This window comes from Dama dama, unplaced genomic scaffold (genome assembly GCF_033118175.1).
Source record: "Dama dama isolate Ldn47 unplaced genomic scaffold, ASM3311817v1 ptg000080l, whole genome shotgun sequence".
Lineage (NCBI taxonomy): Eukaryota > Metazoa > Chordata > Mammalia > Artiodactyla > Cervidae > Dama > Dama dama.
In genome coordinates, this window is record NW_026870899.1 from 2,241,216 (window position 1) to 2,529,573 (window position 288,358).

Sequence of the window (288,358 nt, forward strand, 5' to 3'; positions counted from 1 at the left end):
CATGAACCGGTGTTGAAAAACATGAAGAGCCTGAAAAGGTGTGAAAAATATGAAGAGGTTTAAAAGGTGTCAAAAATATGAGGAGCATGAAACTTTCTGAAAAATAGGAGGATCATGAAACCGTGTTCAAAAACATGAAGAGCCTGAAAAGGTGTGAAAAATATGAAGAGCCTTAAAAAATGTCAAAAATATGAGGAGTATGAAATGGTCTGTAAAATAGCAGGAGCATGAAGCGGTGTTGAAAAACATGAAGAGCCTGAAAAGGTGTGAAAAATATGAAGAGCTTCAAAAGGTGTGAAAAATATGAAGAGCTTCAAAAGGTGTCAAAAATATGAGGAGAATGAAACGGTCTGAAAAATAGGCGGAGCATGAAACGGTGTTCAAACACATGAAGAGCCTGAAAAGGTGTGAAAAATATGAAGAGCTTCAAAACGTGTCAAATTATGAGGCGCATGAAACGGTCTGAAAAATAGGAGGATCAAGAAGCGGTGTTGAAAAACATGAAGAGCCTGAAAATGTGTGAAAAATATGAAGAGCTTCAAAAGGTGTGAAAAATATGAAGAGCTTCAAAAGCTGTCAAATTAGATGAGCATGAAACGGTCTGAAAAATAGCAGGAGCATGAAGCGGTGTTCAAAAACATGAAGAGCCTGAAAAGGGGTGAAAAATGTGAAGAGCTTAAAAAGGTGTCAAAATTATGAGGAGCATTAAACGGTCTGAAAAATAGGAGCATGAAGCTGTGTTCAACAACAGGAAGAGACTGAAAAGGTGCGAAAAATATGAAGAGCCTGAAAAGGTGTGAAAATTATGAAGAGCTTCAAAAGGTGTCAAAAATGAGATGAGCATGAAACGGTCTGAAATATAGGAGGAGCATTAAGCGGTGTTGAAAATCATGAAGAGCCTGAAAAGGTATGAAAAATATGAAGAGCTTCAAAAATGTGAAAAATATGAAGAGCTTCAAAAGGTCTCAAAAATTAGATGAGCATGAAACGGTCTGAAAAATAGGAGGAGCATTAAACGGTGTGGAAAAACATGAAGAGCCTGAAAAGGAGTGGAAAAATAGGAAGAGCTTCAAAATGTGTCAAATATATGAGGAGAAGGAAACGGTCTGAAAAATATGAGGAGCATGAAACGGTCTGAAAAATAGGAAGAGCATGAAACGGACTGAAAAAATAGGAGGATCATGAAGCAGTGTTGAAAATCGTGAAGAGCCTGAAATGGTGTGAAAAATGTGAAGAGCTTCAACAGGTGTCAAAAACTTGAGGAGAATGAAACGGTCTGAAAAATAGGAGGAGCATGAAGCTGTGTTGAAAAACATGAAGAGCCAGACAAGGTGTGAAAAATATGAAGAGCTTCAAAAAGTGTCAAAAATATGAGGAGCAAGAAACGGTCTGAAAAATAGGAGTAGCATGAAACGATCTGAAAAATAGGAGGGCATGAAGCTGTGTTGAAAAACATGAAGAGCCTGAAAAGGTGTGAAAAATATGAAGAGCTTCAAAAGGTGTAAAACATGAGAGCAGCATGAAACGGTCTGAAAAATAGGAGGAGCATGAAGTGGAGCTGAAAAACATGAAGTGCCTGAAAAGGTGTGCAAAATATGAAGAGCTTCAAAAGGTGTAAAAAATGAGATGAGCATGAAACGGTCTGAAAAATAGGAGGAGCATGAACTGGTGCTGAAAAACATGAAGAGCCTGAAAAGGTGAGAAAAATATGAAGAGCTTTAAAAGGTGTGAAAAATATGACGAGCATGAAACGGTCTGAAAATTTGGAGGAGCATGAAGCTGTGTTCAAAAACATGAAGAGCCAGAAAAGGTGTGAAAAATATGAAGAGCTTCAAAAAGTGTCAAAAATATGAGGAGCAAGAAACGGTCGGAAAATAGGAGGAGCATGAAACGATCTGAAAAATAGGAGGAGCATGAAGCTGTGTTCAAAAACATGAAGAGCCTGAAAAGGTGTGAAAAATATGAAGAGCTTGAAAAGGTGTAGAAAATTTGAGCAGCATGAAACTGTCTAAAAAATGGGAGGAGCATGAAGTGGAGCTGAAAAACCTGAAGAGCCTGAAAAGGTGTGAAAAATATGAAGAGCTTCAAAAGGTGTGAAAAATATGAGGAGCATGAAACGGTCTGAAAAATTGGAGGAGCATGAAGCGTTGTTGAAAATCTTGAAGAGCTTGAAAAGGTGTGAAAAATATGAAAAGCTTCAAAAGGTTTCAAAAATATGAGGATCATGAAACGGTCTGAAAAATAGGAGCAACATGAAACGGTCTGAAAAATAAGAGGAGCATGAAATGGTGTTGAAAAACAGGAAGAGGCTGAAAATGTAAGAAAAATATGAAGAGCTTCAAAAGGTTTCAAAAATATGAGGAGCATGAAACTTTCTGAAAAAGAGGAGGATCATGAAACAGTGTTCAAAAACATGAAGAGCCTGAAAAGGTGTGAAAAATATGAAGAGCTTCAAAAGGTGTAAAAAATGAGAGCAGCATGAAACGGTCTAAAAATAGCAGGAGCATAAAGTGGAGCTGAAAAACATGAAGTGCCTGAAAAGGTGTGCAAAATATGAAGAGCTTCAAAAGGTGTAAAAAATGAGATGAACATGAAACGGTCTGAAAAATATGAGGAGCATGAACTGGTGCTGAAAAACATGAAGAGCCTGAAAATGTGTGAAAAATATGAAGAGCTTTAAAAGGTGTGAAAAATATAACGAGCATGAAACGGTCTGAAAAATAGGAGGAGCATGAAGCTGTGTTCAAAAACATGAAGAGCCAGAAAAGGTGTGAAAAATATGAAGAGCTTCAAAAAGTGTCAAAAATATGAGGAGCAAGAAACGGTCGGAAAATAGGAGGAGCATGAAACGATCTGAAAAATAGGAGGAGCATGAAGCTGTGTTCAAAAACATGAAGAGCCTGAAAAGGTGTGAAAAATATGAAGAGCTTCAAAAGGTGTGAAAAATATGAGGAGCATGAAACGGTCTGAAAAATAGGAGGAGCATGGATCGGTGTTCAAAAACATGAAGAGCCTGAAAAGGTGTGAAAAATATGAAGAGCTTCAAAAAGTGTCAAATATATGAGGAGAAAGAAACGGTCTGAAAAAAAGGAGGAGAATGAAGCGGTGTTCAAAAACATGAAGAGCCTGAAAAGGTGTGAAAAATATGAAGAGCTTCAAAAGCTGTCAAAAATGAGATGAGCATGAAACGGTCTGAAAAAAAGGAGGAGCACGAAGCGTTGTTGAAAATCTTGAAGAGCTTGAAAAGGTGTGAAAAATATGAAGAGGTTTAAAAGGTGTCAAAAATATGAGGAGCATGAAACTTTCTGAAAAATAGGAGGATCATGAAACCGTGTTCAAAAACATGAAGAGACTGAAAAGGTGTGAAAAATATGAAGAGCCTTAAAAAATGTCAAAATTATGAGGAGTATGAAACGGTCTGAAAAATAGAAGGAGCATGAAGCGGTGTTGAAAAACATGAAGAGCCTGAAAATGTGTGAAAAATATGAAGAGCTTCAAAAGGTGTCAAAAATATGAGGAGAATGAAATGGTCTGAAAAATAGGCGGAGCATGAAACGGTGTTCAAAAACATGAAGAGCCTGAAAAGGTGTGAAAAATTTGAAGAGCTTCAAAACGTGTCAAAATATGAGGAGCATGAAACGGTCTGAAAAATAGGAGGAGCAAGAAGCGGTGTTGAAAAACATGAAGAGTCTGAAAATGTGTGAAAAATATGAAGAGCTTCAAAAGATGTGAAAAATATGAAGAGCTTCAAAAGCTGTCAAATGAGATGAGCATGAAACGGTCTGAAAAATAGCAGGAGCATGAAGAGGTGTTCAAAAACATGAAGATCCTGAAAAGGGGTGAAAAATATGAAGAGCTTCAAAAGGTGTCAAAATTATGAGGAGCATTAAAAGGTCTGAAAAATGGGAGGAGCATGAAGCTGTGTTCAACAACATGAAGAGCCTGAAAAGGTGCGAAAAATATGAAGAGCCTGAAAAGGTATGAAAAATATGAAGAGCTTCAAAAGGTGTCAAAAATGAAATGAGCATGAAACGGTCTGAAAAATAGGAGGAGCATTAAGCGGTGTTGAAAATCATGAAGAGCCTGAAAAGTTGTGGAAAAATAGGAAGAGCTTTAAAATGTGTCAAATATATGAGGAGAATGAAACTGTCTGAAAAATAGGAGGAGCATTAAACGGTGTGGAAAAACATTAAGAGCCCGAAAATGTGTGGAAAAATAGGAAGAGCTTCAAAATGTGTCAAATATATGAGGAGAATGAAACGGTCTGAAAAATAGGAGGAGCAAGAAATGGTCTGAAAAATAGGAAGAGCATGAAACGGTCTGAAAAATAGGAGGATCATGAAGCGGTGTTGAAAATCGTGAAGAGCCTGAAAAGGTGTGAAAAATGTGAAGAGCTTCAACAGGTGTCAAAAACTTGAAGAGAATGAAACGGTCTGAAAAATAGGAGGAGCATGAAACTGTGTTGAAAAACATGAAGAGCCTGAAAAGGTGTGAAAAATATGAAGAGCTTCAAAAGCTGTCAAATATACGAGGAGCACGAAACGGTCTGAAAAAAAGGAGGAGCATGAAGCGTTGTTGAAAATCTTGAAGAGCTTGAAAAGGTGTGAAAAATATGAAGAGCTTCAAAAGGTTTCAAAAATATGAGGATCATGAAACGGTCTGAAAAATAGGAGCAGCATGAAACGGTCTGAAAAATAAGAGGAGCCTGAAATGGTGTTGAAAAACAGGAAGAGCCTGAAAAGGTGTGAAAAATATGAAGAGTTTTAAAAGGTGTCAAAATTATGAGGAGCATGAAACTTTCTGAAAAATAGGAGGATCATGAAACCGTGTTCAAAAACATGAAGAGCTTGAAAAGGTGTGAAAAATATGAAGAGCCTTAAAAAATGTCAAAAATATGAGGAGTATGAAACGGTCTGAAAAATAGCAGGAGCATGAAGCGGTGTTGAAAAACATGAACAGCCTGAAAATGTGTGAACAATATGAAGAGCTTCAAAAGGTGTGAAAAATATGAAGAGCTTCAAAAGGTGTCAAAAATATGAGGAGAATGAAACGGTCTGAAAAATAGGCGGAGCATGAAATGGTGTTCAAAAACATGAAGAGCCTGAAAAGGTGTGAAAAATATGAAGAGCTTCAAAACGTGTCAAAAACATCAGGAGCATGAAACGGTCTGAAAAATAGGAGGAGCAAGAAGCGGTGTTGAAAAACATGAAGAGCCTGAAAATGTGTGAAAAATATGAAGAGCTTCAAAAGGTGTCAAAAATGAGATGAGCATGAAACGGTCTGAAAAATAGGAGTAGCAAGAAGTAGTGTCGAAAAAAATGAAGAGCCTGAAAAGGTGTGAAAAATATGAAAAGCTTCAAAAGGTGTCAAAAATATGAGGAGCAAGAAACGATCTGAAAAAAAGGAGAGCATGAAGCGGTGTTGAAAAACCTGAAGAGCCTGAAAAGGTGTGAAAAATATGAAGAGCTTCAAAAGGTGTCAAAAATATGAGGAGCATGAAACGGTCTGAAAAATAGGAGGAGCATGAAGCGGTGTTCAAAAATATGAAGAGCCTTAAAAGGTGTGAAAAATATGAAGAGCTTCAAAAAGTGTCAAAAAATAGAGGTGCATGAAACGGTCTGAAAAAGAGGAGGAGCATGAAGTGGTGTTCAAAAACATGAAGAGCTTTAAAAGGTGTGAAAAATATGAAGAGCTTCAAAAGGTGTCAAAAATATGAGAAGCATGAAACGGTCTGAAAAATAGGAGGAGCATGAAGCGGTGTTGAAAAACATGAGGAGCCTGAGAACTTGTGAAAAATATGAAGAGCTTCAAAAGGTGTCAAAAATGAGATGAGCATGAAACGGTCTGAAAAATAGGAGGAGCATGAAGTGGTGTTGAAGTACATGAAGAGCCTGAAAAGGTGTGAAATATATGAAGAGCTTCAAAAGATGTCAAATATATGAGGAGAATGAAACGGTCTGAAAAATAGGAGGATCATGAAGCGGTGTTGAAAAACATGAAGAGTCTGAAAAGGTGTGAAAGATATGAAGAGTTTCTAAAGATGTCAAAAATATGAGGAGCATGAAATGGTCTGAAAAATAGGAGGAGCATGAAGTGGTTTTGAAAAACATGAAGGGCCTGAAAGGGTGTGAAAATTATTAAGATCTTCAAAAGGTGTCAAAAATATGAGGAGCATGAAACGGTCTGAAAAATAGGAGGAGCATGAAGTGGTTTTGAAAAACATGAAGAGCCTGAAAGGGTGTGAAAATTATTAAGATCTTCAAAAGGTGTCAAAAATATGAGGAGCATGAAACGGTCTGAAAAATAGGAGGAGCAAGAAACGGTGATCAAAAACCTGAAGAGCCTGAAAAGGTGTGAAAAATATGACGAGCTTCAAAACGTGTGAAAAACATGAGGAGCATGAAACGGGCTGAAAAATAGGAGAAGCATGAAGTGGTGTTGAAAAACATGAAGAACCTGAAAAAGTGTGAAAAATATGAAGAGCTTCAGAAGGTGTGAAAAATATGAAGAGCTTCAACAGGTGTCAAAAATAAGATGAGCATGAAACGGTCTGAATAATTGGAGGAGCAAGAAGTAGTGTTGAAAAAAATGAAGAGCCTGAAAAGGTGTGAAAAATATGAAAAGCTTCAAAAGGTGTCAAAAATATGAGGAGCATGAAACGGTCTGAAAAATAGGTGGAGCATGAAGCGGTGTTGAAAAATATGAAGAGCCTGGAATGGTGTGCAAAATATGAAGAGCTTCAAAAGGTGTGAAATATATGAAGAGCTTCAAAAAGTGTCAAAAATGAGATGAGCATGAAACGGTCTGAAAAATAGGAGGAGCATGAAACGGCGATCAAAAACATGAAGAGCTTGAAAAGGTGTGAAAAATATAAAGAGCTTCAAAAGGTGTGAAATACATGAGGAGCATGAAACGTGCTGAAAAATAGGAGAGGCATGAAGGGGTGTTGAAAAACATGAAGAGCCTGAAAAGGTTTGAAAAATATGAAGAGCTTCAAAAGGTGTGAAATACATGAGGAGCATGAAACACTCTTAAAAATAGAAATAGCATGAAGCGGTGTTGAAAAACATGAAGAGCCTGAAAACGTGTGAAAATATGAAGAGCTTCAAAAATATGAAAAATATGAAGAGCTTCAAAAGGTGTGAAAAATTTGAAGAGCTTCAAAAGGTGTCAAAATGAGATGAGCATGAAACGGTCTGAAAAATAGGAGGAGCATGAAGTGGTGTTGAAAAAAATGAAGAGCCTGAAAAGGTGTGAAATATATGAAGAGCTTCAAAAGGTGTCAAAAATATGAGGAGCATGAAACGGTCTGAAAAATAGGAGGAGCATGAAGCGGTGTTGAAAAACTTGAAGAGCCTGAAAACGTGTGAAAAATTTGAAGAGCATCAAAAGGTGTGAAAAATATGAACAGCTTCAAAAGGTGTAAAAAATGAGATGAGCATGAAACGGTCTGAAAAATAGGAGGAGCATGAAGTGGTGTTGAAAAAAATGAAGAGCCTGAAAATGTGTGAAACATATGAAGAGCTTCAAAAGGTATCAAAAATATGAAGAGCATGAAATGGTCTGAAAAATAGGAGGGTCATGAAGCGGTGTTCAAAACGTGAAGAGCCTGAAAAGGTATGAAAAATATGAAGAGCTTCAAAAGGTGTGAAAAATATGAGGAGCATGAAACGGTCTGAAAAATAGAAGCGGCATGAAATGGTGTTCAAAAACATGAAGAGCCTGAAAAGGTGTGAAAATTATGAAGAGCTTCCAAAGATGTGAAATACATGAGGAGCATGAAACGGTCTGAAAAATAGGAGAAGCATGAAGTGGTGTTGAAAAACATGAAGAGCCTGAAAAGGAGTGAAAAATATGAAGAGCTTCAAAAGGTGTCAAACCTATGAAGAACATGAAACAGTCTGAAAAATAGGAGGATCATGAAGCAGTGTTCAAAAACATGAAGAGCCTGAAAATGTGTGAAAAATATTCAGAGCTTCAAAATGTGTCAAATATATGAGGAGCATGAAACGGTCTGAAAAATAGGAGGAGCATGAAATGGTGATTAAAAACATGAAGAGCCTGAAAAGGTGTGAAAAATATGAAGAGATTCAAAAGGTGTGAAATACATGAGGAGCATGAAACAGGCCGAAAATAGGAGAAGCATGAAGTGGTGTGGAAAAACAGGAAGAGCCTAAAAAGTTGTGAGAAATATGAAGAGCTTCAAAAGATGTGAAATACATGAGGAGCATGAAACTCTCTGAAAAATAAGAGGAGCATGAAGCAGTGTCAAAAACATGAAGAGCCTAAAAAGTTGTGAGAAATATGAAGAGCTTTAAAAGGTGTCAAAAATGAGATGTGCATGAAACGGTCTGAAAAACAGGAGGAACATGAAGCGGTGTTGAGAAACATGAAGAGCCTAAAAAGTTGTGAGAAATATGAAGAGATTCACAAGGGGTCAAAAATGAGATGAGCATGAAACGGTCTGAAAAATAGGAGCATGAAACAGTGATAAAAAACATGAAGAGCCTGAAAAAGTGTGAAAAATATGAAGAGCTTCAAAAGGTGTGAAATTCATGAGGAGCATGAAATGGTCTGAAAAATAGGACAAGAATGAAGTGGTGTGGAAAAACATGACGAGCCTGAAAAGGTGTGAAAAATATGAAGAGCTTCAAGAGGTGTCAAAAATATGAAGAGCATGAAACGGTCTGAAAAATAGGAGGATCATGAAGCGGTGATCAAAAACATGAGGAGCGTGAAAAGGTGTGAAAAATATGAAGAGCTTCAAAAGGTGTGAAATTCATGAGGATCATGAAACGGTCTGAAAAATAGGAGAAGCATGAAGTGGTGCGAAAAAACATGAAGAGCCTGTAAACGTGTGAAAAATATGAAGAGCTTCAAAAGGTGTCAAAAATATGAGGAGCATGAAACGGTCCGAAAAATAGGAAGAGCATGAAGCAGTGTTCAAAAACATGAAGAGCCTGAAAATGTGTGAAACATATGAAGAGCTTCAAAAGGTGTCAAAATTATGAGGAGCATGAAACGGCCTGAAAAATTGGAGGAGCATGAAGCGGTGTTCAAAAATATGAAGAGCCTGAAAAGGTGTGAAAAATATGAAGAGCTTCAAAACGTGTCAAAAATATGAGTAGCATGAAACGGTCTGAAAAATAGGAGGAGCATGAAATGGTGTTCAAAAACATGAAGAGCCTGAAAAGGTGTGAAAAACATGAAGAGCCGGAAAAGGTGTGAAAAATATGAAGAGCTTCAAAAGATGTGAAATACATGAGGAGTTTGAAAAGGGCAGAAAAATAGGAGAAGCATGAAGTGGTGTGGAAAAATATGAAGAGCCTGAAAAGGTGTGGAAAATATGAAGAGCTTCAAAAGGTGTGAAATACATGAGGAGCATGAAACTCTCTGAAAAAAAGAAGGAGCATGAAGCGGTGTTCAAAACCATGAAGAGCCTGAAAAGGTGTGAAAAATATGAAGAGCTTCAAACGGTGTCAAAAATATGAGGAGCATGAAACAGCCTGAAAAATAGGAGGAGCATGAAGCGGTGTTGAAAAACATGACGAAAGAGAAAAGGTGTTAAAAATATGAAGTGCTTCAAAACGTGTGCAAAATATGAAGAGATTCAAAGGGGTCCAAAATATGAGGAGCATGAAACGGTCTGAAAAATAGGAGGAGCATGAAACGATGTTCAAAAACATGAAGAGCATGAAAAGGTGTGAAAAATATGAAGAGCTCAAAAGGTGTGAAAAATATGTGGAGCATGAAACGGTCTGAAGAATAGGAGGAGGATTGTAGCGTTGTTCAAAAACATGAAGAGCATGAAAAGGTGTGAATAATATGAAGAGCTTCAAAAGGTGTCAAAAATATGAGGAGCATGAAACGGTCTGAAAAATATGAGGAGCATGAAGTAGTGTTGAAAAAAATGAAGAGCCTGAAAAGGTGTGAAAAATATGAAAAGCTTCAAAAGGTGTCAAAAATATGAGGAGCATGAAACGGTCTGAAAAATAGGTGGAGCATGAAGCGGTGTTGAAAAATATGAAGAGCCTGGAATGGTGTGCAAAATATGAAGAGCTTCAAAAGGGGTGAAATATATGAAGAGCTTCAAAATGTGTCAAAAATGAGATGAGCATGAAACGGTCTGAAAAAAAGCAGGAGCATGAAGCGTTGTTGAAAATCTGGAAGAGCTTGAAAAGTTATTAAAAATATGAAGAGCTTCAAAAGGTTTCAAAAATATGAGGATCATGAAACGGTCTGAAAAATAGGAGCAACATGAAATGGTCTTAAAAATAAGAGGAGCATGAAATGGTTTTGAAAAACATGAAGAGCCTGAAAAGGTGTGAAAAATATGAAGACGTTTAAAAGGTGTCAAAAATATGAGGAGCATGAAACTTTCTGAAAAATAGGAGGATCATGAAGCGGTGTAGAAAAACATGAAGAGCCTGAAAAGGTGTGAAAAATATGAAGAGCTTCAAAAGTTGTGAAATATATTAGGAGCATGAAACGATTTGAAAAATAGGACGAGCATGAAACGGTGTTCAAAAACATGAAGAGCCTGAAAATGTGAGAAAAATATGAACAGCTTCAAAAGGTTTCAAAAATATGAGGAGCAAGAAACGGTCTGAAAAATAGGAGCAACATGAAATGGTCTGTAAAATAGCAGGAGCATGAAGCGGTGTTGAAAAACATGAAGAGCCTGAAAAGGTGTGAAAAATATGAAGAGCTTCAAAAGGTGTGAAAAATATGAAGAGCTTCAAAAGGTGTCAAAAATGAGATGAGCATGAAACGGTCTGAAAAATAGGAGGAGCATTAAGCGGTGTTGAAAATCATGAAGAGCCTGAAAAGGTGTGAAAAATATGAAGAGCTTTAAAAATGTGAAAAATATGAAGAGCTTCAAAATGTGTCAAATATATGAGGAGAATGAAACGGTCTGAAAAATAGGAGGAGCATGAAACGGTCTGAAAAATAGGAAGAGCATGAAACGGTCTGAAAAATAGGAGGATCATGAAGCGGTGTTGAAAATCGTGAAGAGCCTGAAATGGTGTGAAAAATGTGAAGAGCTTCAACAGGTGTCAAAAACTTGAGGAGAATGAAACGGTCTGAAAAATAGGAGGAGCATGAAGCTGTGTTCAAAAACATGATGAGCCAGACAAAGTGTGAAAAATATGAAGAGCTTCAAAAAGTGTCAAAAATATGAGGAGAAAGAAACGGTCTGAAAAATAGGAGTAGCATGAAACGATCTGAAAAATAGGAGGAGCATGAAGCTGTGTTGAAAAACATGAAGAGCCTGAAAAGGTGTGAAAAATATGAAGAGCTTCAAAAGGTGTAAAAAATGAGAGCAGCATGAAACGGTCTGAAAAATAGGAGGAGCATGAAGTGGAGCTGAAAAACATGAAGTGCCTGAAAATGTGTGCAAAATATGAAGAGCTTCAAAAAGTGTAAAAAATGAGATGAACATAAAACGGTCTGAAAAATAGGAGGAGCATGAACTTGTGCTGAACAACATGAAGAGCCTGAAAAGGTGTGAAAAATATGAAGAGATTTAAAAGGTGTGAAAAATATGACGAGCATGAAACGTTCTGAAAAATTGGAGGAGCATGAAGCTGTGTTCAAAAACATGAAGAGCCAGAAAAGGTGTGAAAAATATGAAGAGCTTCAAAAAGTGTCAAAAATATGAGGAGCAAGAAACGGTCGGAAAATAGGAGGAGCATGAAACGATCTGAAAAATAGGAGGAGCATGAAGCTGTTTTCCAAAACATGAAGAGCCTGAAAAGGTGTGAAAAATATGAAGAGCTTCAAAATTTGTAAAAAATTTGAGCAGCATGAAACGGTCTGAAAAATAGGAGGAGCATGAAGTGGAGCTGAAAAACCTGAAGAGCCTGAAAAGGTGTGAAAAATATGAAGAGCTTCAAAAGGTGTGAAAAATATGAGGAGCATGAAACGGTCTGAAAAATAGGAGCAACATGAAACGGTCTGAAAAATAAGAGGAGCATGAAATGGTGTTGAAAAACAGGAAGAGGCTGAAAATGTGAGAAATATATGAAGAGCTTCAAAAGGTTTCAAAAATATGAGGAGCATGAAACTTTCTGAAAAAGAGGAGGAGCATGAACCGGTGTTGAAAAACATGAAGAGCCTGAAAAGGTGTGAAAAATATGAAGAGGTTTAAAAGGTGTCAAAAATATGAGGAGCATGAAACTTTCTGAAAAATAGGAGGATCATGAAACCGTGTTCAAAAACATGAAGAGCCTGAAAAGGTGTGAAAAATATGAAGAGCCTTAAAAAATGTCAAAAATATGAGGAATATGAAATGGTCTGAAAAATAGCAGGAGCATGAAGCGGTGTTGAAAAACATGAAGAGCCTGAAAAGGTGTGAAAAATATGAAGAGCTTCAAAAGGTGTGAAAAATATGAAGAGCTTCAAAAGGTGTCAAAAATATGAGGAGAATGAAACGGTCTGAAAAATAGGCAGAGCATGAAACGGTGTTCAAAAACATGAAGAGCCTGAAAAGGTGTGAAAAATATGAAGAGCTTCAAAAGGGGTAAAAAATGAGAGCAGCATGAAACGGTCTGAAAAATAGGAGGAGCATGAAGTGGAGCTGAGAAACATGAAGTGCCTGAAAAGGTGTGCAAAATATGAAGAGCTTCAAAAGGTGTAAAAAATGAGATGAGCATGAAACGGTCTGAAAAATAGGAGGAGCATGAACTGGTGCTGAAAAACATGAAGAGCCTGAAAAGGTGTGAAAAATATGAAGAGCTTTAAAAGGTGTGAAAAATATGACGAACATGAAACGGTCTGAAAAATAGGAGGAGCATGAAGCTGTGTTCAAAAACATGAAGAGCCAGAAAAGGTGTGAAAAATATGAAGACCTTCAAAAAGTGTCAAAAATATGAGGAGCAAGAAACGGTCAGAAAATAGGAGGAGCATGAAACGATCTGAAAAATAGGAGGAGCATGAAGCTGTGTTCAAAAACATGAAGAGCCTGAAAAGGTGTGAAAAATATGAAGAGCTTCAAAATTTGTAAAAAATTTGAGCAGCATGAAACGGTCTGAAAAATAGGAGGAGCATGAAGTGGAGCTGAAAAACCTGAAGAGCCTGAAAAGGTGTGAAAAATATGAAGAGCTTCAAAAGGTGTGAAAAATATGAGGAGCATGAAACGGTCTGAAAAATAGTAGGAGCATGGATCGGTGTTCAAAAACATGAAGAGCCTGAAAAGGTGTGAAAAATATGAAGAGCTTCAAAAAGTGTCAAATACATGAGGAGAAAGAAACGGTCTGAAAAAAAGGAGGAGAATGAAGCGGTGTTCAAAAACATGAAGAGCCTGAAAAGGTGTGAAAAATATGAAGAGCTTCAAAAGCTGTCAAAAATGAGATGAGCTGAAACGGTCTGAAAAAAAGGAGGAGCATGAAGCGTAGTTGAAAATCTTGAAGAGCTTAAAAAGGTGTGAAAAATATGAAGAGGTTTAAAAGGTGTCAAAAATATGAGGAGCATGAAACTTTCTGAAAAATAGGAGGATCATGAAACCGTGTTCAAAAACATGAAGAGCCTGAAAAGGTGTGAAAAATATGAAGAGCTTCAAAAGGTGTGAAAAATATGAAGAGCTCAAAAGCTGTCAAATGAGATGAGCATGAAACGGGCTGAAAAATAGCAGGAGTATGAAGCGGTGTTCAAAAACATGAAGAGCCTGAAAAGGGGTGAAAAATATGAAGAGCTTAAAAAGGTGTCAAAATTATGAGGAGCATTAAACGGTCTGAAAAATAGGAGGAGCATGAAGCTGTGTTCAACAACATGAAGAGCCTGAAAAGGTGCGAAAAATATGAAGAGCCTGAAAAGGTGTGAAAATTATGAAGAGCTTCAAAAGGTGTAAAAAATGAGATGAGCATGAAACGGTCTGAAAAATAGGAGGAGCATTAAGCGGTGTTGAAAATCATGAAGAGGCTGAAAAGGTGTGAAAAATATGAAGAGCTTAAAAAATGTGAAAAATATGAAGAGCTTCAAAAGGTCTCAAAAATTAGATGAGCATGAAACGGTGAAAAATAGGAGGAGGATTAAACGGTGTGGAAAAACATGAAGAGCCTGAAAAGGTGTGGAAAAATAGGAAGAGCTTCAAAATGTGTCAAATATATGAGGAGAAGGAAACGGTCTGAAAAATATGAGGAGCATGAAACGGTCTGAAAAATAGGAAGAGCATGAAACAGACTGAAAAAATAGGAGGATCATGAAGCGGTGTTGAAAATCGTGAAGAGCCTGAAATGGTGTGAAAAATGTGAAGAGCTTCAACAGGTGTCAAAAACTTGAGGAGAATGAAACGGTCTGAAAAATAGGAGGAGCATGAAGCTGTGTTGAAAAACATGAAGAGCCAGACAAGGTGTGAAAAATATGAAGAGCTTCAAAAAGTGTCAAAAATATGAGGAGCAAGAAACGGTCTGAAAAATAGGAGTAGTATGAAACGATCTGAAAAAAAGGAGGAGCATGAAGCTGTGTTGAAAAACATGAAGAGCCTGAAAAGGTGTGAAAAATATGAAGAGCTTCAAAAGGTGTAAAAAATGAGAGCAGCATGAAACGGTCTGAAAAATAGGAGGAGCATGAAGTGGAGCTGAAAAACATGAAGTGCCTGAAAAGGTGTGCAAAATATGAAGAGCTTCAAAAGGTGTAAAAAATGAGATGAGCATGAAACGGTCTGAAAAATAGGAGGAGCATGAACTGGTGCTGAAAAACATGAAGAGCATGAAAAGGTGAGAAAAATATGAAGAGTTTTAAAAGGGGTGAAAAATATGACGAGCATGAAACGGTCTGAAAAATTGGAGGAGCATGAAGCTGTGTTCAAAAACATGAAGAGCCAGAAAAGGTGTGAAAAATATGAAGACCTTCAAAAAGTGTCAAAAGTATGAGGAGCAAGAAACGGTCGGAAAATAGGAGGAGCATGAAACGATCTGAAAAATAGGAGGAGCTTGAAGCTGTGTTCAAAAACATGAAGAGCCTGAAAAGGTGTGAAAAATATGAAGAGCTTGAAAAGGTGTAGAAAATTTGAGCAGCATGAAACGGTCTGAAATATAGGAGGAGCATGAAGTGGAGCTGAAAAACCTGAAGAGCCTGAAAAGGTGTGAAAAATATGAAGAGCTTCAAAAGGTGTGAAAAATATGAGGAGCATGAAACGGTCTGAAAAATAGGAGGAGCATGGATCGGTGTTGAAAAACATGAAGAGCCTGAAAAGGTGTGAAAAATATGAAGAGCTTCAAAAAGTGTCAAATATAAGAGGAGAAAGATACGGTCTGAAAAAAAGGAGGAGCATGAAGCGGTGTTCAAAAACATGAAGAGCCTGAAAAGGTGTGAAAAATATGAAGAGCTTCAAAAGCTGTCAAAAATATGAGGAGCATGAAAAGGTCTGAAAAATAGGAGGAGCATGAAGGGGTGTTGAAAAACATGAAGAGCCTGAAAAGTGTGAAAAATATGAAGAGCTTCCAAAGGTGTCAAAAATATGAGGAGCATGAAACGGTCTGAAAAATAGGAGAAGCATGAAGTGGTGTGGGAAAAGATGAAGAGCCTGAAAAAGTGTGAAAAATATGAAGAGCTTCAAAAGGTGTGAAATACATGAGGAGCATGAAACTCTCTGAAAAATAGGAGGAGCATGAATTGGTGTTCAAAAACATGAAGAGCCTGATAATTTGTGAAAAATATCAAGAGATTCAAAAGGTGTGAGAAATATGAGGAGGATGAAACGGTCTGAACAATAGGAGGAGTATGAAGCGGTGTTCAGAAACATGAAGTGCCTGAAAAGTTGTGAAAAATATGAAAAGCTTCAAAAGGTGTCAAAAATATGAGGAGCATGAAACGGTCCGAAAAATAGGAGGAGCATGAAATGGTGTTGAAAAACATGAAGAGCCTGAAAAGGTGTGAGAAATATGAAGAGTTTCAAAAGGTGTGAAAAATATGAAGAGCTTCAAAATGTGTCAAAAAGTAGATGAGCATGAAACGGTCTGAAAAATAGGAGGAGCATGAAGTGGTTTTGAAAAACATGAAGAGCCTGAAAAGGTGTGAAATATATGAAGAGCTTCAAAAGGTGTCAAAAATATGAGGAGCATGAAACGGTCTGAAAAATAGGAGGAGCATGAAGCAGTGTTGCAATACATGAAAGGCCTGAAAAGATGTGAAAAATATGAAGAGCTTCAAAAGGTGTCAAAAATATGAGGAGCATGAAACGGTCTGAAATATAAAGGAGCATGAAACGCTGATCAAATACATGAAGAGTCTGAAAAGGTGTGAAATATATGAAGAGCTTCAAAATGTGTCAGAAATGAGAGAAGCATGAAACGGTCTGAAAAATAGGATGAGCAAGAAGGGGTGTTGAAAAACATGAAGAGCCTGAAAACGTTTGAGAAATATGAAGAGCTTCAAAAGGTGTGAAAAATATGAAGAGCTTCAAAAGTTGTTAAAAATGAGATGAGCATGACACAGTTTGAAAAATAGGAGGAGCATGAAACCGTGTTCAAAAACATGAAGAGCCTAAAAAGGTTGAAAAATATGAAGAGCTTCAAAAGGTGTGAAAAATACGAGGAGCATGAAACGGTCTGAAAAATAGGAGAAGCATGAAGTGGTGTTGAAAAACATGAAAAGGTGTGAAAAATATGAAGAGCTTCAACAGGTGTCAAAAATATGAGGAGCATGAATCGGTGTTGAAAAACATGAAGAGCCTGAAAATGTGTGAAAAATATGAAGAGCTTCAAAAGGTGCAAAAATATGAGGAGCATGAAACGGTCTGAAAAATAGGAGAAGCATGAAGCGGTGTTGAAAAACATGAAAAACATGAAAAGGTGTGAAAAATATGAAGAGCTTCAAAAGGTGTCAAAAATATGAGGAGCATGAACCGGTCTGAAAAATAGGAGGAGCATGAAGCGGTATTCAAAAACATGAAGAGCATGAAAATGTGTGAAAAATATGAAGAGCTTCAAAAGGTGTCAAAAATAAGAGGAGCATGAAACGGTCTGAAAAATAGGAAGAGCATGAAGCGGTGTTGAAAAACATGAAGAGCCTGAAAAGGTGTGAAAAATATGAAGAGCTTCAAAAGGTGTCAAAAATATGAGGAGCATGAAACGGTCTGAAAAATGGGAGGAGCATGAAGCGGTGTTGAAAAACATGAAGAACCTGAAAATGTGTGAAATATATGAAGAGCTTCAAAAGTTGTCAGAAATGAGATGAGCATGAAACATTCCGAAAAATAGGAGGAGCCTGAAATCGTGTTCAAAAACATGAAGAGCCTAAAAAGGTGTGAAAAATATAAAGAGCTACAAAAGGTGTGAAATACAGGAGGAGCATGAAACGGTCTGAAAAATAGGAGAAGCATGCAGTGGTGTTCAAAAACATGAAGAGCCTGAAAATGTGTGAAATATATGAAGAGCTTCAAAAGGTGTCAGAAATGAGAGGAGCATGAAACGGTCTGAAAAATAGGAGAAGCATGAAGTGGCTTTGAAAAACATGAAGAGCCTGAAAAGGTGTGAAAAATATGAAGAGCTTCTATAGGTGTCAAAAATATGAGGAGCATGAAACGGTCTGAAAAATAGGAGGAGCATGAAACGGTGTTGAAAAACGTGAAGAGCCTGAAAACGTGTGAAAAATATTAAGAGCTTCAAAACGTGTGAAAAATATGAAGAGCTTCAAAGTGTCAAAAATCGATGAGCAGGAAATGGTCTAAAAAATAGGAGAGCATGAAGTCGTGTTAAAAACATGAAGAGCCTGAAAAGGTGTGAAATATATGAAGAGCTTCAAAAGGTATCAAAAATATGAGGAGAATGAAACGGTCTGAAAAATAGGAGGGGCATGAAGCAGTGTTCAAAAACATGAAGAGCCTGAAAATGTGTGAAATATATGAAGAGCTTCAAAAGGTGTGGAAAATATGAAGAGCTTCAAAATGTGTCAAAAGTGAGATGAGCATGAAACGGTCTGAAAAATAGGAGGAGCAAGAAGAGGTGTTGAAAAAAATGAAGAGCCTGAAAACGTTTGAAAAATATGAAGAGCTTCAAAAGGTGTGGAAAATATGAAGAGCTTCAAAATGTGTCAAAAGTGAGATGAGCATGAAACGGTCTGAAAAATAGGAGGAGCATGAAGTGGTGTTGAAAAATATGAAGAGCCTGAAAATGTGTGAAATATATGAAGAGCTTCAAAAGTTGTCAGAAATGATAGAAACATGAAACGGTCTGAAAAATAGGATGAGCAAGAAGGGGTGTTGAAAAACATGAAGAGTGTGAAAACGTTTGAGAAATATGAAGAGATTCAAAAGGTGTGAAAATTATGAAGTGCTTCAAAAGGTGTCAAAAATGAGACGAGCATGAAACATTCCGAAAAATAGGAGGAGCCTGAAATCGTGTTCAAACACATGAAGAGCCTGAAAAGGTGTGAAAAATATGAAGAGCTTCAAATGGTGTCAAAAATATGAGAAGCATGAAACGGTCTGAAAGATAGGAGAAGCATGAAACGGTGATCAGAAACATGAAGAGCCTGAAAAGTTGTGAAAAATATGAATAGCTTCAAAAGGTGTGAAATTCATGAGGAGCATGAAACCTTTCTGAAAAATAGGAGAAGCAAGAAGTGGTGTGGAAAAACATGAAGAGCCTGAAAAGGTGTGAAAAATATGAAGAGCTTCAAAAGGTGTGAAATACATGAGGACTATGGAACGGGCTGAAAAATAGAAGCATGAAGTGGTGTGGAAAAACATGAAGAGCCTGAAAAGGTGTGAAAAATATGAAGAGCTTCAAAAGGAGTGAAATATATTAGGAACATGAAACTCTCTGAAAAATAGGAGGACCATGAAGCGGTGTTCAAAAACATGAAGAGCCTAAAAAGTTGTGAAAAATTTGAAAAGCTTCAAAAGGTGTCAAAAATGAGATGAGCATGAAACGGTCTGAAAAATAGGAGGATCATGAAACGGTGTTGAAAAACATGAAGAGCCTGAAAAGGTGTGAAAAATATGAAGAGTTTCAAAAGGTGTCAAAAATATGAGGAGCATGAAACGGTCTGAAAAATAGGAGGAGCATGAAGCTGTGTTCAAAAATATGAAGAGCCTGAAAAGGTGTGAAAAATATGAAGAGCTTCAAAAGGTGTGAAAAATATGAGGAGCATGAAACGGTCTGAAAAATAGAAGCAGCATGAAACGGTGTTGAAAAACACGAAGAGCCTGAAAAGGTGTGAAAAATATGAAGAGCTTCAAAAGGTGTCAAAAACATGAGGAGCATGAAACGGCCTGAAAAATAGAAGCAGCATGAAACGGTGTTGAAAAATATGAAGAGCCTGAAAAGGTGTGAAAAATATGAAGAGCTTCAAAAGGGGTCAAAAATATAAAGAGCATGAAACGGTCTGTAAAATAGGAGGTTCATGAAGCTGTGTTCAAAATCATGAAGAGCCTGAAAACGTGTGAAAAATATGAAGAGCTTCAAAAGGTGTCAAAAATATGAGGAGCATGAAACGTTCTGAGAAATAGGAGGAGCATGAAACGTTGATCAAAAACATGAGGAGCCTGAAAAGGTGTGAGAAATATGAAGAACTTCAAAAGGTGTGAAATTCATGAGGAGCATGAAACGTTCTGAAAAATATGAGAAGCATGAAGTGGTGTGGAAAAACATGAAGAGCCTGAAAAGGTGTGAAAAATATGAAGAGCTTCAAAAGGTGTCAAAAATATTAAGAGCATGAAACGATCTGAAATTTTGGAGGATCATGATCGGTGTCCAAAACATGAAGAGCCTGAAAAGGTGTGAAAAATATGAAGAGCTTCAAATGGTGTCAAAAATATGAGAAGCATGAAACGGTGTGAAAGTTAGGAATAGCATGAAACGGTGATCAGAAACATGAAGAGCCTGAAACGTTGTGAAAAATATGAAGAGCTTCAAAAGGTGTGAAATTCATGAGAAGCATGAAAAGGTTTGAAAAATACGAGAAGCATGAAGTGGTGTGGAAAAACATGAAGAACCTGAAAAGGTGTGAAAAATATGAAGAGCTTCAAAAGGGGTCAAAAATATAAAGAGCATGAAACGGTCTGTAAAATAGGAGGTTCATGAAGCGGTGTTCAAAATCATGAATAGCCTGAAAACGTGTGAAAAATATGAAGAGCTTCAAAAGGTGTCAAATATATGAGGAGCATGAAACGTTCTGAAAAATAGGAGGAGCATGAAGCGGTGTTCAAAAACATGAAGAGCCTGAAAAGGTGTGAAAAATATGAAGAGCTTCAAATGGTGTCAAAAATATGAGGAGCCTGAAACGGTCTGAAAAATAGGAGGAGCATGAAGCGGTGTTCAAAAACATGAAGAGCCTGAAAAGGTGTGAAAAATATGAACAGCTTCAAAATGTGTGAAAAATATGAGGAGCATGAAACGGTGAAAAATAGGAGGAGCATGAAGCGGTGTTGAAAAACATGAACAGTCTGAAAAGGTGTGGAAAATATGTATAGGTTCAAAAGGTGTTAAATACATGAGGAGCATGAAACGGTCTGAAAAATAAGAGGAGCATGAAGCGGTGTTCAAAAACATGAAGAGCCTGAAAAGGTGTGAAAAATATGAAGAGCTTCAAAAGGTGTAAAAAATATGAGGAGCATGATATGGTTTGAAAAATAGGAGTAGCATGAAGCGGTGTTCAAAACATGAAGAGCCTGAAAAGTTGTGAAAAATATGAAAAGCTTCAAAAGGTGTCAAAAATGAGATGAGCATGAAACGTTCTGAAAAATAGGAGGTGCATGAAGCGGTGTTGAAAAACATGAAGACCCTGAAAAGGTGTGAAAAATATGAAGAGCTTCAAAAGGTGTCAAAAATATGAGAAGCATGAAATGGTCTGAAAGATAGGAGGAGCATGAAACGCTGATCAGAAACATGAAGAGCCTGAAAAGTTGTGAAAAATATGAAGAGCTTCAAAAGGTGTGAAATTCATGAGGAGCATGAAACGATTTGAAAAATAGGATGATCATGAATTGGTGTTGAAAAAAATGAAGAGCCTGAAAAGGTGTGAAATATCTGAAGAGCTTCAAAAGGTGTCAAAGATGTGAGGAGAATGAAACGGTCTGAAAAATAGGCGGAGCATGAAGCGGTGATCAAAAACATGAAGAGCCTGAAAAGGTGTGAATAATATGAAGAGCTTCTAAAGGTGTCAAAAATATGAGGAGCATGAAACGGCCTGAAAAATAGGCGGAGCATGAAGTGGTGTTGAAAAACATCAAGAGCCTGAAAAGTGTGAAATATATGAAGAGCTTCAAATGGTGTGAAAAATATGAGGAGCATGAAAAGGTCTGAAAAATAGGAGGAGCATGAAGCGGTGTTGAAAATCATGAAGAGCCTGAAAAGGTGTGAAAAATATGAAGAGCTTCAAAAGGTGTGAAATACATGAGGAGCATGAAATGGTCTGAAAAATAGGAGGAGCATGAAGTGGTTTTGAAAAACATGAAGAGCCTGAAAAGGTGTGAAAATTATGAAGAGCTTCAAAAGATGTCAAAAATATGAGGAGCATGAAACGGTCTTAAAAATAGGAGGAGGATGAAGCGGTGTTCAAAAACTTGAAGAGGATGAAATGGTGTGAAAAATATGAAGAGCTTCTAAAGGTGTCAAAAATATGAAGAGCATGAAACGGTCTTAAAAATAGGAGGAGGATGAAGCGGTGTTGAAAAACTTGAAGAAGATGAAAAGGTGTGAAAAATATGAAGAGCTTTAAAAGGTGTGAAAAATATGAGGAGCATGAAACGGTCTGAAAAATAGGAGGAGCATGAAGCGGTGTTCAAAAACATGAAGAGCCTGAAAAGGTGTGAGAAATATGAAGAGCTTCAAAAGGTGTGAAAATTATGAGGAGCCTGAAACGGTCTGAGAAATAGGAGGAGCATGAAGCGTTGTTAAAAAACATGAAGAGCATGAAAAACTGTGAAAAATATGCAAAGCTTCAAAAGGTGTCAAACCTGAGATGATCATGAAACGGTCTGAAAAATAGGAGGAGCATGAAGCGGTGTTCAAAAACATGAAGAGCCTGAAAAGGTGTGAGAAATATGAAGAGCTTCAAAAGGTGTTAAAATTATGAGGAGCCTGAAACGGTCTGAAAAATAGGAGGAGCATGAAGCGGTGTTCAAAAACATGAAGAGCCTGAAAAGGTGTGAAAAATATGAAGAGTCTCAAAACGTGTCAAAAATATGAGGAGCATGAAACGGTATGATAAATAGCCGGAGCATGAACCGGTGTTGAAAAACATGAAGAGTCTGAAATCGTGTGAAAAATATGAAGAGCTTCAAAAATGTGAAAAATATGAAAAGCTTCAAAAGATGTGAATAATATGCAAAGCTTCAAAAGATGTCAAAAATGAGATGAACATGAAACGGTCTGAAAAATAAGAGGGGCATGAAGTCGTGTTCAAAACTATGAAGAGCCTGAAAAGGTGTGAAAAATATGAAGTGCTTCAAAAGGTGTGAAAAATATGAGGAGCATGATACGGTCTGAAAAATAGGAGGAGCATGAAGCGGTGTTCAAAAACATGAAGAGTCTGAAAAGGTGTGAGAAATATGAAGAGCTTCAAAAGGTGTGAAAATTATGAGGAGCCTGAAACGGTCTGAAAAATAGGAGGAGCATGAAGCGGTGTTCAAAAACATGAAGAGCCTGAAAAGGTGTGAAAAATATGAAGAGCTTCAAAAGGTGTCAAGAATATGAGGAGCATGAAACGGTCTGAAAAATAGGAGGAACATGAAACTGTGTTCAAAAACATGAAAAGCCTGAAAAGGTGTGAAAAATATGAAGAGCTTCAAAAGGTGTCAAAAATATGAGGAGCATGAAACGTTCTGAAAAATAGGAGGAGGATGAAGCGGTGTTGAAAAATATGAAGAGGCTGAAAAGGTGTGAAAATATGAAGACCTTCAAAAATAGAAAAATATGAAGAGCTTCAAAAGGGGTGAAAAACTTGAAGAGCTTCAAAAGGTGTCAAAAATGAGATGAGAATGAAACGGTCTGAAAAATAGGAGGAGCATGAAACGGTGTTCAAAAACATGAATAGCCTGAAAAGTGTAACAAATATGAAGAGCTTCAAAAGGTGTGAAATACATGAGGAGGATTAAACGGTCTGAAAAATAGGAGGAGCATGAAGCATTGTTGAAAAACATGAACAGCCTGAAAAGGTGTGAAAAATATGGAGAGCTTCTAAAGGTTTCAGAAATATGAGGAGCAAGAAACAGTCTTAAAAATATGAGGAACATGAAGTGGTGTTGAAAAACATGAAGAGCCTGAAAAGGTGTGAAATATATGAAGAGCTTCAAAAGGTGTCAAATATATGAGGAGCATGAAACGGTCTGAAAAGTAGGAGGATCATGAAATGGTGTTGAAAAACATGAAGAGCCTGAAAAGGTGTGAAAAATATGAAGAGCCTCAAAACGTGTCAAAAATATGAGGAGCATGAAACGGTATGATAAATAACAGGAGCATGAACCTGTGTTGAAAAACATGAAGAGTCTGAAATCGTGTGAAAAATATGAAGAGCTTAAAAATGTGAAAAATATGAAGAGCTTCAAAAGATGTGACAAATATGCAAAGCTTCAAATGGTGTCAAAAATGAGACGAGCATGAAACGGTCTGAAAAATAAGAGGAGCATGAAGTCGTGTTCAAAAATATGAAGAGCCTGAAAAGGTGTGAAAAATATGAAGAGATTCAAAAGGTGTGAAAAATATGAAGACCTTGAAAAGTTGTGAAAAAAGAAATGAGCATGAAAAGGTCTGAAAAATAGGAGGAGCATGAAGCGGTGTTGAAAATCATGAAGAGCCTGAAAAGGTGTGAAAAATATGAAGAGCTTCAAAAGATGTGAAAAATATGAAGAGCTTCAAAAGGTGTGAAAAATATGAAGAGCTTGAAAAGGTGTCAAAATGAGATGAGCATGAAACGGTCTAAAAAATAGGAGGAGCATGAAATGGTGTTCAAAAACATGAAGAGCCTGAAAAGGTGTGAAAAATATGAAGAGCTTCAAAAATATGAAAAATATGAAGAGGTTCAAAAGGTGTGACAAATATGAAGAGCTTCAAAAGGTATCAAAAATGAGATGAGCATGAAACGGTCTGAAAAATAGGAGGAGCATGAAGCGGTGTTGAAAATCATGAAGAGCCTGAAAAGGTGTGAAAAATATGAAGAGCTTCAAAAGGTCTGAAAAATATGAAGAGCTTCAAAAGGTGTGAAAAATATGAAGACCATGAAAAGTGTCAAAATGAGATGAGCATGAAACGGTCTGAAAAACAGGAGGAGAATAAAGCGGTGTTGAAAATCATCAAGAGCCTGAAAAGGTGTGAAAAATATGAAGAGCTTCAAAATGTGTCTAAAATATGAGGAGCATGAAACATTCTGAAAAATAGGAGGAGCATGATGCGGTGTTCAAAAATATGAAGAGCTTGAAAAGGTGTGAAATAGATGAAGAGCTTCAAAAGGTGTCAAATATATGAGGAGCATGAAACGGTCTGAAAAAGAGGAGGAGAATGAAGCGGTGTTGAAAAACATCAAGAGCCTGAAAAGGTGTGAAAAATACGAAGAGCTTCAAAAGGTGTGAAATAGATGAGGAGCATTAAATGGTCTAAAAAATAGGAGGAGTATGAAGCGGTGTTCAAAAATATGAAGAGCCTGAAAAGGTGTGAAATATATGAAGAGCTTCAAAAGGTGTCAAAAATATGAGGAGCATGAAACGGTCTGAAAAATAGGAGGATCATGAAACGGTGATCAAAAACATGAAGAGCCTGAAAAGGTGTGAAAAACATGAAGAGATTCAAAAGCTGTGAAATACATGAGGAGCATGAAACGGGCTGAAAAATAGGAGGATCATGAAACGGTGATCAAAAACATGAAGAGCCTGAAAAGGTGTGAAAAACATGAAGAGATTCAAAAGCTGTGAAATACATGAGGAGCATGAAACGGGCTGAAAAATAGGAGGATCATGAAACGATGATCAAAAACATGAAGAGCCTGAAAAGGTGTGAAAAACATGAAGAGATTCAAAAGCTGTGAAATACATGAGGAGCATGAAACGGTCTGAAAAATAGGAGGATCATGAAACGGTGATCAAAAACATGAAGAGCCTGAAAAGGTGTGAAAAACATGAAGAGATTCAAAAGCTGTGAAATACATGAGGAGCATGAAACGGGCTGAAAAATAGGAGAAGCATGAAGTGGTGTGGAAAAACATGAAGAGCCTGAAAAGGTGTGAAAAATATGAAGACCTTCAAAAGGTGTCAAAAATATGAGGAGCATGAAACGGTCTGAAAAACAGGAGGAGCATGAAGCGGTGTTTAAAAACATGAAGAGCCTGAAAAGCTGTGAGAAATATGAAGAGTTTCAAAAGGTGTCAAAAATATGAGGAGCATGAAACGGTCTGAAAAATAGGAGGAGAATGAAGCGGTGTTGAAAATCATCAAGAGCCTGAAAAGGTGTGAAAAATATGAAGAGCTTCAAAATGTGTCTAAAATATGAGGAGCATGAAACAATCTGAAAAATAGGAGGAGCATGATGCGGTGTTCAAAAATATGAAGAGCTTGAAAAGGTGTGAAAAATATGAAGACCTTCAAAAAGTGTGAAAAATATGAAGAGTTTCAAAAGGTGTGAAAAAAGAGATGAGCATGAAAAGTTCTGAAAAATAGGAGCAGCATGAAGCGGTGTTGAAAATCATGAACAGCCTGAAAAGGTGTGAAAAATATGAAGAGCTTCAAAAGGTGTCAAAATGAGATGAGCATGAAACGGTCTGAAAAACAGGAGGAGAATGAAGCGGTGTTGAAAATCATCAAGAGCATGAAAAGGTGTGAAAAATATGAAGAGCTTCAAAAGGTGTCAAAAAGGGATGAGCATGAAAAGGTCTGAAAAATAGGAGGAGCAAGAAGTGGTGTTGAAAAAAATGAGAAGCCTGAAAAGGTGTGAAATATATGAAGAGCTTCAAAAGGTGTGAAATACATGAGGAGCATGAAACTCTCTGAAAAATAGAAGGAGCATGAAGTGTTGTTGTAAAACATGAAGAGCCTGAAAAGGTGTGAAAAATATGAAGAGCTTCAAAAGGTGTCCAAAATATGAGGAGCATGAAACGGTCTGAAAAATAGGAGGAGCATGAAGCGGTGTTGAAAAACATGAAGAGCCTGAAAAGGTGTGAAAAATATGAAGACCTTCAAAAGGTGTCCAAAATATGAGGAGCATGAAACGGTCTGAAAAAGAGGAGGAGCATGAAGCGGTGTTTAAAAACATGAAGAGCCTGAAAAGCTGTGAGAAATATGAAGAGCTTCAAAAGGTGTCAAAAATATGAGGAGCATGAAACGGTCTGAAAAATAGGAGGAGAATGAAGCGGTGTTGAAAAACATCAAGAGCCTGAAAAGGTGTGAAAAATATGAAGAGCTTCAAAAGGTGTGAAATAGATGAGGAGCATTAAATGGTCTAAAAAATAGGAGGAGTATGAAGCGGTGTTCAAAAATATGAAGAGCCTGAAAAGGTGTGAAATATATGAAGAGCTTCAAAAGGTGTCAAAAATATGAGGAGCATGAAACGGTCTGAAAAATAGGACGATCATGAAACGGTGATCAAAAACATGAAGAGCCTGAAAAGCTGTGAAAAACATGAAGAGATTCAAAAGCTGTGAAATACATGAGGAGCATGAAACGGGCTGAAAAATAGGAGAAGCATGAAGTGGTGTGGAAAAACATGAAGAGCCTAAAAAGTTGTGAAAAATTTGAAGAGCTTCAAAAGGTGTGAAAAATATGAGGAGCAAGAAATGGTCTGAAAAATAGGAGGATTATGAAACGGTGTTCAAAAACAAGAAGAGCTTGAAAAGGTGTGAAAAATAGTAAAAGCCTCAAAAAGTGTCAAAAATATGAGGAGCATGAAACGGTCTGAAAAATTGCAGGAGCATGAAGTGGTGTTGAAAAACATGAAGAGTCTGAAAACGTGTGAAAATAAGAAGAGCTTCAAAAATATGAGAAATATGAAGAGCTTCAAAAGGTATCAAAATGAGATGAGCATGAACCGGTCTGAAAAATAGGAGGAGCATGAAGTGGGGTTGAAAAAATGAAAAGCCTGAAAAGGTGTGAAATATATGAAGTGCTTGAAAGGTGTCAAAAATATGAGGAGAATGAAACGGTCTGAAAAATAGGAGGAGCATGAAGTGGTGTTGAAATACATGAAGAGCCTGAAAACGTGTGAAAAATATGAAGACCTTCAAAAAGTGTGAAAAATATGAAGAGTTTCAAAAGGTGTGAAAAAAGAGATGAGCATGAAAAGTTCTGAAAAATAGGAGGAGCATGAAGCGGTGTTGAAAATCATGAACAGCCTGAAAAGGTGTGAAAAATATGAAGAGCTTCAAAAGGTGTCAAAATGAGATGAGCATGAAACGGTCTGAAAAACAGGAGGAGAATGAAGCGGTGTTGAAAATCATCAAGAGCATGAAAAGGTGTGAAAAATATGAAGAGCTTCAAAAGGTGTCAAAAAGGGATAAGCATGAAAAGTTCTGAAAAATAGGAGGAGCAAGAAGTGGTGTTGAAAAAAATGAGAAGCCTGAAAAAGTGTGGAAAATATGAAGACCTTCAAAAGGTGTCCAAAATATGAGGAGCATGAAACGGTCTGAAAAACAGGAGGAGCATGAAGCGGTGTTTAAAAACATGAAGAGCCTGAAAAGCTGTGAGAAATATGAAGAGCTTCAAAAGGTGTCAAAAATATGAGGAGCATGAAACGGTCTGAAAAATAGGAGGATCATGAAACGGTGATCAAAAACATGAAGAGCCTGAAAAGGTGTGAAAAACATGAAGAGCTTCAAAAGCTGTGAAATACATGAGGAGCATGAAACGGGTTGAAAAATAGGAGAAGCATGAAGTGGTGTGGAAAAACATGAAAAGCCTAAAAAGTTGTGAAAAATATGAAGAGCTTCAAAAGGTGTGAAAAATATGAGGAGCAAGAAATGGTCTGAAAAATAGGAGGATTATGAAACGGTGTTCAAAAACAAGAAGAGCCTGAAAAGGTGTGAAAAATAGTAAAAGCCTCAAAAAGTGTCAAAAATATGAGGAGCATGAAACGGTCTGAAAAATTGCAGGAGCATGAAGTGGTGTTGAAAAACATGAAGAGTCTGAAAACGTGTGAAAATAAGAAGAGCTTCAAAAATATGAGAAATATGAAGAGCTTCAAAAGGTATCAAAATGAGATGAGCATGAACCGGTCTGAAAAATAGGAGGAGCATGAAGTGGGGTTGAAAAAATGAAAAGCCTGAAAAGGTGTGAAATATATGAAGTGCTTCAAAGGTGTCAAAAATATGAGGAGAATGAAACGGTCTGAAAAATAGGAGGAGCATGAAGTGGTGTTGAAAAACATGAAGAGCCTGAAAACGTGTGAAAAATATGAAGACCTTCAAAAAGTGTGAAAAATATGAAGAGTTTCAAAAGGTGTGAAAAAAGAGATGAGCATGAAAAGTTCTGAAAAATAGGAGGAGCATGAAGCGGTGTTGAAAATCATGAACAGCCTGAAAAGGTGTGAAAAATATGAAGAGCTTCAAAAGGTGTCAAAATGAGATGAGCATGAAACGGTCTGAAAAACAGGAGGAGAATGAAGCGGTGTTGAAAATCATCAAGAGCATGAAAAGGTGTGAAAAATATGAAGAGCTTCAAAAGGTGTCAAAAAGGGATGAGCATGAAAAGGTCTGAAAAATAGGAGGAGCAAGAAGTGGTGTTGAAAAAAATGAGAAGCCTGAAAAGGTGTGAAATATATGAAGAGCTTCAAAAGGTGTGAAATACATGAGGAGCATGAAACTCTCTGAAAAATAGAAGGAGCATGAAGTGTTGTTGTAAAACATGAAGAGCCTGAAAAGGTGTGAAAAATATGAAGAGCTTCAAAAGGTGTCCAAAATATGAGGAGCATGAAACGGTCTGAAAAATAGGAGGAGCATGAAGCGGTGTTGAAAAACATGAAGAGCCTGAAAAGGTGTGAAAAATATGAAGACCTTCAAAAGGTGTCCAAAATATGAGGAGCATGAAACGGTCTGAAAAACAGGAGGAGCATGAAGCAGTGTTTAAAAACATGAAGAGCCTGAAAAGCTGTGAGAAATATGAAGAGCTTCAAAAGGTGTGAAATACATGAGGAGCATGAAACTCTCTGAAAAATAGAAGGAGCATGAAGTGTTGTTGTAAAACATGAAGAGCCTGAAAAGGTGTGAAAAATATGAAGAGCTTCAAAAGGTGTCCAAAATATGAGGAGCAGGAAACGGTCTGAAAAATAGGAGGAGCATGAAGCGGTGTTGAAAAACATGAAGAGCCTGAAAAGGTGTGAAAAATATGAAGAGCTTCAAAAGGTGTCCAAAATATGAGGAGCATGAAACGGTCTGAAAAACAGGAGGAGCATGAAGCGGTGTTGAAAACATGAAGAGCCTGAAAAGGTGTGAAAAATAAGAAGAGCTTCTAAAGGTGTCAAAAATATGAGGATCATGATACGGTCTGAAAAATAGGAGCAGCATGAGGCTGTGTTGAAAACCATGAAGAGCCTGAAAACGTGTGAAAACTATGAGGAGCTTCAAAAGGCGTCAAATACATGAGGAGCATGTAACGGGCTGAAAAATAGGAGAACCATGAAGTGGTGTGCAAAAACATGAAGAGCCTGAAAAGGTGTGAAAAATATAAAGAGCTTCAAAAGGCGTGAAATACATGAGGAGCATGTAACGGGCTGAAAAATAGGAGAACCATGAAGTGGTGTGCAAAAACGTGAAGAGCCTGAAAAGGTGTGAAAAATATGAAGAGCCTCAAAAGGTGTCAAAATTATGAGGAGCTTGAAACGGTCTCAAATATAGGAGGAGAATCAAACGGTGTTGAAAAATATGTAGATCCTGAAAAGGTGTGAAAAATTTGTACAGCCTCAAAAGGAGTGAAAAATATGAGGAGCATGAAATGGTCTGAAAAATAGGAGGACCATGAAACGGTGTTCAAAACCATGAAGAGACTGAAAAGGTGTGAAATATATGAAGACTTCAAAAGGTGTCAAAAATATGAGGAGCATGAAACGTTCTGAAATATAGGAGGAGCATGAAGCGGTGTTCAAAAACTTGAAGAGCCTGAAAATCTGTGAAAAATATGAAGAGCTTAAAAGGTGTCAAAAATATGAAGAGCATGAAATGGTCTGAAAAATAGGAGGAGCATGAAATTGTGTTCAAAAACATGAAGAGCCTGAAAGGTGTGAAAAACATGAAAGGCTTCAAAACGTGTCAAAATTATGAGGAGAATGAAACAGTCTGAAAAATAGGAGGAACATGAAGCGGTTTTTAAAAACATGAAGAGCCTGAAAAGGGTTGAAAAATATGAAGAGCTTCAAAAGGTGTCAAAAATATGAGGAGCATGAAACGGTCTGAAATATAGGAGGAGAATGAAGCGGTGTTGAAAAACATGAAGAGCCTGAAAAGGTGTGATAAATATGAAGAGCTTCAAAAGGTGTCAAAAATACGAGGACCATGAAACGGTCTGAAAAATAGGAGGAGCATGAAACTGTGTTGAAAAACATCAAGAGCATGAAACGGTTTGAAAAATATGAAGAGATTCAAAACGTGTGAAAAATAGCAGAAGCATGAAACGGTGTTCAAAAACTTGAAGATCCTGAAAAGGTGTGAAAAATATGAAGAGATTAAAAGCTGTCAAAATTATGAGAAGCATGAAACGGTCTGAAAAATAGGAGGAGCATGAAGCGGTGTTGAAAAACATGAAGAGCCTGAAAACGTTTGAAAAATATGAAGAGCTTCAAAAGGTGTGAAAAATAGGAACAGCTTCAAAAGGTGTCAAAAATATGAGGAGCATGAAAGAATTTGAAAAATATGAGGAACATGAAGCTGCGTTCAAAAACAAGAAGAGCCTGAAAAGGTTTGAAATATATGAAGAGCTTCAAAAGGTGTCAAAAATATGAAGAGCTTCAAAAGGTGTCAAAAATATGAGGAGCATGAAACGGTCTGAAATTTAGGAGGAGGAAGAAACGGTGTTCAAAAACATGATGAGCATGAAAACTTGTGAAAAATAGGAACAGCTTCAAAAGGTGTCAAAAAAATGAGGAGCATGAAAGAATTTGAAAAATATGAGGAACATGAAGCTGCGTTCAAAAACAAGAGGAGCCTGAAAAGGTTTGAAATATATGAAGAGCTTCAAAAGGTGTCAAAAATATGAGGAGCAGGAAACGGTCTGAAAAATAGGAGCAGCATGAAGCGGTGTTGAAAAACAAGAAGAGCCTTAAAAGGCGTTAAAAATATGAAGAGCTTCAAAAGGTGTCAAAAATATGAGGAGCATGAAACAGTCTGAAAAATAGGAGGAGCATGAGGAGGTGTTGAAAAACATGAAGAGCATGAAACGGTTTGAAAAACATGAAGAGCTTCAAAACGTATCAAAAACAGGAGTAGCATGAAACGTTCTGAAAAATAAGAGGAGCATGAAACGCTGTTCAAAATCATGAAGAGCCTGAAAAGGTGTGAAAAATATGAAGAGCTTAAAAGGTGTCTGCAATATGAGAAGCATGAAATGGTCTGAAAAATATGAGGGGCATGAAGTCGTGTTTAGAAACATGAAGAGCCTGAAAAGGTGTGAAAAATATGAAGAGCTTCAAAAGGTGTGAAATATATGAGGAGCATGAATCGGTCTGAAAAATAGGAGGAGCATGAGGCGGTTTTGAAAAACATGAAGAGCCTGAAATTGTGTGAAAAATATGAAGAGCTTCAAAAGGTGTGAAAAATATGAAGAGCTTCAAAAGGTGTCAAAAATATGAGGAGCATGAAACAGTCTGAAAAATCGGAAGAGCATGAAACAGTGTTGAAAAACATGAAGAGCATGAAATGTTTGAAAAATATGAAGAGCTTCAAAAGGTTTGAAAAATATGAGGAGCATGAATCGGTCTGAAAAATAGGAGGAGCATGAAGAGGTGTTGAAAAACATGAAGAGCCTGAAAACGTGTGAAAAATATGAAGAGCTTCAAAAGGTATGAAAATATGAAGAGCTTCAAAAGGTTTCAAAAATATGAGGAGCATGAATCGTTCTGAAAAATAGAAGGAGCATGAAGCGGTGTTCAAAAATATTTAGAGCCTGAAAAGGTATGAAAAATATGAAGAGCTTCAAAGAGTGTGAAATATATGAGGAGCAAGAAACGGTCTGAAAAATAGGAGGAGCATGAGCGGTGTTCAAAAACATGAAGAGCCTGAAAAGGTGTGAAAAATATGAAGAGCTTCAAAAGGTGTCAAAAATATGAGGAGCATGAAAGGGTCTGAAAAATAGGAGGAGCATGATGTGGTGTTGAAAAATATGAAGAGCCTGAAAAGGTGTGAAATATATGAAGAGCTTCAAAAGGTGTCAAAAATATGAGGAGCATGAAAAGTTCTGAAAAATAGGAGTAGAATGAAGCGGTGTTCAAAAACATGAAGAGCTTGAAAAGGTGTGAAATATATGAAGAGCTTCAAAAGATGTGATAAATAGGAGAAGCATGAAGCGGTGTTCAAACACATGAAGAGCTTGAAAAAGTGTGAAATATATGAATAGCTTCAATAGGTGTGAAAAATAGGAGTAGCATGAAGCGGTGTTCAAAAACTTGAAGAGCCTGAAAATGTGTTAAACATATGAAGAGCTTAAAAGGTTTCAAAAATATGAGGAACATGAAATGGTCTGAAAAATAGGTTGAGCATGGAAGGGTGTTCAAAAACATGAAGAGGCTGAAAGGTGTGAATAATATGAAGCCTTCAAAACGTAGCAAAAATATGAGGAGCTTGAAACGGTCTGAAAAATAGGAGGAGCATGAAGCGCTGTTCAAAATCATGAAGAGCCTGAAAACGGGTGAAATATATGAAGAGCTTCAAAAGATGTCAAAAATATGAGGAGCATGAAGCGGTCTGAAAAATAGGAGGAGCATGAAGTGGTGTTCAAAACATGAAGAGCCTGAAAAGGTGTGAAAAATATGAAGAGCTTCAAAAGGTGTCAAAAATAAGAGGAGCATGAAATGGTGTTGAAAAACAGGAAGAGCCAGAAAATGTGAGAAAAATATGAACAGCGTCAAAAGGTTTCAAAAATATGAGGAGCATGAAACTTTCTGAAAAAGAGGAGGAGCATGAACCGGTGTTGAAAAACATGAAGAGCCTGAAAAGGTGTGAAAAATATGAAGAGGTTTAAAAGGTGTCAAAAATATGAGGAGCATGAAACTTTCTGAAAAATAGGAGGATCATGAAACCGTGTTCAAAATCATGAAGAGCCTGAAAAGGTGTGAAAAATATGAAGAGCCTTAAAAAATGTCAAAAATATGAGGAGTATGAAACGGTCTGAAAAATAGGAGGAGCATGAAGCGGTGTTCAAAAACATGAAGAGCCTGAAAAGTGTGAAAAATATGAAGAGCTTCAAAAGGTGTGAAAAATATGAAGAGCTTCAAAATGTGTCAAAAATCGATGAGCAGGAAATGGTCTGAAAAATAGGAGAGCATGAAGTGGTTTTAAAAACATGAAGAGCCTGAAAAGGTGTGAAATATATGAAGAGCTTCAAAAGGAATCAAAAATATGAGGAGAATGAAACGGTCTGAAAAATGGGAGGGGCATGAAGCGATGTTGAAAACCATGAAGAGTCTGAAAATATGTGAAAAATATGAAGATCTTCTAAAGGTGTCAAATATATGAGGAAATGAAACGACGTGTAAAATTGGAAGAGCATGAAGTGGTGTTGAAAAACATGAAGAGCCTGAAAAGTGTGAAAAACATGAAGAGCTTCAAAAGGTGTGAAAACTATGAAGAGCTTCAAAATGTGTCAAAAATCGATGAGCAGGAAATGGTCTGAAAAATAGGAGAGCATGAAGTGGTTTTAAAAACATGAAGATCCTGAAATGGTGTGAAATACATGAAGAGCTTCAAAATGTGTGAAACATATGAGGAGCTTCAAAAAGTGTCAAAAATATGAGGAGCATGAAACGGTCTGAAAAATAGGAGGAGGATAAAGCGGTGTTCAGAAACATGAAGAGCCTGAAAAGGTGTGAAAAATATGAAGAGCTTCAAAATGTGTCAAAAATATGAGGAGCATGAAACGGTCTGAAAAATAGGAGAAGCATGAAGTGGTGTTGAAAAACATGAAGAGCCTGAAAAGTGTGAAAAATATGAAGAGCTTCAAAAGGTGTCAAAAATATGAGGAGCATGAAACCGTCTGAAAAATAGGAGAAGCATGAAGTGGTGTTGAAAAACATGAAGAGCCTGAAAAGTGTGAAAAATATGAAGAGCTTCTAAAGGTATCAAAAATATGAGGAGCATGAAAAGGTCTGAAAAATAGGAGGAGCATGAAGGCGTGTTGAAAAACATGAAGAGCCTGAAAAGTGTGAAAAATATGAAGAGCTTCAAAAGGTGTCAAAAATATGAGGAGCATGAAACGGTCTGAAAAATAGGAGAAGCATGAAGTGGTGTGGGAAAAGATGAAGAGCCTGAAAAAGTGTGAAAAATATGAAGAGCTTCAAAAGGTGTGAAATACATGAGGAGCATGAAACTCTCTGAAAAATAGGAGGAGCATGAATTGGTGTTCAAAAACATGAAGAGCCTGATAATTTGTGAAAAATATCAAGAGATTCAAAAGGTGTGAGAAATATGAGGAGGATGAAACGGTCTGAACAATAGGAGGAGTATGAAGCGGTGTTCAGAAACATGAAGTGCCTGAAAAGTTGTGAAAAATATGAAAAGCTTCAAAAGGTGTCAAAAATATGAGGAGCATGAAACGGTCCGAAAAATAGGAGGAGCATGAAATGGTGTTGAAAAACATGAAGAGCCTGAAAAGGTGTGAGAAATATGAAGAGTTTCAAAAGGTGTGAAAAATATGAAGAGCTTCAAAATGTGTCAAAAAGTAGATGAGCATGAAACGGTCTGAAAAATAGGAGGAGCATGAAGTGGTTTTGAAAAACATGAAGAGCCTGAAAAGGTGTGAAATATATGAAGAGCTTCAAAAGGTGTCAAAAATATGAGGAGCATGAAACGGTCTGAAAAATAGGAGGAGCATGAAGCAGTGTTGCAATACATGAAAGGCCTGAAAAGATGTGAAAAATATGAAGAGCTTCAAAAGGTGTCAAAAATATGAGGAGCATGAAACGGTCTGAAATATAAAGGAGCATGAAACGCTGATCAAATACATGAAGAGTCTGAAAAGGTGTGAAAAATATAAAGAGCTTCAAAAGCTGTCAAGTATATGAGTAGCATGAAACGGTCTTAAAAATAGGAGGAGCAGGAAGTGGTGTTGAAAAACATGAAGAGCCTGAAAAGGTGTGAAATATATGAAGAGCTTCAAATCGTGTCAAAAATATGAGGAGCATGAAACGGTCTGAAAATAGGAGGAGCATGAAGCAGTGTTGAAAAACATGAAGACCCTGAAAAGGTGTGAAAAATATGAAGAGCTTCAAATCGTGTCAAAAATATGAGGAGCATGAAACGGTCTGAAAATTGGAGGAGCATGAAGCGGTGTTGAAAAACATGAAGAGCCTGAAAAGGTGTGAAAAATATGAAGAGCTTCAAAAGGTGTCAAAAATATGAGGAGCATGAAACGGTCTTAAAAATAGGAGGAGAATGAAACGGTGTTCAAAAACATGAAGAGCCTGAAAAGGTGTGAAAAATATGAAGAGCTTCAAAAGGTGTCAAAAATATGAGGAGCATGAAACGGTCTGAAAAATAGGAGCAGCATGAAGCGGTGTAAAAAACATGAAGAGCCTGAAAACGTGTGAAAGATATGAAGACCTTCAAAAGGTGTCAAAAATATGAGGAGCATGAAACGGTCTGAAAAATAGGAGCAGCATGAAGTGGTGTAATAAACATGAAGAGCCTGAAAACTTGTGAAAAATATGAAGAGCTTCAAAAGGTGTGAAAAAAATGAAGAGCTTCAAAACGTGTCAAAAATATGAGGAGCATGAAACGGTCTGATAAATAGGAGGAGACAGAAGCGGTGTTGAAAAACATTAAGAGCCTGAAAACGTTTGAAAAATATGAAGAGCTTCAAAAGGTGTGAAAAATATGAAGAGCTTCAAAATGTGTCAAAAGCGAGATGAGTATGAAACGGTCTGAAAAATAGGAGGAGCATGAAATGGTGTTGAAAAACATGAAGAGCCTGAAAATGTGTGAAATATATGAAGAGCTTCAAAATGTGTCAGAAATGAGAGAAGCATGAAACGGTCTGAAAAATAGGATGAGCAAGAAGGGGTGTTGAAAAACATGAAGAGCCTGAAAACGTTTGAGAAATATGAAGAGCTTCAAAAGGTGTGAAAAATATGAAGAGCTTCAAAAGTTGTTAAAAATGAGATGAGCATGACACAGTTTGAAAAATAGGAGGAGCATGAAACCGTGTTCAAAAACATGAAGAGCCTAAAAAGGTTGAAAAATATGAAGAGCTTCAAAAGGTGTGAAAAATACGAGGAGCATGAAACGGTCTGAAAAATAGGAGAAGCATGAAGTGGTGTTGAAAAACATGAAAAGGTGTGAAAAATATGAAGAGCTTCAACAGGTGTCAAAAATATGAGGAGCATGAATCGGTGTTGAAAAACATGAAGAGCCTGAAAATGTGTGAAAAATATGAAGAGCTTCAAAAGGTGCAAAAATATGAGGAGCATGAAACGGTCTGAAAAATAGGAGAAGCATGAAGCGGTGTTGAAAAACATGAAAAACATGAAAAGGTGTGAAAAATATGAAGAGCTTCAAAAGGTGTCAAAAATATGAGGAGCATGAACCGGTCTGAAAAATAGGAGGAGCATGAAGCGGTATTCAAAAACATGAAGAGCATGAAAATGTGTGAAAAATATGAAGAGCTTCAAAAGGTGTCAAAAATAAGAGGAGCATGAAACGGTCTGAAAAATAGGAAGAGCATGAAGCGGTGTTGAAAAACATGAAGAGCCTGAAAAGGTGTGAAAAATATGAAGAGCTTCAAAAGGTGTCAAAAATATGAGGAGCATGAAACGGTCTGAAAAATGGGAGGAGCATGAAGCGGTGTTGAAAAACATGAAGAACCTGAAAATGTGTGAAATATATGAAGTGCTTCAAAAGTTGTCAGAAATGAGATGAGCATGAAACATTCCGAAAAATAGGAGGAGCCTGAAATCGTGTTCAAAAACATGAAGAGCCTAAAAAGGTGTGAAAAATATAAAGAGCTACAAAAGGTGTGAAATACAGGAGGAGCATGAAACGGTCTGAAAAATAGGAGAAGCATGCAGTGGTGTTCAAAAACATGAAGAGCCTGAAAATGTGTGAAATATATGAAGAGCTTCAAAAGGTGTCAGAAATGAGAGGAGCATGAAACGGTCTGAAAAATAGGAGAAGCATGAAGTGGCTTTGAAAAACATGAAGAGCCTGAAAAGGTGTGAAAAATATGAAGAGCTTCTATAGGTGTCAAAAATATGAGGAGCATGAAACGGTCTGAAAAATAGGAGGAGCATGAAACGGTGTTGAAAAACGTGAAGAGCCTGAAAACGTGTGAAAAATATTAAGAGCTTCAAAACGTGTGAAAAATATGAAGAGCTTCAAAGTGTCAAAAATCGATGAGCAGGAAATGGTCTAAAAAATAGGAGAGCATGAAGTCGTGTTAAAAACATGAAGAGCCTGAAAAGGTGTGAAATATATGAAGAGCTTCAAAAGGTATCAAAAATATGAGGAGAATGAAACGGTCTGAAAAATAGGAGGGGCATGAAGCAGTGTTCAAAAACATGAAGAGCCTGAAAATGTGTGAAATATATGAAGAGCTTCAAAAGGTGTGGAAAATATGAAGAGCTTCAAAATGTGTCAAAAGTGAGATGAGCATGAAACGGTCTGAAAAATAGGAGGAGCAAGAAGAGGTGTTGAAAAAAATGAAGAGCCTGAAAACGTTTGAAAAATATGAAGAGCTTCAAAAGGTGTGGAAAATATGAAGAGCTTCAAAATGTGTCAAAAGTGAGATGAGCATGAAACGGTCTGAAAAATAGGAGGAGCATGAAGTGGTGTTGAAAAATATGAAGAGCCTGAAAATGTGTGAAATATATGAAGAGCTTCAAAAGTTGTCAGAAATGATAGAAACATGAAACGGTCTGAAAAATAGGATGAGCAAGAAGGGGTGTTGAAAAACATGAAGAGTGTGAAAACGTTTGAGAAATATGAAGAGATTCAAAAGGTGTGAAAATTATGAAGTGCTTCAAAAGGTGTCAAAAATGAGACGAGCATGAAACATTCCGAAAAATAGGAGGAGCCTGAAATCGTGTTCAAAAACATGAAGAGCCTGAAAAGGTGTGAAAAATATGAAGAGCTTCAAATGGTGTCAAAAATATGAGAAGCATGAAACGGTCTGAAAGATAGGAGAAGCATGAAACGGTGATCAGAAACATGAAGAGCCTGAAAAGTTGTGAAAAATATGAATAGCTTCAAAAGGTGTGAAATTCATGAGGAGCATGAAACCTTTCTGAAAAATAGGAGAAGCAAGAAGTGGTGTGGAAAAACATGAAGAGCCTGAAAAGGTGTGAAAAATATGAAGAGCTTCAAAAGGTGTGAAATACATGAGGACCATGGAACGGGCTGAAAAATAGAAGCATGAAGTGGTGTGGAAAAACATGAAGAGCCTGAAAAGGTGTGAAAAATATGAAGAGCTTCAAAAGGAGTGAAATATATTAGGAACATGAAACTCTCTGAAAAATAGGAGGACCATGAAGCGGTGTTCAAAAACATGAAGAGCCTAAAAAGTTGTGAAAAATTTGAAAAGCTTCAAAAGGTGTCAAAAATGAGATGAGCATGAAACGGTCTGAAAAATAGGAGGATCATGAAACGGTGTTGAAAAACATGAAGAGCCTGAAAAGGTGTGAAAAATATGAAGAGTTTCAAAAGGTGTCAAAAATATGAGGAGCATGAAACGGTCTGAAAAATAGGAGGAGCATGAAGCTGTGTTCAAAAATATGAAGAGCCTGAAAAGGTGTGAAAAATATGAAGAGCTTCAAAAGGTGTGAAAAATATGAGGAGCATGAAACGGTCTGAAAAATAGAAGCAGCATGAAACGGTGTTGAAAAACACGAAGAGCCTGAAAAGGTGTGAAAAATATGAAGAGCTTCAAAAGGTGTCAAAAACATGAGGAGCATGAAACGGCCTGAAAAATAGAAGCAGCATGAAACGGTGTTGAAAAATATGAAGAGCCTGAAAAGGTGTGAAAAATATGAAGAGCTTCAAAAGGGGTCAAAAATATAAAGAGCATGAAACGGTCTGTAAAATAGGAGGTTCATGAAGCTGTGTTCAAAATCATGAAGAGCCTGAAAACGTGTGAAAAATATGAAGAGCTTCAAAAGGTGTCAAAAATATGAGGAGCATGAAACGTTCTGAGAAATAGGAGGAGCATGAAACGTTGATCAAAAACATGAGGAGCCTGAAAAGGTGTGAGAAATATGAAGAACTTCAAAAGGTGTGAAATTCATGAGGAGCATGAAACGTTCTGAAAAATATGAGAAGCATGAAGTGGTGTGGAAAAACATGAAGAGCCTGAAAAGGTGTGAAAAATATGAAGAGCTTCAAAGGTGTCAAAAATATTAAGAGCATGAAACGATCTGAAATTTTGGAGGATCATGATCGGTGTCCAAAACATGAAGAGCCTGAAAAGGTGTGAAAAATATGAAGAGCTTCAAATGGTGTCAAAAATATGAGAAGCATGAAACGGTGTGAAAGTTAGGAATAGCATGAAACGGTGATCAGAAACATGAAGAGCCTGAAACGTTGTGAAAAATATGAAGAGCTTCAAAAGGTGTGAAATTCATGAGAAGCATGAAAAGGTTTGAAAAATACGAGAAGCATGAAGTGGTGTGGAAAAACATGAAGAACCTGAAAAGGTGTGAAAAATATGAAGAGCTTCAAAAGGGGTCAAAAATATAAAGAGCATGAAACGGTCTGTAAAATAGGAGGTTCATGAAGCGGTGTTCAAAATCATGAATAGCCTGAAAACGTGTGAAAAATATGAAGAGCTTCAAAAGGTGTCAAATATATGAGGAGCATGAAACGTTCTGAAAAATAGGAGGAGCATGAAGCGGTGTTCAAAAACATGAAGAGCCTGAAAAGGTGTGAAAAATATGAAGAGCTTCAAATGGTGTCAAAAATATGAGGAGCCTGAAACGGTCTGAAAAATAGGAGGAGCATGAAGCGGTGTTCAAAAACATGAAGAGCCTGAAAAGGTGTGAAAAATATGAACAGCTTCAAAATGTGTGAAAAATATGAGGAGCATGAAACGGTGAAAAATAGGAGGAGCATGAAGCGGTGTTGAAAAACATGAACAGTCTGAAAAGGTGTGGAAAATATGTATAGGTTCAAAAGGTGTTAAATACATGAGGAGCATGAAACGGTCTGAAAAATAAGAGGAGCATGAAGCGGTGTTCAAAAACATGAAGAGCCTGAAAAGGTGTGAAAAATATGAAGAGCTTCAAAAGGTGTAAAAAATATGAGGAGCATGATATGGTTTGAAAAATAGGAGTAGCATGAAGCGGTGTTCAAAACATGAAGAGCCTGAAAAGTTGTGAAAAATATGAAAAGCTTCAAAAGGTGTCAAAAATGAGATGAGCATGAAACGTTCTGAAAATTAGGAGGTGCATGAAGCGGTGTTGAAAAACATGAAGACCCTGAAAAGGTGTGAAAAATATGAAGAGCTTCAAAAGGTGTCAAAAATATGAGAAGCATGAAATGGTCTGAAAGATAGGAGGAGCATGAAACGCTGATCAGAAACATGAAGAGCCTGAAAAGTTGTGAAAAATATGAAGAGCTTCAAAAGGTGTGAAATTCATGAGGAGCATGAAACGATTTGAAAAATAGGATGATCATGAATTGGTGTTGAAAAAAATGAAGAGCCTGAAAAGGTGTGAAATATCTGAAGAGCTTCAAAAGGTGTCAAAGATGTGAGGAGAATGAAACGGTCTGAAAAATAGGTGGAGCATGAAGCGGTGATCAAAAACATGAAGAGCCTGAAAAGGTGTGAATAATATGAAGAGCTTCTAAAGGTGTCAAAAATATGAGGAGCATGAAACGGCCTGAAAAATAGGCGGAGCATGAAGTGGTGTTGAAAAACATCAAGAGCCTGAAAAGTGTGAAATATATGAAGAGCTTCAAATGGTGTGAAAAATATGAGGAGCATGAAAAGGTCTGAAAAATAGGAGGAGCATGAAGCGGTGTTGAAAATCATGAAGAGCCTGAAAAGGTGTGAAAAATATGAAGAGCTTCAAAAGGTGTGAAATACATGAGGAGCATGAAATGGTCTGAAAAATAGGAGGAGCATGAAGTGGTTTTGAAAAACATGAAGAGCCTGAAAAGGTGTGAAAATTATGAAGAGCTTCAAAAGGTGTCAAAAATATGAGGAGCATGAAACGGTCTTAAAAATAGGAGGAGGATGAAGCGGTGTTCAAAAACTTGAAGAGGATGAAATGGTGTGAAAAATATGAAGAGCTTCTAAAGGTGTCAAAAATATGAAGAGCATGAAACGGTCTTAAAAATAGGAGGAGGATGAAGCGGTGTTGAAAAACTTGAAGAAGATGAAAAGGTGTGAAAAATATGAAGAGCTTTAAAAGGTGTGAAAAATATGAGGAGCATGAAACGGTCTGAAAAATAGGAGGAGCATGAAGCGGTGTTCAAAAACATGAAGAGCCTGAAAAGGTGTGAGAAATATGAAGAGCTTCAAAAGGTGTGAAAATTATGAGGAGCCTGAAACGGTCTGAGAAATAGGAGGAGCATGAAGCGTTGTTAAAAAACATGAAGAGCCTGAAAAACTGTGAAAAATATGCAAAGCTTCAAAAGGTGTCAAACCTGAGATGATCATGAAACGGTCTGAAAAATAGGAGGAGCATGAAGCGGTGTTCAAAAACATGAAGAGCCTGAAAAGGTGTGAGAAATATGAAGAGCTTCAAAAGGTGTTAAAATTATGAGGAGCCTGAAACGGTCTGAAAAATAGGAGGAGCATGAAGCGGTGTTCAAAAACATGAAGAGCCTGAAAAGGTGTGGAAAATATGAAGAGTCTCAAAACGTGTCAAAAATATGAGGAGCATGAAACGGTATGATAAATAGCCGGAGCATGAACCGGTGTTGAAAAACATGAAGAGTCTGAAATCGTGTGAAAAATATGAAGAGCTTCAAAAATGTGAAAAATATGAAAAGCTTCAAAAGATGTGAATAATATGCAAAGCTTCAAAAGATGTCAAAAATGAGATGAACATGAAACGGTCTGAAAAATAAGAGGGGCATGAAGTCGTGTTCAAAACTATGAAGAGCCTGAAAAGGTGTGAAAAATATGAAGTGCTTCAAAAGGTGTGAAAAATATGAGGAGCATGATACGGTCTGAAAAATAGGAGGAGCATGAAGCGGTGTTCAAAAACATGAAGAGTCTGAAAAGGTGTGAGAAATATGAAGAGCTTCAAAAGGTGTGAAAATTATGAGGAGCCTGAAACGGTCTGAAAAATAGGAGGAGCATGAAGCGGTGTTCAAAAACATGAAGAGCCTGAAAAGGTGTGAAAAATATGAAGAGCTTCAAAAGGTGTCAAGAATATGAGGAGCATGAAACGGTCTGAAAAATAGGAGGAACATGAAACTGTGTTCAAAAACATGAAAAGCCTGAAAAGGTGTGAAAAATATGAAGAGCTTCAAAAGGTGTCAAAAATATGAGGAGCATGAAACGTTCTGAAAAATAGGAGGAGGATGAAGCGGTGTTGAAAAATATGAAGAGGCTGAAAAGGTGTGAAAATATGAAGACCTTCAAAAATAGAAAAATATGAAGAGCTTCAAAAGGGGTGAAAAACTTGAAGAGCTTCAAAAGGTGTCAAAAATGAGATGAGAATGAAACGGTCTGAAAAATAGGAGGAGCATGAAACGGTGTTCAAAAACATGAATAGCCTGAAAAGGTGTAACAAATATGAAGAGCTTCAAAAGGTGTGAAATACATGAGGAGGATTAAACGGTCTGAAAAATAGGAGGAGCATGAAGCATTGTTGAAAAACATGAACAGCCTGAAAAGGTGTGAAAAATATGAAGAGCTTCTAAAGGTTTCAGAAATATGAGGAGCAAGAAACAGTCTTAAAAATATGAGGAACATGAAGTGGTGTTGAAAAACATGAAGAGCCTGAAAAGGTGTGAAATATATGAAGAGCTTCAAAAGGTGTCAAATATATGAGGAGCATGAAACGGTCTGAAAAGTAGGAGGATCATGAAATGGTGTTGAAAAACATGAAGAGCCTGAAAAGGTGTGAAAAATATGAAGAGCCTCAAAACGTGTCAAAAATATGAGGAGCATGAAACGGTATGATAAATAACAGGAGCATGAACCTGTGTTGAAAAACATGAAGAGTCTGAAATCGTGTGAAAAATATGAAGAGCTTAAAAATGTGAAAAATATGAAGAGCTTCAAAAGATGTGACAAATATGCAAAGCTTCAAATGGTGTCAAAAATGAGACGAGCATGAAACGGTCTGAAAAATAAGAGGAGCATGAAGTCGTGTTCAAAAATATGAAGAGCCTGAAAAGGTGTGAAAAATATGAAGAGATTCAAAAGGTGTGAAAAATATGAAGACCTTGAAAAGTTGTGAAAAAAGAAATGAGCATGAAAAGGTCTGAAAAATAGGAGGAGCATGAAGCGGTGTTGAAAATCATGAAGAGCCTGAAAAGGTGTGAAAAATATGAAGAGCTTCAAAAGGTTTCAAAAATATGAGGAGCATGAATCGTTCTGAAAAATAGAAGGAGCATGAAGCGGTGTTCAAAAATATTTAGAGCCTGAAAAGGTATGAAAAATATGAAGAGCTTCAAAGAGTGTGAAATATATGAGGAGCAAGAAACGGTCTGAAAAATAGGAGGAGCATGAGCGGTGTTCAAAAACATGAAGAGCCTGAAAAGGTGTGAAAAATATGAAGAGCTTCAAAAGGTGTCAAAAATATGAGGAGCATGAAAGGGTCTGAAAAATAGGAGGAGCATGATGTGGTGTTGAAAAATATGAAGAGCCTGAAAAGGTGTGAAATATATGAAGAGCTTCAAAAGGTGTCAAAAATATGAGGAGCATGAAAAGTTCTGAAAAATAGGAGTAGAATGAAGCGGTGTTCAAAAACATGAAGAGCTTGAAAAGGTGTGAAATATATGAAGAGCTTCAAAAGATGTGATAAATAAGAGAAGCATGAAGCGGTGTTCAAACACATGAAGAGCTTGAAAAAGTGTGAAATATATGAATAGCTTCAATAGGTGTGAAAAATAGGAGTAGCATGAAGCGGTGTTCAAAAACTTGAAGAGCCTGAAAATGTGTTAAACATATGAAGAGCTTAAAAGGTTTCAAAAATATGAGGAACATGAAATGGTCTGAAAAATAGGTTGAGCATGGAAGGGTGTTCAAAAACATGAAGAGGCTGAAAGGTGTGAATAATATGAAGCCTTCAAAACGTAGCAAAAATATGAGGAGCTTGAAACGGTCTGAAAAATAGGAGGAGCATGAAGCGCTGTTCAAAATCATGAAGAGCCTGAAAACGGGTGAAATATATGAAGAGCTTCAAAAGATGTCAAAAATATGAGGAGCATGAAGCGGTCTGAAAAATAGGAGGAGCATGAAGTGGTGTTCAAAACATGAAGAGCCTGAAAAGGTGTGAAAAATATGAAGAGCTTCAAAAGGTGTCAAAAATAAGAGGAGCATGAAATGGTGTTGAAAAACAGGAAGAGCCAGAAAATGTGAGAAAAATATGAACAGCGTCAAAAGGTTTCAAAAATATGAGGAGCATGAAACTTTCTGAAAAAGAGGAGGAGCATGAACCGGTGTTGAAAAACATGAAGAGCCTGAAAAGGTGTGAAAAATATGAAGAGGTTTAAAAGGTGTCAAAAATATGAGGAGCATGAAACTTTCTGAAAAATAGGAGGATCATGAAACCGTGTTCAAAATCATGAAGAGCCTGAAAAGGTGTGAAAAATATGAAGAGCCTTAAAAAATGTCAAAAATATGAGGAGTATGAAACGGTCTGAAAAATAGGAGGAGCATGAAGCGGTGTTCAAAAACATGAAGAGCCTGAAAAGTGTGAAAAATATGAAGAGCTTCAAAAGGTGTGAAAAATATGAAGAGCTTCAAAATGTGTCAAAAATCGATGAGCAGGAAATGGTCTGAAAAATAGGAGAGCATGAAGTGGTTTTAAAAACATGAAGAGCCTGAAAAGGTGTGAAATATATGAAGAGCTTCAAAAGGAATCAAAAATATGAGGAGAATGAAACGGTCTGAAAAATGGGAGGGGCATGAAGCGATGTTGAAAACCATGAAGAGTCTGAAAATATGTGAAAAATATGAAGATCTTCTAAAGGTGTCAAATATATGAGGAAATGAAACGACGTGTAAAATTGGAAGAGCATGAAGTGGTGTTGAAAAACATGAAGAGCCTGAAAAGTGTGAAAAACATGAAGAGCTTCAAAAGGTGTGAAAACTATGAAGAGCTTCAAAATGTGTCAAAAATCGATGAGCAGGAAATGGTCTGAAAAATAGGAGAGCATGAAGTGGTTTTAAAAACATGAAGATCCTGAAATGGTGTGAAATACATGAAGAGCTTCAAAATGTGTGAAACATATGAGGAGCTTCAAAAAGTGTCAAAAATATGAGGAGCATGAAACGGTCTGAAAAATAGGAGGAGGATAAAGCGGTGTTCAGAAACATGAAGAGCCTGAAAAGGTGTGAAAAATATGAAGAGCTTCAAAATGTGTCAAAAATATGAGGAGCATGAAACGGTCTGAAAAATAGGAGAAGCATGAAGTGGTGTTGAAAAACATGAAGAGCCTGAAAAGTGTGAAAAATATGAAGAGCTTCTAAAGGTGTCAAAAATATGAGGAGCATGAAACCGTCTGAAAAATAGGAGAAGCATGAAGTGGTGTTGAAAAACATGAAGAGCCTGAAAAGTGTGAAAAATATGAAGAGCTTCTAAAGGTATCAAAAATATGAGGAGCATGAAAAGGTCTGAAAAATAGGAGGAGCATGAAGGGGTGTTGAAAAACATGAAGAGCCTGAAAAGTGTGAAAAATATGAAGAGCTTCAAAAGGTGTCAAAAATATGAGGAGCATGAAACTCTCTGAAAAATAGGAGGAGCATCAATTGGTGTTCAAAAACATGAAGAGCCTGATAATTTGTGAAAAATATCAAGAGATTCAAAAGGTGTGAGAAATATGAGGAGGATGAAACGGTCTGAACAATAGGAGGAGTATGAAGCGGTGTTCAGAAACATGAAGTGCCTGAAAAGTTGTGAAAAATATGAAAAGCTTCAAAAGGTGTCAAAAATATGAGGAGCATGAAACGGTCCGAAAAATAGGAGGAGCATGAAATGGTGTTGAAAAACATGAAGAGCCTGAAAAGGTGTGAGAAATATGAAGAGTTTCAAAAGGTGTGAAAAATATGAAGAGCTTCAAAATGTGTCAAAAAGTAGATGAGCATGAAACGGTCTGAAAAATAGGAGGAGCATGAAGTGGTTTTGAAAAACATGAAGAGCCTGAAAAGGTGTGAAATATATGAAGAGCTTCAAAAGGTGTCAAAAATATGAGGAGCATGAAACGGTCTGAAAAATAGGAGGAGCATGAAGCAGTGTTGCAATACATGAAAGGCCTGAAAAGATGTGAAAAATATGAAGAGCTTCAAAAGGTGTCAAAAATATGAGGAGCATGAAACGGTCTGAAATATAAAGGAGCATGAAACGCTGATCAAATACATGAAGAGTCTGAAAAGGTGTGAAAAATATAAAGAGCTTCAAAAGCTGTCAAGTATATGAGTAGCATGAAACGGTCTTAAAAATAGGAGGAGCAGGAAGTGGTGTTGAAAAACATGAAGAGCCTGAAAAGGTGTGAAATATATGAAGAGCTTCAAATCGTGTCAAAAATATGAGGAGCATGAAACGGTCTGAAAATAGGAGGAGCATGAAGCAGTGTTGAAAAACATGAAGACCCTGAAAAGGTGTGAAAAATATGAAGAGCTTCAAATCGTGTCAAAAATATGAGGAGCATGAAACGGTCTGAAAATTGGAGGAGCATGAAGCGGTGTTGAAAAACATGAAGAGCCTGAAAAGGTGTGAAAAATATGAAGAGCTTCAAAAGGTGTCAAAAATATGAGGAGCATGAAACGGTCTTAAAAATAGGAGGAGAATGAAACGGTGTTCAAAAACATGAAGAGCCTGAAAAGGTGTGAAAAATATGAAGAGCTTCAAAAGGTGTCAAAAATATGAGGAGCATGAAACGGTCTGAAAAATAGGAGCAGCATGAAGCGGTGTAAAAAACATGAAGAGCCTGAAAACGTGTGAAAGATATGAAGACCTTCAAAAGGTGTCAAAAATATGAGGAGCATGAAACGGTCTGAAAAATAGGAGCAGCATGAAGTGGTGTAATAAACATGAAGAGCCTGAAAACTTGTGAAAAATATGAAGAGCTTCAAAAGGTGTGAAAAAAATGAAGAGCTTCAAAACGTGTCAAAAATATGAGGAGCATGAAACGGTCTGATAAATAGGAGGAGACAGAAGCGGTGTTGAAAAACATTAAGAGCCTGAAAACGTTTGAAAAATATGAAGAGCTTCAAAAGGTGTGAAAAATATGAAGAGCTTCAAAATGTGTCAAAAGCGAGATGAGTATGAAACGGTCTGAAAAATAGGAGGAGCATGAAATGGTGTTGAAAAACATGAAGAGCCTGAAAATGTGTGAAATATATGAAGAGCTTCAAAATGTGTCAGAAATGAGAGAAGCATGAAACGGTCTGAAAAATAGGATGAGCAAGAAGGGGTGTTGAAAAACATGAAGAGCCTGAAAACGTTTGAGAAATATGAAGAGCTTCAAAAGGTGTGAAAAATATGAAGAGCTTCAAAAGTTGTTAAAAATGAGATGAGCATGACACAGTTTGAAAAATAGGAGGAGCATGAAACCGTGTTCAAAAACATGAAGAGCCTAAAAAGGTTGAAAAATATGAAGAGCTTCAAAAGGTGTGAAAAATACGAGGAGCATGAAACGGTCTGAAAAATAGGAGAAGCATGAAGTGGTGTTGAAAAACATGAAAAGGTGTGAAAAATATGAAGAGCTTCAACAGGTGTCAAAAATATGAGGAGCATGAATCGGTGTTGAAAAACATGAAGAGCCTGAAAATGTGTGAAAAATATGAAGAGCTTCAAAAGGTGCAAAAATATGAGGAGCATGAAACGGTCTGAAAAATAGGAGAAGCATGAAGCGGTGTTGAAAAACATGAAAAACATGAAAAGGTGTGAAAAATATGAAGAGCTTCAAAAGGTGTCAAAAATATGAGGAGCATGAACCGGTCTGAAAAATAGGAGGAGCATGAAGCGGTATTCAAAAACATGAAGAGCATGAAAATGTGTGAAAAATATGAAGAGCTTCAAAAGGTGTCAAAAATAAGAGGAGCATGAAACGGTCTGAAAAATAGGAAGAGCATGAAGCGGTGTTGAAAAACATGAAGAGCCTGAAAAGGTGTGAAAAATATGAAGAGCTTCAAAAGGTGTCAAAAATATGAGGAGCATGAAACGGTCTGAAAAATGGGAGGAGCATGAAGCGGTGTTGAAAAACATGAAGAACCTGAAAATGTGTGAAATATATGAAGAGCTTCAAAAGTTGTCAGAAATGAGATGAGCATGAAACATTCCGAAAAATAGGAGGAGCCTGAAATCGTGTTCAAAAACATGAAGAGCCTAAAAAGGTGTGAAAAATATAAAGAGCTACAAAAGGTGTGAAATACAGGAGGAGCATGAAACGGTCTGAAAAATAGGAGAAGCATGCAGTGGTGTTCAAAAACATGAAGAGCCTGAAAATGTGTGAAATATATGAAGAGCTTCAAAAGGTGTCAGAAATGAGAGGAGCATGAAACGGTCTGAAAAATAGGAGAAGCATGAAGTGGCTTTGAAAAACATGAAGAGCCTGAAAAGGTGTGAAAAATATGAAGAGCTTCTATAGGTGTCAAAAATATGAGGAGCATGAAACGGTCTGAAAAATAGGAGGAGCATGAAACGGTGTTGAAAAACGTGAAGAGCCTGAAAACGTGTGAAAAATATTAAGAGCTTCAAAACGTGTGAAAAATATGAAGAGCTTCAAAGTGTCAAAAATCGATGAGCAGGAAATGGTCTAAAAAATAGGAGAGCATGAAGTCGTGTTAAAAACATGAAGAGCCTGAAAAGGTGTGAAATATATGAAGAGCTTCAAAAGGTATCAAAAATATGAGGAGAATGAAACGGTCTGAAAAATAGGAGGGGCATGAAGCAGTGTTCAAAAACATGAAGAGCCTGAAAATGTGTGAAATATATGAAGAGCTTCAAAAGGTGTGGAAAATATGAAGAGCTTCAAAATGTGTCAAAAGTGAGATGAGCATGAAACGGTCTGAAAAATAGGAGGAGCAAGAAGAGGTGTTGAAAAAAATGAAGAGCCTGAAAACGTTTGAAAAATATGAAGAGCTTCAAAAGGTGTGGAAAATATGAAGAGCTTCAAAATGTGTCAAAAGTGAGATGAGCATGAAACGGTCTGAAAAATAGGAGGAGCATGAAGTGGTGTTGAAAAATATGAAGAGCCTGAAAATGTGTGAAATATATGAAGAGCTTCAAAAGTTGTCAGAAATGATAGAAACATGAAACGGTCTGAAAAATAGGATGAGCAAGAAGGGGTGTTGAAAAACATGAAGAGTGTGAAAACGTTTGAGAAATATGAAGAGATTCAAAAGGTGTGAAAATTATGAAGTGCTTCAAAAGGTGTCAAAAATGAGACGAGCATGAAACATTCCGAAAAATAGGAGGAGCCTGAAATCGTGTTCAAAAACATGAAGAGCCTGAAAAGGTGTGAAAAATATGAAGAGCTTCAAATGGTGTCAAAAATATGAGAAGCATGAAACGGTCTGAAAGATAGGAGAAGCATGAAACGGTGATCAGAAACATGAAGAGCCTGAAAAGTTGTGAAAAATATGAATAGCTTCAAAAGGTGTGAAATTCATGAGGAGCATGAAACCTTTCTGAAAAATAGGAGAAGCAAGAAGTGGTGTGGAAAAACATGAAGAGCCTGAAAAGGTGTGAAAAATATGAAGAGCTTCAAAAGGTGTGAAATACATGAGGACCATGGAACGGGCTGAAAAATAGAAGCATGAAGTGGTGTGGAAAAACATGAAGAGCCTGAAAAGGTGTGAAAAATATGAAGAGCTTCAAAAGGAGTGAAATATATTAGGAACATGAAACTCTCTGAAAAATAGGAGGACCATGAAGCGGTGTTCAAAAACATGAAGAGCCTAAAAAGTTGTGAAAAATTTGAAAAGCTTCAAAAGGTGTCAAAAATGAGATGAGCATGAAACGGTCTGAAAAATAGGAGGATCATGAAACGGTGTTGAAAAACATGAAGAGCCTGAAAAGGTGTGAAAAATATGAAGAGTTTCAAAAGGTGTCAAAAATATGAGGAGCATGAAACGGTCTGAAAAATAGGAGGAGCATGAAGCTGTGTTCAAAAATATGAAGAGCCTGAAAAGGTGTGAAAAATATGAAGAGCTTCAAAAGGTGTGAAAAATATGAGGAGCATGAAACGGTCTGAAAAATAGAAGCAGCATGAAACGGTGTTGAAAAACACGAAGAGCCTGAAAAGGTGTGAAAAATATGAAGAGCTTCAAAAGGTGTCAAAAACATGAGGAGCATGAAACGGCCTGAAAAATAGAAGCAGCATGAAACGGTGTTGAAAAATATGAAGAGCCTGAAAAGGTGTGAAAAATATGAAGAGCTTCAAAAGGGGTCAAAAATATAAAGAGCATGAAACGGTCTGTAAAATAGGAGGTTCATGAAGCTGTGTTCAAAATCATGAAGAGCCTGAAAACGTGTGAAAAATATGAAGAGCTTCAAAAGGTGTCAAAAATATGAGGAGCATGAAACGTTCTGAGAAATAGGAGGAGCATGAAACGTTGATCAAAAACATGAGGAGCCTGAAAAGGTGTGAGAAATATGAAGAACTTCAAAAGGTGTGAAATTCATGAGGAGCATGAAACGTTCTGAAAAATATGAGAAGCATGAAGTGGTGTGGAAAAACATGAAGAGCCTGAAAAGGTGTGAAAAATATGAAGAGCTTCAAAAGGTGTCAAAAATATTAAGAGCATGAAACGATCTGAAATTTTGGAGGATCATGATCGGTGTCCAAAACATGAAGAGCCTGAAAAGGTGTGAAAAATATGAAGAGCTTCAAATGGTGTCAAAAATATGAGAAGCATGAAACGGTGTGAAAGTTAGGAATAGCATGAAACGGTGATCAGAAACATGAAGAGCCTGAAACGTTGTGAAAAATATGAAGAGCTTCAAAAGGTGTGAAATTCATGAGAAGCATGAAAAGGTTTGAAAAATACGAGAAGCATGAAGTGGTGTGGAAAAACATGAAGAACCTGAAAAGGTGTGAAAAATATGAAGAGCTTCAAAAGGGGTCAAAAATATAAAGAGCATGAAACGGTCTGTAAAATAGGAGGTTCATGAAGCGGTGTTCAAAATCATGAATAGCCTGAAAACGTGTGAAAAATATGAAGAGCTTCAAAAGGTGTCAAATATATGAGGAGCATGAAACGTTCTGAAAAATAGGAGGAGCATGAAGCGGTGTTCAAAAACATGAAGAGCCTGAAAAGGTGTGAAAAATATGAAGAGCTTCAAATGGTGTCAAAAATATGAGGAGCCTGAAACGGTCTGAAAAATAGGAGGAGCATGAAGCGGTGTTCAAAAACATGAAGAGCCTGAAAAGGTGTGAAAAATATGAACAGCTTCAAAATGTGTGAAAAATATGAGGAGCATGAAACGGTGAAAAATAGGAGGAGCATGAAGCGGTGTTGAAAAACATGAACAGTCTGAAAAGGTGTGGAAAATATGTATAGGTTCAAAAGGTGTTAAATACATGAGGAGCATGAAACGGTCTGAAAAATAAGAGGAGCATGAAGCGGTGTTCAAAAACATGAAGAGCCTGAAAAGGTGTGAAAAATATGAAGAGCTTCAAAAGGTGTAAAAAATATGAGGAGCATGATATGGTTTGAAAAATAGGAGTAGCATGAAGCGGTGTTCAAAACATGAAGAGCCTGAAAAGTTGTGAAAAATATGAAAAGCTTCAAAAGGTGTCAAAAATGAGATGAGCATGAAACGTTCTGAAAATTAGGAGGTGCATGAAGCGGTGTTGAAAAACATGAAGACCCTGAAAAGGTGTGAAAAATATGAAGAGCTTCAAAAGGTGTCAAAAATATGAGAAGCATGAAATGGTCTGAAAGATAGGAGGAGCATGAAACGCTGATCAGAAACATGAAGAGCCTGAAAAGTTGTGAAAAATATGAAGAGCTTCAAAAGGTGTGAAATTCATGAGGAGCATGAAACGATTTGAAAAATAGGATGATCATGAATTGGTGTTGAAAAAAATGAAGAGCCTGAAAAGGTGTGAAATATCTGAAGAGCTTCAAAAGGTGTCAAAGATGTGAGGAGAATGAAACGGTCTGAAAAATAGGCGGAGCATGAAGCGGTGATCAAAAACATGAAGAGCCTGAAAAGGTGTGAATAATATGAAGAGCTTCTAAAGGTGTCAAAAATATGAGGAGCATGAAACGGCCTGAAAAATAGGCGGAGCATGAAGTGGTGTTGAAAAACATCAAGAGCCTGAAAAGTGTGAAATATATGAAGAGCTTCAAATGGTGTGAAAAATATGAGGAGCATGAAAAGGTCTGAAAAATAGGAGGAGCATGAAGCGGTGTTGAAAATCATGAAGAGCCTGAAAAGGTGTGAAAAATATGAAGAGCTTCAAAAGGTGTGAAATACATGAGGAGCATGAAATGGTCTGAAAAATAGGAGGAGCATGAAGTGGTTTTGAAAAACATGAAGAGCCTGAAAAGGTGTGAAAATTATGAAGAGCTTCAAAAGGTGTCAAAAATATGAGGAGCATGAAACGGTCTTAAAAATAGGAGGAGGATGAAGCGGTGTTCAAAAACTTGAAGAGGATGAAATGGTGTGAAAAATATGAAGAGCTTCTAAAGGTGTCAAAAATATGAAGAGCATGAAACGGTCTTAAAAATAGGAGGAGGATGAAGCGGTGTTGAAAAACTTGAAGAAGATGAAAAGGTGTGAAAAATATGAAGAGCTTTAAAAGGTGTGAAAAATATGAGGAGCATGAAACGGTCTGAAAAATAGGAGGAGCATGAAGCGGTGTTCAAAAACATGAAGAGCCTGAAAAGGTGTGAGAAATATGAAGAGCTTCAAAAGGTGTGAAAATTATGAGGAGCCTGAAACGGTCTGAGAAATAGGAGGAGCATGAAGCGTTGTTAAAAAACATGAAGAGCCTGAAAAACTGTGAAAAATATGCAAAGCTTCAAAAGGTGTCAAACCTGAGATGATCATGAAACGGTCTGAAAAATAGGAGGAGCATGAAGCGGTGTTCAAAAACATGAAGAGCCTGAAAAGGTGTGAGAAATATGAAGAGCTTCAAAAGGTGTTAAAATTATGAGGAGCCTGAAACGGTCTGAAAAATAGGAGGAGCATGAAGCGGTGTTCAAAAACATGAAGAGCCTGAAAAGGTGTGGAAAATATGAAGAGTCTCAAAACGTGTCAAAAATATGAGGAGCATGAAACGGTATGATAAATAGCCGGAGCATGAACCGGTGTTGAAAAACATGAAGAGTCTGAAATCGTGTGAAAAATATGAAGAGCTTCAAAAATGTGAAAAATATGAAAAGCTTCAAAAGATGTGAATAATATGCAAAGCTTCAAAAGATGTCAAAAATGAGATGAACATGAAACGGTCTGAAAAATAAGAGGGGCATGAAGTCGTGTTCAAAACTATGAAGAGCCTGAAAAGGTGTGAAAAATATGAAGTGCTTCAAAAGGTGTGAAAAATATGAGGAGCATGATACGGTCTGAAAAATAGGAGGAGCATGAAGCGGTGTTCAAAAACATGAAGAGCCTGAAAAGGTGTGAAAAATATGAAGAGCTTCAAAAGGTGTCAAGAATATGAGGAGCATGAAACGGTCTGAAAAATAGGAGGAACATGAAACTGTGTTCAAAAACATGAAAAGCCTGAAAAGGTGTGAAAAATATGAAGAGCTTCAAAAGGTGTCAAAAATATGAGGAGCATGAAACGTTCTGAAAAATAGGAGGAGGATGAAGCGGTGTTGAAAAATATGAAGAGGCTGAAAAGGTGTGAAAATATGAAGACCTTCAAAAATAGAAAAATATGAAGAGCTTCAAAAGGGGTGAAAAACTTGAAGAGCTTCAAAAGGTGTCAAAAATGAGATGAGAATGAAACGGTCTGAAAAATAGGAGGAGCATGAAACGGTGTTCAAAAACATGAATAGCCTGAAAAGGTGTAACAAATATGAAGAGCTTCAAAAGGTGTGAAATACATGAGGAGGATTAAACGGTCTGAAAAATAGGAGGAGCATGAAGCATTGTTGAAAAACATGAACAGCCTGAAAAGGTGTGAAAAATATGAAGAGCTTCTAAAGGTTTCAGAAATATGAGGAGCAAGAAACAGTCTTAAAAATATGAGGAACATGAAGTGGTGTTGAAAAACATGAAGAGCCTGAAAAGGTGTGAAATATATGAAGAGCTTCAAAAGGTGTCAAATATATGAGGAGCATGAAACGGTCTGAAAAGTAGGAGGATCATGAAATGGTGTTGAAAAACATGAAGAGCCTGAAAAGGTGTGAAAAATATGAAGAGCCTCAAAACGTGTCAAAAATATGAGGAGCATGAAACGGTATGATAAATAACAGGAGCATGAACCTGTGTTGAAAAACATGAAGAGTCTGAAATCGTGTGAAAAATATGAAGAGCTTAAAAATGTGAAAAATATGAAGAGCTTCAAAAGATGTGACAAATATGCAAAGCTGCAAATGGTGTCAAAAATGAGACGAGCATGAAACGGTCTGAAAAATAAGAGGAGCATGAAGTCGTGTTCAAAAATATGAAGAGCCTGAAAAGGTGTGAAAAATATGAAGAGATTCAAAAGGTGTGAAAAATATGAAGACCTTGAAAAGTTGTGAAAAAAGAAATGAGCATGAAAAGGTCTGAAAAATAGGAGGAGCATGAAGCGGTGTTGAAAATCATGAAGAGCCTGAAAAGGTGTGAAAAATATGAAGAGCTTCAAAAGATGTGAAAAATATGAAGAGCTTCAAAAGGTGTGAAAAATATGAAGAGCTTGAAAAGGTGTCAAAATGAGATGAGCATGAAACGGTCTAAAAAATAGGAGGAGCATGAAATGGTGTTCAAAAACATGAAGAGCCTGAAAAGGTGTGAAAAATATGAAGAGCTTCAAAAATATGAAAAATATGAAGAGGTTCAAAAGGTGTGACAAATATGAAGAGCTTCAAAAGGTATCAAAAATGAGATGAGCATGAAACGGTCTGAAAAATAGGAGGAGCATGAAGCGGTGTTGAAAATCATGAAGAGCCTGAAAAGGTGTGAAAAATATGAAGAGCTTCAAAAGGTCTGAAAAATATGAAGAGCTTCAAAAGGTGTGAAAAATATGAAGACCATGAAAAGTGTCAAAATGAGATGAGCATGAAACGGTCTGAAAAACAGGAGGAGAATAAAGCGGTGTTGAAAATCATCAAGAGCCTGAAAAGGTGTGAAAAATATGAAGAGCTTCAAAATGTGTCTAAAATATGAGGAGCATGAAACATTCTGAAAAATAGGAGGAGCATGATGCGGTGTTCAAAAATATGAAGAGCTTGAAAAGGTGTGAAATATATGAAGAGCTTCAAAAGGTGTCAAATATATGAGGAGCATGAAACGGTCTGAAAAAGAGGAGGAGAATGAAGCGGTGTTGAAAAACATCAAGAGCCTGAAAAGGTGTGAAAAATATGAAGAGCTTCAAAAGGTGTGAAATAGATGAGGAGCATTAAATGGTCTAAAAAATAGGAGGAGTATGAAGCGGTGTTCAAAAATATGAAGAGCCTGAAAAGGTGTGAAATATATGAAGAGCTTCAAAAGGTGTCAAAAATATGAGGAGCATGAAACGGTCTGAAAAATAGGAGGATCATGAAACGGTGATCAAAAACATGAAGAGCCTGAAAAGGTGTGAAAAACATGAAGAGATTCAAAAGCTGTGAAATACATGAGGAGCATGAAACGGGCTGAAAAATAGGAGGATCATGAAACGGTGATCAAAAACATGAAGAGCCTGAAAAGGTGTGAAAAACATGAAGAGATTCAAAAGCTGTGAAATACATGAGGAGCATGAAACGGGCTGAAAAATAGGAGGATCATGAAACGATGATCAAAAACATGAAGAGCCTGAAAAGGTGTGAAAAACATGAAGAGATTCAAAAGCTGTGAAATACATGAGGAGCATGAAACGGTCTGAAAAATAGGAGGATCATGAAACGGTGATCAAAATCATGAAGAGCCTGAAAAGGTGTGAAAAACATGAAGAGATTCAAAAGCTGTGAAATACATGAGGAGCATGAAACGGGCTGAAAAATAGGAGAAGCATGAAGTGGTGTGGAAAAACATGAAGAGCCTGAAAAGGTGTGAAAAATATGAAGACCTTCAAAAGGTGTCAAAAATATGAGGAGCATGAAACGGTCTGAAAAACAGGAGGAGCATGAAGCGGTGTTTAAAAACATGAAGAGCCTGAAAAGCTGTGAGAAATATGAAGAGTTTCAAAAGGTGTCAAAAATATGAGGAGCATGAAACGGTCTGAAAAATAGGAGGAGAATGAAGCGGTGTTGAAAATCATCAAGAGCCTGAAAAGGTGTGAAAAATATGAAGAGCTTCAAAATGTGTCTAAAATATGAGGAGCATGAAACAATCTGAAAAATAGGAGGAGCATGATGCGGTGTTCAAAAATATGAAGAGCTTGAAAAGGTGTGAAAAATATGAAGACCTTCAAAAAGTGTGAAAAATATGAAGAGTTTCAAAAGGTGTGAAAAAAGAGATGAGCATGAAAAGTTCTGAAAAATAGGAGCAGCATGAAGCGGTGTTGAAAATCATGAACAGCCTGAAAAGGTGTGAAAAATATGAAGAGCTTCAAAAGGTGTCAAAATGAGATGAGCATGAAACGGTCTGAAAAACAGGAGGAGAATGAAGCGGTGTTGAAAATCATCAAGAGCATGAAAAGGTGTGAAAAATATGAAGAGCTTCAAAAGGTGTCAAAAAGGGATGAGCATGAAAAGGTCTGAAAAATAGGAGGAGCAAGAAGTGGTGTTGAAAAAAATGAGAAGCCTGAAAAGGTGTGAAATATATGAAGAGCTTCAAAAGGTGTGAAATACATGAGGAGCATGAAACTCTCTGAAAAATAGAAGGAGCATGAAGTGTTGTTGTAAAACATGAAGAGCCTGAAAAGGTGTGAAAAATATGAAGAGCTTCAAAAGGTGTCCAAAATATGAGGAGCATGAAACGGTCTGAAAAATAGGAGGAGCATGAAGCGGTGTTGAAAAACATGAAGAGCCTGAAAAGGTGTGAAAAATATGAAGACCTTCAAAAGGTGTCCAAAATATGAGGAGCATGAAACGGTCTGAAAAAGAGGAGGAGCATGAAGCGGTGTTTAAAAACATGAAGAGCCTGAAAAGCTGTGAGAAATATGAAGAGCTTCAAAAGGTGTCAAAAATATGAGGAGCATGAAACGGTCTGAAAAATAGGAGGAGAATGAAGCGGTGTTGAAAAACATCAAGAGCCTGAAAAGGTGTGAAAAATATGAAGAGCTTCAAAAAGTGTGAAATAGATGAGGAGCATTAAATGGTCTAAAAAATAGGAGGAGTATGAAGCGGTGTTCAAAAATATGAAGAGCCTGAAAAGGTGTGAAATATATGAAGAGCTTCAAAAGGTGTCAAAAATATGAGGAGCATGAAACGGTCTGAAAAATAGGACGATCATGAAACGGTGATCAAAAACATGAAGAGCCTGAAAAGCTGTGAAAAACATGAAGAGATTCAAAAGCTGTGAAATACATGAGGAGCATGAAACGGGCTGAAAAATAGGAGAAGCATGAAGTGGTGTGGAAAAACATGAAGAGCCTAAAAAGTTGTGAAAAATTTGAAGAGCTTCAAAAGGTGTGAAAAATATGAGGAGCAAGAAATGGTCTGAAAAATAGGAGGATTATGAAACGGTGTTCAAAAACAAGAAGAGCTTGAAAAGGTGTGAAAAATAGTAAAAGCCTCAAAAAGTGTCAAAAATATGAGGAGCATGAAACGGTCTGAAAAATTGCAGGAGCATGAAGTGGTGTTGAAAAACATGAAGAGTCTGAAAACGTGTGAAAATAAGAAGAGCTTCAAAAATATGAGAAATATGAAGAGCTTCAAAAGGTATCAAAATGAGATGAGCATGAACCGGTCTGAAAAATAGGAGGAGCATGAAGTGGGGTTGAAAAAATGAAAAGCCTGAAAAGGTGTGAAATATATGAAGTGCTTGAAAGGTGTCAAAATATGAGGAGAATGAAACGGTCTGAAAAATAGGAGGAGCATGAAGTGGTGTTGAAATACATGAAGAGCCTGAAAACGTGTGAAAAATATGAAGACCTTCAAAAAGTGTGAAAAATATGAAGAGTTTCAAAAGATGTGAAAAAAGAGATGAGCATGAAAAGTTCTGAAAAATAGGAGGAGCATGAAGCGGTGTTGAAAATCATGAACAGCCTGAAAAGGTGTGAAAAATATGAAGAGCTTCAAAAGGTGTCAAAATGAGATGAGCATGAAACGGTCTGAAAAACAGGAGGAGAATGAAGCGGTGTTGAAAATCATCAAGAGCATGAAAAGGTGTGAAAAATATGAAGAGCTTCAAAAGGTGTCAAAAAGGGATAAGCATGAAAAGTTCTGAAAAATAGGAGGAGCAAGAAGTGGTGTTGAAAAAAATGAGAAGCCTGAAAAAGTGTGGAAAATATGAAGACCTTCAAAAGGTGTCCAAAATATGAGGAGCATGAAACGGTCTGAAAAACAGGAGGAGCATGAAGCGGTGTTTAAAAACATGAAGAGCCTGAAAAGCTGTGAGAAATATGAAGAGCTTCAAAAGGTGTCAAAAATATGAGGAGCATGAAACGGTCTGAAAAATAGGAGGATCATGAAACGGTGATCAAAAACATGAAGAGCCTGAAAAGGTGTGAAAAACATGAAGAGATTCAAAAGCTGTGAAATACATGAGGAGCATGAAACGGGCTGAAAAATAGGAGAAGCATGAAGTGGTGTGGAAAAACATGAAAAGCCTAAAAAGTTGTGAAAAATATGAAGAGCTTCAAAAGGTGTGAAAAATATGAGGAGCAAGAAATGGTCTGAAAAATAGGAGGATTATGAAACGGTGTTCAAAAACAAGAAGAGCCTGAAAAGGTGTGAAAAATAGTAAAAGCCTCAAAAAGTGTCAAAAATATGAGGAGCATGAAACGGTCTGAAAAATTGCAGGAGCATGAAGTGGTGTTGAAAAACATGAAGAGTCTGAAAACGTGTGAAAATAAGAAGAGCTTCAAAAATATGAGAAATATGAAGAGCTTCAAAAGGTATCAAAATGAGATGAGCATGAACCGGTCTGAAAAATAGGAGGAGCATGAAGTGGGGTTGAAAAAATGAAAAGCCTGAAAAGGTGTGAAATATATGAAGTGCTTCAAAGGTGTCAAAAATATGAGGAGAATGAAACGGTCTGAAAAATAGGAGGAGCATGAAGTGGTGTTGAAAAACATGAAGAGCCTGAAAACGTGTGAAAAATATGAAGACCTTCAAAAAGTGTGAAAAATATGAAGAGTTTCAAAAGGTGTGAAAAAAGAGATGAGCATGAAAAGTTCTGAAAAATAGGAGGAGCATGAAGCGGTGTTGAAAATCATGAACAGCCTGAAAAGGTGTGAAAAATATGAAGAGCTTCAAAAGGTGTCAAAATGAGATGAGCATGAAACGGTCTGAAAAACAGGAGGAGAATGAAGCGGTGTTGAAAATCATCAAGAGCATGAAAAGGTGTGAAAAATATGAAGAGCTTCAAAAGGTGTCAAAAAGGGATGAGCATGAAAAGGTCTGAAAAATAGGAGGAGCAAGAAGTGGTGTTGAAAAAAATGAGAAGCCTGAAAAGGTGTGAAATATATGAAGAGCTTCAAAAGGTGTGAAATACATGAGGAGCATGAAACTCTCTGAAAAATAGAAGGAGCATGAAGTGTTGTTGTAAAACATGAAGAGCCTGAAAAGGTGTGAAAAATATGAAGAGCTTCAAAAGGTGTCCAAAATATGAGGAGCATGAAACGGTCTGAAAAATAGGAGGAGCATGAAGCGGTGTTGAAAAACATGAAGAGCCTGAAAAGGTGTGAAAAATATGAAGACCTTCAAAAGGTGTCCAAAATATGAGGAGCATGAAACGGTCTGAAAAACAGGAGGAGCATGAAGCAGTGTTTAAAAACATGAAGAGCCTGAAAAGCTGTGAGAAATATGAAGAGCTTCAAAAGGTGTCAAAAATATGAGGAGCATGAAACGGTCTGAAAAATAGGAGGAGAATGAAGCGGTGTTGAAAATCATCAAGAGCCTGAAAAGGTGTGAAAAATATGAAGAGCTTCAAAATGTGTCTAAAATATGAGGAGCATGAAACAATCTGAAAAATAGGAGGAGCATGATGCGGTGTTCAAAAATATGAAGAGCTTGAAAAGGTGTGAAATATATGAAGAGCTTCAAAATGTGTCAAAAATATGAGGAGCATGAAACGGTCTGAAAAAGAGGAGGAGAATGAAGCGGTGTTGAAAAACATCAAGAGCCTGAAAAGGTGTGAAAAATATGAAGAGCTTCAAAAGGTGTGAAATAGATGAGGAGCATTAAATGGTCTAAAAAATAGGAGGAGTATGAAGCGGTGTTCAAAAATATGAAGAGCCTGAAAAGGTGTGAAATATATGAAGAGCTTCAAAAGGTGTCAAAAATATGAGGAGCATGAAACGGTCTGAAAAATAGGAGGATCATGAAACGGTGATCAAAAACATGAAGAGCCTGAAAAGGTGTGAAAAACATGAAGAGATTCAAAAGCTGTGAAATACATGAGGAGCATGAAATGGGCTGAAAATTAGGAGAAGCATGAAGTGGTGTGGAAAAACATGAAGAGCCTAAAAAGTTGTGAAAAATATGAAGAGCTTCAAAAGGTGTGAAAAATATGAGGAGCAAGAAATGGTCTGAAAAATAGGAGGATTATGAAACGGTGTTCAAAAACAAGAAGAGCCTGAAAAGGTGTGAAAAATAGTAAAAGCCTCAAAAAGTGTCAAAAATATGAGGAGCATGAAACGGTCTGAAAAATTGCAGGAGCATGAAGTGGTGTTGAAAAACATGAAGAGTCTGAAAACGTGTGAAAATAAGAAGAGCTTCAAAAATATGAGAAATATGAAGAGCTTCAAAAGGTATCAAAATGAGATGAGCATGAACCGGTCTGAAAAATAGGAGGAGCATGAAGTGGGGTTGAAAAAATGAAAAGCCTGAAAAGGTGTGAAATATATGAAGTGCTTCAAAGGTGTCAAAAATATGAGGAGAATGAAATGGTCTGAAAAATAGGAGGAGCATGAAGTGGTGTTGAAAAACATGAAGAGCCTGAAAACGTGTGAAAAATATGAAGACCTTCAAAAAGTGTGAAAAATATGAAGAGTTTCAAAAGGTGTGAAAAAAGAGATGAGCATGAAAAGTTCTGAAAAATAGGAGGAGCATGAAGCGGTGTTGAAAATCATGAACAGCCTGAAAAGGTGTGAAAAATATGAAGAGCTTCAAAAGGTGTCAAAATGAGATGAGCATGAAACGGTCTGAAAAACAGGAGGAGAATGAAGCGGTGTTGAAAATCATCAAGAGCATGAAAAGGTGTGAAAAATATGAAGAGCTTCAAAAGGTGTCAAAAAGGGATGAGCATGAAAGGTCTGAAAAATAGGAGGAGCAAGAAGTGGTGTTGAAAAAAATGAGAAGCCTAAAAAGGTGTGAAATATATGAAGAGCTTCAAAAGGTGTGAAATACATGAGGAGCATGAAACTCTCTGAAAAATAGAAGGAGCATGAAGTGTTGTTGTAAAACATGAAGAGCCTGAAAAGGTGTGAAAAATATGAAGAGCTTCAAAAGGTGTCCAAAATATGAGGAGCAGGAAACGGTCTGAAAAATAGGAGGAGCATGAAGCGGTGTTGAAAAACATGAAGAGCCTGAAAAGGTGTGAAAAATATGAAGAGCTTCAAAAGGTGTCCAAAATATGAGGAGCATGAAACGGTCTGAAAAACAGGAGGAGCATGAAGCGGTGTTGAAAACATGAAGAGCCTGAAAAGGTGTGAAAAATAAGAAGAGCTTCTAAAGGTGTCAAAAATATGAGGATCATGATACGGTCTGAAAAATAGGAGCAGCATGAGGCTGTGTTGAAAACCATGAAGAGCCTGAAAACGTGTGAAAACTATGAGGAGCTTCAAAAGGCGTCAAATACATGAGGAGCTTGTAACGGGCTGAAAAATAGGAGAACCATGAAGTGGTGTGCAAAAACATGAAGAGCCTGAAAAGGTGTGAAAAATATAAAGAGCTTCAAAAGGCGTGAAATACATGAGGAGCATGTAAAGGGCTGAAAAATAGGAGAACCATGAAGTGGTGTGCAAAAACGTGAAGAGCCTGAAAAGGTGTGAAAAATATGAAGAGCCTCAAAAGGTGTCAAAATTATGAGGAGCTTGAAACGGTCTCAAATATAGGAGGAGAATCAAACGGTGTTGAAAAATATGTAGATCCTGAAAAGGTGTGAAAAATTTGTACAGCCTCAAAAGGAGTGAAAAATATGAGGAGCATGAAATGGTCTGAAAAATAGGAGGACCATGAAACGGTGTTCAAAACCATGAAGAGACTGAAAAGGTGTGAAATATATGAAGACTTCAAAAGGTGTCAAAAATATGAGGAGCATGAAACGTTCTGAAATATAGGAGGAGCATGAAGCGGTGTTCAAAAACTTGAAGAGCCTGAAAATCTGTGAAAAATATGAAGAGCTTAAAAGGTGTCAAAAATATGAAGAGCATGAAATGGTCTGAAAAATAGGAGGAGCATGAAATTGTGTTCAAAAACATGAAGAGCCTGAAAGGTGTGAAAAACATGAAAGGCTTCAAAACGTGTCAAAATTATGAGGAGAATGAAACAGTCTGAAAAATAGGAGGAACATGAAGCGGTTTTTAAAAACATGAAGAGCCTGAAAAGGGTTGAAAAATATGAAGAGCTTCAAAAGGTGTCAAAAATATGAGGAGCATGAAACGGTCTGAAATATAGGAGGAGAATGAAGCGGTGTTGAAAAACATGAAGAGCCTGAAAAGGTGTGATAAATATGAAGAGCTTCAAAAGGTGTCAAAAATACGAGGACCATGAAACGGTCTGAAAAATAGGAGGAGCATGAAACTGTGTTGAAAAACATCAAGAGCATGAAACGGTTTGAAAAATATGAAGAGATTCAAAACGTGTGAAAAATAGCAGAAGCATGAAACGGTGTTCAAAAACTTGAAGATCCTGAAAAGGTGTGAAAAATATGAAGAGATTAAAAGCTGTCAAAATTATGAGAAGCATGAAACGGTCTGAAAAATAGGAGGAGCATGAAGCGGTGTTGAAAAACATGAAGAGCCTGAAAACGTTTGAAAAATATGAAGAGCTTCAAAAGGTGTGAAAAATAGGAACAGCTTCAAAAGGTGTCAAAAATATGAGGAGCATGAAAGAATTTGAAAAATATGAGGAACATGAAGCTGCGTTCAAAAACAAGAAGAGCCTGAAAAGGTTTGAAATATATGAAGAGCTTCAAAAGGTGTCAAAAATATGAAGAGCTTCAAAAGGTGTCAAAAATATGAGGAGCATGAAACGGTCTGAAATTTAGGAGGAGGAAGAAACGGTGTTCAAAAACATGATGAGCATGAAAACTTGTGAAAAATAGGAACAGCTTCAAAAGGTGTCAAAAAAATGAGGAGCATGAAAGAATTTGAAAAATATGAGGAACATGAAGCTGCGTTCAAAAACAAGAGGAGCCTGAAAAGGTTTGAAATATATGAAGAGCTTCAAAAGGTGTCAAAAATATGAGGAGCAGGAAACGGTCTGAAAAATAGGAGCAGCATGAAGCGGTGTTGAAAAACAAGAAGAGCCTTAAAAGGCGTTAAAAATATGAAGAGCTTCAAAAGGTGTCAAAAATATGAGGAGCATGAAACAGTCTGAAAAATAGGAGGAGCATGAGGAGGTGTTGAAAAACATGAAGAGCATGAAACGGTTTGAAAAACATGAAGAGCTTCAAAACGTATCAAAAACAGGAGTAGCATGAAACGTTCTGAAAAATAAGAGGAGCATGAAACGCTGTTCAAAATCATGAAGAGCCTGAAAAGGTGTGAAAAATATGAAGAGCTTAAAAGGTGTCTGCAATATGAGAAGCATGAAATGGTCTGAAAAATATGAGGGGCATGAAGTCGTGTTTAGAAACATGAAGAGCCTGAAAAGGTGTGAAAAATATGAAGAGCTTCAAAAGGTGTGAAATATATGAGGAGCATGAATCGGTCTGAAAAATAGGAGGAGCATGAGGCGGTTTTGAAAAACATGAAGAGCCTGAAATTGTGTGAAAAATATGAAGAGCTTCAAAAGGTGTGAAAAATATGAAGAGCTTCAAAAGGTGTCAAAAATATGAGGAGCATGAAACAGTCTGAAAAATCGGAAGAGCATGAAACAGTGTTGAAAAACATGAAGAGCATGAAATGTTTGAAAAATATGAAGAGCTTCAAAAGGTTTGAAAAATATGAGGAGCATGAATCGGTCTGAAAAATAGGAGGAGCATGAAGAGGTGTTGAAAAACATGAAGAGCCTGAAAACGTGTGAAAAATATGAAGAGCTTCAAAAGGTATGAAAATATGAAGAGCTTCAAAAGGTTTCAAAAATATGAGGAGCATGAATCGTTCTGAAAAATAGAAGGAGCATGAAGCGGTGTTCAAAAATATTTAGAGCCTGAAAAGGTATGAAAAATATGAAGAGCTTCAAAGAGTGTGAAATATATGAGGAGCAAGAAACGGTCTGAAAAATAGGAGGAGCATGAGCGGTGTTCAAAAACATGAAGAGCCTGAAAAGGTGTGAAAAATATGAAGAGCTTCAAAAGGTGTCAAAAATATGAGGAGCATGAAAGGGTCTGAAAAATAGGAGGAGCATGATGTGGTGTTGAAAAATATGAAGAGCCTGAAAAGGTGTGAAATATATGAAGAGCTTCAAAAGGTGTCAAAAATATGAGGAGCATGAAAAGTTCTGAAAAATAGGAGTAGAATGAAGCGGTGTTCAAAAACATGAAGAGCTTGAAAAGGTGTGAAATATATGAAGAGCTTCAAAAGATGTGATAAATAGGAGAAGCATGAAGCGGTGTTCAAACACATGAAGAGCTTGAAAAAGTGTGAAATATATGAATAGCTTCAATAGGTGTGAAAAATAGGAGTAGCATGAAGCGGTGTTCAAAAACTTGAAGAGCCTGAAAATGTGTTAAACATATGAAGAGCTTAAAAGGTTTCAAAAATATGAGGAACATGAAATGGTCTGAAAAATAGGTTGAGCATGGAAGGGTGTTCAAAAACATGAAGAGGCTGAAAGGTGTGAATAATATGAAGCCTTCAAAACGTAGCAAAAATATGAGGAGCTTGAAACGGTCTGAAAAATAGGAGGAGCATGAAGCGCTGTTCAAAATCATGAAGAGCCTGAAAACGGGTGAAATATATGAAGAGCTTCAAAAGATGTCAAAAATATGAGGAGCATGAAGCGGTCTGAAAAATAGGAGGAGCATGAAGTGGTGTTCAAAACATGAAGAGCCTGAAAAGGTGTGAAAAATATGAAGAGCTTCAAAAGGTGTCAAAAATATGAGGAGCATGAAACGATCTGAAAAATAGGAGGAGCATCAAGCGGTGTTCAAAAACATGAAGAGCCTGCAAAGGTGTGAAAAACATGAAGAGCTTCAAAAGGTTTTAAAAATATGAGGAGCATGAAACGGTCTGAAAAATGGGACGAGCATGAATCGATGTTGAAAACCATGAAGAGCCTGAAAAGGTGTGAAAAATATGAACAGCTTCAAATGGTGTCTAAAATAGGAGTAGCATGATGCGGTGTTCAAAATCTTGAAGAGCCTGAAACTGTGTTAAAAATAAGAAGAGCTTAAAAGGTGTCAAAATTATGAGGAGCATGAAATGGTCTGAAAAATAGGAGGAGCATGAAACGGTGTTCAAAAACATGAAGAGTCTGAATGGTGTGAAAAATATGAAGGGCTTCAAAACGTGTCAAAATTATGACGAGCATGAAATGGTCTGAAAAATACGAGTAGCATGAAGCAGTGTTGAAAAACATGAAGAGCCTGAAAATGTGTTAAAAATATGAAGAGCTTAAAAGGTGTCAAAAATATGAGGAACATGAAATGGTCTGAAAATTAGGAGGAGAATGAAGCGGTGTTCAAAAACATGAAGACCCTGAAAAGGTGTGAAAAATATGAAGAGCTTCAAATGGTGTCAAAAATATGAGGAGGCTATAACGGTCTGAAAAATAGGAGTAGCATGAAGCGGTGTTCAAAAACTTGAAGAGCCTGAAAATGTGTTAAAAATATGAAAGCTTAAAAGGTTTCAAAAATATGAGGAGCATGAAATGGTGTGAAAAATAGGAGGAGCATGAAGCGGTGTTGAAAAACATGAAGAGCCTGAAAACGTGTGAAAACATGAAGAGCTTCAAAAGGTGTGAAACATATGAAGAGTTTCAATAGGTGTAAAAAATATGAGGAGAATGAAACGGTCTAAAAAATAGGAGGAGCATGAAAGGTGTTGAAAAACATGAAGAGCCTGAAAAGGTTTGAAATATATGAAGAGCTTCAAAAGGTGTCAAAAATATGAGGAGCATGAAAAGGTCTGAAGAATAGGAGGAGTAAGAAGCGGTGTTGAAAAACATGAAGAGCCTGAAAAGGTGTGAAATATATCAAGAGCTTCAAAATTGTCAAAAATATGAGGAGCATGAAACGGTCTGAAAAATAGGAGGAGCATGAAGCGGTGTTGCAAAACATGAAGAGCCTGAAAAGGTGTGAAAAACATGAAGAGCCTGAAAATGTGTGAAATATATGAAGAGCTTCAAATGGTGTCAAAAATATGAGGATCATGAAACAGTCTGAAAAATATGAGGAGCATGAAACGGCATTCAAAAACATGAAGAACCTGAAATGGTGTGAAAAATATGAAGAACTTAAAAACGTGTCAAAAATAGGAGGAGTTTCAAACGGTCCGAAAAATAGGAAGAGCATGAAGGGGTGTTGCAAAACATGAAGAGCCTGAAAAGGTGTGAAAAACATGAAGAGCCTGAAAAGGTGTAAAAAATATGAAGAGCTTCAAAAAGTGTCAAAAATATGAGGAGCATGAAACGATCTGAAACATAGTAGGAGCATGAAGCGTTGTTCAAAAACATGAAGATCCTGAAAAGGTGTGAAATATATGAAGAGCTTCAAAAGGTGTCAAAAATATGAGAAGCATGACATGGTCTGAAAAATAGGAGGAGCATGAAGCGGTGTTGAAAAACATGAAGAGCCTGAAAAGGTGTGAAATATATGAAGAGCTTCAAAAGGTGTCAAAAATATAAGAAGCATGAAACGGTCTTAAAAATAGGAGGAGCATGAAACGGTGTTCAAAAACATGAAGAGCCTGAAAAGGAGTGCAAAATTTGAAGAGCTTCAACACGTGTGAAAATATGAGGTTCATGAAACGGTCTGAAAAATAGGAGGAGCATGAAACGGTCTTGAAAAACATGAAGAGCATGAAACGGTCTGAAAAATAGGAGGAGCATGAAATGGTGTTCAAAACATGAAGATCCTGAAAACATGTGAAAAATATGAAGCGCTTCAAAAGGTGTCAAAAATATGAGGAGCATGAAACGGTCTGAAAAATAGGAGGAAAATGAAACGGTGTTCAAAATCATTAAGAGGCTGAAAAGGTGTGAAAAATATGAGGAGCATGAAACGGTCTGAAAAAAAGGCGAGAATGAAGTCGTGTTCAAAGACATGAAGAGCCCGAAAAGGTGTGTAAAATATGAAGAGCTTCAAAAGGTGTCAAAAATATGAGGAGCATGAAACGGTCTGAAAAATAGGAGGAGCATAAAGTGGTGTTGAAAAACATGAAGAGCCTGAAAATGTGTGAAAAATATGAAGAGCTTCAGAAGGTGTGAATAATATGAGAAACATGAAGCGCCGTTCAAAAACTTGAAGATACTGAAAAGGTGTGAAAAATATGAAGAGCTTCAAAAGGTGTCAAAAATATGAGGAGCATGAAACGGTCTGAAAAATATTAGGAGCATGAAACGGTGTTGAAAACCTGAGCGCCTGAAAAGGTGTGAAAAATATGAAGAGTTTCAAAACATGTAAAAATATGAGGAGCATGAAACGGTGTTCAGAAACATGAAGAGCCTGAAATGGTGTGAAAAATATGAAGAGCTTCAAATGGTGTCTAAAATAGGAGTAGCATGAAGCGGTGTTCCAAACCTTGAAGAGCCTGAAAATGTGTTAAAAATATGAAGAGCTTAAAAGGTGTCAAAATTATGAGGAGCATGAAATGGTCTGAAATATAGGAGGAGCATGAAACGGTGTTCAAAAACATGAAGAGTCTGAAAGGTGTGAAAAATATGAAGGGCTTCAAAACGTGTCAAAATTATGACGAGCATGAAACGGTCTGAAAAATACCAGTAGCATGAAGCGGTGTTGAAAAACATGAAGAGCCTGAAAATGTGTGACAAATATGAAGAGCTTAAAAGGTGTCAAAAATATGAGGAACATGAAATGGTGTGAAAATTAGGAGGAGCATGAAGCGGTGTTCAAAAACATGAAGACCCTGAAAAGGTGTGAAAAATATGAAGAGCTTCAAATGGTGTCAAAAATATGAGGAGGCTATAACGGTCCGAAAAATAGGAGTAGCATGAAGCGGTGTTCAAAAACTTGAAGAGCCTGAAAATCTGTGAAAAATATGAAGAGCTTAAAAGGTGTCAAAAACATGAGGAGCATGAAATGGTCTGAAAAATAGGAGGAGCATGAAACGGTGTTCTAAAACATGAAGAGCCTGAAAGGTGTGAAAAATATGAAGAGCTTCAAAAGGTGTCAAAAATATGAAGAGCATGAAACGGGCTGAAAAATAGGAGGAGCATGAAGCGGTGTTGAAAAACATGAAGAGCCTGAAAAGGTGTGAAAAAATATGAAGACCTTCAAAAGGTGTCAAAATATGAGGATCATGAAATGATCTTAAAAATAGGAGGAGCATGAAGCGGTGTTGAAAAACATGAAGAGCCTGAAAACGTGTGAAAAATATCAAGAGCTTCAAAAATGTGTCAAAAATAGGAGGAGCATGAAACAGTCTGAAAAATAGGAGGAGCATGAAACGGTGTTGAAAAACATGAAGAGCCTGAAAATGTGTGAAAAATATCAAGAGCTTCAAAAGGTCTCAAAAATATGAGGATCAAGAACCGGGCTGAAAAATAGGAGGAGCATGAAACGGTGTTGAAAAACATGAAGAGCATGAAAAGGATTGAAAAATATGAAGAGCTTCAAAAGGTGTGAAAAATAGGAGTAGCATGAAGCGGTGTTGAAAAACATGAAGAGCCTGGAAAGGTGTGAAATATATGAAGAGATTCAAAAGTGTCACAAATAGGAGGAACATGAAACGGTCTGAAAAATAGGAGGAGCATGAAGTGAAGTTGAAAAAAATGAATAGCCTGAAAAGGTGTGAAAAATATTAGGAGCATGAAACAGTCTGAAAATAGGAGGAGCATCAAATGGTGCTGAAAATCATGGAGAGCCTGAAAAGGTTTGAAAAATATGAAGAGCTTCAAAAGGTGTCAAAAATATGAGGAGCATGAAATGGTCTGAAAAATAGGAGGAGCATGTAATGGTGTTGAAAACCACGAAGAGCCTGAAGAGGAGTGAAATACATGAAGAGATTCAAAAGGTGTCATAAATATGAGAAGCATGAAGCGGTGTTGAAAAACATGAAGAGCCTGAAAAGGTGTGAAAAAATATGAAGACCTTCAAAAGGTGTCAAAATATGAGGATCATGAAACGATCTTAAACATAGGAGGAGCATGAAGCGGTGTTCAAAAACATGAAGAGCCTGAAAAGGTGTGAAATATATGAAGAGCTTCAAAAGGTGTGAAATATATGAGGAGCATGAAACGGTGTGTAAAATAGGAGGAGCATGAAATGGTGTTCAGAAACATGAAGAGCCTGAAAAGGTGTGAAAAATATGAAGAGCTTCACAAGGTGTGAAAAATATGAGGAGCATGAAACGGTCTGAAAAATAGGAGGAGCATGAAACGGTGTTGAAAACATGAAGAACATGAAAAGGTGTGAAAAATATGAAGAGCTTCAAAAGGTGTCAAAAATATGAGGAGCATGAAACGATCTGAAATATAGGAGTAGCATGAAGTGGTGTTGAAAACCATGAAGAGACTGAAAAGGTTTGAAAAATATGAAGAGCTTCAAAAGGTGTGAAAAATATGAAGAGCTTCAAAAGGTGTCAAAAATATGAGGAGCATGAAGCATTCTGAAAAATAGGAGGAGCATGAAACCGTGTTGAATAAGACGAAGAGCCTAAAAAGGAGTGAAAAATATGAAGAGCTTCAAATGGTGTCAAATATATAAGGAGCATGAAGCGTTCTGAAAAATAGGAGCAGCCTGAAACGGTGTGGAAAAACATAAAGAGACTGAAAATGTGTGAAAAATATGAAGAGCTTCATAAGGTTTCAAAATTATGATGCGCATGAAACTGTCTTAAAAATAGGAAGAGCATGAAGCGGTGTTGAAAAACATGAAGAGCCTGAAAAGGTGTGAAATATATGAAGAGCTACAAAATGTGTCAAAAATATGAGGAGCATGAAGCGTTCTGAAAAATAGGAGGAGCATGAAACGGTGTTGAAAAACACGAAGAGCCTAAAAAGGAGTGAAATAGATGAAGAGCTTCAAAAGAAGTCAAAAATATAAGGAGCATGAAACGGTCTGAAAAATAGGAGGAGCATGAAGCGGTGTTGAAAAACATGAAGAGCCTGAAAAGGTGTGAAATATATGAAGACGTTCAAAAGGTGTCAAAAATATGAGGACCATGAAACAGTTTGAAAAATAGGAGGAGCATGACATGGTGTTGAAAAACTTGAAGAGCATGAAGAGGTGTGAAAAATATGAAGAGCTTCAAAAGGTGTCAAAAATATGAGGAGCATGAAACGGTCTGAAAAATAGGAGGAGCATGAAGCGGTGTTGAAAAACATGAAGAGCCTGAAAATGTGTGAAATATATGAAGACCTTCAAAAGGTGTCAAAAATATGAGGAGCATGAAACGGTGTTAAAATCATGAAAAGCCTGAAAAGTTGCGATAAATGTATAGAGCTTCAAAAGGTGTGAAAAATATGAGGAGCAATAAACGGTCTGAAAAATAGGAGGAGAATGACGTGGTGTTGAAAAACATGAAGAGCCTGAAATGGTGTGAAAAATATGAAGAGCTTCAAAAGGTGTCAAAAATATGAGCAGCATGAAACGGTCTGAAAAATAGGAGGAGCATGAAACAGTGTTTAAAAACATGAAGAGTACGAAAAGGTGTGAAAAATACGAAAAGCAACAAAAGGTGTCAAAAATATTAGGAGCATGAAACGGTCTGAAAAATAGGAGGAGCATGAAGCGTTGTTGAAAAACATGAACAGCCTGAAAAGGTGTGAAATATATGAAGAGCTTCAAAAGGTGTAAAAAATATGAAGAGCATAAAACAGTGTTCAAAAACATGAAAAGCCTGAAAAACTGTGAAGAATTTAAAGAGCTTCAAAAGGTGTGAAACAGATGAGGAGCATGAAATGGTCGGAAATATAGGAGGAGCATGAAGCGGTGTTCAAAAACATGAAGAGCCTGAAAAGGTGTGATATATAAGAACCGCTTCAAAAGGTGTGAAAAAAATTAGTCGCCTGAACGGTCTGAAAAATAGGAGGAGCATGAAATGGTGTTGAAAAACATGAAGAGCCAGAAAAGGTGTGAAACATATGAAGAGCTTCAAAAGGTGTCAAAAATGAGAGGAGAAAGAAACGGTCAGAAAAATAGGAGGAGTATGAAGTGGTGTTGAAAAACATGAAGAGCCAGAAAAGGTGTGAAACATATGAAGAGCTTCAAAAGGTGTGAAAAACATGAAGAGCTTCAAAAGGTGTGAAATATATGAGGAGCTTCAAAAGGTGTGAAAAACATGAGGAACATGGAACGGTCTGAAAAATTGGAGGAGCATGAAGCGGTGTTGAAAAACATGAAGAGCCTGAAAAGTTGTGAATAACATGAAGAGCTTCAAAAGGTGTCAAAAATGTGAGGAGCATGAAACGGTCTGAAAAATAGGAGGAGCATGAAGCGGTGTTGAAAAACATGAAGAGCCTGAAAAGGTGTGAAATATATGAAGACCTTCAAAAGGTGTCAAAAATATGAGGAGCATGAAACGGTGTTAAAATCATGAAAAGCCTGAAAAGTTGTGATAAATGTATAGAGCTTCAAAAGGTGTGAAAAATATGAGGAGCAATAAACGGTCTGGAAAATAGGAGGAGAATGAAGTGGTGTTGAAAAACATGAAGAGCCTGAAATGGTGTGAAAAATATGAAGAGCTTCAAAAGGTGTCAAAAATATGAGCAGCATGAAACTGTATGTAAATTAGAAGGAGCTGGAAGTGGTGTTGAAATACATGAAGAGCCTGAAAAGGTGTGAAATACATGAAGAGCTTCAAAAGGTGTCAAAAATATGAGGAGCATGAAACAGTGTTCAAAAAGGTGAAAAGCCTGAAAAACTGTGAAGAATATAAAGAGCTTCAAAAGGTGTGAAACAGATGAGGAGCATGAAATGGTCTGAAAAATAGGAGGAGCACGAAGCGGGGTTGAAAAACATGAACAGCCTGAAAAGGTGTGAAATATATGAAGGGCTTCAAACGGCGTCAAAAATATGAGGAGCATAAAACAGTGTTCAAAAACATGAAAAGCCTGAAAAACTGTGAAGAATATAAAGAGCTTCAAAAGGTATGAAACAGATGAGGAGCATGAAACGGTGATGAAAAACATGAAGAGCATGAAAAGGTGTGAATATAGGAAGAGATTCAAAAGGTGTCAAAAATATGAGGAGCACGACACTGTCCGAAAAATTGTAGGAGAATGAAACGGTCTGAAAAATAGGAGGAGCATGAAATGGTGTTCAAAAACATGAAGAGCCTGAAAAGGTGTGAAATATATGAAGAACTTCAAAAGGTGTCAAAAATATGAGGAGCATGAAACAGTCAAAAAATAGTAGGAGCATGAGACGGTGTTGAAAAAATGAAGACCATAAAGAGGTGTGAAAAATATGAAGAGCTTCAAAAGGTGTCAAAATTATGAGGAGCAAGAAACGGTATGAAAAATAGGAGGAGCATGAAACGTTGTTGAAAAACATGAAGAGCATGAAAATTGTGAATAACATAAAGAGTTTCAAAAGGTGTCAAAAAAATGAGGAACATGAAACGGTCTGAAAAATAGGACGAGCATGAAACGGTGTTGAAAAACTTGAACAGCATTAAAAGTGTGAAAAATAAAAAGAGCTTCAAAAGCTGTCCAAAATATGAAGAGCAAGAAACGGTATTAAAAATATGAGGAGCATGAAACGGTCTGAAAAATAAGAGGAGCATGAAGCAGTGTTCAAAAACATGAAGAGCTTGAAAAGGTTTGAAAAATATGAAGAGATTCAAAAGGTGTCAAAATTATGAGGAGCATGAAACGGTCTGAAAAATAGGAGGAGCATGAAACGGTCTGAAAAATAGGAGGAGCATGAAGTGGTGTTGAAAAACATGAAGAGCCTGAAAAGGTGTGAAAAATATGAAGAGCTTCACAGGTGTCAAAAATATGAGGAGCATGAAACGGTCTGAAAAATAGGGGGATCATGAAACGGTGTTGAAATACATGAAGAGCATGAAAAGGTGTGAAATATATGAAGAGCTACCAAAGGTGTCAAAAATATGAGACGCATGAAACGGTCTGAAATATATGAGGACCATGAAACGGTCTGAAAAATAGGAGGAGCAAGAAACGATGTTGAAAAACATGAAGAGCTTCAAAAGGTGTCAAAAATATGACGACCTTAAAACGGTCTGAAAAATAGGAGGAGCATGAAATGGTGTTGAAAAACATGAAGAGCATCAAAAGGTGTGAAAAATATGAAGAGCTTCAAAAGCTGTGAAAAATATGAGGAGCATGAAACGGTCTGAAAAGTAGGAGGAGCATGAAGCGGTATTTACAAACATGAAGAGCCTGAAAAGCTGTGAAATACATGAAGAGCTTCAAAAGGTGTCAAAAATATGAGGAGCATGAAACGGTCTGAAAAACAGGAGAAGCATGAAGTGGTGTTGAAAAACATGAAGAGCCTAAAAAGGTGTGAAAAATATGAAGAGCTTCAAATGTGAGAAAAATATGAGGAGAATGAAACGGTCTGAAATTTAGGAGGAGCATGAAGCGGTGTTGAAAAACATGAAAAGCCTGAAAACGTGTGAAAAATATGAAGAGGTTCAAAAGGTGTGAAAAATATGAAGAGCTTCCAAAGGTGTCGAAAATAAGATGAGATGAAACGGTCTGAAAAATAGGAGGAGCATGAGGTGGTGTTGAAAAACTTGAAGTGTTTGAAAAGGTGTGAAATATATGAACAGCTTCAAAAGGTGTGAAAAATATGAGCAGCTTTGAAGGTGTCAATAATATGAGGAGATTGAAACGGTCTGAAAAACAGGAGGAGCATGAAAGAATGTTGAAAAACATGAAGAGCCTTAAAAGGTGTGAAAAATATGAAGAGCTTCAAATGGTGTGAAATACATGAGGAGGATGAAACGGTCTGAAAAATATGAGGAGCATGAAGTGATGTTCAAAAACATGAAGAGCCTGAAAAGATGTGAAAAACATGAAGAGCTTCAAAAGGTGTCAAAAATATGATGAGCATGAAATGGTATGAAAAATAGGAGGAGCATGAAGCGGTGTTCAAAACATGAAGAGCCTGAAAAGGTGTGAAAAATATGAAGAGCTTCAAAAGGTGTCAAAAATATGAGGAGCATGAAACGTTCCGAAAAATATGATGAGCATGAAAAGGTTTTGCAAATCATGAAGAGCCTGAAAAAGTGTGAAAAATATGAAGAGCTTCAAAAGGTGTGAAAAATATGAAGAGCTTCAAAAGGTGTCATAAATGAGATGAGCATGAAACGGTCTAAAAAATAGGAGGAGCATGAAGCGGTGTTCAAAAACATGAAGAGCCTGAAAAGGTGTGAAATATATGAAGAGCTTCAAAAGGTGTCAAAAAAATGAGGAGCATGAAATGGTCTGCTAAATAGGAGGAGCATGAAGCGGTGTGGAAAAACATGAAGAGCCTGAAAATATGTGAAAAATATGAAAAGCCTCAAAAGGTGTCAAAAATATGAGGAACATGAAACGGTCTGAAAAATAGGAGGAGCATGAAACGGTATTCAAAAACATGAAGAGTCTGAAAATTTGTGAAAAATATGAAAAGCCTCAAAACGTGTCAAAAATATGAGGAGCATTAAACGGTCTGAAAAATAGGAGAAGCATGAAGTGTTCTTCAAAACCATGAAGAGCCAGAAAAGGTGTGAAAATTATGAAGAGCTTCAAAAGGTGTCAAATATATGAGGAGCATGAAACGGTCTGAAAAATAGAAGGAGCATGAAGCGGTGTTCAAAATCATGAAGAGCCTGAAAAGGTGTAAGAAATATGAAGAGCTTCAAAAGGTGTGAAAAATATGAGGAGTATGAAATGGTATGAAAAATAGGTGCAGCATGAAACGGTGTTCAAAAACATGAAGAGCCTGAAAAGGTGTGAAAAATATGAAGAGCTTCAAATGCTGTCAAAAATATGAGGAGGTTGAAACGGTCCGAAAAATAGGAGGAGCATAAAGAGGTGTTGAAAAATATAAAGAGCCTGTAAAGGTGTGAAAAATATGAAGAGCTTCAAAAGGTGTCAAAAATATGAGGAGCATGAAACGGTCTGAAAAACAGGAGGAGCATGAAGTGGTGTTGAAAAACATGAAGAGCCTAAAAAGGTGTGAAAAATATGAAGAGCTTCAAATGTGAGAAAAATATGAGGAGAATGAAACGGTCTGAAATTTAGGAGGAGCATGAAGCGATGTTGAAAAACATGAAGAGCCTGACAACGTGTGAAAAATATGAAGAGCTTCAAAAGGTGTGAAATATATGAAGAGCTTCCAAAGGTGTCGAAAATAAGATGAGATGAAACGGTGTGAAAAATAGGAGGAGCATGAGGTGGTGTTGGAAAACATGAAGTGTTTGAAAAGTTGTGAAATATATGAACAGCTTCAAAAGGTGTGAAAAATATGAGCAGCTTCAAAAAGTGTCAATAATATGAGGAGATTGAAACGGTCTGAAAAACATGAGGAGCATGAAACAATGTTGAAAAACATGAAGAGCCTTAAAAGGTGTGGAAAATATGAAGAGCTTCAAATGCTGTCAAAAATATGAGGAGGTTGAAACGGTCTGAAAAACAGGAGGAGCATGAAGTGGTGTTGAAAAACATGAAGAGCCTGAAAAGGTGTGAAAAATATGAAGAGCTTCAAAAGGTGTCAAAAATATGAGGAGCATGAAACGGTCTGAAAAACAGGAGGAGCATGAAGTGTTGTTGAAAAACATGAAGAGCCTAAAAAGGTGTGAAAAATATGAAGAGCTTCAAAAGGTGTGAAATACACGAGGAGCATGAAACGGTCTGAAAATAGTAGGAGCATGAAGTGGTGTTCAAAAACATGAAGAGCCTGAAAAGTTGTGAAAAATATGAAGAGCTTCAAAAGGTGTGAAATACATGAGGAGCATGAAACGGTCTGAAAAATACGAGGAGCATGAAGCGGTGTGCAAAAACATGAAGAGCCTGAAAAGGTGTGAATAATAAGAAGATCTTCAAAAGGTGTCAAAAATATGAGGAGCATAAAACGGTCTGAAAAATAGGAGGAGCATGAAGCGGTGTGCAAAAACATGAAGAGCCTGAAAAGATGTGAAAAGTATGAAGAGCTTCAAATGGTGTGAAATACATGAGGAGGATGAAACGGTCTGAAAAATACGAGGAGCATGAAGCGATGTTCAAAAACATGAAGAGCCTGAAAAGATGTGAAAAACATGAAGAGCTTCAAAAGGTGTCAAAAATATGAGGAGCATGAAATGGTATGAAAAATAGGAGGAGCATGAAGCGGTGTTCAAAACATGAAGAGCCTGAAAAGGTGTGAAAAATATGAAGAGCTTCAAAAGGTGTCAAAAATATGAGGAGCATGAAACGGTCTGAAAAATAGGAGGAGCATGAAAAGGTTTTGCAAATCATGAAGAGCCTGAAAAAGTGTGAAAAATATGAAGAGCTTCAAAAGGTGTGAAAAATATGAAGAGCTTCAAAAGGTGTCATAAATGAGATGAGCATGAAACGGTCTGAAAAATAGGAGGAGCATGAAGCGGTGTTCAAAAACATGAAGAGCCTGAAAAGGTGTGAAATATATGAAGAGCTTCAAAAGGTGTCAAAAAAATGAGGAGCATGAAATGGTCTGCTAAATAGGAGGAGCATGAAGCGGTGTGCAAAAACATGAAGAGACTGAAAATTTGTGAAAAATATGAAAAGCCTCAAAAGGTGTCAAAAATATGAGGAGCATGAAACGGTCTGAAAAATAGGAGGAGCATGAAGTGGTGTTCAAACATGAAGAGCCTGAAAAGGTGTGAAAAATATGAAGAGCTTCAAAAGGTGTCAAAAATATGAGGAGCATGAAACGTTCTGAAAAATATGATGAGCATGAAAAGGTTTTGCAAATCATGAAGAGCCTGAAAAAGTGTGAAAAATATGAAGAGCTTCAAAAGGTGTGAAAAATATGAAGAGCTTCAAAAGGTGTCAAAAATATGAGGAGCATTAAACAGTCCGAAAAATACGATGAGAATGAATCGGTTTTGAAAACGATGAAGAGCATGAAAAGGTGTGAAAAATATGAAGAGCTTCAAAAGGTGTCAAAAATATGAAGAGCTTCAAAAGGAGTCAAAAATATGAGAAGCATGAAACGACAGAAAAATAGGAGGAGCTTGAAGTGGTGTTGAAAAACATGAAGAGCATGGAAAGGTGTGAAATATATGAAGAGCTTCAAAAGTTGTCAAAAATATGAGGAGCAAGAAACGGACTGAAAAATAGGAGGAGCATGAAGCAGTCGTCAAAAACATGAAGATCATGAAAAGATGTGAAAAATATGAACAGCTTCAAAAGGTCTCAAGGATATGAGGAGCATGAAACAGTCTGAAAAATAGGAGGAGCATGAAGCGGTGTTTAAAAACATGAAGAGCATGAAAAGGTGTGAAAAATATGAAGAATTTCAAAGGGTGTCAAAAATATGAGAAGCATGAAACGGTCTCAAAAATAGGAGGAGCATGAACCGGTTTTTAAAAACATGAAGAGCCTGAAAAAGTGTGAAATAAATGAAGAGCTTCAAAAGATGTCAAAAATATGAGGAGCATGAATGGTCTGAAAAATAGTAGGAGCATGAAGCGGTGTTAAAAAACATGAAGAGCCTGAAAAGGTGTGAAAAATATGAAAAGCTTCTAAAGATCTCAAAAATATGTGGAGCATGAAACGGTCTGAAAAATAGGAGGAGCACGAAGCGGTGGTCAAAAACATCAAGAGCCTGAAAAGGTGTGAAAAACCTGAAGAGCTTCTAAAGGTGTTAAAAATATGAGAAGCATGAAACGACTGAAAAATAGGAGAAGCATGAAGCGGTGTTGAAAAACATGCAGAGCATGAAAAGGGGTGAAAAATATGAAGAGCTTCAAAAGGTGTCAAAAATATGAGGAGCATGAAACAGCCTGAAAAATAGGATGACCATGCAACGATTTTGAAAAAAATGAAAAGCAGGAAAATGTGTGAAAAATATGAAGAGCTTCAAAAGGTGTCAAAAATATGAGGAGCGGAAACGGTCTGAAAAATAGGAGAAGCATGAAGCGGTGGTCAAAAAAATGAAGAGCCTGAAAAGGTGTGAAAAATATGAGGAGCTTCAAAAGGTGTCAAAAATATGAGGAGTATGAAACAGGCTGAAACAGAGGAGGAGCATGAAGCTGTGTTGAAAAACATGAAGAGCATGAAAAGTTTTGAAATATATGAAGAGCTTCAAACGTGTCAAAAATATGAGGAACATGAAACGGTCTGAAAAATAGGAGGAGCATGAAGCGGTTCTCAAAGACATGAAGAGCCTGAAAAGGTGTGAAAAATATGAAGAGCTTCAAAATGTGTCAAAAATATGAGGAGCATGAAACGGTCTGAAAAAAACGAGGAGCATGAAGCGGTGCTTAAAAACATGAAGAGAATGAAAAGGGGTGAAAAACATGAAGAGCTTCTAAATGAGTTAAAAATATGAGAAGCATGAAACGACTGAAAAATAGGAGGAGCATGAAGCGGTGTTGAAAAACATGAAGAGCCTGAAAGGTTTGAAATATATGAAGAGCTTCAAAGGTGTCAAAACTAGGAGGAGCATGAAACAGTCTGAAAAATAGGAGAAGCATGAAGCGGTGTTGAAAAACATGAATAGCCTAAAAAGAAGTGAAAAATATGAAGAGCTTCAAAAGGTGTCAAAAATATGAGAAGCATGAAACGAATGAAAAATAGGAGGAGCATGAAACGGTGTTCAAAACCCTGAAGAGCCTGAAAAGGTGTGAAAAATATGAAGAGCTTCAAAAGGTGTCAAAAATATGAGAAGCATGAAACGAATGAAAAATAGGAGGAGCATGAAGAGTTGCTGAAAAACATTAAGAGCCTGAAAAGGTGTGAAATATATGAAGAGTTTCAAAAGGTGTCATAAATATCAGGAGCATGAAACGGTCTGAAAAATAGGAGGAGCAGGAAGCGGTGTTAAAAACATGAAGTGCCTGAAAAGGTGTGAAAAATATGAAGAGCTTCAAAAGATCTCAAATATATGAGGAGCATGAAACGGTTAGAAAAATAGGAGGAGAATGAAGCGGTCCTCAAAAACATGAAGAGCCTGAAAAGTTGTGAAAAATATGAAGAGCTTAAAAAGGTGTCAAAAATATGAGGAGCATGAAACAGCCTGAAAAATAGGAGGAGCATGAAGCGGTGTTGAAAAACTTGAAGAGCCTGAAAAGGTTTGAAATATGTGAAGAGCTTCTAGATTTTTTAAATATATGAGAAGCATGAAACGACTGAAAAATAGGAGGAGCATGAAGTGGTGATGAAAAACTTGAAGAGCCTGAAAAGGTTTGAAATATATGAAGAGCTTAAAAAGGTGTCAAAAATATGAGGAGCATGAAACAGCCTGAAAAACAGGATGAGCATGAAACGGTTTTTAAAAAGATGAAGAGGATGAAAATGTGTGAAAAATATGAAGAGCTTCAAAACGTGTCAAAATTATGAGGAGCATGGAACAGTCTGAAAAATAGGAGGAGCATGAAGCGGTTTTCAAAAACACGAAGAGCCTGAAAAGGTGTGAAAAATATGAAGAGCTTCAAAAGGTGTCAAAAATATGAGGAGCAGGAAACGGTCTGAAAAATAGGAGGAGCATGAAGTGGTGTTCAAAAACATCAAGAGCCTGAAAAGGTGTGAAAAATATGCAGAATTTCAAAATGTGTGAAATATATAAGGAGCATGAAACGCTTTGAAAAATAGGAGGAGCATGAAGCGGTGTTGAAAAACATGAAGAGCCTGAAAAGGTGTCAAATATATGAAGAGCTTCCAAAGGTGTCAAAAATCTGAGGAGCATGAAACGGTCTGAAAAATAGGAAGAGCATGAAGCGGTGTTCAAAAATATGAAGAGCCTGAAAAGGTGAGAAATATATGAAGAGCATCAAACGGTGTCAAAAATATGAGGAGCATGAAACGGTCTGGAAAATAGTAGGGGCATAAAATTGTGTTGAAAAACATAAAGAGCCTGAAAAGGTGTGAAAAATATGAAGAGCTTCAAAAGGTGTCAAAAATCTGAGGAGCATGAAACGGTCTGAAAAATAGGAGGAGCATGAAGCGGTGTTGAAAAACATGAAAAGCCTGAAAACTTGTGAAAAATATGAAGAGCTTCAAAAGGTGTGAAAAATATGAAGACCTTCAAAACGTGTCAAAAATGAGAGGAGCATGAAACGGTCTGAAAAATAGGAGGAGCATGAAGTGGTGTTGAAAAACATGAAGATCCTGAAATGGTGTGAAATATATGAAGAACTTCAAAAGGAGTCAAAAATATGAGGAGCATGAAACGGTATGTAAAATAGGAGGAGAATGAAGCGGTGTTGAAAAACATCAAGAGCCTCAAAAGGTGTGAAAAATATGAAGAGCTTCAAAAGGTGTTAAAAATATGAGGAGCATGAAACGGGCTGAAAAATAGGAGGAGCATGAAGTAGTGTTGAAAAACATGAAGAGCCTGAAAAGGTGGGAAAAATATGAAGAGCTTCAAAAGGTTTTCAAAAATATGAGGAGCGTGAAACCGTCTGGAAAATAGGAGGAGCATGAAACGCTGTTGAAAAACATGAAGAGCCTGAAAAGGTGTGAAAAATATGAATAGCTTCAAAACTAGTAAAAAAACATGAGGAGCATGAAACTCTCTGCAAAATAGGAGGAGGATGAAGTGGTGTTTAAAAACATGAAGAGCTTGAAAAGGTGTAAAAAATATGAAGAGCTTAAAATGTGTGAAAAATATGAGGAGCATGAAACTGTCTGAAAAATAGGAGGAGCATGAAGCGGTGTTCAAAAAAATGAACCTGACAAGATGTGAAAAATATGAAGAGCTTCAAAAGGTGTCAAAAATATGAGGAGCATTAAACCTTCTGAAAAATAGGAGGAGCATGAACGGTGTTCAAAAACATGAAGAGCATGAAAAGGTTTGAAAAATATGAAAAGCTACAAAGCGTGTCAAAAAAATTAGGAGGATGAAACGGTGTGATAAATTGGAGGTGCATGAAGCGGTGTTGAAAAACATGAAGAGCCTGAAAAGGTGTGAAAAATATGAATAGCTTCAAAACGAGTAAAAAAATTAGGAGCATGAAACAGTCTGAAAAATAGGAGGAGCATGAAGCGGTATTGAAAAACATGAAGAGCCTGAAAAGGTGTAAAAAATATGAAGAGCTTAAAAAGGTGTGAAAAATATGAGGAGCATGAAACTGTCTGAAAAATAGGAGGAGCATGAAGCGGTGTTCAAAAACATGAAGAGCCTGAAAAGGTGTAAAAATATGAAGAGCTTAAAAAGGTGTAAAAATTATGAGGAGCTTAAAAAGGTGTGAAAAATATGAGGAGCATGAAACGGTCTGAAAAATAGGAGGAGCATGAAAAGGTGTTGAGAACATAAAGAGCCTGAAAAGGTGTGAATAATATGAAGAGCTTCAAAAGGTGTCAAAAATATGAGGAGGATGAAACGGTTTTAAATATAGGAGGAGCATGAAATGGTCTGAAAAATAGGAGGAGCATGAAACAGTCTGAAAAATAGGAGGAGCATGAAATTGTGTTGAAAAACATGAAGGGCCTAAGAGGTGTGTAAAATATGAAGAGCTTCAAAAGGTTTCAATTATACGAGGAGCATGAAACGGTCTGAAAAATATGAGGAGCACGAAACTGTCTGAAAAATAGGAGGAGCATGAAACGGTCTGAAAAATAGGAGGAGCATGAAACAGTGGAGAAATATATGAAGAGCTTCAAAAGGTGTCAAAAATATGTGGAGCATGAAACGGTCTGAAAAATCGGAGGAGCATGAAACTATGTTGAAAAACATGAAGAGACTGAAAAGCTGTGAAAAATATGAAGAGCTTCAAAAAGTGTCCAAAATATGAGGTGCATGAAACTGTCTGATAATAGGAGGAGCATGAAACGGTCTGGTAAATAGGCGGAGCATTAAACGGTTTTGAAAAACATGAAGAGCTTCAAAAGGTGTCAAAAATTTGAGGAGGATGAAACGGTCTGAAAAATATGAGGAGCTTGAAACAGTCTGCAAAATATTAGTAGCATGAAACGGTGTTCAAAAACATGAAGAGTTTCAAAAGTTGTCAAAAATATGAGGAGCATGAAACGGTCTGTAAAATAGGAGGAGCATGAAACGGTGTTGAAAAACCTGAAGAGCATGATAAGGTGTGAAAAATATGAATAGCTTCAAAAGGTGTCAAAAATATGAGGAGCATGAAACTGTCTGAAAAATATCATGAGCATGAAACGGTGTTGAAAAACTTGAAGAGCATGAAAAGGTGTGACAAATATGAAGAGCTTCAAAAGGTGTTAAGAACATGAGGACAACGATACGATCTGAAAAATATGAGGAGCATGAAAGGGTGTTGAAAAACATGAAGAGCATGAAAAGGTGTGAAAAATATGAAGAGCTTCAAAGAATGTCAAAAATGAGGAACATGAAACGGTCTGATAAATAGAGGAGCATGAAATGGTCTGAAAAATAGGAGGAGCATGAAACACTCTGAAAAATAGGAGGAGCATGAAACACTCTGAAAAATAGGAGGAGCATGAAACACTCTGAAAAATAGGAGGAGCATGAAACGGTGTTGAAAAACGTGAAGAGCTTCAAAAGGTTTCAAAAATATGAGGAGCATGAAACGGTCTGAAAAATATGAGGAGAATGAAACAGTCTGCAAAATAGGAGGAGCATGAAATGGTGTTGAAAAATATGAAGAGCTTCAAAAGGTGACAAAAAATGAGAAGCATGAAACGGTCTGAAAAATAAGAGGAGCATAAAAAGATGTTGAAAAACATTAAGAGCTTCAAAAGGTGTCAAAAATATGAGGAGCATGAAACGGTCTGAAAAATAGGAGGAGCATGAAACGGTCTGCAAAATAGGAGTAGCATGAAAAGGTGTGAAAAATATGAAGAGCTTCAAAAGGTGTCAAAAATATGAGGAGCATGAAAAGGTTTGAAAAATGGGAGGAGCAGGAAACGGTGTTGAAAAACATGAAGAGCCTGAAAATGTGTAAAAAAAATGAAGAGCTTCAAAAGGTGTAAAGAATATGAGGAGCATGAAACGGTCTGAAATATAGAGGAGCATGAAACGGTGTGGAAAAACATTAAGAGCATGAAAAGGTGTGAAAAATACGAGGAGCATGAAAAGGTGTGAAAAATAAGAGGAGCATGAAAAGTTGTGAAAAAAACGAGGAGCATGAATAGGTGTGAAAAACATGAAAAGCATGAAACAGTGTGAAAAATACAGGAGCATGAAAAGGTACGAAAAATACGAGGAGCATGGAAAGGTGTGAAAAATTTGAGGAGCATGAAACGGTCTGAAAAATATGAAGAGCATGAAATGGTGTGAAAAACACGAGCAGCATGAAAAGTTGTGGAAAACACGAAGTGCATGTAAATGTGTGAAAAATTCGAAGAGCATGAAAAGGTTTGCAAAATACGAAGAGCATGTAAAGGTGTGAAATATACGAGGAGCATTAAAGGTGTGAAAATTACGAGGAGCATGAAAAGGTGTGAAAAATAGTAGGAGCATGAAAAGGTCTGAAAAATACGAGGACCATGAAAAGTTGTGAAAAATACGTAGAGCATTAAAAGGTGTGAGAAAAACAAGGAGCATGAAAAGCTCTGTAAAATACGAGGAGCATATAAAGGTCTAAAAATATGAGGAGCGTGAAACGGTCTAAAAAATGTGAGGAGCATGAAACTGCGTGAAAATAGAAAGAGCATGAAACGGTGTGAAAAACATGAAGACCTTTAAAACGTGTCAGAAATATGAGGACCATGAAAAGATGTGAAAACTATGAGGAGCATGAAATGGTATGAAAAATAGGAGGAGCATGAAAATGTGTCAAAAATATGAAGAGCATGAAAAGTTGTGAAATATATGAGGAGCATGAAAAGGTGTGAAAAATACGAGGAGCACAAAAAGGTCTGAAAGTACGAGGACCATGAAAAGGTCTGAAAAATATGAGGATCATGTAAAGGTCAGAAAAATACGAGGAGCATGAAAAGGTGTGAAAAATATGAGGAGCATGAAAAGGTGTGAAATATATGAGGAGCATGAAAAATTGTAAAAAACACGAAGAGCATGAAAATGTGTGAAAAACACGAAGAGCATGAAAATGTATAAAAATTCGAAGAGCATGAAAAGGTTTGAAAAACACGAAGAGCATGAAAAGGTGGGAACAATACAAGGAGCATGAAAAGGTTTGTAAAATACGAGGAGCATGAAAAGATGTGAAAAATCCGAGGAGCACGAAAAGGTCTGAAATATACGAGGACCATGAAAAGTTCTAAAAAATACGACTGGCATGACAAGGTGGGAAAAATATGAAGAGCATGAAAAGGTGTGAAAAATATGAGGAGCATGAAAAGGTGTGAAAAATACAAGGAGCATGAAAAGGTGTGAACAATAGTAGGAGCATGAAAAGGTCTGAAAAATACAAGGAGCATGAAAAGGTGTGAAAAAAACAGGAGCATGAAAAGGTCTAAAAAATTTGAGGAGGATGAAATGGTGTGAAAATATGAAGATCATGAAACAGTGTGAAAAATATGAAGACCTTTTAAACGTGTCAAATATATGAGGAGCATGAAAAGATGTGAAAAATATGAGGAGCATTAAAATATGTCAATTATATGAAGAGCATGAAAAGTTGTGAAATATATGAGGAGCATGAAAAGGTGTGAAAAACACGAGGAGTACGAAAAGGTCTGCAAATAAGAGGAGTACGAAAAGGTCTGAAAAATATGAGGAGCATGAAAAGGTGTGAAAAATGCAATGAGAAAGAAAATGTGCTAAAAATACGAGGAGCATGAAAAGGTGGGAAAAATAGTAGGAGCATGAAAAGGTCTGAAAAATATGAGGAACATGAAAAGGTGTGAAAACTACAAGGAGCATGAAAAGGTGTGAAAAATTCGAAGAGCAGGAAAAGGTTTGAAAAATACGAAGAGCATGTAAAGGTTTGAAAAATACGAAGAGCATGTAAAGGTGTGAAAAATACGGAGAATTAAAGGTGTGAAAAATACGAGGAGCATGAAAAGGTGTGAAAAATGCAATGAGAAAGAAAATGTGCTAAAAATACGAGGAGCATGAAAAGGTGGGAAAAATAGTAGGAGCATGAAAAGGTGTGAAAAATATGAGGAACATGAAAAGGTGTGAAAACTACAAAGAGCATGAAAAGGTGTGAAAAATACGAGGTGCATGAAAACGTGTGAAAAATACTAGGAGCATGAAAATGTCTGAAAAATACGAGAAGCATGAAAAGATCTGAAAAATATGAGAAGCATGAAAAGGTGTGAAAAATATGAGGAGCATGAAACGGTGTGAAATTATGAAGAGCATGAAACGGTGTTAAAAATATGAAGAGCATGAAACGGTGTGAAAAACACGAGCAGCAAGAAAAAATGTGGAAAACACGAAGTGCATGATAATGTGTGAAAAATTCGAAGAGCATGAAAAGGTTTGAAAAATACGAAGAGCAGGTAAGGGTGTGAAAAATACGGAGAATTAAAGGTGTGAAAAATACGAGGAGCATGAAAAGGTGTGAAAAATACGATGAGAAAGAAAATGTGCTAAAAATACGAGGAGCATGAAAAGGTGGGAAAAATAGTAGGAGCATGAAAAAGTCTGAAAAATACGAGGAACATGAAACTGTGTGAAAATATAAAGAGCATGAAACGGTGTGAAAAATATGAAGACCTTTAAAAGGTGTCAAAAATATGAGGAGTATGAAAAGATGTGAAAAACATGAGGATCATGAAATGGTATGAAAAATATGAGAAGCAAGAAATATGTAAAAAATATGAAGAGCATGAAAAGTTGTGAAAAATATGAAGAGCATGAAATGGTTTGAAAAGTATAAAGAGCATGAAAAGTTGTGCAAAATACAAAGAGCATGAGTGGTGTGAAATATACGAAGACAATGAAAAGATGTGAAAAATTATGAAAAGCATGAAAGGTTGTGAAAAATACAAAGAGCATGAAAAGGTTTGAAAAATACAAAGTGCATGAAAAGGTGTGAAAAATACGAGGAGCATGAAACGGTGTGAAAAATACGAGGAGCATGAAAAGTTCTTAAAAACACGAGGAGCATGAAAAGGTCTGAAAAATACGAGGAGCATGAAAAGTTCTGAAAAACACGAGGAGCATGAAATGGTCTGAAAAATACGAGGAGCATGAAAAGTTCTGAAAAACACGAGGAGCATGAAAAGGTCTGAAAAGTACGTGGAGCATGAAAAGGTGTGAACAATATGAAGAGCATGAAACGATGTTAAAAATATGAAGAGCATGAAACGGTGTGAAAAACATGAGCAGCATGAAACAATGTGGAAAACACGAAGTGCATGCAAATGTGTGAAAAATTCGAAGAGCATTAAAAGGTTTGAAAAACACGAAGAGCATGTAAAGGTGTGAAAAATACGAGGAGCATTAAAGGTGTGAAAAATACGAGTAGCATGAAAAGGTGTGAAAAATACGATGAGAAAGAAAATGTGCTAAAAATACAAGGAGCATGAAAAGGTGGGAAAAATAGTAGGAGCATTTAAAGGTGTGAAAAATACGAGGAAAATGAAACGGTGTGAAAATATAAAGAGCATGAAACGGTGTGAAAAATATGAAGACCTTTAAAAGGTGTCAAAAATATGAGGAGCATGAAAAGATGTGAAAAATATGAGGAGCATGAAATGGTATGAAAAATATGAGGAGCATGAAATATGTAAAAAATATGAAGAGCATGAAAATTTGTGAAAAATATGAAGAGGATGAAAAGATGTTAAAAATATGAAGAGCATGAAATGGTTTGAAAAGTATGAAAAGCTTGAAAAGGTGTGAAAAATACAAAGAGCATGATGGGTGTGAAATATACGAAGACAATGAAAAGGTGTGAAAAATTATGAAAAGCATGAAAAGTTGTGAAAAATACAAAGAGCATGAAAAGGTTTGAAAAATACAAAGTGCATGAAAAGGTGTGAAAAATACGAGGAGCATGAAACGGTGTGAAAAATGCGAAAACATGAAATGCTGTGAAAAATACGAGGAGCAGGAAAAGGTCTGAAAAATACGAGGAGCATGAAAAGGTGTGAAAAATACGAGGAGCATGAAAAGGTGTGAAAGATACGAGGAGCATGAAAAGGTGTGAACAATACTAGGAGCATGAAAATGTCTGAAAAATACGATGAGCATGAAAAGGTGTGAAAAATATGCGGAGTATGAAACGGTGTGATAAATATGAGGAGCATGAAACGGTTTCAAAAATATGAGGAACATGAAAAGGTGTGAAAAATACGAAGAGCATGAAAAGGTGTGAAATATACGAAGAGCATAAAAAGGTGTGAAAAATTACCAAGAGAATGAAAATGTCTGAAAAATACAAAGAGCTTGAAAATGTGTGAAAAATACGAAGAGCATGAAACGGTGTGAAAAATATGAGGAGCATGAAACGGTGTAAAAATGAAGCCCATGAAACGGTGTGAAAAATATGGAGCACATGAAGAGATGTGAAAAATATTTAGAGCATGAAAAGGTGTGAAAAATATGAAGAGGTTCAAAAGGTGTAAAAAATATGAGGAGCATGAAACGTTCTGAAAAATATGAGAAGCATGAAACGGTGTTGAAAAACATGAAGAGCTTCAAAAGGTGTCAAAAATATGAGGAGCAAGAAACGGTCTGAAAGATAGGAGGAGCATGAAACGGTGTTGAAAAACATGAAGAGCATGAAAAGGTGTGAAATATGTGTAGAGCTTCAAAAGATGTCAAAAATATGAGAAGCATGAAACGGTCTGAAATATAGGAGTAGCATGAAATGGTGATGAAAAACATGAAGAGCCTGAAAAGGTGTGAAAAATATCAAGAGCTTCAAAAGGTGTCAAAAATATAAGGGGCATGAAACGGTCTGAAAAATAGGAGGAGCATGAAACCGTCTGTAAAATAGGAGGAGCATGAAACTGTGTTGAAAAACATTTAGAGCTTCAAAATGTGTCAAAAATATGAGGAGCATGTAACGGTCTGAAAAATATGAGGAGCATGAAACGGTCTGAAAAATAAGAGGAGCATGAAACGATGTTGAGAACATGAAGAGCCTGAAAAGGTGTGAATAATATGAAAAGCTTCAAAAGTTGTCAAAAATATGAGGAGCATGAAACGGTCTCAAAAAAAAGAGGAGCATGAAATGGTCTGAAAATATAAGGAGCATGAAATTGTGTTGAAAAACATGCAGGGCCTAAAAGGTGTGAAAAATATGAAGAGCTCCAAACCTGTGAAATATATGAGGAGCATGAAACGGTCTGAAAAATAGGAGGAGCATGAAGTGGTGTTTAAAAACATGAAGAGCCTGAAAAGGTGTGAAATACATGAAGAGCTTCAAAAGCTGTCAAAAATAGGAGGAGCATGAAACGGTCTGAAAAATATGAAGGAGCATGTAACGGTGTTGAAAAACATGAAGAGCTTCAAAAGGTGTCAAAAAATGAGAAGCATGAAACGGTCTGAAAAATAGGAGGAGCATGAAACGATGTTGAAAAACATTAAGAGCTTCAAAAGGTGTCAAAAATATGAGGAGCATGAAAAGGTCTGAAAAATAGGAGGAGCATGAAACGGTCTGCAAAATAGGAGGAATATGAAAAGGTGTGAAAAATATGAAGAGCTTCAAAAGGTATCAAAAATATGAGGAGCATGAAACGGTCTGAAAAATAGGAGGAGCAGGAAACGGTGTGGAAAAACATAAAGTGCATGAAAAGGTGTGAAAAATACGAGGAGCATGAAAAGGTGTGAAAAATATAAGGAGCATGAAAAGGTGTGAAAAATACGAGGAGCATGAAAATATGTGAAAAATAAAAGGAGCATGAAAAGCTGTGAAAAACACGAGGAGCATGAATAGGTGTGAAAAACATGAAAAGCATGAAACAGTGTGAAAAATACAGGAGCATGAAAAGGTACGAAAAATACGAGGAGCATGAAACGGTGTGAAAAACATGAGCAGCATGAAACAATGTGGAAAACACGAAGTGCATGTAAATGTGTGAAAAATTCGAAGAGCATGAAAAGGTTTGCAAAATACGAAGAGCATGTAAAGGTGTGAAATATACGAGGAGCATTAAAGGTGTGAAAAATACGAGGAGCATGAAAAGGTGTGAAAAATAGTAGGAGCATGAAAAGGTCTGAAAAATATGAGGACCATGAAAAGTTGTGAAAAATACGTAGAGCATTAAAAGGTGTGAGAAAAACAAGGAGCATGAAAAGCTCTGTAAAATACGAGGAGCATGAAAAGGTGTGAAAAATACGAGGAGCATATAAAGGTCTGAAAAATATGAGGAGCATGAAACGGTCTAAAAAATGTGAGGAGCGTGAAACGGTGTGAAAATATAAAGAGCATGAAACGGTGTGAAAAACATGAAGACCTTAAAAACGTGTCAGAAATATGAGGACCATGAAAAGATGTGAAAAATATAAGGAGCATGAAACGGTATGAAAAATAGGAGGAGCATGAAAAGGTGTGAAAAATACGAGGAGCATGAAAAGGTGTGAAATATATGAGGAGCATGAAAAATTGTAAAAAACACGAAGAGCATGAAAATGTGTGAAAAACACGAAGAGCATGAAAATGTATAAAAATTCGAAGAGCATGAAAAGGTTTGAAAAACACGAAGAGCATGAAAAGGTGGGAACAATACAAGGAGCATGAAAAGGTCTGTAAAATACGAGGAGCATGAAAAGATGTGAAAAATCCGAGGAGCATGTAAAGGTCTGAAATATACGAGGACCATGAAAAGTTCTAAAAAATACGACTGGCATGACAAGGTGGGAAAAATACGAAGAGCATGAAAAGGTGTGAAAAGTACGAAGAGCATGAAAAGGTGTGAAAAATACAAGGAGCATGAAAAGGTGTGAAAAATACGATGAGAAAGAAAATGTGCGAAAAATACGAGGAGCATGAAAAGGTGTGAAAAATGCGAGGAGCATGAAAAGGTGTGAAAAAAACAGGAGCATGAAAAGGTCTAAAAAATTTGAAGAGCATGAAACGGTGTGAAAATATGAAGATCATGAAACAGTGTGAAAAATATGAAGACCTTTTAAACGTGTCAAAAATATGAGGAGCATGAAAAGATGGGAAAAATATGAGGAGCATTAAAATATGTCAATAATATGAAGAGCATGAAAAGTTGTGAAATATATGAGGAGCATGAAATGGTGTGAAAAACACGAGGAGTACGAAAATGTCTGCAAATATGAGGAGTATGAAAAGGTCTGAAAATATGAGGAGAATGAAAAGGTGTGAAAACAACGAAGTGAATGAAAATGTGTGAAAAATATGAAGAGCATGAAAAGGTTTGAAAAATACGAAGAGCATTTAAAGGTGTGAAAAATACGAGGAGAATTAAAGGTGTGAAAAATACGAGGAGCATGAAAATGTGTGAAAAATACGATGAGAAAGAAAATGTGCTAAAAATACGAGGCGCATGAAAAGGTGGGAAAAATAGTAGGAGCATGAAAAGGTCTGAAAAATACGAGGAACCTGAAACGGTGTGAAAAATATGAAGACCTTTAAAAGGTGTCAAAAATATGAGGAGCATGAAAAGATGTGAAAAATATGAGGAGCATGAAATGGTATGAAAAATATGAGAAGCATGAAATATGTAAAAAATATGAAGAGCATGAAAAGTTGTGAAAAATATGAAGAGCATGAAACGGTGTGTAAAATATGAAGAGCATGAAAAGATGTGAAAATATGAAGAGCATTAAATGGTTTGAAAAGTATGAAGAGCGTGAAAAGTTGTGAAAAATACAAAGAGCATGAAAAGGTTGGAAAAATACAAAGTGCATGAAAAGGTGTGAAAAATACGAGGAGCATGAAACGGTGTGAAAAATACGAAGAGCATGAAAAGTTCTGAAAAACACGAGGAGCATGAAAAGGTCTAAAAAATACGAGGAGCATGAAAAGGTCTGAAAAATATGAGGAACATGAAAAGTTCTGAAAAACACGAGGAGCATGAAAGGTCTGAAAAATATGTGGAGCATGAAAAGGTGTGAGCAATATGAAGAGCATGAAACGGTGTTAAAAATATGAAGAGCATGAAACGTTGTGAAAAACACGAGCAGCATGAAAAAATGTGGAAAACACGAATTGCATGAAAATGTGTGAAAAATTCGAAGAGCATGAAAAGGTTTGAAAAATACGAAGAGCATGTAAAGGTGTGAAAAATACGAGGAGCATTAAAGGTGTGAAAAATACGAGGAGCATGAAAAGGTGTGAAAAATACGATGAGAAAGAAAATCTGCTAAAAACACAAGGAGCATGAAAAGGTGGGAAAACTAGTAGGAGCATGAAAAGGTCTGAAAAATACGAGGAACATGAAACGGTGTGAAAATATAAAGAGCATGAAACGGTGTGAAAATATGAAGACCTTTAAAAGGTGTCAAAAATATGAGGAGCATGAAAAGATATGAAAAATATGAGGAGCATGAAATGGTATGAAAAATATGAGGAGCATGAAATATGTAAAAAATATGAAGAGCATGAAAAGTTGTGAAAAATATGAAGAGGATGAAAAGATGTGAAAAATATGAAGCGCATGAAGAGATGTGAAAAATATTTAGAGCATGAAAATATGTGAAAAATATGAAGAGCAAGAAACGGTTTGAAAAGTACGAAGAGCTTGAAAAGGTGTGAAAAATACGAAGAGCATGACTGGTGTGAAATCTACGAAGACCATGAAAAGGTCTGAAAAATTATGAAATGCATGAAAAGTTGTGAAAAATACAAAGAGAATGAAAAGGTTTGAAAAATACGAAGTGCATGAAAAGGTGTGAAAAATACGAGGAGCATGCAATGGTGTGAAAAATGCGAAAACATGAAATGCTGTGAAAAATACGAAGAGCATGAAAAGGTCTGAAAAACACAAGGAGCATGAAAGGGTGTGAAAAATACGAGGAGCATGAAAAGGTGTGAAAAATACGAGGAGCATGAAACGGTGTGAAAATATGAAGAGCATGAAACGGTGTTAAAAATATGAGGAGCATGAAACGGTGTGAAAAACACGAGCAGCATGAAAAAATGTGGAAAACACGAAGTGAATGAAAATGTGTGAAAAATTCGAAGAGCATTAAAAGGTTTGAAAAACACGAAGAGCATGTAAAGGTGTGAAAAATACGAGGAGCATTAAAGGTGTGAAAAATACGAGGAGCATGAAAAGGTGTGAAAAATACGATGAGAAAGGAAATGTGAGAAAAATACGAGGAGCATGAAAAGGTAGGAAAAATAGTAGGAGCATGAAAAGGTCTGAAAAATACGAGGAACATGAAACGGTGTGAAAATATAAAGAGCATGAAACGGTGTGAAAAATATGAAGACCTTTAAAAGGTGTCAAAAATATGAGGAGCATGAAAAGATGTGAAAAATATGAGTAGCATGAAATGGTATGAAAAATATGAGGAGCAAAAAAGGTCTGAAAATAGGAGGGGAATGAAAAGGTCTGAAAAATACGAGGAGCATGAAAAGGTCTGAAAAATACCAGGAGCATGAAAAGTTCTGAAAAATATGAGGAGCATGAATAGGTGACAAAAATACGAGGAGCATGAAAAGGTCTGAAAAATACGAGGAGCATGAAAAGGTCTGCAAAACACGAGAAGCATGAAAAGGTCTGAAAAATATGAGGAGCATGAAAAGGTCTGAAAAATACGAGGAGAATGAAAAGGTCTGAAAATACGAGAAGCATGAAAAGTTCTGAAAAACGCGAGGAGCATGAGAAGGTCTAAAAAATACGTGGAGCATGAAAAGGTGTGAACAATATGAAGAGCATGAAAAAGTGTGAAAAATACAAAGAGCTTGAAAAGGTGTGAAAACACGAAGAACATGAAAAGGTCTCAAAAATATGAGGAGCCTGAAAAGGTGTGAAAAATATAGGGAGCATGAAAAGGTGTTAAAAACATAAGGAGCATGAATAGGTGTGAAAAACACGAAGAGCATGAAAATGTGTGAAAAATACGAGGAGCATGAAAAGGTCTGAAAAATACGAGGAGAATGAAAAGCTGTGAAAAATACGAGGAGCATGAAAAGGTCTGAAAAATACGAGAAGCATAAAAGTTCTGTAAAACACGAGGAGCATGAAAAGGTCTAAAAAATACTTGGAGCATGAAAAGATGTGAACAATATGAAGAGCACGAAAAAGTGTGAAAAATACAAAGAGCTTGAAAAGGTGTGAAAACACGAACAGCATGAAAAGGTCTCAAAAATATGAGGAGCCTGAAAAGGTGTGAATAATCCGAGAAGAACGAAAAGGTCTGAAATATACGAGGACCATGTAAAGGTCTGAAAAATACGAGAGGCATGAAAAGATCTGAAAAAAACGAGGAGCATGAAAAGGTCTGAAACATACGAGGAGCATGAAAAGTTCTGGAAAACAGGAGGAGTATAAAAAGGTCTGAAAAATACGAAGAGCATGAAAAGTTCTCAAAAATATGAGGAGCCTGAAAAGGTGTGAAAAATACGAGGATCCTGAAAAGGTGTGAAAAATACGAGGAGTATGAAAAGGTGTGAAAAATATAAGGAGCATGAAAAGGTGTGAAAAATAGGAGGAGCATGAAAAGGTGTGAAAAATATAAGGAGCATAAAAAGGTCTGGAAAACACGAGGAGCATGAAAAGTTGTGAAAAATACAAAGAGCATGAAAAGGTTTGAAAAATACAAAGTGCATGAAAAGGTGTGAAAAATATGAGGAGCATGAAACGGTGTGAAAAATGCGAAAGCATGAAATGCTGTGAAAAATACAAAGAGCATGAAAAGGTCTGAAAAATACGAGGAGCATGAAAAGGTGTCAAAAATACGAGGAGCAGGAAAAGGTCTGAAAAATACGAGGAGCATGAAAAGGTCTGGAAAACAGGAGGAGCATAAAAAGATGTGAAAAATACGAAGAGCATGAAAAGGTCTCAAAAATATAAGGAGCCTGAAAAGGTGTGAAAAATATAAGGAGCATGAAAAGGTGTGAAAAATATAAGGAGCATGAAAAGGTGTGAAAAATACGAGGAGCATTAAAGGTGTGAAAAATACGAGGAGCATGAAAAGGTGTGAAAAATAGTAGGAGCATGAAAAGGTCTGAAAAATACGAGGACCATGAAAAGTTGTGAAAAATACGTAGAGCATTAAAAGGTGTGAGAAAAACAAGGAGCATGAAAAGCTCTGTAAAATACGAGGAGCATGAAAAGGTGTGAAAAATACGATGAGAAAGAAAATGTGCGAAAAATACGAGGAGCATGAAAAGGTTTGAAAAATAATAGGAGCATGAAAAGGTGTGAAAAACACGAGAGCATGAAAAGGTGTGAAAAATACGAGGAGCATATAAAGGTCTGAAAAATATGAGGAGCATGAAACGGTCTAAATAATGTGAGGAGCATGAAACGGTGTGAAAATATAAAGAGCATGAAATGGTGTGAAAAACATGAAGACCTTTAAAACATGTCAGAAATATGAGGACCATGAAAAGATATGAAAAATATGAGGAGCATGAAACGGTATGAAAAATAGGAGGAGCATGAAAATGTGTCAAAAATATGAAGAGCATGAAAAGTTGTGAAATATATGAGGAGCATGAAAAGGTGTGAAAAATACATGGAGCATGAAAAGGTGTGAAAAATACGAGGAGCACGAAAAGGTTTGAAAGTACGAGGACCATGAAAAGGTCTGAAAAATGCGTGGAGCATGAAAAGGTCTATAAAATATGAGGAGCATGTAAAGGTCAGAAAAATACGAGGAGCATGAAAAGGTGTGAAAAATACGAGGAGCATGAAAAGGTGTGAAATATATGAGGAGCATGAAAAAGTGTAAAAAACACGAATAGCATGAAAATGTGTGAAAAACACGAAGAGCATGAAAATGTATAAAAATTCGAAGAGCATGAAAAGGTTTGAAAAACACAAAGAGCATGAAAAGGTGGGAACAATACGAGGAGCATGAAAAGGTCTGTAAAATACGAGGAGCATGAAAAGATGTGAAAAATCCGAGGAGCACGAAAAGGTCTGAAATATACGAGGACCATGAAAAGTTCTAAAAAATACGACTGGCATGAAAAGGTGTGAAAAATACGATGAGAAAGAAAATGTGCAAAAAATACGAGGAGCACGAACAGGTGTGAACAATAGTAGGAGCATGAAAAGGTCTGAAAAATACGAGGAGCATGAAAAGATGTGAAAAATCCGAGGAGCACGAAAAGGTCTGAAATATACGAGGACCATGAAAAGTTCTAAAAAGTACGAGTAGCATGACAAGGTGTGAAAAATACGAGAAGCATGAAAACGTCGGAAAAATATGAGGAGCATGAAAAGGTGTGAAAAATACGAAGAGCATGAAGAGGTGTGAAAAATACAAGGAGCATGAAAAGGTGTGAAAAATACGATGAGAAAGAAAATGTGCGAAAAATACGAAGAGCATGAAAAGGTGGGAACAATAGTAGGAGCATGAAAAGGTCTGAAAAATACGAGGAGCATGAAAAGTTGTGAAATTACGAGGAGCATGAAAAGGTGTGAAAAAAACAGGAGCATGAAAAGGTCTGTAAAATACAACGAGCATGAAAAGGTGTGAAAAATACGATGAGAAAGAAAATGGGCGAAAAATACGAGGAGCATGAAAAGGTGTGAAAAATACGAGGAGCATATAAAGGTCTGAAAAATATAAGGAGCATGAAAAGGTCTAAAAAATTTGAGGAGCATGAAACGGTGTGAAAATATGAAGATCATGAAACGGTGTGAAAAATATGAAGACCTTTTAAACGTGTCAAAAATATGAGGAGCATGAAAAGATGTGAAAAATATGAGAATATGAAAAGGTGTGAAAAATATGAGGAGCATGAAAAGGTGTGAAAATAGGAAGAGCATGAAACGGTGTTAAAAATATGAAGAGCAAGAAACGGTGTGAAAAACACGAGCAGCATGCAAAAATGTGGAAAACATGAAGTGCATGAAAATGTGTGAAAAATTCGAAGAGCATGAAAAGGTTTGAAAAATACGAAGAGCATGTAAAGGTGTGAAAAATACGAGGAGCATTAAAGGTGTGAAAAATACGAGGAGCATGAAAAGGTGTGAAAAATACGATGAGAAAGAAAATCTGCTAAAAACACAAGGAGCATGAAAAGGTGGGAAAACTAGTAGGAGCATGAAAAGGTCTGAAAAATACGAGGAACATGAAACGGTGTGAAAATATAAAGAGCATGAAAGGGTGTGAAAAATATGAAGACCTTTAAAAGGTGTCAAAAATATGAGGAGCATGAAAAGATGTGAAAAATAAGAGGAGCATGAAATGGTATGAAAAATATGAGGAGAATGAAATATGTAAAAAATATGAAGAGCATGAAAAGTTGTGAAAAATATGAAGAGCATGAAATGGTTTTAAAAGTATGAAGAGCTTGAAAAGGTGTGAAAAATACAAAGAGCATGACTGGTGTGAAATATACGAAGACAATGAAAAGGTGTGAAAAATTATGAAAAGCATGAAAAGTTGTGAAAAATACAAAGAGCATGAAAAGGTTTGAAAAATACAAAGTGCATGAAAACATGTGAAAAATACGAGGAGCATGAAACGGTGTGAAATATGTGAAAGCATAAAATGCTGTGAAAAATACGAAGAGCATGAAAAGGTCTGAAAAATACAAGGAGCATTAATAGGTGTGAAAAATACGAGGAGCATGAAAAGGTGTGAACAATACTAGGAGCATGAAAATGTCTGAAAAAAACGAGGAGCATGAAAAGGTTTGAAAAATACGAGGAGCATGAAAAGGTGTGAAAAATATGAGGAGTATGAAATGGTGTGAAAAATACGAAGAGCATGAAAAGGTGTGAAAAATACAAGGAGCATGAAAAGGTGTGAAAAATACGATGAGAAAGAAAATGTGCGAAAAATACGAAGAGCATGAAAAGGTGTGAACAATAGTAGGGGCATGAAAAGGGCTGAAAAATACGAGGAGCATGAAAAGATATGAAAAATCCGAGAAGCACGAAAAGGTCTGAAATATACGACGACCATGAAAAGTTCTAAAAAATACGAGTAGCGTGACAAGGTGTGAAAAATACGAGAAGCATGAAAAGGTCTGAAAAATAAGAGGAGCATGAAAAGGTGTGAAAAATACGAAGAGCATGAAAAGGTGTGAAAAATACAAGGAGCATGAAAAGGTGTGAAAAATACGATGAGAAAGAAAATGTGCGAAAAATACGAAGAGAATGAAAAGGTGTGAACAATAGTAGGAGCATGAAAAGGGCTGAAAAATACGAGAAGCATGAAAAGGTGTGAAAAATACGAGGAGCATATAAAGGTCTGAAAAATATGAGGAGCATGAAAAAGTCTAAAAAATTTGAGGAGCATGAAATGGTGTGAAAATATGAAGATCATGAAACGGTGTGAAAAATATGAAGACCTTTTAAACGTGTCAAAAATATGAGGAGCATGAAAAGATGTGAAAAATATGAGGAGCATTAAAATATGTCAATAATATGAAGAGCATGAAAAGTTGTGAAATATATGATGAGCATGAAAAGGTGTGAAAAATATGAGGAGTACGAAAAGGTCTGCAAATATGAGGAGCACGAAAAGGTCTGAAAAATATGAGGAGCATGAAAAGGTGTGAAAACTACGAGGTGCATGAAAACGTGTGAAAAATACTAGGAGCATGAAAATGTCTGAAAAATACGAGAAGCATGAAAAGATCTTAAAAATATGAGAAGCATGAAAAGGTGTGAAAAATATGAGGAGCATGAAAAGGTGTGAAAAAATGAAGAGCATGAAACGGTGTTAAAAATATGAAGAGCATGAAACGGTGTGAAAAACACGAGCAGCAAGAAAATATGTGGAAAACACGAAGTGCATGAAAATGTGTGAAAAATTCGAAGAGCATGAAAAGGTTTGAAAAATACGAACAGCATGTAAAGGTGTGAAAAATACGAGGAGCATTAAAGGTGTGAAAAATACGAGGAGCATGAAAAGGTGTGAAAAATACGATGAGAAAGAAAATGTGCTAAAAATACAAGGAGCATGAACAGGTGGGAAAAATAGTAGGAGCATGAAAAGGTCTGAAAAATACGAGGAACATGAAACGGTGTGAAAATATAAAGAGCATGAAACGGTGTGAAAAATATGAAGACTTCAAAAGGTGTCAAAAATATGAGGAGCATGAAAAGATGTGAAAAATATGAGGAGCATGAAATGGTATGAAAAATATGAGAAGCATGAAATATGTAAAAAATATGAAGAGCATGAAAAGTTGTGAAAAATATGAAGAGCATGAAATGGTTTTAAAAGTATGAAGAGCTTGAAAAGGTGTGAAAAATACAAAGAGCATGACTGGTGTGAAATATACGAAGACAATGAAAAGGTGTGAAAAATTATGAAAAGCATGAAAAGTTGTGAAAAATACAAAGAGCATGAAAAGGTTTGAAAAATACAAAGTGCATGACAAGGTGTGAAAAATACGAGGAGCTTGAAACGGTGTTAAAAATGCGAAAGCATGAAATGCTGTGAAAAATATGAAGAGCATGAAAAGGTCTGAAAAATACAAGGAGCATGAATAGGTGTGAAAAATACGAGGAATATGAAAAGGTGTGAAAAAAACGAGGAGCATGAAAAGGTGTGAACAATACTAGGAGCATGAAAATGTCTGAAAAATATGAGGAGCATGAAAAGGTTTGAAAAATACGAGGAACATGAAAAGGTGTGAAAAATGTGAGGAGTATGAAACGGTGTGATAAATATGAGGAACATGAAAAGGTTTCAAAAATATGAGGAGCATGAAAAGGTGTGAAAAATACGAAGAGCATGAAAAGGTCTGAAAAATACAAGGAGCATGAATGGGTGTGAAAAATACGAGGAGCATGAAAAGGTGTGAAAAATATGAGGAGCATGAAAAGCTGTGAAAAATACGATGTGAAAGGAAATGTGAGAAAAATACGAGGAGCATGAAAAGGTAGGAAAAAGAGTAGGAGCATGAAAAGGTCTGAAAAATACAAGCAACATGAAACGGTGTGAAAATATAAAGAGCATGAAACGGTGTGAAAAATATGAAGACCTTTAAAAGGTGTCAAAAATATGAGGAGCATGAAAAGATGTGAAAAATATGAGTAGCATGAAATGGTATGAAAAATATGAGGAGCAAAAAAGGTCTGAAAATAGGAGGGGAATGAAAAGGTCTGAAAAATACGAGGAGCATGAAAAGGTCTGAAAAATACCAGGAGCATGAAAAGTTCTGAAAAATATGAGGAGCATGAATAGGTGTCAAAAATACGAGGAGCATGAAAAGGTCTGAAAAACACGAGGAGCATGAAAAGGTCTGCAAAACACGAGGAGCATGAAAAGGTCTGAAAAATATGAGGAGCATGAAAAGGTCTGAAAAATACGAGAAGCATGAAAAGTTCTGAAAAACGCAAGGAGCATGAGAAGGTCTAAAAAATACGTGGAGCATGAAAAGGTGTGAACAATATGAAGAGCACGAAAAAGTGTGAAAAATACAAAGAGCTTGAAAAGGTGTGAAAACACGAAGAACATGAAAAGGTCTCAAAAATATGAGGAGCCTGAAAAGGTGTGAAAAATATAGGGAGCATGAAAAGGTGTTAAAAACATAAGGAGCATGAATAGGTGTGAAAAACACGAAGAGCATGAAAATGTGTGAAAAATACGAGGAGCATGAAAAGGTCTGAAAAATACGAGGAGAATGAAAAGCTGTGAAAAATACGAGGAGCATGAAAAGGTCTGAAAAATACGAGAAGCATGAAAAGTTCTGAAAAACACGAGGAGCATGAAAAGGTCTAAAAAATACTTGGAGCATGAAAAGATGTGAACAATATGAAGAGCACGAAAAAGTGTGAAAAATACAAAGAGCTTGAAAAGGTGTGAAAACATGAACAGGATGAAAAGGTCTCAAAAATATGAGGAGCCTGAAAAGGTGTGAATAATCCGAGAAGAACGAAAAGGTCTGAAATATACGAGGACCATGTAAAGGTCTGAAAAATACGAGAGGCATGAAAAGATCTGAAAAATACTAGGAGTATGAAAAGGTCTGAAAAATACGAGGAGCATGACAAGGTCTGAAAAAAACGAGGAGCATGAAAAGGTCTGAAAAATACGAGGAGCATGAAAAGGTCTGGAAAACAGGAGGAGTATAAAAAGGTGTGAAAAATATGAAGAGCATGAAAAGTTCTCAAAAATATGAGGAGCCTGAAAAGGTGTGAAAAATACGAGGAGCCTGAAAAGGTGTGAAAAATATAAGAAGCATGAAAAGGTGTGAAAAATACGAGGAGTATGAAAAGGTGTGAAAAATATAAGGAGCATGAAGAGGTGTGAAAAATAGGAGGAGCATGAAAAGGTGTGAAAAATATAAGGAGCATAAAAAGGTCTGGAAAACACGAGGAGCATGAAGTTGTGAAAAATACAAAGAGCATGAAAAGGTTTGAAAAATACAAAGTGCATGAAAAGGTGTGAAAAATATGAGGAGCATGAAACGGTGTGAAAAATGCGAAAGCATGAAATGCTGTGAAAAATACAAAGAGCATGAAAAGGTCTGAAAAATACGAGGAGCATGAAAAGGTGTCAAAAATACGAGGAGCAAGAAAAGGTCTGAAAAATAGGAGGAGCATGAAAAGGTCTGGAAAACAGGAGGAGCATAAAAAGATGTGAAAAATACGAAGAGCATGAAAAGGTCTCAAAAATATAAGGAGCCTGAAAAGGTGTGAAAAATATAAGGAGCATGAAAAGGTGTGAAAAATACGAGGAGCATGAAAAGATGTGAAAAAAAAGAGGAGCATGAAAAGCTGTGAAAAACACGAGGAGCATGAATAGGTGTGAAAAACATGAAGAGCAGGAAACAGTGTGAAAAATACAGGAGCATGAAAAGTTTGAAAAATACGAGAAGCATGGAAAGGTGTGAAAAATTTGAGGAGCATGAAACGGTCTGAAAAATAAGAAGAGCATGAAATGGTGTGAAAAACACGAGCAGCATGAAAAGTTGTGGAAAACACGAAGTGCATGTAAATGTGTGAAAAATTTGAAGAGCATGAAAAGGTTTGCAAAATACGAAGAGCATGTAAAGGTGTGAAATATACGAGGAGCATTAAAGGTGTGAAAAATACGAGGAGCATGAAAAGGTGTGAAAAATAGTAGGAGCATGAAAAGGTCTGAAAAATACGAGGACCATGAAAAGTTGTGAAAAATACGTAGAGCATTAAAAGGTGTGAGAAAAACAAGGAGCATGAAAAGCTCTGTAAAATACGAGGAGCATGAAAAGGTGTGAAAAATAGTAGGAGCATGAAAAGGTCTGAAAAATACGAGGACCATGAAAAGTTGTGAAAAATACGTAGAGCATTAAAAGGTGTGAGAAAAACAAGGAGCATGAAAAGCTCTGTAAAATACGAGGAGCATGAAAAGGTGTGAAAAATACGAGGAGCATATAAATGTCTGAAAAATATGAGGAGCATGAAACGGTCTAAATAATGTGAGGAGCATGAAACGGTGTGAAAATATAAAGAGCATGAAATGGTGTGAAAAACATGAAGACCTTTAAAACATGTCAGAAATATGAGGACCATGAAAAGATGTGAAAAATATGAGGAGCATGAAAGGGTATGAAAAATAGGAGGAGCATGAAAATGTATCAAAAATATGAAGAGCATGAAAAGTTGTGAAATATATGAGGAGCATGAAACGGTGTGAAAAATACATGGAGCATGAAAAGGTGTGAAAAATACGAGGAGCACGAAAAGGTTTGAAAGTATGAGGACTATGAAAAGGTCTGAAAAATGAGTTGAGCATGAAAAGGTCTATAAAATATGAGGAGCATATAAAGGTCAGAAAAATACGAGGAGCATGAAAAGGTGTGAAATATATGAGGAGCATGAAAAAGTGTGAAAAACACGAATAGCATGAAAATGTGTGAAAAACACGAAGAGCATGAAAATGTATAAAAATTCGAAGAGCATGAAAAGGTTTGAAAAACACAAAGAGCATGAAAAGGTGGGAACAATACGAGGAGCATGAAAAGGTCTGTAAAATACGAGGAGCATGAAAAGATGTAAAAAATCCGAGGAGCACGAAAAGGTCTGAAATATACGAGGACCATGAAAAGTTCTAAAAAATACGAGTAGCATGACAAGGTGTGAAAAATATGAGAAGCATGAAAAGGTCTGAAAAATATGAGGAGCATGAAAAGGTGTGAAAAATACGAAGACCATGAAGAGGTGTGAAAAATACAAGGAGCATGGAAAGGTGTGAAAAATACGAGGAGAAAGAAAATGTGCGAAAAATACGAAGAGCATGAAAAGGTGGGAACAATAGTAGGAGCATGAAAAGGTCTGAAAAATACGAGGAGCATGAAAAGTTGTGAAAATACGAGGAGCATGAAAAGGTGTGAAAAAAACAGGAGCATGAAAAGGTCTGTAAAATACGACGAGCATGAAAAGGTGTGAAAAATACGATGAGAAAGAAAATGTGCGAAAAATATGAGGAGCATGAAAAGGTGTGAAAAATAATAGGAGCATGAAAGGTGTGAAAAACACGAGGAGCATGAAAAGGTGTGAAAAATACGAGGAGCATATAAAGGTCTGAAAAATATGAGGAGCATGAAAAGGTCTAAAAAATTTGAGGAGCATGAAAAGGTGTGAAAATATGAAGATCATGAAACGGTGTGAAAAATATGAAGACCTTTTAAACGTGTCAAAAATATGAGGAGCATGAAAAGATGTGAAAAATATGAGGAGCATTAAAATATGTCAATAATATGAAGACCATGAAAAGTTGTGAAATATATGAGGAGCATGAAAAGGTGTGAAAAATACGAGTACGAAAAGGTCTGCAAATACGAGAAGCACGAAGAGGTCTGAAAAATATGAGGAGCATGAAAAGGTGTGAAAACTACGAAGAGCATGAAAAGGTGTGAAAAATACGAGGTGCATGAAAACGTGTGAAAAATACTAGGAGCATGAAAATGTCTGAAAAATACGAGAAGCATGAAATGATCTGAAAAATATGAGAATATGAAAAGGTGTGAAAAATATGAGGAGCATGAAAAGGTGTGAAAAATACGATGAGAAAGAAAATCTGCTAAAAATACAAGGAGCATGAAAAGGTGGGAAAAATAGTAAGAGCATGAAAAGGTCTGAAAAATACGAGGAACATGAAACGGTGTGAAAATATAAAGAGCATGAAACGGTGTGAAAAATATGAAGACCTTTAAAAGGTGTCAAAAATATGAGGAGCATGAAAAGATGTGAAAAATAAGAGGAGCATGAAATGGTATGAAAAATATGAGAAGCATGAAATATGTAAAAAATATGAAGAGCATGAAAAGTTGTGAAAAATATGAAGAGCATGAAATGGTTTTAAAAGTATGAAGAGCTTGAAAAGGTGTGAAAAATACAAAGAGCATGACTGGTGTGAAATATACGAAGACAATGAAAAGGTCTGAAAAATTATGAAAAGCATGAAAAGTTGTGAAAAATACAAAGAGCATGAAAAGGTTTGAAAAATACAAAGTGCATGAAAACATGTGAAAAATACGAGGAGCATGAAACGGTGTGAAATATGTGAAAGCATGAAATGCTGTGAAAAATATGAAGAGCATGAAAAGGTCTGAAAAATACAAGGAGCATTAATAGGTGTGAAAAATATGAGGAGCATGAAAAGGTGTGAACAATACTAGGAGCATGAAAATCTCTGAAAAAAACGAGGAGCATGAAAAGGTATGAAAAATACGAGGAGCATGAAAAGGTGTGAAAAAAACAGGAGCATGAAAAGGTCTGAAAAAAATACGAGGAGCATGAAAAGGTGTGAAAAATACGATGAGAAAGAAAATGTGCGAAAAATACGAAGAGCATGAAAAGGTGTGAAAAATACGAGGAGCATGAAAATGTGTGAAAAAAACAGGAACATGAAAAGGTCTGAAAAAAATACGAGGAGCATGAAAAGGTGTGAAAAACACGAGGAGCATGAAAAGGTGTGAAAAATACGAGGAGCATATAAAGGTCTGAAAAATATGAGGAGCATGAAAAAGTCTAAAAAATTTGATGAGCATGAAATGGTGTGAAAATATGAAGATCATGAAACAGTGTGAAAAATATGAAGACCTTTTAAACGTGTCAAAAATATGAGGAGCATGAAAAGATGTGAAAAATATGAGAAGCATTAAAATATGTCAATAATATGAAGAGCATGAAAAGTTGTGAAATATATGATGAGCATGAAAAAGTGTCAAAAATATGAGGAGTACGAAAAGGTCTGCAAATATGAGGAGCACGAAAAGGTCTGAAAAATATGAGGAGCATGAAAAGGTGTGAAAACTACGAAGAGCATGAAAAGGTGTGAAAAATACGAGGTGCATGAAAACGTGTGAAAAATACGAGAAGCATGAAAAGATCTTAAAAATATGAGAAGCATGAAAAGGTGTGAAAAATATGAGGAGCATGAAATGGTGTGAAAATATGAAGAGCATGAAACGGTGTTAAAAATATGAAGAGCATGAAACGGTGTGAAAAACACGAGCAGCAAGAAAATATGTGAAAAACACGAAGTGCATGAAAATGTGTGAAAAATTCGAAGAGCATGAAAAGGTTTGAAAAATACGAACAGCATGTAAAGGTGTGAAAAATACGAGGAGCATTAAAGGTGTGAAAAATACGAGGAGCATGAAAAGGTGTGAAAAATACGATGAGAAAGAAAATGTGCTAAAAATACAAGGAGCATGAACAGGTGGGAAAAATAGTAGGAGCATGAAAAGGTCTGAAAAATACGAGGAACATGAAACGGTGTGAAAATATAAAGAGCATGAAACGGTGTGAAAAATATGAAGAGCATGAAATGGTTTTAAAAGTATGAAGAGCTTGAAAAGGTGTGAAAAATACAAAGAGCATGACTGGTGTGAAATATACGAAGACAATGAAAAGGTCTGAAAAATTATGAAAAGCATGAAAAGTTGTGAAAAATACAAAGAGCATGAAAAGGTTTGAAAAATACAAAGTGCATGAAAATATGTGAAAAATACGAGGAGCATGAAACGGTGTGAAATATGTGAAAGCATGAAATGCTGTGAAAAATATGAATAGCATGAAAAGGTCTGAAAAATACAAGGAGCATTAATAGGTGTGAAAAATATGAGGAGCATGAAAAGGTGTGAACAATACTAGGAGCATGAAAATCTCTGAAAAAAACGAGGAGCAAGAAAAGGTATGAAAAATACGAGGAGCATGAAAAGGTGTGAAAAATACGATGAGAAAGAAAATGTGCGAAAAATACGAAGAGCATGAAAAGGTGTGAAAAATACGAGGAGCATGAAAATGTGTGAAAAAAACAGGAGCATGAAAAGGTCTGGAAAAAATACGAGGAGCATGAAAAGGTGTGAAAAACACGAGGAGCATGAAAAGGTGTGAAAAATACGAGGAGCATATAAAGGTCTGAAAAATATGAGGAGCATGAAAAAGTCTAAAAAATTTGAGGAGCATGAAATGGTGTGAAAATATGAAGATCATGAAACGGTGTGAAAAATATGAAGACCTTTTAAACGTGTCAAAAATATGAGGAGCATGAAAAGATGTGAAAAATATGAGGAGCATTAAAATATGTCAATAATATGAAGAGCATGAAAAGTTGTGAAATATATGATGAGCATGAAAAGGTGTGAAAAATATGAGGAGTACGAAAAGGTCTGCAAATATGAGGAGCACGAAAAGGTCTGAAAAATATGAGGAGCATGAAAAGGTGTGAAAAATATGAGGAGCATGAAAAGGTGTGAAAAATACGAGGAGCATATAAAGGTCTGAAAAATATGAGGAGCATGAAAAGGTCTAAAAATTTTGAGGAGCATGAAACGGTGTGAAAATATGAAGATCATGAAACGGTGTGAAAAATATGAAGACCTTTTAAACGTGTCAAAAATATGAGGAGCATGAAAAGATGTGAAAAATATGAGGAGCATTAAAATATGTCAATAATATGAAGACCATGAAAAGTTGTGAAATATATGAGGAGCATGAAAAGGTGTGAAAAATACGAGTACGAAAAGGTCTGCAAATACGAGAAGCACGAAGAGGTCTGAAAAATATGAGGAGCATGAAAAGGTGTGAAAACTACGAAGAGCATGAAAAGGTGTGAAAAATACGAGGTGCATGAAAACGTGTGAAAAATACTAGGAGCATGAAAATGTCTGAAAAATACGGGAAGCATGAAATGATCTGAAAAATATGAGAATATGAAAAGGTGTGAAAAATATGAGGAGCATGAAAAGGTGTGAAAAATACAATGAGAAAGAAAATCTGCTAAAAATACAAGGAGCATGAAAAGGTGGGAAAAATAGTAAGAGCATGAAAAGGTCTGAAAAATACGAGGAACATGAAACGGTGTGAAAATATAAAGAGCATGAAAGGGTGTGAAAAATATGAAGACCTTTAAAAGGTGTCAAAAATATGAGGAGCATGAAAAGATGTGAAAAATAAGAGGAGCATGAAATGGTATGAAAAATATGAGAAGCATGAAATATGTAAAAAATATGAAGAGCATGAAAAGTTGTGAAAAATATGAAGAGCATGAAATGGTTTTAAAAGTATGAAGAGCTTGAAAAGGTGTGAAAAATACAAAGAGCATGACTGGTGTGAAATATACGAAGACAATGAAAAGGTCTGAAAAATTATGAAAAGCATGAAAAGTTGTGAAAAATACAAAGAGCATGAAAAGGTTTGAAAAATACAAAGTGCATGAAAACATGTGAAAAATACGAGGAGCATGAAACGGTGTGAAATATGTGAAAGCATGAAATGCTGTGAAAAATATGAAGAGCATGAAAAGGTCTGAAAAATACAAAGAGCATGAAAAGGTGTGAAAAATATGAGGTGCATGAAAACATGTGAAAAATACGAGGAGCATGAAAATCTCTGAAAAAAACGAGGAGCATGAAAAGGTATGAAAAATACGAGGAGCATGAAAAGGTGTGAAAAAAACAGGAGCATGAAAAGGTCTGAAAAAAATACGAGGAGCATGAAAAGGTGTGAAAAATACGATGAGAAAGAAAATGTGCGAAAAATACGAAGAGCATGAAAAGGTGTGAAAAATACGAGGAGCATGAAAATGTGTGAAAAAAACAGGAACATGAAATGGTCTGAAAAAAATACGAGGAGCATGAAAAGGTGTGAAAAACACGAGGAGCATGAAAAGGTGTGAAAAATACGAGGAGCATATAAAGGTCTGAAAAATATGAGGAGCATGAAAAAGTCTAAAAAATTTGATGAGCATGAAATGGTGTGAAAATATGAAGATCATGAAACGGTGTGAAAAATATGAAGACCTTTTAAACGTGTCAAAAATATGAGGAGCATGAAAAGATGTGAAAAATATGAGAAGCATTAAAATATGTCAATAATATGAAGAGCATGAAAAGTTGTGAAATATATGATGAGCATGAAAAAGTGTCAAAAATATGAGGAGTACGAAAAGGTCTGCAAATATGAGGAGCACGAAAAGGTCTGAAAAATATGAGGAGCATGAAAAGGTGTGAAAACTACGAAGAGCATGAAAAGGTGTGAAAAATACGAGGTGCATGAAAACGTGTGAAAAATACGAGAAGCATGAAAAGATCTTAAAAATATGAGAAGCATGAAAAGGTGTGAAAAATATGAGGAGCATGAAATGGTGTGAAAATATGAAGAGCATGAAACGGTGTTAAAAATATGAAGAGCATGAAACGGTGTGAAAAACACGAGCAGCAAGAAAATATGTGAAAAACACGAAGTGCATGAAAATGTGTGAAAAATTCGAAGAGCATGAAAAGGTTTGAAAAATACGAACAGCATGTAAAGGTGTGAAAAATACGAGGAGCATTAAAGGTGTGAAAAATACGAGGAGCATGAAAAGGTGTGAAAAATACGATGAGAAAGAAAATGTGCTAAAAATACAAGGAGCATGAACAGGTGGGAAAAATAGTAGGAGCATGAAAAGGTCTGAAAAATACGAGGAACATGAAACGGTGTGAAAATATAAAGAGCATGAAACGGTGTGAAAAATATGAAGAGCATGAAATGGTTTTAAAAGTATGAAGAGCTTGAAAAGGTGTGAAAAATACAAAGAGCATGACTGGTGTGAAATATACGAAGACAATGAAAAGGTCTGAAAAATTATGAAAAGCATGAAAAGTTGTGAAAAATACAAAGAGCATGAAAAGGTTTGAAAAATACAAAGTGCATGAAAATATGTGAAAAATACGAGGAGCATGAAACGGTGTGAAATATGTGAAAGCATGAAATGCTGTGAAAAATATGAATAGCATGAAAAGGTCTGAAAAATACAAGGAGCATTAATAGGTGTGAAAAATATGAGGAGCATGAAAAGGTGTGAACAATACTAGGAGCATGAAAATCTCTGAAAAAAACGAGGAGCAAGAAAAGGTATGAAAAATACGAGGAGCATGAAAAGGTGTGAAAAATACGATGAGAAAGAAAATGTGCGAAAAATACGAAGAGCATGAAAAGGTGTGAAAAATACGAGGAGCATGAAAATGTGTGAAAAAAACAGGAGCATGAAAAGGTCTGGAAAAAATACGAGGAGCATGAAAAGGTGTGAAAAACACGAGGAGCATGAAAAGGTGTGAAAAATACGAGGAGCATATAAAGGTCTGAAAAATATGAGGAGCATGAAAAAGTCTAAAAAATTTGAGGAGCATGAAATGGTGTGAAAATATGAAGATCATGAAACGGTGTGAAAAATATGAAGACCTTTTAAACGTGTCAAAAATATGAGGAGCATGAAAAGATGTGAAAAATATGAGGAGCATTAAAATATGTCAATAATATGAAGAGCATGAAAAGTTGTGAAATATATGATGAGCATGAAAAGGTGTGAAAAATATGAGGAGTACGAAAAGGTCTGCAAATATGAGGAGCACGAAAAGGTCTGAAAAATATGAGGAGCATGAAAAGGTGTGAAAAATATGAGGAGCATGAAAAGGTGTGAAAAATACGAGGAGCATATAAAGGTCTGAAAAATATGAGGAGCATGAAAAGGTCTAAAAATTTTGAGGAGCATGAAACGGTGTGAAAATATGAAGATCATGAAACGGTGTGAAAAATATGAAGACCTTTTAAACGTGTCAAAAATATGAGGAGCATGAAAAGATGTGAAAAATATGAGGAGCATTAAAATATGTCAATAATATGAAGACCATGAAAAGTTGTGAAATATATGAGGAGCATGAAAAGGTGTGAAAAATACGAGTACGAAAAGGTCTGCAAATACGAGAAGCACGAAGAGGTCTGAAAAATATGAGGAGCATGAAAAGGTGTGAAAACTACGAAGAGCATGAAAAGGTGTGAAAAATACGAGGTGCATGAAAACGTGTGAAAAATACTAGGAGCATGAAAATGTCTGAAAAATACGGGAAGCATGAAATGATCTGAAAAATATGAGAATATGAAAAGGTGTGAAAAATATGAGGAGCATGAAAAGGTGTGAAAAATACGATGAGAAAGAAAATCTGCTAAAAATACAAGGAGCATGAAAAGGTGGGAAAAATAGTAAGAGCATGAAAAGGTCTGAAAAATACGAGGAACATGAAACGGTGTGAAAATATAAAGAGCATGAAAGGGTGTGAAAAATATGAAGACCTTTAAAAGGTGTCAAAAATATGAGGAGCATGAAAAGATGTGAAAAATAAGAGGAGCATGAAATGGTATGAAAAATATGAGAAGCATGAAATATGTAAAAAATATGAAGAGCATGAAAAGTTGTGAAAAATATGAAGAGCATGAAATGGTTTTAAAAGTATGAAGAGCTTGAAAAGGTGTGAAAAATACAAAGAGCATGACTGGTGTGAAATATACGAAGACAATGAAAAGGTGTGAAAAATTATGAAAAGCATGAAAAGTTGTGAAAAATACAAAGAGCATGAAAAGGTTTGAAAAATACAAAGTGCATGAAAACATGTGAAAAATACGAGGAGCATGAAACGGTGTGAAATATGTGAAAGCATGAAATGCTGTGAAAAATATGAAGAGCATGAAAAGGTCTGAAAAATACAAAGAGCATGAAAAGGTGTGAAAAATATGAGGTGCATGAAAACATGTGAAAAATACGAGGAGCATGAAAATCTCTGAAAAAAACGAGGAGCATGAAAAGGTATGAAAAATACGAGGAGCATGAAAAGGTGTGAAAAAAACAGGAGCATGAAAAGGTCTGAAAAAAATACGAGGAGCATGAAAAGGTGTGAAAAATACGATGAGAAAGAAAATGTGCGAAAAATACGAAGAGCATGAAAAGGTGTGAAAAATACGAGGAGCATGAAAATGTGTGAAAAAAACAGGAACATGAAATGGTCTGAAAAAAATACGAGGAGCATGAAAAGGTGTGAAAAACACGAGGAGCATGAAAAGGTGTGAAAAATACGAGGAGCATATAAAGGTCTGAAAAATATGAGGAGCATGAAAAAGTCTAAAAAATTTGATGAGCATGAAATGGTGTGAAAATATGAAGATCATGAAACGGTGTGAAAAATATGAAGACCTTTTAAACGTGTCAAAAATATGAGGAGCATGAAAAGATGTGAAAAATATGAGAAGCATTAAAATATGTCAATAATATGAAGAGCATGAAAAGTTGTGAAATATATGATGAGCATGAAAAAGTGTCAAAAATATGAGGAGTACGAAAAGGTCTGCAAATATGAGGAGCACGAAAAGGTCTGAAAAATATGAGGAGCATGAAAAGGTGTGAAAACTACGAAGAGCATGAAAAGGTGTGAAAAATACGAGGTGCATGAAAACGTGTGAAAAATACGAGAAGCATGAAAAGATCTTAAAAATATGAGAAGCATGAAAAGGTGTGAAAAATATGAGGAGCATGAAATGGTGTGAAAATATGAAGAGCATGAAACGGTGTTAAAAATATGAAGAGCATGAAACGGTGTGAAAAACACGAGCAGCAAGAAAATATGTGGAAAACACGAAGTGCATGAAAATGTGTGAAAAATTCGAAGAGCATGAAAAGGTTTGAAAAATACGAACAGCATGTAAAGGTGTGAAAAATACGAGGAGCATTAAAGGTGTGAAAAATACGAGGAGCATGAAAAGGTGTGAAAAATACGATGAGAAAGAAAATGTGCTAAAAATACAAGGAGCATGAACAGGTTGGAAAAATAGTAGGAGCATGAAAAGGTCTGAAAAATACGAGGAACATGAAACGGTGTGAAAATATAAAGAGCATGAAACGGTGTGAAAAATATGAAGAGCATGAAATGGTTTTAAAAGTATGAAGAGCTTGAAAAGGTGTGAAAAATACAAAGAGCATGACTGGTGTGAAATATACGAAGACAATGAAAAGGTCTGAAAAATTATGAAAAGCATGAAAAGTTGTGAAAAATACAAAGAGCATGAAAAGGTTTGAAAAATACAAAGTGCATGAAAACATGTGAAAAATACGAGGAGCATGAAACGGTGTGAAATATGTGAAAGCATGAAATGCTGTGAAAAATACGAAGAGCATGAAAAGGTCTGAAAAATACAAGGAGCATTAATAGGTGTGAAAAATATGAGGAGCATGAAAAGGTGTGAACAATACTAGGAGCATGAAAATCTCTGAAAAAAACGAGGAGCATGAAAAGGTATGAAAAATACGAGGAGCATGAAAAGGTGTGAAAAATACGATGAGAAAGAAAATGTGCGAAAAATACGAAGAGCATGAAAAGGTGTGAAAAATACGAGGAGCATGAAAATGTGTGAAAAAAACAGGAGCATGAAAAGGTCTGGAAAAAATACGAGGAGCATGAAAAGGTGTGAAAAACACGAGGAGCATGAAAAGGTGTGAAAAATACGAGGAGCATATAAAGGTCTGAAAAATATGAGGAGCATGAAAAAGTCTAAAAAATTTGATGAGCATGAAATGGTGTGAAAATATGAAGATCATGAAACGGTGTGAAAAATATGAAGACCTTTTAAACGTGTCAAAAATATGAGGAGCATGAAAAGATGTGAAAAATATGAGGAGCATTAAAATATGTCAATAATATGAAGAGCATGAAAAGTTGTGAAATATATGATGAGCATGAAAAGGTGTGAAAAATATGAGGAGTAGGAAAAGGTCTGTAAATATGAGGAGCACGAAAAGGTCTGAAAAATATGAGGAGCATGAAAAGGTGTGAAAACTACGAAGAGCATGAAAAGGTGTGAAAAATACGAGGTGCATGAAAACGTGTGAAAAATACTAGGAGCATGAAAATGTCTGAAAAATACGAGAAGCATGAAAAGACCTTAAAAATATGAGAAGCATGAAAAGGTGTGAAAAATATGAGGAGCATGAAATGGTGTGAAAATATGAAGAGCATGAAACGGTGTTAAAAATATGAAGAGCATGAAACGGTGTGAAAAACACGAGCAGCAAGAAAATATGTGGAAAACACGAAGTGCATGAAAATGTGTGAAAAATTCGAAGAGCATGAAAAGGTTTGAAAAATACGAACAGCATGTAAAGGTGTGAAAAATACGAGGAGCATTAAAGGTGTGAAAAATACGAGGAGCATGAAAAGGTGTGAAAAATACGATGAGAAAGAAAATGTGCTAAAAATACAAGGAGCATGAACAGGTGGGAAAAATAGTAGGAGCATGAAAAGGTCTGAAAAATACGAGGAACATGAAACGGTGTGAAAATATAAAGAGCATGAAACGGTGTGAAAAATATGAAGACTTCAAAAGGTGTCAAAAATATGAGGAGCATGAAAAGATGTGAAAAATATGAGGAGCAAGAAATGGTATGAAAAATATGAGAAGCATGAAATATGTAAAAAATATGTAGATCATGAAAAGTTGTGAAAAATATGAAGAGCATGAAATGGTTTTAAAAGTATGAAGAGCTTGAAAAGGTGTGAAAAATACGAGGAGCATATAAAGGTCTGAAAAATATGAGGAGCATGAAAAGGTCTAAAAAATTTGAGGAGCATGAAACGGTGTGAAAATATGAAGATCATGAAACGGTGTGAAAAATATGAAGACCTTTTAAACGTGTCAAAAATATGAGGAGCATGAAAAGATGTGAAAAATATGAGGAGCATTAAAATATGTCAATAATATGAAGACCATGAAAAGTTGTGAAATATATGAGGAGCATGAAAAGGTGTGAAAAATACGAGTACGAAAAGGTCTGCAAATACGAGAAGCACGAAGAGGTCTGAAAAATATGAGGAGCATGAAAAGGTGTGAAAACTACGAAGAGCATGAAAAGGTGTGAAAAATACGAGGTGCATGAAAACGTGTGAAAAATACTAGGAGCATGAAAATGTCTGAAAAATACGAGAAGCATGAAAAGACCTTAAAAATATGAGAAGCATGAAAAGGTGTGAAAAATATGAGGAGCATGAAATGGTGTGAAAATATGAAGAGCATGAAACGGTGTTAAAAATATGAAGAGCATGAAACGGTGTGAAAAACACGAGCAGCAAGAAAATATGTGGAAAACACGAAGTGCATGAAAATGTGTGAAAAATTCGAAGAGCATGAAAAGGTTTGAAAAATACGAACAGCATGTAAAGGTGTGAAAAATACGAGGAGCATTAAAGGTGTGAAAAATACGAGGAGCATGAAAAGGTGTGAAAAATACGATGAGAAAGAAAATGTGCTAAAAATACAAGGAGCATGAACAGGTGGGAAAAATAGTAGGAGCATGAAAAGGTCTGAAAAATACGAGGAACATGAAACGGTGTGAAAATATAAAGAGCATGAAACGGTGTGAAAAATATGAAGACTTCAAAAGGTGTCAAAAATATGAGGAGCATGAAAAGATGTGAAAAATATGAGGAGCAAGAAATGGTATGAAAAATATGAGAAGCATGAAATATGTAAAAAATATGTAGAGCATGAAAAGTTGTGAAAAATATGAAGAGCATGAAATGGTTTTAAAAGTATGAAGAGCTTGAAAAGGTGTGAAAAATACGAGGAGCATATAAAGGTCTGAAAAATATGAGGAGCATGAAAAGGTCTAAAAAATTTGAGGAGCATGAAACGGTGTGAAAATATGAAGATCATGAAACGGTGTGAAAAATATGAAGACCTTTTAAACGTGTCAAAAATATGAGGAGCATGAAAAGATGTGAAAAATATGAGGAGCATTAAAATATGTCAATAATATGAAGACCATGAAAAGTTGTGAAATATATGAGGAGCATGAAAAGGTGTGAAAAATACGAGTACGAAAAGGTCTGCAAATACGAGAAGCACGAAGAGGTCTGAAAAATATGAGGAGCATGAAAAGGTGTGAAAACTACGAAGAGCATGAAAAGGTGTGAAAAATACGAGGTGCATGAAAACGTGTGAAAAATACTAGGAGCATGAAAATGTCTGAAAAATACGGGAAGCATGAAATGATCTGAAAAATATGAGAATATGAAAAGGTGTGAAAAATATGAGGAGCATGAAAAGGTGTGAAAAATACGATGAGAAAGAAAATCTGCTAAAAATACAAGGAGCATGAAAAGGTGGGAAAAATAGTAAGAGCATGAAAAGGTCTGAAAAATACGAGGAACATGAAACGGTGTGAAAATATAAAGAGCATGAAAGGGTGTGAAAAATATGAAGACCTTTAAAAGGTGTCAAAAATATGAGGAGCATGAAAAGATGTGAAAAATAAGAGGAGCATGAAATGGTATGAAAAATATGAGAAGCATGAAATATGTAAAAAATATGAAGAGCATGAAAAGTTGTGAAAAATATGAAGAGCATGAAATGGTTTTAAAAGTATGAAGAGCTTGAAAAGGTGTGAAAAATACAAAGAGCATGACTGGTGTGAAATATACGAAGACAATGAAAAGGTCTGAAAAATTATGAAAAGCATGAAAAGTTGTGAAAAATACAAAGAGCATGAAAAGGTTTGAAAAATACAAAGTGCATGAAAACATGTGAAAAATACGAGGAGCATGAAACGGTGTGAAATATGTGAAAGCATGAAATGCTGTGAAAAATATGAAGAGCATGAAAAGGTCTGAAAAATACAAGGAGCATTAATAGGTGTGAAAAATATGAGGAGCATGAAAAGGTGTGAACAATACTAGGAGCATGAAAATCTCTGAAAAAAACGAGGAGCATGAAAAGGTATGAAAAATACGAGGAGCATGAAAAGGTGTGAAAAAAACAGGAGCATGAAAAGGTCTGAAAAAAATACGAGGAGCATGAAAAGGTGTGAAAAATACGATGAGAAAGAAAATGTGCGAAAAATACGAAGAGCATGAAAAGGTGTGAAAAATACGAGGAGCATGAAAATGTGTGAAAAAAACAGGAACATGAAATGGTCTGAAAAAAATACGAGGAGCATGAAAAGGTGTGAAAAACACGAGGAGCATGAAAAGGTGTGAAAAATACGAGGAGCATATAAAGGTCTGAAAAATATGTGGAGCATGAAAAAGTCTAAAAAATTTGATGAGCATGAAATGGTGTGAAAATATGAAGATCATGAAACGGTGTGAAAAATATGAAGACCTTTTAAACGTGTCAAAAATATGAGGAGCATGAAAAGATGTGAAAAATATGAGAAGCATTAAAATATGTCAATAATATGAAGAGCATGAAAAGTTGTGAAATATATGATGAGCATGAAAAAGTGTCAAAAATATGAGGAGTACGAAAAGGTCTGCAAATATGAGGAGCACGAAAAGGTCTGAAAAATATGAGGAGCATGAAAAGGTGTGAAAACTACGAAGAGCATGAAAAGGTGTGAAAAATACGAGGTGCATGAAAACGTGTGAAAAATACGAGAAGCATGAAAAGATCTTAAAAATATGAGAAGCATGAAAAGGTGTGAAAAATATGAGGAGCATGAAATGGTGTGAAAATATGAAGAGCATGAAACGGTGTTAAAAATATGAAGAGCATGAAACGGTGTGAAAAACACGAGCAGCAAGAAAATATGTGGAAAACACGAAGTGCATGAAAATGTGTGAAAAATTCGAAGAGCATGAAAAGGTTTGAAAAATACGAACAGCATGTAAAGGTGTGAAAAATACGAGGAGCATTAAAGGTGTGAAAAATACGAGGAGCATGAAAAGGTGTGAAAAATACGATGAGAAAGAAAATGTGCTAAAAATACAAGGAGCATGAACAGGTTGGAAAAATAGTAGGAGCATGAAAAGGTCTGAAAAATACGAGGAACATGAAACGGTGTGAAAATATAAAGAGCATGAAACGGTGTGAAAAATATGAAGAGCATGAAATGGTTTTAAAAGTATGAAGAGCTTGAAAAGGTGTGAAAAATACAAAGAGCATGACTGGTGTGAAATATACGAAGACAATGAAAAGGTCTGAAAAATTATGAAAAGCATGAAAAGTTGTGAAAAATACAAAGAGCATGAAAAGGTTTGAAAAATACAAAGTGCATGAAAACATGTGAAAAATACGAGGAGCATGAAACGGTGTGAAATATGTGAAAGCATGAAATGCTGTGAAAAATACGAAGAGCATGAAAAGGTCTGAAAAATACAAGGAGCATTAATAGGTGTGAAAAATATGAGGAGCATGAAAAGGTGTGAACAATACTAGGAGCATGAAAATCTCTGAAAAAAACGAGGAGCATGAAAAGGTATGAAAAATACGAGGAGCATGAAAAGGTGTGAAAAATACGATGAGAAAGAAAATGTGCGAAAAATACGAAGAGCATGAAAAGGTGTGAAAAATACGAGGAGCATGAAAATGTGTGAAAAAAACAGGAGCATGAAAAGGTCTGGAAAAAATACGAGGAGCATGAAAAGGTGTGAAAAACACGAGGAGCATGAAAAGGTGTGAAAAATACGAGGAGCATATAAAGGTCTGAAAAATATGAGGAGCATGAAAAAGTCTAAAAAATTTGATGAGCATGAAATGGTGTGAAAATATGAAGATCATGAAACGGTGTGAAAAATATGAAGACCTTTTAAACGTGTCAAAAATATGAGGAGCATGAAAAGATGTGAAAAATATGAGGAGCATTAAAATATGTCAATAATATGAAGAGCATGAAAAGTTGTGAAATATATGATGAGCATGAAAAGGTGTGAAAAATATGAGGAGTAGGAAAAGGTCTGTAAATATGAGGAGCACGAAAAGGTCTGAAAAATATGAGGAGCATGAAAAGGTGTGAAAACTACGAAGAGCATGAAAAGGTGTGAAAAATACGAGGTGCATGAAAACGTGTGAAAAATACTAGGAGCATGAAAATGTCTGAAAAATACGAGAAGCATGAAAAGACCTTAAAAATATGAGAAGCATGAAAAGGTGTGAAAAATATGAGGAGCATGAAATGGTGTGAAAATATGAAGAGCATGAAACGGTGTTAAAAATATGAAGAGCATGAAACGGTGTGAAAAACACGAGCAGCAAGAAAATATGTGGAAAACACGAAGTGCATGAAAATGTGTGAAAAATTCGAAGAGCATGAAAAGGTTTGAAAAATACGAACAGCATGTAAAGGTGTGAAAAATACGAGGAGCATTAAAGGTGTGAAAAATACGAGGAGCATGAAAAGGTGTGAAAAATACGATGAGAAAGAAAATGTGCTAAAAATACAAGGAGCATGAACAGGTGGGAAAAATAGTAGGAGCATGAAAAGGTCTGAAAAATACGAGGAACATGAAACGGTGTGAAAATATAAAGAGCATGAAACGGTGTGAAAAATATGAAGACTTCAAAAGGTGTCAAAAATATGAGGAGCATGAAAAGATGTGAAAAATATGAGGAGCAAGAAATGGTATGAAAAATATGAGAAGCATGAAATATGTAAAAAATATGTAGATCATGAAAAGTTGTGAAAAATATGAAGAGCATGAAATGGTTTTAAAAGTATGAAGAGCTTGAAAAGGTGTGAAAAATACAAAGAGCATGACTGGTGTGAAATATACGAAGACAATGAAAAGGTGTGAAAAATTATGAAAAGCATGAAAAGTTGTGAAAAATACAAAGAGCATGAAAAGGTTTGAAAATTACAAAGTGCATGACAAGGTGTGAAAAATACGAGGAGCATGAAGCGGTGTTAAAATGCGAAAGCATGAAATGCTGTGAAAAATATGAAGAGCACGAAAAGGTCTGAAAAATACAAGGAGCATGAATAGGTGTGAAAAATACGAGGAATATGAAAAGGTGTGAAAAAAACGAGGAGCATGAAAAGGTGTGAACAATACTAGGAGCATGAAAATGTCTGAAAAATATGAGGAGCATGAAAAGGTTTGAAAAATACGAGGAACATGAAAAGGTGTGAAAAATATGAGGAGTATGAAACGGTGTGATTAATATGAGGAACATGAAAAGGTTTCAAAAATATGAGGAGCATGAAAAGGTGTGAAAAATACGAGGTGCATGAAAAGGTCTGAAAAATACAAGGATCATGAATGGGTGTGAAAAATACGAGGAGCATGAAAAGGTGTGAAAAATATGAGGAGCATGAAACGGTGTGAAAATATGAAGAGCATGAAACGGTGTTAAAAATATGAAGAGCATGAAATGGTGTGAAAAACACGAGCAGCATGAAAAAATGTGGAAAACACGAAGTGCATGAAAATGTGTGAAAAATTCGAAGAGCATGAAAAGGATTGAAAATACGAAGAGCATATAAAGGTGTGAAAAATACGAGGAGCATTAAAGGTGTCACAAATACGAGGAGCATGAAAAGGTGTGAAAAATACGATGAGAAAGAAAATGTGCGAAAAATATGAGGAGCATGAAAAGGTGGGAAAACTAGTAGGAGCATGAAAAGGTCTGAAAAATACGAGGAGCATGAAACCGTGTGAAAATATCAAGAGCATGAAACGGTAGAAAAATATGATGACCTTTAAAAGGTGTCAAAAATATGAGGAGCATGAAAAGATGTGAAAAATATGAGTAGCATGAAATGGTATGAAAAATATGAGGAGCATGAAATATGTAAAAAATATGAAGAGCATAAAAAGTTGTGAAATATATGAGGAGCATGAAAAGGTGTGAAACATACGAGGAGCATGAAAAGGCCTGAAAATAGGAGGAGCCCGAAAAGGTCTGAAAAATACAAGGAGCGTGAAAAGGTCTGAAAAATACCAGGAGCATGAAAAGTTCTGAAAAATATGAGGAGCATGAAAAGGTGTCAAAAATACGAGGAACATGAAAAGGTCTGAAAAATACGAGGAGCATGAAAAGCTCTGCAAAACACGAGGAGCATGAAAAGATGTTAAAAACACAAGGAGCATGAATAGGTGTGAAAAACACGAAGAGCATGAAAATGTGTGAAAAATACGAGGAGCATGTAAAGGTCTGAAAAATACGAGGAGCATGAAAAGGTCTGAAAAATACGAGGAGCATGAAAAGGTCTGAAAAATACGAGGAGCATGAAAAGTTCTGAAAAACACGAGGAGCATGAAAAGGTCTAAAAATTACTTGGAGCATGAAAAGGTGTGAACAATATGAAGAGCACGAAAAGGTGTGAAAAATACAAAGGGCTTGAAATGGTGTGAAAACACGAAGAACGTGAAACGGTGGGCAAAATACGAGGAGCATGAAAAGGTCTGAAAAATACGAGGAGCATGAAAAGGTCTGAAAAATACGAGGAGCATGAAAAGTTCTGAAAAACACGAGGAGCATGAAAAGGTCTAAAAATTACTTGGAGCATGAAAAGGTGTGAACAATATGAAGAGCACGAAAAGGTGTGAAAAATACAAAGGGCTTGAAATGGTGTGAAAACACGAAGAACGTGAAACGGTGGGCAAAATACGAGGAGCATGAGAAGGTCTGAAAAATATGAAGAGCATGAAAAGGTCTGAAAAATACGAGGAGCATGAAAAGGTCTGGAAAACAGGAGGAGCATTAAAAAGTGTGAAAAATACGAAGAGCATGAAAAGGTCTCAAAAATATGAGGAGCCTGAAAAGGTGTGAATAAATGAAGAGCATGAAACGGTGTGAAAATTATGAAGAGCATAGAAAGGTGTGATAAATATGAGGAGCAAGAAACGGTCTGAAAAATATGAAGAGCATGAAATGGTGTGAAAAACACTAGCAGCATGAAAAGTTGTGGATAAAACGAAGTGCATGAAAATGTGTGAAAAATTCGAAGAGGATGAAAAGGTGTGAAAAATCCGAGGAGCACGAAAAGGTCTGAAATATACGAGGACCATGAAAAGCTGTGAAAACTATGATGAGCATGAAAAGGTTTGAAAAATATGAGGACCATGAAAAAGTGTAAAAAATACGAAGAGCATGAAAATGTGTGAAAAACACGAAGACCATGAAAATGTATGAAAAATTCAAAAAGCATGAAAAGGTTTGAAAAATATGAAGAGCATGAAAAGGTGGGAAAAATATGAAGAGCATGAAAAGGTGTGAAAAATATGAAAAGCATGAAACTGTGTGAAAAATATGAAAAGCATGAAAACGTGTGAAAAATATGAAGAGCATGAAAAGGTGTGAAAAATATGAAGAGCAAGAAACGGTCTGAAAAATATGAAGAGCATGAAATGGTGTGAAAAACACTAGCAGCATGAAAAGTTGTGGATAAAACGAAGTGCATGAAAATGTGTGAAAAATTCGAAGAGGATGAAAAGGTGTGAAAAATCCGAGGAGCACGAAAAGGTCTGAAATATACGAGGACCATGAAAAGCTGTGAAAACTATGATGAGCATGAAAAGGTTTGAAAAATATGAGGACCATGAAAAAGTGTAAAAAATACGAAGAGCATGAAAATGTGTGAAAAACACGAAGACCATGAAAATGTATGAAAAATTCAAAAAGCATGAAAAGGTTTGAAAAATATGAAGAGCATGAAAAGGTGGGAAAAATACGAAGAGCATGAAAAGGTGTGAAAAATATGAAAAGCATGAAACTGTGTGAAAAATATGAAAAGCATGAAAAGGTATGAAAAATACGAGGAGCATGAAAAGGTGTGAAAAATACGATGAGAAAGAAAATGTGCGAAAAATACGAAGAGCATGAAAAGGTGTGAAAAATACGAGGAGCATGAAAATGTGTGAAAAAAACAGGAGCATGAAAAGGTCTGGAAAAAATACGAGGAGCATGAAAAGGTGTGAAAAACACGAGGAGCATGAAAAGGTGTGAAAAATACGAGGAGCATATAAAGGTCTGAAAAATATGAGGAGCATGAAAAAGTCTAAAAAATTTGATGAGCATGAAATGGTGTGAAAATATGAAGATCATGAAACGGTGTGAAAAATATGAAGACCTTTTAAACGTGTCAAAAATATGAGGAGCATGAAAAGATGTGAAAAATATGAGGAGCATTAAAATATGTCAATAATATGAAGAGCATGAAAAGTTGTGAAATATATGATGAGCATGAAAAGGTGTGAAAAATATGAGGAGTAGGAAAAGGTCTGTAAATATGAGGAGCACGAAAAGGTCTGAAAAATATGAGGAGCATGAAAAGGTGTGAAAACTACGAAGAGCATGAAAAGGTGTGAAAAATACGAGGTGCATGAAAACGTGTGAAAAATACTAGGAGCATGAAAATGTCTGAAAAATACGAGAAGCATGAAAAGATCTTAAAAATATGAGAAGCATGAAAAGGTGTGAAAAATATGAGGAGCATGAAATGGTGTGAAAATATGAAGAGCATGAAACGGTGTTAAAAATATGAAGAGCATGAAACGGTGTGAAAAACACGAGCAGCAAGAAAATATGTGGAAAACACGAAGTGCATGAAAATGTGTGAAAAATTCAAAGAGCATGAAAAGGTTTGAAAAATACGAACAGCATGTAAAGGTGTGAAAAATACGAGGAGCATTAAAGGTGTGAAAAATACGAGGAGCATGAAAAGGTGTGAAAAATACGATGAGAAAGAAAATGTGCTAAAAATACAAGGAGCATGAACAGGTGGGAAAAATAGTAGGAGCATGAAAAGGTCTGAAAAATACGAGGAACATGAAACGGTGTGAAAATATAAAGAGCATGAAACGGTGTGAAAAATATGAAGACTTCAAAAGGTGTCAAAAATATGAGGAGCATGAAAAGATGTGAAAAATATGAGGAGCAAGAAATGGTATGAAAAATATGAAAAGCATGAAATATGTAAAAAAATATGAAGAGCATGAAAAGTTGTGAAAAATATGAAGAGCATGAAATGGTTTTAAAAGTATGAAGAGCTTGAAAAGGTGTGAAAAATACAAAGAGCATGACTGGTGTGAAATATACGAAGACAATGAAAAGGTGTGAAAAATTATGAAAAGCATGAAAAGTTGTGAAAAATACAAAGAGCATGAAAAGGTTTGAAAATTACAAAGTGCATGACAAGGTGTGAAAAATACGAGGAGCATGAAGCGGTGTTAAAATGCGAAAGCATGAAATGCTGTGAAAAATATGAAGAGCACGAAAAGGTCTGAAAAATACAAGGAGCATGAATAGGTGTGAAAAATACGAGGAATATGAAAAGGTGTGAAAAAAACGAGGAGCATGAAAAGGTGTGAACAATACTAGGAGCATGAAAATGTCTGAAAAATATGAGGAGCATGAAAAGGTTTGAAAAATACGAGGAACATGAAAAGGTGTGAAAAATATGAGGAGTATGAAACGGTGTGATTAATATGAGGAACATGAAAAGGTTTCAAAAATATGAGGAGCATGAAAAGGTGTGAAAAATATGAGGAGCATGAAACGGTGTGAAAATATGAAGAGCATGAAACGGTGTTAAAAATATGAAGAGCATGAAATGGTGTGAAAAACACGAGCAGCATGAAAAAATGTGGAAAACACGAAGTGCATGAAAATGTGTGAAAAATTCGAAGAGCATGAAAAGGATTGAAAATACGAAGAGCATATAAAGGTGTGAAAAATACGAGGAGCATTAAAGGTGTCACAAATACGAGGAGCATGAAAAGGTGTGAAAAATACGATGAGAAAGAAAATGTGCGAAAAATATGAGGAGCATGAAAAGGTGGGAAAACTAGTAGGAGCATGAAAAGGTCTGAAAAATACGAGGAGCATGAAACCGTGTGAAAATATCAAGAGCATGAAACGGTAGAAAAATATGATGACCTTTAAAAGGTGTCAAAAATATGAGGAGCATGAAAAGATGTGAAAAATATGAGTAGCATGAAATGGTATGAAAAATATGAGGAGCATGAAATATGTAAAAAATATGAAGAGCATAAAAAGTTGTGAAATATATGAGGAGCATGAAAAGGTGTGAAACATACGAGGAGCATGAAAAGGCCTGAAAATAGGAGGAGCCCGAAAAGGTCTGAAAAATACAAGGAGCGTGAAAAGGTCTGAAAAATACCAGGAGCATGAAAAGTTCTGAAAAATATGAGGAGCATGAAAAGGTGTCAAAAATACGAGGAACATGAAAAGGTCTGAAAAATACGAGGAGCATGAAAAGCTCTGCAAAACACGAGGAGCATGAAAAGATGTTAAAAACACAAGGAGCATGAATAGGTGTGAAAAACACGAAGAGCATGAAAATGTGTGAAAAATACGAGGAGCATGTAAAGGTCTGAAAAATACGAGGAGCATGAAAAGGTCTGAAAAATACGAGGAGCATGAAAAGTTCTGAAAAACACGAGGAGCATGAAAAGGTCTAAAAATTACTTGGAGCATGAAAAGGTGTGAACAATATGAAGAGCACGAAAAGGTGTGAAAAATACAAAGGGCTTGAAATGGTGTGAAAACACGAAGAACGTGAAACGGTGGGCAAAATACGAGGAGCATGAAAAGGTCTGAAAAATACGAGGAGCATGAAAAGGTCTGAAAAATACGAGGAGCATGAAACCGTGTGAAAATATCAAGAGCATGAAACGGTAGAAAAATATGATGACCTTTAAAAGGTGTCAAAAATATGAGGAGCATGAAAAGATGTGAAAAATATGAGTAGCATGAAATGGTATGAAAAATATGAGGAGCATGAAATATGTAAAAAATATGAAGAGCATAAAAAGTTGTGAAATATATGAGGAGCATGAAAAGGTGTGAAACATACGAGGAGCATGAAAAGGCCTGAAAATAGGAGGAGCCCGAAAAGGTCTGAAAAATACAAGGAGCGTGAAAAGGTCTGAAAAATACCAGGAGCATGAAAAGTTCTGAAAAATATGAGGAGCATGAAAAGGTGTCAAAAATACGAGGAACATGAAAAGGTCTGAAAAATACGAGGAGCATGAAAAGCTCTGCAAAACACGAGGAGCATGAAAAGATGTTAAAAACACAAGGAGCATGAATAGGTGTGAAAAACACGAAGAGCATGAAAATGTGTGAAAAATACGAGGAGCATGTAAAGGTCTGAAAAATACGAGGAGCATGAAAAGGTCTGAAAAATACGAGGAGCATGAAAAGTTCTGAAAAACACGAGGAGCATGAAAAGGTCTAAAAATTACTTGGAGCATGAAAAGGTGTGAACAATATGAAGAGCACGAAAAGGTGTGAAAAATACAAAGGGCTTGAAATGGTGTGAAAACACGAAGAACGTGAAACGGTGGGCAAAATACGAGGAGCATGAAAAGGTCTGAAAAATACGAGGAGCATGAAAAGGTCTGAAAAATACGAGGAGCATGAAAAGTTCTGAAAAACACGAGGAGCATGAAAAGGTCTAAAAATTACTTGGAGCATGAAAAGGTGTGAACAATATGAAGAGCACGAAAAGGTGTGAAAAATACAAAGGGCTTGAAATGGTGTGAAAACACGAAGAACGTGAAACGGTGGGCAAAATACGAGGAGCATGAGAAGGTCTGAAAAATATGAAGAGCATGAAAAGGTCTGAAAAATACGAGGAGCATGAAAAGGTCTGGAAAACAGGAGGAGCATTAAAAAGTGTGAAAAATACGAAGAGCATGAAAAGGTCTCAAAAATATGAGGAGCCTGAAAAGGTGTGAATAAATGAAGAGCATGAAACGGTGTGAAAATTATGAAGAGCATAGAAAGGTGTGATAAATATGAGGAGCAAGAAACGGTCTGAAAAATATGAAGAGCATGAAATGGTGTGAAAAACACTAGCAGCATGAAAAGTTGTGGATAAAACGAAGTGCATGAAAATGTGTGAAAAATTCGAAGAGGATGAAAAGGTGTGAAAAATCCGAGGAGCACGAAAAGGTCTGAAATATACGAGGACCATGAAAAGCTGTGAAAACTATGATGAGCATGAAAAGGTTTGAAAAATATGAGGACCATGAAAAAGTGTAAAAAATACGAAGAGCATGAAAATGTGTGAAAAACACGAAGACCAGGAAAATGTATGAAAAATTCAAAAAGCATGAAAAGGTTTGAAAAATATGAAGAGCATGAAAAGGTGGGAAAAATACGAAGAGCATGAAAAGGTGTGAAAAATATGAAAAGCATGAAACTGTGTGAAAAATATGAAAAGCATGAAAACGTGTGAAAAATATGAAGAGCATGAAAAGGTGTGAAAAATATGAAGAGCAAGAAACGGTCTGAAAAATATGAAGAGCATGAAATGGTGTGAAAAACACTAGCAGCATGAAAAGTTGTGGATAAAACGAAGTGCATGAAAATGTGTGAAAAATTCGAAGAGGATGAAAAGGTGTGAAAAATCCGAGGAGCACGAAAAGGTCTGAAATATACGAGGACCATGAAAAGCTGTGAAAACTATGATGAGCATGAAAAGGTTTGAAAAATATGAGGACCATGAAAAAGTGTAAAAAATACGAAGAGCATGAAAATGTGTGAAAAACACGAAGACCATGAAAATGTATGAAAAATTCAAAAAGCATGAAAAGGTTTGAAAAATATGAAGAGCATGAAAAGGTGGGAAAAATACGAAGAGCATGAAAAGGTGTGAAAAATATGAAAAGCATGAAACTGTGTGAAAAATATGAAAAGCATGAAAAGGTATGAAAAATACGAGGAGCATGAAAAGGTGTGAAAAATACGATGAGAAAGAAAATGTGCGAAAAATACGAAGAGCATGAAAAGGTGTGAAAAATACGAGGAGCATGAAAATGTGTGAAAAAAACAGGAGCATGAAAAGGTCTGGAAAAAATACGAGGAGCATGAAAAGGTGTGAAAAACACGAGGAGCATGAAAAGGTGTGAAAAATACGAGGAGCATATAAAGGTCTGAAAAATATGAGGAGCATGAAAAAGTCTAAAAAATTTGATGAGCATGAAATGGTGTGAAAATATGAAGATCATGAAACGGTGTGAAAAATATGAAGACCTTTTAAACGTGTCAAAAATATGAGGAGCATGAAAAGATGTGAAAAATATGAGGAGCATTAAAATATGTCAATAATATGAAGAGCATGAAAAGTTGTGAAATATATGATGAGCATGAAAAGGTGTGAAAAATATGAGGAGTAGGAAAAGGTCTGTAAATATGAGGAGCACGAAAAGGTCTGAAAAATATGAGGAGCATGAAAAGGTGTGAAAACTACGAAGAGCATGAAAAGGTGTGAAAAATACGAGGTGCATGAAAACGTGTGAAAAATACTAGGAGCATGAAAATGTCTGAAAAATACGAGAAGCATGAAAAGATCTTAAAAATATGAGAAGCATGAAAAGGTGTGAAAAATATGAGGAGCATGAAATGGTGTGAAAATATGAAGAGCATGAAACGGTGTTAAAAATATGAAGAGCATGAAACGGTGTGAAAAACACGAGCAGCAAGAAAATATGTGGAAAACACGAAGTGCATGAAAATGTGTGAAAAATTCAAAGAGCATGAAAAGGTTTGAAAAATACGAACAGCATGTAAAGGTGTGAAAAATACGAGGAGCATTAAAGGTGTGAAAAATACGAGGAGCATGAAAAGGTGTGAAAAATACGATGAGAAAGAAAATGTGCTAAAAATACAAGGAGCATGAACAGGTGGGAAAAATAGTAGGAGCATGAAAAGGTCTGAAAAATACGAGGAACATGAAACGGTGTGAAAATATAAAGAGCATGAAACGGTGTGAAAAATATGAAGACTTCAAAAGGTGTCAAAAATATGAGGAGCATGAAAAGATGTGAAAAATAAGAGGAGCAAGAAATGGTATGAAAAATATGAAAAGCATGAAATATGTAAAAAAATATGAAGAGCATGAAAAGTTGTGAAAAATATGAAGAGCATGAAATGGTTTTAAAAGTATGAAGAGCTTGAAAAGGTGTGAAAAATACAAAGAGCATGACTGGTGTGAAATATACGAAGACAATGAAAAGGTGTGAAAAATTATGAAAAGCATGAAAAGTTGTGAAAAATACAAAGAGCATGAAAAGGTTTGAAAATTACAAAGTGCATGACAAGGTGTGAAAAATACGAGGAGCATGAAGCGGTGTTAAAATGCGAAAGCATGAAATGCTGTGAAAAATATGAAGAGCACGAAAAGGTCTGAAAAATACAAGGAGCATGAATAGGTGTGAAAAATACGAGGAATATGAAAAGGTGTGAACAATACTAGGAGCATGAAAATGTCTGAAAAATATGAGGAGCATGAAAAGGTTTGAAAAATACGAGGAACATGAAAAGGTGTGAAAAATATGAGGAGTATGAAACGGTGTGATTAATATGAGGAACATGAAAAGGTTTCAAAAATATGAGGAGCATGAAAAGGTGTGAAAAATATGAAGAGCATGAAAAGGTCTGAAAAATACAAGGATCATGAATGGGTGTGAAAAATACGAGGAGCATGAAAAGGTGTGAAAAATATGAGGAGCATGAAACGGTGTGAAAATATGAAGAGCATGAAACGGTGTTAAAAATATGAAGAGCATGAAATGGTGTGAAAAACACGAGCAGCATGAAAAAATGTGGAAAACACGAAGTGCATGAAAATGTGTGAAAAATTCGAAGAGCATGAAAAGGATTGAAAATACGAAGAGCATATAAAGGTGTGAAAAATACGAGGAGCATTAAAGGTGTCACAAATACGAGGAGCATGAAAAGGTGTGAAAAATACGATGAGAAAGAAAATGTGCGAAAAATATGAGGAGCATGAAAAGGTGGGAAAACTAGTAGGAGCATGAAAAGGTCTGAAAAATACGAGGAGCATGAAACCGTGTGAAAATATCAAGAGCATGAAACGGTAGAAAAATATGATGACCTTTAAAAGGTGTCAAAAATATGAGGAGCATGAAAAGATGTGAAAAATATGAGTAGCATGAAATGGTATGAAAAATATGAGGAGCATGAAATATGTAAAAAATATGAAGAGCATAAAAAGTTGTGAAATATATGAGGAGCATGAAAAGGTGTGAAACATACGAGGAGCATGAAAAGGCCTGAAAATAGGAGGAGCCCGAAAAGGTCTGAAAAATACAAGGAGCGTGAAAAGGTCTGAAAAATACCAGGAGCATGAAAAGTTCTGAAAAATATGAGGAGCATGAAAAGGTGTCAAAAATACGAGGAACATGAAAAGGTCTGAAAAATACGAGGAGCATGAAAAGCTCTGCAAAACACGAGGAGCATGAAAAGATGTTAAAAACACAAGGAGCATGAATAGGTGTGAAAAACACGAAGAGCATGAAAATGTGTGAAAAATACGAGGAGCATGTAAAGGTCTGAAAAATACGAGGAGCATGAAAAGGTCTGAAAAATACGAGGAGCATGAAAAGTTCTGAAAAACACGAGGAGCATGAAAAGGTCTAAAAATTACTTGGAGCATGAAAAGGTGTGAACAATATGAAGAGCACGAAAAGGTGTGAAAAATACAAAGGGCTTGAAATGGTGTGAAAACACGAAGAACGTGAAACGGTGGGCAAAATACGAGGAGCATGAAAAGGTCTGAAAAATACGAGGAGCATGAAAAGGTCTGAAAAATACGAGGAGCATGAAAAGTTCTGAAAAACACGAGGAGCATGAAAAGGTCTAAAAATTACTTGGAGCATGAAAAGGTGTGAACAATATGAAGAGCACGAAAAGGTGTGAAAAATACAAAGGGCTTGAAATGGTGTGAAAACACGAAGAACGTGAAACGGTGGGCAAAATACGAGGAGCATGAGAAGGTCTGAAAAATATGAAGAGCATGAAAAGGTCTGAAAAATACGAGGAGCATGAAAAGGTCTGGAAAACAGGAGGAGCATTAAAAAGTGTGAAAAATACGAAGAGCATGAAAAGGTCTCAAAAATATGAGGAGCCTGAAAAGGTGTGAATAAATGAAGAGCATGAAACGGTGTGAAAATTATGAAGAGCATAGAAAGGTGTGATAAATATGAGGAGCAAGAAACGGTCTGAAAAATATGAAGAGCATGAAATGGTGTGAAAAACACTAGCAGCATGAAAAGTTGTGGATAAAACGAAGTGCATGAAAATGTGTGAAAAATTCGAAGAGGATGAAAAGGTGTGAAAAATCCGAGGAGCACGAAAAGGTCTGAAATATACGAGGACCATGAAAAGCTGTGAAAACTATGATGAGCATGAAAAGGTTTGAAAAATATGAGGACCATGAAAAAGTGTAAAAAATACGAAGAGCATGAAAATGTGTGAAAAACACGAAGACCAGGAAAATGTATGAAAAATTCAAAAAGCATGAAAAGGTTTGAAAAATATGAAGAGCATGAAAAGGTGGGAAAAATACGAAGAGCATGAAAAGGTGTGAAAAATATGAAAAGCATGAAACTGTGTGAAAAATATGAAAAGCATGAAAACGTGTGAAAAATATGAAGAGCATGAAAAGGTGTGAAAAATATGAAGAGCAAGAAACGGTCTGAAAAATATGAAGAGCATGAAATGGTGTGAAAAACACTAGCAGCATGAAAAGTTGTGGATAAAACGAAGTGCATGAAAATGTGTGAAAAATTCGAAGAGGATGAAAAGGTGTGAAAAATCCGAGGAGCACGAAAAGGTCTGAAATATACGAGGACCATGAAAAGCTGTGAAAACTATGATGAGCATGAAAAGGTTTGAAAAATATGAGGACCATGAAAAAGTGTAAAAAATACGAAGAGCATGAAAATGTGTGAAAAACACGAAGACCATGAAAATGTATGAAAAATTCAAAAAGCATGAAAAGGTTTGAAAAATATGAAGAGCATGAAAAGGTGGGAAAAATACGAAGAGCATGAAAAGGTGTGAAAAATATGAAAAGCATGAAACTGTGTGAAAAATATGAAAAGCATGAAAAGGTATGAAAAATACGAGGAGCATGAAAAGGTGTGAAAAATACGATGAGAAAGAAAATGTGCGAAAAATACGAAGAGCATGAAAAGGTGTGAAAAATACGAGGAGCATGAAAATGTGTGAAAAAAACAGGAGCATGAAAAGGTCTGGAAAAAATACGAGGAGCATGAAAAGGTGTGAAAAACACGAGGAGCATGAAAAGGTGTGAAAAATACGAGGAGCATATAAAGGTCTGAAAAATATGAGGAGCATGAAAAAGTCTAAAAAATTTGATGAGCATGAAATGGTGTGAAAATATGAAGATCATGAAACGGTGTGAAAAATATGAAGACCTTTTAAACGTGTCAAAAATATGAGGAGCATGAAAAGATGTGAAAAATATGAGGAGCATTAAAATATGTCAATAATATGAAGAGCATGAAAAGTTGTGAAATATATGATGAGCATGAAAAGGTGTGAAAAATATGAGGAGTAGGAAAAGGTCTGTAAATATGAGGAGCACGAAAAGGTCTGAAAAATATGAGGAGCATGAAAAGGTGTGAAAACTACGAAGAGCATGAAAAGGTGTGAAAAATACGAGGTGCATGAAAACGTGTGAAAAATACTAGGAGCATGAAAATGTCTGAAAAATACGAGAAGCATGAAAAGATCTTAAAAATATGAGAAGCATGAAAAGGTGTGAAAAATATGAGGAGCATGAAATGGTGTGAAAATATGAAGAGCATGTAACGGTGTTAAAAATATGAAGAGCATGAAACGGTGTGAAAAACACGAGCAGCAAGAAAATATGTGGAAAACACGAAGTGCATGAAAATGTGTGAAAAATTCAAAGAGCATGAAAAGGTTTGAAAAATACGAACAGCATGTAAAGGTGTGAAAAATACGAGGAGCATTAAAGGTGTGAAAAATACGAGGAGCATGAAAAGGTGTGAAAAATACGATGAGAAAGAAAATGTGCTAAAAATACAAGGAGCATGAACAGGTGGGAAAAATAGTAGGAGCATGAAAAGGTCTGAAAAATACGAGGAACATGAAACGGTGTGAAAATATAAAGAGCATGAAACGGTGTGAAAAATATGAAGACTTCAAAAGGTGTCAAAAATATGAGGAGCATGAAAAGATGTGAAAAATAAGAGGAGCAAGAAATGGTATGAAAAATATGAAAAGCATGAAATATGTAAAAAAATATGAAGAGCATGAAAAGTTGTGAAAAATATGAAGAGCATGAAATGGTTTTAAAAGTATGAAGAGCTTGAAAAGGTGTGAAAAATACAAAGAGCATGACTGGTGTGAAATATACGAAGACAATGAAAAGGTGTGAAAAATTATGAAAAGCATGAAAAGTTGTGAAAAATACAAAGAGCATGAAAAGGTTTGAAAATTACAAAGTGCATGACAAGGTGTGAAAAATACGAGGAGCATGAAGCGGTGTTAAAATGCGAAAGCATGAAATGCTGTGAAAAATATGAAGAGCACGAAAAGGTCTGAAAAATACAAGGAGCATGAATAGGTGTGAAAAATACGAGGAATATGAAAAGGTGTGAACAATACTAGGAGCATGAAAATGTCTGAAAAATATGAGGAGCATGAAAAGGTTTGAAAAATACGAGGAACATGAAAAGGTGTGAAAAATATGAGGAGTATGAAACGGTGTGATTAATATGAGGAACATGAAAAGGTTTCAAAAATATGAGGAGCATGAAAAGGTGTGAAAAATATGAAGAGCATGAAAAGGTCTGAAAAATACAAGGATCATGAATGGGTGTGAAAAATACGAGGAGCATGAAAAGGTGTGAAAAATATGAGGAGCATGAAACGGTGTGAAAATATGAAGAGCATGAAACGGTGTTAAAAATATGAAGAGCATGAAATGGTGTGAAAAACACGAGCAGCATGAAAAAATGTGGAAAACACGAAGTGCATGAAAATGTGTGAAAAATTCGAAGAGCATGAAAAGGATTGAAAATACGAAGAGCATATAAAGGTGTGAAAAATACGAGGAGCATTAAAGGTGTCACAAATACGAGGAGCATGAAAAGGTGTGAAAAATACGATGAGAAAGAAAATGTGCGAAAAATATGAGGAGCATGAAAAGGTGGGAAAACTAGTAGGAGCATGAAAAGGTCTGAAAAATACGAGGAGCATGAAACCGTGTGAAAATATCAAGAGCATGAAACGGTAGAAAAATATGATGACCTTTAAAAGGTGTCAAAAATATGAGGAGCATGAAAAGATGTGAAAAATATGAGTAGCATGAAATGGTATGAAAAATATGAGGAGCATGAAATATGTAAAAAATATGAAGAGCATAAAAAGTTGTGAAATATATGAGGAGCATGAAAAGGTGTGAAACATACGAGGAGCATGAAAAGGCCTGAAAATAGGAGGAGCCCGAAAAGGTCTGAAAAATACAAGGAGCGTGAAAAGGTCTGAAAAATACCAGGAGCATGAAAAGTTCTGAAAAATATGAGGAGCATGAAAAGGTGTCAAAAATACGAGGAACATGAAAAGGTCTGAAAAATACGAGGAGCATGAAAAGCTCTGCAAAACACGAGGAGCATGAAAAGATGTTAAAAACACAAGGAGCATGAATAGGTGTGAAAAACACGAAGAGCATGAAAATGTGTGAAAAATACGAGGAGCATGTAAAGGTCTGAAAAATACGAGGAGCATGAAAAGGTCTGAAAAATACGAGGAGCATGAAAAGTTCTGAAAAACACGAGGAGCATGAAAAGGTCTAAAAATTACTTGGAGCATGAAAAGGTGTGAACAATATGAAGAGCACGAAAAGGTGTGAAAAATACAAAGGGCTTGAAATGGTGTGAAAACACGAAGAACGTGAAACGGTGGGCAAAATACGAGGAGCATGAAAAGGTCTGAAAAATACGAGGAGCATGAAAAGGTCTGAAAAATACGAGGAGCATGAAAAGTTCTGAAAAACACGAGGAGCATGAAAAGGTCTAAAAATTACTTGGAGCATGAAAAGGTGTGAACAATATGAAGAGCACGAAAAGGTGTGAAAAATACAAAGGGCTTGAAATGGTGTGAAAACACGAAGAACGTGAAACGGTGGGCAAAATACGAGGAGCATGAGAAGGTCTGAAAAATATGAAGAGCATGAAAAGGTCTGAAAAATACGAGGAGCATGAAAAGGTCTGGAAAACAGGAGGAGCATTAAAAAGTGTGAAAAATACGAAGAGCATGAAAAGGTCTCAAAAATATGAGGAGCCTGAAAAGGTGTGAATAAATGAAGAGCATGAAACGGTGTGAAAATTATGAAGAGCATAGAAAGGTGTGATAAATATGAGGAGCAAGAAACGGTCTGAAAAATATGAAGAGCATGAAATGGTGTGAAAAACACTAGCAGCATGAAAAGTTGTGGATAAAACGAAGTGCATGAAAATGTGTGAAAAATTCGAAGAGGATGAAAAGGTGTGAAAAATCCGAGGAGCACGAAAAGGTCTGAAATATACGAGGACCATGAAAAGCTGTGAAAACTATGATGAGCATGAAAAGGTTTGAAAAATATAAGGACCATGAAAAAGTGTAAAAAATACGAAGAGCATGAAAATGTGTGAAAAACACGAAGACCATGAAAATGTATGAAAAATTCAAAAAGCATGAAAAGGTTTGAAAAATATGAAGAGCATGAAAAGGTGGGAAAAATACGAAGAGCATGAAAAGGTGTGAAAAATATGAAAAGCATGAAACTGTGTGAAAAATATGAAAAGCATGAAAACGTGTGAAAAATATGAAGAGCATGAAAAGGTGTGAAAAATATGAAGAGCAAGAAACGGTCTGAAAAATATGAAGAGCATGAAATGGTGTGAAAAACACTAGCAGCATGAAAAGTTGTGGATAAAACGAAGTGCATGAAAATGTGTGAAAAATTCGAAGAGGATGAAAAGGTGTGAAAAATCCGAGGAGCACGAAAAGGTCTGAAATATACGAGGACCATGAAAAGCTGTGAAAACTATGATGAGCATGAAAAGGTTTGAAAAATATGAGGACCATGAAAAAGTGTAAAAAATACGAAGAGCATGAAAATGTGTGAAAAACACGAAGACCATGAAAATGTATGAAAAATTCAAAAAGCATGAAAAGGTTTGAAAAATATGAAGAGCATGAAAAGGTGGGAAAAATACGAAGAGCATGAAAAGGTGTGAAAAATATGAAAAGCATGAAACTGTGTGAAAAATATGAAAAGCATGAAAACGTGTGAAAAATATGAAGAGCATGAAAAGATGTGAAAAATATGAAGAGCATGAAACTGTGTGAAAAATATGAAGAGCATGAAACGGTGTGAAAAATACGAAGAGCAAGAAAAGGTGTGAAATATATGAAGAGCATGAAAAGGTGTGAAAAATTATGAAAAGCATGAAAAGGTGTGAAAAATTACCAAGAGCATGAAAATGTCTGAAAAATACAAAGAGCATGAAAATGTGTGAAAAATACAAAGAGCATGAAAAGGTGTGAAAATATGAGGAGCATGAAAAGGTCTGAAAATATGAGGAGCATAGAACGGAGTGAAAAATATGAAGAGCAAGAAAAGGTGTGAAAATTATGAAGAGCATGAAACTGTATGAAAAATATGAAAAGCATGAAAATGTGTGAAAAATACAAAGAGCATGAAAAGGTGTGAAAATATGAGGAGCATGAAAAGGTCTGAAAATATGAGGAGCATAGAACGGAGTGAAAAATATGAAGAGCAAGAAAAGGTGTGAAAATTATGAAGAGCATGAAACTGTATGAAAAATATGAAAAGCATGAAAAAGTGTGAAAAATATGAAGAGCATGAAAAGGTGTGAAAATATGAAGAGCATGAAACTGTGTGAAAAATATGAAGAACATGAAACGGTGTGAAAAAAACGAAGAGCATGAAAAGGTGTGAAATATACAAAGATCATGAAAAGGTGTGAAAAATACGAAGAGCATGAAATGGTTTGAAAAATATGAAGAGCATGAAACGGGGTGAAAATATGAGGATCATAAAATGGTCTGAAAATATGAGGAGCATAGAACAGAGTGAAAAATATGAAGAGCATGAAAAGGGGTGAAAATTATGAAGAGCATGAAACTGTGTGAAAAATATGAAAAGCATGAAACTGTGTGAAAAATATGAAAAGCATGAAAACGTGTGAAAAATATGAAGAGCATGAAAAGGTGTGAAAAATAGGAGGAGCATGAAACGGTGTAAAAATATGAAGAGCATGAAACGTGTGAAAAATATGAGGAGCATGAAATGGTGTAAAAATGAAGACCATGAAAAGGTGTGAAAATATGAAGAGCATGAAACTGTGTGAAAAATATGAAGAACATGAAACAGTGTGAAAAAAACGAAGAGCATGAAAAGGTGTGAAATATACAAAGATCATGAAAAGATGTGAAAAATACGAAGAGCATGAAATGGTTTGAAAAATATGAAGAGCATGAAACGGGGTGAAAATATGAGGATCATAAAATGGTCTGAAAATATGAGGAGCATAGAACGGAGTGAAAAATATGAAGAGCATGAAAAGGTGTGAAAATTATGAAGAGCATGAAACTGTGTGAAAAATATGAAAAGCATGAAAAAGTGTGAAAAATATGAAGAGCATGAAAAGGTGTGAATAATATGAAGAGCATGAAACTGTGTGAGAAATATGAGGAACATGAAAAGGTGTGAAATATACGAAGAGCATTTACAGGTGTGAAAAATTACGAAAAGCATGAAAAGGTGTGAAAAATTACCAAGAGCTTGAAAATGTCTGAAAAATACAAAGAACATGAAAATGTGTGAAAAATAGGAGGAGCATGAAACGGTGTAAAAATATTAAGAGCATGAAACGTGTGAAAAATATGAGGAGCATGAGACGGTGTAAAAATGAAGACCATGAAAAGGTGTGAAAAATATGAAGAGCATGAAACGGTGTGAAAAATATGAAGAGCATGAAAAGATGTGAAAAATATGAAGAGCATGAAACGGTTTGAAAAGTATGAAGAGCTTGAAAAAGTGTGAAAAATACGAAGAGCATGACTGGTGTGAAATATATGAAGACCATGAAAAGGTGTGCAAAATTATGAAAAGAATGAAAAGTTGTGAAAAATACAAAGAGCATGAAAAGGTTTGAAAAATACGAAGTGCATGAAAAGGTGTGAAAAATATGCAGAGCATGAAACGGTGTGAAAAATGCGAAAGCATGAAATGTTTTGAAAAATATGAAGAGCATGAAAAGGTCTGAAAATTACAAGGAGCATAAAAAGGTGTGAAAAATACAAGGAGCATGAAAAGGTGTGAAAAATACGAGGAGCATGAAAAGGTCTGAAAAATATGAGGAGCATGAAAAGTTCTGAAAAACACGAGGAGCATGAACAGGTGTGAATAATATGAGGAGCATGATAAGGTGTGAAACATACGAAGTGCATGAAAAGGTGTGAAATATACAAAGAGCATGAAAAGGTGTGAAAAATATGAAAAGCATGAAATGGTGTGAAAAATATGAAGACATGAAACGGTGTGAAAATATGAGGAGCATGAAACGGTGTGAAAAATATGAGGAGCATGAAAAGGTCTGAAAAATATGAAGAGCAATAAAAGATGTGAAAAATATGATGAGCATGAAAAGGTGTGAATAATATGAGAAGCATGATAAGGTGTGAAACATACGAAGTGCATGAAAAGTTGTAAAATATATAAAGAGCATGAAAAGGTGTGAAAAATACGAAGAGCATGATATGGTGTGAAAAAGATGAAGAGCATGAAACGGTGTAAAAATATGAGGAGCATGAAACGATGTGAAAATATGAGGAGCATAGAACGGAGTGAAAAATATGAAGAGCATGAAAAGGTGTGAAAAATATGAAGAGCATGAAACTGTGTGAAAAATATGAAAAGCATGAAACTGTGTGAAAAATATGAAAAGCATGAAAACGTGTGAAAAACATGAAGAGCATGAAAAGGTGTGAAAAATATGAAGAGCATGAAACGGGGTGAAAAATATGAAGAGCAGGAAAAGGTGTGAAAAATACGAAGAGCATGAAAAGGTGTGAAATATATGAAGAGCATGAAAAGGTGTGAAAAATTACCAAGAGCATGAAAATGTCTGAAAAATACAAAGAGCATGAAAATGTGTGAAAAATACGAAGAGCATGAAAATGTGTGAAAATGTGAGGAGCATGAAAAGGTGTGAAAAATAGTAGGAGCATGAAAAGGTCTGAAAAATACGAGGAGCATGAAAAGGTGTGAAAAATACGAGGAGCATGAAAAGGTCTGAAAAATACGAGGAGCATGAAAATGTCTGAAAAATACGAGGAGCATGAAAAGGTGTGAAAAATACGAGTAGCATAAAAAGGTGTGAAAAATAGTAGGAGCATGAAAAGGTCTGAAAATTTGGGGAGCATGAAAAGGTCTGAAAAATACGAGTAGCATGAAAAGGTGTGAAAAATACAAGGAGCATGAAAAGGTGTGAAAAATACAAGGATCATGAAAAGCTCTGTAAAATACTAGAAGCATGAAAAGTTGTGAAAAATACGAGGAGCATATAAAGGTCTGAAAAATATGAGGAGCATGAAAAGGTCTAAAAAACGTGAGGAGCATGAAACGGTGTGAAAATATGAAGACGTTTAAAACGTGTCAAAAACATGAGGACCATGAAAAGATGTGAAAAATATGAGGAGCATGAAATGCTATGAGAAAAATGAGGAGCATGAAATTATGTAAAAAATATGAAGAGCATGAAAAGTTGTGAAATATGAGGAGCATGAAAAGGTGTGAAAAATACGAGGAGCATGAAAAGGTGTGAAAAATACGAGGAGCATGAAAAGGTCTGAAAAATACGAGGACCATGAAAGGTATGAAAAATACGGGGAGCATGAATCGTTCTGTAAAATACGAGGACCATGAAAGGTATGAAAAATACGGGGAGCATGAAAAGGTCTGAAAAATACGAGGAGCATGAAAAGGTCTGAAAAATAAGAGGAGTATGAAACGGTATCAAAAATATGAGGGGCATGAAACGGTGTGAAAATATAAAGAGCATGAAACGGTGTGAAAAATATGAAGAGCATGAAAGGTGTGAGAAATATGAGGAGCATGAAAAGGTCTGAAAAGTACAAGGAGCATGAAAAGTTGTGAAAAGTACGAGGAGCATGAAAAGGTCTGGAAAATACGAGGAGCATGAAAATATCTGAAAAATATGAGGAGCATGAAACAGTATGGAAACATGAAGAGCATGAAACGGTGTGAAAAATATGAAGAGCATGAAAAGGTGTGAAACATATGAGGAGCATGAAACGGCCTGAAAAATATGAAGAGCATTAAAAGGTGTGAAAAATATGAGGATCATGAAAAGGTCTGAAAAATGCGAGGAGCATGAAAAGGAGTGAAAAACACAAGAGCATGAAAATGTGTGAAAAATACGAGGAGCATGAAAAGGTTTGAAAAATACGAGGAGCATGAAAAGTTGTGAAAAATACGAGGAGCATGAAAAGGTGTGAAAAATACGAGAAGCATGAAACGGTCTGAAAAAGACGAGGATCATGAAAAGGTGTCAAAAATATGAGGAGCATGAAAAGGTGTGAAATATATGAGGAACATGAAACGGTCTGAAAAATATGAGGAGCATGAAACGTTGTGAAAATATGAAGAGCATGAAATGGTATGAAAAATATGAAGAGCTTTAAATCGTATCAAATATATGACGAACATAAAAAGATGTGAAAAATATGAGGAGCATGAAACGGTATGAAAAATATGAGGAGCATGAAACGATGTGAAAAATATGAAGAGCATGAAAAGTTGTGAACAACATGAGGAGCATGAAAAGGTGTGAAAAATACGAGGTGCCTAAATGTCTGAAAAATACGAGGAGCGTGAAAAGGTGTGAAAAATAGGAGGAATATGAAAATGTGTGAAAAATACGAAGAGCATGAAAAGTTCTGAAAAACACGAGGAGCATGAAAATGTCTGAAAAATACGAGGTGCCTAAATGTCTGAAAAATACGAGGAGCGTGAAAAGGTCTGAAAAACACGAGGAGCATGAAAAGGTCTGAAAAATATGAAGACCATGAAAGGTATGAAAAATACAGGGAGCATGAAAAGGTCTGAAAAATACGAGGAGCATGAAAGGTATGAAAAATACAGGGAGCATGAAATGGTCTGAAAAATACGAGGACCATGAAAATGTCTGAAAAATATGAGGGGCCTGAATATCTGAAAAATATGAGGAGCGTGAAAAAGTCTGAAAAACACGAGGAGCATGAAAAGGTCTGAAAAATATGAGGAGCATTAAAAGGTGTCAAAAATATGACTAGCATGAAATGCTGTGAAAATATGAAGAGCATGAAATGGTGTGAAGAAATATGAGGAGCATGAAAAGGTGTGGAAAACACGAAGAGCAAGAAAAGGTGTGAAAAACACGGAGAGCATGAAAAGGTGAGAAAAATATCAAGAGCGTGAAAAGGCCTGAAAGACATGAAGAGCATTAAAAGGAGTGAAAAACACGAAGAGCATGAAAAGGTGTTAAAAAGAGGAAGAGCATGAAAAGGTGTGAATAATACGAGAAGCATGAAACGGTCTGAAAAATATGAGGACCATGAAAGGTATGAAAGATACAGGGAGCATGAAAAGGTCTGAAAAATATGAGGAGCATGAAAAGGTGTGAAAAATAAGAGGAGCATGAAAAGTTATCAAAAATATGAGGAGCATGAAACGGTGTGAAAATATCATGAGCATGAAACTGTGTGAAAAATATGAAGAGCATGAAAGGTGTGGAAAACATGAGGAGCATGAAAAGGTGTGAAAAATTCGAGGAACACGAAAAGGTCTGAAAATACGAGGAGAACGAAAAGTTCTGAAAAATACGAGGAGCATGAAAAGCTCTGTAAAATACGAGGAGCATGAAAAGGTCTGAAAAATACGAGGAGCATGAAAAGGTGTAAAAATACGAGGAGCAAAAAAAGGTCTGAAAAATACGAGGAGCATGAAAATGTCTGAAAAATACTAGGAGCATGAAAAGGTCTATATAATACGAGGAGCATGAAAAGGTCTGAAAATTACAAGGAGCATGTAAAGGTCTGAAAAATACGAGGAGCATGAAAAGGAGTGAAAAACACAAGAGCATGAAAATGTGTGAAAAATAAGAGGAGCATGAAAAGGTTTGAAAAATATGAGGAGCATGAAAAGTTGTGAAAAATACGAGGAGCATGAAAAGGTGTGAAAAATACGAGGATCATGAAAAGGTGTCAAAAATATGAGGAGCATGAAAATGTGTGAAATATATGAGGAACATGAAACGGTCTGAAAAATATGAGGAGCATGAAACGTTGTGAAAATATGAAGAGCATGAAATGGTATGAAAAATATGAAGAGCTTTAAATCGTATCAAATATATGACGAACATAAAAAGATGTGAAAAATATGACGAGCATGAAACGGTATGAAAAATATGAGGAGCATGAAACGATGTGAAAAATATGAAGAGCATGAAAAGTTGTGAACAATATGAGGAGCATGAAAAGGTGTGAAAAATACGAGGAGCATGAAAAGGTCTGAAAAATACGAGGGGCCTTAATGTCTGAAAAATACGAGGAGCGTGAAAAGGTGTGAAAAATAGGAGGAATATGAAAATGTGTGAAAAATATGAGGAGCATGAAAAGTTCTGAAAAACACGAGGAGCATGAAAATGTCTGAAAAATACGAGGGGCCTGAATGTCTGAAAAATACGAGGAGCCTGAAAAGGTCTGAAAAACCCGAGGAGCATGAAAATGTCTGAAAAATATGAGGAGCATGAAAAGGTGTCAAAAATATGACTAGCATGAAATGCTGTGAAAATATGAAGAGCATGAAATGGTGTGAAGAATATGAGGAGCAGGACAAGGTGTGGAAACACGAAGAGCAAGAAAAGGAGTGAAAAACACGAAGAGCATGAAAAGGTGTGAAAAACAGGAAGAGCATGAAAAGGTGTGAAAAATTCGAGAAGCATGAAACGGTCTGAAAAATACGAGGACCATGAAAGGTATGAAAATACAGGGAGCATGAAAAGGTCTGAAAAATACGAGGAGCATGAAAAGGTATGAAAAATATGAAAAGCATGAAAAGATGTGAAAAATATGAAGAGCATGAAAAGTTGTGAACAATATGAGGAGCATGAAAAGGTGTGAAAAATACGAGGAGCATGAAAAGGTCTGAAAAATACGAGGGGCCTTAATGTCTGAAAAATACGAGGAGCGTGAAAAGGTGTGAAAAATCGGAGGAATATGAAAATGTGTTAAAAATACGAGGAGCATGAAAAGGTCTGAAAAACACGAGGAGCATGAAAATGTCTGAAAAATATGAGCGGCCTGAATGTCTGAAAAATACGAGGAGCGTGAAAAGGTCTGAAAAATACGAGGAGCATGAAAAGGTCTGAAAAATATGAGGAGCATAAAAAGGTGTCAAAAATATGACTAGCATGAAATGCTGTGAAAATATGAAGAGCATGAAGTGCTGTGAAGAAATATCAGGAGCATGAAAAGGTGTGGAAAACACGAAGAGCAAGAAAAGGTGTGAAAAACATGGAGAGCATGAAAAGGTGTGTAAAATATCAAGAGCGTGAAAAGGCCTGAAAAATATGAAGAGCATTAAAAGGAGTGAAAAACACGAAGAGCATGAAAAGGTGTGAAAAATACGAGGAACAAGAAAAGGTGTGAAAAATATGAGAAGCATGAATCGTTCTGAAAAATACGAGGACCAAGAAAGGTATGAAAAATACGGGGAGCCTGAAAAGGTCTGAAAAATACGACTAGCATGAAAAGGTCTGAAAAATAAGAGGAGCATGAAAAGGTGTCAAAAATATGAGGAGCATGAAACAGTGTGAAAATATAAAGAGCATGAAACGGTGTGAAAAATATGAAGAACATGAAAGGTGTGAAAAATATGAGGAGCATGAAAAGGTCTGAAAACTACAAGGAGCATGAAAAGTTGTGAAAATTACGAGGAGCATGAAAAGGTCTGGAAAATACGAGGAGCTTGAAAATATCTGAAAAATATGAGGAGCATGAAACAGTGTGGAAACATGAAGAGCATGAAACGGTGTGAAAAATATGAAGAGCATGAAAAGGTGTGAAAAATATGAGGAGCATGAAACGGCCTGAAAAATATTAAGAGCATTAAAAGGTGTGAAAAATATGAGGATCATGAAAAGGTATGAAAAATACGATGAGCATGGAAAGGTCTGAAAAATACGAGGGGCCTTAATGTCTGAAAAATACGATGAGCGTGATAAGGTGTGAAAAATACGAGGAGTATGAAAATGTGTGAAAAATACAAGGAGCATGAAAAGGTCTGAAAAACACGAGGAGCATGAAAAGTTCTGAAAAATACGAGAAGCATGAAAATGTCTGTAAAACACAAGGAGCACGAAACGGTGTGATAAATATGAGGAGCATGAAACGGTTTGAAAAATATGAGGAGCATGAAACGGTCTGAAAATATGAGGAGCATGAAAAGGTCTGAAAAATACGAGGGGCCAGAATGTCTGAAAAATACGAGGAGCGTGAATACGTCTGAAAAACACGAGGAGCGTGAATACGTCTGAAAAACACGAGGAGCATTAAAAGGTCTGAAAAATATTAGGAGCATGAAAAGGTGTCCAAAATATGACTAGCATGAAACGGTGTGAAAATATGAAGAGCATGAAATGGTGTGAAAAATATGAGGAGCATGAAAACGTGTGAAAAACACGTAGAGCAAGAAAAGGTGTGAAAAACACAGAGAGCATGAAAAGGTGTGAAAAATATCAAGAGCGTGAAAAGGCCTGAAAAATATGAAGAGCATTAAAAGGAGTGAAAAACATGAGCATGAAAAGGTGTGAAAAATACGAAGAGCATGAAAAGGTGTGAAAAATATGAGGAGCATGAAAAAGTGTGAAAAATACGAAAAGCATGAAAAGGTCTGAAAAATACGAAGAGCTTGAAAACATGGGACAAATACGAAGAGCATTAAAAGATGTAAAAAATATGAAGTGCATGACAAGGTGTGAAAAATAAGTAGAGCATGAAACGGTGTGAAAAAAGAGAAGAGGATGAAAAGGTGTGAAAAATATGAAGAGCATAAAAAGGTGTGAAAATTTTCGAAGAACCTGAAAATTTGTGAAAAATACGAAGAGCATGAAAATTTGTGAAAAATACGAAGTGCATTAAAGGTGTGAAACATACGAATAGCCTGAACGGTGTGTAAAATATGAAGAGCATGAAAAGTTGTGAATAATATGAGGTTAATGAAATGGTGTGAAAAATATGAAGAGCATGAAAAGGTCTGAAAAATACGCGGAGCATGAAAAGGTTTGAAAAATACGAGGAGCATGAAGAGGAGTGAAAAATACGAAGAGCATGAAAAGGTCTGAAAAATAGGAGGAGCATGAATAGGTCTGAAAATACGAAGAGCATGAAGAGAATGAAAAGTTCTGAAAAATATGAAGAGCATGAAAAGTTGTGTAAAATATGAAGAGCAAGAAAAGGTTTAAAAAATACGAAGAGCATGAAAAGGTGTGAAAAATTGAAAAGCATGACAAGGTGTGAAAAATATGAAGATCATCTAACGGTGTGAAAAATAAGAAGAGCAAGAAAAGGTTTAAAAAATAAGAAGAGCATGAGAAGTTGTGTAAAATATGAAGAGCATGTAAACGTGTGAAAAATATGTGGAGCATGAAAAGGTCTGAAAAATACGAGGAGCATGAAGAGGAGTGAAAAATACGAAGAGCATGAAAAGGTCTGAAAAATAGGAGGAGCATGAATAGGTTTGAAAACACGAAGAGCATGAAGAGAATGAAAAGTTCTGAAAAATAAGAAGAGCATGAGAAGTTGTGTAAAATATGAAGAGCATGTAAACGTGTGAAAAATATGTGGAGCATGAAAAGGTGTGAAAAACACGAAGAGCATGAAAATGAATGAAAAATTCGAAGAGCATGAAAAGGTTTGAAAAATATGAGGAGCATGAAAAAGTGTGAAAAATACGAGGAGCATGAAAAGGTGTGGAAAATATGAAGAGCATGAAAAGTGTGAAAAATAGGAGCATGAAATGTGTGAAAAACACGAAGAGCAAGAAACGGTGTGAAAAACATGGAGAGCATGAAAAGGTGTGGAAAATATCAAGAGCATGAAAAGGCCTGAAAAATATGAAGAGCATTAAAAGGAGTGAAAAACACGAAGAGCATGAAAAGGTGTGAAAAACAGGAAGAGCATGAAAAGGTGTGAAAAATACAAAGAGCATATAAAGGTGTGAAAAATACGAGGAGAATGAAAAAGTGTGAAAAATACGAGGAGCATGAAAAGGTGTGAAAAATACGAGAAGCATGAAAAGGTCTGATAAATACGAGGAGGATGAAAAGGTCTGAAAAATACGAGGAGCATGAAAAGGTCTGAAAAACACAAGGAGCATGAAAAGGTCTGAAAAATACGGGGAGCCTGAAAAGTTGTGAACAATATGAACAGCATGAAACGGTGTGAAAAATATGAAGAGCATGAAAAGGTGTGAAATATACGAAGAGCATGAAAAAGTGTCAAAAATACGAAGAGCATGAAACAGTGTGAAAAATATGAAGAGCATGAAATGGTGTGAAAAATATGAAGAGCATGAAAAGGTGTGAAAAATATGAAGAGCATGAAACGGTGTGAAAAATATGAAGAGCATGAAAAGGTGTGAATCATACGAAGTGCATGAAAAGGTGTGAACTATACGAAGAGCATTAAAATGTGTGAAAAATACAAAGAGCATGAAAAAGTGTGAAAAGTACAAACGCATCAAACGGTGTGAAAAATATGAAGAGCATGAAACATTGTGAAAAATCACGAAAAGCATGAAAAGTTGTGAAAAATTCAGAGAGCATTAAAAGATGTGAAAAATTACCAAGAACATGAAAAAGTCTGAAAAATACAAAGAGCTTTCTGAAAAATATGAAGAGCATGAAACGTGTGAAAAATATGAGGAGCATGAAACTATCTGAAAATATGAAGAGCATGAAACGGTGTGAAAAATACGAGGAGCATGGAAAGGTCTGAAAAATACAAGGGTCGTGAAAAGGTGTGAAAAATACGAGGAGCATGGAAATGTGTGAAAAATACGAGGAGCATGAAAAGGTCTGAAAAATACGAGGAGCCTGAAAAGGTTTCAAAACTATCAAGAGCATGAAAAGGTCTGAAAAATACGAAGAGCATGCAAACGTCTGAAAAATACGAAGAGCATGAAAAGGTGTGCAAAATATGAGGAGCATGAAAAGTTCTGAAAAATATGAGGAGCATGAAAAGGTGTGAAAAATACAGGGAGCATGCAAAGGCCTGAAAAATACGAAGAGCGTGAAAAGGTGTGAAAAATATGAGGAGGATGAAAAGGTCTGGAAAATACGAGGAGCATGCCAAGGTCTGAAAATTATGAGGAGCATGAAAAGGTCTGAAAAATACGAGGACCATGAAAAGGTCTGAAAAATATGAGGAGCATGAAACAGTGTGAGAATATGAAGAGCATGAAACGGTATGAAAAATATGAAGAGCAGGAAAAGGTGTGAAAAATATGAAGAGCATGAAACGGTGTGAAAAATATGAGGAGCAAGAAAAGGTGTCAAAAATATGAGGAGCATGTAAAGGTGTGAAAAATATGAAGAGCATGAAAAGTTCTGAAAAATACAAGGAGCAAGAAATGGTGTCAAAAATATGAGGAGCATGTAAAGGTGTGAAAAATTTGAAGAGCATGAAACTATGATAAATATGAGGAGCATGTAATGGTGTGAACATATGAAGAGCATGAAACAGTGTGAAATATATGAAGAGCATGAAAAGGTGTGAAAAATTTCGAAGAACCTGAAAATTTGTGAAAAATACGAAGAGCATGAAAATTTGTGAAAAATACGAAGTGCATTAAAGGTGTGAAACATACGAATAGCCTGAACGGTGTGTAAAATATGAAGAGCATGAAAAGTTGTGAATAATATGAGGTTAATGAAATGGTGTGAAAAATATGAAGAGCATGAAAAGGTCTGAAAAATACGCGGAGCATGAAAAGGTTTGAAAAATACGAGGAGCATGAAGAGGAGTGAAAAATACGAAGAGCATGAAAAGGTCTGAAAAATAGGAGGAGCATGAATAGGTCTGAAAATACGAAGAGAATGAAGAGAATGAAAAGTTCTGAAAAATATGAAGAGCATGAAAAGTTGTGTAAAATATGAAGAGCAAGAAAAGGTTTAAAAAATACGAAGAGCATGAAAAGGTGTGAAAAATTGAAAAGCATGACAAGGTGTGAAAAATATGAAGATCATCTAACGGTGTGAAAAATAAGAAGAGCAAGAAAAGGTTTAAAAAATAAGAAGAGCATGAGAAGTTGTGTAAAATATGAAGAGCATGTAAACGTGTGAAAAATATGTGGAGCATGAAAAGGTCTGAAAAATACGAGGAGCATGAAGAGGAGTGAAAAATACGAAGAGCATGAAAAGGTCTGAAAAATAGGAGGAGCATGAATAGGTTTGAAAATACGAAGAGCATGAAGAGAATGAAAAGTTCTGAAAAATAAGAAGAGCATGAGAAGTTGTGTAAAATATGAAGAGCATGTAAACGTGTGAAAAATATGTGGAGCATGAAAAGGTGTGAAAAATACGAGGAGCATGAAAAGGTGTGGAAAATATGAAGAGCATGAAAAGTGTGAAAAATAGGAGCATGAAATGTGTGAAAAACACGAAGAGCAAGAAACGGTGTGAAAAACATGGAGAGCATGAAAAGGTGTGGAAAATATCAAGAGCATGAAAAGGCCTGAAAAATATGAAGAGCATTAAAAGGAGTGAAAAACACGAAGAGCATGAAAAGGTGTGAAAAACAGGAAGAGCATGAAAAGGTGTGAAAAATACAAAGAGCATATAAAGGTGTGAAAAATACGAGGAGAATGAAAAAGTGTGAAAAATACGAGGAGCATGAAAAGGTGTGAAAAATACGAGAAGCATGAAAAGGTCTGATAAATACGAGGAGGATGAAAAGGTCTGAAAAATACGAGGAGCATGAAAAGGTCTGAAAAACACAAGGAGCATGAAAAGGTCTGAAAAATACGGGGAGCCTGAAAAGTTGTGAACAATATGAACAGCATGAAACGGTGTGAAAAATATGAAGAGCATGAAAAGTTGTGAAATATACGAAGAGCATGAAAAAGTGTCAAAAATACGAAGAGCATGAAACAGTGTGAAAAATATGAAGAGCATGAAATGGTGTGAAAAATATGAAGAGCATGAAAAGGTGTGAAAAATATGAAGAGCATGAAACGGTGTGAAAAATATGAAGAGCATGAAAAGGTGTGAATCATACGAAGTGCATGAAAAGGTGTGAACTATACGAAGAGCATTAAAATGTGTGAAAAATACAAAGAGCATGAAAAAGTGTGAAAAGTACAAACGCATCAAACGGTGTGAAAAATATGAAGAGCATGAAACGTTGTGAAAAATCACGAAAAGCATGAAAAGTTGTGAAAAATTCAGAGAGCATTAAAAGATGTGAAAAATTACCAAGAACATGAAAAAGTCTGAAAAATACAAAGAGCTTTCTGAAAAATATGAAGAGCATGAAACGTGTGAAAAATATGAGGAGCATGAAACTATCTGAAAATATGAAGAGCATGAAACGGTGTGAAAAATACGAGGAGCATGGAAAGGTCTGAAAAATACAAGGGTCGTGAAAAGGTGTGAAAAATACGAGGAGCATGGAAATGTGTGAAAAATACGAGGAGCATGAAAAGGTCTGAAAAATACGAGGAGCCTGAAAAGGTTTCAAAACTATCAAGAGCATGAAAAGGTCTGAAAAATACGAAGAGCATGCAAACGTCTGAAAAATACGAAGAGCATGAAAAGGTGTGCAAAATATGAGGAGCATGAAAAGTTCTGAAAAATATGAGGAGCATGAAAAGGTGTGAAAAATACAGGGAGCATGCAAAGGCCTGAAAAATACGAAGAGCGTGAAAAGGTGTGAAAAATATGAGGAGGATGAAAAGGTCTGGAAAATACGAGGAGCATGCCAAGGTCTGAAAATTATGAGGAGCATGAAAAGGTCTGAAAAATACGAGGACCATGAAAAGGTCTGAAAAATATGAGGAGCATGAAACAGTGTGAGAATATGAAGAGCATGAAACGGTATGAAAAATATGAAGAGCAGGAAAAGGTGTGAAAAATATGAAGAGCATGAAACGGTGTGAAAAATATGAGGAGCAAGAAAAGGTGTCAAAAATATGAGGAGCATGTAAAGGTGTGAAAAATATGAAGAGCATGAAAAGTTCTGAAAAATACGAGGAGCAAGAAATGGTGTCAAAAATATGAGGAGCATGTAAAGGTGTGAAAAATTTGAAGAGCATGAAACTATGATAAATATGAGGAGCATGTAATGGTGTGAACATATGAAGAGCATGAAACAGTGTGAAATATATGAAGAGCATGAAAAGAAGTGAAAAATATGAAGATTATGAAACAGTGTGAAAAATATGAATAGCATGAAAAGGTGTGAAAAATATGAAGTGCATGAAACGGTGTGAAAAATGCGAAGAGCATGAAAAGTTCTGAAAAATATGGAGATCACGAAAAGTTCTGATAAATATGAAAAGCATGAAACGGTGTGAAAAATAAGAAGATCATGAAAACATCTGATAAATACGAAGAGCATGAAATGGTGTGAAAAATACAAAGAGCATGAAAAGATCTGAAAAATACGAAGAGAATGATAAAACCTGAAAAATACGAAGAGCATGAAAAGGTGTAAAAAATTTGAAAAGCATGACAAGGTGTGAAAAATATGAAGAGCATGAAACGGTGTGTAAAATATGAAGAGCAAGAAAAGGTTTAAAAAATATGAAGAGCATGAAAAGTTGTGTAAAATATGAGGAGCAAGAAAAGGTTTAAAAAATACGAAGAGCATGAAAAGGTGTGAAAAATTTGAAAAGCATGACAAGGTGTGAAAAATATGAAGAGCATGAAACGGTGTGAAAAATAAGAAGAGCAAGAAAAGGTTTAAAAAATAAGAAGAGCATGAGAAGTTGTGTAAAATATGAAGAGCATGTAAACGTGTGAAAAATATGTGGAGCATGAAAAGGTCTGAAAAATGTGAAGAGCATGAAAAGCTGTGAAAAATCTGAGGAGCATGAAACGGTGTGACAATATGAAGCTCATGAAAAGATGTGAAAAATATGAGGAGCAAGAAATGGTGTGAAAAATAAGAAGAGCATGAAAAGCTCTAAAAAATATGAAGAGCATGAAAAGGTGTGAAAAATATGAAGAGCATGAAAAGGTGTGAAAAATACAAAGAGCATGAAAAGGTGGGAAAAATACGAAGAGCATGAAAAGTTCTGAAAAATAGGAGGAGCATGAAAAGGTCTGAAAAATATCAAGAGATTGAAAAGGTCTGAAAAATATGAAAGGCATGAAAAGTTGTGAAAAATTGAAGAGCATGAAAAGGTCTGAAAAATATCAAGAACATGAAAACTTCTGAAAAATATCAAGAGCATGAAAAGGTATGAAAAATATGAAGAGCATGAAAAGTTCTGAAAATACGAAGAGCATGAAGAGCATGAAAATTTCTGAAAAATATGAAGAGCTGAAAAGGTGTGAAAAATATAATGAGCATGAAAAGTTGTGAATAATATGAGGAGTATGAAAGTTGTGAACAATATGAGGAGGATGAGAAGTTGTGAAAAATACGAGGAGCGTGAAAAGTTCAGAAAAATACGAGGAGCATGCAAAGGTCTGAAAAATACAAAGAGCATGAAACGGAAAAATGAGAAGAGGATGAAAAGGTGTGAAAAATATGAAAAGGTGTGAAAAATTTCGAAGAGCCTGAAGAGGTGTGAAAAATACGAAGAGCATGAAAAGTTGTGAAAAATACGAAGTGCTTGAAAAGGTGTGAAACATACGAAGAGCCTGAAATGGTGTGAAAAATGTGCAGAGCATGAAAGGTTGTGAAAACTATGAAGAGTTTGAAAAGGTCTGAAAAATATCAAGAGCTTGAAAAGTTCTGAAGTATATGAAGAGCATGAAAAGGTGTGAAAAATACCAGGAGCATGAAAAGCTGTGAAAAATACGAAGAGCAAGAAAAATTCTGAAAAATACGAAGAGCATGTAAAGGTCTGAAAACCATGAAGAGCATGAAAAGTTGTGAACAATATGAGGTTCATGAAATGGTGTGAAAAATATGAAGAGCATGAAACGGTGTGTAAAATATGAAGAGCATGAAAAGGTTTGAAAAATACCAGGAGCATGAAAAGCTGTGATTTACGAGGAGAATGAAAAGTTCTGAAAAATAGGAGGAGCTTGCAAAGGTCTGAAAAATACGAGTAGCATGAAAAGGTCTAAAATATACGAGGAGCATGAAAAGGTGTGAATAATACGAGGAGCATGAAAAGGTCTAAAATATACAAGGAGCATGAAAAGGTGTGAATAATACAAAAAGCACGAAAAGTTGTGAAAAATACGAAGAGCATGAAAAGGTGTGAAAAATTACGAAGTGCAAGAAAAGTTGTGAAAAATTACGAGGAACATGAAAAGATGTGAAAAATACAAAGAGCATGAAAAGGTGAAAAATACAAAGAGCATGAAAAGGTGTGATAAATATGAAGAGCATTAAACGGTGTGAAAAATACGAAGTGCATGAAACGCTGTGAAAAATAGGAAGAGCTTGAAAAGTTCTGAAAAATATGAAGAGCATGAAAAGGTGTGAAAATTCCCAGGAGCATGAAAAGCTGTGAACAATACGAAGAGCATGAAAAATTCTGAAACATACAAAGAGCATGTAAAGGTTTGAAAACTATGAAGAGCATGAAAAGTTGTGAACAATATGAGGTTCATGAAATGGTCTGAAAAATATGAAGAGCATGAAATGGTGTGTAAAATATGAAGAGCATGAAACGGTGTGAAAAATACCAGGAGCATGAAAAGCTGTGATTTACAAGGACAATGAAAAGTTCTGAAAAATAGGAGGAGCATGAAAAGGTCTGAAAAATACCAGAAGCATAAAAAGTTGTGAATAATATGAGGAGTATGAAAAGGTGTGAACAATATGAGGAGCATGAGAAGTTGTGAAAAACACGAGGAGCGTGAAAAGTTCTGAAAAATACGAGGAGCATGCAAAGGTCTGAAAAATACGAGGAGCTTGCAAACGTCTGAAAAATACGAGTAGCATGAAAAGGTCTAAAATATACGAGGAGCATGAAAAGGTGTGAATAATACGAGGAGCATGAAAAGGTCTAAAATATACAAGGAGCATGAAAAGGTGTGAAAATACGAAGAGCATGAAAAGGTGTGAAAAATTACAAAGTGCATGAAAATTTGTGAAAAATTACGAAGACCATGAACAGATGTGAAAAATAAAAAGAGCATGAAAAGGTGTGAAAAATACGAAGAGCATGAAAAGGTGTGAAAAATATGAAGAGCATTAAACGGTGTGAAAAATACGAAGTGCATGAAACGCTGTGAAAAATACGAAGCATCAGAATGTCTGAAAAATACGAAGAGCATGAAATAGTGTGAAAAATACGAAGAGCATGAAAAGTTCTGAAAAATACGAAGAACATGAAAAGATGGGACAAATACGAAGAGGATGAAAAGATGTAAAAAATATGAAGAGCACGACAGGGTGTGAAAAATACGAAGAGCATGAAAAGGGGTGAAAAATTTCGAAGAGCATGAAAAGTTCTGAAAAATACGAGGAGCATGAAAAGGTGTGAAAAATACAGGGAGCATGCAAAGGCCTGAAAAATACGAAGAGCGTGAAAAGGTGTGAAAAATATGAGGAGGATGAAAAGGTCTGGAAAATACGAGGAGCATGCCAAGGTCTGAAAATTATGAGGAGCATGAAAAGGTCTGAAAAATACGAGGACCATGAAAAGGTCTGAAAAATATGAGGAGCATGAAACAGTGTGAGAATATGAAGAGCATGAAACGGTATGAAAAATATGAAGAGCAGGAAAAGGTGTGAAAAATATGAAGAGCATGAAACGGTGTGAAAAATATGAGGAGCAAGAAAAGGTGTCAAAAATATGAGGAGCATGTAAAGGTGTGAAAAATATGAAGAGCATGAAAAGTTCTGAAAAATACGAGGAGCAAGAAATGGTGTCAAAAATATGAGGAGCATGTAAAGGTGTGAAAAATTTGAAGAGCATGAAACTATGATAAATATGAGGAGCATGTAATGGTGTGAACATATGAAGAGCATGAAACAGTGTGAAATATATGAAGAGCATGAAAAGAAGTGAAAAATATGAAGATTATGAAACAGTGTGAAAAATATGAATAGCATGAAAAGGTGTGAAAAATATGAAGTGCATGAAACGGTGTGAAAAATGCGAAGAGCATGAAAAGTTCTGAAAAATATGGAGATCACGAAAAGTTCTGATAAATACGAAAAGCATGAAATGGTGTGAAAAATAAGAAGATCATGAAAACATCTGATAAATACGAAGAGCATGAAACGGTGTGAAAAATACAAAGAGCATGAAAAGATCTGAAAAATACGAAGAGAATGATAAAACCTGAAAAATACGAAGAGCATGAAAAGGTGTAAAAAATTTGAAAAGCATGACAAGGTGTGAAAAATATGAAGAGCATGAAACGGTGTGTAAAATATGAAGAGCAAGAAAAGGTTTAAAAAATATGAAGAGCATGAAAAGTTGTGTAAAATATGAGGAGCAAGAAAAGGTTTAAAAAATACGAAGAGCATGAAAAGGTGTGAAAAATTTGAAAAGCATGACAAGGTGTGAAAAATATGAAGAGCATGAAACGGTGTGAAAAATAAGAAGAGCAAGAAAAGGTTTAAAAAATAAGAAGAGCATGAGAAGTTGTGTAAAATATGAAGAGCATGTAAACGTGTGAAAAATATGTGGAGCATGAAAAGGTCTGAAAAATGTGAAGAGCATGAAAAGCTGTGAAAAATCTGAGGAGCATGAAACGGTGTGACAATATGAAGCTCATGAAAAGATGTGAAAAATATGAGGAGCATGAAATGGTGTGAAAAATAAGAAGAGCATGAAAAGCTCTAAAAAATATGAAGAGCATGAAAAGGTGTGAAAAATACAAAGAGCATGAAAAGGTGGGAAAAATACGAAGAGCATGAAAAGTTCTGAAAAATATGAAGAGCATGAAAAGGTGTGAAAAATCCCAGGAGCATGAAAAGCTGTGAACAATACGAAGAGCATGAAAAATTCTGAAACATACGAAGAGCATGTAAAGGTTTGAAAACTATGAAGAGCATGAAAAGTTGTGAACAATATGAGGTTCATGAAATGGTGTGAAAAATATGAAGAGCATGAAACGGTGTGAAAAATATGAAGAGCATGAAAAGGTGTGAAAAATACGAAGTGCATGAAACGCTGTGAAAAATACGAAGCATCAGAATTTCTGAAAAATACGAAGAGCATGAAATAGTGTGAAAAATACGAAGAGCATGAAAAGTTCTGAAAAATACGAAGAACATGAAAAGATGGGACAAATACGAAGAGGATGAAAAGATGTAAAAAATATGAAGAGCACGACAGGGTGTGAAAAATACGAAGAGCATGAAAAGGGGTGAAAAATTTCGAAGAGCCTGAAAAGGTGTGAAAAATACGAAGAGCATGAAAATTTGTGAAAAATACGAAGTGCATGAAAAGGTGTGAAACATATGAAGAGCCTGAAACGGTGTGTAAAATATGAAGAGCATGAAAAGGTGTGAATAATATAAGGTTAATGAAACGGTGTGAAAAACATGAAGAGCATGAAACAGTGTGTAAATATGAAGAGCAAGAAAAGGTGTGAAAAATACGCAGAATATGAAAAGGTCTGAAAAATAGGAGGAGCATGAATAGGTCTGAAAATACGAAGAGCATGAAGAGAATGAAAAGTTCTGAAAAATATGAAGAGCATGAAAAGTTGTGAAAAATATGAAGAGCATGAAAATGTGTGAATATTATGACAAGCATGAAAAGGTGTGAACAATATGAGGAGCATGAGAAGTTGTGAAAAATACGAGGAGCATGAAAAGTTCTGAACAATATGAAGAGCATGAAAAGGTGTGAACTATATGAAGAGCATGAAAAGGTGTGAAAAATATGAGGAGCATGAAAAGGTCTGAAAAATAAGAGGAGGTTGAAAGGTCTGAAAAATTTGAGGAACATGAAAAGATCTGAAAAATACGAGGAGGTTGAAAAATTCTGAAAAATATGAAGAGCATGAAAAGTTCTGAAAAATACCCGGAGCATGAAAAGGTCTGAAAAATACAAAGAGCATGAAAAGGCGTGAAAATCACGAAGAGCATGCAAAGGTGTGAAAAATACGAGGAGCATGAAAATGTGTGAAAAATACGAGGAGCATGAAAAGGTCTGAAAAAAAACGAGGAACATGAAATGGTGTAAAAAATACGAGAACCATGAAAATGCGTGAAAATCACGAAGAGCATGAAAAGGTGTGAAAAATACGAGGAGCATGTAAAGGTCTGAAAAATAGAAGTAGCATAAAAAGGTCTGAAAAATACGCGGAGCATGAAAAGGTCTGAAAAATACGAGGAGCATGAAAAGGTGTGAAAAATACGAGGAGTATGAAAAGGTGTGAAAAATACGAAGAGCATGAACAGGTGTGAAATATTACAAAGAGCATGAAAAGGTGTGAAAAATATGAGGAGCATGAAATGGTCTGAAAAATATCAAGAATTTGAAAAGGTCTGAAATATACGAAGAGCATGAAAACGTGTGAACAGTATGAAGAGCATGAAGAGTTCTGAAAAATACGAGTAGCATGAAAAGGTCTAAAATATACGAGGAGCATGAAAAGGTGTGAATAATACGAGGAGCATGAAAAGGTCTAAAATATACAAGGAGCATGAAAAGGTGTGAATAATACGAAAAGCATGAAAAGGTGTGAAAAATACGAAGAGCATGAAAAGGTGTGAAAAATTACAAAGTGCATGAAAATTTGTGAAAAATTACAAAGACCATGAACAGATGTGAAAAATAAAAAGAGCATGAAAAGGTGTGAAAAATATGAAGAGCATGAAAAGGTGTGAAAAATATGAAGAGCATTAAACGGTGTGAAAAATACGAAGTGCATGAAACGCTGTGAAAAATACGAAGCATCAGAATGTCTGAAAAATACGAAGAGCATGAAATAGTGTGAAAAATACGAAGAGCATGAAAAGTTCTGAAAAATACGAAGAACATGAAAAGATGGGACAAATACGAAGAGGATGAAAAGATGTAAAAAATATGAAGAGCACGACAGGGTGTGAAAAATACGAAGAGCATGAAAAGGGGTGAAAAATTTCGAAGAGCATGAAAAGTTCTGAAAAATACGAGGAGCATGAAAAGGTGTGAAAAACACAGGGAGCATGCAAAGGCCTGAAAAATACGAAGAGCGTGAAAAGGTGTGAAAAATATGAGGAGGATGAAAAGGTCTGGAAAATACGAGGAGCATGCCAAGGTCTGAAAATTATGAGGAGCATGAAAAGGTCTGAAAAATACGAGGACCATGAAAAGGTCTGAAAAATATGAGGAGCATGAAACAGTGTGAGAATATGAAGAGCATGAAACGGTATGAAAAATATGAAGAGCAGGAAAAGGTGTGAAAAATATGAAGAGCATGAAACGGTGTGAAAAATATGAGGAGCAAGAAAAGGTGTCAAAAATATGAGGAGCATGTAAAGGTGTGAAAAATATGAAGAGCATGAAAAGTTCTGAAAAATACGAGGAGCAAGAAATGGTGTCAAAAATATGAGGAGCATGTAAAGGTGTGAAAAATTTGAAGAGCATGAAACTATGATAAATATGAGGAGCATGTAATGGTGTGAACATATGAAGAGCATGAAACAGTGTGAAATATATGAAGAGCATGAAAAGAAGTGAAAAATATGAAGATTATGAAACAGTGTGAAAAATATGAATAGCATGAAAAGGTGTGAAAAATATGAAGTGCATGAAACGGTGTGAAAAATGCGAAGAGCATGAAAAGTTCTGAAAAATATGGAGATCACGAAAAGTTCTGATAAATACAAAAAGCATGAAATGGTGTGAAAAATAAGAAGATCATGAAAACATCTGATAAATACGAAGAGCATGAAACGGTGTGAAAAATACAAAGAGCATGAAAAGATCTGAAAAATACGAAGAGAATGATAAAACCTGAAAAATACGAAGAGCATGAAAAGGTGTAAAAAATTTGAAAAGCATGACAAGGTGTGAAAAATATGAAGAGCATGAAACGGTGTGTAAAATATGAAGAGCAAGAAAAGGTTTAAAAAATATGAAGAGCATGAAAAGTTGTGTAAAATATGAGGAGCAAGTAAAGGTTTAAAAAATACGAAGAGCATGAAAAGGTGTGAAAAATTTGAAAAGCATGAAAAGGTGTGAAAAATATGAAGAGCATGAAACGGTGTGAAAAATAAGAAGAGCAAGAAAAGGTTTAAAAAATAAGAAGAGCATGAGAAGTTGTGTACAATATGAAGAGCATGTAAACGTGTGAAAAATATGTGGAGCATGAAAAGGGCTGAAAAATGTGAAGAGCATGAAAAGCTGTGAAAAATCTGAGGAGCATGAAACGGTGTGACAATATGAAGCTCAAGAAAAGATGTGAAAAATATGAGGAGCATGAAATGGTGTGAAAAATAAGAAGAGCATGAAAAGCTCTAAAAAATATGAAGAGCATGAAAAGGTGTGAAAAATACAAAGAGCATGAAAAGGTGGGAAAAATACGAAGAGCATGAAAAGTTCTGAAAAATATGAAGAGCATGAAAAGGTGTGAAAAATCCCAGGAGCATGAAAAGCTGTGAACAATACGAAGAGCATGAAAAATTCTGAAACATACGAAGAGCATGTAAAGGTTTGAAAACTATGAAGAGCATGAAAAGTTGTGAACAATATGAGGTTCATGAAATGGTGTGAAAAATATGAAGAGCATGAAACGGTGTGAAAAATATGAAGAGCATGAAAAGGTGTGAAAAATACGAAGTGCATGAAACGCTGTGAAAAATACGAAGCATCAGAATGTCTGAAAAATACGAAGAGCATGAAATAGTGTGAAAAATACGAAGAGCATGAAAAGTTCTGAAAAATACGAAGAACATGAAAAGATGGGACAAATACGAAGAGGATGAAAAGATGTAAAAAATATGAAGAGCACGACAGGGTGTGAAAAATACGAAGAGCATGAAAAGGGGTGAAAAATTTCGAAGAGCCTGAAAAGGTGTGAAAAATACGAAGAGCATGAAAATTTGTGAAAAATACGAAGTGCATGAAAAGGTGTGAAACATACGAAGAGCCTGAAACGGTGTGTAAAATATGAAGAGCATGAAAAGGTGTGAATAATATAAGGTTAATGAAACGGTGTGAAAAACATGAAGAGCATGAAACAGTGTGTAAATATGAAGAGCAAGAAAAGGTGTGAAAAATACGCAGAATATGAAAAGGTCTGAAAAATAGGAGGAGCATGAATAGGTCTGAAAATACGAAGAGCATGAAGAGAATGAAAAGTTCTGAAAAATATGAAGAGCATGAAAAGTTGTGAAAAATATGAAGAGCATGAAAATGTGTGAATATTATGACAAGCATGAAAAGGTGTGAACAATATGAGGAGCATGAGAAGTTGTGAAAAATACGAGGAGCATGAAAAGTTCTGAACAATATGAAGAGCATGAAAAGGTGTGAACTATATGAAGAGCATGAAAAGGTGTGAAAAATATGAGGAGCATGAAAAGGTCTGAAAAATAAGAGGAGGTTGAAAGGTCTGAAAAATTTGAGGAACATGAAAAGATCTGAAAAATACGAGGAGGTTGAAAAATTCTGAAAAATATGAAGAGCATGAAAAGTTCTGAAAAATACCCGGAGCATGAAAAGGTCTGAAAAATACAAAGAGCATGAAAAGGCGTGAAAATCACGAAGAGCATGCAAAGGTGTGAAAAATACGAGGAGCATGAAAATGTGTGAAAAATACGAGGAGCATGAAAAGGTCTGAAAAAAAACGAGGAACATGAAATGGTGTAAAAAATACGAGAACCATGAAAATGCGTGAAAATCACGAAGAGCATGAAAAGGTGTGAAAAATACGAGGAGCATGTAAAGGTCTGAAAAATAGAAGTAGCATAAAAAGGTCTGAAAAATACGCGGAGCATGAAAAGGTCTGAAAAATACGAGGAGCATGAAAAGGTGTGAAAAATACGAGGAGTATGAAAAGGTGTGAAAAATACGAAGAGCATGAACAGGTGTGAAATATTACAAAGAGCATGAAAAGGTGTGAAAAATATGAGGAGCATGAAATGGTCTGAAAAATATCAAGAATTTGAAAAGGTCTGAAATATACGAAGAGCATGAAAACGTGTGAACAGTATGAAGAGCATGAAGAGTTCTGAAAAATACGAGTAGCATGAAAAGGTCTAAAATATACGAGGAGCATGAAAAGGTGTGAATAATACGAGGAGCATGAAAAGGTCTAAAATATACAAGGAGCATGAAAAGGTGTGAATAATACGAAAAGCATGAAAAGGTGTGAAAAATACGAAGAGCATGAAAAGGTGTGAAAAATTACAAAGTGCATGAAAATTTGTGAAAAATTACAAAGACCATGAACAGATGTGAAAAATAAAAAGAGCATGAAAAGGTGTGAAAAATACGAAGAGCATGAAAAGGTGTGAAAAATATGAAGAGCATTAAACGGTGTGAAAAATACGAAGTGCATGAAACGCTGTGAAAAATACGAAGCATCAGAATGTCTGAAAAATACGAAGAGCATGAAATAGTGTGAAAAATACGAAGAGCATGAAAAGTTCTGAAAAATATGAAGAGCATGAAAAGGTGTGAACTATATGAAGAGCATGAAAAGGTGTGAAAAATATGAGGAGCATGAAAAGTTCTGAAAAATAAGAGGAGCTTGAAAGGTCTGAAAAATCTGAGGAGCATGAAAAGATCTGAAAAATACGAGGAGGTTGAAAAATTCTGAAAAATATGAAGAGCATGAAAAGTTCTGAAAAAAAAAAAAAGAGCATGAAAAGGCGTGAAAATCACGAAGAGCATGCAAAGGTGTGAAAAATACGAGGAGCATGAAAATGTGTGAAAAATACGAGGAGCATGAAAAGGTCTGAAAAAAAACGAGGAACATGAAATGTTGTAAAAAATACGAGAACCATGAAAATGCGTGAAAATCACGAAGAGCATGCAAAGGTGTGAAAAATACGAGGAGCTTTAAAATGTGTGAAAAATACGAGGAGCATGAAAAGGTCTGAAAAAAACGAGGAACATGAAATGTTGTAAAAAATACGAGAACCATGAAAATGCGTGAAAATCACGAAGAGCATGAAAAGGTGTGAAAAATACGAGGAGCATGTAAAGGTCTGAAAAATAGAAGTAGCATAAAAAGGTCTGAAAAATACGGGGAGCATGAAAAGGTCTGAAAAATACGAGGAGCATGAAAAGGTGTGAAAAATACGAGGAGTATGAAAAGGTGTGAAAAATACGAAGAGCATGAACAGGTGTGAAATATTACAAAGAGCATGAAAAGGTGTGAAAAATATGAGGAGCATGAAATGGTCTGAAAAATATCAAGAATTTGAAAAGGTCTGAAATATACGAAGAGCATGAAAACGTGTGAACAGTATGAAGAGCATGAAGAGTTCTGAAAAATACGAGTAGCATGAAGAGTTCTGAAAAATACGAAGAGCATGAATAGGTCTGAAAAATAAGAGGAGCATGAAGATGTCTGAAAAATAGTAAGAGCATGGAAAGGTCTATAAAATACGAGGACCAGGCAAGGTCTGAAAAATACGAGGAGCATGAAAAGGTGTGAAAAATACGAGGAGCATGAAAAGGTGTGAAAAATACGAGGAGCATGAAAAGGTGTGAAAAACACGAAGAGAATGAAAATGAATGAAAAATTCGAAGAGCATGAAAAGGTTTGAAAAATATGAGGAGCATGAAAAAGTGTGAAAAATACGAGGAGCATGAAAAGGTGTGGAAAATATGAAGAGCATGAAAAGTGTGAAAAATAGGAGCATGAAATGTGTGAAAAACACGAAGAGCAAGAAACGGTGTGAAAAACATGGAGAGCATGAAAAGGTGTGGAAAATATCAAGAGCATGAAAAGGCCTGAAAAATATGAAGAGCATTAAAAGGAGTGAAAAACACGAAGAGCATGAAAAGGTGTGAAAAACAGGAAGAGCATGAAAAGGTGTGAAAAATACAAAGAGCATATAAAGGTGTGAAAAATACGAGGAGAATGAAAAAGTGTGAAAAATACGAGGAGCATGAAAAGGTGTGAAAAATACGAGAAGCATGAAAAGGTCTGATAAATACGAGGAGGATGAAAAGGTCTGAAAAATACGAGGAGCATGAAAAGGTCTGAAAAACACAAGGAGCATGAAAAGGTCTGAAAAATATGGGGAGCCTGAAAAGTTGTGAACAATATGAACAGCATGAAACGGTGTGAAAAATATGAAGAGCATGAAAAGGTGTGAAATATACGAAGAGCATGAAAAAGTGTCAAAAATACGAAGAGCATGAAACAGTGTGAAAAATATGAAGAGCATGAAATGGTGTGAAAAATATGAAGAGCATGAAAAGGTGTGAAAAATATGAAGAGCATGAAACGGTGTGAAAAATATGAAGAGCATGAAAAGGTGTGAATCATATGAAGTGCATGAAAAGGTGTGAAATATACGAAGAGCATTAAAATGTGTGAAAAATACAAAGAGCATGAAAAAGTGTGAAAAGTACAAACGCATCAAACCGTGTGAAAAATATGAAGAGCATGAAACGTTGTGAAAAATCACGAAAAGCATGAAAAGTTGTGAAAAATTCAGAGAGCATTAAAAGATGTGAAAAATTACCAAGAACATGAAAAAGTCTGAAAAATACAAAGAGCTTTCTGAAAAATATGAAGAGCATGAAACGTGTGAAAAATATGAGGAGCATGAAACTATCTGAAAATATGAAGAGCATGAAACGGTGTGAAAAATACGAGGAGCATGGAAAGGTCTGAAAAATACAAGGGTCGTGAAAAGGTGTGAAAAATACGAGGAGCATGGAAATGTGTGAAAAATACGAGGAGCATGAAAAGGTCTGAAAAATACGAGGAGCCTGAAAAGGTTTCAAAACTATCAAGAGCATGAAAAGGTCTGAAAAATACGAAGAGCATGCAAACGTCTGAAAAATACGAAGAGCATGAAAAGGTGTGCAAAATATGAGGAGCATGAAAAGTTCTGAAAAATATGAGGAGCATGAAAAGGTGTGAAAAATACAGGGAGCATGCAAAGGCCTGAAAAATACGAAGAGCGTGAAAAGGTGTGAAAAATATGAGGAGGATGAAAAGGTCTGGAAAATACGAGGAGCATGCCAAGGTCTGAAAATTATGAGGAGCATGAAAAGGTCTGAAAAATACGAGGACCATGAAAAGGTCTGAAAAATATGAGGAGCATGAAACAGTGTGAGAATATGAAGAGCATGAAACGGTATGAAAAATATGAAGAGCAGGAAAAGGTGTGAAAAATATGAAGAGCATGAAACGGTGTGAAAAATATGAGGAGCAAGAAAAGGTGTCAAAAATATGAGGAGCATGTAAAGGTGTGAAAAATATGAAGAGCATGAAAAGTTCTGAAAAATACGAGGAGCAAGAAATGGTGTCAAAAATATGAGGAGCATGTAAAGGTGTGAAAAATTTGAAGAGCATGAAACTATGATAAATATGAGGAGCATGTAATGGTGTGAACATATGAAGAGCATGAAACAGTGTGAAATATATGAAGAGCATGAAAAGAAGTGAAAAATATGAAGATTATGAAACAGTGTGAAAAATATGAATAGCATGAAAAGGTGTGAAAAATATGAAGTGCATGAAACGGTGTGAAAAATGCGAAGAGCATGAAAAGTTCTGAAAAATATGGAGATCACGAAAAGTTCTGATAAATATGAAAAGCATGAAACGGTGTGAAAAATAAGAAGATCATGAAAACATCTGATAAATACGAAGAGCATGAAATGGTGTGAAAAATACAAAGAGCATGAAAAGATCTGAAAAATATGAAGAGAATGATAAAACCTGAAAAATACGAAGAGCATGAAAAGGTCTAAAATATACGAGGAGCATGAAAAGGTGTGAATAATACGAGGAGCATGAAAAGGTCTAAAATATACAAGGAGCATGAAAAGGTGTGAATAATACGAAAAGCATGAAAAGGTGTGAAAAATACGAAGAGCATGAAAAGGTGTGAAAAATTACAAAGTGCATGAAAATTTGTGAAAAATTACAAAGACCATGAACAGATGTGAAAAATAAAAAGAGCATGAAAAGGTGTGAAAAATACGAAGAGCATGAAAAGGTGTGAAAAATATGAAGAGCATTAAACGGTGTGAAAAATACGAAGTGCATGAAACGCTGTGAAAAATACGAAGCATCAGAATGTCTGAAAAATACGAAGAGCATGAAATAGTGTGAAAAATACGAAGAGCATGAAAAGTTCTGAAAAATATGAAGAGCATGAAAAGGTGTGAACTATATGAAGAGCATGAAAAGGTGTGAAAAATATGAGGAGCATGAAAAGGTCTGAAAAATAAGAGGAGCTTGAAAGGTCTGAAAAATCTGAGGAGCATGAAAAGATCTGAAAAATACGAGGAGGTTGAAAAATTCTGAAAAATATGAAGAGCATGAAAAGTTCTGAAAAGAAAAAAAGAGCATGAAAAGGCGTGAAAATCACGAAGAGCATGCAAAGGTGTGAAAAATACGAGGAGCATGAAAATGTGTGAAAAATACGAGGAGCATGAAAAGGTCTGAAAAAAAAACGAGGAACATGAAATGTTGTAAAAAATACGAGAACCATGAAAATGCGTGAAAATCACAAAGAGCATGCAAAGGTGTGAAAAATACGAGGAGCTTTAAAATGTGTGAAAAATACGAGGAGCATGAAAAGGTCTGAAACAAAACGAGGAACATGAAATGTTGTAAAAAATACGAGAACCATGAAAATGCGTGAAAATCACGAAGAGCATGAAAAGGTGTGAAAAATACGAGGAGCATGTAAAGGTCTGAAAAATAGAAGTAGCATAAAAAGGTCTGAAAAATACGGGGAGCATGAAAAGGTCTGAAAAATACGAGGAGCATGAAAAGGTGTGAAAAATACGAGGAGTATGAAAAGGTGTGAAAAATACGAAGAGCATGAACAGGTGTGAAATATTACAAAGAGCATGAAAAGGTGTGAAAAATATGAGGAGCATGAAATGGTCTGAAAAATATCAAGAATTTGAAAAGGTCTGAAATATACGAAGAGCATGAAAACGTGTGAACAGTATGAAGAGCATGAAGAGTTCTGAAAAATACGAGTAGCATGAAGAGTTCTGAAAAATACGAAGAGCATGAATAGGTCTGAAAAATAAGAGGAGCATGAAGATGTCTGAAAAATAGTAAGAGCATGGAAAGGTCTATAAAATACGAGGACCAGGCAAGGTCTGAAAAATACGAGGAGCATGAAAAGGTGTGAAAAATACGAGGAGCATGAAAAGGTGTGAAAAATACGAGGAGCATGAAAAGGTGTGAAAAACACGAAGAGAATGAAAATGAATGAAAAATTCGAAGAGCATGAAAAGGTTTGAAAAATATGAGGAGCATGAAAAAGTGTGAAAAATACGAGGAGCATGAAAAGGTGTGGAAAATATGAAGAGCATGAAAAGTGTGAAAAATAGGAGCATGAAATGTGTGAAAAACACGAAGAGCAAGAAACGGTGTGAAAAACATGGAGAGCATGAAAAGGTGTGGAAAATATCAAGAGCATGAAAAGGCCTGAAAAATATGAAGAGCATTAAAAGGAGTGAAAAACACGAAGAGCATGAAAAGGTGTGAAAAACAGGAAGAGCATGAAAAGGTGTGAAAAATACAAAGAGCATATAAAGGTGTGAAAAATACGAGGAGAATGAAAAAGTGTGAAAAATACGAGGAGCATGAAAAGGTGTGAAAAATACGAGAAGCATGAAAAGGTCTGATAAATACGAGGAGGATGAAAAGGTCTGAAAAATACGAGGAGCATGAAAAGGTCTGAAAAACACAAGGAGCATGAAAAGGTCTGAAAAATATGGGGAGCCTGAAAAGTTGTGAACAATATGAACAGCATGAAACGGTGTGAAAAATATGAAGAGCAAGAAAAGGTGTGAAATATACGAAGAGCATGAAAAAGTGTCAAAAATACGAAGAGCATGAAACAGTGTGAAAAATATGAAGAGCATGAAATGGTGTGAAAAATATGAAGAGCATGAAAAGGTGTGAAAAATATGAAGAGCATGAAACGGTGTGAAAAATATGAAGAGCATGAAAAGGTGTGAATCATATGAAGTGCATGAAAAGGTGTGAAATATACGAAGAGCATTAAAATGTGTGAAAAATACAAAGAGCATGAAAAAGTGTGAAAAGTACAAACGCATCAAACGGTGTGAAAAATATGAAGAGCATGAAACGTTGTGAAAAATCACGAAAAGCATGAAAAGTTGTGAAAAATTCAGAGAGCATTAAAAGATGTGAAAAATTACCAAGAACATGAAAAAGTCTGAAAAATACAAAGAGCTTTCTGAAAAATATGAAGAGCATGAAACGTGTGAAAAATATGAGGAGCATGAAACTATCTGAAAATATGAAGAGCATGAAACGGTGTGAAAAATACGAGGAGCATGGAAAGGTCTGAAAAATACAAGGGTCGTGAAAAGGTGTGAAAAATACGAGGAGCATGGAAATGTGTGAAAAATACGAGGAGCATGAAAAGGTCTGAAAAATACGAGGAGCCTGAAAAGGTTTCAAAACTATCAAGAGCATGAAAAGGTCTGAAAAATACGAAGAGCATGCAAACGTCTGAAAAATACGAAGAGCATGAAAAGGTGTGCAAAATATGAGGAGCATGAAAAGTTCTGAAAAATATGAGGAGCATGAAAAGGTGTGAAAAATACAGGGAGCATGCAAAGGCCTGAAAAATACGAAGAGCGTGAAAAGGTGTGAAAAATATGAGGAGGATGAAAAGGTCTGGAAAATACGAGGAGCATGCCAAGGTCTGAAAATTATGAGGAGCATGAAAAGGTCTGAAAAATACGAGGACCATGAAAAGGTCTGAAAAATATGAGGAGCATGAAACAGTGTGAGAATATGAAGAGCATGAAACGGTATGAAAAATATGAAGAGCAGGAAAAGGTGTGAAAAATATGAAGAGCATGAAACGGTGTGAAAAATATGAGGAGCAAGAAAAGGTGTCAAAAATATGAGGAGCATGTAAAGGTGTGAAAAATATGAAGAGCATGAAAAGTTCTGAAAAATACGAGGAGCAAGAAATGGTGTCAAAAATATGAGGAGCATGTAAAGGTGTGAAAAATTTGAAGAGCATGAAACTATGATAAATATGAGGAGCATGTAATGGTGTGAACATATGAAGAGCATGAAACAGTGTGAAATATATGAAGAGCATGAAAAGAAGTGAAAAATATGAAGATTATGAAACAGTGTGAAAAATATGAATAGCATGAAAAGGTGTGAAAAATATGAAGTGCATGAAACGGTGTGAAAAATGCGAAGAGCATGAAAAGTTCTGAAAAATATGGAGATCACGAAAAGTTCTGATAAATATGAAAAGCATGAAACGGTGTGAAAAATAAGAAGATCATGAAAACATCTGATAAATACGAAGAGCATGAAATGGTGTGAAAAATACAAAGAGCATGAAAAGATCTGAAAAATACGAAGAGAATGATAAAACCTGAAAAATACGAAGAGCATGAAAAGGTGTAAAAAATTTGAAAAGCATGACAAGGTGTGAAAAATATGAAGAGCATGAAACGGTGTGTAAAATATGAAGAGCAAGAAAAGGTTTAAAAAATATGAAGAGCATGAAAAGTTGTGTAAAATATGAGGAGCAAGAAAAGGTTTAAAAAATACGAAGAGCATGAAAAGGTGTGAAAAATTTGAAAAGCATGACAAGGTGTGAAAAATATGAAGAGCATGAAACGGTGTGAAAAATAAGAAGAGCAAGAAAAGGTTTAAAAAATAAGAAGAGCATGAGAAGTTGTGTAAAATATGAAGAGCATGTAAACGTGTGAAAAATATGTGGAGCATGAAAAGGTCTGAAAAATGTGAAGAGCATGAAAAGCTGTGAAAAATCTGAGGAGCATGAAACGGTGTGACAATATGAAGCTCATGAAAAGATGTGAAAAATATGAGGAGCAAGAAATGGTGTGAAAAATAAGAAGAGCATGAAAAGCTCTAAAAAATATGAAGAGCATGAAAAGGTGTGAAAAATATGAAGAGCATGAAAAGGTGTGAAAAATACAAAGAGCATGAAAAGGTGGGAAAAATACGAAGAGCATGAAAAGTTCTGAAAAATAGGAGGAGCATGAAAAGGTCTGAAAAATATCAAGAGATTGAAAAGGTCTGAAAAATATGAAAGGCATGAAAAGTTGTGAAAAATTGAAGAGCATGAAAAGGTCTGAAAAATATCAAGAACATGAAAACTTCTGAAAAATATCAAGAGCATGAAAAGGTATGAAAAATATGAAGAGCATGAAAAGTTCGGAAAATACGAAGAGCATGAAGAGCATGAAAATTTCTGAAAAATATGAAGAGCTGAAAAGGTGTGAAAAATATAATGAGCATGAAAAGTTGTGAATAATATGAGGAGTATGAAAGTTGTGAACAATATGAGGAGGATGAGAAGTTGTGAAAAATACGAGGAGCGTGAAAAGTTCAGAAAAATACGAGGAGCATGCAAAGGTCTGAAAAATACAAAGAGCATGAAATGGAAAAATGAGAAGAGGATGAAAAGGTGTGAAAAATATGAAAAGGTGTGAAAAATTTCGAAGAGCCTGAAGAGGTGTGAAAAATACGAAGAGCATGAAAAGTTGTGAAAAATACGAAGTGCTTGAAAAGGTGTGAAACATACGAAGAGCCTGAAATGGTGTGAAAAATGTGCAGAGCATGAAAGGTTGTGAAAACTATGAAGAGCTTGAAAAGGTCTGAAAAATATCAAGAGCTTGAAAAGTTCTGAAGTATATGAAGAGCATGAAAAGGTGTGAAAAATACCAGGAGCATGAAAAGCTGTGAAAAATACGAAGAGCAAGAAAAATTCTGAAAAATACGAAGAGCATGTAAAGGTCTGAAAACCATGAAGAGCATGAAAAGTTGTGAACAATATGAGGTTCATGAAATGGTGTGAAAAATATGAAGAGCATGAAAAGGTTTGAAAAATACCAGGAGCATGAAAAGCTGTGATTTACGAGGAGAATGAAAAGTTCTGAAAAATAGGAGGAGCATGAAAAGGTGTGAAAAATGCGAGGAGCATGAAAAGGTCTGAAAAATACCAGGAGCATAAAAAGTTGTGAATAATATGAGGAGTATGAAAAGGTGTGAACAATATGAGGAGCATGGGAAGTTGTGAAAAACACAAGGAGCGTGAAAAGGTCTGAAAAATACGAGGAGCATGCAAAGGTCTGAAAAATACGAGGAGCTTGCAAAGGTCTGAAAAATACGAGTAGCATGAAAAGGTCTAAAATATACGAGGAGCATGAAAAGGTGTGAATAATACGAGGAGCATGAAAAGGTCTAAAATATACAAGGAGCATGAAAAGGTGTGAATAATACAAAAAGCACGAAAAGTTGTGAAAAATACGAAGAGCATGAAAAGGTGTGAAAAATTACGAAGTGCAAGAAAAGTTGTGAAAAATTACGAGGAACATGAAAAGATGTGAAAAATACAAAGAGCATGAAAAGGTGAAAAATACAAAGAGCATGAAAAGGTGTGATAAATATGAAGAGCATTAAACGGTGTGAAAAATACGAAGTGCATGAAACGCTGTGAAAAATAGGAAGAGCTTGAAAAGTTCTGAAAAATATGAAGAGCATGAAAAGGTGTGAAAATTCCCAGGAGCATGAAAAGCTGTGAACAATACGAAGAGCATGAAAAATTCTGAAACATATGAAGAGCATGTAAAGGTTTGAAAACTATGAAGAGCATGAAAAGTTGTGAACAATATGAGGTTCATGAAATGGTGTGAAAAATATGAAGAGCATGAAACGGTGTGTAAAATATGAAGAGCATGAAACGGTGTGAAAAATACCAGGAGCATGAAAAGCTGTGATTTACAAGGACAATGAAAAGTTCTGAAAAATAGGAGGAGCATGAAAAGGTCTGAAAAATACCAGAAGCATAAAAAGTTGTGAATAATATGAGGAGTATGAAAAGGTGTGAACAATATGAGGAGCATGAGAAGTTGTGAAAAACATGAGGAGCGTGAAAAGTTCTGAAAAATACGAGGAGCATGCAAAGGTCTGAAAAATACGAGGAGCTTGCAAACGTCTGAAAAATACGAGTAGCATGAAAAGGTCTAAAATATACGAGGAGCATGAAAAGGTGTGAATAATACGAGGAGCATGAAAAGGTCTAAAATATACAAGGAGCATGAAAAGGTGTGAATAATACGAAAAGCATGAAAAGGTGTGAAAATACGAAGAGCATGAAAAGGTGTGAAAAATTACAAAGTGCATGAAAATTTGTGAAAAATTACGAAGACCATGAACAGATGTGAAAAATAAAAAGAGCATGAAAAGGTGTGAAAAATACGAAGAGCATGAAAAGGTGTGAAAAATATGAAGAGCATTAAACGGTGTGAAAAATACGAAGTGCATGAAACGCTGTGAAAAATACGAAGCATCAGAATGTCTGAAAAATACGAAGAGCATGAAATAGTGTGAAAAATACGAAGAGCATGAAAAGTTCTGAAAAATACGAAGAACATGAAAAGATGGGACAAATACGAAGAGGATGAAAAGATGTAAAAAATATGAAGAGCACGACAGGGTGTGAAAAATACAAAGAGCATGAAAAGGGGTGAAAAATTTCGAAGAGCATGAAAAGTTCTGAAAAATACGAGGAGCATGAAAAGGTGTGAAAAATACAGGGAGCATGCAAAGGCCTGAAAAATACGAAGAGCGTGAAAAGGTGTGAAAAATATGAGGAGGATGAAAAGGTCTGGAAAATACGAGGAGCATGCCAAGGTCTGAAAATTATGAGGAGCATGAAAAGGTCTGAAAAATACGAGGACCATGAAAAGGTCTGAAAAATATGAGGAGCATGAAACAGTGTGAGAATATGAAGAGCATGAAACGGTATGAAAAATATGAAGAGCAGGAAAAGGTGTGAAAAATATGAAGAGCATGAAACGGTGTGAAAAATATGAGGAGCAAGAAAAGGTGTCAAAAATATGAGGAGCATGTAAAGGTGTGAAAAATATGAAGAGCATGAAAAGTTCTGAAAAATACAAGGAGCAAGAAATGGTGTCAAAAATATGAGGAGCATGTAAAGGTGTGAAAAATTTGAAGAGCATGAAACTATGATAAATATGAGGAGCATGTAATGGTGTGAACATATGAAGAGCATGAAACAGTGTGAAATATATGAAGAGCATGAAAAGAAGTGAAAAATATGAAGATTATGAAACAGTGTGAAAAATATGAATAGCATGAAAAGGTGTGAAAAATATGAAGTGCATGAAACGGTGTGAAAAATGCGAAGAGCATGAAAAGTTCTGAAAAATATGGAGATCACGAAAAGTTCTGATAAATACGAAAAGCATGAAATGGTGTGAAAAATAAGAAGATCATGAAAACATCTGATAAATACGAAGAGCATGAAACGGTGTGAAAAATACAAAGAGCATGAAAAGATCTGAAAAATACGAAGAGAATGATAAAACCTGAAAAATACGAAGAGCATGAAAAGGTGTAAAAAATTTGAAAAGCATGACAAGGTGTGAAAAATATGAAGAGCATGAAACGGTGTGTAAAATATGAAGAGCAAGAAAAGGTTTAAAAAATATGAAGAGCATGAAAAGTTGTGTAAAATATGAGGAGCAAGAAAATGTTTAAAAAATACGAAGAGCATGAAAAGGTGTGAAAAATTTGAAAAGCATGACAAGGTGTGAAAAATATGAAGAGCATGAAACGGTGTGAAAAATAAGAAGAGCAAGAAAAGGTTTAAAAAATAAGAAGAGCATGAGAAGTTGTGTAAAATATGAAGAGCATGTAAACGTGTGAAAAATATGTGGAGCATGAAAAGGTCTGAAAAATGTGAAGAGCATGAAAAGCTGTGAAAAATCTGAGGAGCATGAAACGGTGTGACAATATGAAGCTCATGAAAAGATGTGAAAAATATGAGGAGCATGAAATGGTGTGAAAAATAAGAAGAGCATGAAAAGCTCTAAAAAATATGAAGAGCATGAAAAGGTGTGAAAAATACAAAGAGCATGAAAAGGTGGGAAAAATACGAAGAGCATGAAAAGTTCTGAAAAATATGAAGAGCATGAAAAGGTGTGAAAAATCCCAGGAGCATGAAAAGCTGTGAACAATACGAAGAGCATGAAAAATTCTGAAACATACGAAGAGCATGTAAAGGTTTGAAAACTATGAAGAGCATGAAAAGTTGTGAACAATATGAGGTTCATGAAATGGTGTGAAAAATATGAAGAGCATGAAACGGTGTGAAAAATATGAAGAGCATGAAAAGGTGTGAAAAATACGAAGTGCATGAAACGCTGTGAAAAATACGAAGCATCAGAATTTCTGAAAAATACGAAGAGCATGAAATAGTGTGAAAAATACGAAGAGCATGAAAAGTTCTGAAAAATACGAAGAACATGAAAAGATGGGACAAATACGAAGAGGATGAAAAGATGTAAAAAATATGAAGAGCACGACAGGGTGTGAAAAATACGAAGAGCATGAAAAGGGGTGAAAAATTTCGAAGAGCCTGAAAAGGTGTGAAAAATACGAAGAGCATGAAAATTTGTGAAAAATACGAAGTGCATGAAAAGGTGTGAAACATACGAAGAGCCTGAAACGGTGTGTAAAATATGAAGAGCATGAAAACGTGTGAAAAATACAAAGAGCATGAAAAGGTGGGAAAAATACGAAGAGCATGAAAAGTTCTGAAAAATAGGAGGAGCATGAAAAGGTCTGAAAAATATCAAGAGATTGAAAAGGTCTGAAAAATATGAAAGGCATGAAAAGTTGTGAAAAATTGAAGAGCATGAAAAGGTCTGAAAAATATCAAGAACATGAAAACTTCTGAAAAATATCAAGAGCATGAAAAGGTATGAAAAATATGAGGAGCATGAAAAGTTCTGAAAATACGAAGAGCATGAAGAGCATGAAAATTTCTGAAAAATATGAAGAGCTGAAAAGGTGTGAAAAATATAATGAGCATGAAAAGTTGTGAATAATATGAGGAGTATGAAAGTTGTGAACAATATGAGGAGGATGAGAAGTTGTGAAAAATACGAGGAGTGTGAAAAGTTCAGAAAAATACGAGGAGCATGCAAAGGTCTGAAAAATACGAGGAGCATGAAAAGGTCTGAAAAATACAAAGAGCATGAAAGGGAAAAATGAGAAGAGAATGAAAAGGTGTGAAAAATATGAAAAGGTGTGAAAAATTTCGAAGAGCCTGAAGAGGTGTGAAAAATACGAAGAGCATTAAAAGTTGTGAAAAATACGAAGTGCTTGAAAAGGTGTGAAACATACGAAGAGCCTGAAATGGTGTGAAAAATGTGCAGAGCATGAAAGGTTGTGAAAACTATGAAGAGCTTGAAAAGGTCTGAAAAATATCAAGAGCTTGAAAAGTTCTGAAGTATATGAAGAGCATGAAAAGGTGTGAAAAATACCAGGAGCATGAAAAGCTGTGAAAAATACGAAGAGCAAGAAAAATTCTGAAAAATACGAAGAGCATGTAAAGGTCTGAAAACTATGAAGAGCATGAAAAGTTGTGAACAATATGAGGTTCATGAAATGGTGTGAAAAATATGAAGAGCATGAAAAGGTTTGAAAAATACCAGGAGCATGAAAAGCTGTGATTTACGAGGAGAATGAAAAGTTCTGAAAAATAGGAGGAGCATGAAAAGGTGTGAAAAATGCGAGGAGCATGAAAAGGTCTGAAAAATACCAGGAGCATAAAAAGTTGTGAATAATATGAGGAGTATGAAAAGGTGTGAACAATATGAGGAGCATGGGAAGTTGTGAAAAACACAAGGAGCGTGAAAAGGTCTGAAAAATACGAGGAGCATGCAAAGGTCTGAAAAATACGAGGAGCTTGCAAAGGTCTGAAAAATACGAGTAGCATGAAAAGGTCTAAAATATACGAGGAGCATGAAAAGGTGTGAATAATACGAGGAGCATGAAAAGGTCTAAAATATACAAGGAGCATGAAAAGGTGTGAATAATACAAAAAGCACGAAAAGTTGTGAAAAATACGAAGAGCATGAAAAGGTGTGAAAAATTACGAAGTGCAAGAAAAGTTGTGAAAAATTACGAGGAACATGAAAAGATGTGAAAAATACAAAGAGCATGAAAAGGTGAAAAATACAAAGAGCATGAAAAGGTGTGATAAATATGAAGAGCATTAAACGGTGTGAAAAATACGAAGTGCATGAAACGCTGTGAAAAATAGGAAGAGCTTGAAAAGTTCTGAAAAATATGAAGAGCATGAAAAGGTGTGAAAATTCCCAGGAGCATGAAAAGCTGTGAACAATACGAAGAGCATGAAAAATTCTGAAACATATGAAGAGCATGTAAAGGTTTGAAAACTATGAAGAGCATGAAAAGTTGTGAACAATATGAGGTTCATGAAATGGTGTGAAAAATATGAAGAGCATGAAACGGTGTGTAAAATATGAAGAGCATGAAACGGTGTGAAAAATACCAGGAGCATGAAAAGCTGTGATTTACAAGGACAATGAAAAGTTCTGAAAAATAGGAGGAGCATGAAAAGGTCTGAAAAATACCAGAAGCATAAAAAGTTGTGAATAATATGAGGAGTATGAAAAGGTGTGAACAATATGAGGAGCATGAGAAGTTGTGAAAAACACGAGGAGCGTGAAAAGTTCTGAAAAATACGAGGAGCATGCAAAGGTCTGAAAAATACGAGGAGCTTGCAAACGTCTGAAAAATACGAGTAGCATGAAAAGGTCTAAAATATACGAGGAGCATGAAAAGGTGTGAATAATACGAGGAGCATGAAAAGGTCTAAAATATACAAGGAGCATGAAAAGGTGTGAATAATACGAAAAGCATGAAAAGGTGTGAAAATACGAAGAGCATGAAAAGGTGTGAAAAATTACAAAGTGCATGAAAATTTGTGAAAAATTACGAAGACCATGAACAGATGTGAAAAATAAAAAGAGCATGAAAAGGTGTGAAAAATACGAAGAGCATGAAAAGGTGTGAAAAATATGAAGAGCATTAAACGGTGTGAAAAATACGAAGTGCATGAAACGCTGTGAAAAATACGAAGCATCAGAATGTCTGAAAAATACGAAGAGCATGAAATAGTGTGAAAAATACGAAGAGCATGAAAAGTTCTGAAAAATACGAAGAACATGAAAAGATGGGACAAATACGAAGAGGATGAAAAGATGTAAAAAATATGAAGAGCACGACAGGGTGTGAAAAATACAAAGAGCATGAAAAGGGGTGAAAAATTTCGAAGAGCATGAAAAGTTCTGAAAAATACGAGGAGCATGAAAAGGTGTGAAAAATACAGGGAGCATGCAAAGGCCTGAAAAATACGAAGAGCGTGAAAAGGTGTGAAAAATATGAGGAGGATGAAAAGGTCTGGAAAATACGAGGAGCATGCCAAGGTCTGAAAATTATGAGGAGCATGAAAAGGTCTGAAAAATACGAGGACCATGAAAAGGTCTGAAAAATATGAGGAGCATGAAACAGTGTGAGAATATGAAGAGCATGAAACGGTATGAAAAATATGAAGAGCAGGAAAAGGTGTGAAAAATATGAAGAGCATGAAACGGTGTGAAAAATATGAGGAGCAAGAAAAGGTGTCAAAAATATGAGGAGCATGTAAAGGTGTGAAAAATATGAAGAGCATGAAAAGTTCTGAAAAATACAAGGAGCAAGAAATGGTGTCAAAAATATGAGGAGCATGTAAAGGTGTGAAAAATTTGAAGAGCATGAAACTATGATAAATATGAGGAGCATGTAATGGTGTGAACATATGAAGAGCATGAAACAGTGTGAAATATATGAAGAGCATGAAAAGAAGTGAAAAATATGAAGATTATGAAACAGTGTGAAAAATATGAATAGCATGAAAAGGTGTGAAAAATATGAAGTGCATGAAACGGTGTGAAAAATGCGAAGAGCATGAAAAGTTCTGAAAAATATGGAGATCACGAAAAGTTCTGATAAATACGAAAAGCATGAAATGGTGTGAAAAATAAGAAGATCATGAAAACATCTGATAAATACGAAGAGCATGAAACGGTGTGAAAAATACAAAGAGCATGAAAAGATCTGAAAAATACGAAGAGAATGATAAAACCTGAAAAATACGAAGAGCATGAAAAGGTGTAAAAAATTTGAAAAGCATGACAAGGTGTGAAAAATATGAAGAGCATGAAACGGTGTGTAAAATATGAAGAGCAAGAAAAGGTTTAAAAAATATGAAGAGCATGAAAAGTTGTGTAAAATATGAGGAGCAAGAAAAGGTTTAAAAAATACGAAGAGCATGAAAAGGTGTGAAAAATTTGAAAAGCATGACAAGGTGTGAAAAATATGAAGAGCATGAAACGGTGTGAAAAATAAGAAGAGCAAGAAAAGGTTTAAAAAATAAGAAGAGCATGAGAAGTTGTGTAAAATATGAAGAGCATGTAAACGTGTGAAAAATATGTGGAGCATGAAAAGGTCTGAAAAATGTGAAGAGCATGAAAAGCTGTGAAAAATCTGAGGAGCATGAAACGGTGTGACAATATGAAGCTCATGAAAAGATGTGAAAAATATGAGGAGCATGAAATGGTGTGAAAAATAAGAAGAGCATGAAAAGCTCTAAAAAATATGAAGAGCATGAAAAGGTGTGAAAAATACAAAGAGCATGAAAAGGTGGGAAAAATACGAAGAGCATGAAAAGTTCTGAAAAATATGAAGAGCATGAAAAGGTGTGAAAAATCCCAGGAGCATGAAAAGCTGTGAACAATACGAAGAGCATGAAAAATTCTGAAACATACGAAGAGCATGTAAAGGTTTGAAAACTATGAAGAGCATGAAAAGTTGTGAACAATATGAGGTTCATGAAATGGTGTGAAAAATATGAAGAGCATGAAACGGTGTGAAAAATATGAAGAGCATGAAAAGGTGTGAAAAATACGAAGTGCATGAAACGCTGTGAAAAATACGAAGCATCAGAATGTCTGAAAAATACGAAGAGCATGAAATAGTGTGAAAAATACGAAGAGCATGAAAAGTTCTGAAAAATACGAAGAACATGAAAAGATGGGACAAATACGAAGAGGATGAAAAGATGTAAAAAATATGAAGAGCACGACAGGGTGTGAAAAATACGAAGAGCATGAAAAGGGGTGAAAAATTTCGAAGAGCCTGAAAAGGTGTGAAAAATACGAAGAGCATGAAAATTTGTGAAAAATACGAAGTGCATGAAAAGGTGTGAAACATACGAAGAGCCTGAAACGGTGTGTAAAATATGAAGAGCATGAAAACGTGTGAAAAATACAAAGAGCATGAAAAGGTGGGAAAAATACGAAGAGCATGAAAAGTTCTGAAAAATAGGAGGAGCATGAAAAGGTCTGAAAAATATCAAGAGATTGAAAAGGTCTGAAAAATATGAAAGGCATGAAAAGTTGTGAAAAATTGAAGAGCATGAAAAGGTCTGAAAAATATCAAGAACATGAAAACTTCTGAAAAATATCAAGAGCATGAAAAGGTATGAAAAATATGAGGAGCATGAAAAGTTCTGAAAATACGAAGAGCATGAAGTGCATGAAAATTTCTGAAAAATATGAAGAGCTGAAAAGGTGTGAAAAATATAATGAGCATGAAAAGTTGTGAATAATATGAGGAGTATGAAAGTTGTGAACAATATGAGGAGGATGAGAAGTTGTGAAAAATACGAGGAGTGTGAAAAGTTCAGAAAAATACGAGGAGCATGCAAAGGTCTGAAAAATACGAGGAGCATGAAAAGGTCTGAAAAATACAAAGAGCATGAAAGGGAAAAATGAGAAGAGAATGAAAAGGTGTGAAAAATATGAAAAGGTGTGAAAAATTTCGAAGAGCCTGAAGAGGTGTGAAAAATACGAAGAGCATTAAAAGTTGTGAAAAATACGAAGTGCTTGAAAAGGTGTGAAACATACGAAGAGCCTGAAATGGTGTGAAAAATGTGCAGAGCATGAAAGGTTGTGAAAACTACGAAGAGCTTGAAAAGGTCTGAAAAATATCAAGAGCTTGAAAAGTTCTGAAGTATATGAAGAGCATGAAAAGGTGTGAAAAATACCAGGAGCATGAAAAGCTGTGAAAAATACGAAGAGCAAGAAAAATTCTGAAAAATACGAAGAGCATGTAAAGGTCTGAAAACTATGAAGAGCATGAAAAGTTGTGAACAATATGAGGTTCATGAAATGGTGTGAAAAATATGAAGAGCATGAAACGGTGTGTAAAATATGAAGAGCATGAAAAAGTTTGAAAAATACCAGGAGCATGAAAAGTTGTGATTTACGAGGAGAATGAAAAGTTCTGAAAAATAGGAGGAGCATGAAAAGGTCTGAAAAATGCGAGGAGCATGAAAAGGTCTGAAAAATACCAGGAGCATAAAAAGTTGTGAATAATATGAGGAGTATGAAAAGGTGTGAACAATATGAGGAGCATGGGAAGTTGTGAAAAACACAAGGAGCGTGAAAAGGTCTGAAAAATACGAGGAGCATGCAAAGGTCTGAAAAATACGAGGAGCTTGCAAAGGTCTGAAAAATACGAGTAGCATGAAAAGGTCTAAAATATACAAGGAGCATGAAAAGGTGTGAATAATACGAGGAGCATGAAAAGGTCTAAAATATACAAGGAGCATGAAAAGGTGTGAATAATACAAAAAGCACGAAAAGTTGTGAAAAATACGAAGAGCATGAAAAGGTGTGAAAAATTACGAAGTGCAAGAAAAGTTGTGAAAAATTACGAGGAACATGAAAAGATGTGAAAAATACAAAGAGCATGAAAAGGTGAAAAATACAAAGAGCATGAAAAGGTGTGATAAATATGAAGAGCATTAAACGGTGTGAAAAATACGAAGTGCATGAAACGCTGTGAAAAATAGGAAGAGCTTGAAAAGTTCTGAAAAATATGAAGAGCATGAAAAGGTGTGAAAAATCCCAGGAGCATGAAAAGCTGTGAACAATACGAAGAGCATGAAAAATTCTGAAACATACGAAGAGCATGTAAAGGTTTGAAAACTATGAAGAGCATGAAAAGTTGTGAACAATATGAGGTTCATGAAATGGTGTGAAAAATATGAAGAGCATGAAACGGTGTGTAAAATATGAAGAGCATGAAACGGTGTGAAAAATACCAGGAGCATGAAAAGCTGTGATTTACAAGGACAATGAAAAGTTCTGAAAAATAGGAGGAGCATGAAAAGGTCTGAAAAATACCAGAAGCATAAAAAGTTGTGAATAATATGAGGAGTATGAAAAGGTGTGAACAATATGAGGAGCATGAGAAGTTGTGAAAAACACGAGGAGCGTGAAAAGTTCTGAAAAATACGAGGAGCATGCAAAGGTCTGAAAAATACGAGGAGCTTGCAAACGTCTGAAAAATACGAGGAGCATGAAAAGGTCTAAAATATACGAGGAGCATGAAAAGGTGTGAATAATACGAGGAGCATGAAAAGGTCTAAAATATACAAGGAGCATGAAAAGGTGTGAATAATACAAAAAGCATGAAAAGGTGTGAAAAATACGAAGAGCATGAAAAGGTGTGAAAAATTACAAAGTGCATGAAAATTTGTGAAAAATTACGAAGACCATGAACAGATGTGAAAAATAAAAAGAGCATGAAAAGGTGTGAAAAATACGAAGAGCATGAAAAGGTGTGAAAAATATGAAGAGCATTAAACGGTGTGAAAAATACGAAGTGCATGAAACGCTGTGAAAAATACGAAGCATCAGAATGTCTGAAAAATACGAAGAGCATGAAATAGTGTGAAAAATACGAAGAGCATGAAAAGTTCTGAAAAATACGAAGAACATGAAAAGATGGGACAAATACGAAGAGGATGAAAAGATGTAAAAAATATGAAGAGCACGACAGGGTGTGAAAAATACGAAGAGCATGAAAAGATGGGACAAATACGAAAGGATGAAAAGATGTAAAAAATATGCAGAGCACGACAGGGTGTGAAAAATACGAAGAGCATGAAAAGGGGTGAAAAATTTCGAAGAGCCTGAAAAGGTGTGAAAAATACGAAGAGCATGAAAATTTGTGAAAAATACGAAGTGCATGAAAAGGTGTGAAACATACGAAGAGCCTGAAACGGTGTGTAAAATATGAAGAGCATGAAAAGGTGTGAATAATATAAGGTTAATGAAATGGTGTGAAAAATATGAAGAGCATGAAACGGTGTGTAAAATATGAAGAGCAAGAAAAGGTGTGAAAAATACGCAGAATATGAAAAGGTCTGAAAAATAGGAGGAGCATGAATAGGTCTGAAAATACGAAGAGCATGAAGAGAATGAAAAGTTCTGAAAAATATGAAGAGCATGAAAAGTTGTGAAAAATATGAAGAGCATGAAAATGTGTGAATATTATGACGAGCATGAAAAGGTGTGAACAATATGAGGAGCATGAGAAGTTGTGAAAAATACGAGGAGCATGAAAAGTTCTGAACAATATGAAGAGCATGAAAAGGTGTGAACTATATGTAGAGCATGAAAAGGTGTGAAAAATATGAGGAGCATGAAAAGGTCTGAAAAATAAGAGGAGCTTGAAAGGTCTGAAAAATCTGAGGAGCATGAAAAGATCTGAAAAATACGAGGAGGTTGAAAAATTCTGAAAAATATGAAGAGCATGCAAAGTTCTGAAAAATACCCGGAGCATGAAAAGGTCTGAAAAATACAAAGAGCATGAAAAGGCGTGAAAAATACGAGGAGCATGAAAATGTGTGAAAAATACGAGGAGCATGAAAAGGTCTGAAAAAAAACGAGGAACATGAAATGGTGTAAAAAATACGAGAACCATGAAAATGCGTGAAAATCACGAAGAGCATGAAAAGGTGTGAAAAATACGAGGAGCATGTAAAGGTCTGAAAAATAGAAGTAGCATAAAAAGGTCTGAAAAATACGGGGAGCATGAAAAGGTCTGAAAAATACGAGGAGCATGAAAAGGTGTGAAAAATACGAGGAGTATGAAAAGGTGTCAAAAATACGAAGAGCATGAACAGGTGTGAAATATTACAAAGAGCATGAAAAGGTGTGAAAAATATGAGGAGCATGAAATGGTCTGAAAAATATCAAGAATTTGAAAAGGTCTGAAATATACGAAGAGCATGAAAACGTGTGAACAGTATGAAGAGCATGAAGAGTTCTGAAAAATACGAGTAGCATGAAGAGTTCTGAAAAATACGAAGAGCATGAATAGGTCTGAAAAATAAGAGGAGCATGAAGATGTCTGAAAAATAGTAAGAGCATGGAAAGGTCTATAAAATACGAGGACCAGGCAAGGTCTGAAAAATACGAGGAGCATGAAAAGGTGTGAAAAATACGAGGAGCATGAAAAGGTGTGAAAAATACGAGGAGCATGAAAAGGTGTGAAAAACACGAAGAGCATGAAAATGAATGAAAAATTCGAAGAGCATGAAAAGGTTTGAAAAATATGAGGAGCATGAAAAACTGTGAAAAATACGAGGAGCATGAAAAGGTGTGGAAAATATGAAGAGCATGAAAAGTGTGAAAAATAGGAGCATGAAATGTGTGAAAAACACGAAGAGCAAGAAACGGTGTGAAAAACATGGAGAGCATGAAAAGGTGTGGAAAATATCAAGAGCATGAAAAGGCCTGAAAAATATGAAGAGCATTAAAAGGAGTGAAAAACACGAAGAGCATGAAAAGGTGTGAAAAACAGGAAGAGCATGAAAAGGTGTGAAAAATACAAAGAGCATATAAAGGTGTGAAAAATACGAGGAGAATGAAAAAGTGTGAAAAATACGAGGAGCATGAAAAGGTGTGAAAAATACGAGAAGCATGAAAAGGTCTGATAAATACGAGGAGGATGAAAAGGTCTGAAAAATACGAGGAGCATGAAAAGGTCTGAAAAACACAAGGAGCATGAAAAGGTCTGAAAAATACGGGGAGCCTGAAAAGTTGTGAACAATATGAACAGCATGAAACGGTGTGAAAAATATGAAGAGCATGAAAAGGTGTGAAATATACGAAGAGCATGAAAAAGTGTCAAAAATACGAAGAGCATGAAACAGTGTGAAAAATATGAAGAGCATGAAATGGTGTGAAAAATATGAAGAGCATGAAAAGGTGTGAAAAATATGAAGAGCATGAAACGGTGTGAAAAATATGAAGAGCATGAAAAGGTGTGAATCATACGAAGTGCATGAAAAGGTGTGAACTATACGAAGAGCATTAAAATGTGTGAAAAATACAAAGAGCATGAAAAAGTGTGAAAAGTACAAACGCATCAAACGGTGTGAAAAATATGAAGAGCATGAAACGTTGTGAAAAAACACGAAAAGCATGAAAAGTTTTGAAAAATTCAGAGAGCATTAAAAGATGTGAAAAATTACCAAGAACATGAAAAAGTCTGAAAAATACAAAGAGCTTTCTGAAAAATATGAAGAGCATGAAACGAGTGAAAAATATGAGGAGCATGAAACTATCTGAAAATATGAAGAGCATGAAACGGTGTGAAAAATACGAGGAGCATGGAAATGTCTGAAAAATACAAGGGTCGTGAAAAGGTGTGAAAAATACGAGGAGCATGGAAATGTGTGAAAAATACGAGGAGCATGAAAAGGTCTGAAAAATACGAGGAGCCTGAAAAGGTTTCAAAACTATCAAGAGCATGAAAAGGTCTGAAAAATACGAAGAGCATGCAAACGTCTGAAAAATACGAAGAGCATGAAAAGGTGTGCAAAATATGAGGAGCATGAAAAGTTCTGAAAAATACGAGGAGCATGAAAAGGTGTGAAAAATACAGGGAGCATGCAAAGGCCTGAAAAATACGAAGAGCGTGAAAAGGTGTGAAAAATATGAGGAGGATGAAAAGGTCTGGAAAATACGAGGAGCATGCCAAGGTCTGAAAATTATGAGGAGCATGAAAAGGTCTGAAAAATACGAGGACCATGAAAAGGTCTGAAAAATATGAGGAGCATGAAACAGTGTGAGAATATGAAGAGCATGAAACGGTATGAAAAATATGAAGAGCAGGAAAAGGTGTGAAAAATATGAAGAGCATGAAACGGTGTGAAAAATATGAGGAGCAAGAAAAGGTGTCAAAAATATGAGGAGCATGTAAAGGTGTGAAAAATATGAAGAGCATGAAAAGTTCTGAAAAATACGAGGAGCAAGAAATGGTGTCAAAAATATGAGGAGCATGTAAAGGTGTGAAAAATTTGAAGAGCATGAAACTATGATAAATATGAGGAGCATGTAATGGTGTGAACATATGAAGAGCATGAAACAGTGTGAAATATATGAAGAGCATGAAAAGAAGTGAAAAATATGAAGATTATGAAACAGTGTGAAAAATATGAATAGCATGAAAAGGTGTGAAAAATATGAAGTACATGAAACGGTGTGAAAAATGCGAAGAGCATGAAAAGTTCTGAAAAATATGGAGATCACGAAAAGTTCTGATAAATACGAAAAGCATGAAATGGTGTGAAAAATAAGAAGATCATGAAAACATCTGATAAATACGAAGAGCATGAAACGGTGTGAAAAATACAAAGAGCATGAAAAGATCTGAAAAATACGAAGAGAATGATAAAACCTGAAAAATACGAAGAGCATGAAAAGGTGTAAAAAATTTGAAAAGCATGACAAGGTGTGAAAAATATGAAGAGCATGAAACGGTGTGTAAAATATGAAGAGCAAGAAAAGGTTTAAAAGATATGAAGAGCATGAAAAGTTGTGTAAAATATGAGGAGCAAGAAAAGGTTTAAAAAATACGAAGAGCATGAAAAGGTGTGAAAAATTTGAAAAGCATGACAAGGTGTGAAAAATATGAAGAGCATGAAACGGTGTGAAAAATAAGAAGAGCAAGAAAAGGTTTAAAAAATAAGAAGAGCATGAGAAGTTGTGTAAAATATGAAGAGCATGTAAACGTGTGAAAAATATGTGGAGCATGAAAAGGTCTGAAAAATGTGAAGAGCATGAAAAGCTGTGAAAAATCTGAGGAGCATGAAACGGTGTGACAATATGAAGCTCATGAAAAGATGTGAAAAATATGAGGAGCAAGAAATGGTGTGAAAAATAAGAAGAGCATGAAAAGCTCTAAAAAATATGAAGAGAATGAAAAGGTGTGAAAAATATGAAGAGCAAGAAAAATTCTGAAAAATACGAAGAGCATGTAAAGGTCTGAAAACTATGAAGAGCATGAAAAGTTGTGAACAATATGAGGTTCATGAAATGGTGTGAAAAATATGAAGAGCATGAAACGGTGTGTAAAATATGAAGAGCATGAAAAGGTTTGAAAAATACCAGGAGCATGAAAAGCTGTGATTTACGAGGAGAATGAAAAGTTCTGAAAAATAGGAGGAGCATGAAAAGGTGTGAAAAATGCGAGGAGCATGAAAAGGTCTGAAAAATACCAGGAGCATAAAAAGTTGTGAATAATATGAGGAGTATGAAAAGGTGTGAACAATATGAGGAGCATGGGAAGTTGTGAAAAACACAAGGAGTGTGAAAAGGTCTGAAAAATACGAGGAGCATGCAAAGGTCTGAAAAATACGAGGAGCTTGCAAAGGTCTGAAAAATACGAGTAGCATGAAAAGGTCTAAAATATACGAGGAGCATGAAAAGGTCTGATAAATACGAGGAGGATGAAAAGGTCTGAAAAATACGAGGAGCATGAAAAGGTCTGAAAAACACAAGGAGCATGAAAAGGTCTGAAAAATACGGGGAGCCTGAAAAGTTGTGAACAATATGAACAGCATGAAACGGTGTGAAAAATATGAAGAGCATGAAAAGGTGTGAAATATACGAAGAGCATGAAAAAGTGTCAAAAATACGAAGAGCATGAAACAGTGTGAAAAATATGAAGAGCATGAAATGGTGTGAAAAATATGAAGAGCATGAAAAGGTGTGAAAAATATGAAGAGCATGAAACGGTGTGAAAAATATGAAGAGCATGAAAAGGTGTGAATCATACGAAGTGCATGAAAAGGTGTGAACTATACGAAGAGCATTAAAATGTGTGAAAAATACAAAGAGCATGAAAAAGTGTGAAAAGTACAAACGCATCAAACGGTGTGAAAAATATGAAGAGCATGAAACGTTGTGAAAAATCACGAAAAGCATGAAAAGTTGTGAAAAATTCAGAGAGCATTAAAAGATGTGAAAAATTACCAAGAACATGAAAAAGTCTGAAAAATACAAAGAGCTTTCTGAAAAATATGAAGAGCATGAAACGTGTGAAAAATATGAGGAGCATGAAACTATCTGAAAATATGAAGAGCATGAAACGGTGTGAAAAATACGAGGAGCATGGAAAGGTCTGAAAAATACAAGGGTCGTGAAAAGGTGTGAAAAATACGAGGAGCATGGAAATGTGTGAAAAATACGAGGAGCATGAAAAGGTCTGAAAAATACGAGGAGCCTGAAAAGGTTTCAAAACTATCAAGAGCATGAAAAGGTCTGAAAAATACGAAGAGCATGCAAACGTCTGAAAAATACGAAGAGCATGAAAAGGTGTGCAAAATATGAGGAGCATGAAAAGTTCTGAAAAATACGAGGAGCATGAAAATGTGTGAAAAATACAGGGAGCATGCAAAGGCCTGAAAAATAAGAAGAGCGTGAAAAGGTGTGAAAAATATGAGGAGGATGAAAAGGTCTGGAAAATACGAGGAGCATGCCAAGGTCTGAAAATTATGAGGAGCATGAAAAGGTCTGAAAAATACGAGGACCATGAAAAGGTCTGAAAAATATGAGGAGCATGAAACAGTGTGAGAATATGAAGAGCATGAAACGGTATGAAAAATATGAAGAGCAGGAAAAGGTGTGAAAAATATGAAGAGCATGAAACGGTGTGAAAAATATGAGGAGCAAGAAAAGGTGTCAAAAATATGAGGAGCATGTAAAGGTGTGAAAAATATGAAGAGCATGAAAAGTTCTGAAAAATACGAGGAGCAAGAAATGGTGTCAAAAATATGAGGAGCATGTAAAGGTGTGAAAAATTTGAAGAGCATGAAACTATGATAAATATGAGGAGCATGTAATGGTGTGAACATATGAAGAGCATGAAATAGTGTGAAATATATGAAGAGCATGAAAAGAAGTGAAAAATATGAAGATTATGAAACAGTGTGAAAAATATGAATAGCATGAAAAGGTGTGAAAAATATGAAGTGCATGAAACGGTGTGAAAAATGCGAAGAGCATGAAAAGTTCTGAAAAATATGGAGATCACGAAAAGTTCTGATAAATACGAAAAGCATGAAACGGTGTGAAAAATAAGAAGATCATGAAAACATCTGATAAATACGAAGAGCATGAAAAGGTGTGAAAAATATGAAGAGCATGAAACGGTGTGTAAAATATGAAGAGCAAGAAAAGGTTTAAAAAATATGAAGAGCATGAAAAGTTGTGTAAAATATGAGGAGCAAGAAAAGGTTTAAAAAATACGAAGAGCATGAAAAGGTCTGAAAAATATCAAGAGATTGAAAAGGTCTGAAAAATATGAAAGGCATGAAAAGTTGTGAAAAATTGAAGAGCATGAAAAGGTCTGAAAAATATCAAGAACATGAAAACTTCTGAAAAATATCAAGAGCATGAAAAGGTGTGAAAAATACGAAGAGCATGAAAAGATCTGAAAAATACAAAGAGCATGAAAAGGTCTGAAAAATACGAAGAGCATGAAGAGCATGAAAATTTCTGAAAAATATGAAGAGCTGAAAAGGTGTTTAAAATATAATGAGCATGAAAAGTTGTGAATAATATGAGGAGTATGAAAGGTGTGAACAATATGAGGAGAATGAGAAGTTGTGAAAAATACGAGGAGCGTGAATAGTTCAGAAAAATATGAGGAACATGCAAAGATCTGAAAAATACGAGGAGCATGAAAAGGTCTGAAAAATACAAAGAGCATGAAAAGGTCTGAAAAATACATTGAGCATGAAACGGTGTGAAAAATGAGAAGAGGATGAAAATGTGTGAAAAATATGAAGAGCATGAAAAAGTGTGAAAAATTTCGAAGAGCCTGAAGAGGTGTGAAAAATACGAAGAGCATGAAAAGTTGTGAAAAACACGAAGTGCATGAAAAGGTGTGAAACATACGAAGAGCCTGAAACGGTGTGAAAAATGTGCAGAGCATGAAAGGTTATGAAAACTACGAAGAGCTTGAAAAAGTCTGAAAAATATCAAGAGCTTGAAAAGTTCTGAAGTATATGAAGAACATGAAAAGGTGTGAAAAATACCAGGAGCATGAAAAGCTGTGAAAAATACGAAGAGCATGTAAAGGTCTGAAAACTATGAAGAGCATGAAAAGTTGTGAACAATATGAGGTTCATGAAATGGTGTGAAAAATATGAAGAGCATGAAACGGTGTGTAAAGTATGAAAAGCATGAAAAGGTGTGAAAAATACCAGGAGCATGAAAAGCTGTGATTTACGAGGAGAATGAAAAGTTCTGAAAAATAGGAGGAGCATGAAAAGGTGTGAAAAATACCAGGAGCATAAAAAGTTGTGAATAATATGAGGAGTATGAAAAGGTGTGAACAATATGAGGAGCATGGGAAGTTGTGAAAAACACAAGGAGCGTGAAAAGTTCTGAAAAATACGAGGAGCATGCAAAGGTCTGAAAAATACGAGGAGCTTGCAAAGGTCTGAAAAATACGAGTAGCATGAAAAGGTCTAAAATATACGAGGAGCATGAAAAGGTGTGAATAATACGAGGAGCATGAAAGGGTCTAAAACATACAAGGAGCATGAAAAGGTGTGAATAATACAAAAAGCATGAAAAGGTGTGAAATATACAAAGAGCATGAAAAGGTGTGAAAAATTATGAAGTGCATGAAAAGTTGTGAAAAATTACGAAGACCATGACAAGATGTGAAAAATACAAAGAGCATGAAAAGCTGTGAAAAATACGAAGAGCATGAAAAGGTGTGAAAAATATGAAGAGCATTAAACGGTGTGAAAAATACAAAGTGCATGAAACGCTGTGAAAAATAGGAAGAGCTTGAAAAGTTCTGAAAAATATGAAGAGCGTGAAAAGGTGTGAAAAATACCAGGAGCATGAAAAGCTGTGAACAATACGAAGAGCATGAAAAATTCTGAAACATACGAAGAGAATGCAAAGGTTTGAAAACTATGAAGAGCATGAAAAGTTGTGAACAATATGAGGTTCATGAAATGGTGTGAAAAATATGAAGAGTATGAAACGGTGTGTAAATATGAAGAGCATGAAAAGGTGTGAAAAATACCAGGAGCATAAAAAGCTGTGATTTACGAGCAGAATGAAAAGATCTGAAAAATAGGAGGAGCATGAAAAGGTCTGAAAAATACCAGGAGCATAAAAAGGTGTGAATAATATGAGGAGTATGAAAAGGTGTGAACAATGTGAGGAGCATGAGAAGCTGTGAAAAACACGAGGAGCGTGAAAAGTTCTGAAAAATACGAGGAGCATGCAAAGGTCTGAAAAATACGAGGAGCTTGCAAAAGTCTGAAAAATACGAGTAGCATGAAAAGGTGTGAAATATACGAAGAGCATGAAAAGGTGTGAAAAATTACGAAGTGCAGGAAAAGTTGTAAAAAATTACGAAGACCATGAAAAGATGTGAAAAATAAAAAGAGCATGAAAAGGTGTGAAAAATACGAAGAGCATGAAAAGGTGTGAAAAATATGAACAGCATTAAACGGTGTGAAAAATACGAGGAACATGAAAAGGTCTGAAAAATAGAAGGAGCATAAAAAGGTGTGAAAAATGCGAGGAGTATGGAAAGGTGTCAAAAACACGAAGAGCATGAACAGGTGTGAAATATTACAAAGAGCATGAAAAGGTGTGAAAAATATGAGGAGCATGAAATGGTCTGAAAAATACGAAGAGCATGAAAAGGTCTGAAAAATATCAAGAACTTGAAAAGGTCTGAAATATACGAAGAGCATGAAAATGTGTGAACAGTATGAAGAGCATGAAAATTTCTGAAAAATACGAGTAGCATGAAGAGTTCTGAAAAATACAAAGAGCATGAATAGGTCTGAAATATCAGAGGAGCATGAAGAGGTCTGAAAAATACTAAGAGCATGAGGAGGTCTAAAAAATACGAGGAGCATGAAAAGATCTGAAAAATAAGAAGAGCATGAAAAGGTCAGAAAAATACGAGGAGCATGAAACAGTCTGAAAACTATGAAGAGCATGAAAAGGTCTGAAAAATTTTAAGAGCATGAAAAGATCTGAAAAATATGAAGTGATTGAAAAAGTGTGAAAAATATGAAGAGCATGAAATGCTGTGAAAAATATGAAGAGCATGAAAAGGTGTGAACATTATGAGGAGCATGAAACGGTGTGAACAATACGAGGAGCATGAAATGGTGTGAACAATACGAGGAGCAGGAAAAGTTGTGAACAATACGAAGAGCATGAAAAGGTCTGAAAAATATAAGGAGCATGAAAAGGTCTGAAAAATAAGAAGAGCATGGAAAGGTGTGTTAAATATGAGGAGCATAAAAAGGTGTGAAAAATATTAACAGCATGAAAAGGTGTGAAAAATATGAAGAGCATGATAAGGTGTGAAACATATGAAGAGCATGAAAAGGTCTGAAAAATATGAAGAGCGACGTCAGGACTTGTGCCTAGATGCGAGCGACACGTCGGGACTCTCCTCGAGGCTTGGCAGGGCAATTGGGATGTCTCTCCAGCTAAGGGGGGGGACCAGGGGTCCCGTTCCACTTGCCACAGGAATCCTGGGACTACTATCCATATTAAAGAGGTCTCAGGCATCGTCTCCTTTGGAAGCACTGACGTCCGCGTACCTCTGGAGTTTTCAAAGGATGTGAGGCCTCCGGTCGCGATGAGGCGGGGAACTAGGTCTTTCTCTGTGGTCTCCACAGGGGATTCAGACATCCCTTCGTCATGGGAGATGCAAGACGAGCCTGCATTCAATTCACTGCAGGGATATCCGGCCTTACTTCGAGTCAGAGCATCTCGGTGTCCATTCCACTTGAGGCCACAAACTCAGGGTCCCTCTCACATACATGTAGCTGAGAGAAGCCTCCTCTTGAGGTGCTTGTGGAAAGTTGGTATTCCTCTCGATTTGAAGCCAGGGACTAAGCTCTCATCTCGAGTTGATCTGGGGTCCACGGAGCCCTTTCGTGTTGCTCCAGTGACCTCAGGATCCCTCTAGACTTGAGACAGTGATCTTGGGTTTTCTCTGGAGTGCCATCAAGGAAATCAAGGCTTTTTTCTAGTTTGATGTGGAACACGGAATTGCTCTGCACGCAGTGCAGGGGAATCGGGCCTCATCTCGCAGCGAGGGGGAAGTCTCATGGTTTTTCTCGAGTTGCGGCCGGAACCTGGGGTATATTCTCGAGTTACGAAGGGGAGGGCCCTTCCAGACACGTGTTTGTTCAGCGACGTCAGGACTCCTGCCTAGGTGCGAGGGACACCTCTGGATTCTCCTCGAGTCTTGACATGGCAATTGGGACGCGTCTCCACGTGAGGCGGGAGACCCAGGGTCCCTGTCCACGTGCCACACGGATCCTGGGACTCCTATCCATTTTCAAGAGGAGTCAGGCATCGTCTCCTTTGGAAGCATTGATCTCCGCGAACCTCTCGAGTTTTCAAAGGATGTGAGTACTCCGGTCGCGATGAGGCGGAGAACTAGGTCTTTCTCTGTGGTCTCCACAGGGGATTCAGACATCCCCTCATCTTGGGAGATGCAAGACGAGCCTGCATTCAATTCACTGCAGGGATATCCGGCTTAAGTTCGAGTCAGGGGTTCTCGGTGTCCATTCCACTTGAGGCCACAAACTCAGGGTCCCTCTCTCATGCCTGTAGCTGAGAGAAGCCTCCTCTTGAGGTGCTTGTGGAAAGTTGGTATTCCTCTTGAGTCGAAGCCAGGGGCAAAGCTCTCATCTCAAGTTGATTTGGGGTCCACGGAGACCTTTCGTGTTGCTACAGTGACCTCAGGATCCCTCTCGACTTGAGACAGTGATCTTGGGTTTTCTCTGGAGTGCCATCAAGGATATCAAGGCTCCTTTCAACTTTGATGTGGAACACGGAATTGCTCTGAATGCAGTGCAGGGGAATCGGGCCTCAACTCGCGGCAAGGGGGATGTCTCATGGCTTTTCTCAAGTTGCGGCCGGAACCTGGGGTATATTCTCGAGTTACGACGGGGAGGGCCCTTCCAGACACGTGTTTGTTCAGCGACGTCAGGACTCCTGCCCAGGTGCGAGGGACACCTCGGGATTCTCCTCGAGTCTTGACATGGCAATTGGGACGCGTCTCCACATGAGGCGGGAGACCCAGTTTCCCTTTCCACGTGCCACAGGGATCCTGGGACTCCTATCCATTTTCAAGAGGAGTCAGGCATCTTCTCCTTTGGAAGCATTGATCTCCGCGGACCTCTCGCGTTTTCAAAGGATGTGAGGCCTCCGGTCGCGATCAGGTGGAGAACTAGGTCTTTCTCTGTGGTCTCCACAGGGGATTCAGACATCCCTTCGTCTTGGGAGATGCAAGACGAGCCTGCATTCAATTCACTGCAGGGATATTCGGCCTTACTTCGAGTCAGAGAATCTCGGTGTCCATTCCAATTGAGGCCACTAACTCAGGGTCCCTCTCACATACCTGTAGCTGAGAGAAGCCTCCTCTTGAGGTGCTTGTGGAAAGTTGGTATTCCTCTTGAGTCGAAGACAGGGACTAAGCTCTCATCTCGAGTTGATTTGGGGTCCACGGAGCTCTTTCGTGTTGCTACAGTGACCTCAGGATCCCTCTAGACTTGAGACAGTGATCTTGGGTTTTCTCTGGAGTGCCATCAAGGAAATCAAGGCTTTTTTCTAGTTTGATGTGGAACACGGAATTGCTCCTCACGCAGTGCAGGGGAATCGAGCCTCATCTCGCAGCGAGGGGGAAGTCTCATGGTTTTTCTCGAGTTGCGGCCGGAACCTGGGGTACATTCTCGACTTACGATGGGGAGAGCCCTTCCAGTCAAGTGTTTGTTGAGCGACGTCAGGATTCCTGCCTAGGTGCGAGGGACACCTCTGGATTCTCCTCGAGTCTTGACATGGCAATTGGGACGCGTCTCCACGTGAGGCGGGAGACCAGGGTCCCTTTCCACGTGCCACACGGATCCTGGGACTCCTATCCATTTTCAAGAGTAGTCAGGCATCGTCTCCTTCGGAAGCATTGATCTCCGCGGACCTCTCGCGTTTTCAAAGGATGTGAGGCTTACGGTCGCGATGAGGCGGAGAACTAGGTCTTTCTCTGTGGTCTCCACCGGGGATTCAGACATCACATCTTCTTGGGAGATGCAAGACGAACCTGCATTCAATTCACTGCAGGGATATCCGGCCTTACTTCGAGGCAGAGCATCTCAGTGTCCATTCCACTTGAGACCCTGAACTCAGGGTCCCTCTCACGTACCTGTAGCAGAGAGAAGCCTCCTCTTGAGGTGCTTCGAAAGTTGGTATTCCTCTTGAGTCGAAGCCAGGGACTAAGCTCTCATCTCGAGTTGATTTGGGGACCACGGAGCCCTTTCGTGTTGCTCCAGTGACCTCAGGATCCCTCTACACTTGAGACAGTGATCGTGGGTTTTCTCTGGAGTGCCATCAAGAAAATCAAGGCTTTTCTTTCGTTTGATGTGAAACACGGAATTGCTCTGCACGCAGTGCAGGAGAATCGGGCCTCACCTCGCGGCGAGGGTGAAATCTCATGGTTTTTCTCGAGGTGCGGCCGGTACCTGGGGTACATTCTCGAATTACAACGGGGTGGCCCTCCCAGACACGTGTTTTTTCAGTGACGTCAGGACTCCTGCCTAGGTGCGAGGGACACCTCTGTATTCTCCTCGAGTCTTGGCATGGCAATTGGGACGCGTCTCCACGTGAGGCGGGAGACCAGGGTCCCTTTCCACGTGCCACACGGATCCTGGGACTCCTATCCATTTTCAAGAGTAGTCAGGCATCGTCTCCTTCGGAAGCATTGATCTCCGCGGACCTCTCGTGTTTTCAAAGGATGTGAGGCTTACGGTCGCGATGAGGCGGAGAACTAGGTCTTTCTCTGTGGTCTCCACCGGGGATTCAGACATCCCATCTTCTTGGGAGATGCAAGACGAACCTGCATTCAATTCACTGCAGGGATATCCGGCCTTACTTCGAGGCAGAGCATCTCAGTGTCCATTCCACTTGAGGCCCCGAACTCAGGGTCCCTCTCACGTACCTGTAGCAGAGAGAAGCCTCCTCTTGAGGTGCTTCGAAAGTTGGCATTCCTCTTGAGTCGAAGCCAGGGACTAAGCTCTCATCTCGAGTTGATTTGGGGACCACGGAGCCCTTTCGTGTTGCTCCAGACCTCAGGATCCCTCTACACTTGAGACAGTGATCTTGGGTTTTCTCTGGAGTGCCATCAAGGAAATCAAGGCTTTTCTTTCGTTTGATGTGGAACACGGAATTGCTCTGCACGCAGTGCAGGGGAATCGGGCCTCACCTCGCGGCGAGGGTGAAATCTCATGGTTTTTCTCGAGTTGCGGCCGGTACCTGGGGTACATTCTCGAATTACAACGGGGAGGGCCCTCCCAGACACGTGTTTTTTCAGTGACGTCAGGACTCCTGCCTAGGTGCGAGGGACACCTCTGGATTCTCCTCGAGTCTTGACATGGCAATTGGGACGCGTCTCCACGTGAGGCGGGAGACCCAGAGTCCCTGTCCACGTGCCACACGGATCCTGGGACTCCTATCCATTTTCAAGAGGAGTCAGGCATCGTCTCATTTGGAAGCATTGATCTCCGCAAACCTCTCGAGTTTTCAAAGGATGTGAGGCATCCGGTCGCGATGAGGCGGAGAACTGGGTCTTTCTCTGTGGTCTCCACAGGGGATTCAGACATCCCTTCGTCTTGGGAGATGCAAGACGAGCCTGCATTCAATTCACTGCAGGGATATCCGGCTTAACTTCGAGTCAGGGGTTCTCGGTGTCCATTCCACTTGAGGCCACAAACTCAGGGTCCCTCTCTCATACCTGTAGCTGAGAGAAGCCTCCTCTTGAGGTGCTTGTGGAAAGTTGGTATTCCTCTTGAGTCGAAGCCAGGGACAAAGCTCTCATCTCAAGTTGATTTGGGGTCCACGGAGACCTTTCGTGTTGCTACAGTGACCTCAGGATCCCTCTCGACTTGAGACAGTGATCTTGGGTTTTCTCTGGAGTGCCATCAAGGATATCAAGGCTCCTTTCAACTTTGATGTGGAACACGGAATTGCTCTGAATGCAGTGCAGGGGAATCGGGCCTCACCTCGCAGCAAGGGGGATGTCTCATGGCTTTTCTCGAGTTGCGGCCGGAACCTGGGGGTATATTCTCGAGTTACGACGGGGAGGGTCCTTCCAGACACGTGTTTGTTCAGTGACGTCAGGACTCCTGCCTAGGTGCGAGGGACACCTCGGGATTCTCCTCGAGTCTTGGCATCGCAATTGGGACGCGTCTCCACGTGAGGCGGGAGACCCAGGGTCCCTTCCCACGTGCCACAGGGATCCTGGGACTCCTATCCATTTTCAAGAGAAGTCAGGCATCGTCTCCTTTGGAAGCATTGATCTCCGCGAACCTCTCGAGTTTTCAAAGGATGTGAGGCCTCTGGTCGCGATGAGGCGGAGAACTGGGTCATTCTCTGTGGTCTCCACAGGGGATTCAGACATCCCTTTCTCTTGGGAGATGCAGGACGAGCCTGCATTCAATTCACTGCAGGGATATCCGGCCTTACTTCGAGTCAGAACATCTTGGTGTCCATTCCACTTGAGGCCACAAACTCAGGGTCCCTCTCACTTACCTGTAGCTGAGAGAAGCCTCCTCTTGAGGTGCTTGTGGAAAGTTGGTATGCCTCTTGAGTCAAAGCCAGGAACTAAGCTCTCATCTCGAGTTAATTTGGGGTCAACGGAGCCCTTTCGTATTGCTACAGTGACCTCAGGATCCCTCTAGACTTGAGACAGTGATCTTGGGTTTTCTCTGGAGTGCCACCAAGGAAATCAAGGCTCCTTTCACGTTTGATGTGGAACACGGAATTGCTCTGCACGCAGTGCAGGGGAATCGGGCCTCATCTCGCGGCAAGTGGGAAGTCTCATGGTTTTTCTCGAGTTGCGACCGGAACCTGGGGTATATTCTCGAGTTACGATGGGGAGGGCCCTTCCAGACACGTGTTTGTTCAGCCACGTCAGGACTCCTGCCTAGATGCGAAGGACACCTCGGGATTTTCCTCGAGTCTTGGTATGGCAATTGGGACGTGTCTCCACGTGAGGCGGGAGACCCAGGGTCCCTTTCCTCGTGCCACAGGGATCCTTGGACTCCTATCTATTTTCAAGAGGAGTCAGGCATCGTCTCCTTTGGAAGCATTGATCTCCGCGGACCTCTCGAGTTTTCAAAGGATGTGAGGTTTCCGGTCGCGATGAGGCGGATGACTAGGTCTTTCTCTGTGGTCTCCACTGGGATTCATACATCCCTTCGTCTTGGGAGATGCAAGACGAGCCTGCATTCAATTCACTGCAGGGATATCCGGCCTTACTTCGAGTCAGAGCATCTCGGTGTCCATTCCACTTGAGGTCACAAACTCAGGGTCCCTCTCTCATACCTGTAGCTGAGAGATGCCTCCTCTTGAGGTGCTTTTGGAAAGTTGGTATTCCTCTTGAGTCGAAGCCAGGGACTAAGGTCTCATCTCGAGTTGATTTGGGGTCCACGGAGCCATTTCCTGTTGCTACAGTGACCTGAGGATACCTCTAGACTTGAGACAGTGATCTTGGGTTTTTTCTGGAGTGCCATTAAGGAAATCAAGGCTCCTTTCACGTTTGATGTGGAACACGGAATTGCTGTGCACGCAGTGCAGGGGAATCGGGCCTCATCTCGCGGCGAGGGGGAAGTCTCATGGTTTTTCTCGAGATGCGGCCGGAACCTGGGGTATATTGTCGAGTTACGACGGGGAGGGCCCTTCCAGAAACGAGTTTGTTCAGCGAGGTCAGGACTCCTTCCTAGGTGCGAGGGACACCTCGGGATTCTCCTCGAGTCTTGGCATGGCAATTGGGACGCGTCTCCACGTGAGTCGGGAGACCCAGAGTCCCTTTCGACGTGCCACAGGGATCCTGGGACTCCTATCCATTTTCAAGAGGAGTCAGGCATCGTCTCCTTTGGAAGCATTGATCTCTGTGGACCTCTCGAGTATTCAAAGGATGTGAGGCCTCCGTTCGCATTGAGGCGGAGGACTAGGTCTTTCTCTGTGGTCTCCACAGGGGATTCAGACCTCCCTTCATCTTGGGAGATGCAAGACGAGCCTGCATTCAATTCACTGCAGGGATATCCGGCCTTACTTCGAGTCAGAGCATCTCGGTGTCCATTCCACTTGAGGCCACAAACTCAGGGTCCCTCTCACATACCTGTTGCTGAGAGAAGCCTCCTCTTGAGGTGCTTGTGGAAAGTTGGTATTCCTCTTGAGTCGAAGCCAGGGACTAAGCTCTCATCTCGAGTTGATTTGGGGTCCACGGAGCCCTTTCTTGTTGCTCCAGTGACCTCAGGATCCCTCTAGACTTGAGACAGTGATCTTGGGTTTTCTCTCGAGTGCCATCAAGGAAATCAAGGCTCCTTTCAACTTTGATGTGGAACACGGAATTGCTCTGCACGCAGTGCAGGGGAATCGGGCCTCACCTCGCGCCGAGGGGGAAGTCTCATGGTTTTTCTCGAGTTGCGGCCGGAACCTGGGTATATACACGAGTTACGACGGGGAGGGCCCTTCCAGACACGTGTTTGTTCAGCGAGGTCAGGACTCCTTCCTAGGTGCGAGGGACACCTCGGGATTCTCCTCGAGTCTTGACATGGCAATTGGGACGCGTCTCCACGTGAGGCGGGAGACCCAGGGTCCCTGTCCACGTGCCACACGGATCCTGGGACTCCTATCCATTTTCAAGAGGAGTCAGGCATCGTCTCCTTTGGAAGCGCTGATCTCCGCGAACCTCTCGAGTTTTCAAAGGATGTGAGGACTCCGGTCGCGATGAGGCGGAGAACTAGGTCTTTCTCTGTGGTCTCCACAGGGGATTCAGACATCCCTTCGTCTTGGGAGATGCAAGACGAGCCTGCATTCAATTCACTGCAGGGATATCCGGCTTAACTTCGAGTCAGGGGTTCTCGGTGTCCATTCCACTTGAGGCCACAAACTCAGGGTCCCTCTCTCATACCTGTAGCTGAGAGAAGCCTTCTCTTGAGGTGCTTGTGGAAAGTTGGTATTCCTCTTGAGTCGAAGCCAGGGACAAAGATCTCATCTCAAGTTGATTTGGGGTCCACGGAGACCTTTCCTGTTGCTACAGTGACCTCAGGATCCCTCTCGAATTGAGACAGTGATCTTGGGTTTTCTCTGGAGTGCCATCAAGGATATCAAGGCTCCTTTCAACTTTGATGTGGAACACGGAATTGCTCTGAATGCAGTGCAGGGGAATCGGGCCTCAACTCGCGGCAAGGGGGATGTCTCATGGCTTTTCTCAAGTTGCGGCCGGAACCTGGGGTATATTCTCGAGTTACGACGGGGAGGGCCCTTCCAGACACGTGTTTGTTCAGCGACGTCAGGACTCCTGCCCAGGTGCGAGGGACACCTCGGGATTCTCCTCGAGTCTTGACATGGCAATTGGGACGCGTCTCCACGTGAGGCGGGAGACCCAGGTTCCCTTTCCACGTGCCACAGGGATCCTGGGACTCCTATCCATTTTCAAGAGGAGTCAGGCATCTTCTCCTTTGGAAGCATTGATCTCCGCGGACCTCTCGCGTTTTCAAAGGATGTGAGGCCTCCGGTCGCGATGATGTGGAGAACTAGGTCTTTCTCTGTGGTCTCCACAGGGGATTCAGACATCCCTTCGTCTTGGGAGATGCAAGACGAGCCTGCATTCAATTCACTGCAGGGATATTCGGCCTTACTTCGAGTCAGAGAATCTCGGTGTCCATTCCACTTTAGACCACAAACTCAGGGTCCCTCTCACATAACTGTAGCTGAGAGAAGCCTCCTCTTGAGGTGCTTGTGGAAAGTTGTTATTCCTCTTGAGTCGAAGCCAGGGACTAAGCTCTCATCTCGAGTTGATTTGGGGTCCACGGAGCCCTTTGGTGTTGCTACAGTGACCTCAGGATCCCTCTAGACTTGAGACAGTGATCTTGGGTTTTCTCTGGAGTGCCATCAAGGAAATCAAGGCTTTTTTCTAGTTTGATGTGGAACACGGAATTGCTCTGCACGCAGTGCAGGGGAATCGGGCCTCATCTCGCAGCGAGGGGGAAGTCTCATGGTTTTTCTCGAGTTGCGGCCGGAACCTGGGGTATATTCTCGACTTACGATGGGGAGAGCCCTTCCAGTCAAGTGTTTGTTGAGCGACGTCAGGACTCCTGCCTAGGTGCGAGGGACACCTCTGGATTCTCCTCGAGTCTTGACATGGCAATTGGGACGCGTCTCCACGTGAGGCGGGAGACCCAGGGTCCCTGTCCACGTGCCACACGGATCCTGGGACTCCTATCAATTTTCAAGAGGAGTCAGGCATCGTATCCTTTGGAAGCATTGATCTCCGCGAACCTCTCGAGTTTTCAAAGGATGTGAGTACTCCGGTCGCGATGAGGCGGAGAACTAGGTCTTTCTCTGTGGTCTCCCCAGGGGATTCAGACATCCCTTCGTCTTGGGAGATGCAAGACGAGCCTGCATTCAATTCACTGCAGGGATATCCGGCTTAAGTTCGAGTCAGGGGTTCTCGGTGTCCATTCCACTTGAGGCCACAAACTCAGGGTCCCTCTCTCATGCCTGTAGCTGAGAGAAGCCTCCTCTTGAGGTGCTTGTGGAAAGTTGGTATTCCTCTTGAGTCGAAGCCAGGGACAAAGCTCTCATCTCAAGTTGATTTGGGGTCCACGGAGACCTTTCTTGTTGCTACAGTGACCTCTGGATCCCTCTCGACTTGAGACAGTGATCTTGGGTTTTCTCTGGAGTGCCATCAAGGATATCAAGGCTCCTTTCAACTTTGATGTGGAACACGGAATTGCTCTGAATGCAGTGCAGGGGAATCGGGCCTCAACTCGCGGCAAGGGGGATGTCTCATGGCTTTTCTCAAGTTGCGGCCGGAACCTGGGGTATATTCTCGAGTTACGACGGGGAGGGCCCTTCCAGACACGTGTTTGTTCAGCGACGTCAGGACTCCTGCCCAGGTGCGAGGGACACCTCGGGATTCTCCTCGAGTCTTGACATGGCAATTGGGACGCGTCTCCACGTGAGGCGGGAGACCCAGTGTCCCTTTCCACGTGCCACAGGGATCCTGGGACTCCTATCCATTTTCAAGAGGAGTCAGGCATCTTCTCCTTTGGAAGCATTGATCTCCGCGGACCTCTCGCGTTTTCAAAGGATGTGAGGCCTCCGGTCGCGATGAGGTGGAGAACTAGGTCTTTCTCTGTGGTCTCCACAGGGGATTCAGACATCCCTTCGTCTTGGGAGATGCAAGACGAGCCTGCATTCAATTCACTGCAGGGATATTCGGCCTTACTTCGAGTCAGAGAATCTCGGTGTCCATTCCAATTGAGGCCACAAACTCAGGGTCCCTCTCACATACCTGTAGCTGAGAGAAGCCTCCTCTTGAGGTGCTTGTGGAAAGTTGGTATTCCTCTTGAGTCTAAGCCAGGGACTAAGCTCTCATCTCGAGTTGATTTGGGGTCCACGGAGCTCTTTCGTGTTGCTACAGTGACCTCAGGATCCCTCTAGACTTGAGACAGTGATCTTGGGTTTTCTCTGGAGTGCCATCAAGGAAATCAAGGCTTTTTTCTAGTTTGATGTGGAACACGGAATTGCTCTGCACGCAGTGCAGGGGAATCGAGCCTCATCTCGCAGCGAGGGGGAAGTCTCATGGTTTTTCTCGAGTTGCGGCCGGAACCTGGGGTATATTCTCGACTTACGATGGGGAGAGCCCTTCCAGTCAAGTGTTTGTTGAGCGACGTCAGGACTCCTGCCTAGGTGCGAGGGACACCTCTGGATTCTCCTCGAGTCTTGACATGGCAATTGGGACGTGTCTCCACGTGAGGCGGGAGACCAGGGTCCCTTTCCACGTGCCACACGGATCCTGGGACTCCTATCCATTTTCAAGAGTAGTCAGGCATCGTCTTCTTCGGAAGCATTGATCTCCGAGGACCTCTCGCGTTTTCAAAGGATGTGAGGCTTACGGTCGCGATGAGGCGGAGAACTAGGTCTTTCTCTGTGGTCTCCACCAGGGATTCAGACATCACATCTTCTTGGGAGATGCAAGACAAACCTGCATTCAATTCACTGCAGGGATATCCGGCCTTACTTCGAGGCAGAGTATCTCAGTGTCCATTCCACTTGAGACCCCGAACTCAGGGTCCCTCTCACGTACCTGTAGCAGAGAGAAGCCTCCTCTTGAGGTGCTTCGAAAGTTGGTATTCCTCTTGAGTCGAAGCCAGGGACTAAGCTCTCATCTCGAGTTGATTTGGGGACCACGGAGCCCTTTCGTGTTGCTCCAGTGACCTCAGGATCCCTCTACACTTGAGACAGTGATCTTGGGTTTTCTCTGGAGTGCCATCAAGAAAATCAAGGATTTTCTTTCGTTTGATGTGGAACACGGAATTGCTCTGCACGCAGTGCAGGAGAATCGGGCCTCACCTCGCGGCGAGGGTGAAATCTCATGGTTTTTCTCGAGTTGCGGCCGGTACCTGGGGTACATTCTCGAATTACAACGGGGTGGGCCCTCCCAGACACGTGTTTTTTCAGTGACGTCAGGACTCCTGCCTAGGTGCGAGGGACACCTCTGGATTCTCCTCGAGTCTTGACATGGCAATTGGGACGCGTCTCCACGTGAGGCGGGAGACCAGGGTCCCTTTCCACGTGCCACACGGATCCTGGGACTCCTATCCATTTTCAAGAGTAGTCAGGCATCGTCTCCTTCGGAAGCATTGATCTCCGCGGACCTCTCGCGTTTTCAAAGGATGTGAGGCTTACGGTCGCGATGAGGCGGAGAACTAGGTCTTTCTCTGTGGTCTCCACCGGGGATTCAGACATCCCATCTTCTTGGGAGATGCAAGACGAACCTGCATTCAATTCACTGCAGGGATATCCGGCCTTACTTCGAGGCAGAGCATCTCAGTGTCCATTCCACTTGAGGCCCCGAACTCAGGGTCCCTCTCACGTACCTGTAGCAGAGAGAAGCCTCCTCTTGAGGTGCTTCGAAAGTTGGCATTCCTCTTGAGTCGAAGCCAGGGACTAAGCTCTCATCTCGAGTTGACTTGGGGACCACGGAGCCCTTTCGTGTTGCTCCAGTGACCTCAGGATCCCTCTACACTTGAGACAGTGATCTTGGGTTTTCTCTGGAGTGCCATCAAGGAAATCAAGGCTTTTCTTTCGTTTGATGTGGAACACGGAATTGCTCTGCACGCAGTGCAGGGGAATCGGGCCTCATCTCGTGGTGAGGGGGAAGTCTCATGGTTTTTCTCGAGTTGCGGTCGGAACCTGGGGTATATTCTCGAATTACGACGGGGAGGGCCCTTCCAGACACGTGTTTGTTCAGCGACGTCAGGACTCCTGCCTAGGTGCGAGGGACACCTTGGGATTCTCCTCGAGCCTTGGCATGGCAATTGGGACGCGGCTCCACGTGAGGTGCGAGACCCAATGTCCCTTTCCACGTGCCACAGGGATCCTGGGACTCCTATCCATTTTCAAGAGGAGTCAGGCATCGTCTCCTTTGAAAGCATTGATCTCCGCGGACCTCTCGAGTTTTCAAAGGATGTGAGGCCTCCGTTCGCGTTGAGGCGGAGGATTAGGTCTTTCTCTGTGGTCTCCACAGGGGATTCAGACAACCCTTCGTCTTGGGAGATGCAAGACGAGCCTGCATTCAATTCACTGCAGGAATATCCGACCTTACTTCGAGTCAGAGCATCTCGGTGTCCATTCCACTTGAGGCCACAAACTCAGGGTCCCTCTCACATACCTGTAGCTGAGAGAAGCCTCCTCTTGAGGTGCTTGTGGAAAGTTCTATTCCTCTTGAGTCGAAGCCAAGGACTAAGCTCTCATCTCGAGTTGATTTGGGGTCCACGGAGCCCTTTCGTTTTGCTCCAGTGACCTCAGGATCCCTCTAGACTTGAGCCAGTGATCTTGGGTTTTCTCTGGAGGGCCATCAAGGAAATCAAGGCTCCTTTCACGTTTGATGTGGAACACGGAATTGCTCTGCACGCAGTGCAGGGGAATCGGGCCTCATCTCGCAGCGAGGGGGAAGTCTCATGGTTTTTCTCGAGTGGCGGCCGGAACCTGGGGTATATTCTCGAGTTACGACGGGGAGGGCCCTTCCAGACACGTGTTTGTTCAGCGACGTCAGGACTCCTGCCTAGGTGCGAGGGACACCTCGGGATTCTCCTCGAGCCTTGGCATGTCAATTGGGACGCGTCTTCACATGAGGCGGGAGACCCAGGGTCCCTTTCCACTTGCCACAGGGATCCTGGGACTCCTATCCATTTTCAAGAGGAGTCAGGCATCGTCTCCTTTGGAAGCATTGATCTCCGCGGACCTCTCGAGTTTTCAAAGGATGTGAGGCCTCCGGTCGCGATGAGGCCCAGAACTAGGTCTTTCTCTGTGGTCTCCACAGGGGATTCAGACATCCCTTCGTCTTGGGAGATGCAAGACGAACCTGCATTCAATTCACTGCAGGGATATCCGGGCTTACTTCGAGTCAGAGCATCTCGCTGTCCATTCCACTTGAGGCCACAAACTCAGGGTCCCTCTCACATACCTGTAGCTGAGAGAAGCCTCCTCTTGTGGTGCTTGTGGAAAGTTCTATTCCTCTTGATTCGAAGCCAAGGACTAAGCTCTCATCTCGAGTTGATTTGGGGTCCACGGAGCCCTTTCGTGTTGCTCCAGTGACATAAGGATCCCTCTAGACTTGATACAGTGATCTTGGGTTTTCTCTGGAGTGTCATCAACGAAATCAAGGCTCCTTTCACGTTTGATGTGGAACACGGAATTGCTCTGCACGCAGCACAGAGGAATCGGGCATCATCTCGCGGCGAGGGGGAAGTCTCATGGTTTTTCTCGAGTTGCGGCCGGAACCTGGGGTATATTCTCGAGTTACGACGGGGAGGGCCCTTCCAGACACGTGTTTGTTCAGCGACGTCCGGATTCCTGCCTAAGTGCGAGGGACACCTCGGGATTCTCCTCGAGTCTTGGCATGGCAATTGGGACGCGTCTCCACGTGAGGCGGGAGACCCAGTGTCCCTTTCCACGTGCCACAGGGATCCTTGGACTCCTATCCATTTTCAAGAGGAGTCAGGCATCGTCTCCTTTGGAAGCATTGATCTCCGCGGACCTCTCGAGTTTTCAAAGGATGTGAGGCCTCCGGTCGCGATGAGGCGGAGGACTAGGTCTTTCTCTGTGGCCTCCACAGGGGATTCAGACATCCCTTCATCTTGGGAGATGCAAGACGAGCCTGCATTCACTTCACTGCAGGGATATCCGGCCTTACTTCGAGTCATAGCATCTCGGTGTCCATTCGACTTGAGGTCACAAACTCAGCGTCCCTCTCACCTACCTGTAGCTGAGAGAAGCCTCCTCTTGAGGTGCTTGTGGAAAGTTGGTATTCCTCTTGAGTCGAAGCCAGGGACTAAGCTTTCATCTCGAGTTGATTTGGGGTCCAAGGAGCCCTTTCGTGTTGCTCCAGTGACCTTAGGATCCCTCTAGACTTGAAACAGTGAACTTGGGTTTTCTCTGGAGTGCCATCAAGGAAATCAAGGCTCCTTTCACGTTTGATGTGGAAAACGGAATTGTTCTGCACGCAGTGCAGGGGAATCGGGCCTCATCTCGCGGCGAGGGGGAAGTCTCATGGTTTTTCTCGAGTTGCGGCCGGAACCTGGGGTATATTCTCGAGTTACGACGGGGAGGGCCCTTCCAGGCACGTGTTTGTTCAGCGATGTCAGGACTCCTGCCTAGGTGCGAGGGACACCTCGGGATTCTCCTCGAGTCTTGGCATGGCAATTGGGACGCGTCTCCACGTGAGGCGGGAGACCCAGGGTCCCTTTCCACGTGCCACAGGGATTCTGGGACTCCTATCCATTTTCAAGAGAAGTCAGGCATCGTCTCCTTTGGAAGCATTGATCTCCGCGGACCTCTCGAGTTTTCAAAGGATGTGAGGCCTCTGGTCGCGATGAGGCGGAGGACTAGGTCTTTCTCTGTGGTCTCCACAGCGGATTCAGACATCCCTTCATCTTGGGAGATGCAAGACGAGCCTGCATTCAATTCACTGCAGGGATATCCGGCCTTACTTCGAGTCAGAGCATCTCGGTGTCCATTCCACTTGAGGCCACAATCTCAGGGGCCCTCTCACATACCTGTAGCTGAGAGAAGCCTCCTCTTGAGGTGCTTGTGGAAAGTTGGTAATCCTCTTGAGTCGAAGCCAGGGACTAAGCTCTCATCTCGAGTTGATTTGGGGTCCACGGAGCACTTTCCTGTTGCTACAGTGACCTCAGGATCCCTCTAGACTTGAGACAGTGATCTTGGGTTTTCTCTGGAGTGCCATCAAGGAAATCAAGGCTCCTTTCACGTTTGATGTGGAACACGGAATTGCTCTGCATGCAGTGCAGGGAATCGGGCCTGAACTCGCGGCGAGGGGGAAATCTCATGGTTATTCTCGAGTTTCGGCCCGAACCTGGGGTATATTCTCGAGTTACGACGGGGAGGGCCCTTCCAGACATGTGTTAGTTCAGCGACGTCAGGACTCCTGCCTAGGTGCGAGGGACACCTCGGGATTCTCCTCGAGTCTTGACATGGCAATTGGGACGCGTCTCCACGTGAGGCGGGAGACCCAGGGTCCCTTTCCACGTGCCACAGGGATCCTGGGACTCCTATCCATTTTCAAGAAGAGTCAGGCATCTTCTCCTTTGGAAGCACTGATCTCCGCGGACCTCTCGAGTTTTCAAAGGATGTGAGGACTCCGGTCTCGATGAGGCGGAGAACTAGGTCTTTCTCTGTGGTCTCCACAGGGGATTCAGACAACCCTTCGTCTTGGGAGATGCAAGACGAGCCTGCATTCAATTCACTGCAGGGATATCCGGCCTTACTTGGAGTCAGAGCATCTCGGTGTCCATTCCACTTGAGGCCACAATCTCAGGGGCCCTCTCACATACCTGTAGCTGAGAGAAGCCTCCTCTTGAGGTGCTTGTGGAAAGTTGGTAATCCTCTTGAGTCGAAGCCAGGGACTAAGCTCTCATCTCGAGTTGATTTGGGGTCCACGGAGCACTTTCCTGTTGCTACAGTGACCTCAGGATCCCTCTAGACTTGAGACAGTGATCTTGGGTTTTCTCTGGAGTGCCATCAAGGAAATCAAGGCTCCTTTCACGTTTGATGTGGAACACGGAATTGCTCTGCATGCAGTGCAGGGAATCGGGCCTGAACTCGCGGCGAGGGGGAAATCTCATGGTTATTCTCGAGTTGCGGCCCGAACCTGGGGTATATTCTCGAGTTACGACGGGGAGGGCCCTTCCAGACATGTGTTAGTTCAGCGACGTCAGGACTCCTGCCTAGGTGCGAGGGACACCTCGGGATTCTCCTCGAGTCTTGACATGGCAATTGGGACGCGTCTCCACGTGAGGCGGGAGACCCAGGGTCCCTTTCCACGTGCCACAGGGATCCTGGGACTCCTATCCATTTTCAAGAAGAGTCAGGCATCTTCTCCTTTGGAAGCACTGATCTCCGCGGACCTCTCGAGTTTTCAAAGGATGTGAGGCCTCCGGTCTCGATGAGGCGGAGAACTAGGTCTTTCTCTGTGGTCTCCACAGGGGATTCAGACAACCCTTCGTCTTGGGAGATGCAAGACGAGCCTGCATTCAATTCACTGCAGGGATATCCGGCCTTACTTCGAGTCAGAGCATCTCGGTGTCCATTCCACTTGAGGCCACAAACTCAGGGTCCCTCTCACATACCTGTAGCTGAGAGAAGCATCCTCTTGAGGTGCTTGTGGAAAGTTGGTATTCCTCTTGAGTCGAAGCCAGGGACTAAGCTCTCATCTCGAGTTGAATTGGGGTCCACGGAGCCCTTTGGTGCTGCTCCAGTGACCTCAGGATCCCTCTAGACTTGAGACAGTGATCTTGGGTTTTTTCTGGAGTGCCATCAAGGAAATCAAGGCTTTCACGTTTGATGTGGAACACGGAATTGCTCTGCATGCAGTCCAGGGGAATCGGGCCCCAACTCGCGGCGAGGGGGAAATCTCATTGTTATTCTCGAGTTGCGGCCGGATCCTGGGGTATATTCTCGAGTTACGACGGGGAGGGCCCTTTCAGACACGTGTTTGTTCAGCGACGTCAGGACTCCTGGGTAGGTGCGAGGGACACCTCGGGATTCTCCTCGAGTCTTGGCATGGCAATTGGGACGCGTCTCCACGTGAGGCGGGAGACCCAGGGTACCTTTCCACGTGCCACAGGGATCCTGGGACTCCTATCCATTTTCAAGAAGAGTCAGGCATCTTCTCCTTTAGAAGCATTGATCTCCGCGGACCTCTCGAGTTTTCAAAGGATGTGAGGCCTCCGGTCGCGATGAGGCGGAGAACTCGGTCTTTGTCTGTGGTTTCCACAGGGGATTCAGACATCCCTTCGTCTTGGGAGATGCAAGACGAGCCTGCATTCACTTCACTGCAGGGATATCCCGCCTTACTTCGAGTCAGAGCATCTCGGTGTCCATTCCACTTGAGGCCACAAACTCAGGGGCCCTCTCACATACCTGTAGGTGAGAGAAGCCTCCTCTTGAGGTGCTTGTGGAAAGTTGGTATTCCTCTTGAGTGGCAGCCAGGGACTAAGCTCTCATCTCGAGTTGATTTGGGGTTCATGGAGCCCTTTCGTGTTGCTCCACTGACCTCAGGATCCCTCTAGACTTGAGACAGTGAACTTGGGTTTTCTCTGGAGTGCCATCAAGGAAATCAAGGCTCCTTTCACGTTTGATGTGGAAAACGGAATTGCTCTGCACGCAGTGCAGGGGAATCGGGCCTCATCTTGCGGCGAGGGGAAATCTCATGGTTTTTCTCGAGTTGCGGCCGGAACCTGAGGTATATTCTCGAGTAAAGACGAGGAGGGCCCTTCCAGACATGTGTTTGTTCAGCGACGTCAGGACACCTGCCTAGGTGCGAGGGACACCTCGGGATTCTCCTCGAGTCTTGGCATGGCAATTCGGACGCGTCTCCATGTGAGGCGGGAGACCCAGGGTCCCTTTCCACGTGCCACAGGGATCCTGGGACTCATATCCATTTTAAAGAAGAGTCAGACATCTTCTCCTTTGGAAGCATTGATCTCCGCGGACCTCTCGAGTTTTCAAAGGATGTGAGGCCTCCGGTCTCGATGAGGTGGAGAACTAGGTCTTTCTCTGTGGTCTCCACAGGGGATTCAGACAACCCTTCGTCTTGGGAGATGCAAAACGAGCCTGCATTCAATTCACTGCAGGGATATCTATCCTTACTTTGAGTCAGAGCATCTCGGTGGACATTCCACTTGAGGCGACAAACTCAGGGTCCCTCTCACATACCTGTAGCTGAAAGAAGCCTCCTCTTGAGGTGCTTGTGGAAAGTTGGTATTCCTCTTGAGTCGAAGCCAGGGACTAAGCTCTCATCTCGAGTTGATTTGGGGTCCACGGAGCCCTTTCATGTTGCTCCAGTGACCTCAGGATCCCTCTAGACTTGAGAAAGTGATCTTGGGTTTTTTCTGGAGTGCCATCAAGGAAATCCAGGCTTCTTTCACGATTGATGTGGAACACGGAATTGCTCTGCACGCAGTGCAGGGGAATCGGGCCTCATCTCGCGGCGAGGGGGAAGTCTCATGGTTTTTCTCGAGTTGCGGCCGGAACCTGGGGTATATTCTCGAGTTACGACGGGGAGGACCCTTCCAGACACGTGTTTGTTCAGCGACGTCAGGACTCCTGCCCAGGTGCGAGGGACACCTCGGGATTCTCCTCGAGTCTTGGCATGGCAATTGGGACGCGTCTCCACGTGAGGCGGGAGACCCAGGGTCCCTTTCCACGTGCCACAGGGATCCTGGGACTCCTATCCATTTTCAAGAAGAGTCAGGCATCTTCTCCTTTGGAAGCACTGATCTCCGCGGACCTCTCGAGTTTTCAAAGGATGTGAGGCCTCCGGTCGCGATGAGGCCGAGGACTAGGTCTTTCTCTGTGGTCTCCACAGGGGATTCAGACATCCCTTCGTCTTGGGAGATGCAAGACGAGCGTGCATTCAATTCACTGCAGGGATATCTATCCTTACTTTGAGTCAGAGCATCTCGGTGGACATTCCACTTGAGGCGACAAACTCAGGGTCCCTCTCACATACCTGTAGCTGAAAGAAGCCTCCTCTTGAGGTGCTTGTGGAAAGTTGGTATTCCTCTCGATTTGAAGCCAGGGACTAAGCTCTCATCTTGAGTTGATTTGGGGTCCTCGGAGCCCTTTCGTGTTGCTCCAGTGACCTCAGGATCCCTCTAGACTTGAGACAGTAATCTTGGGTTTTCTCTGGAGTGCCATCAACGAAATCAAGGCTCCTTTCACGTTTGATGTTGAACACGGAATTGCTCTGCATGCAGTGCAGGGGAATCGGGCCTCAACTCGCGGAGAGGGGGAAATCTCATGGTTTTTCTCGAGTTGCGGCCGGAACCTGGGGTATATTCTCGAGTAACGACGGGGAGGGCCCTTCTAGACACGTGTTTGTTCAGCGACATCAGGACTCCTGCCTAGGTGCGAGGGACACCTCGGGATTCTCCTCGAGTCTTGGCATGGCAATTGGGCCGCGTCTCCACATGAGGCGGGAGACCCAGGGTCCCTTTCCACGTGCCACAGGGATCCTGGGACTCCTATCCATTTTCAAGAGGAGTCAGGCATCGTCTCCTTTGGAAGCATTGATCTCCGCGGACCTCTCGAGTTTTCAAAGGATGTGAGGCCTCCGGTCGCGTTGAGGCGGAGGACTAGGTCTTTCTCCGTGTTCTGCACAGGGGATTCAGACATTCCTTCGTCTTGGGAGATGCAAGATGAGCCTGCATTCAATTCACTGCAGGGATATCCGGACTTACTTCGAGTCAGAGCATCTCGGTGTCCATTCCACTTGAGGCCACAAACTCAGGGTCCCTCTCACATACCTGTAGCTGAGAGAAGCCTCCTCTGGAGGTGCTTGTGGAAAGTTGGTATTCCTCTTGAGTCTAAGCCAGGGACTAAGTTCTCATCTCGAGTTGATTTGGGGTCCACGGAGCCCTTTTGTGTTGCTCCAGTGACCTCAGGATCCCTCTAGACTTGAAACAGTGATCTTGGGTTTTCTCTGGAGTGCCATCAAGGAAATCAAGGCTCCTTTCACGTTTGATGTGGAACACGGAATTCCTCTGCACGCAGCCCAGGGGAATCGGGCCTCATCTCGCGGCGAGGGGGAAGTCTCATGGTTTTTCTCGAGTTGCGGCCGGAACCTGGGGTATATTCTCGAGTTACGACGGGGAGGGCCCTTCCAGACACGTGTTTGTTCAGCGACGTCAGGACTCCTGCCTAGGTGCGAGGGACACCTCGGGATTCTCCTCGAGTCTTGGCATGGCAATTGGGACGCGTCTCCACGTGAGGCGGGAGACCCAGGGTCCCTTTCCACGTGCCACAGGGATCCTGGGACTCCTATCCATTTTCAAGAGGAGTCAAGCATCGTCTCCTTTGGAAGCATTGATCTCCGCATACCTCTCGAATTTTCAAAGGATGTGAGGACTCCGGTCGCGGTGAGGCAGAGGACTAGGTCTTTCTCTGTCATCTCCACAGTGGATTCAGACATCCCTTCGTCTTGGGAGATGCAAGACGAGCCTGCATTCAATTCGCTGCAGGGATATCCGGCTTTACTTCGAGTCAGAGCATCTCGTTGTCCATTCCACTTGAGGCCACAAACTCAGGGTCCCTCTCACATACCTGTAGCTGAGAGAAGCCTCCTCTTGAGGTGCTTGTGGAAAGTTGGTATTCCTCTTGAGTCTAAGCCAGGGACTAAGTTCTCATCTCGAGTTTATTTGGGGTCCACGGAGAACTTTCGTGTTGCTCCAGTGACCTCAGGATCCCTCTAGACTTGAGACAGTGATCTTGGGTTTTCTCTGGAGTGCCATCAAGGAAATCAAGGGTCCTTTCACTTTTGATGTGGAACTCGGAATTGCTCTGCACGCAGTGCAGGGGAATCGGGCCTCATCTCGCAGCGAGGAGGAAGTTTCATGGTTTTTCTCGAGTTGCGGCCAGAACCTGGGGTATATTCTGGAGTTACGACGGGGAGGGCCCTTCCAGACACAGGTTTGTTCAGCGACGTCAGGACTCCTGCCTAGGTGCGAGGGACACCTCGGGATTCTCCTCGAGTCTTGGCATGGCAATGGGGATGCGTCTCCACGTGATGCGGGAGACCCAGGGTCCCTTTCCACGTGCCACAGGGATCCTGGGACTCCTATCCATTTTCAAGAGGAGTCAGGCATCGTCTCCTTTGGAAGCATTGATCTCCGCGGACCTCTCGAGTTTTCAAACGATGTGAGGCCTCCGGTTGCGTTGAGGCAGAGGACTAGGTCTTTCTCTGTGTTCTGCACAGGGGATTCAGACATCCCTTCGTCTTGGGAGATGCAAGACGAGCCTGCATTCAATTCACTGCAGGGATATCCGGCCTTACTTCGAGTCAGAGCATCTCGGTGTCCATTCCACTTGAGGCCACAAACTCAGGGTCCCTCTCACATACCTGTAGCTGAGAGAAGCCTCCTCTTGAGGGGCTTGTGGAAAGTTCGTATTCCTCTTGAGTTGAAGCCAGGGACTAATCTCTCATCTCGAGTTGATTTGGGGTCCACGGAGCCCTTTCGTGTTGCTCCAGTGACCTCAGGATCCCTCTAGACTTGAGACAGTGATCTTGGGTTTTCTCTGGAGTGCCATCAAGGAAATCAAGGGTCCTTTCACGTTTGATGTGGAACTCGGAATTGCTCTGCACGCAGTGCAGGGGAATCGGGCCTCATCTCGCGGCGAGGGGGAAGTTTCATGGTTTTTCTCGAGTCGCGGCCAGAACCTGGTGTATATTCTCGAGTTACGACGGGGAGGGCCCTTCCAGACACGTGTTTGTTCAGCGACGTCAGGACTCATGTCTAGGTGCGAGAGACACCTTGGGATTCTCCTCGAGTCTTGGCATGGCAATGGGGATGCGTCTCCACGTGAGGCGGGAGACCCAGGGTCCCTTTCCACGTGCCACAGGGATCCTGGGACTCCTATCCATTTTCAAGAAGAGTCAGGCATCGTCTCCTTTGGAAGCATTGATCTCCGCAGACCTCTCGAGTTTTCAAAGGATGTGATGCCTCCCGTCTCGATGAGGCGGAGGACTAGGTCTTTCTCTGTCGTCTCCACAGGGGATTCAGACATCCCTTCGTCTTGAGAGATGCAAGACGAGCCTGCATTCAATTCACTGCAGGGATATCTGGCCTTACTTCGAGTCAGAGCATCCCGGTGTCCATTCCACTTGAGGCCACAAACTCAGGGTCCCTCTCACATACCATTAGCTGAGAGTAGCCTCCTCTTGAGGTGCTTGTGGAAAGTTGGTATTCCTCTCGATTTGAAGCCAGGGACTAAGCTCTCATCTCGAGTTGATTTGGGGTCCACGGAGACCTTTCGTGTTGCTCCAGTGACCTCAGGATCCCTCTAGACTTGAGACAGTGATCTTGGGTTTTCTCTGGAGTGCCATCAAGGAAATCAAGGCTCCTTTCATTTTTGATGTGGAAACGGAATTGCTCTGCACGCAGGGCAGGGGAATCGGGCCTCATCTCGCGGCGAGGGGGAAGTCTCATGGTTTTTCTCGAGTTGCGGCCGGAACCTGGGGTATATTCTCGAGTTACGATGGGGAGGGCCCTTCCAGACACGTGTTTGTTCAGCGACGTCAGGGCTCCTGCCTAGGTGCGAGGGACACCTCGGGATTCTCCTCGAGTCTTGGCATGGCAATTGGGACGCGTCTCCACGTGAGGCGGGAGACCCAGGGTCCCTTTCCACGTGCCACAGGGATCCTGGGACTCCTCTCCATTTTCAAGAGGAGTCAGGCATCGTCTCCTTTGGAAGCATTGATCTCCGCGGACCTCTCGAGTTTTCAAAGGATGTGAGGCCTCCGGTCGCGTTGAGGCGGAGGACTAGGTCTTTCTCTGTGTTCTGCACAGGGGATTCAGACATCCCTTCGTCTTGGGAGATGCAAGATGAGCCTGCATTCAATTCACTGCAGGGATATCCGGCCTTACTTCGAGTCAGAGCATCTCGGTGTCCATTCCACTTGAGGCCATAAACTCAGGGTCCCTCTCACATACCTGTAGCTGAGAGAAGCCTCCTCTTGAGGTGCTTGTGGAAAGTTGGTATTCCTCTCGATTTGAAGCCAGGGAATAAGCTCTCATCTCGAGTTGATTTGGGGTCCACGGAGCCCTTTTTTGTTGCTCCAGTGACCTCAGGATCCCTCTAGACTTGAGACAGTGATCTTGGGTTTTCTCTGGAGTGCCATCAAGGAAATCAAGGCTCCTTTCATTTTTGATGTGGAATACGGAATTGCTCTGCACGCAGGGCAGAGGAATCGGGCCTCATCTCGCGGCGATGGGGAAGTCTCATGGTTTTTCTTGAGTTGCGGCCGGAACCTGGGGTATATTCTCGAGTTACGACGGGGAGGGCCCTTCCAGACACGTGTTTGTTCAGCGATATCAGGACTCCTGCCTAGGTGCGAGGGACACCTCGGGATTCTCCTCGAGTCTTGGCATGGCAATTGGGACGCGTCTCCACGTGAGGCGGGAGTCCCAGGGTCCCTTTCCACGTGCCACAGGGATCCTGGGACTCCTATCCATTTTCAAGAGGCGTCAGGCATCGTCTCCTTTGGAAGCATTGATCTCCGCGGACCTCTCGAGTTTTCAAAGGATGTGAGGCCTCCGGTCGCGATGAGGCGGAGGACTAGGTCTTTCTCTGTGGTCTCCACAGGGGATTCAGACATCCCTTCGTCTTGGGAGATGCAAGACGAGCCTGCATTCAATTCACTGCAGGGATATCTGGCCTTACGTCGAGTCAGAGCATCTCGGTGTCCATTCCACTTGAGGCCACAAACTCAGGGTCCCTCTCACATACCTGTAGCTGAGAGAAGCCTCCTCTTGAGGTGCTTGTGGAAAGTTGGTATTCCTCTTGAGTCGAAGCCAGGGACTAAGCTCTCATCTCGAGTTGATTTGGGGTCCACGGAGCCTTTTCATGTTGCTCCAGTGACCTCAGGATCCCTCTAGACTTGAGACAGTGAACTTGGGTTTTCTCTGGAGTGCCATCAAGGAAATCAAGGCTCCTTTAACGTTTGATGTGGAAAACGGAATTGCTCTGCACGCAGTGCAGGGGAATCGGGCCTCATCTCGCGGCGAGGGGGAAATCTCATGGTTTTTCTGGAGGTGCGGCCGGAACCTGGGATATATTCTCGAGTTACGACGGGGAGGGCCCTTCCAGACATGTGTTTGTTCAGCGACGTCAGGACTCCTACCTAGGTGCGAGGGACACCTCGGGATTCTCCTCGAGTCTTGGCATGGCAATTGGGACGCGTCTCCACATGAGGCGGTAGACCCAGGGTCCCTTTCCACATGCCACAGGGATCCTAGGACTCCTATCCATTTTCAAGAGGAGTCGCGCATCGTCTCCTTTGGAAGCATTGATCTCTGCAGACCTCTCGAGTTTTCAAAGGATGTGAGGCCTCCGGTCGCGATGTGGCGGAGGACTAGGTCTTTCTCTGTGGTCTCCACAGGGGATTCAGACATCCCTTCATCTTGGGAGATGCAAGACGAGCCTGCATTCAATTCATTGCAGGGATATCCGGCCTTACTTCGAGTCAGAGCATCTCGGTGTCCATTCCACTTGAGGCCACAAACTCGGGGTCCCTCAAATATACCTGTAGCTGAGAGAAGCCTCCTCTTTAGGTGCTTGTGGAAAGTTGGTATTCCTCTTGAGTCGAAGCCAGGGACTAAGCTCTCATCTCGAGTTGATTTGGGGTCCACGGAGCCCTTTCGTGTTGCTCAAGTGACCTTGGGATCCCTCTAGACTTGAGACAGTGATCTTGGGTTTTCTCTGGAGTGCCATCAAGGAAATCAAGGCTCCTTTCACGTTTGATGTGGAACACGGAAATGCTCTGCATGCAGTGCAGGGGAATCGGGGCTCATCTCGCGGCGAGGGGGAAGTCTCATGGTTTTTCTCGATTTGCGGCCGGAACCTGGGGTATAATCTCGAGTTACGACGGGGAGGGCCCTTCCAGACACGTGTTTGTTCAGCGACGTCAGGACTCCTGCCTAGGTGCGAGGGACACCTCGGGATTCTCCTCGAGTTTGGCTTGGCAATTTGGACACGTCTCCACGTGAGGCGGGAGACCCAGGGTCCCTTTCCACGTGCCACAGGGATCCTGGGACTCCTATCCATTTTCAAGAGGAGTCAGGTATCGTCTCCTTTGGAAGCATTTATCTCCGCATACCTCTCGAATTTTCAAAGGATGTGAGGCCTCCGGTCGCGATGAGGCGGAGGACTAGGTCTTTCTCTGTGGTCTCCACAGCGGATTCAGACATCCCTTCGTGTTGGGAGATGCAAGACGAGCCTGCATTCAACTCACTGCAGGAATATCCGGCCTTACTTCGAGTCAGAGCATCTCAGTGTCCATTCCACTTGAGGCCACAAACTCAGGGTCCCTCTCACATACCTGTAGCTGAGAGAAGCCTCCTCTTGAGGTGCTTGTGGAAAGTTGGCATTCTTCTTGATTCAAAGCCATGGACTAAGCTCTCATCTCGAGTTGATTTGGTGTCCACGGAGCCCTTTCGTGTTGCTACAGTGACCTCAGGATCCTTCTAGACTTGAGACAGTGATCTTGGGTTTTCTCTGGAGTGCCATCAAGGAAATCAAGTCTCCTTTCACGTTTGATGTGGAACACGGAATTGCTCTACACGCAGTCCAGGGGAATCGGGCTTCATGTCGCGGCGAGGGGGAAGTCTCATGGTTTTTCTCGAGTTGCGGCCGCAACCTGGGGTATATTCTCCAGTTACGACGGGGAGGGCCCTTCCAGACACGTGTTTGTTCAGCGAGGTCAGGACTCCTGCCTAGGTGCGAGGGACACCTCGGGATTCTCCTCGAGTCTTGGCATGGCAATTGGGAGGCATCTCCACGTGAGGCGGGAGACACAGGGTCCCTTTCCACGTGCCACAGGGATCCTGGGACTCCTATCCATTTTCAAGAGGAGTCAGGCATCGTCTCCTTTGGAAACATTGATCTCTGCGGACCTCTCGAGTTTTCAAAGGATGTGAGGCCTCCAGTCGCGATGAGGCGGAGAACTCGGTCTTTCTCTGTCATCTCCTCAGGGGATTCAGACATCCCTTCGTCTTGGGAGATGCAAGACGAGCCTGCATTCAATTCACTGCAGGGATATCCGGCCTTACTTCGAGTCAGAGCATCTCGGTGTCCATTCCACTTGAGGCCACAAACTCAGGGTCCCTCTCACATACCTGTAGCTGAGAGAGGCATCCTCTTGAGGTGCTTGTGGAAAGTTGGTATTCCTCTTGAGTCGAAGCCAGGGAGTAAGCTCTAGTCTCGAGTTGATTTGTGGTCCACGGAGCCCTTACGTGTTGCTCCAGTGACCTCAGGATCCCTCTAGACTTGAGACAGTGAACTTGGGTTTTCTCTGGAGTGCCATCAAGGAAATCAAGGCTCCTTTCACGTTTGATGTGAAAAACGGAATTGCTCTGCACTCAGTGCAGGGGAATCGGGCCTCATCTCGCGGCGAGGGGGAAGTCTCATGGTTTTTCTCGAGTTGCGGCCGGAATCTGGGGTATATTCTCGAGTTACGACGGGGAGGGCCCTTCCAGACACGTGTTTGTTCAGCGACGTCAGGACTCCTGCCTAGGTGCGAGGGACACCTCGGGATTCTCCTCGAGTCTTGGCATGGCAATTGGGACGCGTTTCCACCTGAGGCGGGAGACCCAGGTTCCCTTTCCACGTGCCACAGGGATACTGGGACTCCTATCCATTTTCAAGAGGAGTCAGGCATCGTCTCCTTTGGAGGCATTGATCTCCGCAGACCTCTCGTGTTTTCAAAGGATGTGAGGCCTCCGGTCGCGATGAGGCGGAGGACTAGGTCTTTCTCTCTGGTCTCCACAGGGGATTCAGACATCCCTACGTTTGGGAGATGCAAGACGAGCCTGCATTCACTTCACTGCAGGGATATCCGGCGTTACTTCGAGTCAGAGCATCTCGGTGTCCATTCGATTTGAGGCCACAAACTCAGGGTCCCTCTCACATACCTGTAGCTGCGAGAAGCCTCCTCTTGAGGTGCTTGTGGAAAGTTGGTATTCCTCTTGAGTCGAAGCCAGGGACTAAGCTCTCATCTCGAGTTGATTTGGGGTCCACGGAGCCCTTTCGTGTTACTCCAGTGACCTCAGGATCCCTCTAGACTTCAGACAGTGACTTTGGGTTTTCTCTGGAGTGGCATCAAGGAAATCAAGGCTCCTTTCACGTTTAATGTGGATCACGGAATTGCTCTGCACGCAGTGCCGGGTTAATCGGGACTCATCTCGCGGCGAGGGGGAAGTCTCATGGTTTCTCTCGAGTTACGGCCGGAACCTGGGGTATATTCTCGATTTACGACGGGGAGGGCCCTTCCAGACACGTGTTTGTTCAGCGACGTCAGGACTCCGGCCTAGGTGCGAGGGACACCTCGGGATTCTCCTCGATTCTTGGCATGGCAATTGGGACGCATCTCCACATGAGGCGGGAGACCCAGTGTCACTTTCCACGTGCCACAGGGATCCTGAGACTCCTATCCATTTTCAAGAGGAGTCAGGCATCGTCTCCTTTGGAAGCATTGATCTCCGCGGACCTCTCGAGTTTTCAACTGATGTGAGGCCTCTGTTCGCGTTGAGCCGGAGGACTAGGTCTTTCTCTGTGGTCTCCAGAGGGGATTCAGACATCCCTTCGTCTTGGGAGATGCAAGACGAGCCTGCATTCACTTCACTGCAGGGATATCCGGCCTTACTTCGAGTCAGAGCATCTCAGTGTCCATTCCACTTGAGGCCACAAACTCAGGGTCCCTCTCACATACCTGTAGCTGAGAGAGGCATCCTCTTGAGGTGCTTGTGGAAAGTTGGTATTCCTCTTGAGTCGAAGCCAGGGACTAAGCTTTCATCTCGAGTTGATTTGGGGTCGACGGAGCCCTTTCGTGTTGCTCCAGTGACCTCATTATCCCTATAGACTTGAGACAGTGATCTTGGGTTTTCTCTGGAGTGTCATCAAGGAAATCAAGGCTCCTTTCAGGTTTGATGTGAAACACGGAATTGCTCTGGACGCAGTGCAGGGGAATCGAGCCTCATCTCGCGGCGAGGGGGAAGTCTCATGGTTTTTCTCGAGTTGCGGCCGGAACCTGGGGTATATTCTCGAGTTACGACGGGGAGGGCCCTTCCGTACACTTGTTTGTTCAGCGACATCAGGACTCCTGCCTAGGTGCGAGGGACACCTCGGGATTCTCCTCGAGTCTTCGCATGGCAATTGGGACCCTTCTCCACGTGAGGCGGGAGACCCAGGGTCCCTTTCCACGTGCCATAGGGATCCTGGGACTCCTATCCATTTTCAAGAGGAGTCAGGCATCGTCTCCTTTGGAAGCATTTCTCTCCGCAGACTTCTCGACTTTTCAAAAGATGTGAGGCCTCCGGTCGTGATGAGGCTGAGGACTAGGTCTTTCTCTGTCGTCTCCACAGGGGATTCCGACATCCCTTCATCTTGGGAGATGCAAGACGAGCCTTCATTCAATTCACTGCAGGGATATCCGGCCTTACTTCGAGTCAGAGCATCTCTGTGTCCATTCCAATTGAGGCGACAAACTCAGGGTCCCTCTCACATACCATTAGGTGAGAGTAGCCTCCTCTTGAGGGGCTTGTGGAAAGTTCGTATTCCTCTTGATTCGAAGCCAGGGACTAAGCTCTCATCTCGAGTTGATTTGGGGTCCACGGAGCCCTTTCGTGTTGCTACAGTGACCTCAGGATCCCTCTAGACTTGAAACAGTGATCTTGGGTTTTCTCTGGAGTGCCATTAAGGAAATCAAGGCTCCTTTCACTTTTGATGTAAAACACGGAATTGGTCTGCACGCAGTGCAGGGGAATCGGGCCTCATCTCGCGGGGAGGGGGAAGTCTCATGGTTTTTCTCGAGTTGCGGCCGGAACCTGGGGTATATTCTCGAGTTACGATGGGGAGGGCCCTTCCAGACACGTGTTTGTTCAGCGACGTCAGGACTCCTGCCTAGGTGCGAGGGACACCTCGGGATTCTCCTCGAGTCTTGGCATGGCAATTGGGACGCGTCTCCACGTGAGGCGGGAGACCCAGGGTCCCTTTCCACGTGCCACAGTTATCCTGGGACTCCTATCCATTTTCAAGAGGAGTCAGGCATCGTCTCCTTTGGAAGCATTGATATCCGCGGACCTCTCGAGTTTTCAAAGGATGTGAGGCCTCCGGTCTCGATGAGGCGGAGGACTAGGTCTTTCTCTTTGGTCTCCACAGGGGATTCAGACATCCCTTCGTCTTGGGAGATGCAAGACGAGCCTGCATTCAATTCACTGCAGGGATATCCGGCCTTACTTCGAGTCAGAGCATCTCGGTGTCCATTGCACTTGAGGCCACAAACTCAGGGTCCCTCTCACATACCTGTAGCTGAGAGAAGCCTCCTCTTGAGGTGCTTGTGGAAAGTTGGTATTCCTCTTGAGTCGAAGCCAGGGACTAAGCTCTCATCTCGAGTTGATTTGGGGTCCTCGGAGCCCTTTCGTGTTGCTCCAGGGACCTCAGGATCCCTCTAGACTTGAGACAGTGATCTTGTGTTTTCTCTGGAGTGCCATCAAGGAAATCAAGGCTCGTTTCAAGTTTGATGTGGAACACGGAATTTCTCTGCACGCAGTGCAGGGGAATCGGGCCTCATCTCGCGGCGAGGGGGAAGTCTCATGGTTTTTCTCGAGTTGCGGCCGGAACCTGGGGTATATTCTCGAGTTACTACGGGGAGGGCCCTTCCAGACACGTGTTTGTTCAGCGACGTCAGGACTCCTGCCTAGGTGCGAGGGACACCTCGGGATTCTCCTCGAGTCTTGGCATGGCAATTGGGACGCGTCTCCACGTGAGGCGGGAGACCCAGGGTCCCTTTCCACGTGCCACAGGGATCCTGGGACTCCTATCCATTTTCAAGACGAGTCAAGCATCGTCTCCTTTGGAAGCATTGATCTCCGCATACCTCTCGAATTTTCAATGGATGTGAGGCCTCCGGTCGCGATGAGGCAGAGGACTAGGTCTTTCTCTGTCGTCTCCACAGCGGATTCAGACATCCCTTCGTCTTGGGAGATGCAAGACGAGCCTGCATTCATTTCGCTGCAGGGATATCCGGCCTTACTTCGAGTCAGAGCATCTCGGTGTCCATTCCACTTGAGGCCACAAACTCAGGGTAACTCTCACATACCTGTAGCTGAGAGAAGCCTCCTCTGGAGGTGCTTGTGGAAAGTTGGTATTCCTCTTGAGTCTAAGCCAGGGACTAAGTTCTCATCTCGAGTTGATTTGGGGTCCACGGAGCCCTTTTGTGTTGCTCCAGTGACCTCAGGATCCCTCTAGACTTGAAACAGTGATCTTGGGTTTTCTCTGGAGTGCCATCAAGGAAATCAAGGCTCCTTTCACGTTTGATGTGGAACACGGAATTCCTCTGCACGCAGCCCAGGGGAATCGGGCCTCATCTCGCGGCGAGGGGGAAGTCTCATGGTTTTTCTCGAGTTGCGGCCGGAACCTGGGGTATATTCTCGAGTTACGACGGGGAGGGCCCTTCCAGACACGTGTTTGTTCAGCGACGTCAGGACTCCTGCCTAGGTGCGAGGGACACCTCGGGATTCTCCTCGAGTCTTGGCATGGCAATTGGGACGCGTCTCCACGTGAGGCGGGAGACCCAGGGTCCCTTTCCACGTGCCACAGGGATCCTGGGACTCCTATCCATTTTCAAGAGGAGTCAAGCATCGTCTCCTTTGGAAGCATTGATCTCCGCATACCTCTCGAATTTTCAATGGATGTGAGGACTCCGGTCGCGGTGAGGCAGAGGACTAGGTCTTTCTCTGTCGTCTCCACAGTGGATTCAGACATCCCTTCGTCTTGGGAGATGCAAGACGAGCCTGCATTCAATTCGCTGCAGGGATATCCGGCTTTACTTCGAGTCAGAGCATCTCGTTGTCCATTCCACTTGAGGCCAAAAACTCAGGGTCCCTCTCACATACCTGTAGCTGAGAGAAGCCTCCTCTTGAGGTGCTTGTGGAAAGTTGGTATTCCTCTTGAGTCTAAGCCAGGGACTAAGTTCTCATCTCGAGTTTATTTGGGGTCCACGGAGAACTTTCGTGTTGCTCCAGTGACCTCAGGATCCCTCTAGACTTGAGACAGTGATCTTGGGTTTTCTCTGGAGTGCCATCAAGGAAATCAAGGGTCCTTTCACTTTTGATGTGGAACTCGGAATTGCTCTGCACGCAGTGCAGGGGAATCGGGCCTCATCTCGCGGCGAGGGGGAAGTTTCATGGTTTTTCTCGAGTTGCGGCCAGAACCTGGGGTATATTCTGGAGTTAAGACGGGGAGGGCCCTTCCAGACACAGGTTTGTTCAGCGACGTCAGGACTCCTGCCTAGGTGCGAGGGACACCTCGGGATTCTCCTCGAGTCTTGGCATGGCAATGGGGATGCGTCTCCACGTGATGCGGGAGACCCAGGGTCCCTTTCCACGTGCCACAGGGATCCTGGGACTCCTATCCATTTTCAAGAGGAGTCAGGCATCGTCTCCTTTGGAAGCATTGATCTCCGCGGACCTCTCGAGTTTTCAAACGATGTGAGGCCTCCGGTTGCGTTGAGGCAGAGGACTAGGTCTTTCTCTGTGTTCTGCACAGGGGATTCAGACATCCCTTCGTCTTGGGAGATGCAAGACGAGCCTGCATTCAATTCACTGCAGGGATATCCGGCCTTACTTCGAGTCAGAGCATCTCGGTGTCCATTCCACTTGAGGCCACAAACTCAGGGTCCCTCTCACATACCTGTAGCTGAGAGAAGCCTCCTCTTGAGGGGCTTGTGGAAAGTTCGTATTCCTCTTGAGTTGAAGCCAGGGACTAATCTCTCATCTCGAGTTGATTTGGGGTCCACGGAGCCCTTTCTTGTTGCTCCAGTGACCTCAGGATCCCTCTAGACTTGAGACAGTGATCTTGGGTTTTCTCTGGAGTGCCATCAAGGAAATCAAGGGTCCTTTCACGTTTGATGTGGAACTCGGAATTGCTCTGCACGCAGTGCAGGGGAATCGGGCCTCATCTCGCGGCGAGGGGGAAGTTTCATGGTTTTTCTCGAGTCGCGGCCAGAACCTGGTGTATATTCTCGAGTTACGACGGGGAGGGCCCTTCCAGACACGTGTTTGTTCAGCGACGTCAGGACTCATGTCTAGGTGCGAGAGACACCTTGGGATTCTCCTCGAGTCTTGGCATGGCAATGGGGATGCGTCTCCACGTGAGGCGGGAGACCCAGGGTCCCTTTCCACGTGCCACAGGGATCCTGGGACTCCTATCCATTTTCAAGAAGAGTCAGGCATCGTCTCCTTTGGAAGCATTGATCTCCGCAGACCTCTCGAGTTTTCAAAGGATGTGATGCCTCCCGTCTCGATGAGGCGGAGGACTAGGTCTTTCTCTGTCGTCTCCACAGGGGATTCAGACATCCCTTCGTCTTGAGAGATGCAAGACGAGCCTGCATTCAATTCACTGCAGGGATATCTGGCCTTACTTCGAGTCAGAGCATCCCGGTGTCCATTCCACTTGAGGCCACAAACTCAGGGTCCCTCTCACATACCATTAGCTGAGAGTAGCCTCCTCTTGAGGTGCTTGTGGAAAGTTGGTATTCCTCTCGATTTGAAGCCAGGGACTAAGCTCTCATCTCGAGTTGATTTGGGGTCCACGGAGACCTTTCGTGTTGCTCCAGTGACCTCAGGATCCCTCTAGACTTGAGACAGTGATCTTGGGTTTTCTCTGGAGTGCCATCAAGGAAATCAAGGCTCCTTTCATTTTTGATGTGGAAACGGAATTGCTCTGCACGCAGGGCAGGGGAATCGGGCCTCATCTCGCGGCGAGGGGGAAGTCTCATGGTTTTTCTCGAGTTGCGGCCGGAACCTGGGGTATATTCTCGAGTTACGATGGGGAGGGCCCTTCCAGACACGTGTTTGTTCAGCGACGTCAGGGCTCCTGCCTAGGTGCGAGGGACACCTCGGGATTCTCCTCGAGTCTTGGCATGGCAATTGGGACGCGTCTCCACGTGAGGCGGGAGACCCAGGGTCCCTTTCCACGTGCCACAGGGATCCTGGGACTCCTCTCCATTTTCAAGAGGAGTCAGGCATCGTCTCCTTTGGAAGCATTGATCTCCGCGGACCTCTCGAGTTTTCAAAGGATGTGAGGCCTCCGGTCGCGTTGAGGCGGAGGACTAGGTCTTTCTCTGTGTTCTGCACAGGGGATTCAGACATCCCTTCGTCTTGGGAGATGCAAGATGAGCCTGCATTCAATTCACTGCAGGGATATCCGGCCTTACTTCGAGTCAGAGCATCTCGGTGTCCATTCCACTTGAGGCCATAAACTCAGGGTCCCTCTCACATACCTGTAGCTGAGAGAAGCCTCCTCTTGAGGTGCTTGTGGAAAGTTGGTATTCCTCTCGATTTGAAGCCAGGGAATAAGCTCTCATCTCGAGTTGATTTGGGGTCCACGGAGCCCTTTTGTGTTGCTCCAGTGACCTCAGGATCCCTCTAGACTTGAGACAGTGATCTTGGGTTTTCTCTGGAGTGCCATCAAGGAAATCAAGGCTCCTTTCATTTTTGATGTGGAATACGGAATTGCTCTGCACGCAGGGCAGAGGAATCGGGCCTCATCTCGCGGCGATGGGGAAGTCTCATGGTTTTTCTTGAGTTGCGGCCGGAACCTGGGGTATATTCTCGAGTTACGACGGGGAGGGCCCTTCCAGACACGTGTTTGTTCAGCGATATCAGGACTCCTGCCTAGGTGCGAGGGACACCTCGGGATTCTCCTCGAGTCTTGGCATGGCAATTGGGACGCGTCTCCACGTGAGGCGGGAGTCCCAGGGTCCCTTTCCACGTGCCACAGGGATCCTGGGACTCCTATCCATTTTCAAGAGGCGTCAGGCATCGTCTCCTTTGGAAGCATTGATCTCCGCGGACCTCTCGAGTTTTCAAAGGATGTGAGGCCTCCGGTCGCGATGAGGCGGAGGACTAGGTCTTTCTCTGTGGTCTCCACAGGGGATTCAGACATCCCTTCGTCTTGGGAGATGCAAGACGAGCCTGCATTCAATTCACTGCAGGGATATCTGGCCTTACGTCGAGTCAGAGCATCTCGGTGTCCATTCCACTTGAGGCCACAAACTCAGGGTCCCTCTCACATACCTGTAGCTGAGAGAAGCCTCCTCTTGAGGTGCTTGTGGAAAGTTGGTATTCCTCTTGAGTCGAAGCCAGGGACTAAGCTCTCATCTCGAGTTGATTTGGGGTCCACGGAGCCTTTTCATGTTGCTCCAGTGACCTCAGGATCCCTCTAGACTTGAGACAGTGAACTTGGGTTTTCTCTGGAGTGCCATCAAGGAAATCAAGGCTCCTTTAACGTTTGATGTGGAAAACGGAATTGCTCTGCACGCAGTGCAGGGGAATCGGGCCTCATCTCGCGGCGAGGGGGAAATCTCATGGTTTTTCTGGAGGTGCGGCCGGAACCTGGGATATATTCTCGAGTTACGACGGGGAGGGCCCTTCCAGACATGTGTTTGTTCAGCGACGTCAGGACTCCTACCTAGGTGCGAGGGACACCTCGGGATTCTCCTCGAGTCTTGGCATGGCAATTGGGACGCGTCTCCACATGAGGCGGTAGACCCAGGGTCCCTTTCCACGTGCCACAGGGATCCTAGGACTCCTATCCATTTTCAAGAGGAGTCGCGCATCGTCTCCTTTGGAAGCATTGATCTCTGCAGACCTCTCGAGTTTTCAAAGGATGTGAGGCCTCCGGTCGCGATGTGGCGGAGGACTAGGTCTTTCTCTGTGGTCTCCACAGGGGATTCAGACATCCCTTCATCTTGGGAGATGCAAGACGAGCCTGCATTCAATTCATTGCAGGGATATCCGGCCTTACTTCGAGTCAGAGCATCTCGGTGTCCATTCCACTTGAGGCCACAAACTCGGGGTCCCTCAAATATACCTGTAGCTGAGAGAAGCCTCCTCTTTAGGTGCTTGTGGAAAGTTGGTATTCCTCTTGAGTCGAAGCCAGGGACTAAGCTCTCATCTCGAGTTGATTTGGGGTCCACGGAGCCCTTTCGTGTTGCTCAAGTGACCTTGGGATCCCTCTAGACTTGAGACAGTGATCTTGGGTTTTCTCTGGAGTGCCATCAAGGAAATCAAGGCTCCTTTCACGTTTGATGTGGAACACGGAAATGCTCTGCATGCAGTGCAGGGGAATCGGGGCTCATCTCGCGGCGAGGGGGAAGTCTCATGGTTTTTCTCGATTTGCGGCCGGAACCTGGGGTATAATCTCGAGTTACGACGGGGAGGGCCCTTCCAGACACGTGTTTGTTCAGCGACGTCAGGACTCCTGCCTAGGTGCGAGGGACACCTCGGGATTCTCCTCGAGTTTGGCTTGGCAATTTGGACACGTCTCCACGTGAGGCGGGAGACCCAGGGTCCCTTTCCACGTGCCACAGGGATCCTGGGACTCCTATCCATTTTCAAGAGGAGTCAGGTATCGTCTCCTTTGGAAGCATTTATCTCCGCATACCTCTCGAATTTTCAAAGGATGTGAGGCCTCCGGTCGCGATGAGGCGGAGGACTAGGTCTTTCTCTGTGGTCTCCACAGCGGATTCAGACATCCCTTCGTGTTGGGAGATGCAAGACGAGCCTGCATTCAACTCACTGCAGGAATATCCGGCCTTACTTCGAGTCAGAGCATCTCAGTGTCCATTCCACTTGAGGCCACAAACTCAGGGTCCCTCTCACATACCTGTAGCTGAGAGAAGCCTCCTCTTGAGGTGCTTGTGGAAAGTTGGCATTCTTCTTGATTCAAAGCCATGGACTAAGCTCTCATCTCGAGTTGATTTGGTGTCCACGGAGCCCTTTCGTGTTGCTACAGTGACCTCAGGATCCTTCTAGACTTGAGACAGTGATCTTGGGTTTTCTCTGGAGTGCCATCAAGGAAATCAAGTCTCCTTTCACGTTTGATGTGGAACACGGAATTGCTCTACACGCAGTCCAGGGGAATCGGGCTTCATGTCGCGGCGAGGGGGAAGTCTCATGGTTTTTCTCGAGTTGCGGCCGCAACCTGGGGTATATTCTCCAGTTACGACGGGGAGGGCCCTTCCAGACACGTGTTTGTTCAGCGAGGTCAGGACTCCTGCCTAGGTGCGAGGGACACCTCGGGATTCTCCTCGAGTCTTGGCATGGCAATTGGGAGGCATCTCCACGTGAGGCGGGAGACACAGGGTCCCTTTCCACGTGCCACAGGGATCCTGGGACTCCTATCCATTTTCAAGAGGAGTCAGGCATCGTCTCCTTTGGAAACATTGATCTCTGCGGACCTCTCGAGTTTTCAAAGGATGTGAGGCCTCCAGTCGCGATGAGGCGGAGAACTCGGTCTTTCTCTGTCATCTCCTCAGGGGATTCAGACATCCCTTCGTCTTGGGAGATGCAAGACGAGCCTGCATTCAATTCACTGCAGGGATATCCGGCCTTACTTCGAGTCAGAGCATCTCGGTGTCCATTCCACTTGAGGCCACAAACTCAGGGTCCCTCTCACATACCTGTAGCTGAGAGAGGCATCCTCTTGAGGTGCTTGTGGAAAGTTGGTATTCCTCTTGAGTCGAAGCCAGGGAGTAAGCTCTAGTCTCGAGTTGATTTGTGGTCCACGGAGCCCTTACGTGTTGCTCCAGTGACCTCAGGATCCCTCTAGACTTGAGACAGTGAACTTGGGTTTTCTCTGGAGTGCCATCAAGGAAATCAAGGCTCCTTTCACGTTTGATGTGAAAAACGGAATTGCTCTGCACTCAGTGCAGGGGAATCGGGCCTCATCTCGCGGCGAGGGGGAAATCTCATGGTTTTTCTCGAGTTGCGGCCGGAATCTGGGGTATATTCTCGAGTTACGACGGGGAGGGCCCTTCCAGACACGTGTTTGTTCAGCGACGTCAGGACTCCTGCCTAGGTGCGAGGGACACCTCGGGATTCTCCTCGAGTCTTGGCATGGCAATTGGGACGCGTTTCCACCTGAGGCGGGAGACCCAGGTTCCCTTTCCACGTGCCACAGGGATACTGGGACTCCTATCCATTTTCAAGAGGAGTCAGGCATCGTCTCCTTTGGAGGCATTGATCTCCGCAGACCTCTCGTGTTTTCAAAGGATGTGAGGCCTCCGGTCGCGATGAGGCGGAGGACTAGGTCTTTCTCTCTGGTCTCCACAGGGGATTCAGACATCCCTACGTTTGGGAGATGCAAGACGAGCCTGCATTCACTTCACTGCAGGGATATCCGGCGTTACTTCGAGTCAGAGCATCTCGGTGTCCATTCGATTTGAGGCCACAAACTCAGGGTCCCTCTCACATACCTGTAGCTGCGAGAAGCCTCCTCTTGAGGTGCTTGTGGAAAGTTGGTATTCCTCTTGAGTCGAAGCCAGGGACTAAGCTCTCATCTCGAGTTGATTTGGGGTCCACGGAGCCCTTTCGTGTTACTCCAGTGACCTCAGGATCCCTCTAGACTTCAGACAGTGACTTTGGGTTTTCTCTGGAGTGGCATCAAGGAAATCAAGGCTCCTTTCACGTTTAATGTGGATCACGGAATTGCTCTGCACGCAGTGCCGGGTTAATCGGGACTCATCTCGCGGCGAGGGGGAAGTCTCATGGTTTCTCTCGAGTTACGGCCGGAACCTGGGGTATATTCTCGATTTACGACGGGGAGGGCCCTTCCAGACACGTGTTTGTTCAGCGACGTCAGGACTCCGGCCTAGGTGCGAGGGACACCTCGGGATTCTCCTCGATTCTTGGCATGGCAATTGGGACGCATCTCCACATGAGGCGGGAGACCCAGTGTCACTTTCCACGTGCCACAGGGATCCTGAGACTCCTATCCATTTTCAAGAGGAGTCAGGCATCGTCTCCTTTGGAAGCATTGATCTCCGCGGACCTCTCGAGTTTTCAACTGATGTGAGGCCTCTGTTCGCGTTGAGCCGGAGGACTAGGTCTTTCTCTGTGGTCTCCAGAGGGGATTCAGACATCCCTTCGTCTTGGGAGATGCAAGACGAGCCTGCATTCACTTCACTGCAGGGATATCCGGCCTTACTTCGAGTCAGAGCATCTCAGTGTCCATTCCACTTGAGGCCACAAACTCAGGGTCCCTCTCACATACCTGTAGCTGAGAGAGGCATCCTCTTGAGGTGCTTGTGGAAAGTTGGTATTCCTCTTGAGTCGAAGCCAGGGACTAAGCTTTCATCTCGAGTTGATTTGGGGTCGACGGAGCCCTTTCGTGTTGCTCCAGTGACCTCATTATCCCTATAGACTTGAGACAGTGATCTTGGGTTTTCTCTGGAGTGTCATCAAGGAAATCAAGGCTCCTTTCAGGTTTGATGTGAAACACGGAATTGCTCTGGACGCAGTGCAGGGGAATCGAGCCTCATCTCGCGGCGAGGGGGAAGTCTCATGGTTTTTCTCGAGTTGCGGCCGGAACCTGGGGTATATTCTCGAGTTACGACGGGGAGGGCCCTTCCGTACACTTGTTTGTTCAGCGACATCAGGACTCCTGCCTAGGTGCGAGGGACACCTCGGGATTCTCCTCGAGTCTTCGCATGGCAATTGGGACCCTTCTCCACGTGAGGCGGGAGACCCAGGGTCCCTTTCCACGTGCCATAGGGATCCTGGGACTCCTATCCATTTTCAAGAGGAGTCAGGCATCGTCTCCTTTGGAAGCATTTCTCTCCGCAGACTTCTCGACTTTTCAAAAGATGTGAGGCCTCCGGTCGTGATGAGGCTGAGGACTAGGTCTTTCTCTGTCGTCTCCACAGGGGATTCCGACATCCCTTCATCTTGGGAGATGCAAGACGAGCCTTCATTCAATTCACTGCAGGGATATCCGGCCTTACTTCGAGTCAGAGCATCTCTGTGTCCATTCCAATTGAGGCGACAAACTCAGGGTCCCTCTCACATACCATTAGGTGAGAGTAGCCTCCTCTTGAGGGGCTTGTGGAAAGTTCGTATTCCTCTTGATTCGAAGCCAGGGACTAAGCTCTCATCTCGAGTTGATTTGGGGTCCACGGAGCCCTTTCGTGTTGCTACAGTGACCTCAGGATCCCTCTAGACTTGAAACAGTGATCTTGGGTTTTCTCTGGAGTGCCATTAAGGAAATCAAGGCTCCTTTCACTTTTGATGTAAAACACGGAATTGGTCTGCACGCAGTGCAGGGGAATCGGGCCTCATCTCGCGGGGAGGGGGAAGTCTCATGGTTTTTCTCGAGTTGCGGCCGGAACCTGGGGTATATTCTCGAGTTACGATGGGGAGGGCCCTTCCAGACACGTGTTTGTTCAGCGACGTCAGGACTCCTGCCTAGGTGCGAGGGACACCTCGGGATTCTCCTCGAGTCTTGGCATGGCAATTGGGACGCGTCTCCACGTGAGGCGGGAGACCCAGGGTCCCTTTCCACGTGCCACAGTTATCCTGGGACTCCTATCCATTTTCAAGAGGAGTCAGGCATCGTCTCCTTTGGAAGCATTGATATCCGCGGACCTCTCGAGTTTTCAAAGGATGTGAGGCCTCCGGTCTCGATGAGGCGGAGGACTAGGTCTTTCTCTTTGGTCTCCACAGGGGATTCAGACATCCCTTCGTCTTGGGAGATGCAAGACGAGCCTGCATTCAATTCACTGCAGGGATATCCGGCCTTACTTCGAGTCAGAGCATCTCGGTGTCCATTGCACTTGAGGCCACAAACTCAGGGTCCCTCTCACATACCTGTAGCTGAGAGAAGCCTCCTCTTGAGGTGCTTGTGGAAAGTTGGTATTCCTCTTGAGTCGAAGCCAGGGACTAAGCTCTCATCTCGAGTTGATTTGGGGTCCTCGGAGCCCTTTCGTGTTGCTCCAGGGACCTCAGGATCCCTCTAGACTTGAGACAGTGATCTTGTGTTTTCTCTGGAGTGCCATCAAGGAAATCAAGGCTCGTTTCAAGTTTGATGTGGAACACGGAATTTCTCTGCACGCAGTGCAGGGGAATCGGGCCTCATCTCGCGGCGAGGGGGAAGTCTCATGGTTTTTCTCGAGTTGCGGCCGGAACCTGGGGTATATTCTCGAGTTACTACGGGGAGGGCCCTTCCAGACACGTGTTTGTTCAGCGACGTCAGGACTCCTGCCTAGGTGCGAGGGACACCTCGGGATTCTCCTCGAGTCTTGGCATGGCAATTGGGACGCGTCTCCACGTGAGGCGGGAGACCCAGGGTCCCTTTCCACGTGCCACAGGGATCCTGGGACTCCTATCCATTTTCAAGACGAGTCAAGCATCGTCTCCTTTGGAAGCATTGATCTCCGCATACCTCTCGAATTTTCAATGGATGTGAGGCCTCCGGTCGCGATGAGGCAGAGGACTAGGTCTTTCTCTGTCGTCTCCACAGCGGATTCAGACATCCCTTCGTCTTGGGAGATGCAAGACGAGCCTGCATTCATTTCGCTGCAGGGATATCCGGCCTTACTTCGAGTCAGAGCATCTCGGTGTCCATTCCACTTGAGGCCACAAACTCAGGGTAACTCTCACATACCTGTAGCTGAGAGAAGCCTCCTCTGGAGGTGCTTGTGGAAAGTTGGTATTCCTCTTGAGTCTAAGCCAGGGACTAAGTTCTCATCTCGAGTTGATTTGGGGTCCACGGAGCCCTTTTGTGTTGCTCCAGTGACCTCAGGATCCCTCTAGACTTGAAACAGTGATCTTGGGTTTTCTCTGGAGTGCCATCAAGGAAATCAAGGCTCCTTTCACGTTTGATGTGGAACACGGAATTCCTCTGCACGCAGCCCAGGGGAATCGGGCCTCATCTCGCGGCGAGGGGGAAGTCTCATGGTTTTTCTCGAGTTGCGGCCGGAACCTGGGGTATATTCTCGAGTTACGACGGGGAGGGCCCTTCCAGACACGTGTTTGTTCAGCGACGTCAGGACTCCTGCCTAGGTGCGAGGGACACCTCGGGATTCTCCTCGAGTCTTGGCATGGCAATTGGGACGCGTCTCCACGTGAGGCGGGAGACCCAGGGTCCCTTTCCACGTGCCACAGGGATCCTGGGACTCCTATCCATTTTCAAGAGGAGTCAAGCATCGTCTCCTTTGGAAGCATTGATCTCCGCATACCTCTCGAATTTTCAATGGATGTGAGGACTCCGGTCGCGGTGAGGCAGAGGACTAGGTCTTTCTCTGTCGTCTCCACAGTGGATTCAGACATCCCTTCGTCTTGGGAGATGCAAGACGAGCCTGCATTCAATTCGCTGCAGGGATATCCGGCTTTACTTCGAGTCAGAGCATCTCGTTGTCCATTCCACTTGAGGCCACAAACTCAGGGTCCCTCTCACATACCTGTAGCTGAGAGAAGCCTCCTCTTGAGGTGCTTGTGGAAAGTTGGTATTCCTCTTGAGTCTAAGCCAGGGACTAAGTTCTCATCTCGAGTTTATTTGGGGTCCACGGAGAACTTTCGTGTTGCTCCAGTGACCTCAGGATCCCTCTAGACTTGAGACAGTGATCTTGGGTTTTCTCTGGAGTGCCATCAAGGAAATCAAGGGTCCTTTCACTTTTGATGTGGAACTCGGAATTGCTCTGCACGCAGTGCAGGGGAATCGGGCCTCATCTCGCGGCGAGGGGGAAGTTTCATGGTTTTTCTCGAGTTGCGGCCAGAACCTGGGGTATATTCTGGAGTTAAGACGGGGAGGGCCCTTCCAGACACAGGTTTGTTCAGCGACGTCAGGACTCCTGCCTAGGTGCGAGGGACACCTCGGGATTCTCCTCGAGTCTTGGCATGGCAATGGGGATGCGTCTCCACGTGATGCGGGAGACCCAGGGTCCCTTTCCACGTGCCACAGGGATCCTGGGACTCCTATCCATTTTCAAGAGGAGTCAGGCATCGTCTCCTTTGGAAGCATTGATCTCCGCGGACCTCTCGAGTTTTCAAACGATGTGAGGCCTCCGGTTGCGTTGAGGCGGAGGACTAGGTCTTTCTCTGTGTTCTGCACAGGGGATTCAGACATCCCTTCGTCTTGGGAGATGCAAGATGAGCCTGCATTCAATTCACTGCAGGGATATCCGGCCTTACTTCGAGTCAGAGCATCTCGGTGTCCATTCCACTTGAGGCCACAAACTCAGGGTCCCTCTCACATACCTGTAGCTGAGAGAAGCCTCCTCTTGAGGGGCTTGTGGAAAGTTCGTATTCCTCTTGAGTTGAAGCCAGGGACTAATCTCTCATCTCGAGTTGATTTGGGGTCCACGGAGCCCTTTCGTGTTGCTCCAGTGACCTCAGGATCCCTCTAGACTTGAGACAGTGATCTTGGGTTTTCTCTGGAGTGCCATCAAGGAAATCAAGGGTCCTTTCACGTTTGATGTGGAACTCGGAATTGCTCTGCACGCAGTGCAGGGGAATCGGGCCTCATCTCGCGGCGAGGGGGAAGTTTCATGGTTTTTCTCGAGTCGCGGCCAGAACCTGGGGTATATTCTCGAGTTACGACGGGGAGGGCCCTTCCAGACACGTGTTTGTTCAGCGACGTCAGGACTCATGTCTAGGTGCGAGGGACACCTTGGGATTCTCCTCGAGTCTTGGCATGGCAATGGGGATGCGTCTCCACGTGAGGCGGGAGACCCAGGGTCCCTTTCCACGTGCCACAGGGATCCTGGGACTCCTATCCATTTTCAAGAAGAGTCAGGCATCGTCTCCTTTGGAAGCATTGATCTCCGCAGACCTCTCGAGTTTTCAAAGGATGTGATGCCTCCCGTCTCGATGAGGCGGAGGACTAGGTCTTTCTCTGTCATCTCCACAGGGGATTCAGACATCCCTTCGTCTTGGGAGATGCAAGACGAGCCTGCATTCAATTCACTGCAGGGATATCTGGCCTTACTTCGAGTCAGAGCATCCCGGTGTCCATTCCACTTGAGGCCACAAACTCAGGGTCCCTCTCACATACCATTAGCTGAGAGTAGCCTCCTCTTGAGGTGCTTGTGGAAAGTTGGTATTCCTCTCGATTTGAAGCCAGGGACTAAGCTCTCAGCTCGAGTTGATTTGGGGTCCACGGAGCCCTTTCGTGTTGCTCCAGTGACCTCAGGATCCCTCTAGACTTGAGACAGTGATCTTGGGTTTTCTCTGGAGTGCCATCAAGGAAATCAAGGCTCCTTTCATTTTTGATGTGGAAACGGAATTGCTCTGCACGCAGGGCAGGGGAATCGGGCCTCATCTCGCGGCGAGGGGGAAGTCTCCTGGTTTTTCTCGAGTTGCGGCCGGAACCTGGGGTATATTCTCGAGTTACGATGGGGAGGGCCCTTCCAGACACGTGTTTGTTCAGCGACATCAGGGCTCCTGCCTAGGTGCGAGGGACACCTCGGGATTCTCCGCGAGTCTTGGCATGGCAATTGGGACGCGTCTCCACGTGAGGCGGGAGACCCAGGGTCCCTTTCCACGTGCCACAGGGATCCTGGGACTCCTCTCCATTTTCAAGAGGAGTCAGGCATCGTCTCCTTTGGAAGCATTGATCTCCGCGGACCTCTCGAGTTTTCAAAGGATGTGAGGCCTCCGGTCGCGTTGAGGCGGAGGACTAGGTCTTTCTCTGTGTTCTGCACAGGGGATTCAGACATCCCTTCGTCTTGGGAGATGCAAGATGAGCCTGCATTCAATTCACTGCAGGGATATCCGGCCTTACTTCGAGTCAGAGCATCTCGGTGTCCATTCCACTTGAGGCCATAAACTCAGGGTCCCTCTCACATACCTGTAGCTGAGAGAAGCCTCCTCTTGAGGTGCTTGTGGAAAGTTGGTATTCCTCTCGATTTGAAGCCAGGGAATAAGCTCTCATCTCGAGTTGATTTGGGGTCCACGGAGCCCTTTTGTGTTGCTCCAGTGACCTCAGGATCCCTCTAGACTTGAGACAGTGATCTTGGGTTTTCTCTGGAGTGCCATCAAGGAAATCAAGGCTCCTTTCACGTTTGATGTGGAACACGGAATTGCTCTGCACGCAGTGCAGGGGAATCGGGCCTCATCCAGCGGCGAGGGGAAGTCTCATGGTTTTTCTCGAGTTGTAGCCGGAACCTGGGTTATATTCTCGAGTTACGACGGGGAGGGCCCTTCCAGACACGTGTTTGTTCAGCGACGTCAGGACTCCTGCCTAGGTGCGAGGGAAACCTCGGGATTCTCCTGGAGTCTTGGCATGGCAATTGGGACGCGTCTCCACGTGAGGCGGGAGACACAGGGTCCCTTTCCACGTGCCACAGGGATCCTGGGACTCCTATCCATTTCCAAGAAGAGTCAGGCATCGTCTCCTTTGGAAGCATTGATCTCCGCGGACCTCTCCAGTTTTCAAAGGATGTGAGGCCTCCGATCTCGATGAGGCGGAGAACGAGGTCTTTCTCTGTGGTCTCCACAGGGGATTCAGACAACCCTTCGTCTTGGGAGATGCAAGAAGAGCCTGCATTCAATTCACTGCAGGGATATCTGGCCTTTCTTCGAGTCAGAGCATCTCGGTGTCCATTCCACTTGAGGCCACAAACTCAGGGTCCCTCTCACTTACCTGTAGCTGAGAGAAGCCTCCTCTTGAGGTGCTTGTGGAAAGTTGGTATTCCTCTTGAGTGGAAGCCAGGGACTAAGCTCACATCTCGAGTTGATTTGGGGTCAACAGAGCCCTTTCGTGTTGCTCCAGTGACCTCAGGATCCCTCTAGACTTGAGACAGTGATCTTGGGTTTTCTCTGGAGTGCCATCAAGGAAATCAAGGCTCCTTTCACGTTTGATGTGGAAAACGGAATTGCTCTGCACGCAGGGCAGGGGAATCGGGCCTCATCTCGCGGCGAGGGGGAAGTCTCATGGTTTTTCCCGAGTTGCGGCCAGAACCTGGGGTATATTCTCGAGTAAAGACGGGGAGGGCCCTTCCAGACACGTGTTTGTTCAGCGACGTCAGGACTCCTTCCTAGGTGCGAGGGACACCTCGGGATTCTCCTCGAGTCTTGGCATGGTAATTGGGATGCGTCTCCACATGAGGCGGGAGACCCAGAGTCCCTTTCCACGTGCCACAGGGATCCTGGGACTCCTATCCATTTTCAAGAGGAGTCAGGCATCTTCTCCTTTGGAAGCATTGCTCTCCGCGGACCTCTCGAGTTTTCAAAGGATGTGAGGCCTCCGGTCGCGATGAGGCGGAGAACTCGGTCTTTCTCTGTGATTTCCACAGGGGATTCAGACATCCCTTCGTCTTGGGAGATGCAAGACGAGCCTTCATTCAACTCACTGTTGGGATATCCGGCCTTACTTTGAGTCAGAGCATCTCGGTGTCCATTCCACTTGAGGCCACAAACTCAGGGGCCCTCTCACATACCTGTAGTTGAGAGAAGCCTCCTCCTGAAGTGCTTGTGGAAAGTTGGTATTCCTCTTGAGTCTAAGCCAGGGACTAAGCTCTCATCTCGAGTTGATTTGGGGTTCACGGAGCACTTTCGTGTTGCTCCAGTGACCTCAGGATCCCTCTAGACTTGAGACAGTGATCTTGGGTTTTCTCTGGATTGCCATCAAGGAAATCAAGGCTCCTTTCACGTTTGATGTGGAACACGGAATTGCTCTGCATGCAGTGCAGGGGAATTGGGCCTCAACTCACGGCGAGGGGGAAATCTCATGGTTTTTCTTGAGTTGCGGCCAGAACCTGGGGTATATTCTCGAGTAACGACGGGGAGGGCCCTTCAAGACACGTGTTTGTTCAGCGACGTCAGGACTCCTGCCTAGGTGCGAGGGACATCTCGGGATTCTCCTCGAGTCTGGGCATGGTAATTGGGACGCGTCTCCACATGAGGCGGGAGACCCAGGTTCCCTTTCCACGTGCCACAGGGATCCTGGGACTCCTATCCATTTTCAAGAAGAGTCAGGCATCGTCTACTTTGGAAGCATTGATCTCCGCGGACCTCTCGAGTTTTCGAAGGATGTGAAGCCTCCGCTCGCGATGAGGCGGATAATTAGGTCTTTCTCTGTGGTCTCCACAGGGGATTCAGACATCCCTTCGTCTTGGGAGATGCCAGACGAGCCTGCATTCACTTCACTGCAGGGATATCCGGCCTTACTTCGAGTCAGAGCATCTCGGTGTCCATTCCACTTGAGGCCACAAACTCAGGGTCCCTCTCACATACCTGTAGCTGAGAGAAGCCTCCTCTTGAGGTGCTTGTGTAAAGTAGGTATTCCTCTTGAGTCGAAGCCAGGGACTAAGCTCTCATCTCGAGTTGATTTGGGGTCCACGGAGCCCTTTCGTGTTGCTCCAGTGACCTCAGGATCCCTCTAGACTTGAGACAGTGATCTTGGGTTTTCTCTGGAGTGCCATCAAGGAAATCAAGGCTCCTTTCATTTTTGATGTGGAATACGGAATTGCTCTGCATGCAGTGCAGGGGAATCGGGCCTCAACTCGCGGCGAGGGGGAAATCTCATGGTTTTTCACGAGTTGCGGCCGGATCCTGGGGTATATTCTCGAGTTAAAACAGGGAGGGCCCTTCCAGACACGTGTTTGTTCAGTGTCGTCAGGACTCCTGCCTAGGTGCGAGGGACACCTCGGCATTCTCCTCGAGTCTTGGCATGGCAATTTGGACCCATCTCCACGTGAGGCGGGAGACCCAGGGTCCCTTTCCACGTGCCACAGGGATCCTGGCATTCCTATCCATTTTCAAGAGGAGTCAGGCATCGTCTCCTTTGGAAGCATTGATCTCCGCGGACCTCTCAAGTTTTCAAAGGATGTGAGGCCTCCGGTCGCGATGAGGCGGAGAACTCGGTCTTTCTCTGTGGTCTCCACAGGGGATTCAGACATCCCTTCGTCTTGGGAGACGCAAGACGAGCCTGCATTCAATTCACTGCAGGGATATCCGGCCTTACTTTGAGTCAGAGCATCTCGGTGTCCATTCCACTTGAGGCCACAAACTCAGGGGCCCACTCACATACCTGTAGTTTAGAGAAGCCTCCTCCTAAGGTGTTTGTGGAAAGTTGGTATTCCTCTTGAGTCGAAGCCAGCGACTAAGCTCTCATCTCGAGTTGATTTGGGGTCCACGGAGCCCTTTCCTGTTGCTCCAGTGACCTCAGGATCCCTCTAGACTTGAGACAGTGATCTTGGGTTTTCTCTGGAGTGCCATCAAGGAAATCAAGGCTCCTTTCATTTTTGATGTGGAATACGGAATTGCTCTGCACGCAGTGCAGTGGAATCGGGCCTCATCTCTCGGCGAGGGGGAAGTCTCATGGTTTTTCTCGAGTTGCGGCCGGAACCTGGGGTATATTTTCGAGTTACGACGGGGAGGGCCCTTCCAGACACGTGTTTGTTCAGCGACCTCAGGACACCTGCCTAGGTGCGAGGGACACCTCGGGATTCTCCTCGAGTCTTGGAATGGCAATTGGGACGCGTCTCCACGTGAGGCGGGAGACCCAGGGTCCCTTTCCACGTGCCACACGGATCCTGGGACTCCAATCCATTTTCAAGAAGAGTCAGGCATCGTCTCCTTTGGAAGCGTTGATCTCTGCAGACCTCTCGAGTTTTCAAAGGATGTGAGGCCTCCGGTCGCGATGAGGCGGAGGACTAGGTCTTTATCTGTGGTCTCCACAGGGGATTCAGACATCCCGTCGTCTTGGGAGATGCCAGACGAGCCTGCATTCAATTCACTGCAGGGATATCCGGCCTTACTTCGAGTCAGAGCATCTCGGTGTCCATTCCACTTGAGGCCACAAACTCGGGGTCCCTCAAATATACCTGTAGCTGAGAGAAGCCTCCTCTTGAAGTGCTTGTGGAAAGTTGGTATTCCTCTTGAGTCTAAGCCAGGGACTAAGCTCTCATCTCGAGTTGATTTGGGGTCCATGGAGCCTTTTCCTGTTGGTCCAGTGACCTCAGGATCCCTCTAGACTTGAGACAGTGATCTTGGGTTTTCTCTGGAGTGCCATCAAGGAAATCAAGGCTCCTTTCACGTTTGATGTGGAACACGGAATTGCTCTGCATGCAGTGCAGGGGAATCGGGCCTCAACTCGCGGCGAGGGGGAAATCTCATGGTTTTTCTCGAGTTGCGGCCCGAAACTGGGGTATATTCTCGAGTTACGACGGGGAGGGCCCTTCCAGACACGTGTTTGTTCAGCGACGTCAGGACTCCTGCCTAGGGGGGAGGGAAACCTCGGGATTCTCCTCGAGTCTTGGCATGGCAATTTGGACGCGTCTCCTCGTGAGGAGGGAGACCCAGGGTCCCTTTCCAGGTGCCACAGGGATCCTGGGACTCCTATCAATTTTCAAGAGGAGTCAGGCATCGTCTCCTTTGGAAGCATTGATCTCCGCGGACCTCTCGAGTTTTCAAAGGATGTGAGGCCTCCGGTCGCGATCAGGCGGAGAACTAGGTTTTTCTCTGTAGTCTCCACAGGGGATTCAGACATCCCTTCGTCTTTGGAGATGCAAGACGAGCCTGCATTCAATTCACTGCAGGGATATCCGGCCTTATTTCGAGTCAGAGCATCTGGGTGTCCATTCCACTTGAGGCCACAAACTCAGGGTCCCTATCACATACCTGTAGCTGAGAGAAGTCTCCTCTTGAGGTGCTTGTGGAATGTTGGTATCCCTCTTGAGTCGAAACCAGGGACTAAGCTCTCATCTCGAGTTGATTTGGGGTCCACGGAGCCTTTTCGTGTAGCTCCAGTGACAGCAGGATCCCTCTAGACTTGAGACAGTGATCTTGGGTTTTCTCTGGAGTGCCATCAAGGAAATCAAGGCTCCTTTCACGTTTGATGTGGAACATGGAATTGCTCTGCACGCAGTGCAGGGGAATCGGGCCTCATCCAACGGCGAGGGGGAAGTCTCATGGTTTTTCTCGAGTTGCGGCCGGAACCTGGGGTATATTCTCGAGTTACGACGGGGAGGGCCCTTCCAGACACATGTTTGTTCAGCGACGTCAGGACTCCTGCCTAGGTGCCAGGGACACCTCGGGATTCTCCACGAGTCTTGGCATGGCAATGGGGACGCGTCTCCACGTGAGGCGGGAGACCCAGAGTCCCTTTCCACGTGCCACAAGGATCCTGGGACTCCTATCCATTTTCAAGAGGAGTCAGGCATCTTCTCCTTTGGAAGCATTGATCTCCGCAGACCTCTCGAGTTTTCAAAGGATGTGAAGCCTCCGGTCTCCATGAGGCGGAGAACGAGGTCTTTCTCTGTGGTCTCCACAGGGGATTCAGACAACCCTTCGTCTTGGGAGATGCAAGACGAGCCTGCATTCAATTCACTGAAGGGATATCCAGCCTTATTTCGAGTCTGAGCATCTCGGTGATCATTCCACTTGAGGGCACAAACTCAGGGTCCCTCTCACATACCTGTAGCTGAGAGAAGCCTCCACTTGAGGTGCTTGTGGAAAGTTGGTATTCCTCTTGAGTCGAAGCCAGGGACTAAGCTCTCATATCAAGTTGATTTGGGGTCCATGGAGCCCTTTCGTGTTGCTACAGTGACCTCAGGATCCCATAGACTAGAGACAGTGATCTTGGGTTTTCTCTGGAGTGCCATCAAGGAAATCAAGGCTCCTTTCACTTTTGATGTGGAATACGGAATTGCTCTTCACGCAGTGCTGGCGAATCGGGCCTAATGTCGCGGCGAGTGGGAAGTCTCATGGTTTTTCTCGAGTTGCGGCCGGAACCTGGGGTATATTCTTGAGTTACGACGGGGAGGGCCCTTCCAGACACTTGTTTGGTCAGCGACGTCAGGACTCCTGCCTAGGTGCGAGGGACACCTCGGGATTCTCCTCGAGTCTTGGCATGGCATTTGGGAGGCGTCTCTTCGTGAGGCGGGAGACCAAGGGTCCCTTTCCACGTGCCACAGGGATCCTGGGACTCCTATCAATTTTCAAGAGGAGTCAGGCATCGTCTCCCTTGGAAGCATTGACTCCGCGCCCCTCTCAAGTTTTCAAAGGATGAGGCCTCCGGTCTCAATGAGGCGGAGAACTAGGTCTTTCCCTGTGGTTTCCACATGGATTCAGACAACCCTTCGTCTTGGGAGATGCAAGACGAGCCTGCATTCAATTCACTGCAGGGATATCCGGCCTTACTTCGAGTCAGAGCATCTCGGTGTCCATTCCACTTGAGGCCACAAATTCAGGGTCCCTCTCACATACCTGTAGCTGAGAGAAGCCTCCTCTTGAGGTGCGTGTGGAAAGTTGGTATTCCTCTTGAGTCGAAGCCAGGGACTAAGCTCTCATCTCGAGTTGATTTGTGGTCCACGGAGCCCTTTCGTGTTGCTCCAGTGACCTCAGGATCCCTCTAGACTTGAGACAGTGATCTGGGGTTTTCTCTGGAGTGCCATCAAGGAAATCAAGGCTCCTTTCATGTTTAATGTGGGACACGGAATTGCTCTGAATGCTGTGCAGGGGAATCGGGCCTCATCTCGCGGCGAGGGGGAAGTCTCATGGTTTTTCTCGAGTTGCAGCCGGAACCTGGGGTATATACTCGAGTTACGACAGGGAGGGGCCTTCCAGACACGTGTTTGTTCAGCGACGTCAGGGCTCCTGCCTAGGTGCAAGGGACACCTCGGGATTCTCCTCGAGTCTTGGCATGGCAATTGGGACCCGTCTCCACGTGAGGCGGGAGACCCAGGGTCCCTTTCCACGTGCCACAGGAATCCTGGGACTCCTATCCATTTTCAAGAGGAGTCAGGCATCGTCTCCTTTGGAAGGATTGATCTACGCGTACCTCTCGAGTTTTCAAAGGATGTGAGGCCTCCGGTCGCGATGAGGCGGAGAACTAGGTCTTTCATTGTGGTCTCCACAGGGGATTCAGACATCCCTTCGTCTTGGGAGATGCAAGACGAGCCTGCATTCAATTCACTGCACGGATATCCGGCCTTACTTTGAGTCAGAGCATCTCGGTGTCCATTCCACTTGAGGCCACAAATTAAGGGTCCCTCTCACATACCTGCAGCTGAGAGAAGCCCCCTCTTGAGGTGCTTGTGGAAACTTGGTATTCCTCTTGATTCGAAGCCAGGAACTAATCTCTCATCTCGAGTTCATTTGGGGTCCACGGAGCCCTTTCTTGTTGCTCCAGTGACCTCAGGATCCCTCTAGACTTGAGACAGTGACCTTGGGTTTTCTCTGGAGTGCCATCAAGGAAATCAAGGCTCCTTTCACGTTTGATGTGGAACACGGAATTGTGAAATATATGTAGAGTTTCAAAAGGTGTCAAAAATATGAGGAGCATGAATCGGTGTTGAAAAACATGAAGAGCCTGAAAATGTGTGAAAAATATGAAGAGCTTCAAAAGGTGTCAAAAATATGAGGAGCATGAAACGGTCTGAAAAATAGGAGAAGCATGAAGCGGTGCTGCAACATGAAAAACATGAAAAGGTGTGAAAAATATGAAGAGCTCAAATGGTCTGAAAAATATGAGGAGCATGAAGCGGTGGTGAAAAACATGAAGAGCTTGAAAAGGTGTGAAAAATATGAAGAGCTTCAAAAGGTGTCGAAAATAGGAGGAGCATGAAACGGTCTGAAAAATAGGAGGATCATGAAGCGGTGCTGAAAAACATGAAGAGCCTAAAAAGGTGTGAAAAATATGAAGAGTTTGGAAAGGTGTCAAAAATACGAGGAGCATGAAACGGTCTGAAAAATAGGAGGAGCAGGAAACGGTGTTCAAAAACATGAAGAGCCTGAAAAGCTGTGAAAATTATGAAGAGCTTCAAAAGGTGTCAAAAATATGAGGAGTATGAAATGTCTGAAAAATAGGAGGAGCATGAAACGGTATGAAAAATAGGAGGAGACTGAAACGGTGTTGAAAAACATGAAGAGCCTGAAAAGATGTGAAAAATATGAAGAGCTTTAAAAGGTGTCAAAAATATGAGGAGTATGAAATGTCTGAAAAATAGGAGGAGCATGAAACGGTATGAAAAATAGGAGGAGCATGAAACCGTGTTCAAAAACATGAAGAGCCTGAAAAGTTGTGAAAAATATGAAGAGCTTCAAACGATTGGAAATACATGAGGAGCATGAAACGGTGTTGAAAAACATGAAGAGCCTGAAAAGTTGGGTAAAATATGAAGAGCCACAAAAGGTGTCAAAAATATGAGGAGCATGAAACGGTCTGAAAAACAGGAGGAGCATTAAACGGTGTTCAAAAATATGAAGAGCCTGAAATGGTGTGAAATATGAAGAGCTTCAAAAGGTGTCAAAAATAGGAGGAGTATGAAACAATCTGAAAAATAGGAGGAGCATGAAGCGGTGTAAAAAACATGAAGACCCTGAAAAGGTGTGAAAAATATGAAGAGCTTCAAAAGGTGTCAAAAATATGAGGGCATGAAACGGTCAGAAAAATAGGAGGAGCATGAAACGGTGTTCAAAAACATGAAGAGCCTGAAAAGGTGTCAAAAATATGAAGAGCTTCAAAAGGTGTCAAAAATAGGAGGAGTATGAAACGCTCTGAAAAATAGGAGCAGCATGAAGCGGTGTAAAAAACATGAAGAGCCTGAAAAGGTGTGAAAGATGTGAAGACCTTCAAAAGGTGTCAAAAATATGAGGAGCATGAAACGGTCTGAAAAATAGGAGCAGCATGAAGCGGTGTAATAAGTATGAAGAGCCTGAAAAGGTGTGAAAAATATGAAGAACTTCAAAAGTTGTGAAAAAAATGAAGAGCTTCAAAATGTTTCAAAAATATGAGGAGCATGAAAAGATCTGAAAAATAGGAGCAGCATGAAACGGTGTTCAAAGACATGAAGAGCCTGAAAACGGGTGAAAAATATGAAGAGCTTCAAAACGTGTCAAAAATATGAGGAGTATGAAACGATCTGAATAATAGGAGGAGCAAGAAGCGGTGTTGAAAAAAATGAAGAGCATGAAAACGTTTGAAAAATATGAAGAGCTTCAAAAGGTGTGGAAAATATGAAGAGCTTCAAAATGTGTCAAAAGTGAGATGAGCATGAAATGGTCTGAAAAATAGGAGGACCATGAGGGGTGTTCAAAAACATGAAGAGCGTGAAAACGTTTGAGAAATATGAACAGATTCAAAAGATGTGAAAATTATGAAGAGCTTCAAAAGGTGTCAAAAATGAGATGAGCTTGAAACAGTCCGAAAAATAGGAGGAGCTTGAATTCGTGTTCAAAATCATGAAGAGCCTAAAAAGGTGTGAAAAATATAAAGAGCTTCAAAAGGTGTGAAATACAGGAGGAGCATGAAACGGTCTGAAAAATAGGAGGAGCATGAAGTGGTGTTGAAAAACATGAAGAGCCTGAAAATGTGTGAAATATATGAAGAGCTTCAAAAGGTGTCAGAAATGAGAGGAGCATGAAACGGTCTGTAAAAGAGGAGAAGCATGAAGTGGCTTTGAAAAACATGAAGAGCCTGAAAAGGTGTGAAAAATATGAAAAGCTTCAAAAGGTGTCAAAAATATGATGAGCATGAAACGGTCTGAAAAATAGGAGGAGCATGAAACGGTGTTCAAAAACATGAAGAGCCTGAAAAGGTGTGAAAAATATGAAGAGCTTCAAAACGTGTCAAAAATATGAGGAGCATGAAACGGTCTGAAAAACAGTAGGATCATGAAGCCGTGTTGAAAAACATGGGGAGCCTGAAAAGGTGTGAAAAATATGAAGAGCTTCAAAAGGTGTCAAAAATATGAGGAGCATGAAACGGTCTGAAAAATAGGAGAAGCATGAAGCGGTGTTGAAAAACATGAAGAACATGAAAAGGTGTGAAAAATATGAAGAGCTTCAAAAGGTGTCAAAAATATGAGGAGCATGAATCGGTCTGAAAAATAGGAGGAGAATGAAACGGTGTTCAAAAACATGTAGAGCCTGAAAAGGTGTGAAAAATATGAAGAGCTTTAAAAGGTGTGAAATACATGAGGAGCATGAAAAGTTCTGAAAAATAGGAGGAGCATGAAACCATGTTCAAAAATATGAAGAGCCTGAAAAGTTGTGAAAAATATGAAGAGCTTCAAATGGTTGGAAATGCATGAGGAGCATGAAACTGTGTTGAAAAACATGAAGAGCCTGAAAAGGTGGGTAAAATATGAAGAGCTTCAAAAGGTGTGAAATACATGAGGAGCATGAATCGGTCTGAAAAATAGGAGGAGCATGAAGTGGTGTTTAAAAAGATGAAGAGACTGAATAGGTGTGAAAAGTATGAAGAGCTTCAAAAGGTGTCAAAATATGAGGAGCATGAAACGGTCTGAAACATAGGAGGAGCATGAATCGGTTTTGAAAAACATGAAGAGCCTGAAAATGTGTGAAAAATATGAAGATCTTCAAAACGTGTCAAAATATGAGGAGCATGAAACGGTCTGAAAAACAGGAGGATCATGAAGCCGTGTTGAAAAACATGGGGAGCCTGCAAAGGTGTGAAAAATATGAAGAGCTTCAAAAGGTTGGAAATACATGAAGAGCATGAAACGGTCTGGAAAATAGGAAGAGCATGAAGCGGTGTTGAAAAACATGAAGGGCCTGAAAAGGTGTGAAAAATATGAAGAGCTTCAAAAGTTGTGAAAAATATGAAGAGCTTCAAAAGGTGATAAAAATGAGATGAGCATGAAACGGTCTGAACAATATGAGGAGCATGAAGCGGTGTTGGAAATCATGAAGAGTCTGAAAAGGTGTGAAATATATTAAGAGCTTCAAAAGGTGTCAAAAATATGAGGAGCATGAAACGGTCTGAAAAATAGGAGGAGCATGAAGCGGTGTTGAAAAACATGAAGAGCCTGAAAAGTTGTGAAAAATATGAAGATCTTCAAAACGTGTCAAAATATGAGGAGCATGAAACGGTCTGAAAAACAGGAGGATCATGAAGCCGTGTTGAAAAACATGGGGAGCCTGCAAAGGTGTGAAAAATATGAAGAGCTTCAAAAGGTTGGAAATACATGAAGAGCATGAAACGGTCTGGAAAATAGGAAGAGCATGAAGCGGTGTTGAAAAACATGAAGGGCCTGAAAAGGTGTGAAAAATATGAAGAGCTTCAAAAGTTGTGAAAAATATGAAGAGCTTCAAAAGGTGATAAAAATGAGATGAGCATGAAACGGTCTGAACAATATGAGGAGCATGAAGCGGTGTTGGAAATCATGAAGAGTCTGAAAAGGTGTGAAATATATTAAGAGCTTCAAAAGGTGTCAAAAATATGAGGAGCATGAAACGGTCTGAAAAATAGGAGGAGCATGAAGCGGTGTTGAAAAACATGAAGAGCCTGAAAAGTTGTGAAAAATATGAAGAGCTTCAAAAGTTGTCAAAAATATGAGGAGCATGAAACATTCTGAAAAATAGGAGGATCATGAAGCGGTGTTCAAAATCATGAAGAGCCTGAAAAGGTGTGAAAAATATGAAAAGCTTCAAAAGGTGTCAAAAATATGATGAGCATGAAACGGTCTGAAAAATAGGAGGAGCATGAAGCGGTGTTGAAAAACATGAAGAGCCTGAAAAGTTGTGAAAAATATGAAGATCTTCAAAACGTGTCAAAATATGAGGAGCATGAAACGGTCTGAAAAACAGGAGGATCATGAAGCCGTGTTGAAAAACATGGGGAGCCTGCAAAGGTGTGAAAAATATGAAGAGCTTCAAAAGGTTGGAAATACATGAAGAGCATGAAACGGTCTGGAAAATAGGAAGAGCATGAAGCGGTGTTGAAAAACATGAAGGGCCTGAAAAGGTGTGAAAAATATGAAGAGCTTCAAAAGTTGTGAAAAATATGAAGAGCTTCAAAAGGTGATAAAAATGAGATGAGCATGAAACGGTCTGAACAATATGAGGAGCATGAAGCGGTGTTGGAAATCATGAAGAGTCTGAAAAGGTGTGAAATATATTAAGAGCTTCAAAATGTGTCAAAAATATGGGGAGCATGAAACGGTCTGAAAAATAGGAGGAGCATGAAGCGGTGTTGAAAAACATGAAGAGCCTGAAAAGTTGTGAAAAATATGAAGATCTTCAAAACGTGTCAAAATATGAGGAGCATGAAACGGTCTGAAAAACAGGAGGATCATGAAGCCGTGTTGAAAAACATGGGGAGCCTGCAAAGGTGTGAAAAATATGAAGAGCTTCAAAAGGTTGGAAATACATGAAGAGCATGAAACGGTCTGGAAAATAGGAAGAGCATGAAGCGGTGTTGAAAAACATGAAGGGCCTGAAAAGGTGTGAAAAATATGAAGAGCTTCAAAAGTTGTGAAAAATATGAAGAGCTTCAAAAGGTGATAAAAATGAGATGAGCATGAAACGGTCTGAACAATATGAGGAGCATGAAGCGGTGTTGGAAATCATGAAGAGTCTGAAAAGGTGTGAAATATATTAAGAGCTTCAAAAGGTGTCAAAAATATGAGGAGCATGAAACGGTCTGAAAAATAGGAGGAGCATGAAGCGGTGTTGAAAAACATGAAGAGCCTGAAAAGTTGTGAAAAATATGAAGAGCTTCAAAAGTTGTCAAAAATATGAGGAGCATGAAACATTCTGAAAAATAGGAGGATCATGAAGCGGTGTTCAAAATCATGAAGAGGCTGAAAAGGTGTGAAAAATATGAAGAGCTTCAAAACGTGTGAAATACATGAGGAGCATGAAAAAGTCTGAAAAATAGGAGGAGCATCAAGCGGTGTTCAAAAACATGAAGAGCCTGAAAAGGTCTGAAAAATATGAAGAGCTTCAAAAGGTGTGAAAAATAGGAGGAGCATGAACCGGGCTGAAAAATAGCAGGAGCATGAATCGGTGTTGTAAAACATGAAGAGCCTGAAAATGTGTGAAAAATATGAAGAGCTTCAAAAGGTGTCAAAAATATGAAGAGCATGAAACGGTCTGAAAAATAGGAGAAGCATGAAGCGGTTCTGCAACATGAAAAACATGAAAAGGTGTGAAAAATATGAAGAGCTTCAAAAGGTGTGAAAAATAGGAGGAGCATGAACCGGGCTGAAAAATAGCAGGAGCATGAATCGGTGTTGTAAAACATGAAGAGCCTGAAAATGTGTGAAAAATATGAAGACCTTCAAAAGGTGTCAAAAATATGAGGAGCATGAAACGGTCTGAAAAATAGGGGCAGCATGAAGCGGTGTAAAAAACATGAAGAGCCTGAAAAGGTGTGAAAAGTATGAAGAGCTTCAAAAGGTGTGAAAAAATGAAGAGCTTCAAAATGTGTCAAAAATATGAGGAGCATGAAAAGATCTGAAAAATAAGAGCAGCATGAAACGGTGTTCAAAGACATGAAGAGCCTGAAAAGGTGTGAAAAATATGAAGAGCTTCAAAACGTGTCAAAAATATGAGGAGCATGGAACGATCTGAAAAATAGGAGGAGCAAGAAGCGGTGTTGAAAAAAATGAAGAGCCTGAAAACGTTTGAAAAATATGAAGAGCTTCAAAAGGTGTGAAAATTATGAAGAGCTTCAAAAGGTGTCAAAAATGAGATGAGCATGAAACAGTCCGAAAAATAGGAGGAGCCTGAAATCGTGTTCAAAAACATGAAGAGCCTAAAAAGGTGTGAAAAATATAAAGAGCTTCAAAAGGTGAGAAATACAGGAGGAGCATGAAACGGTCTGAAAAATAGGAGGAGCATGAAGTGGTGTTGAAAAACATGAAGAGCCTGAAAATGTGTGAAATATATGAAGAGCTTCAAAAGGTGTCAGAAATGAGAGGAGCATGAAACGGTCTGAAAAATAGGAGGAGCATGAAGCGGAGCGGTGTTGAAAACATGAAGAGCCTGAAAACGTGTGAAAAGCATGAAGAGCTTAAAAGTTGTGAGAAATATGAAGAGCTTCAAAAGGTGTCAAAAATGAGATGAGCATGAAACGGTCTGAAAAATAGGAGGAGAATGAAACGGTGTTCAAAAACATGAAGAGCCTGAAAAGGTGTGAAAAATATGAAGAGCTTTAAAAGGTGTGAAATACATGAGGGGCATGAAACGGTCTTAAAAATAGGAGGAGCATGAAACCGTGTTCAAAAACCTGAAGAGCCTGAAAAGTTGTGAAAAATATGAAGAGCTTCAAAAGGTTGGAAATACAAGAGGAGCATGAAATGGTGTTGAAAAACATGAAGAGCCTGAAAAGGTGGGTAAAATATGAAGAGCTTCAGAAGGTGTGAAATACATGAGGAGCATGAATCGGTCTGAAAAATAGGAGGAGCATGAAGTGGTGTTTAAAAACATGAAGAGACTGAATAGGTGTGAAAAATATGAAGAGCTTCAAAAGGTGACAAAAATGAGATGAGCATGAAACGGTCTGAAAAATATGAGGAGCATGAAGCGGTGTTGGAAAACATGAAGAGTCTGAAAAGGTGTGAAATATATTTAGAGCTTCAAAAGGTGTAAAATACATGAGGAACATGAAACGCTCTGGAAAATAGAATGAGCATGAAGTTGTGTTGAAAAACATGAAGAGACTGAAAAGGTGTGAAAAATATGAAGAGCTTCAAAAGGTGTCAAAACTATGAGGAGCATGAAACGGTCTGAAAAATAGGAGGAGCATGAAAGGGTGTTCAAATGCATGAAGAGCCTGAAAAGGTGTGAAAAATATGAAGAGCTTCAAAAGGTGTAAAATACATGAGGAACATGAAACGCTCTGGAAAATAGAATGAGCATGAAGTTGTGTTGAAAAACATGAAGAGACTGAAAAGGTGTGAAAAATATGAAGAGGTTCAAAAGGTGTGAAAAATATGACGAGTATGATACGGTTTGAAAAATAGGAGGAGCATGAAGCTCTGTTCAAAAACATGAAGATCCTGAAAAGTTGTGAAAAATATGAAAAGCTTCAAAAGTTGTCAAAAATATGAGGAGCATGAAACATTCTGAAAAATAGGAGGATCATGAAGCGGTGTTCAAAATCATGAAGAGGCTGAAAAGGTGTGAAAAATATGAAGAGCTTCAAAACGTGTGAAATACATGAGGAGCATGAAACTCTCTGAAAAATAGGAGGAGCATGAAGCAGTTTTGAAAAACATGAAGAGTCTAAAAACGTGTGAAAATATGAAGAGCTTCAAAAATATGAAAAATATGAAGAGCTTCAAAAGGTGTGGAAAATATGAAGAGCTTCAAAATGTGTAAAAAGTGAGATGAGCATTAAACGGTCTGAAAAATAGGAGGAGCATGAAGTGGTGTTGAAAAACATGAAGAGCCTGAAAATGTGTGAAATATATGAAGAGCTTCAAAAGTTGTCAGAAATGATAGAAACATGAAACGGTCGGAAAAATAGGATGAGCAAGAAGGGGTGTTGAACAACATGAAGAGCCTGAAAAGCTGTGAGAAATATGAAGAGCTTCAAATGGTGTCAAAAATATGAGGAGCATGAAACGGTCTGAAAAATAGGATGAGCAAGAAGGGGTGTTGAAAAACATGAAGAGCCTGAAAACGTGTGAAAAATATGAAGAGCTTCAAAAGGTGTTAAAAATATGAAGAGCATGAAAAGGTCTGAAAATTTGGAGGATCATGAGCGGTGTTCAAAAACACGAAGAGCCTGAAAAGGTGTGAAAAATATTAAGAGCTTCAAATGGTGTCAAAATATGAGAAGAATGATAAGGTCTGAAAGATAGATGCGGCATGAAATGGTGTTGAAAAACATGAAGACCCTGAAAAGGTGTGAAAAATATGAAGAGCTTCAAAAGGTGTGAAATACATGAGGACCATGAAACGGGCTGAAAAATAGTAGCAAGAAGTGGTGTGGAAAAACATGAAGAGCCTGAAAAGGTGTGAAAAATATGAACAGCTTTAAAAGGAGTGAAATATATTAGGAGCATGAAACTCTCTGAAAAATAGGAGGAGCATGAAGCGGTGTTCAAAAACATGAAGAGCCTAAAGTTGTGAAAAATATGAAAAGCTTCAAAAGGTGTCAAAAATGAGATGAGCATGAAACGGTCTGAAATTTTGGAGGATCATGATAGGTGTTCAAAAACATGAAGAGCCTGAAAAGGTGTGAAAAATATGAAGAGCTTCAAATGGTGTCAAAATATGAGAAGCATGAAACGGTGTGAAAGAAAGGAGGAGCATGAAACGGTGATCAGAAACATGAAGAGCCTGAAAAGGAGTGAAAAATATGAAGAGCTTCAAAACGTGTCAAAAATATGAGGAGCATGAAACGGTCTGAAAAATAGGAGGAGCATGAAACGGTGATCAAAAACATGAAGAGTCTGAAAAGGTGTGAAAAATATGAAGAGCTTCAAAAGGTGTCAAAAATATGAGGAGCATGAAAGGTCTGAAAAATAGGACGAGCATGAAGCGGTGCTAAAACACATGAAGAGCCTGAAAAGTTGTGAAATAATGAAGAGCTTCTAAAGGTGTCAAAAAAATGAGGAGGATGAAACGGTCTGAAAAATAGGAGGAGCATGAAGTGATGTTGAAAAACCTGAAGAGCCTGAAAAGGTGTGAAAAATATGAAGAGCTTCAAAATGTGTCAAAAATATGAGGAGCATGAAACAGTCTGGAAAATAGGAGGAGACTGAAGCCGTGTTCAAAAACATGAAGAGCCTGAACACGTATGAAAAATATGAACAGCTTCAGAAGGTGTCAAAATTATTAGGGGCATGAAACGGTCTGAAAAATACGAGGAGCATGAAGTGGTGTTGAAAAACATTAAGAGCCTGAAAAGGTGTGAAAATTACGAAGAGCTTCAAAAGGTGTCAAAAATATGAGGAGCATGAAACGGTCTGAAAAATAGAAGTAGCATGAAATGGTGTTGAAAAACATGAAGAGCCTGAAAAGTGTGAAAAATATGAAGAGCTTCAAAAATGTGAAAAATATGAAGAACTTCAAAAGGTGTGAAATATATGAAGAGTTTCAAAAGGTGTTAAATATTAGATGAGCATCAAACGGTCTGAAAAATAGGAGGAGCATGAAGTGGTGTTGAAAAACATGAAGAGCCTGAAAAGGTGTGAAAAATATAAAGAGCTTCAAAAGGTGTATTACATGAGGAGCATGAACCAGTCTGAAAAAAGGGAGGAGCATGAAGCTGTGTTCAAAAAATGTAGAGACTGAAAAGGTGTGAAAAATATGAAGAGCTTCAAAAGGTGTCAAATTATGAGGAGCATGAAACGGTCTGCAAATAGGACGACCATGAATCGGTGTTCAAAAATATGAAGAGCCTGAAAAGGTGTGAAAAATATGAAGAGCTCCATAAGGTGTCAAAATTAGTTTAGCATGAAAGGGTCTGAACAATAGGAGGCGCATGAAGTGATGTTGAAAACATGAAGAGCCTGAAATGGTGTGAAATATATAAAGAGCTTCAAAAGGTGTGAATAATATGAAGAGCATCAAAAGGTGTCAAAAATATGAGGAGCATGAAACGGTCTGAAAAATAGGAGGAGCATGAAGTGGTGTTCAAAATCATGAAGAGCCTGAAAAGGTGTGAAAAATATGAAGAACTTCAAAAGGTGTCAAAAATATGAGGAGCATGAAACGGTCTGAAAAATAGGAGGAGCATGAACTGGTTGTGAAAAACATGAAGAGCCTGAAAATGTGTTCAAAATATGAAGAGCTTCAAAAGGTGTGAAATATATGTGGAGCATGAAACGGTCTGAAAAATAGGAGGATCATGAAGCGGTGTTCAAAAAAATGCAGAGACTGAAAAGGTGTGAAAAATATGAAGAGCTTCAAAAGGTGTCAAATTACGAGGAGCATGAAACGGTCTGCAAATAGGACGAGCATGAAGCGGTGTTCAAAAACATGAAGAGCCTGAAAAGGTGTGAAAAATATGAAGAGCTTCATAAGGTGTCAAAATTAGTTTAGCATGAAAGGGTCTGAAAAATAGGAGGAGCATGAAGTGGTGTTGAAAAACATGAAGAGCCTGAAAAGGTGTGAAAAATATGAAGAGCGTCAAAATGTGTGAAATACATGAGGAGCATGAAAAGGTCTGAAAAATAGGAGGAGCATGAAGTGGTGTTCAAAAACATGAAGAGCCTGAAAACGTGTGAAAAATATGAGGAGCTTCAAAAATGTGAAAAATATGAAGAGCTTCAAAAGTTGTCAAAAATATGAGGAGCATGAAACGGTCTTAAAAATAGGAGGAGGATGAAGTGGTGTTCAAAAACATGAAGAGCCTGAAAAGGTGTGAAAAATATGAAGAGACTCAATACGTGTCAAAAATATGAGGAGTATGAAACGGTCGGAAAAATAGCAGGAGCATGAAGCGGTGTTGAAAAACATGAAGAGTCTGAAAACGTGTGAAAATTATAAAGAGCTTCAAAAATGTGAAAAATATGAAGAGCTTCAAAAGGTGTGAAAAATATGAAGAGCTTCAAAAGGTGTCAAAAAAGAGATGAGCATGAAAAAGTCTGAAAAATACGAGGAGCATGAAGCGGTGTTGAAAATCATGAAGAGCCTGAAAAGGTATGAAAAATATGAAGAGCTTCATAAGGTGTGAAATATATGAAGAGCTTCAAAAGGTGTCAAAATGAGATGAGCATGAAACGATTTGAAAAATAGGAGGAGCATGAATTGGTGTTGAAAAAAATGAAGAGCCTGAAAAGGTGTGAAATATCTGAAGAGCTTCAAAAGGTGTCAAAGATATGAGGAGAATGAAACGGTCTGAAAAATAGGCGGAGCATGAAGCGGTGATCAAAAACATGAAGCACATGAAAAGGTGTGAATAATATGAAGAGCTTCTAAAAGTGTCAAAAATATGAAGAGCATGAAACGGCCTGAAAAATAGGCGGAGCATGAAGCGGTGTTGAAAAACATCAAGAGCCTGACAAGTGTGAAAAATATGAAGAGCTTCAAAAGGTGTGAAAAATATGAGGAGCATGAAACGTTCTGAAAAATAGGAGGAGCATGAAACGGAGTTTAAAAACATGAAGAGCCTGAAAAGTTGTGAAAAATATGAAGAGCTTCAAAAGGTGTCAAAAATATGAGGAGCAAGAAACGGTCTGAAATATACGAGGAGCATGAAGCGGTGTAGAAAAACATGAAGAGCCTGAAAAGGTGTGAAAAATATGAAGAGCTTCAAAAGGTGTGAAATACATGAGGAGCATGAATGGTCTGAAAAATAGGAGGAGCATGAAGCGGTTTGGAAAAACATGAAGAGCCTGAAAAGGTGTGAAAAATATGAAGAGCTTCAAAATGTGTCAAAAATCTGAGGAGTATGTAACGGTCTGAAAAATAGAAAGAGCATGAAGTGGTGTTCAAAAACATGAAGAGCCTGAAAAGGTGTGAAAAATATGAAGAGCTTCAAAAGGTGTGAAAAATATGAGGAGCATGAAACGTTCTGAAAACTAGAAAGAGCATGAAGCGGTGTTGAAAAACATGAAGAGCCTGAAAAGGTGTGAAAAATATGAAGAGTTTCAAAAGGTGTGAAAAATAGGAGGTGCATGTAATGGTCTGAAAAATAGGAGGAGCATGAAGCGGTGTTGAAAAACATGAAGAGCCTGAAAAGGTGTGAAAAATATGAAGAGCTTCAAAAGGTGTGAAAAATATGAGGTGCATGTAATGGTCTGAAAAATAGGAGGAGCATGAAGCGGTGTTGAAAAACATGAAGAGCCTGAAAACGTGTGAAAAATATGAAGAGCTTCAAAAGGTGTGAAAAATATGAAGAGCTTCAAAAGGTGTCAAAAATGAGATGAGCATGAAACGGTCTGAAAAATAGGCGGAGCATGAAGTGGTGTTGAAAAAAATGAAGAGCCTGAAAAGGTGTGACATATATGAAGAGCCTCAAAAGGTGTCAAAAATATGAGGAGCATGAAACGGTCTGAAAAATAGGAGGATCATGAAGCGGTGTTGAAAAGCCTCAAGAGCCTGAAAAGGTTTGAAAAATATGAAGAGCTTCAAAAGGTGTCAAAACTATGAGGAGCATGAAACGGTCTGAAATATAGGAGGAGCATGAAACGGTGTTGAAAAACATGAAGAGCCTGGAAAGTTGTGAAAAATATGAAGAGCTTCAAAAGGTGTGAATTATATGAGGAGCATGAAAAGTACTTAAAAATAGAGGGAACATGAAGCGGTGTTCAAAAACATGAAGAGCCTGAAAAGGTGTGAAAAAATGAAGAGCTTCAAAATGTGTCTAAAATATGACGAGCAAGAAACCCTCTTAAAATTAGGAGGATTATAGCGGTGTTCAAAAACATGAAGAGCCTGAAAAGGTGTGCAAAATATGAAGAGCTTCAAAAGGTGTGAAATACATGAGGAGCATGAAACGGTGTTCAAAAATATGCGGAGACTAAAAAGGTGTGAAAAATATGAGGAGCTTCAAAAAGTGTCAAAAATTAGATTAGCATGAAAGGGTCTGAAAAATAGGAGGAGCATGAAGTGGTGTTTAAAAACACGAAGAGCCTGAAAAGGTGTGAAAAATATGAAGAGCTTCAAAAGGTGTCAAAAATATGAGGAGCATGAAACGGTCCGAAAAATAAAGGGTCATGAAGCGGTGTTGAAAAACATGAAGAGCCTGAAAAGGTGTGAAAAATATGAAGAGCTTCAAAAGGTGTCAAAAATATGAGGAGCGTGAAACGGTCTGAAAAATAGGAGGAGCATAAGCGGGGTACAAAAACAGGAACAGCCTGAAAAGGTGTGAAAAATATGAAGAGCTTCAAAAGGTGTGAAAAATATGAAGAGCTTCAAAAGGTGTCAAAAATTAGATTAGCATGAATCGGTCTGAAAAATAGGAGGAGCATGAAGCGGTGTTTAAAACATGAACAGACTGAAAAGGTGTGAAAAATATGAAGAGCTTCAAAAGGTGTGAAAAATATGAAGAGCTTCAAAAGGTGTCAAAAATTAGATCAGCATGAATGGGTCTGAAAAATAGGAGGAGCATGAGGTGCTGTTGAAAAACATGAAGAGCCTGAAAAGGTGTGAAATATATGAAGAGCTTCAAAAGGTGTAAAATATATGAAGAGCTTCAAAAGGTGTCAAAAATATGAGGAGCATGAAACGGTCTGAAAAACAGGAGGAGCATGAAACGGTGTTCAAAAACATGAAGAGCCTGAAAAGGTGTGCAAAATATGAAGAGCTTCAAAAGGTGTGAAATACATGAGGAGCATGAAACGGTGTTCAAAAACATGCAGAGACTGAAAAGGTGTGAAAAATATGAAGAGCTTCAAAAAGTGTCAAAAATTAGATTAGCATGAATGGGTCTGAAAAATAGGAGGAGCCTGAAGTTTTGTTGAAAAACATGAAAAGCCTGAAAAAGTGTGAAAAATATGAAGAGCTTAAAAAATATGAGAATTATGAAGAGCTTCAAAAGGTGTGAAAAATATGAAGAGCTTCAAAAGATGTCAAAAATGAGATGAACATGAAACGGTCTGAAAAATAGGAGGAGCATGAAGTGGTGTTGAAAATCATGAAGAGCCTGAAAAGTGTGAAAAATATGAAGAGCTTCAAAAGGTGTCAAAAATATGAGGAGCATGAAACGGTCCGAAAAATAGGAGGAGAATGAAGCGGTGTAGAAAAACATGAAGAGCCTGAAAAAGTGTGAAAAATATGAAGTGCTTCAAAAGGTGTGAAAAATATGAAGAGCTTCAAATGGTGTGAAAAATATGAGGAGCATGAAACGGTCTGAAATATAGGAGGAGCATGAACCCGTGTTCAAAAACATGAAGAGCCTGAAAAGGTGTGAAAAATATGAAGAGCTTCAAAAGGTGTCAAAAATATGAGGAGCATGGAATGGTCTGAAAAATAGGAGGAGCATGAAGCGGTGTTGAAAAACATGAAGAGTCTGAAAAGGTGTGAAAAATATGAACAGCTTCAAAATGTGTGAAAAATATGAGGAGCATGAAACGGTGAAAAATAGGAGGAGCATGAAGCGGTGTTGAAAAACATGAACAGTCTGAAAATGTGTGGAAAATATGTATAGCTTCAAAAGGTGTTAAATACATGAGGAGCATGAAACAGTCTGAAAAATAAGAGGAGCATGAAGTGGTGTTCAAAAACATGAAGAGCCTGAAAAGGTGTGAAAAATATGAAGAGCTTCCAAATGTGTGAAATACATGAGGAGCATGAAAAAGTCTGAAAAATAGGAGGAGCATGAAGTGGTGTTCAAAAACATGAAGAGCCTGAAAACGTGTGAAAATTATGAAGAGCTTCAAAAATGTGAAAAATATGAAGAGCTTCAAAATGTGTGAAATACATGAGGAGTATGAAATGGTCGGAAAAATAGCAGGAGCATGAAGCGGTGTTGAAAAACATGAAGAGTCTGAAAACGTGTGAAAATTATGAAGAGCTTCAAAAATGTGAAAAATATGAAGAGCTTCAAAAGGTGTGAAAAATATGAAGAGCTTCAAAAGGTGTCAAAAAAGAGATGAGCATAAAAAGGTCTGAAAAATACGAGGAGCATGAAGCGGTGTTGAAAATCATGAAGAGCCTGAAAACGTATGAAAAATATGAAGAGCTTCATAAGATGTGAAATATATGAAGAGCTTCAAAAGGTGTCAAAATGAGATGAGCATGAAACGATTTGAAAAATAGGAGGAGCATGAATTGGTGTTGAAATAAATGAAGAGCCTGAAAAGGTGTGAAATATCTGAAGAGCTTCAAAAGGTGTCATATATATGAGGAGAATGAAACGGTCTGAAAAATAGGCGGAGCATGAAGCGGTGATCAAAAACATGAAGAGCATGAAAAGGTGTGAATAATATGAAGAGCTTCTAAAGGTGTCAAAAATATGAGGAGCATGATACGGTCTGAAAAATAGGAGGAGCATGAAGTAGTGTTGTAAAACATGTAGAGCCTGAAAAATTGTGAAAAATATGAAGAGCTTCAAAAGTTGTCAAATATATGAGGAGTATGAGACGGTCTGAAAAATAGGAGGAGCATGAAGCAGTGTTCAAAAACATGAAGAGCCTGAAAAGTTGAGAAAAATATGAAGAGCTTCAAAATGTGTCTAAAATATGACGAGCATGAAACGGTCCGAAAAATAACAGGATCATGAAGCGCTGTTGAAAAACATGAAGAGCCTGAAAAGGTGTGAAAAATATGAAGAGCTTCAAAAGGTGTCAAAAATATGAGGAGCATGAAACGGTCCGAAAAATAACAGGATCATGAAGCGGTGTTGAAAAACATGAACAGCCTGAAAAGGTGTGAAAAATATGAAGAGCTTCAAAGGTGTGAAAAATATGAAGAGCTTCAAAAGGTGTCAAAAATTAGATTAGCATGAACCGGTCTGAAAAATAGGAGGAGCATGAAGCGGTGTTTAAAACATGAACAGACTGAAAAGGTGTGAAAAATATGAAGAGCTTCAAAAGGTGTGAAAAATATGAAGAGCTTCAAATGTGTCAAAAATGAGATGAGCATGAAACGGTCTGAAAAATAGGAGGAGCATGAAGTGGTGTTGAAAAACATGAAGAACCTGAAAAGGTGCGAAAAATATGAAGAGCATCAAAAGGTGTCAAAAATATGAGGAGCATGAAACGGTCTCAAAAATAGGAGGAGCATGAAGCGGTGTTCAAAAACATGAAGAAACTGAAAAGTTTTGAAAAATATGAAAAGCTTCAAAAGGTGTCAAAAATGAGATGAGCATGAAACGGTTTGAAAAATAGGAGGAGCATGAAGTGGTGTTGAAAAAAAAGAAGAGACTGAAAAGATGTGAAAAATATGAAGAGCTTTAAAAGGTGTGAAAAATATGAGGAGCATGAAAAGGTCTGCAAAAAGGAGGAGCATGAAGTGGTGTTGAAAATCTTGAAGAGCCTGAAAAGGTGTGAAAAATATGAGGAGCTTTAAAAGGTGTCCAAAATATGAGGAGCATGAAACGGTCTGAAAAATAGGAGAAGCATAAAATGGTGATCAAAAACATGAAGAGCCTGAAAAGGTGTGAAAAATATGAGAGCTTCAAAAGGCGTGAAATACATGAGGAGCATGTAACGGGCTGAAAAATAGGAGAACCATGAAGTGGTGTGCAAAAACATGAAGAGCCTGAAAAGGTGTGAAAAATATGAAAGGCTTCAAAAGGTGTGAAATACATGAGGAGCATGAAACTCTCGGAAAAATAGGAGGAGCAAGAAGCAGTGTTCAAAAACAGGAAGAGCCTGAAAACTTGTGAAAAATATGAAGAGCTTCAAAAGGTGTGAAATACATGAGGCGCATGAAACTCTCTGAAAATTAGGAGGAGCAAGAGGCAGTGTTCAAAAACATGAAGAGCCTGAAAACGTGTGAAAAATATGAAGAGCTTCAAAAGGTTTGAAATACATGAGGCGCATGAAAGTCTCTGAAAATTAGGAGGAGCAAGAAGCAGTGTTCAAAAACATGAAGAGCCTGAAAAGGTGTGAAAAATATGAAGACCTTCAAAAGGTGTGAAATACATGAGGCGCATGAAACTCTCTCAAAATTAGGAGGAGCAAGAAGCAGTGTTCAAAAACATGAAGAGCCTGAAAACGTGTGAAAAATATGAAGAGCTTTAAAAGGTGTGAAAAATATGAAGAGCTTCAAAAGGTGTGAAATATATGAAGAGCTTCAAAATGTGTCAAAAATATGAGGAGCATGAAACGGTCTCAAAAATAGGAGGAGCATGAAGCAGTGTTCAAAAACATGAAGAGCCTGAAAAGTTTTGAAAAATATGAAAAGCTTCAAAAGGTGTCAAAAATGAGATGAGCATGAAACGGTTTGAAAAACAGGAGGAGCATGAAGTGGTGTTGAAAAAAAAGAAGAGACTGAAAAGGTGTGAAAAATATGAGGAGCATGAAAAGGTCTGCAAAAAGTAGGAGCATGAAGTGGTGTTGAAAAATTTGAAGAGCCTGAAAAGGTGTGAAAATTATGAGGAGCTTTAAAAGGTGTCAAAAATATGAGGAGCATGAAACGGTCTGAAAAAGAGGAGGAGCATGAATCGGTGTTGAAAAACATGAAGAGCCTAAAAAGTTGTGAAAAATGTGAAGAGCTTCAAAAAGTGTCAAAAATATGAGGAGCATGAAACGGTCTGATAAATAGGAGGAGCATGAAGCGTTGTTGAAAAACATGCAGAGCCTGAAAAGTTGTGAAAAATATGAAGAGCTTCAAAAGGTGTGAAAAATATGAAGAGCTTCAAATGTGTCAAAAATGAGATGAGCATGAAACGGTCTGAAAAATAAGAGGAGCATGAAGTGGTGTTCAAAAAAAAGAAGAGGCTGAAAAGGTGTGAAATATATGAAGACCTTCAAAAGGTGTCAAAAATATGAGGAGCATGAAACGGTCCGAAAAATAACAGGATCATGAAGCGGTGTTGAAAAACATGAACAGCCTGAAAAGGTGTGAAAAATATGAAGAGCTTCAAAGGTGTGAAAAATATGAAGAGCTTCAAAAGGTGTCAAAAATTAGATTAGCATGAACCGGTCTGAAAAATAGGAGGAGCATGAAGCGGTGTTTAAAACATGAACAGACTGAAAAGGTGTGAAAAATATGAAGAGCTTCAAAAGGTGTGAAAAATATGAAGAGCTTCAAAAGGTGTCAAAATTAGATTAGCATGAAAGGGTCTGAAAAATAGGAGGAGCATGAAGCGGTGTTGAAAAACAAGAAGAGTCTGAAAAGGTGTGAAAAATATGAGGTGCAAGAAATGGTCTGAAAAATATTAGGAGCATGAAACGGTGATCATAACAAGAAGAGCCTGAAAAGGTGTGAAAAATATGAAGAGCTTCAAAAGTGGGTAAAAATATGAGGAGCATGAAACGTTCTGAAAATTAGGAGGATCATGAGCGGTGTTCAAAAACATGAAGAGCCTGAAAAGGTGTGAAAAATATGAAGAGCTTCAAAAGGGGTCAATATGTGAGGAGCATGAAACGGTCTGAAAGATAGGAGCAGAATGAAACCGTGATCAGAAACATGAAGAGCCTGAAAAGGTGTGAAAAGTATGAAGAGCTTCAAAAGAGGTGAAATTCATGAGGAGCATGAAACAATCTGAAAAATGGGAGAAGCATGAAGTGGTGTGGACAAACATGAAGAGCCTGAAAAGGTGTGAAAAATATGAAGAGCTTAAAAATGTGTGAAATACATGAGGAGCATGAAACTCTCTGAAAAATAGGAGGAGCATGAAGTGGTGTTCAAAAACATGAAGAGTCTTAAAAGGGGTGAAAAATATGAAGAGCTTCAATAGGTGTGAATAATATGAGGAGCAGGATAAGGTCTGAAAAATAGGAGGAGCATGAAGCGGTGTTCAAAAACATGAAGAGCCTGAAAAATTGTGAAAAATATGAAAAGCTTGAAAATGTGTCAAAAATGAGACGAGCATGAAATGCTCTGAAAAACAGGAGGAGCATTAAGCCGTGTTGAAAAACATGAAGAGCATGAAAACGTGTGAAAAATATGAAGAGCTTCAAAAGGTGTCAAAAATATGAGGAACATGAAACGGTCTGCAAAAAAGGAGGAGCATGAAGTGGTGTTGAAAAACTTGAACAGCCAGAAAAGGAGTGAAAAATATGAAAAGCTTCAAAAAGTGTGAAAAATATCAGGAGCATGAAACGGTCTGAAAAATAGGAGGAGACTGAAGCGGTGTTTAAAAACATGAAGAGTCTGAAAAGGTGTGAAAAACATGAAGAGCTTCAAAAGGTGTGAAAAATATGAAGAGCTTCAAAAGTGTCAAAATTGAGATGAGCATGAAACGTTCTGAAAAATAGCAGGAGCATGAAGTGGTGTTGAAAAAAAAGAAGAGCCTGAAAAGGTGTGAAATATATGAAGACCTTCAAAAGGTGTCAAAAACATGAGGAGAAAGAAACGGTCTGAAAAATAGGAGGAGCATGAAGCGGTGTTGAAAAATATGAAGAGCCTGAAAACGTGTGAAAAATATGAAGAGCTTCAAAAGGTGTGAAAAATATGAAGAGCTTCAAAAGGTGTCAAAAATATGAGGAGTATGAAACGGTCTGAAAAATAGGAGGAGCATAAAGCGGTGTTGAAAAACATGAAGAGCCTGAAAAGGTGTGAAAAATATGAAGAGATTCAAAAGGTGTCAAAAATATGAGGAGCATGAAACGGTGTTGAAAAACATGAAGAGCCTGAAAAGGTGTGAAAAATATGAACAGCTTCAAAAAGTGTCAAAAATATGAGGAGCAAGAAACGGTCTGAAAAATAGGAGGAGCATGAAGCGGTGTTGAAAAACATGAAGAGCCTGAAAATGTGTGAAAAATATGAAGAGCTTCAAAAGGTGTGAAAAATATGAAGAGCTTCAAATGTGTCAAAAATGAGATGAGCATGAAACGGTCTGAAAAATAGGAGGAGCATGAAGTGGTGTTGAAAAACATGAAGAACCTGAAAAGGTGTGAAAAATATGAAGAGCATCAAAAGGTGTCAAAAATATGAGGAGCATGAAACGGTCTCAAAAATAGGAGGAGCATGAAGCGGTGTTCAAAAACATGAAGAAACTGAAAAGTTTTGAAAAATATGAAAAGCTTCAAAAGGTGTCAAAAATGAGATGAGCATGAAACGGTTTGAAAAATAGGAGGAGCATGAAGTGGTGTTGAAAAAAAAGAAGAGACTGAAAAGATGTGAAAAATATGAAGAGCTTTAAAAGGTGTGAAAAATATGAGGAGCATGAAAAGGTCTGCAAAAAGGAGGAGCATGAAGTGGTGTTGAAAATCTTGAAGAGCCTGAAAAGGTGTGAAAAATATGAGGAGCTTTAAAAGGTGTCCAAAATATGAGGAGCATGAAACGGTCTGAAAAATAGGAGAAGCATAAAATGGTGATCAAAAACATGAAGAGCCTGAAAAGGTGTGAAAAATATGAGAGCTTCAAAAGGCGTGAAATACATGAGGAGCATGTAACGGGCTGAAAAATAGGAGAACCATGAAGTGGTGTGCAAAAACATGAAGAGCCTGAAAAGGTGTGAAAAATATGAAAGGCTTCAAAAGGTGTGAAATACATGAGGAGCATGAAACTCTCGGAAAAATAGGAGGAGCAAGAAGCAGTGTTCAAAAACAGGAAGAGCCTGAAAACTTGTGAAAAATATGAAGAGCTTCAAAAGGTGTGAAATACATGAGGCGCATGAAACTCTCTGAAAATTAGGAGGAGCAAGAGGCAGTGTTCAAAAACATGAAGAGCCTGAAAACGTGTGAAAAATATGAAGAGCTTCAAAAGGTTTGAAATACATGAGGCGCATGAAAGTCTCTGAAAATTAGGAGGAGCAAGAAGCAGTGTTCAAAAACATGAAGAGCCTGAAAAGGTGTGAAAAATATGAAGACCTTCAAAAGGTGTGAAATACATGAGGCGCATGAAACTCTCTCAAAATTAGGAGGAGCAAGAAGCAGTGTTCAAAAACATGAAGAGCCTGAAAACGTGTGAAAAATATGAAGAGCTTTAAAAGGTGTGAAAAATATGAAGAGCTTCAAAAGGTGTGAAATATATGAAGAGCTTCAAAATGTGTCAAAAATATGAGGAGCATGAAACGGTCTCAAAAATAGGAGGAGCATGAAGCAGTGTTCAAAAACATGAAGAGCCTGAAAAGTTTTGAAAAATATGAAAAGCTTCAAAAGGTGTCAAAAATGAGATGAGCATGAAACGGTTTGAAAAACAGGAGGAGCATGAAGTGGTGTTGAAAAAAAAGAAGAGACTGAAAAGGTGTGAAAAATATGAGGAGCATGAAAAGGTCTGCAAAAAGTAGGAGCATGAAGTGGTGTTGAAAAATTTGAAGAGCCTGAAAAGGTGTGAAAATTATGAGGAGCTTTAAAAGGTGTCAAAAATATGAGGAGCATGAAACGGTCTGAAAAAGAGGAGGAGCATGAATCGGTGTTGAAAAACATGAAGAGCCTAAAAAGTTGTGAAAAATGTGAAGAGCTTCAAAAAGTGTCAAAAATATGAGGAGCATGAAACGGTCTGATAAATAGGAGGAGCATGAAGCGTTGTTGAAAAACATGCAGAGCCTGAAAAGTTGTGAAAAATATGAAGAGCTTCAAAAGGTGTGAAAAATATGAAGAGCTTCAAATGTGTCAAAAATGAGATGAGCATGAAACGGTCTGAAAAATAAGAGGAGCATGAAGTGGTGTTCAAAAAAAAAGAAGAGGCTGAAAAGGTGTGAAATATATGAAGACCTTCAAAAGGTGTCAAAAATATGAGGAGCATGAAACGGTCCGAAAAATAACAGGATCATGAAGCGGTGTTGAAAAACATGAACAGCCTGAAAAGGTGTGAAAAATATGAAGAGCTTCAAAGGTGTGAAAAATATGAGGAGCATGAAACGGTCCGAAAAATAACAGGATCATGAAGCGGTGTTGAAAAACATGAACAGCCTGAAAAGGTGTGAAAAATATGAAGAGCTTCAAAGGTGTGAAAAATATGAAGAGCTTCAAAAGGTGTCAAAAATTAGATTAGCATGAACCGGTCTGAAAAATAGGAGGAGCATGAAGCGGTGTTTAAAACATGAACAGACTGAAAAGGTGTGAAAAATATGAAGAGCTTCAAAAGGTGTGAAAAATATGAAGAGCTTCAAAAGGTGTCAAAATTAGATTAGCATGAAAGGGTCTGAAAAATAGGAGGAGCATGAAGCGGTGTTGAAAAACAAGAAGAGTCTGAAAAGGTGTGAAAAATATGAGGTGCAAGAAATGGTCTGAAAAATATTAGGAGCATGAAACGGTGATCATAACAAGAAGAGCCTGAAAAGGTGTGAAAAATATGAAGAGCTTCAAAAGTGGGTAAAAATATGAGGAGCATGAAACGTTCTGAAAATTAGGAGGATCATGAGCGGTGTTCAAAAACATGAAGAGCCTGAAAAGGTGTGAAAAATATGAAGAGCTTCAAAAGGGGTCAATATGTGAGGAGCATGAAACGGTCTGAAAGATAGGAGCAGAATGAAACCGTGATCAGAAACATGAAGAGCCTGAAAAGGTGTGAAAAGTATGAAGAGCTTCAAAAGAGGTGAAATTCATGAGGAGCATGAAACAATCTGAAAAATGGGAGAAGCATGAAGTGGTGTGGACAAACATGAAGAGCCTGAAAAGGTGTGAAAAATATGAAGAGCTTAAAAATGTGTGAAATACATGAGGAGCATGAAACTCTCTGAAAAATAGGAGGAGCATGAAGTGGTGTTCAAAAACATGAAGAGTCTTAAAAGGGGTGAAAAATATGAAGAGCTTCAATAGGTGTGAATAATATGAGGAGCAGGATAAGGTCTGAAAAATAGGAGGAGCATGAAGCGGTGTTCAAAAACATGAAGAGCCTGAAAAATTGTGAAAAATATGAAAAGCTTGAAAATGTGTCAAAAATGAGACGAGCATGAAATGCTCTGAAAAACAGGAGGAGCATTAAGCCGTGTTGAAAAACATGAAGAGCATGAAAACGTGTGAAAAATATGAAGAGCTTCAAAAGGTGTCAAAAATATGAGGAACATGAAACGGTCTGCAAAAAAGGAGGAGCATGAAGTGGTGTTGAAAAACTTGAACAGCCAGAAAAGGAGTGAAAAATATGAAAAGCTTCAAAAAGTGTGAAAAATATCAGGAGCATGAAACGGTCTGAAAAATAGGAGGAGACTGAAGCGGTGTTTAAAAACATGAAGAGTCTGAAAAGGTGTGAAAAACATGAAGAGCTTCAAAAGGTGTGAAAAATATGAAGAGCTTCAAAAGTGTCAAAATTGAGATGAGCATGAAACGTTCTGAAAAATAGCAGGAGCATGAAGTGGTGTTGAAAAAAAAGAAGAGCCTGAAAAGGTGTGAAATATATGAAGACCTTCAAAAGGTGTCAAAAACATGAGGAGAAAGAAACGGTCTGAAAAATAGGAGGAGCATGAAGCGGTGTTGAAAAATATGAAGAGCCTGAAAACGTGTGAAAAATATGAAGAGCTTCAAAAGGTGTGAAAAATATGAAGAGCTTCAAAAGGTGTCAAAAATATGAGGAGTATGAAACGGTCTGAAAAATAGGAGGAGCATAAAGCGGTGTTGAAAAACATGAAGAGCCTGAAAAGGTGTGAAAAATATGAAGAGATTCAAAAGGTGTCAAAAATATGAGGAGCATGAAACGGTGTTGAAAAACATGAAGAGCCTGAAAAGGTGTGAAAAATATGAACAGCTTCAAAAAGTGTCAAAAATATGAGGAGCAAGAAACGGTCTGAAAAATAGGAGGAGCATGAAGCGGTGTTGAAAAACATGAAGAGCCTGAAAATGTGTGAAAAATATGAAGAGCTTCAAAAGGTGTGAAAAATATGAAGAGCTTCAAATGTGTCAAAAATGAGATGAGCATGAAACGGTCTGAAAAATAGGAGGAGCATGAAGTGGTGTTGAAAAACATGAAGAACCTGAAAAGGTGTGAAAAATATGAAGAGCATCAAAAGGTGTCAAAAATATGAGGAGCATGAAACGGTCTCAAAAATAGGAGGAGCATGAAGCGGTGTTCAAAAACATGAAGAAACTGAAAAGTTTTGAAAAATATGAAAAGCTTCAAAAGGTGTCAAAAATGAGATGAGCATGAAACGGTTTGAAAAATAGGAGGAGCATGAAGTGGTGTTGAAAAAAAAGAAGAGACTGAAAAGATGTGAAAAATATGAAGAGCTTTAAAAGGTGTGAAAAATATGAGGAGCATGAAAAGGTCTGCAAAAAGGAGGAGCATGAAGTGGTGTTGAAAATCTTGAAGAGCCTGAAAAGGTGTGAAAAATATGAGGAGCTTTAAAAGGTGTCCAAAATATGAGGAGCATGAAACGGTCTGAAAAATAGGAGAAGCATAAAATGGTGATCAAAAACATGAAGAGCCTGAAAAGGTGTGAAAAATATGAGAGCTTCAAAAGGCGTGAAATACATGAGGAGCATGTAACGGGCTGAAAAATAGGAGAACCATGAAGTGGTGTGCAAAAACATGAAGAGCCTGAAAAGGTGTGAAAAATATGAAAGGCTTCAAAAGGTGTGAAATACATGAGGAGCATGAAACTCTCGGAAAAATAGGAGGAGCAAGAAGCAGTGTTCAAAAACAGGAAGAGCCTGAAAACTTGTGAAAAATATGAAGAGCTTCAAAAGGTGTGAAATACATGAGGCGCATGAAACTCTCTGAAAATTAGGAGGAGCAAGAGGCAGTGTTCAAAAACATGAAGAGCCTGAAAACGTGTGAAAAATATGAAGAGCTTCAAAAGGTTTGAAATACATGAGGCGCATGAAAGTCTCTGAAAATTAGGAGGAGCAAGAAGCAGTGTTCAAAAACATGAAGAGCCTGAAAAGGTGTGAAAAATATGAAGACCTTCAAAAGGTGTGAAATACATGAGGCGCATGAAACTCTCTCAAAATTAGGAGGAGCAAGAAGCAGTGTTCAAAAACATGAAGAGCCTGAAAACGTGTGAAAAATATGAAGAGCTTTAAAAGGTGTGAAAAATATGAAGAGCTTCAAAAGGTGTGAAATATATGAAGAGCTTCAAAATGTGTCAAAAATATGAGGAGCATGAAACGGTCTCAAAAATAGGAGGAGCATGAAGCAGTGTTCAAAAACATGAAGAGCCTGAAAAGTTTTGAAAAATATGAAAAGCTTCAAAAGGTGTCAAAAATGAGATGAGCATGAAACGGTTTGAAAAACAGGAGGAGCATGAAGTGGTGTTGAAAAAAAAGAAGAGACTGAAAAGGTGTGAAAAATATGAGGAGCATGAAAAGGTCTGCAAAAAGTAGGAGCATGAAGTGGTGTTGAAAAATTTGAAGAGCCTGAAAAGGTGTGAAAATTATGAGGAGCTTTAAAAGGTGTCAAAAATATGAGGAGCATGAAACGGTCTGAAAAAGAGGAGGAGCATGAATCGGTGTTGAAAAACATGAAGAGCCTAAAAAGTTGTGAAAAATGTGAAGAGCTTCAAAAAGTGTCAAAAATATGAGGAGCATGAAACGGTCTGATAAATAGGAGGAGCATGAAGCGTTGTTGAAAAACATGCAGAGCCTGAAAAGTTGTGAAAAATATGAAGAGCTTCAAAAGGTGTGAAAAATATGAAGAGCTTCAAATGTGTCAAAAATGAGATGAGCATGAAACGGTCTGAAAAATAAGAGGAGCATGAAGTGGTGTTCAAAAAAAAGAAGAGGCTGAAAAGGTGTGAAATATATGAAGACCTTCAAAAGGTGTCAAAAATATGAGGAGCATGAAACGGTCCGAAAAATAACAGGATCATGAAGCGGTGTTGAAAAACATGAACAGCCTGAAAAGGTGTGAAAAATATGAAGAGCTTCAAAGGTGTGAAAAATATGAGGAGCATGAAACGGTCCGAAAAATAACAGGATCATGAAGCGGTGTTGAAAAACATGAACAGCCTGAAAAGGTGTGAAAAATATGAAGAGCTTCAAAGGTGTGAAAAATATGAAGAGCTTCAAAAGGTGTCAAAAATTAGATTAGCATGAACCGGTCTGAAAAATAGGAGGAGCATGAAGCGGTGTTTAAAACATGAACAGACTGAAAAGGTGTGAAAAATATGAAGAGCTTCAAAAGGTGTGAAAAATATGAAGAGCTTCAAAAGGTGTCAAAATTAGATTAGCATGAAAGGGTCTGAAAAATAGGAGGAGCATGAAGCGGTGTTGAAAAACAAGAAGAGTCTGAAAAGGTGTGAAAAATATGAGGTGCAAGAAATGGTCTGAAAAATATTAGGAGCATGAAACGGTGATCATAACAAGAAGAGCCTGAAAAGGTGTGAAAAATATGAAGAGCTTCAAAAGTGGGTAAAAATATGAGGAGCATGAAACGTTCTGAAAATTAGGAGGATCATGAGCGGTGTTCAAAAACATGAAGAGCCTGAAAAGGTGTGAAAAATATGAAGAGCTTCAAAAGGGGTCAATATGTGAGGAGCATGAAACGGTCTGAAAGATAGGAGCAGAATGAAACCGTGATCAGAAACATGAAGAGCCTGAAAAGGTGTGAAAAGTATGAAGAGCTTCAAAAGAGGTGAAATTCATGAGGAGCATGAAACAATCTGAAAAATGGGAGAAGCATGAAGTGGTGTGGACAAACATGAAGAGCCTGAAAAGGTGTGAAAAATATGAAGAGCTTAAAAATGTGTGAAATACATGAGGAGCATGAAACTCTCTGAAAAATAGGAGGAGCATGAAGTGGTGTTCAAAAACATGAAGAGTCTTAAAAGGGGTGAAAAATATGAAGAGCTTCAATAGGTGTGAATAATATGAGGAGCAGGATAAGGTCTGAAAAATAGGAGGAGCATGAAGCGGTGTTCAAAAACATGAAGAGCCTGAAAAATTGTGAAAAATATGAAAAGCTTGAAAATGTGTCAAAAATGAGACGAGCATGAAATGCTCTGAAAAACAGGAGGAGCATTAAGCCGTGTTGAAAAACATGAAGAGCATGAAAACGTGTGAAAAATATGAAGAGCTTCAAAAGGTGTCAAAAATATGAGGAACATGAAACGGTCTGCAAAAAAGGAGGAGCATGAAGTGGTGTTGAAAAACTTGAACAGCCAGAAAAGGAGTGAAAAATATGAAAAGCTTCAAAAAGTGTGAAAAATATCAGGAGCATGAAACGGTCTGAAAAATAGGAGGAGACTGAAGCGGTGTTTAAAAACATGAAGAGTCTGAAAAGGTGTGAAAAACATGAAGAGCTTCAAAAGGTGTGAAAAATATGAAGAGCTTCAAAAGTGTCAAAATTGAGATGAGCATGAAACGTTCTGAAAAATAGCAGGAGCATGAAGTGGTGTTGAAAAAAAAGAAGAGCCTGAAAAGGTGTGAAATATATGAAGACCTTCAAAAGGTGTCAAAAACATGAGGAGAAAGAAACGGTCTGAAAAATAGGAGGAGCATGAAGCGGTGTTGAAAAATATGAAGAGCCTGAAAACGTGTGAAAAATATGAAGAGCTTCAAAAGGTGTGAAAAATATGAAGAGCTTCAAAAGGTGTCAAAAATATGAGGAGTATGAAACGGTCTGAAAAATAGGAGGAGCATAAAGCGGTGTTGAAAAACATGAAGAGCCTGAAAAGGTGTGAAAAATATGAAGAGATTCAAAAGGTGTCAAAAATATGAGGAGCATGAAACGGTGTTGAAAAACATGAAGAGCCTGAAAAGGTGTGAAAAATATGAACAGCTTCAAAAAGTGTCAAAAATATGAGGAGCAAGAAACGGTCTGAAAAATAGGAGGAGCATGAAGCGGTGTTGAAAAACATGAAGAGCCTGAAAATGTGTGAAAAATATGAAGAGCTTCAAAAGGTGTGAAAAATATGAAGAGCTTCAAATGTGTCAAAAATGAGATGAGCATGAAACGGTCTGAAAAATAGGAGGAGCATGAAGTGGTGTTGAAAAACATGAAGAACCTGAAAAGGTGTGAAAAATATGAAGAGCATCAAAAGGTGTCAAAAATATGAGGAGCATGAAACGGTCTCAAAAATAGGAGGAGCATGAAGCGGTGTTCAAAAACATGAAGAAACTGAAAAGTTTTGAAAAATATGAAAAGCTTCAAAAGGTGTCAAAAATGAGATGAGCATGAAACGGTTTGAAAAATAGGAGGAGCATGAAGTGGTGTTGAAAAAAAAGAAGAGACTGAAAAGATGTGAAAAATATGAAGAGCTTTAAAAGGTGTGAAAAATATGAGGAGCATGAAAAGGTCTGCAAAAAGGAGGAGCATGAAGTGGTGTTGAAAATCTTGAAGAGCCTGAAAAGGTGTGAAAAATATGAGGAGCTTTAAAAGGTGTCCAAAATATGAGGAGCATGAAACGGTCTGAAAAATAGGAGAAGCATAAAATGGTGATCAAAAACATGAAGAGCCTGAAAAGGTGTGAAAAATATGAGAGCTTCAAAAGGCGTGAAATACATGAGGAGCATGTAACGGGCTGAAAAATAGGAGAACCATGAAGTGGTGTGCAAAAACATGAAGAGCCTGAAAAGGTGTGAAAAATATGAAAGGCTTCAAAAGGTGTGAAATACATGAGGAGCATGAAACTCTCGGAAAAATAGGAGGAGCAAGAAGCAGTGTTCAAAAACAGGAAGAGCCTGAAAACTTGTGAAAAATATGAAGAGCTTCAAAAGGTGTGAAATACATGAGGCGCATGAAACTCTCTGAAAATTAGGAGGAGCAAGAGGCAGTGTTCAAAAACATGAAGAGCCTGAAAACGTGTGAAAAATATGAAGAGCTTCAAAAGGTTTGAAATACATGAGGCGCATGAAAGTCTCTGAAAATTAGGAGGAGCAAGAAGCAGTGTTCAAAAACATGAAGAGCCTGAAAAGGTGTGAAAAATATGAAGACCTTCAAAAGGTGTGAAATACATGAGGCGCATGAAACTCTCTCAAAATTAGGAGGAGCAAGAAGCAGTGTTCAAAAACATGAAGAGCCTGAAAACGTGTGAAAAATATGAAGAGCTTTAAAAGGTGTGAAAAATATGAAGAGCTTCAAAAGGTGTGAAATATATGAAGAGCTTCAAAATGTGTCAAAAATATGAGGAGCATGAAACGGTCTCAAAAATAGGAGGAGCATGAAGCAGTGTTCAAAAACATGAAGAGCCTGAAAAGTTTTGAAAAATATGAAAAGCTTCAAAAGGTGTCAAAAATGAGATGAGCATGAAACGGTTTGAAAAACAGGAGGAGCATGAAGTGGTGTTGAAAAAAAAGAAGAGACTGAAAAGGTGTGAAAAATATGAGGAGCATGAAAAGGTCTGCAAAAAGTAGGAGCATGAAGTGGTGTTGAAAAATTTGAAGAGCCTGAAAAGGTGTGAAAATTATGAGGAGCTTTAAAAGGTGTCAAAAATATGAGGAGCATGAAACGGTCTGAAAAAGAGGAGGAGCATGAATCGGTGTTGAAAAACATGAAGAGCCTAAAAAGTTGTGAAAAATGTGAAGAGCTTCAAAAAGTGTCAAAAATATGAGGAGCATGAAACGGTCTGATAAATAGGAGGAGCATGAAGCGTTGTTGAAAAACATGCAGAGCCTGAAAAGTTGTGAAAAATATGAAGAGCTTCAAAAGGTGTGAAAAATATGAAGAGCTTCAAATGTGTCAAAAATGAGATGAGCATGAAACGGTCTGAAAAATAAGAGGAGCATGAAGTGGTGTTCAAAAAAAAGAAGAGGCTGAAAAGGTGTGAAATATATGAAGACCTTCAAAAGGTGTCAAAAATATGAGGAGCATGAAACGGTCCGAAAAATAACAGGATCATGAAGCGGTGTTGAAAAACATGAACAGCCTGAAAAGGTGTGAAAAATATGAAGAGCTTCAAAGGTGTGAAAAATATGAGGAGCATGAAACGGTCCGAAAAATAACAGGATCATGAAGCGGTGTTGAAAAACATGAACAGCCTGAAAAGGTGTGAAAAATATGAAGAGCTTCAAAGGTGTGAAAAATATGAAGAGCTTCAAAAGGTGTCAAAAATTAGATTAGCATGAACCGGTCTGAAAAATAGGAGGAGCATGAAGCGGTGTTTAAAACATGAACAGACTGAAAAGGTGTGAAAAATATGAAGAGCTTCAAAAGGTGTGAAAATATGAAGAGCTTCAAAAGGTGTCAAAATTAGATTAGCATGAAAGGGTCTGAAAAATAGGAGGAGCATGAAGCGGTGTTGAAAAACAAGAAGAGTCTGAAAAGGTGTGAAAAATATGAGGTGCAAGAAATGGTCTGAAAAATATTAGGAGCATGAAACGGTGATCATAACAAGAAGAGCCTGAAAAGGTGTGAAAAATATGAAGAGCTTCAAAAGTGGGTAAAAATATGAGGAGCATGAAACGTTCTGAAAATTAGGAGGATCATGAGCGGTGTTCAAAAACATGAAGAGCCTGAAAAGGTGTGAAAAATATGAAGAGCTTCAAAAGGGGTCAATATGTGAGGAGCATGAAACGGTCTGAAAGATAGGAGCAGAATGAAACCGTGATCAGAAACATGAAGAGCCTGAAAAGGTGTGAAAAGTATGAAGAGCTTCAAAAGAGGTGAAATTCATGAGGAGCATGAAACAATCTGAAAAATGGGAGAAGCATGAAGTGGTGTGGACAAACATGAAGAGCCTGAAAAGGTGTGAAAAATATGAAGAGCTTAAAAATGTGTGAAATACATGAGGAGCATGAAACTCTCTGAAAAATAGGAGGAGCATGAAGTGGTGTTCAAAAACATGAAGAGTCTTAAAAGGGGTGAAAAATATGAAGAGCTTCAATAGGTGTGAATAATATGAGGAGCAGGATAAGGTCTGAAAAATAGGAGGAGCATGAAGCGGTGTTCAAAAACATGAAGAGCCTGAAAAATTGTGAAAAATATGAAAAGCTTGAAAATGTGTCAAAAATGAGACGAGCATGAAATGCTCTGAAAAACAGGAGGAGCATTAAGCCGTGTTGAAAAACATGAAGAGCATGAAAACGTGTGAAAAATATGAAGAGCTTCAAAAGGTGTCAAAAATATGAGGAACATGAAACGGTCTGCAAAAAAGGAGGAGCATGAAGTGGTGTTGAAAAACTTGAACAGCCAGAAAAGGAGTGAAAAATATGAAAAGCTTCAAAAAGTGTGAAAAATATCAGGAGCATGAAACGGTCTGAAAAATAGGAGGAGACTGAAGCGGTGTTTAAAAACATGAAGAGTCTGAAAAGGTGTGAAAAACATGAAGAGCTTCAAAAGGTGTGAAAAATATGAAGAGCTTCAAAAGTGTCAAAATTGAGATGAGCATGAAACGTTCTGAAAAATAGCAGGAGCATGAAGTGGTGTTGAAAAAAAAGAAGAGCCTGAAAAGGTGTGAAATATATGAAGACCTTCAAAAGGTGTCAAAAACATGAGGAGAAAGAAACGGTCTGAAAAATAGGAGGAGCATGAAGCGGTGTTGAAAAATATGAAGAGCCTGAAAACGTGTGAAAAATATGAAGAGCTTCAAAAGGTGTGAAAAATATGAAGAGCTTCAAAAGGTGTCAAAAATATGAGGAGTATGAAACGGTCTGAAAAATAGGAGGAGCATAAAGCGGTGTTGAAAAACATGAAGAGCCTGAAAAGGTGTGAAAAATATGAAGAGATTCAAAAGGTGTCAAAAATATGAGGAGCATGAAACGGTGTTGAAAAACATGAAGAGCCTGAAAAGGTGTGAAAAATATGAACAGCTTCAAAAAGTGTCAAAAATATGAGGAGCAAGAAACGGTCTGAAAAATAGGAGGAGCATGAAGCGGTGTTGAAAAACATGAAGAGCCTGAAAATGTGTGAAAAATATGAAGAGCTTCAAAAGGTGTGAAAAATATGAAGAGCTTCAAATGTGTCAAAAATGAGATGAGCATGAAACGGTCTGAAAAATAGGAGGAGCATGAAGTGGTGTTGAAAAACATGAAGAACCTGAAAAGGTGTGAAAAATATGAAGAGCATCAAAAGGTGTCAAAAATATGAGGAGCATGAAACGGTCTCAAAAATAGGAGGAGCATGAAGCGGTGTTCAAAAACATGAAGAAACTGAAAAGTTTTGAAAAATATGAAAAGCTTCAAAAGGTGTCAAAAATGAGATGAGCATGAAACGGTTTGAAAAATAGGAGGAGCATGAAGTGGTGTTGAAAAAAAAGAAGAGACTGAAAAGATGTGAAAAATATGAAGAGCTTTAAAAGATGTGAAAAATATGAGGAGCATGAAAAGGTCTGCAAAAAGGAGGAGCATGAAGTGGTGTTGAAAATCTTGAAGAGCCTGAAAAGGTGTGAAAAATATGAGGAGCTTTAAAAGGTGTCCAAAATATGAGGAGCATGAAACGGTCTGAAAAATAGGAGAAGCATAAAATGGTGATCAAAAACATGAAGAGCCTGAAAAGGTGTGAAAAATATGAGAGCTTCAAAAGGCGTGAAATACATGAGGAGCATGTAACGGGCTGAAAAATAGGAGAACCATGAAGTGGTGTGCAAAAACATGAAGAGCCTGAAAAGGTGTGAAAAATATGAAAGGCTTCAAAAGGTGTGAAATACATGAGGAGCATGAAACTCTCGGAAAAATAGGAGGAGCAAGAAGCAGTGTTCAAAAACAGGAAGAGCCTGAAAACTTGTGAAAAATATGAAGAGCTTCAAAAGGTGTGAAATACATGAGGCGCATGAAACTCTCTGAAAATTAGGAGGAGCAAGAGGCAGTGTTCAAAAACATGAAGAGCCTGAAAACGTGTGAAAAATATGAAGAGCTTCAAAAGGTTTGAAATACATGAGGCGCATGAAAGTCTCTGAAAATTAGGAGGAGCAAGAAGCAGTGTTCAAAAACATGAAGAGCCTGAAAAGGTGTGAAAAATATGAAGACCTTCAAAAGGTGTGAAATACATGAGGCGCATGAAACTCTCTCAAAATTAGGAGGAGCAAGAAGCAGTGTTCAAAAACATGAAGAGCCTGAAAACGTGTGAAAAATATGAAGAGCTTTAAAAGGTGTGAAAAATATGAAGAGCTTCAAAAGGTGTGAAATATATGAAGAGCTTCAAAATGTGTCAAAAATATGAGGAGCATGAAACGGTCTCAAAAATAGGAGGAGCATGAAGCAGTGTTCAAAAACATGAAGAGCCTGAAAAGTTTTGAAAAATATGAAAAGCTTCAAAAGGTGTCAAAAATGAGATGAGCATGAAACGGTTTGAAAAACAGGAGGAGCATGAAGTGGTGTTGAAAAAAAAGAAGAGACTGAAAAGGTGTGAAAAATATGAGGAGCATGAAAAGGTCTGCAAAAAGTAGGAGCATGAAGTGGTGTTGAAAAATTTGAAGAGCCTGAAAAGGTGTGAAAAATATGAGGAGCTTTAAAAGGTGTCAAAAATATGAGGAGCATGAAACGGTCTGAAAAAGAGGAGGAGCATGAATCGGTGTTGAAAAACATGAAGAGCCTAAAAAGTTGTGAAAAATGTGAAGAGCTTCAAAAAGTGTCAAAAATATGAGGAGCATGAAACGGTCTGATAAATAGGAGGAGCATGAAGCGTTGTTGAAAAACATGCAGAGCCTGAAAAGTTGTGAAAAATATGAAGAGCTTCAAAAGGTGTGAAAAATATGAAGAGCTTCAAATGTGTCAAAAATGAGATGAGCAAGAAACGGTCTGAAAAATAAGAGGAGCATGAAGTGGTGTTGAAAAAAAAGAAGAGGCTGAAAAGGTGTGAAATATATGAAGACCTTCAAAAGGTGTCAAAAATATGAGGAGAATGCAACTTTCTGAATAATAGGAGGAGCATGAAGCGGTGTTGAAAAACATGAAGAGCCTGAAAACGTGTGAAAAATATGAAGAGCTTCAAAAGGTGTGAAAAATATGAAGAGCTTCAAATGTGTCAAAAATGAGATGAGCATGAAACGGTCTGAAAAATAAGAGGAGCATGAAGTGGAGTTGAAAAAAAAGAAGAGCCTGAAAAGGTGTGAAATATATGAAGACCTTCAAAAGGTGTCAAAAATATGAGGGGTATGAAACGGTCTGAAAAATAGGAGGAGCATAAAGCGGTGTTGAAAAACATGAAGAGCCTGAAAAGGTGTGAAAAATATGAAGAGATTCAAAAGGTGTCAAAAATATGAGGAGCATGAAACGGTGTTGAAAAACATGAAAAGCCTGAAAAGGTGTGAAAAATATGAACAGCTTCAAAAAGTGTCAAAAATATGAGGAGCAAGAAACGGTCTGAAAAATAGGAGGAGCATGAAGCGGTGTTGAAAAACATGAAGAGCCTGAAAACGTGTGAAAAATATGAAGAGCTTCAAAAGGTGTGAAAAATATGAAGAGCTTCAAATGTGTCAAAAATGAGATGAGCATGAAACGGTCTGAAAAATAGGAGGAGCATGAAGTGGTGTTGAAAAACATGAAGAGCCTGAAAATGTGTGAAAAATATGAAGAGCATCAAAAGGTGTCAAAAATATGAGGAGATGAAACGGTCTCAAAAATAGGAGGAGCATGAAGCAGTGTTCAAAAACATGAAGAGCCTGAAAACTTTAGAAAAATATGAAAAGCTTCAAAAGGTGTCAAAAATGAGATGAGCATGAAACGGTTTGAAAAATCGGAGGAGCATGAAGTGGTGTTGAAAAAACAGAAGAGACTGAAAAGGTGTGAAAAATATGAAGAGCTTTAAAAGGTGTGAAAAATATGAGGAGCATGAAAAGGTCTGCAAAAAGGAGGAGCATGAAGTGGTGTTGAAAAACTTGAAGAGCCTGAAAAGGTGTGAAAAATATGAAAGGCTTCAAAAGGTGTGAAATACATGAGGAGCATGAAACTCTCTGAAAAATAGGAGGAGCAAGAAGCAGTGTTCAAAAACATGAAGAGCCTGAAAACTTGTGAAAAATATGAAGAGTTTCAAAAGGTGTGAAATACATGAGGCGCATGAAATTCTCTGAAAATTAGGAGGAGCAAGAAGCAGTGTTGAAAAACATGAAGAGCCTGAAAAGTTGTGGAAAATATGAAGAACTTCAAAAGGTGTGAAATACATGAGGCGCATGAAACTCTCTGAAAATTAGGAGGAGCAAGAAGCAGTGTTCACAAACAAAAAGAGCCTGAAAAATTGTGAAAAATAGGAAGAGCTTCAAAAGGGGTCAAAAATATGAAGAAAATGAAACCGTCTGAAAAATAGGAGGAGCATGAGCTGGTTTTGAAAAACATGAAGAGCCTGAAAACGTGTGAAAAATATGAAGAGCTTTAAAAGGTGTGAAAAATATGAAGAGTTTCAAAAGGTGTGAAATATATGAAGAGCTTCAAAATGTGTCAAAAATATGAGGAGCATGAAACGGTCTGAAAAATAGGAGGAGCATGAAGCGGTGTTGAAAAACATGAAGAGCCTGAAAAGGTGTGAAAAATATGAAGAGCTTCAGAAATGTGAAAAATATGAAGGGCTTCAAAAGGTGTGAAATATATGAAGAGCATGAAACGGTCTGAAAAATAGGAGGAGCATGAAATGGTGTTCAAATACATGAAGAGCCTGAAAATGTGCGAATAAATTGAAGAGCTTCAAAAGGTGTGAAAAATATGAGGAGCATAAAACTGTCTAAAAAATAGGAGGAGCATGAAGCGTTGTTCAAAAACGTGAAGAGCCTGAAAAGGTGTGAAAAATATGAAGAGCTTCAAAACGTGTCAAAAATATGAGGAGCATGAAACGGTCTGAAAAATAGAAGCAGCATGATGCGGTGTTGAAAAACAAGAAGAGCCTGAAAACGTGTGAAAAATATGAAGAGCTTCAAAGTTGTGAAAAATATGAAGAGCTTCAAAAGGTGTCAAAAATGAGATGAGCATGAAACGGTCTGAAAAATAGGAGGAGCATCAATTGGTGTTGAAAAAAAAGAAGAGCCTGTAAAGGTGTGAAATATATGAAGTTCTTCAAAAGGTGTCAAAATATGAGGAGAATGAAGCGGTCTGAAAAATAGGAGAAGCATGAAGCGGTGTTGAAAAACATGAAGAGCCTGAGAAGGTGTGAAAAATATGAAGATCTTCAAAAGGTGTCAAATATGAGGAGCAAGAAAAGGTCTGAAAAATAGGAGGAGCATGGAACAGTGATCAAAAACATGAAGAGCCTGAAAAGGTGTGAAAAATATGAAGAGCTTCAAAAGGTGTCAAAAATATGAGGAGCATGAAACGGTCTGCAAAATAGGAGGATCATGTAGTGGTGTTCAAAAACCTGATGAGCATGAAAAGGTATGAAAAATATGAAGAGCTTCAAAAGGTGTCAAATATGAGGAGCATGAAACGGTCTGAAAAATAGGAGGAGCATGAAACGGTGTTGAAAAACATGAAGAGCATGAAAACGTGTGGAAAATATGAAGAGCTTTAAAAGATGTGAAAATACGAAGAGCTTCAAAAGATGTGAAAAATATGAAGAGCTTCAAAAGGTGTCAAAAATATGAGGAGCATGAAACGGTCTGAAAAATAAGCGGAGCATGAAACGTTGTTCAAAAAAATAAAGAGATTGAAAAGGTGTGAAATATATGAAGAGTTTCAAAACGTGTGAAATACATGAGGAGCATGAAACGATCTGAAAAAAAGGAGGACCATGAAGCGGTGTTCAAATACATGAAGATCCTGAAAAAGTGTGAAAAATATGAAGAGCTTCAAAAGGTGTGAAAAATGTGAGGAGCATGAAACGGTCTGAAAAATAGAAGCAGAATGAAACGGTGTTGAAAAACATGAAGAGCATGAAAACGTGTGAAAAATCTGAAGAGATTCAAAAGGTGTGACAAATATGAAGAGCTTCAAAGGTGTCAAAAATGAGATGAGCATGAAACCTTCTGAAAAATAAGAGAAGCATGAAGTGGTGTTGAAAAACATGGTGAGACTGAAAAGCTGTGAAAAATACGAAGAGCTTCAAAAGGTGTAAACAATGAGAAGTGCATGAAACGGACTGAAAAATAGGAGGAGCATGAAGTGGTTGTGAAAAACATGAAGAGCCTGAAAAGGTGTGCAAAATATGAAGAGCTTCAAAAGCTGTGAAATACATGAGGAGCATGAAACGATCTGAAAAATAGGAGGAGCATGAAGCGGTGTTCAAAAACATGAAGAGCCTGAAAAGGTTTGAAAAATATGAAGAGCCTCAAAACGTGTCAAAAATATGAGGAGTATGAAACGGTCTGAAAAATATCAGGAGCATGAAGCGGTGTTGAAAAACATGAAGAGCCTGAAAACGTGTGAAAAATATGAAGAGCTTCAAAAATGTGAAAAATATGAACAGCTTCATAAGGTGTGAAAAATATGAAGAGCTTCAAAAGGTGTCAAAAATGAGATGAGCATGAAACGGTGTGAAAAATAGGAGGAGCATGAAGCGGTTTTAAAATTCATAAAGAGCCGAAAAAGGTTTTAAAAATATGAAGAGCTTCAAAAGGTGTCAAAAATATGAAGAGCTTCAAAGTTGTGAAAAATATGAGGAGCATGAAACGGTCTGAAAAACAGGAGCATGAAGCGGTGTTCAAAAACATGAAGAGCCTGAAAAGGTGTGAAAAATATGAAGAGCTTCAAAAGGTGAGAAAAATATGAAGAGCTTCAAAAGGTGTCAAAAATTAGATTAGCATGAAAGGGTCTGAAAAATAGGAGGAGCATGAAGTGATGTTGAAAAACATGAAGAGCCTGAGAAGGTGTGAAATATATGAAGAGCTTCAAAAGGTGTGAAAAATATGAAGAGCTTCAAAAGTTGTGAAAAATTTGAGGAGCATGAAACGATCTGAAAAACAGGAGAAGCATGAAACGGGGTTCAAAAACATGAAGAGACTGAAAAGGTGTGAAAAATATGAAGAGCTTCAATAGGTGTGATATACATGAGGAGCATGAAACGGTCTGAAAAATAGGAGTACCATGAAGCGTTGTTCAAAAACATGAAGAGCCTGAAAAGGTGTGAAAAATATGAAGAGCTTCAAAAGGTGTCAAAAATATGAGGAGCATGACGGTCTGCAAAATAGAAGGAGCATGAAGCGGTGTTCAAAAACATGAAGAGCCTGAAAAGGTGTGAAAAATATGAAGAGCTTTAAAAGATGTGAAAATACGAAGAGCTTCAAAAGATGTGAAAAATATGAAGAGCTTCAAAAGGTGTCAAAAATATGAGGAGCATGAAACGGTCTAAAAAATACGAGGAGCATTAAGCGGTGTTCAAAATCATGAAGAGCCTGAAAAGGTGTGAAAACCATGAAGAGCTTCAAAATGTATCAAATATATGAGGAGCAGGAAACGGTCTGAAAAATAGGAGGAGCATGAAGCGGTGTTGAAAAACATGAAGAGCCTGAAGAGGTGTGAAAAAAAATGAAGAGCTTCTAAAGGAGTCAAAAATATGTGGAGGATGAAACTTTCTGAAAAATAGGATGATCATGAAACGGTTTTGAAAAAGATGAAGAGCATGAAAAGGTGTGAAAAATATGAAGAGCTTCAAAAGGTGTCAAAAATATGAGGAGCATGACGGTCTGCAAAATAGAAGGAGCATGAAGCGGTGTTCAAAAACATGAAGAGCCTTTAAAGTTGTGAAAAATAGGACAAGCCTCAAAACGTGTCAAAAATATGAGGAGCATGAAACTATCTGAAAAATAATAGGAGCATGAAGCGGGGTTGAAAAACATGAAGAGTCTGAAAAGGTGTGAAAAATATGAAGAGCTTCAAAAGGTATAAAAAATATGAGGAGCATGAAACGGTCTGAAAAATATGAGGAGCATGAAGCTATGTTGAAAAACATGAAGAGCTTGAAAAGCTTTGAAATATATGAAGAGTTTCAAAAGGTGTGAAATACATGAGGAGCATGAAACGATCTGAAAAATAGGAGGAGCATGAAACGGTGTCCAAAAACATGAAGAGCCTGAAAAGGTGTGAAAAATATGAAGAGCTTCAAAAAATGTCAAATATATGAGGAACATGAAATGGTCTGAAAAATAGGAGCAGCATGAAACGGTGTTCAAAACATGAAGAGCCTGAAAAGGTGTGAAAAATATGAAGACGTTCAAAAGGTGTGGAATACATGAGGAGCATGAAACGGTCTGAAAAAAAACCGGAGCATGAAGCGGTGTTGAAAACATTAACACCCTGAAAAGGTGTGAAAAATATGAAGAGATTCAAAAGCTGTGAAAAGTATGAAGAGCTTCAAAAGGTGACAAAAATGAGATCAGCATGAAATGGTCTGAAAAATATGAGGAGCATGAAGCGGTGTTGGAAATCATGAAGAGATTGAAAAGGTGTGAAATATATGAAGAGATTCAAAAGCGGTGAAATACATGAGGAGCATGAAACGGTCTGAAAAATAGGAGGAGCATGAAGCGGTGTTCAAAAACATGAAGAGCCTGAAAAGGTTTGAAAAATATGAAGAGCCTCAAAACGTGTCAAAAATATGAGGAGTATGAAACGGTCTGAAAAATATCAGGAGCATGAAGCGGTGTTGAAAAACATGAAGAGCCTGAAAACGTGTGAAAAATATGAAGAGCTTCAAAAATGTGAAAAATATGAACAGCTTCATAAGGTGTGAAAAATATGAAGAGCTTCAAAAGGTGTCAAAAATGAGATGAGCATGAAACGGTGTGAAAAATATGAGGAGCATGAAACGGTCTGAAAAACAGGAGGAGCATGAAGCGGTGTTGAAAAACATGAAGAGCCTGAAAAGGTGTGAAAAATATGAAGAGCTTCAAAAGGTGAGAAAAATATGAAGAGCTTCAAAAGGTGTCAAAAATTAGATTAGCATGAAAGGGTCTGAAAAATAGGAGGAGCATGAAGTGATGTTGAAAAACAGGAAGAGCCTGAGAAGGTGTGAAATATATGAAGAGATTCAAAAGGTGTGAAATATATGAAGAGCTTCAAAAGTTGTGAAAAATATGAGGAGCATGAAACGGTCTGAAAAACAGGAGGAGCATGAAACGGGGTTCAAAAACATGAAGAGCCTGAAAAGGTGTGAAAAATATGAAGAGCTTCAAAAGGTGTGAAAAATATGAAGAGCTTCAAATGTGTCAAAAATGAGATGAGCATGAAAAGGTCTGCAAAAAGGAGGAGCATGAAGTGGTGTTGAAAAATTTGAAGAGCCTGAAAAGGTGTGAAAAATATGAGGAGCTTTAAAAGGTGTCAAAAATATGAGGAGCATGAAACGGTCTGAAAAAGAGGAGGAGCATGAATCGGTGTTGAAAAACATGAAGAGCCTAAAAAGTTGTGAAAAATGTGAAGAGCTTCAAAAAGTGTCAAAAATATGAGGAGCATGAAACGGTAGGATAAATAGGAGGAGCATGAAGCGTTGTTGAAAAACATGCAGAGCCTGAAAAGTTGTGAAAAATATGAAGAGCTTCAAAAGGTGTGAAAAATATGAAGAGCTTCAAATGTGTCAAAAATGAGATGAGCATGAAACGGTCTGAAAAATAAGAGGAGCATGAAGTGGAGTTGAAAAAAAAGAAGAGCCTGAAAAGGTGTGAAATATATGAAGACCTTCAAAATGTGTCAAAAATATGAGGGGTATGAAACGGTCTGAAAAATAGGAGGAGCATAAAGCGGTGTTGAAAAACATGAAGAGCCTGAAAAGGTGTGAAAAATATGAAGAGATTCAAAAGGTGTCAAAAATATGAGGAGCCTGAAAAGGTGTTGAAAAACATGAAAAGCCTGAAAAGGTGTGAAAATATGAACAGCTTCAAAAATGTCAAAAATATGAGGAGCAAGAAATGGTCTGAAAAATAGGAGGAGCATGAAGTGCTGTTGAAAAACATGAAGAGCCTGAGAAGGTGTGAAATATATGAAGAGCTTCAAAAGGTGTGAAAAATATGAAGAGCTTCAAAAGTTGTGAAAAATTTGAGGAGCATGAAACGATCTGAAAAACAGGAGAAGCATGAAACGGGGTTCAAAAACATGAAGAGACTGAAAAGGTGTGAAAAATATGAAGAGCTTCAATAGGTGTGATATACATGAGGAGCATGAAACGGTCTGAAAAATAGGAGTACCATGAAGCGTTGTTCAAAAACATGAAGAGCCTGAAAAGGTGTGAAAAATATGAAGAGCTTCAAAAGGTGTCAAAAATATGAGGAGCATGACGGTCTGCAAAATAGAAGGAGCATGAAGCGGTGTTCAAAAACATGAAGAGCCTGAAAAGGTGTGAAAAATATGAAGAGCTTTAAAAGATGTGAAAATACGAAGAGCTTCAAAAGATGTGAAAAATATGAAGAGCTTCAAAAGGTGTCAAAAATATGAGGAGCATGAAACGGTCTAAAAAATACGAGGAGCATTAAGCGGTGTTCAAAATCATGAAGAGCCTGAAAAGGTGTGAAAACCATGAAGAGCTTCAAAATGTATCAAATATATGAGGAGCAGGAAACGGTCTGAAAAATAGGAGGAGCATGAAGCGGTGTTGAAAAACATGAAGAGCCTGAAGAGGTGTGAAAAAAAATGAAGAGCTTCTAAAGGAGTCAAAAATATGTGGAGGATGAAACTTTCTGAAAAATAGGATGATCATGAAACGGTTTTGAAAAAGATGAAGAGCATGAAAAGGTGTGAAAAATATGAAGAGCTTCAAAAGGTGTGAAATACATGAGGAGCATTAAACGGTCTGTAAAATAGGAGGAGCATGAAGCGGTGTTCAAAAACATGAAGAGCCTTTAAAGTTGTGAAAAATAGGACAAGCCTCAAAACGTGTCAAAAATATGAGGAGCATGAAACTGTCTGAAAAATAATAGGAGCATGAAGCGGGGTTGAAAAACATGAAGAGTCTGAAAAGGTGTGAAAAATATGAAGAGCTTCAAAAGGTATAAAAAATATGAGGAGCATGAAACGGTCTGAAAAATATGAGGAGCATGAAGTGGTGTTGAAAAACTTGAAGAGCCTGAAAAGGTGTGAAAAATATGAAAGGCTTCAAAAGGTGTGAAATACATGAGGCGCATGAAACTCTCTGAAAATTAGGAGGAGCAAGAAGCAGTGTTGAAAAACATGAAGAGCCTGAAAAGGTGTGAAAAATATGAAGAACTTCAAAAGGTGTGAAATACATGAGGCGCATGAAACTCTCTGAAAATTAGGAGGAGCAAGAAGCAGTGTTCAAAAACAAAAAGAGCCTGAAAACTTGTGAAAAATATGAAGAGCTTCAAAAGGGGTCAAAAATATGAAGAACATGAAACCGTCTGAAAAATAGGAGGAGCATGAGCTGGTTTTGAAAAACATGAAGAGCCTGAAAACGTGTGAAAAATATGAAGAGCTTTAAAAGGTGTGAAAAATATGAAGAGTTTCAAAAGGTGTGAAATATATGAAGAGCTTCAAAATGTGTCAAAAATATGAGGAGCATGAAACGGTCTGAAAAATAGAAGCAGCATGAAGCGGTGTTGAAAAACATGAAGAGCCTGAAAACGTGTGAAAAATATGAAGAGCTTCAAAGTTGTGAAAAATATGAAGAGCTTCAAAAGGTGTCAAAAATGAGATGAGCATGAAACGGTCTGAAAAATAGAAGGAGCATGAAGTGGTGTTGAAAAACATGAAGAGCCTGAAAATGTGTGAAAAATATGAAGAGCATCAAAAGGTGTCAAAAATATGAGGAGAATGAAACGGTCTCAAAAATAGGAGGAGCATGAAGCAGTGTTCAAAAACATGAAGAGCCTGAAAACTTTTGAAAAATATGAAAAGCTTCAAAAGGTGTCAAAAATGAGATGAGCTTGAAACGGTCTGAAAAATAGGAAGAGCATGAAGCCGTGTTGAAAAACATGAAGAGCTGAAAACGTGTGAAAACTATGAAGTGCTTCAAAACGTGTCAAAAATATGAGGAGCAAAAAACGGTCTGAAAACAAGGAGAAGCATGAAGCGTTTTCAAATACATGAAAAGCCTGAAAAGGTGTGAAAAATATCAAGAGCTTCAAAACGTGTCAAAAATATGAGGAGCATGAAACGGTCTGAAAAATAGAAGCAGCATGAAGCGGTGTTGAAAAACATGAAGAGCCTGAAAACGTGTGAAAAATATGAAGAGCTTCAAAGTTGTGAAAAATATGAAGAGCTTCAAAAGGTGTCAGAATATGTGGAGAATGAAGCGGTCTGAAAAATAGGAGGAGCATGAAGCAGTGTTGAAAAACATGAAGTGCCTGAGAAGGTGTGAAAAATATGAAGAGCTTCTAAAGGTGTCAAAAATATGAGGAGCATTAAACGGTCTGAAAAATAGGAGGAGTATGAAGTGGTGTTGAAAAACATGAAGAGCCTGAAAAGGTGTGAAAAATATGAAGAGCTTCAAAAGGTGTCAAAAATATGAGGAGCATGAAACGGTCTGCAAAATAGGAGGATCATGTAGTGGTGTTCAAAAACCTGATGAGCATGAAAAGGTATGAAAAATATGAAGAGCTTCAAAAGGTGTCAAATATGAGGAGCATGAAACGGTCTGAAAAATAGGAGGAGCATGAAACGGTGTTGAAAAACATGAAGAGCATGAAAACGTGTGGAAAATATGAAGAGCTTTAAAAGATGTGAAAATACGAAGAGCTTCAAAAGATGTGAAAAATATGAAGAGCTTCAAAAGGTGTCAAAAATATGAGGAGCATGAAATGGTCTGAAAAATAAGCGGAGCATGAAACGTTGTTCAAAAAAATAAAGAGATTGAAAAGGTGTGAAATATATGAAGAGTTTCAAAACGTGTGAAATACATGAGGAGCATGAAACGATCTGAAAAAAAGGAGGACCATGAAGCGGTGTTCAAATACATGAAGATCCTGAAAAAGTGTGAAAAATATGAAGAGCTTCAAAAGGTGTGAAAAATGTGAGGAGCATGAAACGGTCTGAAAAATAGAAGCAGAATGAAACGGTGTTGAAAAACATGAAGAGCATGAAAACGTGTGAAAAATCTGAAGAGATTCAAAAGGTGTGACAAATATGAAGAGCTTCAAAGGTGTCAAAAATGAGATGAGCATGAAACCTTCTGAAAAATAAGAGAAGCATGAAGTGGTGTTGAAAAACATGGTGAGACTGAAAAGCTGTGAAAAATACGAAGAGCTTCAAAAGGTGTAAACAATGAGAAGTGCATGAAACGGACTGAAAAATAGGAGGAGCATGAAGTGGTTGTGAAAAACATGAAGAGCCTGAAAAGGTGTGCAAAATATGAAGAGCTTCAAAAGCTGTGAAATACATGAGGAGCATGAAACGATCTGAAAAATAGGAGGAGCATGAAGCGGTGTTCAAAAACATGAAGAGCCTGAAAAGGTTTGAAAAATATGAAGAGCCTCAAAACGTGTCAAAAATATGAGGAGTATGAAACGGTCTGAAAAATATCAGGAGCATGAAGCGGTGTTGAAAAACATGAAGAGCCTGAAAACGTGTGAAAAATATGAAGAGCTTCAAAAATGTGAAAAATATGAACAGCTTCATAAGGTGTGAAAAATATGAAGACCTTCAAAAGGTGTCAAAAATGAGATGAGCATGAAACGGTGTGAAAAATAGGAGGAGCATGAAGCGGTTTTAAAATTCATAAAGAGCCGAAAAAGGTTTTAAAAATATGAAGAGCTTCAAAGGGGGCCAAAAATATGAAGAGCTTCAAAGTTGTGAAAAATATGAGGAGCATGAAACGGTCTGAAAAACAGGAGCATGAAGCGGTGTTCAAAAACATGAAGAGCCTGAAAAGGTGTGAAAAATATGAAGAGCTTCAAAAGGTGAGAAAAATATGAAGAGCTTCAAAAGGTGTCAAAAATTAGATTAGCATGAAAGGGTCTGAAAAATAGGAGGAGCATGAAGTGATGTTGAAAAACATGAAGAGCCTGAGAAGGTGTGAAATATATGAAGAGCTTCAAAAGGTGTGAAAAATATGAAGAGCTTCAAAAGTTGTGAAAAATTTGAGGAGCATGAAACGATCTGAAAAACAGGAGAAGCATGAAACGGGGTTCAAAAACATGAAGAGACTGAAAAGGTGTGAAAAATATGAAGAGCTTCAATAGGTGTGATATACATGAGGAGCATGAAACGGTCTGAAAAATAGGAGTACCATGAAGCGTTGTTCAAAAACATGAAGAGCCTGAAAAGGTGTGAAAAATATGAAGAGCTTCAAAAGGTGTCAAAAATATGAGGAGCATGACGGTCTGCAAAATAGAAGGAGCATGAAGCGGTGTTCAAAAACATGAAGAGCCTGAAAAGGTGTGAAAAATATGAAGAGCTTTAAAAGATGTGAAAATACGAAGAGCTTCAAAAGATGTGAAAAATATGAAGAGCTTCAAAAGGTGTCAAAAATATGAGGAGCATGAAACGGTCTAAAAAATACGAGGAGCATTAAGCGGTGTTCAAAATCATGAAGAGCCTGAAAAGGTGTGAAAACCATGAAGAGCTTCAAAATGTATCAAATATATGAGGAGCAGGAAACGGTCTGAAAAATAGGAGGAGCATGAAGCGGTGTTGAAAAACATGAAGAGCCTGAAAAGGTGTGAAAAATATGAGAGCTTCAAAAGGTGTCAAAAATATTTGGAGCATGAAACTGTCTGAAAAATAGGAGGAGCATGAAGCGGTGTTGAAAAACATGAAGAGCCTGAAGAGGTGTGAAAAAAAATGAAGAGCTTCTAAAGGAGTCAAAAATATGTGGAGGATGAAACTTTCTGAAAAATAGGATGATCATGAAACGGTTTTGAAAAAGATGAAGAGCATGAAAAGGTGTGAAAAATATGAAGAGCTTCAAAAGGTGTGAAATACATGAGGAGCATTAAACGGTCTGTAAAATAGGAGGAGCATGAAGTGGTGTTCAAAAACATGAAGAGCCTTTAAAGTTGTGAAAAATAGGACAAGCCTCAAAACGTGTCAAAAATATGAGGAGCATGAAACTGTCTGAAAAATAATAGGAGCATGAAGCGGGGTTGAAAAACATGAAGAGTCTGAAAAGGTGTGAAAAATATGAAGAGCTTCAAAAGGTATAAAAAATATGAGGAGCATGAAACGGTCTGAAAAATATGAGGAGCATGAAGCTATGTTGAAAAACATGAAGAGCTTGAAAAGCTTTGAAATATATGAAGAGTTTCAAAAGGTGTGAAATACATGAGGAGCATGAAACGATCTGAAAAATAGGAGGAGCATGAAACGGTGTCCAAAAACATGAAGAGCCTGAAAAGGTGTGAAAAATATGAAGAGCTTCAAAAAATGTCAAAAATATGAGGAACATGAAATGGTCTGAAAAATAGGAGCAGCATGAAACGGTGTTCAAAACATGAAGAGCCTGAAAAGGTGTGAAAAATATGAAGACGTTCAAAAGGTGTGGAATACATGAGGAGCATGAAACGGTCTGAAAAAAAACCGGAGCATGAAGCGGTGTTGAAAACATGAACACCCTGAAAAGGTGTGAAAAATATGAAGAGATTCAAAAGCTGTGAAAAGTATGAAGAGCTTCAAAAGGTAACAAAAATGAGATCAGCATGAAATGGTCTGAAAAATATGAGGAGCATGAAGCGGTGTTGGAAATCATGAAGAGATTGAAAAGGTGTGAAATATATGAAGAGATTCAAAAGCGGTGAAATACATGAGGAGCATGAAACGGTCTGAAAAATAGGAGGAGCATGAAGCGGTGTTCAAAAACATGAAGAGCCTGAAAAGGTGTGAAAAATATGAAGAGCCTCAAAACGTGTCAAAAATATGAGGAGTATGAAACGGTCTGAAAAATAGCAGGAGCATGAAGCGGTGTTGAAAAACATGAAGAGCCTGAAAACGTGTGAAAAATATGAAGAGCTTCAAAAATGTGAAAAATATGAACAGCTTCATAAGGTGTGAAAAATATGAAGAGCTTCAAAAGGTGTCAAAAATGAGATGAGCATGAAACGGTGTGAAAAATATGAGGAGCATGAAACGGTCTGAAAAACAGGAGGAGCATGAAGCGGTGTTCAAAAACATGAAGAGCCTGAAAAGGTGTGAAAAATATGAAGAGCTTCAAAAGGTGAGAAAAATATGAAGAGCTTCAAAAGGTGTCAAAAATTAGATTAGCATGAAAGGGTCTGAAAAATAGGAGGAGCATGAAGTGATGTTGAAAAACAGGAAGAGCCTGAGAAGGTGTGAAATATATGAAGAGATTCAAAAGGTGTGAAATATATGAAGAGCTTCAAAAGTTGTGAAAAATATGAGGAGCATGAAACGGTCTGAAAAACAGGAGGAGCATGAAACGGGGTTCATAAACATGAAGAGCCTGAAAAGGTGTGAAAAATATGAAGAGCTTCAAAAGGTGTGAAAAATATGAAGAGCTTCAACTGTGTCAAAAATGAGATGAGCATGAAAAGGTCTGCAAAAAGGAGGAGCATGAAGTGGTGTTGAAAAATTTGAAGAGCCTGAAAAGGTGTGAAAAATATGAGGAGCTTTAAAAGGTGTCAAAAATATGAGGAGCATGAAACGGTCTGAAAAAGAGGAGGAGCATGAATCGGTGTTGAAAAACATGAAGAGCCTAAAAAGTTGTGAAAAATGTGAAGAGCTTCAAAAAGTGTCAAAAATATGAGGAGCATGAAACGGTAGGATAAATAGGAGGAGCATGAAGCGTTGTTGAAAAACATGCAGAGCCTGAAAAGTTGTGAAAAATATGAAGAGCTTCAAAAGGTGTGAAAAATATGAAGAGCTTCAAATGTGTCAAAAATGAGATGAGCATGAAACGGTCTGAAAAATAAGAGGAGCATGAAGTGGAGTTGAAAAAAAAGAAGAGCCTGAAAAGGTGTGAAATATATGAAGACCTTCAAAAGGTGTCAAAAATATGAGGGGTATGAAACGGTCTGAAAAATAGGAGGAGCATAAAGCGGTGTTGAAAAACATGAAGAGCCTGAAAAGGTGTGAAAAATATGAAGAGATTCAAAAGGTGTCAAAAATATGAGGAGCATGAAACGGTGTTGAAAAACATGAAAAGCCTGAAAAGGTGTGAAAAATATGAACAGCTTCAAAAATGTCAAAAATATGAGGAGCAAGAAACGGTCTGAAAAATAGGAGGAGCATGAAGCGGTGTTGAAAAACATGAAGAGCCTGAAAACGTGTGATAAATATGAAGAGCTTCAAAAGGTGTGAAAAATATGAAGAGCTTCAAATGTGTCAAAAATGAGATGAGCATGAAACGGTCTGAAAAATAGGAGGAGCATGAAGTGGTGTTGAAAAACATGAAGAGCCTGAAAATGTGTGAAAAATATGAAGAGCATCAAAAGGTGTCAAAAATATGAGGAGAATGAAACGGTCTCAAAAATAGGAGGAGCATGAAGCAGTGTTCAAAAACATGAAGAGCCTGAAAACTTTTGAAAAATATGAAAAGCTTCAAAAGGTGTCAAAAATGAGATGAGCATGAAACGGTTTGAAAAATAGGAGGAGCATGAAGTGGTGTTGAAAAAAAAGAAGAGACTGAAAAGGTGTGAAAAATATGAAGAGCTTTAAAAGGTGTGAAAAATATGAGGAGCATGAAAAGGTCTGCAAAATGGAGGAGCATGAAGTGGTGTTGAAAAACTTGAAGAGCCTGAAAAGGTGTGAAAATTTTGAAAGGCTTCAAAAGGTGTGAAATACATGAGGCGCATGAAACTCTCTGAAAATTAGGAGGAGCAAGAAGCAGTGTTGAAAAACATGAAGAGCCTGAAAAGGTGTGAAAAATATGAAGAACTTCAAAAGGTGTGAAATACATGAGGCGCATGAAACTCTCTGAAAATTAGGAGGAGCAAGAAGCAGTGTTCAAAAACAAAAAGAGCCTGAAAACTTGTGAAAAATATGAAGAGCTTCAAAAGGGGTCAAAAATATGAAGAACATGAAACCGTCTGAAAAATAGGAGGACCATGAGCTGGTTTTGAAAAACATGAAGAGCCTGAAAACGTGTGAAAAATATGAAGAGCTTTAAAAGGTGTGAAAAATATGAAGAGTTTCAAAAGGTGTGAAATATATGAAGAGCTTCAAAATGTGTCAAAAATATGAGGAGCATGAAACGGTCTGCAAAATAGGAGGATCATGTAGTGGTGTTCAAAAACCTGATGAGCATGAAAAGGTATGAAAAATATGAAGAGCTTCAAAAGGTGTCAAATATGAGGAGCATGAAACGGTCTGAAAAATAGGAGGAGCATGAAACGGTGTTGAAAAACATGAAGAGCATGAAAACGTGTGGAAAATATGAAGAGCTTTAAAAGATGTGAAAATACGAAGAGCTTCAAAAGATGTGAAAAATATGAAGAGCTTCAAAAGGTGTCAAAAATATGAGGAGCATGAAACGGTCTGAAAAATAAGCGGAGCATGAAACGTTGTTCAAAAAAATAAAGAGATTGAAAAGGTGTGAAATATATGAAGAGTTTCAAAACGTGTGAAATACATGAGGAGCATGAAACGATCTGAAAAAAAGGAGGACCATGAAGCGGTGTTCAAATACATGAAGATCCTGAAA